The sequence below is a fragment of the Bombus pascuorum genome, chromosome 15, assembly GCF_905332965.1.
Source record: "Bombus pascuorum chromosome 15, iyBomPasc1.1, whole genome shotgun sequence".
Taxonomy (NCBI): domain Eukaryota; kingdom Metazoa; phylum Arthropoda; class Insecta; order Hymenoptera; family Apidae; genus Bombus; species Bombus pascuorum.
The window spans coordinates 1,505,000-1,787,675 of NC_083502.1; the positions used below are offsets into that span (position 1 = coordinate 1,505,000).

General features: G+C 32.6%; 37 protein-coding genes and 3 long non-coding RNA genes across 74 annotated transcripts in view; 22 read left to right on the top strand and 18 right to left on the bottom strand.

The window, feature by feature from the left end:
- Window positions 1–870: 870 nt before the first annotated feature.
- LOC132914542 (ras-related protein Rab-8A-like) lies at window positions 871–7,542 on the top strand. The gene is made up of 4 exons (XM_060973742.1): window positions 871–1,374; window positions 3,316–3,376; window positions 3,646–3,991; window positions 5,305–7,542. The coding sequence occupies exons 1-4, from the start codon at window positions 1,251–1,253 to the stop codon at window positions 5,401–5,403; spliced, it is 630 nt and encodes a 209-aa protein (XP_060829725.1). The 5' UTR covers window positions 871–1,250; the 3' UTR covers window positions 5,404–7,542.
- A 2,989-nt stretch (window positions 7,543–10,531) lies between these two features.
- On the bottom strand, window positions 10,532–12,304 carry LOC132914534 (protein CLP1 homolog). Its single transcript, XM_060973734.1, has 3 exons — window positions 11,978–12,304; window positions 10,802–11,859; window positions 10,532–10,713 (listed from the first exon to the last, which is right to left on the bottom strand). Exons 1-3 carry the CDS (start codon window positions 12,074–12,076, stop codon window positions 10,602–10,604), a joined length of 1,269 nt encoding a protein of 422 aa, XP_060829717.1. The 5' UTR covers window positions 12,077–12,304; the 3' UTR covers window positions 10,532–10,601.
- Window positions 12,305–13,259: 955 nt separating this feature from the next.
- LOC132914549 (uncharacterized) lies at window positions 13,260–13,764 on the top strand. The gene is made up of 2 exons (XR_009659615.1): window positions 13,260–13,386; window positions 13,477–13,764. It is a non-coding gene; the product is annotated as an uncharacterized LOC132914549 (long non-coding RNA).
- Window positions 13,765–17,459: 3,695 nt separating this feature from the next.
- Window positions 17,460–18,815, top strand: LOC132914832 (dolichyl-diphosphooligosaccharide--protein glycosyltransferase subunit DAD1). The gene is made up of 2 exons (XM_060974268.1): window positions 17,460–17,779; window positions 18,624–18,815. Exons 1-2 carry the CDS (start codon window positions 17,575–17,577, stop codon window positions 18,752–18,754), a joined length of 336 nt encoding a protein of 111 aa, XP_060830251.1. The 5' UTR covers window positions 17,460–17,574; the 3' UTR covers window positions 18,755–18,815.
- A 1,772-nt stretch (window positions 18,816–20,587) lies between these two features.
- On the bottom strand, window positions 20,588–39,070 carry LOC132914831 (E3 ubiquitin-protein ligase AMFR-like). 2 transcript variants are annotated; one of them, XM_060974267.1, is made up of 9 exons: window positions 38,896–39,070; window positions 38,649–38,751; window positions 34,439–34,718; window positions 27,845–28,102; window positions 24,089–24,244; window positions 23,602–23,924; window positions 23,127–23,514; window positions 22,505–22,755; window positions 20,588–21,383 (listed from the first exon to the last, which is right to left on the bottom strand). In XM_060974267.1, the coding sequence occupies exons 3-9, from the start codon at window positions 34,688–34,690 to the stop codon at window positions 21,218–21,220; spliced, it is 1,794 nt and encodes a 597-aa protein (XP_060830250.1). In that variant the 5' UTR covers window positions 34,691–34,718; window positions 38,649–38,751; window positions 38,896–39,070; the 3' UTR covers window positions 20,588–21,217. The 2 variants fall into 2 exon arrangements, with proteins under 2 accessions (XP_060830250.1, XP_060830249.1); XM_060974266.1 differs by having other exon boundaries at window positions 38,649–39,070.
- Window positions 39,071–42,602: 3,532 nt separating this feature from the next.
- Window positions 42,603–92,853, top strand: LOC132914530 (hepatocyte nuclear factor 4-gamma). Of its 5 annotated transcripts, XM_060973724.1 has the most exons (9): window positions 42,603–43,088; window positions 44,039–44,222; window positions 44,288–44,431; window positions 82,518–82,719; window positions 84,352–84,446; window positions 85,485–85,621; window positions 86,012–86,282; window positions 89,217–89,369; window positions 90,416–92,853. In XM_060973724.1, the coding sequence occupies exons 3-9, from the start codon at window positions 44,368–44,370 to the stop codon at window positions 90,922–90,924; spliced, it is 1,431 nt and encodes a 476-aa protein (XP_060829707.1). In that variant the 5' UTR covers window positions 42,603–43,088; window positions 44,039–44,222; window positions 44,288–44,367; the 3' UTR covers window positions 90,925–92,853. The 5 variants fall into 5 exon arrangements, with proteins under 5 accessions (XP_060829707.1, XP_060829706.1, XP_060829708.1 ...); XM_060973723.1 differs by having other exon boundaries at window positions 44,039–44,431; XM_060973725.1 differs by having other exon boundaries at window positions 44,039–44,431; window positions 89,235–89,369.
- Window positions 76,968–77,533, top strand: LOC132914547 (uncharacterized). Its single transcript, XR_009659613.1, has 2 exons — window positions 76,968–77,113; window positions 77,233–77,533. It is a non-coding gene; the product is annotated as an uncharacterized LOC132914547 (long non-coding RNA).
- Window positions 92,854–94,362: 1,509 nt separating the features above from the next.
- On the bottom strand, window positions 94,363–96,268 carry LOC132914543 (DNA replication complex GINS protein PSF3). The gene is made up of 4 exons (XM_060973743.1): window positions 95,895–96,268; window positions 95,462–95,606; window positions 95,228–95,357; window positions 94,363–94,928 (listed from the first exon to the last, which is right to left on the bottom strand). Exons 1-4 carry the CDS (start codon window positions 95,998–96,000, stop codon window positions 94,701–94,703), a joined length of 609 nt encoding a protein of 202 aa, XP_060829726.1. The 5' UTR covers window positions 96,001–96,268; the 3' UTR covers window positions 94,363–94,700.
- A 173-nt stretch (window positions 96,269–96,441) lies between these two features.
- Window positions 96,442–99,830, top strand: LOC132914525 (pre-rRNA-processing protein TSR1 homolog). Its single transcript, XM_060973709.1, has 12 exons — window positions 96,442–96,677; window positions 96,760–97,030; window positions 97,103–97,349; window positions 97,421–97,618; window positions 97,690–97,914; window positions 97,983–98,148; window positions 98,214–98,414; window positions 98,494–98,717; window positions 98,783–99,046; window positions 99,121–99,231; window positions 99,309–99,516; window positions 99,590–99,830. The coding sequence occupies exons 1-12, from the start codon at window positions 96,566–96,568 to the stop codon at window positions 99,745–99,747; spliced, it is 2,385 nt and encodes a 794-aa protein (XP_060829692.1). The 5' UTR covers window positions 96,442–96,565; the 3' UTR covers window positions 99,748–99,830.
- A 112-nt stretch (window positions 99,831–99,942) lies between these two features.
- On the top strand, window positions 99,943–101,408 carry LOC132914538 (uncharacterized). The gene is made up of 5 exons (XM_060973739.1): window positions 99,943–100,086; window positions 100,198–100,296; window positions 100,424–100,689; window positions 100,755–100,970; window positions 101,064–101,408. The coding sequence occupies exons 1-5, from the start codon at window positions 100,062–100,064 to the stop codon at window positions 101,325–101,327; spliced, it is 870 nt and encodes a 289-aa protein (XP_060829722.1). The 5' UTR covers window positions 99,943–100,061; the 3' UTR covers window positions 101,328–101,408.
- A 2,252-nt stretch (window positions 101,409–103,660) lies between these two features.
- On the bottom strand, window positions 103,661–105,966 carry LOC132914533 (lipase 3-like). Of its 2 annotated transcripts, XM_060973733.1 has the most exons (8): window positions 105,644–105,961; window positions 105,372–105,570; window positions 104,909–105,023; window positions 104,562–104,808; window positions 104,324–104,479; window positions 104,168–104,252; window positions 103,949–104,091; window positions 103,661–103,870 (listed from the first exon to the last, which is right to left on the bottom strand). In XM_060973733.1, the coding sequence occupies exons 1-8, from the start codon at window positions 105,806–105,808 to the stop codon at window positions 103,700–103,702; spliced, it is 1,281 nt and encodes a 426-aa protein (XP_060829716.1). In that variant the 5' UTR covers window positions 105,809–105,961; the 3' UTR covers window positions 103,661–103,699. The 2 variants fall into 2 exon arrangements, with proteins under 2 accessions (XP_060829716.1, XP_060829715.1); XM_060973732.1 differs by having other exon boundaries at window positions 103,661–104,091; window positions 105,644–105,966.
- A 40-nt stretch (window positions 105,967–106,006) lies between these two features.
- LOC132914529 (pancreatic triacylglycerol lipase-like) lies at window positions 106,007–109,961 on the top strand. The gene is made up of 8 exons (XM_060973722.1): window positions 106,007–107,753; window positions 107,825–107,905; window positions 107,974–108,239; window positions 108,332–108,806; window positions 108,887–109,138; window positions 109,200–109,314; window positions 109,450–109,656; window positions 109,721–109,961. The coding sequence occupies exons 1-8, from the start codon at window positions 107,678–107,680 to the stop codon at window positions 109,803–109,805; spliced, it is 1,557 nt and encodes a 518-aa protein (XP_060829705.1). The 5' UTR covers window positions 106,007–107,677; the 3' UTR covers window positions 109,806–109,961.
- A 64-nt stretch (window positions 109,962–110,025) lies between these two features.
- Window positions 110,026–111,428, top strand: LOC132914537 (protein SCO2 homolog, mitochondrial). The gene is made up of 4 exons (XM_060973738.1): window positions 110,026–110,186; window positions 110,284–110,710; window positions 110,779–110,984; window positions 111,064–111,428. The coding sequence occupies exons 1-4, from the start codon at window positions 110,130–110,132 to the stop codon at window positions 111,244–111,246; spliced, it is 873 nt and encodes a 290-aa protein (XP_060829721.1). The 5' UTR covers window positions 110,026–110,129; the 3' UTR covers window positions 111,247–111,428.
- A 49-nt stretch (window positions 111,429–111,477) lies between these two features.
- LOC132914545 (transcription initiation factor TFIID subunit 10-like) lies at window positions 111,478–112,624 on the top strand. Its single transcript, XM_060973747.1, has 4 exons — window positions 111,478–111,579; window positions 111,818–111,950; window positions 112,034–112,098; window positions 112,184–112,624. Exons 2-4 carry the CDS (start codon window positions 111,834–111,836, stop codon window positions 112,383–112,385), a joined length of 384 nt encoding a protein of 127 aa, XP_060829730.1. The 5' UTR covers window positions 111,478–111,579; window positions 111,818–111,833; the 3' UTR covers window positions 112,386–112,624.
- LOC132914548 (uncharacterized) lies at window positions 111,485–111,821 on the bottom strand. The gene is made up of 2 exons (XR_009659614.1): window positions 111,720–111,821; window positions 111,485–111,651 (listed from the first exon to the last, which is right to left on the bottom strand). It is a non-coding gene; the product is annotated as an uncharacterized LOC132914548 (long non-coding RNA).
- A 237-nt stretch (window positions 112,625–112,861) lies between the features above and the next one.
- On the top strand, window positions 112,862–121,618 carry LOC132914523 (GRB10-interacting GYF protein 2-like). 4 transcript variants are annotated; one of them, XM_060973704.1, is made up of 16 exons: window positions 112,862–113,297; window positions 113,783–113,827; window positions 113,915–114,146; window positions 114,683–114,853; window positions 115,061–115,262; window positions 115,346–115,559; window positions 115,649–116,636; window positions 116,734–117,084; window positions 117,162–117,473; window positions 117,554–117,646; window positions 117,725–118,152; window positions 118,249–118,450; window positions 118,528–118,734; window positions 118,914–119,316; window positions 119,396–119,625; window positions 119,709–121,618. In XM_060973704.1, the coding sequence occupies exons 2-16, from the start codon at window positions 113,796–113,798 to the stop codon at window positions 119,832–119,834; spliced, it is 4,191 nt and encodes a 1,396-aa protein (XP_060829687.1). In that variant the 5' UTR covers window positions 112,862–113,297; window positions 113,783–113,795; the 3' UTR covers window positions 119,835–121,618. The 4 variants fall into 4 exon arrangements, with proteins under 4 accessions (XP_060829687.1, XP_060829686.1, XP_060829689.1 ...); XM_060973703.1 differs by having other exon boundaries at window positions 112,862–113,010; XM_060973706.1 differs by having other exon boundaries at window positions 112,862–113,010; window positions 118,528–118,728.
- Window positions 121,619–121,817: 199 nt separating this feature from the next.
- LOC132914531 (phosphatidylinositol N-acetylglucosaminyltransferase subunit A) lies at window positions 121,818–125,425 on the bottom strand. Of its 4 annotated transcripts, none has more exons than XM_060973730.1 (7): window positions 125,141–125,425; window positions 123,611–123,767; window positions 123,340–123,519; window positions 123,033–123,267; window positions 122,651–122,948; window positions 122,215–122,575; window positions 121,818–122,146 (listed from the first exon to the last, which is right to left on the bottom strand). In XM_060973730.1, exons 2-7 carry the CDS (start codon window positions 123,764–123,766, stop codon window positions 122,078–122,080), a joined length of 1,299 nt encoding a protein of 432 aa, XP_060829713.1. In that variant the 5' UTR covers window position 123,767; window positions 125,141–125,425; the 3' UTR covers window positions 121,818–122,077. The 4 variants fall into 4 exon arrangements, with proteins under 4 accessions (XP_060829713.1, XP_060829712.1, XP_060829711.1 ...); XM_060973729.1 differs by lacking the exon at window positions 125,141–125,425 and adding an exon at window positions 124,115–124,523; XM_060973728.1 differs by lacking the exon at window positions 125,141–125,425 and adding an exon at window positions 123,883–124,100.
- Window positions 125,426–125,603: 178 nt separating this feature from the next.
- LOC132914521 (neuralized-like protein 4) lies at window positions 125,604–135,570 on the top strand. 2 transcript variants are annotated; one of them, XM_060973701.1, is made up of 19 exons: window positions 125,604–126,017; window positions 126,488–126,703; window positions 126,782–127,231; window positions 127,307–127,507; window positions 127,581–127,800; window positions 127,889–127,985; window positions 128,068–128,244; window positions 128,357–128,665; window positions 128,736–128,929; window positions 129,000–129,289; window positions 129,418–129,811; window positions 129,883–130,204; window positions 130,291–130,484; window positions 130,565–130,770; window positions 130,831–132,179; window positions 132,251–132,403; window positions 132,465–134,059; window positions 134,188–134,375; window positions 134,985–135,570. In XM_060973701.1, exons 1-17 carry the CDS (start codon window positions 125,835–125,837, stop codon window positions 132,658–132,660), a joined length of 5,151 nt encoding a protein of 1,716 aa, XP_060829684.1. In that variant the 5' UTR covers window positions 125,604–125,834; the 3' UTR covers window positions 132,661–134,059; window positions 134,188–134,375; window positions 134,985–135,570. The 2 variants fall into 2 exon arrangements, with proteins under 2 accessions (XP_060829684.1, XP_060829685.1); XM_060973702.1 differs by having other exon boundaries at window positions 125,807–126,017; window positions 126,469–126,703.
- Window positions 133,276–135,838, bottom strand: LOC132914536 (guanine nucleotide-binding protein subunit beta-2). The gene is made up of 6 exons (XM_060973737.1): window positions 135,677–135,838; window positions 135,391–135,536; window positions 134,995–135,294; window positions 134,709–134,910; window positions 134,129–134,345; window positions 133,276–134,046 (listed from the first exon to the last, which is right to left on the bottom strand). Exons 1-6 carry the CDS (start codon window positions 135,743–135,745, stop codon window positions 133,940–133,942), a joined length of 1,041 nt encoding a protein of 346 aa, XP_060829720.1. The 5' UTR covers window positions 135,746–135,838; the 3' UTR covers window positions 133,276–133,939.
- Window positions 135,839–137,464: 1,626 nt separating this feature from the next.
- On the top strand, window positions 137,465–148,691 carry LOC132914526 (procollagen-lysine,2-oxoglutarate 5-dioxygenase). Its single transcript, XM_060973710.1, has 9 exons — window positions 137,465–138,099; window positions 140,875–141,109; window positions 141,201–141,541; window positions 141,604–142,057; window positions 142,136–142,363; window positions 145,974–146,295; window positions 146,612–146,716; window positions 146,852–146,998; window positions 148,141–148,691. Exons 1-9 carry the CDS (start codon window positions 138,006–138,008, stop codon window positions 148,423–148,425), a joined length of 2,211 nt encoding a protein of 736 aa, XP_060829693.1. The 5' UTR covers window positions 137,465–138,005; the 3' UTR covers window positions 148,426–148,691.
- On the bottom strand, window positions 142,394–145,079 carry LOC132914544 (immunoglobulin domain-containing protein oig-4-like). 2 transcript variants are annotated; one of them, XM_060973745.1, is made up of 5 exons: window positions 144,498–145,079; window positions 144,288–144,436; window positions 143,030–143,213; window positions 142,808–142,957; window positions 142,394–142,728 (listed from the first exon to the last, which is right to left on the bottom strand). In XM_060973745.1, exons 1-5 carry the CDS (start codon window positions 144,681–144,683, stop codon window positions 142,570–142,572), a joined length of 828 nt encoding a protein of 275 aa, XP_060829728.1. In that variant the 5' UTR covers window positions 144,684–145,079; the 3' UTR covers window positions 142,394–142,569. The 2 variants fall into 2 exon arrangements, with proteins under 2 accessions (XP_060829728.1, XP_060829727.1); XM_060973744.1 differs by lacking the exons at window positions 144,288–144,436; window positions 144,498–145,079 and adding an exon at window positions 143,305–144,038 and having other exon boundaries at window positions 143,030–143,225.
- A 54-nt stretch (window positions 148,692–148,745) lies between the features above and the next one.
- Window positions 148,746–151,827, bottom strand: LOC132914535 (vacuolar protein sorting-associated protein 37A). The gene is made up of 5 exons (XM_060973736.1): window positions 151,374–151,827; window positions 150,807–150,996; window positions 150,625–150,739; window positions 150,019–150,543; window positions 148,746–149,951 (listed from the first exon to the last, which is right to left on the bottom strand). Exons 1-5 carry the CDS (start codon window positions 151,460–151,462, stop codon window positions 149,605–149,607), a joined length of 1,266 nt encoding a protein of 421 aa, XP_060829719.1. The 5' UTR covers window positions 151,463–151,827; the 3' UTR covers window positions 148,746–149,604.
- A 1,645-nt stretch (window positions 151,828–153,472) lies between these two features.
- On the bottom strand, window positions 153,473–155,093 carry LOC132914539 (small ribosomal subunit protein uS5-like). Its single transcript, XM_060973740.1, has 3 exons — window positions 154,956–155,093; window positions 154,080–154,428; window positions 153,473–153,991 (listed from the first exon to the last, which is right to left on the bottom strand). The coding sequence occupies exons 1-3, from the start codon at window positions 154,964–154,966 to the stop codon at window positions 153,497–153,499; spliced, it is 855 nt and encodes a 284-aa protein (XP_060829723.1). The 5' UTR covers window positions 154,967–155,093; the 3' UTR covers window positions 153,473–153,496.
- Window positions 155,094–155,108: 15 nt separating this feature from the next.
- Window positions 155,109–158,475, bottom strand: LOC132914540 (uncharacterized). Of its 2 annotated transcripts, XR_009659612.1 has the most exons (3): window positions 157,693–158,475; window positions 156,590–157,183; window positions 155,109–156,137 (listed from the first exon to the last, which is right to left on the bottom strand). XR_009659612.1 is itself a non-coding variant. In XM_060973741.1 (2 exons), exons 1-2 carry the CDS (start codon window positions 157,859–157,861, stop codon window positions 156,666–156,668), a joined length of 687 nt encoding a protein of 228 aa, XP_060829724.1. In that variant the 5' UTR covers window positions 157,862–158,474; the 3' UTR covers window positions 155,109–156,665. The 2 variants fall into 2 exon arrangements, 1 of the variants encoding a protein (XP_060829724.1); XM_060973741.1 differs by having other exon boundaries at window positions 155,109–157,183; window positions 157,693–158,474.
- Window positions 158,476–172,137: 13,662 nt separating this feature from the next.
- Window positions 172,138–202,522, bottom strand: LOC132914822 (uncharacterized). Of its 2 annotated transcripts, none has more exons than XM_060974248.1 (4): window positions 201,879–202,522; window positions 179,448–179,751; window positions 178,612–179,349; window positions 172,138–177,794 (listed from the first exon to the last, which is right to left on the bottom strand). In XM_060974248.1, the coding sequence occupies exons 2-4, from the start codon at window positions 179,741–179,743 to the stop codon at window positions 177,125–177,127; spliced, it is 1,704 nt and encodes a 567-aa protein (XP_060830231.1). In that variant the 5' UTR covers window positions 179,744–179,751; window positions 201,879–202,522; the 3' UTR covers window positions 172,138–177,124. The 2 variants fall into 2 exon arrangements, with proteins under 2 accessions (XP_060830231.1, XP_060830232.1); XM_060974249.1 differs by lacking the exon at window positions 201,879–202,522 and adding an exon at window positions 201,315–201,857.
- Window positions 202,523–203,492: 970 nt separating this feature from the next.
- Window positions 203,493–206,574, bottom strand: LOC132914823 (aminoacylase-1-like). The gene is made up of 5 exons (XM_060974250.1): window positions 206,412–206,574; window positions 205,325–205,494; window positions 204,505–205,008; window positions 203,970–204,260; window positions 203,493–203,855 (listed from the first exon to the last, which is right to left on the bottom strand). Exons 1-5 carry the CDS (start codon window positions 206,506–206,508, stop codon window positions 203,712–203,714), a joined length of 1,206 nt encoding a protein of 401 aa, XP_060830233.1. The 5' UTR covers window positions 206,509–206,574; the 3' UTR covers window positions 203,493–203,711.
- A 1,280-nt stretch (window positions 206,575–207,854) lies between these two features.
- Window positions 207,855–236,134, bottom strand: LOC132914779 (uncharacterized). Of its 6 annotated transcripts, none has more exons than XM_060974167.1 (13): window positions 236,013–236,134; window positions 235,847–235,929; window positions 218,093–220,667; window positions 217,904–217,991; window positions 217,623–217,773; window positions 217,390–217,534; window positions 217,249–217,296; window positions 216,516–217,164; window positions 214,484–216,436; window positions 212,870–214,399; window positions 212,539–212,782; window positions 212,297–212,434; window positions 207,855–212,234 (listed from the first exon to the last, which is right to left on the bottom strand). In XM_060974167.1, the coding sequence occupies exons 3-13, from the start codon at window positions 220,354–220,356 to the stop codon at window positions 211,777–211,779; spliced, it is 7,668 nt and encodes a 2,555-aa protein (XP_060830150.1). In that variant the 5' UTR covers window positions 220,357–220,667; window positions 235,847–235,929; window positions 236,013–236,134; the 3' UTR covers window positions 207,855–211,776. The 6 variants fall into 6 exon arrangements, with proteins under 6 accessions (XP_060830150.1, XP_060830152.1, XP_060830151.1 ...); XM_060974169.1 differs by having other exon boundaries at window positions 218,093–219,300; window positions 219,385–220,667; window positions 235,847–236,113; XM_060974168.1 differs by having other exon boundaries at window positions 217,623–217,752; window positions 235,847–236,113.
- A 281-nt stretch (window positions 236,135–236,415) lies between these two features.
- Window positions 236,416–237,873, top strand: LOC132914780 (protein MANBAL). 4 transcript variants are annotated; one of them, XM_060974174.1, is made up of 3 exons: window positions 236,416–236,497; window positions 237,332–237,514; window positions 237,585–237,873. In XM_060974174.1, the coding sequence occupies exons 2-3, from the start codon at window positions 237,341–237,343 to the stop codon at window positions 237,681–237,683; spliced, it is 273 nt and encodes a 90-aa protein (XP_060830157.1). In that variant the 5' UTR covers window positions 236,416–236,497; window positions 237,332–237,340; the 3' UTR covers window positions 237,684–237,873. The 4 variants fall into 4 exon arrangements, with proteins under 4 accessions (XP_060830157.1, XP_060830156.1, XP_060830158.1 ...); XM_060974173.1 differs by lacking the exon at window positions 236,416–236,497 and adding an exon at window positions 236,544–236,675; XM_060974175.1 differs by lacking the exon at window positions 236,416–236,497 and adding an exon at window positions 236,552–236,663.
- An 870-nt stretch (window positions 237,874–238,743) lies between these two features.
- Window positions 238,744–242,616, top strand: LOC132914737 (integrator complex subunit 5). Of its 2 annotated transcripts, XM_060974088.1 has the most exons (11): window positions 238,744–239,248; window positions 239,332–239,461; window positions 239,523–239,932; window positions 240,037–240,172; window positions 240,231–240,900; window positions 240,963–241,210; window positions 241,283–241,488; window positions 241,560–241,706; window positions 241,782–241,922; window positions 242,004–242,264; window positions 242,343–242,616. In XM_060974088.1, the coding sequence occupies exons 1-11, from the start codon at window positions 239,027–239,029 to the stop codon at window positions 242,553–242,555; spliced, it is 2,784 nt and encodes a 927-aa protein (XP_060830071.1). In that variant the 5' UTR covers window positions 238,744–239,026; the 3' UTR covers window positions 242,556–242,616. The 2 variants fall into 2 exon arrangements, with proteins under 2 accessions (XP_060830071.1, XP_060830072.1); XM_060974089.1 differs by lacking the exon at window positions 239,332–239,461 and having other exon boundaries at window positions 239,164–239,248.
- A 1,193-nt stretch (window positions 242,617–243,809) lies between these two features.
- On the bottom strand, window positions 243,810–246,407 carry LOC132914738 (protein transport protein Sec61 subunit alpha). Its single transcript, XM_060974090.1, has 8 exons — window positions 246,231–246,407; window positions 245,965–246,032; window positions 245,698–245,763; window positions 245,408–245,618; window positions 245,071–245,328; window positions 244,825–244,991; window positions 244,365–244,754; window positions 243,810–244,283 (listed from the first exon to the last, which is right to left on the bottom strand). The coding sequence occupies exons 1-8, from the start codon at window positions 246,235–246,237 to the stop codon at window positions 244,020–244,022; spliced, it is 1,431 nt and encodes a 476-aa protein (XP_060830073.1). The 5' UTR covers window positions 246,238–246,407; the 3' UTR covers window positions 243,810–244,019.
- Window positions 246,408–247,845: 1,438 nt separating this feature from the next.
- LOC132914740 (regucalcin-like) lies at window positions 247,846–250,053 on the top strand. The gene is made up of 6 exons (XM_060974098.1): window positions 247,846–248,010; window positions 248,663–248,847; window positions 248,939–249,148; window positions 249,226–249,438; window positions 249,521–249,633; window positions 249,728–250,053. The coding sequence occupies exons 1-6, from the start codon at window positions 247,946–247,948 to the stop codon at window positions 249,956–249,958; spliced, it is 1,017 nt and encodes a 338-aa protein (XP_060830081.1). The 5' UTR covers window positions 247,846–247,945; the 3' UTR covers window positions 249,959–250,053.
- Window positions 250,054–250,502: 449 nt separating this feature from the next.
- LOC132914741 (regucalcin-like) lies at window positions 250,503–252,003 on the top strand. The gene is made up of 5 exons (XM_060974099.1): window positions 250,503–250,772; window positions 250,852–251,061; window positions 251,165–251,377; window positions 251,458–251,570; window positions 251,677–252,003. Exons 1-5 carry the CDS (start codon window positions 250,613–250,615, stop codon window positions 251,923–251,925), a joined length of 945 nt encoding a protein of 314 aa, XP_060830082.1. The 5' UTR covers window positions 250,503–250,612; the 3' UTR covers window positions 251,926–252,003.
- LOC132914735 (calcineurin-binding protein cabin-1-like) lies at window positions 250,859–264,923 on the bottom strand. Its single transcript, XM_060974084.1, has 13 exons — window positions 264,742–264,923; window positions 262,797–264,334; window positions 262,567–262,731; window positions 262,315–262,503; window positions 262,097–262,240; window positions 261,843–262,023; window positions 260,390–261,774; window positions 259,938–260,313; window positions 258,435–259,862; window positions 256,149–256,312; window positions 255,768–256,035; window positions 255,537–255,683; window positions 250,859–254,556 (listed from the first exon to the last, which is right to left on the bottom strand). The coding sequence occupies exons 1-13, from the start codon at window positions 264,823–264,825 to the stop codon at window positions 252,874–252,876; spliced, it is 7,752 nt and encodes a 2,583-aa protein (XP_060830067.1). The 5' UTR covers window positions 264,826–264,923; the 3' UTR covers window positions 250,859–252,873.
- LOC132914739 (inosine-uridine preferring nucleoside hydrolase-like) lies at window positions 255,541–258,444 on the top strand. Of its 6 annotated transcripts, none has more exons than XM_060974091.1 (6): window positions 255,541–255,626; window positions 256,461–256,563; window positions 257,045–257,249; window positions 257,307–257,487; window positions 257,579–257,829; window positions 257,959–258,444. In XM_060974091.1, exons 1-6 carry the CDS (start codon window positions 255,581–255,583, stop codon window positions 258,268–258,270), a joined length of 1,098 nt encoding a protein of 365 aa, XP_060830074.1. In that variant the 5' UTR covers window positions 255,541–255,580; the 3' UTR covers window positions 258,271–258,444. The 6 variants fall into 6 exon arrangements, with proteins under 6 accessions (XP_060830074.1, XP_060830075.1, XP_060830076.1 ...); XM_060974092.1 differs by having other exon boundaries at window positions 257,048–257,249; XM_060974093.1 differs by having other exon boundaries at window positions 257,063–257,249.
- Window positions 264,924–265,417: 494 nt separating the features above from the next.
- Window positions 265,418–267,128, top strand: LOC132914743 (uncharacterized). The gene is made up of 4 exons (XM_060974102.1): window positions 265,418–265,554; window positions 266,327–266,461; window positions 266,584–266,672; window positions 266,776–267,128. Exons 1-4 carry the CDS (start codon window positions 265,539–265,541, stop codon window positions 266,887–266,889), a joined length of 354 nt encoding a protein of 117 aa, XP_060830085.1. The 5' UTR covers window positions 265,418–265,538; the 3' UTR covers window positions 266,890–267,128.
- On the bottom strand, window positions 265,566–272,317 carry LOC132914736 (nuclear pore complex protein Nup160 homolog). 2 transcript variants are annotated; one of them, XM_060974085.1, is made up of 10 exons: window positions 272,101–272,317; window positions 271,554–271,867; window positions 271,348–271,477; window positions 270,734–271,260; window positions 269,195–270,651; window positions 268,388–269,070; window positions 267,618–268,318; window positions 267,298–267,528; window positions 267,120–267,223; window positions 265,566–266,954 (listed from the first exon to the last, which is right to left on the bottom strand). In XM_060974085.1, exons 1-9 carry the CDS (start codon window positions 272,183–272,185, stop codon window positions 267,122–267,124), a joined length of 4,230 nt encoding a protein of 1,409 aa, XP_060830068.1. In that variant the 5' UTR covers window positions 272,186–272,317; the 3' UTR covers window positions 265,566–266,954; window positions 267,120–267,121. The 2 variants fall into 2 exon arrangements, with proteins under 2 accessions (XP_060830068.1, XP_060830070.1); XM_060974087.1 differs by lacking the exon at window positions 272,101–272,317 and having other exon boundaries at window positions 271,554–271,675; window positions 271,746–271,823.
- Window positions 272,318–272,334: 17 nt separating this feature from the next.
- On the top strand, window positions 272,335–273,905 carry LOC132914742 (solute carrier family 35 member E3-like). Of its 2 annotated transcripts, XM_060974100.1 has the most exons (5): window positions 272,338–273,106; window positions 273,171–273,323; window positions 273,398–273,480; window positions 273,567–273,705; window positions 273,775–273,905. In XM_060974100.1, the coding sequence occupies exons 1-5, from the start codon at window positions 272,615–272,617 to the stop codon at window positions 273,841–273,843; spliced, it is 936 nt and encodes a 311-aa protein (XP_060830083.1). In that variant the 5' UTR covers window positions 272,338–272,614; the 3' UTR covers window positions 273,844–273,905. The 2 variants fall into 2 exon arrangements, with proteins under 2 accessions (XP_060830084.1, XP_060830083.1); XM_060974101.1 differs by lacking the exon at window positions 273,171–273,323 and having other exon boundaries at window positions 272,335–273,106.
- Window positions 273,906–274,472: 567 nt separating this feature from the next.
- Window positions 274,473–276,479, top strand: LOC132914745 (ruvB-like 1). The gene is made up of 3 exons (XM_060974105.1): window positions 274,473–274,836; window positions 275,030–275,705; window positions 275,786–276,479. Exons 1-3 carry the CDS (start codon window positions 274,696–274,698, stop codon window positions 276,337–276,339), a joined length of 1,371 nt encoding a protein of 456 aa, XP_060830088.1. The 5' UTR covers window positions 274,473–274,695; the 3' UTR covers window positions 276,340–276,479.
- A 220-nt stretch (window positions 276,480–276,699) lies between these two features.
- LOC132914744 (glycine dehydrogenase (decarboxylating), mitochondrial) lies at window positions 276,700–280,997 on the top strand. The gene is made up of 10 exons (XM_060974103.1): window positions 276,700–277,011; window positions 277,082–277,160; window positions 277,647–277,782; window positions 277,854–278,244; window positions 278,313–278,833; window positions 278,912–279,191; window positions 279,266–279,915; window positions 279,981–280,444; window positions 280,531–280,676; window positions 280,746–280,997. Exons 1-10 carry the CDS (start codon window positions 276,808–276,810, stop codon window positions 280,854–280,856), a joined length of 2,982 nt encoding a protein of 993 aa, XP_060830086.1. The 5' UTR covers window positions 276,700–276,807; the 3' UTR covers window positions 280,857–280,997.
- LOC132914746 (HMG box-containing protein 4) overlaps window positions 280,888–282,676 on the bottom strand; it is a 2,976-nt gene continuing 1,187 nt past the window's right edge. For 2 of the 3 annotated variants that reach the window (XM_060974107.1, XM_060974106.1), the window contains exons 2-5: window positions 282,241–282,676; window positions 282,105–282,180; window positions 281,827–282,012; window positions 280,888–281,551 (exon numbers count right to left, since the gene is read on the bottom strand). The exon at window positions 282,241–282,676 is cut by the window's right edge. In XM_060974107.1, coding sequence (XP_060830090.1) covers window positions 281,139–281,551; window positions 281,827–282,012; window positions 282,105–282,180; window positions 282,241–282,676 — 1,111 coding nt within the window. In that variant the 3' untranslated portion in view covers window positions 280,888–281,138. The remainder of the gene's footprint in view (window positions 281,552–281,826; window positions 282,013–282,104; window positions 282,181–282,240) is intronic. The other variant, XM_060974108.1, reaches the window with a different exon arrangement.

The window sequence follows — 282,676 nt, forward strand, 5'->3', positions numbered from 1 at the left end:
CTCTACGTTGTTTCTTTGACAATACTGGAGCTGTTGTAGAAACAACGAATAATTCTGAATTATCACGAGTAGCAAAAGAACCTAACCTCTCATCTAACCGAGAATCCTCCAAGAACTTGTCAACATCTTTCATGTCTATATATTTACGCCATGCTATTTTTTTCTTTTTGGAAATTCTACGTTTTTTAGTACTAGCTGCAGTCATCTTATCGTAATTAATAAAATTATATCACGTACTGTAGCACTTAGTTTCCAAAAGATAATCTGATTTTCAATTTATTATCTGTTGGTTAGGTTTTTATTTATGTTTCGTAATTAGTGAATTTGTATTTGAAACATATTCCTATATCCATGAAAAAGGTACATTAGAAAGATAGTCTATATAACATGACATAAAAACTTCTATGAAAAGAACTATGGCTTCAGAAATGTGTCAAAAATAATTTATCTTATCTCTTAATCTCATTGATTTAAAAAATGCAAATTCATTACAATGTAATGAAAATTCGAAACATAGAGAGCAACAAATATTCAATTCTTTCAAATCCTAACTTTAAAACTTCAGAAGTTTTTCGTTCTTAATAGTGACATTTCCAATTGTATTGCTTTACAGTGTTACGTTACTAGATAAACTTTTAAAACTTTCAAGATTTCCAAGTTTTTCAAGAATTTTAGATTTCAGGGTATCGAATGTTATTCGAATTGATTCGAATTTTGATAGTCTTGAAAAATACCGAATCATTTCGAAACTGAGGTTCGAATGCCCATTATTCTAGTAGTCCTCATATAAACTCGCCACAACGTAACTGGTCGTATGAAAATCCAGCTTGTTCCCGACACACGTGTTGCGTATGCGTATACACACGCGCGCATCACCTGTGGTGCGGTCAGAAGGCTGGCCACAACACCAGAGAAAAAGTTGTACTTACCGATGGCTGTCATCGCTTTTTCTGACAGATGTTTTTGCGTGATCTATCACACGAGCTCCGCCGTTTCCGAACAGATTCCGCCGATAGTCTCACCTTTAGACCTTTTCTGAACTCAATATTATCGCGATAGTAGGGAGACAGATTCTAACCGAGTGTGCTCGCTTTTAAGTTTAAAGGGTGCGTCATTGGAATTCCAAGGATCACGATTACGCGAGAGAAGATCGTGTTAAAAAGGGGGCTGAAAGAATAAAACAGGGGAATATTAAAGAAGTGCGAGAAGAGATCACGTGAAATAAAGAGTGTGACTGAGGAACAAAGGGTATGGCGAAGACGTATGATTATTTGTTCAAGTTGTTGCTGATTGGTGACTCAGGGGTCGGCAAGACGTGCGTCCTCTTCAGGTTCTCCGAGGATGCTTTCAACACGACCTTCATCTCGACCATTGGTAAGTATATCCTTTTTTCTTTTCTTTTTCTCAACAGCATTTTCCTTTCTTACTTTTATTCATCTACTTTTGTTTACAGATTTTCAAGTAGTAGTACATATTTTTTCAATGAATATCAATGAATTACTCATCAAATCTTTATATACAATTGAAAGATTAATTACCGAAAGAACATTTCTCTTAATAATATTTGCTATCTTACAAATGTAAATTTAATTGTATATTTGTTTCTTTTTAAGGATATATTCTTCTAGAAGTTTAATTTAGGTGACCGCTGCTTATGCAATGATTATTTAAATACAGTTATTACATTTGTAGAAAGAATTTTCTTTATTAAATGCAACTGTGTATTTTTATTTTGTGATCTCTATATCCTGAGTTCTTAATTTAGAGATTGCTTCCTTTTGTTTATTGGGATTTATTTATAGAAGGATTTTTATTTGTTTATTTGGTTGTTTACCTTTTGAAGTTTCATACATATATGTATATGTAATATTTATATTTCTATATATATCTACTTAGCTATTTATATGTTTTACGAAATATTTGTGCAACTTCATAAACATTCTTATCTATATGTGTATTTATATACATACACAATAGTTACTGATTTATCTAAGATATTTTTGCTGTGTTTATTTCTTGTTTATTAATGTTTATTTTCAAAACATTCAAAATCTGAATATTAATTGCTTCAACTTTCATTGTTCCTTAAATTATTTATTATAATTGATGTTCTTTAAAGTATACATATTTTTAATATATATATTTATATTTGTGTGATTATTTACTTTATACCACATACCAATGACTTAGGAGAAAAGATTTAAGTAATGAATTAATAGGAATATATTTTGTTACAATAATAACAAAATGTATAGTAAATTTAATATGTTTCTATGTCAATGAAATTTTTAATCCAATTATATATTCAAGTAAATGAAAACAGATATTATTACATGAAATAAGATCTATTGGAAATATCACATTACTTAATGGGTATATATTTTATATTGTATTATGTTTTTTTTACATTTATGTAGATATTATTTGTTATCCAAACACGTGGCTTGAAGAAAAGTAAAAATTTTAAAAATAAGTTATATTTTAATATTATTTAATATTGAGAAGATGAGAAAAATTTGATTATATATTTTTTTATAAATGGTAATTGTTAATCATAAAATTGTAAATAAAATTATATCAAATGCATAAAGTCAGATCAACCAATTATTAAGGCCACCTTATTATGTTTATTTGGACAAAGTATATTTAGCACTTAAAGATTAAAGTAAATATCAATTCTTATTTTCTTCTTAGTATGAAAAAATTAATATTAATAGAATGAATTCATATAAGCAAAGTATGTAATATTAATATTTATTTAATATATCAAATAATGTTTATTTAGAAATATAAGATATTCAATTTTATCTTTTGGAATTTTGTCTATCCCTAATCATTTTAGAGATATAATTCTATACAATTGTGTGAAACACCCTATAGAATAGCTTTGTATAGTCATGCAGAATAATAAATTTATGTTGATTTAAATGCATATTCATGCATGTTTAAACATTCATAGCACAACATAGATTCCTTTATTTGTAAATGTAATGCATAATACTTTGTGATTGTTTTAACTTTGATTTGAATCAATCTATAATTAAATTAAAAAAAGAATGTTTTTAGAGAATATATATATATATAGATATTTCAGAATTATACTACAGAAAAACTATAGTTTTTACATTTATTAAAATATACTTGAAATAAATTTGAAATCCAATCTAATTCTTAAAGGCACAAATTTTTAATATTTATTGTGTGCGGAATATTAAGTGTATTTTTTAACAGTTATGACATTATCTAATTTGTTTATTAATTCAATAAATTCTTTTGGCCATTGATTTGTGTTATTTATTTATTTCATGCTTCCAGGAATTGATTTTAAAATAAGAACCATAGAATTAGATGGCAAGAAAATAAAATTACAAATATGGTAAGTAATAAATAATTAAATCAGATTCCTAAGACTAAAATATTTCATAATATAACTATTAAAATGTAGTAATATAGTATTAAGATATAATTTTAATAAGAATGTAACAAATTTAAGATTGAATTAGTTTGTTCAAAATTGTTATATTTCAAATATTTTTGTCAAATAGACTTTATTTCATCAGAAAACCTTTCGAAAAGAAGTATGCTTTACTCTATATAATTTTCCTAATATTTATTGGAATAAAGTTGTTTTATATGCCTTTAAAGGGATACAGCAGGCCAAGAAAGGTTTCGTACAATAACCACAGCATATTATCGTGGTGCAATGGGTATAATGCTAGTTTATGATGTAACCAATGAGAAAAGTTTTGAGAACATAAAGAACTGGATTAGGAACATAGAAGAAAATGCGTCTGCGGATGTTGAAAAGATGTTATTGGGCAATAAGTGTGAGCTCACAGAGAAACGGCAAGTTTCAAAGGAACGAGGGGAACAACTTGCTGTTGAATATGGAATAAAATTTATGGAAACCTCTGCTAAGTCCAGCATCAATGTCGAAGAGGCATTTTACACCCTTGCACGAGATATCAAGGCTAAAATGGAAAAGAAACTGGTAAATATCTTTTTTCGATATAGTTCTGCTTTCTTCTTTTGTCTTCTTCTGTAGTTGTAGAGCGATGATAGGAAAAAAGATATTGATTAATAATTCTTTACTATTATAAGTATAATTAGCTAATAGTAAAAAATATAAAATTGGAAAAATTGACTGAACTTCCTAAAGGAAACTGTTTAAGTGTGTCACATCTAAATTTGAATCGAATAAAAAGTTTAATATATCAGTATATTTTACTCCTATGTTTAGAGAAATTATAAGAATCTCTATTGTCATAATTATATACTGAAACATGAATTATATACATATATATATGTAATTCTTTCAGTGATAATTCTAGAACTCAATTTTATCATTTTCCAGAGATTAAAACTGACTCTTGTTTAGATATAGTTTAGTGGCTTTCACAGATATATTCTAGCAAATAGATATACACTGATTAACCACCATTTCTTTGTTTCCTGTGTCTGTTTCTCTGTGTTTGGTGCGGGTCTGTCTCGGCAGAAGGTAACTCTTTCTCTCTGTACACATTACATATTTTGCACGACTATTTGTAATTTATCTACATTTAATACTAACACTTAGTACATTGTATCAGAAAGTTAAAAAATAATTCTTTGCCTATTGTCAATATGTTATAAATTATGCTTTCTTCTTAGTTATTTTAAAATATTATTTATTATAAAAGATTTATTCAGATTCTTCTGATTCAGTGTCACTAATAATATATTATACTATATATGTATCCGTATTTCACTCTTGTCTATGGTGGAGTGTGTTCTTTTTATCAAACTACGCTTTTGTTATGTAATAGCATGCATATTAAGAGCTTATGTGGGCATGTTAACATCATAACTGTTTTATAAATTTCATTTCTTATTATTGCTTTTATATTTACCAACTTATATTCTTTTACTCTCATAGAAAGCCATATAAAAATATATGAATGAATATTTTATAGTAACATATGACACACTTTTAATACCTTCCATAATTCTTCATAATCGATATTGACAAGTACAAATTTTATTTTTGGTGTTTCAAATTATTTATTATTAATACTTAGACTGTGGATTTGTATGCATTTGAAGATGCAAGAATACACAGGTCACATAATATACAAAAATATATAAAATATCCAAATCATAGTATTCTATAATATATTTAGCAGTTAAAACAATTTCCTAATAAAGTTTCATCTTAATTTTAAATGATTAAAAATCCACACAAACATCCACAGTCTACTTTTACTTAAATAAACGGTATATTATATGAAATTAGTATCTCTAACAATGGAATTATTTTGAACACAGGAGGCATCAAATCCACCGAAAGGAGGAGGACATCAATTGAAAGCATCCGAGCCACAAAGGAAGCCACCAAGTTGGCTTGCACGATGCACTATACTCTGACCCATCAGCCGGCATATCCTCGACCGTCACCAACTACTCTTTACCTTCGGTCTCCTTCGCTCGCTGTACGTCGCGAGTACTTCTGTGATTTTACTCCTTGACGGCCACCTTCGTTTCCCTCCGTCGCTGCCGGTCTCTCTTTTTTACTGATTACTCATAGGAGCTCTTTTTATCCTGGAGGAGAAACTGCCTTTCCCCTCATCCTTTCCGAAAAGAAATTAAAAGAACAAAAAAAAAAAAAAAAGTAAAAAAAAAAGGAAAAAAAGAAACAAAAAAGGAGAAGAAGAAAAAAAGGCACGTTCAAAAGAGAATTTCCCGAAGGAAACGAATCGCGAATTGTGATAATTTTTGATAATTTTTTAACGACGCTCGAATACCACCTCGTAAGTCACATCGTTTCTACTTGTCATGTTTCATAACGAGATATTAGGAGTGCAATTGATCGAGCAGTCTTTAGAATGCTTACGCCGTGTAAAATTGATATACTGTCGAAGAAGGATAACCTTAACTTCTCGACCAGTCAATGAGCAATCTAGAAAATAAATCAATTTTTAGAATTGCGCGTCGTAAATAACGTGCAATTCCGCTTTTCGTTTATCGTGCGATTCATTTACATACGTTGTAAGCTTTGCTATAAATGAGGATAATAACGACGATAAGCTGGAAGTTGGCCACCCGTAGAAACAATAATAAATCGTTGATTTGTTTTTAACGTGTTAACTTATAGTGGCTCATGAAAGTATTCTAATAATTATCGCAGAACTATTTTATGAATATATCACGTGTAATGTACGAAACTTTTTGAAATTTTATTACCACTATAGTGAGACACGATTATCGTGATCATAATAATAAAATTTGAAATAATAAAATTCGAAAGTGTATATAGAAATTTCAAGATATTTATTGCAAATATACAGTTAATGAAAAATTAGTACACAGCATGAATAGTCATCTTAAACTTAAGTAAGTGATAAAGATGAACTCTCTGAACATAGAGAAATATTAATATAATGCATAATTGACTGTTTAAATACTTTTGTGACTTCTGTAAAATATATGCTTCTACTATCTTATAGATTCTATGTACATTTTCGAATTTATTTCTTTATCAATATAATCATGCTATTTAGGTTTCATTACAGTACTAATAAAATTTCAAGATGTTTCCTATAACACACATAATATACCCATAAAAGGTTTTTGTAAATATCTGAATACTTTCATGAGTTGCTGTATATTTTGAAAATCTCTGTTCTCGTTCAAACGACCGTTCGATATTCAGCAATTTTGCTTGTATTGTATTAAAATTCGGCTATATTAAATCAATACTGATAAACATGAAAAATATAAGATGTTTTTATATTTTTATGTTCAGATGCTATGCATACGAAGTTTCTCCTCCACGTTTTAATTAATCAAGGGGTACGATTTTTTAACACATTTTTTGCATTCGCTTTATTTAAATGAGTGAAAAAGGGAAAGAAAAGGAAGTAAACAAGAAAGATAAAATAAAAGGAAGAAATTTCTCTCCGGCCAATGCATGAGAAATCTCTTCTTTTTTTGAAAAGCATTTCGAAGCTATTTCTTTATAAGACATTGTAAAAGCAAGACAAAAAAGAAGGGAGATGCGAATAGGTGAACAATGGGCGGTCATTTTTTATATATAAATATAAATATTTATATAGATATATATATACATGCATATATATCTATATACACATCGTCAAGTTAGCTTTTTCACCGGATCGAAGAAGAATTCCTCATTTTATTAATTCAATAATTAGCGCAAATTCAGAACTCGAAAAAAAAAAAAAAAAGAAAATAAGACGAGAAGGCTCTTTCAATATTTTTGATTTAAACTCTTTTTATTCTTCCCTTTCTCTCTGTTGTTGAAGAAATAAGAAAAAAGGAAAACGAGAAAAAAATGGATAAAAGAAGTAATACAAAAAAGATGGATCACGGATTTCGTCTTCGTTTGAAACGCTTGTTGTAATAGTTTTCTTTTTCCAAAGAAACAGAGGGTTCTCTTTTTTTTTGTTTCTTGTTTCCTAAGAACGAGGAAAAAGGGATTCCAATCTGTTTCCACTTATATACTTAAAATATACGATTATTATAATACATTTTATATTAATCCTATTCGTCTATTTTTATTGTTATAACCCGCCTTTCCTTTGATATCGAGACGCGATCAATTTTTTAATTGTCAAATGTTATCGATTAGTTGCGAATAATGATAATAATGAGAATAATAATAATGTTACACGATTCCGTTTATATTGTTATTGATATTATTTATATAATTACGACTCAGCGTCGACGGTGACTTTTTTTTAATCTAGTATATATAAACGTAGTGCTATTTAAAGAAACAAGAAACTATGCGTCGCATACGAACAATATTTTTCTCTTTTCGTTTTAAGAAACTTTTCTTTCATGGTCAACCATTGTAATAGAGAGGTCGCTGGAAAGCTTCCAGTTTTAGTTTTTAACAAAATGGAACAAATTGAAAATGGCAACGAACTAACGGCTAATTTTTTCCTTACAATCTCAAACTGCTTCAGTGCAAGAATGGTGTTGTATATACAAAATTATTAGTAATTTTTTAACATGTTTTATAACGATAAGCAATGTAATTTTATTTTGAAATATTTTATCAAGTCGAAATAAACCTATTACTTATCAGATGTATTGAGAAACTGAAATGAAATAAATGTTGGTAATAATCGACTTGATTAACTTCATTCATTAGAATTGTTTTCATTATTGTTATATTTATGTTAAATTTGTGGACAGCTCGTTGAAGATTCTGTCCAATTTTTCTTCAAATGGTACAGGATCTTGCATTTTTGTTTCGAAGTTTGTTAACATTTCTTTCAGCTGAAAAATATAGACTAATAACACAAATACAATACATGATATAGTTAAACATTTTTAGTATTATGTAACTTTTTATGATACTAATAATGCAAAAGAATAATATAATCTATGTACCTTGAAACATAAATTTTCCATTTCTGGATGTAATAATATACTATTATTAGGTAATTTATTGAATTCGTTAACAGAAAGAGCAGTTAGTTTATGTTGTAATTCTCTTATATTTGCTTTGTTTCTTTCATTAATTGCATGAGAACAGAGACCAAAAGTTTGCAACCGTCTGTTCAATTGAATTGCAGCTTTGCTACTTTCTAATAAATATTGCTGCTCTTTTGCAATCTTGGCAATATTTCTAATTTAAATAAACAAAAATTATTTTCAAACTAATATCGTAATTAATAATAAATAAATGATTGATACATATACAGTTTTTATAAATAATATTCATTTCATACAAATAAATATTTACATATTGATGATATATTATTACAATCTTAATGATATTTTTACTATTTAATATAAGTAAAGAACTTTAAAAGTATCTAAAATTACTTGTAAGTTATATAATATTTTAAACAAATAAGATATTGTATCGTAAATAACTCTTACAAAACTTCAAGAAGATAACTTAATCTTTAAGAGGAAGCAGAGATAATTGATAAGAGTAAAGCAAATGTTAAACCCATTTCACACCTTTTCCTATCAAACTTTTATAGAAGATTCCTTTTATAGAAAATAAATATTAAAAAAAAAAAAGTATTTAAAATATAAATAACAATAATTTTCTAAGAATGATTTCTAGAATAATAGTGCAATAAAACTTTTATAGAAATTTACATATCAATATTAGCTGTGATTTTCTGATAATCATTCTTTAGTTTTGTTAATGCTTGCTCTAGTTTCTGTTTTTGTCAAATTTCCCGCCGTAATATATTTTCCAAACTCGTGATTTTTAATTTCACTTTCGCTGTTTCTGTTTGGCAGGATAGAGCTTCTTTTGTTAAAACATCACTCTCTTTAAGCAAGGTTTCATAATTCATTGATAAATTCGAATAATCAATTTTATTATGCATGTTTTCCTCCTCCAATCGAACAATCGCTTCTGATGCCAATTTTAAACGAATTTTTAATTCGTTCGATATTTTTTGTTCATTTTGTAATAGATGATCTTTCGAACAAAGTTCTTCGCGTAGCAATAAACATTCTTTTTCTAAATTATTCAATTCCTTCTGAAAAATGTTATTAAATATTCATTAAAACAAATCTTATTTTTTACATATTGATTTTTGTTCTTTTGATTTAAGAATATGTCAGATATAAATTTTGTATAAAAGAGTATAAAAATGGTGTTTACTGTATTTTGTTGATGTTCATAAATTATTTCGCGAAATTTCTTCTCAAAGTGAGAAATATCTGGTATATTAGATCGGATGCTTTCCATTTCTCTTCGGTTTTAATCATTAAAGAATTAATTTGAATTATGATTTGATTATAAAGTTTGTTCTGTTCTATAAAATAGTAAAAATTGTTACAAAACCACTCGAAGTTTGGAATACTACTATATCATCTTGAATAATCGATTTATCGAACTTACAGGACATAACAAAAACTGAGAAATCGCCAATTGGTGCGTTGGCTGCATGTGTATTCAATGCTTTAGATTAATGATAAAACAGTCCCAAAAAAGTCGCATGACTCTTTATCTTCGAAAAGTTATGTTCTTGGTACAGCAATTTCTTATGTTTTTAATGTTTTTATTGCAATTTCCATTTGTAAAATTGTAAGAATATTCAGGAATAATATAACAAATAAAAATAATAAAAAATTGATCAACGTAAATTGAAAAAATTTAACATTAAAAAAACTTAATATTAATATTAAAGGAATTTATAAAGTAGAATAAAAAAAGCTTATTGATTTTTCGAAAATAAAGGGCTATGCACTCAAATCTTTTTAGGTTTGTTTCACCATCAACCTAAAGTGTCTAATGCACATACAGCCAACTCATTAGAGATTTCACAATTCTTGCTATCTCATTGTTAGTTTTATCTGAATACATATTTTTCGGGTTTCTTACTACTCTAATAGGACTGTGCACTAATGGGACAGAAATTTAGGTCCAATTTAGTTGAACCACCCTGTATAATGAATTTTACAAAATGTTTATTTACCTACATTATACAACTAGGGATTATATTTTATTATAATATCTTATTATAATCATTTAAAAATTAATTCCTACTGTATTAAGAAAGAAACACAGAACGCATTTTTTAATGGAAAGTTTATTAAACTCGTTAAAAATTTCATATAAAAAGTTAATGACTATCCATAAATTGTATATCTGAAAGCAATAAAACTGTATTTGGCAGTGGTCTTGGCTGTGGACTCAGAACTGTAAATGTTTGTCTGTCAACATCAACATTGGTTCTATAAACAAAACAAAAATAAATTATATAGTTATATAGCTCATATAAATTATTTTCATTTAAAGCATTTTACTTATAATAATTCTTACACGCAGACAAATCCAGCCACATTAGTTTGCACTACGTCATCTTCTGGTGAATCAGCAAACGAAACAGATAATAGATGATGAAGAAGATTTGGTCCAGGTGTAACAGCTACTAATTTTGTTAAATTATCTTCTGCCTTCATTCCAAGAGGCATACATGATGCGGGAAGCACTGGAGCTCCAATTTTGTATAATCTAGCCTCACTCCATTTCACTTCAAAACTGTGTGGATAAAGCGGTGTTCTAGAACCATAGAAATATTCCCTGACACCTTGGTCTCTGGCTTCTGTCCTTTGAGTTTGACTTCTTTCCACAACTCCACCACTTTTTGGAAGGAATACAACTTTAACAAAGTCTGGCATATCTCTAACAAGTTCATTGTACAATCTTTCTTGATCCAATACCAGAATTGCATCTACTTCAAAAGCCTGAGCAGCATGTGTCAACAATTTATATCCATCTCCTTTTACCCAACCACAAGTGTTTATTACTATTCCTGAAACTCTGGCTTTTTTATTTGCTTGAAGTCTATCAGAACAGACTTCTGCGAGGCGTGTTACAAGAAGATTATAAAGAGCAACATTAGCTTGTGGGGTTTTATGTCCGAAGTGAAAGACTAATGGTGCCTGCTGACTGAAACCATCAACTACATTCGATGGACGTTCAACTAATAGTGCTCCAACGGTACCTGGTATTGCTATGTGACCTTGACCAACATCCAAGTCTACAAAAATTGGCCTACGACCCATTCTAACTGCATAATTTAATAAAAGTCTACAAAGAGTTGATTTTCCTACATCACAAGGACCAACAACCATTGTTATGGGACCCCTAGTGTCTTCTTTTTCTGCAGCTTCCCTGAGTCTTTCCATTGCAGCATGGCAATTTAAATAAAGACCCATTGGAGTCTCTTTGGCTACATAACTAACGTCAGTTTTTCCAACTAACTCTACTGTACAACCTTGCCAAGTAAATACAGCTACTTTAGCACCAGCAGTAAATTCATATTTTTTGCCTTTCACTAATTCTGTACCAAAAACTTCAGCTAATCCACTCTTTAACTAAAAAGAAGATTGATATAATATTAAGATATATTTACAAAAGATGGAGATGAAATTAAATAGGCGATGGAAATATAATATAATATAATACAAAGTACACAAAAGATATAATACATACCTCTAGCGAAACTTTTTCATTTTTTGTTTCAACTTCAAATCGTAATTCACAATCTGGATCTAATTTAAACTCCTGTGTTTGCGTTTTTTCGTCTGTCATTTTGTGAATATAAATTATATTCAATTACATGCCTTTATATCATTACCCTAACCTCTATATTAACATTTGGCAATATTTTTAACACTTAAATATAGTGCTAAAAATGAATAGTACTAGGAATGGAGAAATATTCTATTTTGGATTCAATATTCTATATTGGAACAAAATTACTAATTTTTAGAAACCCTAACCGCTAACCTATGGTGTTATTGCGACGGTATAAAATTGCTGTGCATCAAACATCAAACTGAAGATGTTTCTGGAAGCGAGAAGTTAACGACCGCGAATATTTAGAAACAGAATCGCTTTCCAACATTCGAGGAGTATGGATGTATGGTCGTTGTATATTAAAATCTCTAAAAATCTATAAATAAAGAGTGTATAAAAACCATGTCATGCACCGAATAACCCTGACGCAATAATATAATACGGTCATTTGTCCATTGATAATTCCGAACTATCGATACTTATAGAAATAAATCGATAATCTTCTGTTGTTCGAGATGAAATTTCCTCCGTGGTCGAACGAATGATACACACACGCGCATTTGTATTTTCTATCTTGGATATAGAAGTATAATAGAGTTAAAAATAAATGAAAAATTAAATTTTTTAGATCGTTAGGATCGCATTCAGTAGCGAGAATGATACTTACAGGAATTCATCAGTCAAAAGAAGAATTTTTAATAGGAAACCTGAATTTTGTCGACTTAACAAGATTTGATAGAATTTAAGATTTCAGTGTCATATCTTTTTAATATTATTTAGATTATTTTTACTTTTGTAAATCGTATCAAAAACTGTAAATAGTTTAGTATAAAATATATTCGCGTAATACAAACATATTGCGCATATTTGTTCAGCTTCACTTTAATTTTCAAATTTTCAAAGATATTTTATATGATTGACTGTTTGGAACTATTATACGCTTTAATACTCTTTTCAAGAAAACAATTTTCATGGAAAGATTTGTTATAAGTATTAATTATACCACATATTAGATATATGATTATTAGAATAAAGAATTTCGCCTTTTTATGCAATATTAACATTGCAAAAGTTCGGGAAATGCGATACTGGAGAAAAACATGTAATAAACTGTACCAAATAGCAAAGAGATTTCCGAGGAGAGAGAAAGAGAAGAAACTCCCACAATGCAATTCGCGTCAATCGCGTCAGATTCGAAGCCAGAACTTATTCCGTCGCCAAATCTCTATCGTGCAATACATGTCGTCTCTGGTGTTCTATTATGAGTTTATTATGAGTATATTATATGTTATTATGAGTATATTCGAAGTGATCCTTATACGGTAACTAGTGATCGAGTATTGCATTATTGTTATGTTAAAATGCAATGGAACAATTTTCTTTCGCTTTAATATATTTATTTTGAAAACTAGTTGCTACATCGCGTGGGACCATCCGTGCGCCGTCCTTCATGCTCTGACCATCAAAGACCTACGCACCGTAATTCAGACCCTCAATAAACCTAAGGAACCACCATAACCTAAGGAGCCACGTTGGTAAGAGACTTCCTCCTCTTATCTTCATTCATTAACGTGGATCATAACCAATGGGCATCGCAGATCGTTACCCTCACTTTCCTGACGAAAAGTGTGAACAACGAATCCGCGTTCTTTGTTCAAAGGGCACAACCATACCGAGCTTTCCTCCGTAATGACATAAGAGTGAATAGTCAGTTAACACCGGTGCGAGTTAAAACAGTACAAGGAACAGAAGGAGTCAAATCATCACATTCGTCACGTCGAAGACAGTTTATCGATAGAAGATTCATCATCACAGTCACCAACGCGAAAGGAGTCTCAGGTCGTACTCATTCGTAGTTCGATATTTCATATACGTAACCTTGTATCACATTGAAGTTGTTGGATCTTTAAAATATATATTATAACCTGTTAATATCAGCCTTATATTCACTCAACCACCCTTATTATCCCAAAAGAAATAAGGGATCGATCGATTCGTGGCATCGATTAGTCAAATCGTAACGAGAATTCACGACTCTCGTTGACGTGCTTCTTCGAGATCGCGTCTCCCCGCGAACGTTCGAAAGTTTACTAGTTTTGTGCTAATTAATTAGTTATACAAATGATTGCTGTGATGTACGAATCTCACACAGTATTGCCGTTGCTCTTAATAATGTGCGTATCATTTACATGATGCTTTATTTAAGCGTTATCTGCTTGCAAATTATATCTTTATAAATATCTGAGGTGGTATTATTTGTTTGTAGTAGCCGCTTGCCGGGATAGTTGTGCTATAGTGCGCTACTGCTCGTGTGTAGAATGAGACAGGTTCCGCTGCGGGTCACCGTTGTCGCTGCTGGGCTACTGCTGCATTTTTCTTCTCATTTTTGATGCCACGGAAGAAAAATTGGTCTCCGGTCGCTAAGATTTGAGAACCCGGGTCCCGAACGTTCGTAACCTAAGACGCTAACCACTGCGCTGCCGTCGTCCAACACTAGTTAGTGTCGAGTGATGGTATTTTGCTGTTGAGTGTCACTACAAATGTAAACACATGAATACAATGGACAAAATTTGAGATGCACGCTCAATACAAGTTCCTCGCATTACTACCATATCAGCCGCTCCCCTGCCAAAAAATCTCAAGGCCACGGACCCCCCAATTAGCGAACACTCGGCTCCAGAATCGGAGTGAAACGGAAACGACTCACCCAGATGACCTAATCCACCAGTTGGAGCCTCCACCACGCAGGAGTCGACTCGACATTAGTTATTAGAATTATACTTTCTTTACCGCAATAGTGGACAATTGGATACGACATGTCCCTTCTCACAGTATTTGAAGCAGGATACCTTCGACGATGCGACTGATCGGTTTTTCTCTGGGTTTCGTATGTCATCCTCCGGCTCCAACTTTATTCTTTTGGGGCACTCCGTCACTTTATGTCCGTAGAGCTTACAGTGGCGGCACCTAGTCCGGGGGTTTGATGGCCTGTGTCGTTTAATTCCAGGGCCCTCCGATAGATTTTCTGACGAAGATGTCGGATTCTCCTCGTAAGAGAAAACTCTCATTTCACTTCGAAGTTGGTCTTCCGTCTTAATGTCGCTCGTGAGTCCTAGTTTAAAGCGTTGATCTTGTGAACTCAGTAGAGAAAGAGTGGTGGCATTAATTATTTTTTCCGTCGGTAAATTTGGTAGTACTAAATTTCTAGGTTCCGCATTCGGTTTCGGCACTAGCGGCTGGACTATCTCGCGCACGAGGATTACAAGCCCTTGCATCGTTATATTCAGTACTGATTCCACTTCTGATGTCGGATTAACGTAGGAGTTCTGGGCGCGTAACGAATCTTGATGAATTGGCCACTATTGTCGTATAATATGATAATATTTATATAAGATAATATAAGATGATATTTATTGAAGTGAATGTATTACAAAGGTTAACAAGTGATATCGGTGAGTGAATAATTAAGATGTTGATGACGATGAGTTTAGATTTGATAAAGAAACACGGTCAACGGGATGACGATTGCGATTTGGTACTCGACGTACTTGTTCACTGGACTAGTTGAACTTACCGGACTGAACTTCAGTCTAAGTGGAACTGCCCTTATATACTCCTCTTCGTACCTCTCTGTATCCATCAGGTCAATCTTTGTTTTTAAGGAGAGCTATTTAATTACTCCATACCTGTGTTAGGTACACGTCCCTTCCGTGACCGTGTCTACGTTCAGCGACCCGTTATGTCACTTCAAGCTCAAGCCCACTGTCATAAATCTCGGGCGAACATAATTGGATTAAATCATGAACAGCTATTTCTCAGTTTTATTATTTAAGTACGGCTATAATAAAAAGTCTAGACTAAAGTATTGGGGACCTTCCCAAACATTCCAAAAGAAAGGCCCCGATGTCCTTTCATCTCCGATATATATATCCGCCTGATCGGAGATATTCAGAGAGGAGGAGTGTTGCACAAAAGAAAATTCGACCACTTCGTGGTTGTTCTATTCTTTGAGTGCTTTTATTTATCTTGTTTACCTCATAGTATACCATACCGAACTTCACGTTCCAAACCCAACTTCTGGCCCTCACAAAAGTAGACGCAGTCGTAATACATTTGGCAAATTTCCCTCAAATCGTGTACAAAGAATATTGAAATGTCTCTCAAGTATCTTTCACACATGTGACATGCTATCTTTGCTAAATAGACAGATTCACTTGTTCCAAATTGTATATAAATTTATGTTAAATTAAATTAATGCTTTTTCATAATTGTTTTAAATTTCCGCTTGTATAGAAATGATTAATTGGCACGATTCTCGTACTCAAAAAACAATGTCTAAATCTATTGTCCCAGAAACAATGGATACTTAATTAAAAGCTTGAAAATTTCCGTAAGTGTACTTTTTACAGGACTTCTGCATCACAATAAAGAATAAGGAAACAATAGCTTGTAGTTGTAACACATGTATGTGAATAGGAAGATAGCTTCGTATCTAAAATATCCGCAATTCATTTATGGAAATGAAATAGAGGTAGTTGCATATCATGTCTTCGTCTTGATGTCTTCCTCTGTGAGGAAATCTCCGCGAGATAATTGTATCCCTGTACGAACCCTCTATATAACACCACACTGGTTTAGACAGGTCCTCTGTTCTAATGTCACTCATACATTTCATCCCTGTTGCACACCAACCCCCTCTCTTTCTAATGCTGTTTGTATCTTTACCTAGCCTATCTTTACCGCATACTATCGCCGCACTCTCTCTCTCTCTCTCTCTCTCTCTCTCTCTCTCTCTCTCTCTTCATCTAATATAGTACATACAGCAGCTTTGTCGTAACTAATACCTTTCTTGTTTATGGACAAGCTATGTGCTACCATCTACTGAAGATGGAAGGAACTGCAACTTGGAGTATGCGAGAATAGATGGTAACACATGGTTTGTCTGTAGGCAAGGGATACAATATTGCGCGATAAGAACAGACGATACGAACGGTGCTAGACTGAGAAAGCGATAGTGTGTGACAAGGACAAATGTATATTTTCCTTTAGACGACGAGGATAGACCTTATGAACGGTTTTAGACAAAAAGGAAACAGTTTAGACTGCAAATTAATATAAATCAAAAAACCTTAGAAACTCAAGAAGATCAAAAGTTTGCGGGAATATTCAATCACTGAATTATACAAGCTCACTGCAAATATCTGCAAAAATATTAAGTTAATAAATTAAAAACCCTTACTAATAAGTATTACTTATTTCAAAAAGTTTGGAAGTTTATCTTTTTAAGAATAGCATAATTAGATGTTTCGAATTTAAATCATCGATTCTTTTGCACACAATATTACTCAAATCGATAGGTCTGTTTATCGAATCGGCCATGTATTTGTATCTATCAGTTATATTGCGTGTAACTTCGGAACGTGCCACGCATGCACGCTATATGATGTGCGCATACTGAAGTCGAAATACAATCTAACCTAAAACCGAACGTCAAAAGATTTTTGACCGACATGACTGCGTTAACAGTTATAGCGAAATTTTGGCAAGAGTACGCGAAAAGTACGCCAAAAAAACTTAAAATAATAGATGCTTATCTACTTTATGTGTTTTTAACGGGTGCCATACAATTCGTATATTGTTGTCTGGTCGGTACGTTCCCTTTCAATAGTTTTCTCAGTGGATTTATTTCCTGCGTTTCCTGCTTCGTTCTTGGAGGTATTATCACTAATCATATTTATATATATTCAAATTTTTAATTTATGTTTATTAAAATTTTAATGTAGGATAAGTTTATGTAGTTGTAATGTTATCAATACTAATGATTATTTCTTTCGTTTTTAGTTTGATTGACTTTTTAATAACAATAATATTAATTCTTTTAATTTTATAAATTATTTCTATAGTTATAAATATTGTGTTATTAAATATTGTAGAAACAATTATATAGTTTCGATATCATAATCCATTCATTATATCATTTGTTAAATTTTAAGTTGTTATCATATAAAGCATATTGTTAAATTACTTTTTCAATTATCTTAATATTAGTAGTTAGCCAAGCAGGTAAGAGTTGAAATTTTATTTAAAATATATTATAAATTAATTTATCATTTTTTTCTTTAATTATATTCTGTGTATGATGAATATTCATTTTTACTGCATAACTGTATATTTTATCTTTTGTTTAATGGAGTACAGTGCGTAACATGTAAATATTTGTTATATTTTATTAGTATTTTGTCCTATAGAACTCAGTGAGTAATAGAAGTTATTTTGTATATTAATAAAGTTTTTAATACGATATTTAAAAAATCATGATCTGCTATATAATTTGTTTTGTTTTATTTATTACATTCCTCTTTATAAGTTTTATAAATTCTGATATTAGAAAGATATGCAATATAAATTATTAGTAAAATAAATATGAAGTTAGTAATAGATATTTTTTTCAATAAAGTGTAGTAAATGTATTAAGTTTAATCTATTAAATCATAGAAGTAATTATGTTAACAATTGTTAATGGATATGTTTTAATTATTTCTTCTTCCATGTATTTCAGTTTGCTTACGGTTACAAGTGAATCCCAAAAATAAAAGTCAATTTCATGGAATAAGTCCAGAGAGAGGATTTGCAGATTTTATTTTTGCACATGTAATTCTACATATTGTTGTTATGAATTTCATTGGTTGAAAATGAAAAATGAGATTTTACTTGTAAAATTTTGTAATAAACTGCTAAAAGCATTATTGTATTTGAATCTATTATTAAAAATACCTTATTTCAAAAATGATAGAGTAACGAAATTAAAATTCATTTATATAAATTGTAGATTTTTGCAATAAATAATAAAACTTTTCTTTGCTTCAAATATAACCTTTTTTACTGGTATACATAAATAAAAGATCTTTACAACTGATAAAATTAATCAAATACAGAATATTCATTTTTAAATAAAATAATAGTATTTCTTATTAAAAAACATACTCTCAATATATTTTTTTGTACTTAATAAAACTAAAATTAATAATAAAAATAACAATGATCATTTGCTATTAGAAATATTAGGTGATTTTATCCTGTATTCGAATAAAAAGGGAATATATGGAAAAAAGAAAGATATTACCTTCGACAATACATTCTAATTATTATCAGTCCTCTAATCCACCGATGAGTATATAATTCACAACCAGTCGATGTCGATTAGATCAAAATCTTTTCTTCTACTCTTAAGAATAACGACTTTCTTACGAATAGAAAAATAGGATTTCAAAGAATATCCTAAAAGCATAAATTATTAAATTGTTAAAAAATATCTTTCTTTAACTGTTTTAGTGCCAGGGGTTTTTAAGAATCGGATTGTGCCATGCAGCGCGATAGCGCTTCGTTCATTTATTTGCGAGAAATACCGATTGACGCGATCGCGCTGCTCTTATTTTTCGTCGAAATATGCCGCTCGGCGCGCTCGCGCTTCATTTCTCAGCAGTCATATCAGAAACGTTATACTAAACACTCTAAAGTTTGCGAAATATTCGTGCTTTGCGTTTTGTTTGCGTGATAACATTGTATAATACAGGATTTGGTTTTCCAATTCAAACGGTAATTTATACATTAGTTTTTTTTAATTAACACGTTCGTCGCTGCATCATCCAGATATGGGTGACGGGTATACTTCCATTACCGGTATAAAACGATCGAATTTAATTTGTGTGCAGTGCAAAAAAAGACTTCATCCATTATGTCTTCATAAACATGTCTGTTTTAAAAATAATGAATGTCCTGATCTTGCAAAACCATGAATAGAATTTTAATGTCTTTATGTGTTTACACTTTCGTGTTTTGATATATATATATTGTTTATTTTTTTTTCATTTATCATCGTAAAAGCATAAAAAGAAATATAAAGAAACTATATAAATATATAATTTATATAAAATATATAAGAAATATAAAGAAACAGGGGCAATGGGTGAACTAAAAAAAAGACTTACTTTTAAACATGACAATGAACATTAGTAATCTAGTTTTATATCTATTATAAATAGAATATTATATTATGTTTTTTATATTTTCAAAAATTTTGGCAACATATTTATACTATGCAGAAGTATATGTAAATAAAAGTAAATTCAATAAAAACAGCTTATTTATGCTGGTGGTTTACAATTATTTGAAAAAGAAAGTAATTAAGAGAGGAAACTCTGATATGACTCGTGGCGAGCTATATTCGAAACCGAGCGCGTTGCGAATTTACGATCGTGAATAAACATCTAGACACAGTTCACTATAGTACGCGAACAGTGCGATCGCGCTGCGTGGCGCTAAAACGGTTAAGAAAAATGAAAAAATATAAGCAACACATTCTTTTAAGATAAAAAATATTAAATTCAATGAAAAGAATTACTTGTTTATAAGATATTAAATTTCCTATATATGTATAAGGACTTTCTTTTTTTTGTATAGCATAGAAGCTTTTGAAAAAAATTTTGATGGGTTAACAAAAAAGAAGAAATACGAAATGAAAGATTAAGATCTCAGGAAAGTTTCATTTCTTAATTATTACTTTAATAAATAAAGAATTAAAAATAATTAAGCGAGTAATACTTTTAAGTTAATTCTTATTATTGCTAAAGAATTAAATGGTTAATACTTTAAGTTAATTGTCCTTACCTCTTCTTAAGAATAAAAAAACATATTCTTAAGGAAACTATCCTTTTCAAGTAAGGAGTCTAGAATTTTCAAGGAAACTATTCCTAAAGATCGGGATTTTAATATGACAAAAATCAAAGAAAGCGAATACAATATTTATGAGTGCAAAGACTATGGAAAAAAGAAAAGAAAAGTGAATAAAAAAAAGAGAACTGGTGCCTAAAAAATTGTTCTCATTGTAGGAGCAATAATAATTAAGATCATTCAAAAATGCTTAGGAACAAACCAAAGAGTAAAGAATATAGTCTACAAAAAAAAAAAAAAAAGAAAATAAGAACTGCATGTAAGCAAACGCAAAAAGGAGGCGAGGAAAAAGTATAAGTGGACGTCGGTGGACGTGTACTCAAGGAAATCAGTCGTTATACTCTTCTTTAAAGAAGATAATCGCTACGAAGCACGAAAAATCAAGAACTTTTTATCAGCATATATCTCTCTGTTTTCCCTGTTTTAAGAGGTAGCATTAGAAACACTTTTGTCATGCTTTCCTCTGCACTTCTTGAGATATTTCTCCTTAGCAGTGAGTCTCAGGAGTTCTTTGCGACGCTGCAGGATTTGTTCTCGTTCGGACGATGATTTGGAAAACCGTCCTCCTAGGCTGGAAGGTTCTTCACCGCTGTAATTATTCATTAGGAATATTTTCAGATTAATCAAATTATATTATAATGGATAACTTGAAAATAAAACACATTTAACAAATTTAAAAATATTATTTGGAACATAAAATTATCTGTTCTGAATATATCTTACATTTTCTTTATGGATTTTCTTTTAACCCTTTGCGCTCGAGAGGCGACTCTCAGTCACCACGGCGTTCTATGGTGCAACTCCAGTGGCGAGTGAGAGGCGACAGTCCCTGTTTATGCTAGATTTTGACATCTCTAGTTAATGAGAGTGCAATATTGGTTCGTACATAGGTTCCTTAGGTCCTCATGTTCTTTGTTAGGAAGTGTAAAGTGACTTTAAAAGGGAGATAAAATATTTAATCTCAAATCCTTCCGAAACTATGGTTCTGACAACGTCTTCGATGTTAATTCAGATTCAACGGCCATGGCAAAAGTATTTGTGGCGGCACTCGACAGCAAATTTCACCGGACGACACCAACTAGTGTCGAACGATGGTTAACGCCTTAGGTTACGAATGTTCGGGACCCGGGTTCAAATCCCGGCGACCGGAGTCGATTTTTCTTCACAATACGAAAATGAGAAGAAAAGCAGCACTACCCAGCAGCGACATCTACAACAACCTAACTCGACCTCCACACGAGCAGAATAGCACTATAATCCACAACTATACCGGCTACCACAAATTACTACACTACTATTACCATAAAACTATTGCACCTCATATTATTATAGCTTAGAAATTCTAAAAAAAATGGTTTTCGGAAATGAAATTAGCTCAAATGAAGTTAATTAAGAATTTTGAACTGTTGAAATGAGACCAATTATATTCAAAGATGCATCTTAGTGAATGCTTTATAAATTATCATACAAAAAAAATAGAGAAATTAATATTATAAAATCATATTTTCAATGATGTAAATATAGATAAATTATTAGAATATAATGTTTTTGTGAGTTAATCTTTTATAAAATCATTTTACGCTACCTATAAGATACGCGTCATATATACGCTAAATCATCTGGAGTTGCTGCCTGACGAAAAAAATCCTCGAACGCAAAAGGTTAAAATATATGTCTGATATAAATGATAAAAATGAAACCTATTATTACCTATCAGCAAGAGGAATATCAAGTCGTGGATCTGAAGGTAGCGGCATCGAAGGGGTATTCAAAGAAACATTAGTTTCTGTGGTACTGGTATGGATTTGAAGGACGGATTCCAATTGCGGTTCTTCGATTATATGATGAGGAGATATCAAGACCCCATCCAGAATATTTGCAACGGTCCATTCGATTGATCTTGTCCCTCTGAGGTCTTGTACGATTAGATTGCGGGGGAATTGTGGAAACAGTTGCTGCACCTGTTTTAATAAATAATACAAAATTAATATTATAATGAATGATACAGAAATCAAATAAACATCTCTTTTTCCATTTGATTAATAAAAGTATGCGAATAAGATGAAAGTAAACTATATTTAAAATTATAATTTGACGTTAAGTAAGTTCAATATGTAGCAGTCCTTGAATAAATGAACACAGAATGAACCCAGTTTGAACCAGTTAACAGTAATAGAATACCATTCAGAGTTTAGTGAGTGAAATTCCAGTATTTTTTCTACTATGTATTTGTAATTAGATTCTAATAAAATAATTACTTCTGAACCATTGAGGTTCTCCCAAAATTATAATGTATTAGTTTTCAATAATTAAAAATGTATGGTTAACGCACCTGTCTAATCATAGTATCCATTTGCGAGTTGTTATATGCAATAGTAGAAATATTCCCACGTAGTCTATTGTGGGAAACTTCAACGGAGAAGCTTGGTAACCAGGACACATATCTTGAGCCATCAAAATGAAAGAAATGATTCTCATTTCGCCTAGCTGGCGCTTGTAGTTCAGTTGATAATCCTTGTGTGTTTACAAGGTGGCTAGGTTGCATGTTTAAAGCAAGCCTACATGTTGGGCAGGAAGTATCCTGTTCTAACCAAGACTGTAAACAAGAATTGTGGAAAAGATGAACACAAGGTAGCTTTCTAGCTGTTTCCATTTTCTCCCAGCAAATGGCGCAGTTGTCTGAGTTCTCTGCTAACTCTTCCTGACTTGCCATTGGATAGCTAGAAATAAAAATATATAAATTTGTATAAAATTTTGTATAAAAATCCATACTCTACTAATTACAATTATAAAAAGTGTATACTTACTTTTGTTCCATATGATTTAATACAGCAAGATAGTTCCTGTGCTTTGTGACTTTGCGTTGTATCTCATAGAAAAGATACCTAAGTTGCATACAGATTACAAGGGATGCCATGCTTAGGAATATGTTACTCCAAAGTAGCATGTGGACATGGTGAAAAAAATCTACAGCTAGCACTATTAGTTCTGCTATTAGATCTGTGTAGTAAGTTAGAGGACCCCTTTTGTCCCAACAACGTTGCGAAGAGGTTCCAGCCCCTCGAGTATCATACAGATGAATTATGTATCGCACCATTACATGAGTTGTTCTGGCACTTAGTAAAATGCACTGTTAACAAGCAAATACATTATTAGAATTACATGGTTATAATAACTTCTATTCTGTTAGTGGAAAAAAATGAAAGTTACTAAAAAGAATTGAAGTATTCGAAGTTGCCACGAGTATTCTGATAAATGAAGAATTATTTACTTTTACACAAGTGTTTACGTTACCTCGGCTGCAGTGAAGGCATAGGTATTAAATGAAACAAAGAAGAACGCTGCAGCTGTGCATAGGAGTAGCATGAAGGAGGATAATGCAAGAATAGTCGCGAGAAGGCCAAGAAGTTTTGCATGACTCCAACCTGGTGTTGTAGGCGAAAACGATAACTAGAAAATAATAATTAAAAGTTCTGTAATGTTTTTCATTATCTATATATGTAAAATAATAAATTTTTTAATAATAATTAATATTAAATTTATAACTTATATTAAAATAGATTATTATTAATATTAATTCTTATTTTTATAATGCTTATCAATTAAATTAGGTCATGGACAGTAATTTGTAAAAATGATTTGTTTAAAAAAAGCGAATATTTTTTTATTATTCATTAGAATGATTAACTTATTTTTATGTAAATATTTGACTAATATGAAATTTTACTGTTTATATAATGACAATATTTATGCAGAATATTATGTAGCTTAACTAGACAATTTGATTAAAGCATTACTATTTTATAGTTAAAGATTATATAGATTCAAATAGAATAATCCATGTAATCCATATATTGGAATACGTCTAACTCTACTGTATTTAGCTTCAGACGTATATTATTTAAATAAAGATATTTAGAGAAATTAATGTGTACATTAAAAAATGTTATGGAACATGTACTTTTTGTTTAATTATGTGATTAAATGCAAACAGAAAAATTATACATTACAATCTAATGTTAATTGTAACAAAATTATTATAAAAAATATCTAATATCTTCAGTCGAATACTAATTTATTGACTTAACTTTAACTTACTGAATTGTACTTATTATTAACTATAATTATTAATTAGTAAAATATATCATTAATAAATCTGAGAAATAGCTTTATTTGCGTATAAAAGTTTAACTAAGTAAATATTGGAGTAACATGCTTTAAAAAATTAAAAAATGGCGCGCACGAGACAGATCAAGGAAAATTGAATGTCGTCTAGCTGCAGAAAGGTATAACCTGGTTACCTCTATTCGATTATACTAACGGGATTCACGCGAATTCATTACATAACGGAGCCGAGATTCTTTGTTTTTATACTAAAGATTCCAACCACTCTGCGCGCCAAGATATCTCTTTTTTTTAGATCTTTCAGTTCTATTGTTGAACAAATTTTCAGAATTCTGGCAAAAATACGAAGAATGATTTTTAAATACAGATAACATACATTATATGCATTTACTGTAGTTTTGTAACATTTACAACCTTGTCATTGTTTTATTGAACATTTTTCTGAAGTAAAAAATATGTAAAATATAAATGGACGACCATATATACAGTGTGGACCAGTTAAATGTGGTCATTTAAATATCTGCGTTATTTGTTGTTGCATGAAAAACTTTTCAGGAAAAAGTTGCACTGTTTCAAGGAGCACGTATAATATTGAAAATAGCTTTTCCTAATGATCCTTTTTTATGGGATTTCAAGATCACTAGTACTTTTTTGTTGATAATCCTATATTTATTTTTAGATATTCTTGTAGAAAGTGAAAAAATAAATTCAACTGCCAATAGAACCATACCATTTCTATCGTTTAGTTCTAAAATATTTCCGTCTAAATGTGTACAAATTTTATATGGTATCTCGAGTTACGCGATACCGTGATTTCTCACATTCGTATGTAGGCATAAATATTAGTTTCAATCGCAAGCGATAGAGTAGTGCATAATCGCTTAGCTTGACGTTTCTTTGGTAAAGCCTTTTCTTGTAAAGATTGATGCCTTTCACCATACATCAGTACAATATCTACTTCTTCCTGTAGTATGCAACGCATTTTGTTAAATTCAACAGTCCCAATAGAACTAAAGACATACCAAGCGATAATCTACTGCCCTATCGCTCGTCATTGGAGATGATATTTCTGTTTACATACGAACGTGAAGATCGGTATACTGCGTAATTTGAGATACCGTGTGCATCGAGATATCACCCAAGATTTTAATACATACAGACGCCAATATCTCAAAACTAAACGATCGAAATGGTATAGTTCTGTAGGTCAGCGAATTTGATTTCTTACGCTCTACGAAAATATCCAAAAATAAATAAAGGAATTAAAAAAAAAAAAAAAAAAAATACCAATGACCTTGCTATCTCGCCAAAAAAGAAAATCACTGAAATAAAACTATTTCCAATATTCCATGTGTTCATTCGAACAGTGCAACTTTCTCCTGGGTAGATTTTTTATACGACAATAAATAATACAGTATTCATGCATAATGTGATCTGTGCTCTAAAAAAATTATGGGAGTTGGTGAGAATTGGAAATACGTAAGCCAAGTTCTTCTTCCAGACTGTAAAATCGAAAAATAAATAGGATATACATATATATATATACACATATATATGCGTATATAGGGTGTCTGGTAAATGGCAGTACAATCGGTCATTGAAATTCACTATGAATTGAGACTTGATCGAGTATATGTGTACCGAAAAGATTTTTATACTTAATATGCTCAGAAACTGAGCCTTAAACGAAAAAATCTTATCCTTTTTTTCAACTTACTTTTTAATGTAGGATCATTCCCTGGCCGGTTGTACTAATATATACCCTGTATAAAAGGACGCCTCAGGGTACCCAGGAAATGAAACGAAATAAAAGACTGGAAAGTTCGTTGGGTAATATAAGGGCCAATGACCTCTGAAGCGACTTCTTCAAGGGATGCTGCCTGTGATGCCAAGGGCACATAGCAACCCACCCTCAGCAGAAAATAGAATACATACATACATACATACGTACGTATATAAACGTATGAAGTATCTTTATTACATGTGCGTTCAAGGTGGAAGAAAGATACTGAGTATTTTATATATATACCTATTCCTTTATATTCCTTTCGATAACTGGCCAGATAAGCGCTACTGTAATTTCAAGATCATTGCTGGCCATTTATTTGACCCGTCGAACGTGTAACTTCTCACGTAGCTAGTTAAACCAAATAAACAAGCGAGATTGATTCATCGCGAAAATACACGCGAAAGGTATAGACAGAAAGACACTACGTAGCATGTGTGCCTACCAGAGAGACAATACGATACAGATCTATTGAGAAATTTCGCAAGATGTCGTTGTGGGGCACGTGCCAACTTTAATAACGCGTGCGTTCCGAATTCACGTTCTTGTTTAAAATATGCTAAGATATCCAGCTGTTTACTACGATATTTACTGTACTATATGGCTTATCAAGGTCTTGACAAAATTTAAGAAGTTGGAATTCGATGGTAATGCCAAGTCTCAGAATTATCTGTTTGATGACATTATACCTTTTTTCCTATTAAATCTACGCTATAAGTTTTTGTTCAAAAGTTTGGAGTACTTCTTAGACGAAGCAAATTTTGTTGTACATTTTCCTGCGAAATAACAATATCATAAGCGTCATCTCTCAACGTAATTGATTACAGTTTCAATGCTATAAGTAATATAAGTAATAGTAATATCATAAATGCAATATTTATATACTTTAATTTCTTTTAAAATCCTAATATGCTCTAAGCTTTAGCTTTGAACTTTAAAAAGAGATATACTGAGAACAAATATTTTATAAATATCTATCTAATGAATCCTAATAACAATATATTTAAGGATTCATTTAGAGGAATTCAAAATACTTGCTGCTTTAAGAAAAATTTAGAGCATCCTGGGAAGTGTTTAATGAAATTTGGATCACGGACACGGTCAACTCAGCAACTGTTAGCAGACAGTATGTCACTTACGTATTCGAATCGATCCTTGCATAGTTGACTGAGGAGAGTTAGGAAGCCAAGCGCGGTGAACCAAGCCCACCACATTAGCACCTCGTCCATATACTGCACATTCAGCACGCCGAATACGAAGATAAATTTGTAGAATACGAAGTTCCAAAACTTGTCCTTTAGGTGTTGCTTTTCGGAGACTCGGAGTTCGGCGAATACGAATTTCTGAATTGTTTTACCCATCAGAAGTAGCATGCAGTACGCCATGTTGATTAAAGTCTATCAAAAATAAGAACAAAAAATATTTTAAATATTTTAATAATATAATTTTATTTAAAATATTTGGTAAGGATTACCAAAATAGAAATAATATATCATCGATATTAAAATTATAATTAAAATATTAGAATATCGTAATTAGCAAACTGCGAATCTTTATGCATTTATGGGAGATTAAAAAATGCAACATTATACAAAACGCATATTGTTACAGTGCGAGGGATCAAATTATATATTTATGTTAAGGAAATATATTTAAGTAAGTATAAATATAAGAATAGATACAAGTATAAGTACAGTGTAAATTAAATTCGGATTGGCACGCTGGCAGCGTTACGTTAGAACAGAGCTTTCGAAGCCATCGGGCTATGGATATTTCTACAATTACGAAAACTGATCTGTCCATATCCAGTTGCATAATTTGTGCAAGGCATGTTACTAAAAAGGCTATGAGGCTGAGAAATCCTTCAAATTGATTTACTATTAAACAATATTTAATTACTTCTAGGAGTAGGATAACTAAACAATAAAGCAGATGTAGAGTCTTCCTAGAAGTGAGAATTCAACACTTTTACTCGACTGCCTCAAAGTGTAATATAATACGATAAACAGTTCGGAAAGAGAAACAGGATAGGGACGTGGATTTGTAGAAAAATGCGTATTTATTCGAGGAAGTCCTCTACTGCGGATTGATAATATCAGAAACGATGTTTTGAGTCAGGAAAGTCACTAGGTGTGGACATTGGAATTTCCAGATTTGGCATTTTCTCGAAATGGAGGAAGTAATGGCGAGTTACAAAGAAGGGGAAACTCCAACTTCTACGTATCGGTCACATCAGGGTAGCGACAGTCCTTGAGGTGATCACGTGAGGCGCTCGAGTGTTCGATTAACAGTTTGTGAAAATAATGATAAACGTGTGATAAAAGTGATTAATGATAAACCGCGTTAACATTAAGAAAAGGCTAATTCAAAAAATTCCATATCGTTTGTTATAAGCACTTGTCGTTTCTTTAAACTATTTCCAAAGACTTGATGGCTTTAGAATTGTATTGTTGCACTGCAACACGCATAATATAAAAAAATATATCAAATATCCAAATTATAGTACTTTTTGTAAAACATGATAGATAAAACAATCTTGGAGAAACCAGTTTTTCAATTATAGTTTCAAAAATAGGAATCTAGGTACTTATAATTTTGACTCGAATCGTGCAAATACTTTTTATAGTCACTGTGTATAGAAAAGACTACAAAGAAAACGCCCCTCTGGCTTCACTAAAGAAATAAAATAGACGAACTCGAAAATGGTATTCCGGTGAGGGTTAGGTTGGTTAGGAGGGTTAGGTTGGTCAAGAGGGTTAGGTTGGTCAGGAGGGTTAGGTTATCCACATGTTATTTAACAATAAAGTTAGAAAACATTTATCGAATATTCAGCTGGACAAATTGTAAAGTACAAATTAAATAAATAAATAAAAAAAGAACTGTGTATATGACAGGAAAATAACCAAGAAGAGTGGATAATTTCTAAAATGCTATGAAACATTTCTGTGTCTTTACCAAGGAAGGCAAATTAGAAAGAAATTCATTTGCAGTTGGGTCACATCTGTAACTTGCAAAGTTATGAAAAAGCACAGGGAAAGATTCTTAAAATTAAAGAAAACGAAGAAAAATTAAGGACGTTAGGGAAAGCCGTATAATGTAACTTGAAGCAAATACGGAATAAATATCTATGGACAATCTACTGCCTTCTACGACTTTTCTATTGGTTAAAAATTTTCTTTCTTTCGTTCTAAGAGGTATCTTAAAAAAATATATCTAACTTAATCTAATCTAGATCTTAAAAAAGTACAATGAAGATAGCATTAAAAATACTTCCACGTAGATCTTTGAAACCAAAGCTGAGCGTCACTTGTATACATATGTACATGAAATCATGCAGGACATTGACCTTGACATCTTTTCAGATCCTACCAATCAATGATGTCGACTCTACCGTAAATATTTACTGGAATTTTTTACACTCGTAAATTTAAACACTCTTTGTTTTCACTTTGTTTATTTATCGGTAGCCTTGATTGTATCAGGAGAATTTTTTCCCTTTGGCAAAGAAGGTAGGAAGTAAGAAGCAACGTCTGGTACAAGTCGTATACCAACAACGTTGCTGTCTGCCAAACCGACTTGAAAGGACAGATAATTTTAGTTCCAACTTAAGCATCGGTTATTTCAATCTTTAAATTTTATTCGAGAATGTGGAACAATTTATTAGCCTGAAACGATTATTTTACAGGGAATTAAGATCGCAGAGTGGTTTCGGATAGATTTGACATTGCAGGGAAATTTATTATATTTCTAATATCGAGAATTAGTTGTATTATTTTGCCGAATAAAGAATTACGTTTTTCTGAAACATTAAAAATCATTTTTGTACATTGAAGTATAAAAAGTCAAGGACCGTAACAGAGTTAGCAGTTTAGTGATTGGTAATACCCTGACAGATTTAAACTTCAAAGAACAAAATTTCATATGTACCGATCTAATAATAAAAATATATCTGATTCGCTATAAAATTTCAACGCTTCGTATTTTTCATTTATTTTTACAATTATATTTGGTACGCATCCGTCCGAGTTAGATTTACATACTAATTGATAAGCCGAAATTGGTTATTCTATGCATGTAAAGGTCACGTATGTCACATGTACTGTACGTTAATATTGATTGCAAATTCAAATGTCCAGTTTGACAATTATTTCTTATGCTAACATTTTTCTATCTGCGAATGCATTTTATTTTGCGTTTCTCATATATTAACATCAAATAAAAAATAAAAGAAAAACGAAAAGAAGAGTCAGCACGATTTTTTAATCCTGACATTGATTATCCTTGTGGATCTCAATATTATTCATGCCCAGTCATTGTGTGGATGCGCTTTTTTCCTAATTATTTGCTTCCTTAAGCCTTTAGGGAATAACATTAACTATACATTTTGCATTGATTTGCAATATTTCCGGGTGAAAAAACTATTGGAATATACATAAGATGATTTATAAATGCGTGGTAAATTGTGATTTATTCCTCTTAAGACGTGACAAATGGTTAAAATAATTAAGTACGTCGATTATAATTTTGCATTCGTCCAAAAATTTGCAAAAGAAGAGCTATTCGTACGTATTATAAAAAGAATTATTTTGTTTTTGAAAGCTTGGAAGAGTAAAAAAATGATATACAGATGCAAACGATCCAGCTTGCTCACTGAGAGTTAACGTAACCCACATTTAAAAAATAAATCGTGTTTTTCTTAAAACACAGGTTTTCTAGTATAATAACGTAAAAACAGGTGGAAATACACGGACTTATTACTTTTTGCACGGTGTTACCATGCGCGTAAGACGTTGGCTGCGACTTCATTTGCGAAAATATGTAAGCACAGTTACATATCTTACGTTAAGTATATGAAGTCATAGATGATAGAATAATTGCGTATGCTCGTAACTTTTACCCACGTCGACGAACAAGGACCGTGTGTTTAATAAAGTATTCGAAAGGTTAATGACAGCTAAAAAATTCCTCGTTTCTTTGTAGGTCGGAACCTTACATCAGAAACAGCAAATTTTTTAACGTTGTAGTAAATGTAATCACACTTTCTATTTTTATTTTTATTTTTCTTATTTTTTTTCTAACGTTGGAAGAAAATAATATTGCAGTATCGGTTATCAGAATTATTGGAAACATTTTAGTCGAACTTTTTATCGGAAAAATTAATTATCTGTCTCGTTAAAAAATAAATGAAAAATTTGTCAAAAGAATATCGTTATACAAAGTACGATAAAGAATTTAAAACTCTTTAAACTTCTTTTATTGTTACTTTTTAGAATTTAAAGTACATCTCCGAACTTTTCTCCGTGCCTTAAGTATCATTAAAAAAACTGTGTCAAGATATATTATTAGAAGTCGATATTGCTTGTTGAGTGTTCAAGGGTTATTGGTTCTGCTTGCAACTTCAGATTGACAAACTCGATTTATGTCGTGTTAGGCGAATTTTTCCGAAGGTATACATTTTGTTAGGCTATCATTGAAAATATGTTAATTATAAATTTATTATAAATCTATATAATAATTCCATAATTATTATCCCGGAATTCGTCTGTTTTACTTTATTTTTCGCTAGATAACCTATATAGTAGCGTATACGCGCCATAGAATACTTTCGTAACCTGATCTGTGTGATAGAGAGCGAGAAAGGATACGTTTCGAGAAACTGAAAACGGGACTAGTTGTATGTTGGGTGAGACAGATCGTTTACTTACTCAGAAACGACGCATTTATCATGGTAGTAACACGAGGAGAAAGGAGAAAGTTTGCTAGTTATGGAATGGTCGATATAAATTGCCCCTAAGAGGACACGTACTCATTGGCCACGTGTTCTGCTATATTTCGTTCAATGCGCGTGATACATATTCGCCGGATGTTATTGGTTTCTAAAATGGACGCACTGCTTGATTACTTTCGTAGAAATAAAATGATTAATAATGGATATATAAAGTAAAGGAACATTTCTCTTTCGTTTCTTCTTCTTTAAGTGTATTAGATTGTTCCCAAAGTTTTTTTTCGTTTTATAAGTAAATAATAGACGCACGACATTTTTTCTTTTATATTATTTTACTGAATTATGTATCATTCATTTTGTAGTAATTGAAGAAAGTATAAACAAAAAATGTTGTGCGTCTATTATTTCCTTATAAAGACGAAAGAAACTTTTGGGATAATTTAACGTTTTTAACGTACTACAGGTTTGTACGTGATACATAACCTTAATATTCTATGTATTAAGTAAAGTAATTCGAATAATATTAATTGAAATAGATAAACTCAACGTGTCTATCTAAATAAAAATGAATATTAATTTTAGAAAAAATTCCAGTATGTTCTCAGTATTTGTAGAAGGAGAAAATCTGAAATATACAGGGTGTCTCAATTTGTTCAGGCAATATAGTTATCGGTACAGTTTAGAAAGGAACGTAGAACCAATTTTTTTTATCGCTTGTGAAACGGAATTTTGAAACGGAATTCTAGTTAGAATTGTAGAAATAATACCGTGACATATCTTGATTATTGCCAGACATAAATATTCCTAATCTATCCATTTTATTTATTTCTTATAGTACCGGTCATTTCGTGTATTTTTTCTTTCTTTATTACATATTTAACATATTTTTGTATGTTACATGTATTTGTGTATTTAACAATATTTCCAATGACATACATTTATATAACATCTTTTTCTTATCTCGACTTATGAACGTTCGTTATAAAATGTACCGACATCGTTTGGCCGGAAGAGGCTGAGTCATTCCGTACATTAAATGAATACAATTAATATATAGGAAAGAAACTATTCTTTTTTGTTTCCTTTTTTTAAATATTCTTCATGCACTATGCAAAAATCATAGAGAAGTATTTGATGTTATCTTAAATCTGTCGTTAATTGCTTAGAACATGTTTAGTAGTAGCATTACTCTTTTTCTGATGTAGCAAAAATGACTTTGAATCACTTGTTGAATTTTTATGTCAATATTTATCTTGATTATTTTCTAAGACGCAATTTAAGCTCTTGTTCGTAATAAGAACATTGATAAAACGTAGCCTGAACTCGAGAATACTTCCGAGTAAGAGCCTTATCTTTCATTTCTCACATTCGTGTTCTAATGATGACAGCGTGAAAGTTTTGTACGTAAATACGTGAATATTACACTGTCCGAACGTATAAAATTATTTTACCTTGTCGTGACTTTGCGAGTTCCGTGTTACCAAATACAGGCAAATAAATACATAGGTGAACACGACTGGATGTTATTTTATAGTAAATAGTTATTTTTTTAACACGTCGAAACGCAAATATCTAAGTACACATCAGTTCATAAGTTAAGATCACAGGAGAACTATACATATATGACAAGTACACACATACTCTTTTTCATCTTTTGTTACTTAATTGTCTTGATAATTACAAAGGGTAGTTCATATCGGATTCCACGCTTAAAAATGCATAAAAATTCACAGTGCGTCGATAAATACACTTCGAATCGGAGTTGGGCAAATTTTTATTCGGATAACGTGAAAATAGGGATAAAATCATGATTTTATTATCTGCGAAAACAAAAAGCCCAAGACCAGTCATTTCGACTGATAGTTCTAATATCAAAACTATGATAATAATGAAGTCCACTTCTCCCAGAAATATCCTACATTTTCATAAGAGTAAATGGAATCTTGGTGTTTGAGGACATCAGACCGAGAACCAAATTCGTGCGAATGAATCGTCGTGTACCACTTACCCAGACGCAGATAGGCTCGTCGATCATGCACTCGGCTAACTCCTTCAAATACGTAGCGGAATCCCTCGAATCGAAGTCGATGTTTCTGGCCGAGTCATTTTCGGTGTCCATGTAAGCGTGGGTGATCTTCCATCCTGGGTCTTTGATGATTTGAACGGCATAGTATACCGAACAGGATAACACGCAGAAGCTTATTGCCATATACAGCCGGATATTTGGCAATGGAAGCCGCTCCAAGAATTCTATCGGCATCTTAGCAGTTCTTGCGATTTACTGCTTCCTACAAACACATTTACGATATATATTGATATATTTGATTTTGTCATAATTAATGGATCGGAAGTTATATCGAAAAAGATTGTTATTACTAAATATTATTATATATATATGTATATTGTTAATGGATATTTCGTACACGCAACGAATTAATTGGGAAAAAAGCTAGATCCAAAATAATTATACACTAAAATAAAATTAAAATGTGGTGTCAATATGTTAATTAGTTAGTTGTTTTTTACGAGTATACTCGTTATCGCTTACTTTTTGCGACACATTTTAGGTATTTCCAAGAGTAAAATTTATCAAATGTACAGCTGGACAAATTGTAAAATATAAATTAAATAAAAAAAGAAAATCATTTCCAAGACGTCGGCAACAGTTAATTGGTTAATGCAAAAAAAAAAAAAAAAAATGCGATCAAATCCAAGAGTGTTAACTGCAATTTAAGGTAATATATACAAACTCGTAATTTACTCTTGCAGGCACCGTATATTAATATGTACATTACGTGTATTACAGCAATTTAACATTTTAATGCGGAGCTCTTGCAAAAAATCATAAAAACATGAAAACTCGTTTTCTTTAATACTAACCTCACCTGGTCAAATGACCTGTTTCAAAATTTCGCTTAAAATTGTATATTCGTTGTTATTTCTTTTGTTCATTTAACTTTATGTAAATTCTTATATTATATGACTAATCAATTCCTCAATTTTTGTTAATATAAGAATTAAATTCTTATATTATATTATATGACATTATATATATATATTTTATATGACATATTATCTTATATTATATTATATTCTTATATTATTAATATAAGAATTAACAAAAATTGAGAAGTTCATTAGTCATATAATATAAGAATTTACATAAAGTTAGACGATTAAAAGAAATAACAATGAGTACAATTTTAAATTAAATTTTGATATCGGTTATTTGACTGGGTTTGATAAGGTTAGTGTTAAAATCGTTATATGTATTGTAGCAGCGAATGATTATTTTAATTTAATACGAAAACTATTGATGCGAGATTATTTAGTTCGAACAATTACATATTCTTCTTTCTGGTTTTGTTTCTGAGTAACGATTGATGATTCATTCTACTGATTTATTGCGCTGCTTATAGATGTACATACTTATTTCAAGTCTCTGTATGACGTGTGACATTTTCCTAAGTTGCATGTTATCCAATGAGGTCACGTAAAAGATAAGAGAAATCGTTCGTTTAAATGATAAATATAAACATAATAATGTTAGTTTTGTTGGTATTTTTTCTTATTCGATGTTAATATATTTCCATATAAATTTGCCTAATACGCGAGCATTAAGTACAGGCGAGAGGATGCGTGACGTGTCTGCAGGAGGCAGCGAGTGCCTTTCTAACCGGGACGCGTAGCAGGAAAAAAGCGCGAAAGCGATCATTGCTCTCTCAATCTGAGGCGGTGCACTGTTTCAACCGCGCTAATTTTAGCCGAACAAACCTCATATTCTACTTTCATAGGAAAAAAGGAGCATTTAATACATTAATATCTAAATTAACGATACTTGACAATCTTTCAAACTCGATTTTCTCGAAAACGAAACGCCATATAAATAAATTTTATTTTATATTTTCCAGCTGTTTTTTCACGTAGAATTATTCTATCGTCGATTATGTCACAGTTACTCTGTACAGTTACGTGGTTGTCGCACATGTTGCTATACACCTCTTCATTATATAATCCATCAGTTGCAGTCGAGGGATGACTCACTTAAAGTGAGGAACAGTTCGTTCCTTTATGATCTTCGAAAGTTGTTATACAAGTGGAAGCTATGTATATTTAAACGGGTTAAGCGATCTCTGAAATGCAGTAATTTTTACCTTTGTTTCCTCTATGAGAATAATACTCCGTATTTTCACTGTTATTACCGTGTTGTTTCATGTTCAAAATTGCTACGTGCCGGTCGATGGGCAGTGGCGATGCGCGAACCTTACAATGTGCGCGCGCCTTTATGAATGGTTAACCTCCAAATTTAGAGACAGTAATATAGAATACTTTGTTATCAACCGAATTTCCAATGATGCAACGCATGAAATACAAACTACATGCACTTAAATACGCATTAAGAAGATTGCATAAAAATTTGAAAAGTTGCATGTGTATCAACTTAATGATGATGATAAATGGAAGGTCATCCGCGGGGCATCTCGCGGATAATTTACAGACTCTCGTTAGAAATCACGAATATTTTTATTAATGAATGACTCTCGACACGTATTATCGTGCTCTCGATGATTAAAAGTTTAACGGGAAGCAAATAAGTGCGACGCGGCGTTTCGTATGTTTTTTAATCGGGTAATGAAGCTGTGTTTTCAAATATATTCTTGCTTCGTGAATATGGCAATTTATCGTTGAATTCCATATTTTATAAATTATAGGATTCGTTCGTCGTTAGAATCAAATACTTCTATATTAAAATTTGAATTATTTTTTAATCGAAGAGTAAAGCCATATTTTATGTTTTTGCCATTATTATATATGTATAGAATATTTACGTTCAATAGTATATTTATTTTTGAATTGTTATTATATATTTACTCATATTATTGAATTATTACAGTTGAATGTTAAAAGTTTCATTATTAAAGTAGTTATATATAATTCCTAACAAAAATAATATTGACTTAAATTTGCTTTCAAATAGAGAGATTATGCTTTAAGTATTTACTGAATATATCTATTAATCATTAATATGTTCTTTTTTGTTTATACACTAGAAGTACATAAATGTATTAATTATTGTTTGCACGAGATAAGATAAGCAGAAAACCTTCTCATGTTAAGAAGTTATATGTGATATGTGTTTAAACTTTGTTCCATAAAAGGTTATTGGATATACTCGTATGTACATATCTTTATATCGCGAACAATATCCTGCTCGATAAATTCGTTGTCTAGAGAACATTAAACGTAAATCTAAAAGAGAAACTAAAGTATCCTTGAAATTTCACAACCATGTTATCAACAGAAAAATTTTCACCCACATGAATTTTGTTAACTATTTTACAATATGTAAAATATTTTGTTAAGCAGAGGTAATGATTTTCTAGTTATCCATATATTAGCTGATTGATTCAGACGAGAAAACATATTTATTTACATAGTCTGTTTACAAACTTAACCTGGATCAACTTTGGATTCGTTGTACCAATATTTATTAAGAATTTAATAATAATTCTATTTCCTTGTTCATTCATACTTACTCATTCATTAATTTAACCGAGTATTAAATTAAACAGAAATTCTTAACCACAATTTTTCAATTTATGAAATTTTGTAATTTTATCATTTTTGTTTATTAATTTATTATTTAATTCTTTTAGTTATTTTAATTTTATATAATTCATATTTATCTTCTTTTTGTTAATTCGTGTGTTTAATACTTTCCAATTTCGTGTATTCTTCCATTCATCATTTTGATCCATGAGAAGCGCTTATTCCCCGCAATTTTAAAGAAACATACATTCAACTAGGTCTTAATAATTCGTATACTTAAATTTATGGAATATTAAGTACTTCGCCATTCAATCTTTGACTCTGCTTTCTTTTCCTCATAATAGTTAGTTCCCTTACATCAGTTATCCATCCCAATGGTTCTATTTTTCCAATTATATGTATTATAAAGTAAGTAATCGGGATAAAATGTCAATAAATGAATATATTATTATATGTAAATTATAAGTTCGAAATTTTACTTTATTCAAACTATGTATAAGCATACTGCATTCGCCATATAAACATAAATCATACCTGGTTTAAGCAACTAATAAGTAACTAAATAATTCATTCTAAAATATTAAATGACAGATTAAATACAATGAACCATACTCGATATCATGTTCCTATAAAAAGACGCTCTATCGATACCGAACAAGTGGACTCACCTGAGATTGATGATTGAACCACGTTGTTCTTAATCCATCACCGAAATGAAAGAGGGTACTTCCGAAAATGAAGACTCGTGTTGACATTTAACGCATATCTGCACTGAATTTGTGAGGAAAATAAAGGTAAGAATACCGCGGAGAAAAGAGAAACCGGAAGGCTACTGAAAGTAAGACTTTCTCGGTTGAAATCATCCACCAGTTAACGGCACACGCGGCTCATCATAGTTTTACATGGTATACGTACGAAAGAAGTCCACGAATTAGTTCGGTTCAAACGTATCTCGTGCTGGCGAACCGCTTGTTTCACTCTCGTTTCTTTAGGAGGAGCTTGAAGATATTATTGCGACACAATACGACACGATGTGTCACGACAACTGCAGTGCTCGAGACCGCTGAGGAGACTTACTGACTGCACAGTCGATAAAGAAGTATCGATTGATATAAGTAACAAAAAGTGGGGGTTAACTAGCTTAGATTCGCTACTTGGCCGACCTTATCGATACTGCGCGCGAAAATGTGAATCCTTTCTTTGAGTTATCACTCCTGATATTTTAGTAGAAACATAGTAATGTATTTTTATAAATTATCAAGTATAATTGATACCTTCCCCCTATAATTACCTACCCCTATAATTGATAATTTGTTATTAAAAAATACAGAGTAAAATTTTGAATGTAGAATTAAACATTGCATTTTCTATATTGTCAAATATGCTTGAATGTGTTTGTTCTAGATCCCCTAATGTGTTTACTGTGTCAACATTTAATTTTTCAGTTATTGAAAAAAACAATGTGTGAGTACAATGACTGCGGATGAAATGTATATTCAATATCGCATTTTGGTTGCATTTCAACTTAATATTATTTTTTGCTTACTAATGATTGTTTTTATTCTTGGAACTAACGCTGTAACATATATTGTACGTAAACAGTAATATTAGAAGTATTGCATGAAATATACTGAGTTTAAGAAAGAAATCATGTTAGACTCCAAAAATTAAAAAATGTAGGGTTAAAAATAATTACTGGGATCGATATTATGAGTTGCGCAATCATTTATTATATCACATTATTTTCATATAATCTGGATGTAATGTAAATTAATAATAATAATACTTAATTAATTTACATTACAATTTAATTAATTATAATAATATTTTTTAAGTAACAAAGCTTTAGTATTTAGAAGCTTTGATTTGGAATTGGTATATAACATTAAATTTAACTAAAATAAATAAAAATTTAATTTAAAATAATACTGAAATTTAGTTTAGCTTAATTGATAAAATTCACTACCCTGTAATTACCAATAATCGATACTACATCTTTGACTGGACAAATACGCCACCTTTTGAGCATTTCAAGAATTCTGTGATCAACAGTTTTGAAGCCGCAAAATTTCAAAATATGTTCAAATGCAAACACAAAATATTAAAATATTAAAGAATATCATAAACAAAATTGTTAGAGATATCCGTTTTCATCTTTTATTTTGCAATAGTTGATAAGTAATATTTGGAAAAATGATGATTAATATATTTCTTGAAAATATTACGTTTTGCTAAAGTAAATAATATTAAAACTAAGTGTCAATACTTTTTGTCCCATATCTTATTTTGGATATTGTATATATATGGATACTATCAGGAGCGAACTGACCATCGAAGAGTTAAGAGATGAATTAAAGATAGAGGATCATGTTCATAATCTCCCGCTAAAAATTTAAGTCCTAGTTCGTCCCTAGTTACTAGTTACTATATGTATTAATATGATTACTAGTCTAAATATGCAACAGGTTATAAACATTTTAGAAATGTTCCAAGCTTACAAAATATTTAATTACTAATCTATTCTACTACAAACATAAATCACATATATACATTCTGCTATATAATTATTAATATAAATGATATATTGTGCACAACATATTACATTATGTATTTATTACAGAATTACAGATCGATATCGCAAACAATACAAACGCGTTACAACTTTTTTAGAAGGTTTTTAATTGCAACCAATTTTTTGTCCGATAATCATTTCACAATGATTAGAGCGAATTATCGTGTTTATTTGAGTGACGTTAGAAAATTTAATCTATGACATAAACTGTTTTTAATGGTTAATACCTTTCTAAGGACATGTGGTATAATCTTGACATTCGTTGTATTAAGAGATCGAGTACTTTGCGAAAATAATTTTAGAACAGAATTTTAAAACACGAAAATTTGATTCATGGCGTAGTTATTAATATCATTTATTACAGAATAAGGCGATTTTAGGTTAACTATTACGGGTCATGATATATTAAAGAATATTGGAATTTTTAAACTAAATTACATTTTTCATAAATTTACTTTATTTAATAACATATGTACATTCTTTAAATATTTTAATACATATATTCTTCCGTTTTATAGGACACGACACATGAAAGAAAATTGTTATTCTGAAACGATCAAGTTTCCAATAATTTTGTCGTGCTCGTTATGAAAATTAGCAAGAACGTAGATATTCATTTATTTATTCAAGGTAGACGACTCGTTATTTTTTGCACGACTTTTTCTATCGGCCGTGTTAGAATCGTCGAAGATAGGGAACTACATAAATAGAAAAGCTACGTAAAGAGACATAATTGAAGTATTTAAGAATTACACGTAAGTGGAGAAATATGAAACTAAGTAAGAAATATTGTATTAAATTCAATTATAATAAATTGAGATATAATAAATTGTAATTTTTTCAAATGTGAATTGTTTTGTATTATTTTTATTATTAATTATAGCGATAAGAATTATCTTCAGAAGTCATATTTTATTTGTTATCAAAAATTCCTAAAAACCGTTGAAGGAATTACCTGTGATAACTGCAAGTTATTAACTGTATAACTTTTGTAACACAGCTACCATTGTTTATTATAAAATAAGATCAATTTATATTCGCATATATGTATTATGTCTTAAATAACCTTATTATTAGCTGAAACTGCAATAATAATAGAACAATAAAATTAAAGAATTTTTCGGATAATTATAGATTTCAATGAAAATATTTTGAACAGTACATTTCTCTGCTATAACAAAAATGCAATGACATAATGGAGTCTTTAATAATAAATAGGATCGAAACGAATCAATTAATAGGACTAAAGGAATACCACTAATTTTCCCCATTAATTTAGCTTTAGTTTCTAAATGGTTTCATTACCCTTATAAAGTCACTATAGTGATATAGCAACTTGTTAAGGGGAAACATGTAAAGTTATTTTTAATTGTTTCGAGACACTATACTTACACATATACACTAAATATACATATAACATATAACATAGGTTAACATACATATAGATAGAATTCATTAATTATAATGAGAAGTCTAATTTAAATGTCTACTTTATCTGTAATGTCTTCTTCAAATGAAAAAAATTCGTTGAAATCTTGATTATTATGAACAAATTAAATTTAACAAATGTTCATGTTAATGATTCTACTACAATGCCGCCATACTAACTAATAAAATTTCAGTATATACATACGATACCCTGAATCATTAACAGAATCATAAAATCTTATATCCTTTTTTAGACAATCTAAATCAGTCAACATCGACACAAGCACGTCATAAACGTGTTTCATCTTGCTTGCAACGAAAATTAATCTGATACGGCCTTAAATGCAACGTTGAATATGTAAACATTATTTCACATGCGATCGTGTAAATTCATCGGTGGATACGAATTCAATATTACGTAGAAGCTGTTCAATTGACATTCGTGCACAGTACACGTGACGCTCGATTGCGCAGCGTTCTAACCATTCTAGCGAGCGTACATATATGCTCTAATGAGATGTCCAAGTGAAACGTGGACAGACGGAACAGGAAACCAAATGACATTGTCCCCACGCGCGCAACTTAAAGGCGCGTCAATCGCCGGCGACGATCGACACAACAGTAGTCCGATTGCTTTCTGGCTGATCGGATTCACCTGCCGTGAATCGATACTGCGCATGCGCATGATTCGCTTCGTTTTGCCCGCGCCGTGAATTGACGTAGCGCCTGCGCATAGTGCCGTTTCATTTCGCGCGCCGTAAGTCGATGTCGCACATGCGCGTCATGTCGTGAGTAGACGGTGCGCCTGCGCGTATCGCCATTATTTCTTGTGTATTCATCGGCCTCGTCGCATACGACAGTAGATTTGTTTCACTATTAACAAGATATGACGGGGACCACACGAACGACGAGTGAGAATGAATTACGCTCTTTTTTCGTCCTTTTCTGGGAAAACGATTGCCTGCTGCCAATGGCACTTCTTATCGATGCAGCTTACTTCGGAATTGATCGCATTGGATCGACGTTTACTTACTGAATTCTCTGATGGATTCACGTGTGTAGCATTTAAAACATGGAGGGGACGCCGCTCTTTTCGTCGGCGTTATAGGTACATATCGAGGTTTGAGAATGAATAGACTATTGACATTGAATTATCCATGAAAAGTACTTGAACAAAAATTTTATTGTGTGTATTATATAAAACATTCTGAGATTTTATTAGCGCTGTAGTGAGACACGACCGTCAGGATCATATTAGTAAAACCTGCAATTTTCAAAGCACATTTGTATTTTATACTCAATCTTTAAATTAGAAATTCCCTTTGGTATCTCAAATATCAACGGATAAATTATGAATAAATTTTCCATCCAAATTGGTTCGTCACAATTATTGAAATAATAAATTTAAATCTATTTCGATTGAAAATTCTGTAAGTAAAGAAAATTTCGAAATAATGATTAAAAAATTTAGATATACACTGGCTCCTAAAAGTATTTGAACCATAGAAAACTTTTATATCCATATTATACGTATTATCCAAAACATTCTGAAGTGTTATTGGTTCTGTAATCGCGTTTATCATAATAAACATGTACAAAAATAACAGTAATTCAATTTATTTGTGCTAAATATTCCGTTCTGTCTACGATGAGAGGAAGGAATATGAAAGAAAATTATTTGATCTAGAATAATTTTCGACGATAGAATAACGAAGAATTCGGATCAAGGAACGTGTATCAGAAGGTTTTTTCGTGCGATTAAATCGATTGCTTTTTACAGCTGGCATTGATTCGTCCAAAACATTGACCCGATCAGTGACCCAAGTCTTTCTTGCTTCTCTTTTTACAGATCATTTTGTCCATAATACAAGACGTTCGACGTTAATTTAGAGAAATATTTATGCATACATACTCTAAGGAATTTCTCCTACGAAATATATTTTGTTTTCTATATTTTTTATGTATGTTAGTCTATGCTTGTTTATAATTAATACAATAAATGAATAATTCCATTGGGCAATTCGTTTCATTCTGACCACCCGTTCGTTTCTGTTCCAGATAACAAATTCCCCCATTCGCGTGTCAACATGGCTGCTGTCTAATCTCCACCAAAAAAAAAAAAAAAAAAAAAAAAAAAAAAAAAAAAAAAAAAAAAAAAAGAAAAAAAGGAAATAAGAAGACCGATTGAGAAGAAAGGCATAAAAATCAAAGCGTCTCTCGACGATAACAAGTCAGGAAAAAAGTAAATATCTTCTATGATAGCAGACATATTTCCGAAATATTCGTTGACCGATTGCCGGTTCGAAGGTAAAATCACGTGAAACGTTCGTTGGCGGGTTAACATTCGCGCATGCGCAGATGTGTAGAGCATCTCCGGCGACCTTGAAATGGAGGAGCAGCCGCAGAATACCGAAGGACCATCGATAAACTCTTCTTCCCCCTCCGCGGACGGTGAGTAACTTTAAGATCTGTTAAAATAATAATATAATATTTTATTAAATACAACATTTAGATGTAACGGAATAACTCGAAGTATTAACGTACACTGCTCTGTTCTCTTATACATCTCAAACAGGAATGAATTTGTTTTATTGCACATTCGTTCATTCAATACATACGCGATGCGCTCGTCTCATAGCGTTTTCCTTTTGTCTTCTTCTTTTTCATTCCTCGCTCGTACAGATGTACACACATCTATTTCTATTTCTTTTTATCGAATAAATGGAATATTTAACCCTGGATAAATAAAGTCTATATAGTATATATAGGTTATGTTTTAAAGGATATAAATATAGACTGTTTCATGTGATAAGTAGACTGCGGATACTTATGCGTATTTTTATGAGCACAATGAAAAGAGTGGAATCTAAACAGAGATATTCTTCACTCACCAAATATTATAGCGAACACTACGCATGTTTCATACATTTTTATTTGTTATAAAAATCCTGTATATTTTTGCATCTTTAAATTTCCCATAAATGTATAAATATCCGTAGTCTAATGATAATTTGGTCCTTAATAGATTAATCGGCATCACTTAGTTTTAGTAGACATCGAATAGGTGAATGATTAAGTGCAATAATAATTACCTTCTTAGAATGAATAAATTATATTATGAATTCAAACTATTTATCAAAACTAATACTTACGTCGAAATTAAATATGCGAGTTGATGTTTTCTGTCAATTCAGCAAAGCATTTTTCATTCCATTAACATTACCAGACATATTAGACAACTCGTGAAGACTCCGTAACAGAGTAACGAGGAAAATAATAATTGAATGCAGTACGTACGAATCAGCATTTTACACAATAAATCTAAATTATTTATGTCGAAATTTTGGTATAACTGGTGTGGTGTAGAATCTGGAAAGTATTAATCGTCTCGTTGAAATAAAATATTACTTTTACCAGAAGCAAGTCACAGAATTGTAATGTACCTTTTATTCCATAATATACATAGTTGTATAGAAATCGTTCCTGCAGTAGCTAGACAATTTACGAATGAATAATCGCCAATACACTAAATACACCGATTATATTTATAAAACGCGCTTATTTATAGATTTGTTGGTATACAAAACCATTTTAGACCCCGAAGATAGTAAAAAATATAATTCCGACGGTATTAATAGCCATTAACGAGTTTCATTAATTATGAAAGTGTTAGCGGTGTGAATCGATACACGGTTATGCAATTAACATAGACATCCCATTGGTGTAAGTGTATTGTCAGACGTGTGTCTCGTAAAAATTCTGTGTGAAACGGAGCGGGACTCGCGAATGATAAAGTTCCATCGCTCTGCTCTCTTCGAACAAGATAACCCGTGGACCCTCGGCTACGCAGCAGCCAAGCTAAATTCGCTCGTATTCGTCTTCACCCTCTTTACCTTAAACAAATCCAAGCTTCGAACACGTCTATCGATACACGGTATCATCGACGACGAATCCTTAGATTGGTGCATGTGAAATTGTTGTCTCTAAATAGTTTGAATTTGGCGGGTTGTTAACAACATACTTTATGATTATTGAAATCGGTGAGGTGTCGCCCATTCTACATAATTGTACCTTCTTAATGACTATCTGAATAATAAATGTATTTGCGTTTGGTAAGACTCTGCCTTTTTACAGTTTGAATTTGAATTTGGTGTATCATTAACCCCTTTAACTTAGATACTGCATTATATAATACTTTGAAATGCTATTAATTAATTAACTTTGCAGATCTCCTCACCTCTTCTTCACGTTTGCATCTCTTCAGATATCTTCTTTCTGGGGACTATTTTACTTACAGAAAGCGTGGAATACACAAAAGATGTAAAAGTGTAAAGTAGATGTAAAAGATGTAAAAGTTCACAAAGTTCACAAAAGTTTAATAATATCTATATAACAGCCATTTTGGGTCATAAAACTGAGGAGGACAGCAGAGTTAAAATTCATTACATAGTAAGGGTAATAATGTGCAAATAATTTTTATAGCCATTATATCTTCACTTGTATCTTCATACTCCGTTTGATATTGTATCATTTTTCTTAGAACACTTTAGATTTTTGTGTTTTATGACAACAAAAAATCAACGATAGTAATATTTACGTAACGATGGAATTTTAGTCATAATAAGTGTCTTGGTTACGTTCATTTTTACATAATTACATACTTATTCATATCTATTATTCAAATCCATCATACTTCTATTCATACATTAATGTATTCACCCCAGTGAAAAGTTTTGTCCGAGTTGAACAAAAGTTTGAAATGATTTGTAACGCTTCTGGCGTTTTCCAATACGTAAAGGTATCGATTATGAAATATGTATAAGCGTAAGTAGGTCTTTGGAGAATATTGAGGAGGACGTTCAGCATCGAAGTTTGGTATAGATGAGTATTAGTATATCCCTAAGAAATAAAGTACAGGATGCAAAAATTGCGTTCCAGATTCTATTTATTAATTGCTAATATGTAAAAAGCAACCAAAATCTGCTCCTGAACTATTGTATCATGGACAAATGTCGAGTACTTTGAGCAATGCAGATACAATGATTCTGAAACTCAAATTTTAAAAGATAGTGTTTGTGACATTGTCACTTTTCTATGCTATCCAGCTCATAAAATTGATTAATATAACTTTTTACATTTTTTTATTACAAATTTTCAAATCTCCCAGCTTTGCCATAACTCATAAAATTGATTAATATAACTTCTTACATTTTTTTTATTAAAAATTTTCAAACTTCCCAGCTTTGCCATAACTTCCACGTTATTCAAGTAAAATTTTCAGAAAACAACGAGGAAAAATAACTAAAAATTCTTATGCCAGTATTATTTTATGAAATAGGAAGGAAAATACATATGAATTGTAAAAGTTGAGAAGGTTATCGTTACGTTTAGCAAAAAATATTTCCTTATTATTTATTGTATTTAGGCAAATACAGATATTGGTAATATGTTAGCCAATAGTGACATAAGTCATGGTTTGCTTCTAATCTCGTCTATGATGCAAAAATCATAGTTTTTTTGACTATCTGTATAACGATACGACGAACATATGCTGTTTTCCTGGCCACACGTAAATATTAATATTTACGTCTTCTCTACACCAATTTGTCATCTTATTCTATCGTTGAACGCCTGCTTTTGTAGACTGCTTTTTAGTTTCTGCTTTTACGAATAAATTTAGAAATCCTTTTCACGTACCTCTACGTGAATAACGTTCAGTATTTCGTTATTTTTCTGCACCTGGTTTTCTACCTAAGAATAAACCTGCATTCAAGGCTGGCAAATGTTCGCATCTTCCAAAAAAGTTTCATAGAAAGGAAATAAAAGTATAATTGCGTGAAAAAAACGTAGGATTACGTTTTATTTTACAGTAGAACGAATTTTTTCAGATTTTCTAAAACCGATGCGAGTAGAATGCACATCGGATTTACCATTACCCTAATCTACATCGGTATTAAAAGACGCTTTATCGATATTTTGCAATTTTTTTTTAATTAAACGCTCTTATCAAAATCTGCTACTCGGTATTATTTGAAATATCTCTGCAAATCGTTATAGTAAACAAATGAAGCTTTGAAGTTTCTCTAGATATTTTAGGATTTTTCTACACTAGAATTGCGTCAGCAAAACAAATTCATGTTGAAGTGACGACATCAATATCAACAAAGGAGTCGTTCGGTATACAAAAGAATTTACACAGTGTACAGGGTATTAAAAAAAGTGGATAGTATTTTCAGTGATTCAGGAAAGTAATTAAACATTTATAAAAACCTTCTACGAATATATCACGTGTGTTGTATAGAACATGGAATTTATGGTTCCTATTCGAATGTGCTAAATCTTTTTGTAATGTAAAGCTTGAATATTTTCGTGTAATGGAAAGCTTTACATATTTTAATATATATAATTGATAATATAGAAAATCTTTCTCGTTTTATGTCTACGTTCCACAATATTTTACAACTATAATACATAAATACTTTTGTCATTCACGTATGTTGTATAGAACATGGAATTTATGGCTCCCATTCGAACGTGCTAAATCTTTTTGTAATGTAAAGCTTTACATATTTTAATATATATAATTGATAATATAGAAAATCTTTCTCGTTTTATATCTACGTTCAACAATATTCTACAACTATAATACATAAATACTTTTGTCATTCACTTTACACGTAACTCTTTTAACATCCCATATTTAACCATAGCTATCTTTCTAAGACAAATTATCATTTACATTTTACATAAGCTCTTTATCTTATTGTCAGCCGATATGTGTCATTAATTTTTCGAATTATCGCTGTTTAGAAATAGAATCAACCTTGATTCATGAAAAAGTTTACTTTTCAGATCGGATTTGATTATAGTCGGTAAATAAGCAATAGACAGCATTTTATTAGTAAACGAGAAAATAGTGGAAAATTGTATAGGGGAAGCGTTGTGATTCATTGGAAAATCTTTGATAGTGATTGTGTATTTACTATTTTGGTGTTTATGAGGATCAGTGATAACTTCATGATTAATTTTAGATAAATTTTTCCACTTAGTATCTTTCTTTTTTAGATTAGTCGCTGGTGAATAGCGTGCTCAATTTCGATAATGATCTGATGAAAGAAGGAAGTTTCCAATACAAATATATCTTTTCTTGTTTTTAATTGCGGTTTAATCTCGCACCTACGAAGTTATTACCACACTATAAGAGGATATATTAAATATTAATATTGTACGGATTTTCCGAATAATTTGGTTTCCTTGATAAATATTGGTAAATCTCGGGTTCCGTTGTATTTCTCTTAAAAGACGGCAAAATACTTGTCATTTAATTTTAGACCCCTTTTCCGTACAATAGATACTAGCTTCACTAATACTATTAATGAAATTTTATTGATCGCTATGATAACAATGATAGAATATTTTTGGTTCCTTGTAAAGAAATTTATTTCGGCACAGTTAAAATTAGATTTTAATTTATGTAAATTATAAGCAAAAAAACTAAATGTGAAGTTAGCACTTGTAGTATCGTTAACTGCAATGAATACATGTTACATCGTGTATCGTGAATTACCAGTTGTTATTTGGCGAGTAGTAGCGATAACTTTCAGAACGAGATCGATTACTGTATAATCCTAATAATCCAGATATGTTTCAGCTGATTTGATCGATAACGTTTATCGTGCTAAGTCGTTGTCTTCAAGAAACTGGAAGAAGAAAAATTACGATAGAGTAGGATAAACGTTATATGAAACTCAATTACATTATTGTCTAACAGATATATTCTTTTAATCTTTCTATTGTATATTTAAAGATAGTCGAGATGAAGATACACGATGGAAATCATGATCTGAATTATTAAAGAAAAGCCAAGGAATTATGCACAAAAGAGGACCTCAACAGCAATTTTATTGCATTTTGCATTTGTTATAGATGGTCCTGAGTATCGTGGTTCGAAAGTTAAAACAAAATAGCAAATGGTACTTATTAGATTACATTTACTTCGATATAAATGGTTAAAAATGAAATTACCATAGTATTGCGACCCCAATAGCGATGAGATGCGGTCAGGTTAGGTTAGATTCCATTCATAAGTAGGGAGGGCTAAACTCTCAGACTCTTCAACAGACCTAACGTAACCTAACCTAACTTTCGAATCACGATCGTCTCACGCCTCAGACAGAGTACATATTACTCAGCACCTTCCCCTCCATAATATATCTCAAGGTTAAGGTCATTGGAGTTGAGGCCCTCTTTTGTTACTTACATTTTTACATACATTTACTTACATTTTTCTCAGATTTGGCTTCGCGCATGCAATGCCTTAAATCAAACGAAGTCTATTGTGAATGAGATATTCTCAGCAGATTGCGGATATTTATTCAAATTCACATTTTTATGAATATAATTAAAAAAGTAAAACGTAGGTACAACATTGCTATACCTATTAATGAATGTGGTACTTTAAGACACTTTGTAATTTAAATGTATTTTCCAACGTAAGCTTTGCTTTATTATTACAAATTTAAAGCATTGCTTTATTTGTAATCTACTTTTCGCTACCTTCATGCACGTAATTTTTCTACGATACCTGTGAGCAGAAACTTCGAGAAAAGTGAACTGTTCCTAGAAAAGAGTCGAAGACGATCAGTTAGTAGCAGCAAGAACTCCAACTCTGTCATTCAACTAGGTCATTTTTTACTTAATTGCATTTGTTTTTATCGTTATACGATTTCTATAGTATCAGAAAAAACATTTTAATTCCAATTTTATGTCAAATCATTTTCTTAAGATATTGAAAATATTTTCTATCTTTTGGAATTACGTACCTACATCGGATGTTACAAAATTAAATTAAAGTCTAAATATAAAATTCATATCATCGCAATATTCTCGTAGATTTATCCCATATTACTACCATTTCCTCCACTTCTTTCATTATACTGATTTAATTATACATATAGACATCTTTCTTCGAGACTTCTAAAAACTTTTGAACTTCTGAGAAAAATGATCTCCACACCGACCTTTGGATAATTATCTTTAATCGACGAGTAAAAAACGATACTTGGATCGAAATTTAACAGAATTTATATTTAACGACTCTCAGGGTAAAAATACCTTTCTTATTTACTATTTTCGTGAAGGTAAAAGATGCAAGCTAATTAGCTGGGAGAGCCATGTTGGAGAACGCGAGCATAATCTATGCGGCGGACATTCTCCAGGGTTATCGCGTGACCTCTTCGTTTATAAACTTTATTGTAAGCAACCTTCAGTTCACCATGCGCTCGAAACGTGTCACGATTTGTTAATTCGAGGTTTTCCTTCTTCTTTTTGAACAATTCCCCTGCGCTTCTTTTGCCTTTCTGTTCGATGATTAAACTGCAAGCTTCATTTAACTATATGACATATACAATATGAACAAAGAAGTTTTCTAAATATTTACTTCTCTATTATTTATTATCTTAAGAGTTATTACAATCTTATTAAATCTTATTAAATTATTATAATCTTAAGGGTGTACAAACAATAATTTTTAAGTCTTGAACACTTTCGTGAACCAGTATATCAATATATAAAAAAAACATTTTTAATAAAACGAAGACGAAATATATTATTAAATAATATTCATTAACATTTACAATTAACATTTATGAATAAGCGTAAACCAGAAGCCATTTCATGGCTCAAAATTCGTGCAATAGTTGGCAAGTTAAACTGCAATTGCTTTGAACAATGTATTTTCTGGGAAATACTCTTTTACCTAAAACCTAAGCTGTGCTTAGTGATTTATATTACATCGTAAAACGACGTTATTAATAGCTCGAATCGTTTGTTTTCTTTATTAAATCTATCGAATTACGATATTTCCAACGTATAGAACAATTCTATAATTTCAGCTGTAGACGTTACCAAATGGGAAAATCCAATTACTAAACCAATTACGATTACTGATAAGCATAACTGATAAGAAAATTTTAAAGTCTGCTAAACAAACAAGCCACTGAAATCCTGTTTGCCTGGGTACCTCATCTCATAATGAAATTGAAGGAACTGGGAGAGCTAATCCGCAAGAGACAAGGAGAGTAACCCAGGTTTATCGGTCTGCTATAAAGAGGCTCTAAAATCATTTAAAGAATTCTTAACGATCGTTAGATTAATTCGTGGGAAGGTTCAAGCACTATATACAATATATATTGTATTAAAAACGATACTTATCAAACAAGTCGTGCATTATTGTTTGATAGGAAATATCAAGTGACCTTATCTAGACTGAGGATTGGTTATGCAAATTTTATTTACTTATTGAAAGAAGATCAGCCAATACTTAGCGAATGCGGTGTAATAAACTCAGTGGAACACGTTATCGCATCTTACCCAAAATACCAATGGGAAAGAAGATTCTATCGAGTGAAGGGAAATCTTAAGAAACGACTCGAATTGTGAAGTCATACACGAATGTTTTTGAAACATATCAGTATGGTCCTATTCATATATTCTAACACGTAATCTTATGTAATTACTATTACGCAAGTAATGTGGTTGTTAATGACTCAAATGGGTGGATATAAGTAAAGAACCTAAGTAAAAGAGGAAAAACAATTGAATATTTACTAATGTTACTATTTCTACAAATAGTTCCACTATTCTTATATTGCGCCGCTTTAAACTCATTTCTTCTTTCTTCAAAGTCGTTTCAAGATCGTAATGTCAAGGATTGTTGAACTTGTTCCGATATCAACTACAATATTACGTTACAAAAAAGCATGCGCTGATATGCAAAAAAATATCGATGACCTTGAAAAACCCTTCAAAAAGACTTTGGGTCAACTTTTCTTATCATCTGATAAAGTTCACGTTTTCTTCTTGTCGTTAATTCTTGTCACCGACGCAATTAATTTTTATATCGTGAAATAATTTTTACGCGCACAAAAATTATCGTATGCGTCTCTCACAGCAAAGTAATTACTTGTGAAATTCGCGCAAACAATTAATTGCAAATATTACGATCGTTAACTGCGTAATCTTCACGACGTGTAACGATATCCATCCTGATTTTATCCGAAAAGAGTTATCAAGATGTCCATTTATTTCGTTCAAAACAGCTTTTCATCTCTGATATTCTTATTCCAATTATATTTTCGATTTAAGTATCTCATTTTGATCGATTTGACATGAATATTTTTGAAGTTGATGATGATACCAATTGACATTTCCTAATACAGATCTTTTACACGAAACATGATAATAAGTACAACCAATCTTCGAATAGCAACCTGTAGAGTATTCCCTTATCTTATTTTTGTTTTTGAAATAATACATGTAAAATCTTGAAATGTTCTTAAAAAGAAAAGAATAACTTAAATATCTAATTTTTCAAAAATACATGATACTTAACAGTGTCAATATTAGATTAATATTTTTATTTATTGCTTTTTGGTCACATCTCCTGGTAAGGTATTAAAGACTACAATGAAATTTTATACATATATAAATATCTAAGTAGTATTTACATGCTTAATTACCGCTACAGTTACCGCTGTTAGTTGGTAAATAATTAGTTACTAGTTAGTTAGCGAATTAATACATTCAAGTCATTACCTCATGTATATCTCTTCTTAATTTATGTTGGAAGGTGTCGTGTTTTCGCTAGAAGTTATTCTATTAGCAATTAATTATTGGAGTATAGCGTTGCCTGTCTTTAGTATATTTAATACTACATCACGTTGGTATAACTTTTAATTTTCTTAATATAAGTATAAAAGATATTTATTCTATTTGTCTTAGAATAATACCTTAGCATTTCTAAAAGCAGTGCACATGTCACGTTTGTCCTCGTGTATAATTTTTTGTTCCATGTTTTTTCAAATAATTTTGTTGCGAAAGTCTATAAAAAAATACTTATGAAAAGTTAAATATGCAAAAATACCCGGAATGACGTCGGGAATACTTGGTATACGTCTATTAAACTTCTATTTTAGTACAATTTTTTTTACTTGCGTTGATGAAAATTTGAATTTTGCATAAATAACATGCGAACTAAGTAATCTATAAAACCAATCGTATGATAATAAGACTGCGATATGCCAGCAATCACGATTAAATCAGCACGATATTTAGATCTCGATTAATTTTTTCACATAAATTCATCCCCTTATCTATTGCATTATAATTACCATGTTATTCTATATATAAATAATACATACTAATGTGTGTACAATAAGATTATGTATTTATAAAATCCGCAAAAAAATCTTCATATAAAATTTCCATAATGTTCGACATTAAATAGAAATGTGGTTGAAATATCTAATCGTTTATGTAACTTTGACACGTTGACCTAATGTTTTATCTTCGAACATTATAAATGTAACAGTAGGGATTATTATGCGGTGTATATTGTAAGCAACAATTTTGTTATCGAGTTTGATTCCGTGACTGTAACAATACTAATATCTCTATGATGATAAGGCACTTTATAGGAGAATTTTGTGCATTTTTTTATCATTTCTCTGTCGATATCTTTTTCTTACTTAGATATCAAATATTAAGGTTGAAACAATTTATAATTACACACGTTGATCTTTTTCAAATTGCAACGCTACTTCGAAATAATAAAATTATAAAGATCGCATTATTAATTATACACGTATATGTACTTATAGTTTGTGGAAGCAATTTTCTCTCGGACATTAGATAATCATACATTATCATAAATTTTTTTTATATAATAAGAATATTATAGAAATTATTAATAAATTATTAACATCAATATATATTCAATATGTATTCGGAGAAATGTCCATCATTTTACTTAATATCTATCTATTATTATGCTTTGTTATGTCGTAATTATTTTAATTACTAACGATAAGATTTATTATTTATACCAGTCTTTTTAATTCAAAATAATCTGTTTATATTATTTCTTATTCAGTAAATATCTTTCCTATAACAATATAATATTTTATCTGAATAATTGTTTATTGCATTTCTGCAGACACAAGTAAATTATCACTTATAATTTGTTCTCATCTTAGTGATTAACTTATCGTCATTTGTGCAAGTAATAGATAACAATCATTAACCGATTGTTTAGATACGATGTTATCTAATTGTCTTATCGAGTACAATCCTTCTGTGAAAATAAGGTTATTCGTTGTTCCAAAAATCAACCTTCTCATAAGAGCCACTATGCATTTATTCAGTAATATACATATTCCTTGGTTGAGCATCCTTTTCATTTTGAATGCATAATTTGTATGTGCAATACTAAATGCAAGTTTCGAACAAAAATTTGTGTATTGTTCATTAAATTAGTAATGTGAAAACACCCACTTGATTGAATAGAATCGTCGAATGGAGGTTAGGATTACGTTTGGAAGTAAATGAGGAAACTGATTAATGTAAAGAAATTATGCACGTTTACAAGATGAGTAGAACAAAGATTTAAGAATAGAAAAGTTTAATCGATTGAATAAATATCTAGTTAATCTTTATTCGCGTGTTAATGCGAATATATATTCGTTTTCATACATCGAATGGTATTAAAATCAGCAAATTCAACAAATATATGGTATCTACTCACCACGTTTATTTCATGTGATCTTCGTGTATTTTTACATATTGCGTACAGTTTTATATTTCTATATTTTATATTTTATATTTCCCATATCGCTATTTAATTGTAAACATCGGAATCTAACGATCGGTATGTTGTCAAACTTGATTTCTGCACTTATACGGGCGCAAATAAGATTAAGACATGTTGGAAGACTCGTGAACAAATGTAAAGAGTAAACAAGCAAGCAGTTGAACAAATCGTATCGTTGAATTAGTTATATGCAATATTCTCGTTGAATCATTGCGACAAATAATAAACGTTTTTCCCTTTCTTCGTGAGTATTCTTTCCGTATTTCACTAGTTAGCGCACGACTATAGCCCTCACCACTATTCGCGCTATCCCCACTCACACATGTCTTTCCCTCACCATTCGCACATTAGCAAACAACGAAAGCAATAGTTTGACAATTTGACATTCAGTCGCTTAGCGACCTCCGTGCGCGATGGTCCAAAAATTTGGTAAATTTATCGTTTTGCATGAAAAACCGTATACATAGTGACAGAAGCATGACAGCCACGTGAAGAGAATTATTGTCTGTGTTGTGTTGTTAATGTGTGCTTTGCGCACATATCGTTTCCACGCTGACTTTACGCAGCCAGTTTGAATTAAAGGGGGCACATACCGAAATGCGGTTCGACGAACAGCTTTTCGATGTCCTTGGTAAGTCAATAACACGAATCGATAATTACCGATAATTGAAGTGACTGCAAATTGGATCATTTACTCTCTTTGTACATGATTGTGAAGGTGAGAGGCGAAGAATATAAATCTCATTTTCCACGTTTTATAAAACAGCATATTGTAGATATATTTTTAACAAATTTTTAGGAAATGTAATAAACGTTGTATCAATCGATTCGTTCTAACATATATCCAAGTTACGAAAATACCAAAATGTTTAGCATTGTGCTTAATTCTTTTTTAATGACAGACATATAGTATTTTAACTGACATGACTTTGTTAGGAATGTTCAACAAGTGTAAAATTCTAGACACGTTGTTTATCGATTTAACGCATATAGATATATGATTCTGCATTAGGAGTGTTTTGATTTTGAGGTTATATCGGAGTAAAAGCATAATGTAGTAGAGTATATTCGGGATAAAAGTATTAATAATAAATTAAAAATTGTTAAATTCTGAATAAGATACAGTTAAAATCTATTCTTTATGGCAATATAATATATAAATATATTGCAGTACATTATAGAATAATTAATATTTAATTTTGCTTCTAGTATCATTTTGGCTATTATAACTGCACATCCGCCATTAGTTTTGCTGTGAGAGACAATTATTTAATTATAATTGTAGAAAATAAAAGAAATTGAAGAGAATGAATTATATTTTAATTATAAAACTAAACTAAGAAAATTACAATCAAAAACATTCAATATAGAAATATTTATGTATGAAAGATTATGTCCATAAAACATAATAATTCATAGAAATTTTCTTTAAATTTAATAATATTAAATAAAAATCGAATATTATTTTTCAAAATTCTATTTTGCATTTGCAACCATTTTTTACGCTCATTGCAATGTCTCATTATTATGACTATGAAAATCAAATAAGTTATTATAAGACACATGAAAAAGATTTGCAAGAATGTGAAAAAATATATGTAAAAAGCTGACAATACAATTACAGTCAATCAAATGTATAGCAATGTAAAGAAATCTATGCAAAAAATATTTAAAATTTAATATTACAATTCATAAAAAAGAAAATTTTAATAGAAATCAAACACTATTTCAAACATTTTAAATAACAAAATATCTGCTATGTATCTTAGCGTTTTTAATATTATTTGAATAAATTGTCGTGTATCTATAATATCCACTTAAATGCACTGAATAGAAAATACCAATTAGTCAGCTTCTAATTGTTCAACGATAATTTACAATTAATTACAATGTTTCAGATGTTTAAATAACGATCTATTAGTGTGATTTAAGACTGCAGTAATTTTTAGCCGGATAAGAAAACCGTATAATTTTTTGTTTAAACGTTGTCTTAATTAATTAGACTCGTGGTAACATCGAAGTTAATTAAAGTTAATTTGCTATTATTATCTGCCAGAGTTTTGTAAGGATCGCGATTAAGCACGTTTTTTGCCACGGCAAATAACATTTTTTCTCTTTGAAAGTGGAAACACGATATTAGCAAGAAACTTCGTTTTATTTTTATAAATAATTGAATAAAACGAACGATTTCTCCTGGAAAAAATTTCTGATAATTTTAATTGTTAATCTCACGCCGTATTTCCGCAACAAGAAAGGAAGAATTTTTTCATTGAAATTTCCTTGATTCTTTGAAAGATGTGGAATAATGTAAACACAAATAATCGTAAAATTATTAAAGTGAAATCGAATATCACGCACGGTATAATTATTTTTTATTTGAATTTAACAGTAATTTCTTTTTAAATAAGTGAAGAAGGATAATATATAATTTCAATCGTTTCTTATTTTTTGATAGAAATATTTAAAAGACAAGAAATATCGATCACATAGAAATTACGTTAATTTGGTAAATTAATTTGGTAAATTTAAGGTGTTTAAAAATTTAAATGGACAGTTTAAACTTTCTACCAATCTAATTAATTTTGTGCAGTGAAATATCACTAAAAATGTCTAATCAGAATTGTAACTCTTCTACAAGAATCAGTAATTTTTAAGTAATGAAAATCCGTTTATTATTTATCTACTTTAAACTGTGCAATGCTATCTGAAGAAAAATATCGAAAAAACAGGATGTAAATCCATTTGAAGGTCACCAAACATTTGCATTTACGAGCCATCCCTGTATTTAAATAAAGAACTAAATAAATTTCCATAATAAAAGCGCTATTATTAACTTCATTCTTAAACAATAGCGACAATGCATGGGCATACAGTATAGAAGCATTGCTATAAATTAAAACATTATTCTGTATTTTCTTTCTAATTAACGAAAAAAAAAGAAGATGAAAAAACGATGAGCCATGGAATCCATAAAAAGTAAATTATTGTAATACCGAATCTTTTTTGCCCAAAGTAAATCCTTCCGTTAAAATACTTACTTTTAAAACAATTTATTTTGCTCTTGATGTTTTAGATTTGATGAAAATGACTAATGATAATTTTCAAATATTACGTAGTATATAGGTAATATTAAATAATAAGTAAATGTACATGTATTTTAACGTTAAGTATTCTAATACATATTATTGTGGACAGAATGATTAAAATAAGATAAATTTCATAGACAAACATTTTCAACAATGTATATTGGATTGGAAAACGCTGATATTTCAGAATTTTTGATATAAAGATAAGATCTATATATGCATGATTTAAAAACGACGGCCACTAAAAAATTGATTTTATGTAGTATATTTTATATGTAACGCAAAATAAATGAGAAGGTTTTATTAATAACCAAAAGTAAACGAAAATTTCGAAATGTTTATAGTGAGACTCTCTCGTTCGAGCATAATTATCATCCTGGCAACGTGATAGTCGGGCCAGCACATAAAATGATTCATTTACAGCTGTCTCATTCCGGCAGAAACTGCTTCGTTCCTTTCTGTTTATCAACTGACTCATTTACCAGCTTTGTTACCTCTTTCTCTCTCTCTCTCTTCCTCCCCTCCGTCTCACCCCTCCCTCCCTCTCGTATTACACTTTCCTTGGATGGAAATATACCTCCGTGGAAAAGCCAATTAATCGAAGAAACCTTTGTTATTAAAAGAGACTGAGCAATCTGGATGGAATGAGTTCTTGAAAATTTGATTACATTCTTGATTACTGATTACTGCACAACACGTGTGCCGATTAATTGAAAGCATACTCGTTGGACATTGAGTCTATTAGCTTATGCGTTGGGTTGTTTCTTATTACACCGAACAATAGTTAAACTTCGTTTTGCGACACCGTTCTCTTTTTCGAACTTGTTTTACATCTTGTCACAATATTCGATAAACAAAGAGGAAACATAGCACTTCTCGAGTCTGCAGGTCCATTGATTCAAAATATATGACCAATATAAGAATCGATTTGACAAATGTACTGGACAAAGGGTACCGGTCCCCTGGCGGCAGGAAAAATATACAGGATAATTCCATTACCAGTGTAATTACTTAAACGAAGTTTAGTCGAATAATACACATTATGCCGCAAAATTAAATTGCTCGTGTTTAAATTGCTCAATTTTAACCGAAAAATTGTCGATGTTTGAACTGTCATAAATTTATAATATACTTGTAATATACTTTGAACTGGCATAACGAAAGTAGAGGCTTCATCCTTTAACACTTCACCGACCGATAGCCAATCGGCTTTTGTCTCCGACGCTTACCGACCAATAATCTATTAATCGACTTTTTGTCGCCGATAATCTTTCTCATTATTTGAGCAGTAATTTGTTATTTAGTACTAAGATACTTTGCTCAGTTGCGTTGCTTCGTAAGCTCCCACAGTTTTATATCAATTTGAAAAACTTATCGTTCGCGATGAACGAAAAGAATGGTATTGGAGAGTCTAAACCGAAACAGAGGCGGCGCCAGGGAGAATCTGCGCCTAAGCTGCCGATCGGACATGCGGTATGTTGTTGAACCACTAGCAGTCAGTAAAGTGTTAAAATGTGTCCGTGCCGAGATGAGATATCGACAATTTCTTGGTCATTTAATGATTCTCTAATTTTGTGACATAGAATATATCAATATTGTGATGTTTGATGGAATGTTAGTTAATTATTTAGTTTTCTTTTAGACTTACTGCCCAAAAATGGCGTCTTTTGAGGCAAGCCTAACGAACATTCGATTCTATGATGGAATTTTAATTGTATATTGTGAATATTTATGGAAATTTAAATTTTTGTGTATTATGTATTAGAAAATAAAAATACTAGAACTTATTCTAGTATTTTCTAGAATAAGTATTTCTAGTATTTCTAGTTTCTAGAATTCGTTTCATTCGTCACTTTAGCAAGTGCTGTACTGTGTTTACTTCTTTATACACATTATGTGTACTTTGTGCACTTTTGCAGTTTGAACTTTCGAAAAAATACATAAAATAAGAAGAGTAAATGATTTATTAAATACTCATTTGTAATTTAATTTCGTATGAGCAAGAGAATTTTAATTTTTCATTGCACAAATATGCGTTTCGTGTTATGCTATGAATCATTACAGCACATGCATACATGTTTATCGACTGTTACTCGATCTCAGATTTCTTTGCTCTTGACGTAAGATCTTTCAAGCAAAAATGCTATTTGTCGATTTTGAATGTCCTTCGTGCAATCAGTGATGCAATATCCTACGATTTTCGACTTATGTAATATTGCAATCGAGATTCATTTTCTTTCACGTATTGTTTGCATATTTTCATTATATAGTATATTATCTACTTTTATTCAGGTTATCCTCATAAAATATAATAACCTATTATTTATTTTATTTTAATGGCAAGTTATCATATAAATATGTAAACCGCATCTGACATAAGAAATGGAATGAAATGAAAAATAGGTATTTCCTATAAGTACACATGTATATGCAAATATTATTCAAAAAAATACATACGTAGGAGATAAAATCGAGACGTTTTAGAAAATCAATTATTCGACTTATATTCTTCCTGGATCTCGTATTGTGGTACAAGACAGTCTTATGAAGGTCACTGAGATTTTTTTTAAACAGAACAGTGCGTTTTTGTATACCTACGAATGTATGTAATTCACATTCCGACGAATTCAGCGACCATAGTTACTCAGGGTCAATCAAGGTCGTAGCTAAAGAGAAAGCATCTTCTTGTATCTTTCCAGTCGCTGATGAGGGACATCGTCTTCCATCTCGCTAATGTTTCGTAATAATTCTTCTTCACTATGTGCCTCTCGTGTTTCAAATGCTCTTTAAATTCCTTATGTCGAACGTACTTGGTGAAATCATTATTAGATATTATTTAAATAATAGGTTGATTGCAAAGTTCTGTTGCTTTTCTTCTTTAGAAAAAAATCAATTGCTTTAACGAAAATTTCTATCAGTCTTCGATATTTGATGTAATAAAAGAAATAGCCATTGTACAATCTTCATAAAAATATAGATATTCAACAATAACTGTACACATAATGATTATAATTATATGATAATAAAAATGTCCAAGAGTAATAAACAATCACTGTTCGAATTGTTTATTCTTTTAGAAAAAAACAAAAAATTTGTTTTTAAACTTTTGTGTAGGATTACACGTGTAACTTTCATAATAGAAATTTAAATCACACAATTCTCGTGACAATAACTTCATGTATCTTCCGTGTTATATGGGATCCTACCATATTCGGAATTAAAAGGATTAACAGTTCTCATAAATGAAATAGAAATCAAACTTCGTTGCTAAATTTATCAATATATTAATTTATCAAAATAACATATTAAAATAACAACTCTAAATAAAAGAGATTAATATTTCTCATAAGAAAAACCAACCCTCGTTGCATTTACGCGCCAAATTCTAACCCCGTTGTCTCCTTCCCCTACTCCTAATCTACCAACAGCCTAGCACCCACCACTCCTAATCTTCGAACGCGAGCGCCCCCCTCATTTCTAACTATCGCCGCGATTCGCGCTATATTCATTCTTGTGGTAGACTCGAGTTATCCCCACTCTCTAGCCACGAGCCGAGCGCAAAACGCGACAGCTGCTTGCCAGGCAGTCGTCTTTCCGACGTTGTCATGAAACAAATGAAAGTTATCATCACGGCGTTTTAGCTACCTGTTTGCTGCGGCTCCATCGTGTTTCAAACCTCCCTCTTAGTTCGTTGCACTGGCTCACTGTACGGAACGGTTTAGGTTAGAGTGTGTTTCCGCTTCGATCGACAAACGATTGTGCGATGGCCGAGAAATTACGTAATTAAAGGCCGCGGTCATACCGTAACGTAATTTGCCAGGGCTACTGTCGTTGTCTCGGTGATAAGAACGATAATGGAGGGCACCTCCGAGGAATTTTTTCCGAGAAAGATCGGAAGAACTCGTACACGATTGATCGAAGATCTACACGTTTGATAGCGAGGCCACGTCTGTCGCTGTTTCGGAAATGGGGCTGGCAGGTAAATGTTTTGTCTTGGTTGATCGCCATGTTTTTAACCGGTTTCGGGACTCTTTAACTTCTGATACTAACCACTGTTATTTTTGATATGTCGTATTTTTATGGACTTTATATTTTCTTCTTAAATGTTTAGGAAGTACAATGAGTGTAGTCAGTATCTTGTCTTTTTATTTTTTTTATGGGATTCTCTGGGTCCTGTAGGTGATAGATGAAGGGTTGATTACATAGGGTGTCCTTAAATTTTGTGCTTCTTTATTTGGAAGGAGATTTTGGTAAATAATAAAGTTTATTAGTTATGTAAATTTGTGAATAGCATAAAGGAAGCTGCGAAGGGTTTGTTATACGAGATGTTAAAAAATTGCATGTTTACTTATTTAAGAGTTACTTAATTAGCTAATTTAGTTTAGAAAAATCTAAACGTTTATTTACAAGGATTATTCCATTACCTGACCTGTTCTGAGAATCTACTATTAATAATAATTAATCTACATTTGTTAAATGATAGTAATAACGTATCCTGGCACATCGCGTCATGTTTGTGGAATTGATTATCGTTATTATATAATTTTGTATGTGACTAAATCAAGCACTTGTTTCGTTAAAAGTAGAAAATTTTCAAGACACCCGATGAGTAGGTCAACCTACGTCGCGTAATTAATCAATGCACGCCCACCCATATTTGGTAATTTAGTTTGCTTGATTCTTTACCAATTTTATTTAGTAGCATGTGTTCAAAAAAATGTCGTAGAACATTTTGGTAGAAAAATATCTCTATAATAAACTGAATTATGACAAAAAGTACTTTTCACTGCAATTCTGCCTTTGTTTTTGTATTGTTGTTTCTATTTATATATATAGACATAATTGTATTCATTTTTATATTAACTCTTATAGTTGTTTTTATACATATGTATATATATATTATTTTTATTTTTATTAGATACTGAAATCGTTTAATTTAATTTATTAAATTAAAAATTTATTAAATTTCTTGAAACCAAATTTAAATTCATTATGTCAGAATAATTAAAATTAAACTTAAGATTTGATTTCAGTTTTATTCATTAATTTAATGAGGTTAGGTTAGAGGTCTTCTTAAAATAGAATTTTCATTAATAAGAATTAGTGGAATAAAACGAAATTATCCAAAAAGATTGAATGAAGCGATGAATAGAAATACGGAAAGCCAGGCGCTGAAAGAAATACCAAATCAATTGTTAAAGAAACTTTGTAAAGAGCTAAAAATTGTGTAATGACAGTAAAAATATAATGATACTTTTCTCTGTGAATTTCGTAAGGACGACAACTTATTTTTAACAGAAAATAAAAGCAGCAGAAGAACAAACTGATGAGCTAATAAAAAGACTATGCAATTTTCGACACACATGATTGGCCAAGTGTAGGGTGAACGTAAAATTTCATTTTTTGTGTGATCTTTTAGTCGTCGCTGAGCATGTGGAATTTTTTGTTTATGTTAATCGGGACGATTTATAATCTTCGAGAAGAAACAGGTATCAATGAGATCTCAGTAATTAATCTTCTGAAATACACGCGAATCTTTTCCCTTTTATTTTCTTAAATAGGACAGTATTATTATTTATACAAACATTTATTAATTAAGATGTCTCTGTATTGTAACATAATATAATTTCTATAAAATTTCTTTTCACCTTATATGATTTCTAAAATTTAATAATAATAACAATAATTCATAAAACAACCCCAAAACGATTTGAGTGCATGTCCCTTCTGACAAAATCCAGATAAAAGCTGTATAGTATCGAGGGGGACATATTTGACTTTGAAACGTCCTGTAAAGATGACATTAAAATTTTTTAATGGAATCTATGTTGTCCTGTAGAATTAAAAATTCATATTTCGATAGCGAATGCTGCGAAAGTTACGAGTTTGTAATGTTTTGAAAAATAAAGGTGATTTCAATATCATCGCAAAGTCAAATAGATAAAAGCACAGTATAACCCCCTAGCTACCGTATGACTTTTCTCTGAAATAATTTTTCGTATCATGACAAATAAAAGAGTAATTAAGAGTGATAGAGTTAAATCGGACACCCTGTATATGTGCAATATATATGCACATAAACGTAAACTACAATACTAACACGCTATAATATAATATCAAAGTATTTAATTGCTCTTGTGATATATTACTTCACTGCTTATCCTAATTCTTCAAGTAGTAGTATTTAAAGTACCCTATTTTCTTATTTTTATATGTCTGTACTGATCTCATACGATACTCGACTTCACGGCTGATTTATAAAGTTTGTAATGGTTGAAATTTACGTGACTGCTAAAAATGATTACAACACGGTAAATTACTCTTAAATTATGTAGAATGTAAAATTTTCTTAGAATATTAAAAATGTTTTGTTTGATTGTAACAAAAGCAAGACTAGGACAATAATCATGAGAATTGCAGTGAGATTAAGAACGGCAAAGGTCTTTCATGGTCTCCACGATCCTGAAAATCATAAAATGAAGTTATGTATATAGAAAATGATTGATTATATATACAGACTGTTTGTTGTAAGAAAAGTGACATAACTTTTCCATGGACCACCACCACTAATCACAACTCGTGAAATCAAAATAAGCGTTTCAGTTATTGGAGGGCTATTTTCATGCGTTTCTCAGTTTGCTTATGTTAATGCCATATTCAGTGGACAAACGGAAGGGGAACTGCGAATTAACAAGTAAAAGAAGCTTTTAGTTGGAAGAACTCGCATTAATTATTAATACTGTTAGTCCGTCAACGTGTCGTATAAACGTGTCTCTGAAAAATACGACGGATTGTTCGTTTCCACTTTATGTACTTCTATTTCTATTCTACGTCCTTGCCTTTTTAATCTATGAGAACATTTACGTTTTTATATGGGATTGTCTTAAAATATATGTTTCGTTTTATTCTATCGAATTTCGAATTATTTCGATTTTTTCTCAGAATACCGATTAGTATTTAACATAAATATATCGATATATTGATATATTCTAAATAATTGATTTTTTAATTTCTTAGTGGTTTAAAGTACCAATGACTTTATTGCGCCTTTTCCTTGTTATATATCAAGGTATTTCTAAAACTTTTTCACATATTGGATTCTTTAAAGCTTCGAGAAAAGAAGCGGGAATTTTTAAAAATATGTATTATTCTTCTATTGTATTATATTTCAGAATATTTTCATTAGTGGATGCTTTGAACGATACTATTATATCTATATATATACCATTTAATCGTTTACATTGTACATGTAACCATCCTATAAAGTGTAATCACACATTTGTAATTCAGATAGGGTTTATGTACAGTGATTTAATGTGTATAAAATGAAAAGAATTCTTCTATAGTGTATAAGCAGTGGATCTGCCTTTTGTTATATTGACGAAATAAAAGGCAGCCACTTCTATCTTCGTATTATCTTCGTGTTAGAATTAAATAGCGAGATTGCTAATATTATTGAAATTCTATTCCCTGCCCAAAAGTAAACCCAGATCCATTTCAAATCAAATTATGTTGTCAAAGGGCACCATAATTTTATTCAGAGTCTAATTTTAATTACTTATTATCTATCAAAATTTTCATGCTGTTTTATAATAGAAAGATCACGAGGAACGAGAGATACAATTAGGAATTTAATATGGTTATCTCTGCGCATGCGCATTTACATTGATTGACATTTACAGATGGCGCCCGAAATCTTTCATTAAATCCAAGAAAAATCGGTGCCAGAAATTTCGTATATTCGTTGGTTAAACACTATGTGTAATCGTTATCCTTGCTTTCACTTTCTACACGGTGCTTCTAATTGATAATTAAGCAATCTAAAGAAATGTCGGAAATTCGTCTTCTCATAAACTCAACTATTATACAGTTTATAAAGAGTAAATTTTATTATATACGTAATGATCATATTGCAATGTTAAATGTTACATGTTTTCAGAACACTATACATATAGTAGATCTTTCTTAAGTTCGAACAGGTAAATTTCCCCGAGCTCAATCGGAAACGGTGTCTAACCACACTAAGATAGATTCCACTGGCTCATTTCCCTTACGTAATATAATAGGACACGCACGCGACGTATCTTTCTCTCTAATCTCGCTATACATATATACATATATACAATTAGTTCCTCTGTTTGAACACAGTGCCTTGTGTCTTTTTTTATCCTCGTCCAAAAAAGGTCCCACTGTCTCTATCCATCGATGCTTTTGTAATTCATATTTACTTTGTGAACGACTCAATTGGTCCCCTAGGTCGTTGATATGAGTATTATCGAAATCGAGCTTTATGTGAGTCGCGAAGAAGCCACGATCAAAACCATAAATTAAAATACATAGAAGAACGACGATTGCGAGCAATATTTTTTTTAATGTTACTTTAATTTTTATTTTCCTTGAAATTTGCAATTATTTACGATACAGCTTTGTGATAAATGAATTTGTGAAAATAACATTTCTTTTTCAAAATATCGAATATTAATAATGCATCTGGATAATATGAAATATTGATAACATTATAAAAAATTATTTGAATACTTATTCTAGAAAATCTTTATTTTCTTGTTGTGTGTGTTATACAATAATTATTTTCTTAATAGTTCTTCGAATATTCCATCAATCTTTCGTAAATCTTCAAATATTTTCTCTGGGAAACACTTAACACACATAAGTTTTCGAGCAAAGAAAAAAATCTGTAATAAATCCACAAAAAGGTCAAAAAGAACACGTGTGAGCAATCTACGGTTGTGAGAAGAGAAAATAAATCGTCATTCGACGGACTAGCCGGTACTCATAATTGTCGTCATTCGAGAAAAAGTAGTTTTACATTTGACGAGGGATAATAACACGTAATCGAGTTATGAAAGAAATTAAACGATACTCGGTGTTTTTCTTGTAATTTAGTGTTAAATGAGTAAAAAAATGTTCTTTTATAACACGTTGGTAATTACATTATTATATCAATGTCAGCGTAAGCTTAAACAAAAAAAAAATATATCGAACAAGTAGACATAAATTATTTAAAAACAAGATGGAAAGGTTCCTAATTTGAAAAAAAATACACGTATAACAGATACAAAGAATTAAGTCAGAATGAATATGAGCTAGCTGATAGTTAATGTATATCATATTATATTGTACCATAATTATAAAATGCAAAAGAGTTTTTAGAGGATTCAGTGACACTTATTAATATTTGGACATCACGTCATCCAAGATAAAGTTTGGCTGTTAAATACTGGAATATCCTGTATAATTTAGAAATAACGTCACAAGGTTATTGAAAAAAGTGACAGAATTCTTGATTTACATTAATTCATACAAGTTATTTCTACTTCTCTACAAATGCAATAGTCGGTTAGATAAATTAAAATTTCTAATTTGAATTACTTAATTCATTTCTATGGAAATCATTGGCATTATTGCTATAAGAAATAGGTAGCTGTGACGAAAAAAATGTAACTTTTTATCGCTACTTATACGTAAAATAACAATGTTAAGGAAAAAGGTGCTTATGTGTAATGTGACTATTTACAATTATAATCCTTCGAGAACGTAAGTGCAATTAGCTACCACTTACATAATGAATAGAACGTGTTGATATTAGCGTATTAGTTCAATCGGAGACACTTCGTCGATGTTTGTGAATACATGAAACTTCATATCCTTGATCCGATTTTGATCTTCACTGGTAACACGTTTTTCTTTTTTCTATTTCATTTTTTTTTTTTTTTCTTTTTTGTACATTTTCATTGTCAGGCTAAGCTAGTGATGCGTAATGTCACCAGTGCCCTCCTGCATAGTAATTTATTAAGCAATTATGCGTATATTACAAGTTATAGCTATTATATATTTATATTTCATGACTTTGTAATTTTGGAATAACGAGGTCTTGTAATTTGTAAAATTTATCAAGCAATAATATTAATTATAGGGTATAGATTGTAAACTCTTCATTTAAAATTTTACAATTTCACTTTAAAAAAAAAAATATATATATATATAATAAGATAAGATAATAATTTGTTATTTATAAATTTTCTCAAATAATAATATCAGTGAATTGATAACTTACTAATTATAGGCTATAAGTTCCTATTTACAATTCTACGTCAACGGATAATTAAATAACTTACATAAATCAGTTGTAGAATATTTTCCAAGCTTTTGTTTATTTGTGTAAGGGGGTTCAGAAATAAAAGTACAGTCGAATATGTTTATACATAACTTTTTAGCACAGTGGAAAGATTAAAAATTAGAGTAAAAATTAAGAAAAATATTTCTCATCTGTTCCAACATCAGAAGAAATTTAAATTTCATTAGAATGTTTATTTTAAATGTATTTAACCTTACAATGTGAATATTCTGATTTCTTTTGCCATTCTCACTATCTTCTTTATTTGTAACTTGAATTTTTATTGGATTTCTACTTATATAGATACTTATAGTACAATATTATTATAATTTTTGTGTCATTAATGAAAATCATAAAAACCAGGTTTTAATAGCAAAAGTGCAGGATTTTATATACAGACCCAGACTTTATACAAATTCTAAGCATAATAAAATAAAAGTTATTATGTCTAGGAGCTTCTTATTCCATTTTTGTTCAGACAGTATAGGAAACAAGGTTTCTCAATACCCAAACTTAAAGTCATATAATAATCAGTATTTTGATCATTTTTAAAATATTTCCTCTAAACAATAATAATATACACACACTTATTTCTAATTTATTATTTGCAGTTGCACGCCAAGTCGTAATTATTAAAATTAAATGATAAATGATTTTAAAAAATTAAGTTATTAAACGTTACGTTGTCTTTGCTTTCTTTCAAACATTATTCAATGAAATTGTGCAAAATGTTTGCTAAAATTCTATACTCTATACAAATCACACGTTAATGTTAAATCATCTGTTTCTTAAGTCATAGTTATCTTTACCTAACTTATAACTTATCTTCTTCATTACAGAATATTTTTTCACGGTATAATCCATTAACATTCGTGGAACGTTCCCTAAGAATAATTTCTATGCATAATTCAAGCAAAAATGTGGAACGGTAAATGGAAATATATAGAAGCACACGGTGGATATTTCGTAGCCCGAAAATGAAAGTAGGGAAACCTCATCTAACTTGGAAATATTAAAGTCGTTCTTCGAATGTCGGAATGGAAAGTTATATAATAAATTAGCCGCTAAATAAAGATCGAAATAACATCTTTTCTTTCCTTTTTCCCGCGTCGGTCGCGATTATACTTTCTAAAACATAAAGTGATGTAATCGTTTCAGTTTTCTTGAGGAAGTTCGCGATTCCCGTCTCATTATGCAATTAACAGTTTTCAATCCTGACACGTGTTTCTCTGCCAGATAAGAAAAAAAGGCACACTCCAGCGATTTGTACGCGTTCATGCGATTCACATGTTGTTAATATGTAACGCGCGAACGATCGTAAATCGCTTCTGGCCTTAGAAGAAAATTGATCGACATTTGATGTCCTTTTTTATAAAATCATAAACGAAAATTATTAGTTGGATAATTTCGTTAAATTAATCATTCTTTTGTAATTGTTAATTTATAGTTTTTATCTATTCATTGGTCATTTATGGCATCATATTACAGCTACGTTTTAATTTACGCGCTCATTTAATTAATCGGCTAATTCTATCCCATCTTCTACATTCCATATCTCATACCTCACGTCCTATATCATACCATGTATATCACAAGCAATTCTTCATTTTCCATACCTAAGAAGGTAAGTGGAAGTTTAAGTTAAAAGCTGCACGTTGGACTCTACGACCTCCATCCCTCTTTCCGCGCTATTCACATACTCCCTATCATATGTCCAAAATCTAATACCTACCATCCTATGGCTCACATTTCATTTTGTAGGATAGCGAGTTTCGTTTATGGTAGGTAACGATTTCTTGTGAGTTCTGAAGGAAATTTGTGGCCAACTGATTTCATTATGTGGGATGGCTTATTTCGTTTAAAGGAAGTTGAGGATTTTGAGAATTATGAGCTAGAGATACTGGGTGTGTGATGTAAAATATGAGAAAGGGAATATGAAGTACGAGATATGGAATTAAGAAATGGAATGTGAGAGATAAGATGGAGAATATGAGTTAGGAACATTCTGTGTGGTATAAGATGTGAGATAGTATAGTATACTATAGTGAGAAAGTACATGGAATGAGGGATGAAAATGTGAGCTGTGGACTGGATATGTGTTAGTGGATAGTGGATATTGGAAGTTAAATAAATATGGAGGCAAAATATGCGACAATGTGAAATAGGATGTGAATAATAAACCTAATAGGAAAAATAGTACATATTGCAGATTAATATAGATCACAAATATTTTTCTAGAGTTCTTGGAATATTCTTAATACAGGAAGTATTACTACTTCTATTTTTATACATAATTAAATGCACAGTACTTTACATCCAAAGACGTAAACAAATAACGAAGTGATTATTTTTAACAAAATAACTTAAATAACTTCATTAAAGGTATATGGTATTTTACATTGATTAACATAAGTTAATATGATATAAGGAATAATATGACGCGTAATGCAAGCAAACGTTAACAAGGGATCATTTAATGGACAATTAATCGCAAATCAATAGAAAAACATGAGAACTGCTTCATCCTTCAAGCGTGGAAAACTTTCCACGTTTCTTGTTCGTGAACCACAGTCGGCGACGTCTTTTATCGCTCTACTCTTAAGATTACTTTTGCTGCCAATAAAAACGCCATTCCTTTTTTCTTTTTCCTCCTCTTCTCCCTCTATTTCTCTGTCATCGATTTTCTATATCACGTCGCTACTGTCGATTTTCATAATTAGATTATTCCTCGAAAAGTTTGAACCGTACTACGAGTTCTCTTCCATTACAATGAATTATAGGTTAGGAACAGATATTTTTCTAACCAATCATAATTCCACATCGATAGTTCTTTTTAACCGAAGTAGAATATAGAATTTCGCTAGTTTCTTTTAGTCTTTCGTTTTTTTACTTTTACAGGTTATAGGTTAATTCCATTCTTTATTACCTTTTCCTAGATATATATCATAAAGATATGTGTACATTATTAATATCAATAGCGTCACGATGTTCTTTAGAATCGTAGTCATTATACTCATTAATAATACATTAAGTATAGTGATAAATATCGAAAAAAGCAAGGAAAAGAATTACATACCAGATATTATAGAAATTTTGATATGTATCAAAGTAAACATTTATCTGTCGACGTCGTCAGGTTTACATTCATAAACGAACATGAATATGCCTGACATCAAAACATTATAAAACTAATTTTTATTTGCATTCCTCGTACTTTTCTTCGACTTCTTATTCGTATTTTCATTGGTTGTTGCATAATTTTCACTTTTTGATCATTACGAATTTGAATTAAAATCTTAACAGCTTATCTTTTCTTCCTTTTGTACTGGAAATAGTGCTTTGTTGCCAAAGTTGAATAGTAAATACACAAGCGTGAATATATCGACTAAGATTTGTAAGAATGATGAACTTGCATATTTTTTTACTCCCTGTATATATCAGTCAGATATGTTATATTGGTATCTCTGTTCCTGTGAGCAAGATAAACTTGCAAAAGAGGAATAAATTTTCAGATAAACTGTTTAGGAGAAAAGAAATTGTTTAGTATTCAGACAACTATGATAAATAATAAATAATTTGCCAACGAGAAATACAGAATTAACTTTTAAATAATAATTACTGTTATTTAAATATAAAATAATTGAATTCACATTTGCTAGATATACAAATCTTATAAAGTTAATATTAAATTTTATATAATTTATAAAATAAGTATAATTATAATTAATTATACTTTATAAATTACTTTATAAAGTTAGTTTATAAATTACTTTAATAAACTATTTTTTATAAACTAAAATAAGTATAATTTATAATTATAAGTATAAATATAAGTATAATTTATAATTTATAAGTTAAGTAATAAATAAGTAATATTACACATCGTTAATTAAGAAAAGGAAAGATATTCATAAAAAATATTTCAATGGGAACTATATAGATTTTCGTTTCTTCTTTTTTTCTTTTTTTGGCGAAGATTTCGATTACAAGGCCACGGATATTTCTGCTGCAATTTTTCCAAGAATCATGGTCGTGGCCCTAAGTAATTATTTGCACGCTAGAAACGTGTTTGTTCTTGGACATCTTGGTAAAGTATGACATTCTTACTGGACATTCAATAATGATTGCCGAATGATTAGATCAGTGGATCAAATCAGTGAATCAAAGGATCGAAAATTTTTGTCTGCACATTATGCACCAGAACAGAGAAAAAATGAATAGAAATTGCACAAATTAATTATAAATAGCACTGATGCCATCTTTTATTGATACGACGTATTCTTGAAAAAATTGTTCTGCGATTGTTTGACGGTAATACTAAATGAAATTCTTGCATGACAAAAGGCACAGATCGAAGCATATATACATTAAGGAGGATTTACATTGAAATTCATGTTTACGGATTCGTGTTTGAGTTTGGTGTTAGACAGTCCATGCCGAAGTATTGCGTTTTATGCAAGTATGTATGTTCAATCATGACGAATCAGCAAAAACTTCACAAACAAACTACATAGGAATATTCTTCTTTAACCTTAAGACTGAATAAATTATCTATTTCACTACTTACAATTTTTTAAATGTTTGAATATTTAAATTATTTAAATATTTTTCAATTTACAAAATATTTTTACAATTGCAACATAATTTCATTTTTTCACTTCTAATGTGCTAAATCGACTGTATCGATAAAATGTTTGTTTTACTGTTTATTCTTCATTTATTATTCCAACTGTTTAAATAAAAAAATCAATGTTAAATATAGACAGTGGTTTAAGAAATCTCCGAGTAAAATTCCCTTGCAATTATCCTTGGAAAAATGATAGATGTATTCCAACTCACAATGTCCAATTAATTATATGATTTCATTTTTACAATCTCTTAAATTCCTGTCTTTCTTCAAATCTAAAGATCTTCAAAATATTTTTTAATATATAACGAAATCTTTCTCTTCGTTGAAACGAGGATGAGATATAGACATAAAAGTTCGAAAATCTCAGCAAAGTTAGATCGTAATAAATCCGATATCTATTGGTTTACTCTTTGTGTTGATTGCGCTCAATCAACTCTTTCTTCGTTCTTTCGCTACTAATTTTAGCAGTTATATAGGCTCACATTTGAGTTACGTAAAATTTGTCTAGTGTCGCACATGTGTAAATATTTCTGAAGTGGATTTACATGATCCTCAGGTTACGAAATAATACGTAGTTAACATGTAGACACGTGTACGCCATTTAAATCTAGATGTAGCGTCTAATTAATTATTCAGTTTCTTGATGATTATTCAGTTACGCGAAAAAATTACATTCTTGAATTATTCAAAATAACAGTAAGGTTAGTGTATTGAGAAGGTCAATAATTCATTATGAATTATTTAATTATCGATTTGATTCTTTTATTATTATTTTATTCTGTTATTCTGGTATTCTGACGAAAATTAGGTTTTTCGAGGTTATGTCATAATATAACGTTAAGAAGGGTGTTTAGGAGCTTTCTTTTTTGCGAAAAGAAAAAATATCTTAAAGAAAATTCACATAAATACGCTACATAGGTTACAATTATGTTACCAAAAATCATGAGTCATTTCTAACAATTTTTACATTAGCCGAAATTATCCTTGACTAAAAAATATTTTCATTTTACTATTCGTCTCTTAATATTCAATCGTAATATTAAATTCTTCGAACAGCGCCTAAAAATAGTATCTAAACGATTCATAAAACAAAAACATTCTTATCCCTTCCTATTTGTCTATGATATTAAATTCTTGCAACATAACCTAAAAAAAGATACCAAAGTTTCCAGCAAAAGTGTCAAAGGTTTCATGAAACAAAAACATTCAGCTTTTGTCACCATGACACTACCCAATCAAGTAGCCAGTGATTTTTACAATCAGCCGGAGAATTGGATGCGAGCCGTCAGGAACGAAAAAGTAGATGAGACACCAGTATCTTGTCCGCGAGATCAAGGTCCGGTCAGCACTCAGTCATTCTAGTTCTTTTTTGTGGTATTGAATGTGGTGTTACAAAATGGCTGGTTTGCTTGCACGGTATCAAGGTGTTACTCAATAATTCCCTACTGGAGGAACAGAGACAAAAAGGGGGATTACTAGTTGACAGGTGTTTTTGCTCTAGCGACACTTTACTTATTCGCTCGCCACTCTCTTTATGCTCACGTGTGCATCATTTGCATGACATGTTGCGGCTCTCCTACAGTGGCGGAAGATCCGTAAAAAGATTGGAAACTAATCTCCGAATTCTCATATAATTCTGCGGTATTTTTCTGTACGAGTGTTTGGGAAATGTAAATTGTGATTGTTATGAAGGGTAATTTCCACGGGAAGTTAGAAAATCGACAATTGCGTAATCGTTTAGTTATTGAGGTATTAGAATAGTATTGGTACGTTGAAGTATTAAAGTATTTAAAGCATTAAGATAATGATCATTAATTTATTTCATTTATATGATATAACAAGTAAAGTAGTACAACATACTATGGTAAAGAAATGTATAGAATATATATTATACACTCTCAAATAATTATCGCGAACTCGAGAATTTCGAAGTTTACTGCAAGGTTAAGTATAAACCGAAATTAATATTAATACATTCCTCATTAATATTCTGAAATATACAGGCAAATATGAGGAACCTACGAGTATACAAAAGAAGAAGAGAAACGATAATTTATTATTGACCATAAAATTACAAGGTTTTACAACATATTCCTAATTTACTAAATATTAGTTTTTAGTTCTCGTAATTACATAATATTGCATACAAAATACGACATCTAAAGAAATTCATTTCTTGTTTGTTTGATTCTTCATTCGCTTCCTACTATGTACATAATTGTAGAGCTTCCATAACCTTGAAACACTTCATATACATTTTAAACATATCACCATTAACCCACGTGTTTCTTCCAATCCTCCTAGAGGAAATCTTGGAACTTACCAATAACTGTGAGCAAAGTGAAAGTTTGCAGTAAGTTTGGAAAGAGCTATTGCCAAATTGTTCAGTCATTCTTACGATCGTTAATTGCAGTCAGAAAACAGCCATTAATTTTAGAACAAATTGGAAACTCTCCAAACTCGTATATTTATACTGGCTTGTGTTAGCTATTATATATCTTATATTATTTCTGCTGAATTATTTATATTGGAAGACCAAATTTTTTATTTAAATTTTTTATATTTATATTTATTTTAAAATCAAAAATTTAATTTGTATGTATTTTTAAATTATATTTATATTTATATAATCTCACTATTTTCTTTGTTAAAGCATTTCACAAGCTTCATTCTTCATTTACCTTTATTTCTAACTTTAGCTTTTCATGCAAATTATTATTATACAAATATAGTTTTACAAATAAAAATTTGGAATATCACATATATGCACATACATATACATCAATCGAATGAAATAGAATGGCCACGGACAAGCATTGTGGAGAAGATTGAGAGAGGAGGTAGAATAAGCTGCTATACATATAGCGAATCGCAATGATTACGTCATGAGGGTCAGTTCTGCAAGTTCTGCTTGTCATCGCGTGTCAGCAAAATAGTCTAGAGTTAGCGGATGTGTATTTATAAGAAAGCAAGAACTTTTTTAAACACTATCACCTTTTGTCATTCTCTTTTCTTGTTCTCTTGAGATTCATTTCGTTTTCCCATTTAATTTATTTTCACTGAAAAATAATCAGACTGGTTTGAGGTTAGGACAATTTCATTGTACCAATTAATCGCTTTACGCGTGTTCCGATCTCGTTATATGTGTTGTTTCCTTTTTTGGTGATACATGTGTGTATATGTTTGTTACTGATCTTGTGATGTTCATATTAATAGTAAGATAATGGAGGAGGTAGAAAGCACTATATTGGATAATCTAAGATGTCTGTTTGTGCTTGATTAGATTAGAAAAGAATATAAATTCAGAGATAATTAAATGAACCAAAGGTTTGGAAATAGATATTTGAAAATTGATATTTCATTTAACAATAATTAATACTATAATAAATACAAATTAAATTAATAACAATAACAATGAATTCCTTTTAAATTAAAAATTATTTCCATCTCTCTTTTGATACTTTGAGTCATCAGATTATAAATTGCATATATGTTGCATACGTTTAGAATGAAATTTGTACTGGCTGGAAGAATATCGAGACGTATAATCAGAGACACAATCGTCGAAAGATACCAGTGAATAGGGTCAGGAACTAGACTTTGGCTCGAGTTAAGGCAGGTCTCGTTCACTTTGGTATGCGATGCGAAATAGAATCGATATATTATATTTCACATAATCACAGCATCGATGTATTATTTATATAGTTATACTCTGTTGTATATTTATGATGAGAACATTTTCTTTGTATACAGGACGTAAACTGATATGAAAGAACAGACCATCTATACCGGGTGTTTTAAAATATTTGGATCAATTGTAGATATTTTATAATGTATAGTTCTAATTAAAATTTCTATCATATAATGGATTATTCAAAATATTTCCTAACTTAAAAACTAACACCGAGAAAATATTTATTACTTATCCATTTAAATTTCAATTGTAACCTTAATTTAATATTTTTATTAAATAATGTTTGCTGAACATGGCTTGCGATTTAAGGAATTTTAAATTTGGATTATTTATGAAGTACATAAATCGTTTCGTGAGCTACTTGATTTTAATAACTATTCTCTCTCTCAGAAATCACGTCACCGTCGAATCGACGTTTTCATCATTTTATACACAGACTTTCTATTTCTTGGTATACTTGACAATAAGCGTGTGATAATAATTTGCATTTATTATGAATTTCAAGTAAGCGCTTTTAATGCAATTTATCAACTTTCTTTCTTCCATTCTATCCTTACTATTGATTCATTGGCACTTCCTAAAAACCGAAAACCGTGAACTTGTATGTATATATGTTGAACATCTTTTAATGAAACGTCAGTAAATAAAGAATGTCAACCATTTAAAACCGTTCCTTTCACATTACCAATTAATATATAGTAAATAGTTTCAATTTGATTATTACTTGTAAAAACAATAATATTCTTTACGCAATGATATTAGTTGTATAAAAATTTGCTTTTTTCATTTTAAATATTTTAAACTTATCGAACAGAAATTTTAGACTTGCATTTCGTTTGAAACGATGAGAATGATTCATTATACTTTCATTTATGCTTGCATCATTCAAGGCGTATATAAATTATTTTTATAATGAAAATAAAAATTTGAATATAAAAGACTAAACATCGATAACCTAAGGAATTATGCACATGCATGTCGATGAATGCTTCCAAAGAATTTTTTTGAGAAACTAATAAAACATAACACATGATAAGTTTGTGCAACACAAAGTTTAAAAATCAGATTTATACCACACATTTCTGACTTATTTATATGTTATAAATGATATATTTGAATGATACGAAATATCATTAATTATAATTATTATTCTTGTTGGATATTAACAAAATTAAAAAATTGTTTAGTATTGAATTGAAAGTTTGAATGAGTGGTATGAATGGCTGATGGTTTCCTTTTCATCATCAAGGTCGAGCATTATTCCGTGGGTTTATTTTCAAAAAAATAATTCGAATTTCGGTGATATTTATCCGCTTCCGTTATTCATATCTCGAGAATTTCTGCATTTAGAATCATCGTTTCATATAAACAAAAGTCCATATGGAAAAATTTCTCCAAATTTGTAATTGCTAAAAATATAACCTATATGTTATCTATGCAACAAAATATGCCCTCATGTGCGTATATAACATCATTTTTATATATGCAATTTTTTACAGAAAAGTACATAAAATATTTCTTAGAAACATTAAAATAAATCTTAACATTTGAATAGCATTATCGAATGATATTAACATTGGCCATAAAACAATTTAAAAAGGAATTTTTATTCGACAGTAAGTGTTAAACAATCTCTTGAGCTTCTGGAATATTTCTTGTTAAACGTATTAAACTATTCATCGTCTAGTGGCATGCGTTAAATAGCATCTGTCCGCTGTTTTATTATTCAAAAGAATCCTTTATCTATCACGGCCAGAAAGCGTGGAAAATCTGCAAGATAAGAACGTGAGATGTCACTGGGTCAGAAAAATGAAGAAAAAAGCTTGTTACGACCGATAATGCAGAACTCGTTTATATCTTATGCGCACGAGACATTGCAGGTATTATAAAAAGAAATATATGCAGAAGAAAAACCAGTGAACGGTCCTTGAAATAATTTATGACATGCGATTAATTAATTTTTATTCCTACATCATTTTCCATCGCAATCAGTATCCATTCTTTTTCCTATCTTGTCCTATTATGAAATACTTTTACGACGGTCTCGTTTCTCATCGTCAAGATATTCTTTCTGTTGACTGAACTCTGTTGACAATATGGTCGATGTTGGATAAATGAAGATAATTCTCGGATTAGAGATATTACAAAGTGTTTACTTTGTAAGATCCCTAAATTCATCTTTAAAATGTCAAAAGTGTGAATTTTCAAAATTATAAATGGTATATATGGCTCATGACTGTAATAAAATATATAGATATAAATATAAATGGTAAGAACGATGATATAAATACAGAAATACGCATAAAACCTATTAGTAAAAATTTTTTATCAACTGCGGTAATAATATAAAATTGAAAAAAATTAAAATTGTATTACAGATATTGATATTACTTACAATGACGAATTAAAAGTATTTGACGCAATTTATTTTATGGTAATTTAATAAGCCTATAATTAAAGTAAATTATTAAAGATCGTAATAATACACGAATTACTAATGCTAAATCAATAAGAATATACTAAACAAAATTGTATAATTAGAAAGAAACATCATAATAGAAATAGTAATTAGATTGAATTATAATGGTAATAGATACTTGAAGATTTAACGTTATCGGTATTTCATAGCGAGCTGAAAGTCTTTTTGCAATAGTTTATCAAGAATATTCAAATATTATCTCAAGGACCTTAAGTACTTTGCATACTTAACCCCGTGATGACCTAACTCGATGTTTTTACCGCGTGAAAATAAAACTGTAATTTCTGTGCAATAGCTTCACGTCTCTCCATCGCAGTAAAATAAAAATTCAATGCGTTATTTCTGAAAATAAAATAACAAACAATTTTATATAATTTTATTTATTTAAAAGTAATGTAAATGATGATTATTTAATTATTGTTGTATAATAATAATAATAATATATATATATATATAATCATATTGATACCTTTTTTGTAGAGTCATGGTTAAATTTGAATACGCAAAAAAATAATCTTTTTAATTTCAGATAATATTTAATAAGTTTCATCTAACTTCCCGCAATTAGCTATATTGCAACTTTTCTTGTTTACTTCGAGATTATTGGCTTAATTACTTTACTTTTCGGGCAAATATTTATTTTGTAAACAAAATTTATTTTGTAAATAATCTTACTTTGTTGTTCACTTTATTTTACTATATGCACATATACATCTCTTACCGAAACTATTCAATGTTAATACAGTAGTCAAATTCTTGACTCCTGTTTCAGCAAGTGCTAACACTTCTGGCTCCTTCTTTCGTGTTATACCTCTTAAGCCGCTTGTTATCCCAACACTGATGCCCCACCTATTTTTACGACGCTATTAATACGATTCCTTAACAACTATCGCGAACAATCTTAAAAATAACACGAAAACAAGATGGATAAATATTTGAATGTCTGGTCCTGTTCCGAGTGATCATTGATACACTCTGACCAGTTGGAACAATAAAGAGAACAGTTTCGGACTTTTTCTTTCTAGTCGTCGCTTTCTTCGTTTATCTTCTTTGGTTTTCTTTATCTTTATCTTCTTTATCTTTGGTTGTCGAAGAACTTGTATTTTTAATTCAATAGTAGAAAATTTAGGAATCAAAGATTTAAAGAATTCAATGTTCAAGCGAACAAGTTCTTTAATATTGTTTTCATGAATTTTCTTGAAAATTTTTAATTGCAAAATTTGATATCTCAACACTTAGAATTATGAAAAGTATAAATATTTCATAGTTACGATAAAAGTAAATAACATAGTTAAGATAAAAAAATTAATTGTTACGAAACTCAGAATTTCCTTATCGTCGCTTGAGTGTTAAAGTTAAAAAGTTGAACATGGAGATATTTCAAATTGCTGGGAATTGTATCTATAAGAAGAAGAAGTTAATGCTGAAAATCATGCAGATCTATTTATAAAGTTGTAATTATTTCCTTGAAAATTTCCCCAGGAAGGCAACAATGTATCTAACTCATGAACACATGTACATTAGTATTCGTGATTGATAAAGAACGCGACTTATCAGTAGGTTTATTGTTAACAGAAGATTCGTAGAGAAAACGTACTAGAACAGAAATCGACGTATCCGACGCTGTTTATCACTAAATATCGGCATTTATATGTATGCATGTCTCGTATCGATAAAGAAATGATCCTCGTTCTCGGAACAAGAGTTTGGTTTTATCCTATCTAGGAAATGTTATCCGTTTGCTAGATTATATTTGTACCTTTGAGGTTATCTTTTTTCATATTACTTGAATCGATATTCAGGAAGATCTTTATTGAATTGAGGTTATTCATTTAAATACAAACAAATAAAAATAATGCGTTCAATTGATGTCAAGTTTGTTGGTCGGCAGGATATTTAAAGTAATGCGACATCAGAATTTGATTCTAGATTATCACTAATTTAATAAAGAAATTTGAGAAAGACCATCGATAAAATATATTTATATATTTGTATTTTAATTTTGGATTTTAAATAGATTCAATTTCACTATATATGTAAAATTATGTCCAATTCGTATTTTCTGGGAAGATATTTCTAGACAAATGAGTAAAGTACATAGCAATCTGTACAGCTACGATAGGAGCTATCTATTCATAAGTCTGCTTGAAAGTGGATCATTTATTGTTCGTAGCTTGCAATTAGCTGTCTGGTTTGAACTAGGTCTACAGTGGAATTGTTTCGCTTGTGATTTTAGGCGAAAGAAAAATTTATTGTAATCTAACGGCATAATTTGAATTTTTTTAACAAATATATCGATTATATTTGTAAAAAATAGATATTTTTAGTCCTTTGGGATTTTAACATAGCTTAAATAGTCGTATTTGGCTAGAAATACTTGAGTAGAAAGTTAAAACACAGTTAGCTATGATAAATGACTTGTCGAAGAGATACGAAGCACTAACACAGCAAATAGAAAATGATAAACAGCTGGAGGATTATTTGGATAGTTAGGGAATGAAGATATCACATATATTTACAATGATCGGTGTGTATATAAACAGGTACATTTACGCATTATAAATAAACGTAGAATTTTATCTAGCGTGGATAACTCTTTCCGTTACTATCACATTAATATAATTTTTCGGAATAAATTTCGAAAGTAAAATGTTTCATTTTCTTCCTAATAGATTCGTTAAATTAATGGAGAACCATATTCACAGCCATCTGTGCTGTGTGCTAGGAAAAAGTTAGTGAGTATCAGAATATGTATAGTATCTTTTCTAAATTTTTGAATACGGTAAAAAGATCACCGATTTTTTGTTAAGTTAAGTTTCATTTATCTACAAATAAAATAATAAATGAAAATTCGTCGTGTTACAGATACCGATCTAAGCATGGGCGCTGGAGCAGCTGGAGGATCGGTTCTCAGCTTGCCAGGATCAGGGGTAGGTGGCGTGCTTTCGCAACACTGCGCGATCTGCGGTGATCGCGCAACTGGTAAACACTATGGCGCTGCTTCTTGCGACGGATGCAAGGGTTTTTTCCGGCGATCAGTCAGAAAGAACCATCTTTACACCTGCAGGTTGGTGAAATTCTTCTCCTTTCCTTCAAAATTAGATCTTGACCCAAGGCCGGTATAAATTTTTGGAGGCCTAGAACTACAATACAACTTCATTTTTTTTAACTTGTCGACAGACAAACAGTATGTTCGTTGAAGTTGATACGTATAGTTAAAATTCATGTAATAGAAGCATACTATATTTCCCCCCACTGTCTATTATTTTTCGTTCACATAATAGGAGCTCACATTTGAATAAGTGAATTCAATTAATCGAGCATTAATTATAATTCCAATAATTTTAGACATAAGATACTTACGTCATAAGACACAACAGAGGACCTCGCTTCATGGAAAAATGAGCGATTTATTTCACTTTTATGAAATATTTGAAATATTGCACTTGTAAAAAATCTCCATAACTTGTCTGTTTAGAAGTCCTATCTATGTTTAGAACTCAAATATCTTCGTTTATTTTTAAAAGCTGTATCTTCCATTTGAGAAATATCTATGACTAATGAAGTTTCGTGGTAATTGATAACATTTTCGAATGGGCTAATAATGAAAATTTGTTAGTCAGTAAATAAAATCAGTATCATTCTTGAAATATCATTTATGTTATATATAAATTGAAGTTTTTATTCTAATTTTTTTAAGCAAATTATTTTTTACTCTTAAATACGTATAATATAAGGAATTAACAAATTAACAAAATATTTTTAGAAATTAAGATGTTAATAACATTTAAAAATGATTTTAACAATTTAATTTTTAAATTTCGGTTAAGGTATAGATTTAATGGGAAATGTATTTTTAATAATTAATTGAAAGTATATTTGGAATTTCAGAACTTAGATGACTTGCACTTGAATTTTCAAAAATCAGGCTAATGAAAAATTAAAAATTGTCTGATAATTTTAATATTAGCAGTTTTTGATAAATGTTCTTACAATATTCTTATGTAATATTCGATGAAAATTGCTCATATTATCAACTAAACATTTTCGCTTATAATCATAAATGTTAATATCAATGATATATTGATGTAATGCTTCACTCTGTTACAAATTGCATATTTTTCAAATCATTGGTTGTAGTAAATATGTTAAGCATCAAATAAGATAAGATAAGTAGCTTTAAAATTATAAAATAGATACAAACCAAAATGTTATATAAGTTTGTTAAAGTTAGTTATAAATTTCGAAATTACTCATACTGTAATATATGATGAATGTGAAGTGAGATTATGTAATAATTGATTATGACATACATATATTCGACATATTAATGAATATTACTTGATTGCTTGATTGGTAAATTATACTATGTAAAATTATCATGAAAAGTTAATCCTCATTTGTAATCTTCAGTGTTTCAAAGTGAAACACGTAGCAAATTGTTTTTCTATTATAATTAATTCTCATTTTTCACATCTGTTAAAGAATACATCAACTTTAACAGTGAATAATTAATTCATGAATTCATTAAATGCTTAATTCTGTATTTCATATAATCCTAGATTAGTGAATTCTTTCTTCAAACTATTTTCTTATTTCTCCATATATTATACGGTATAGTTGCTATAGCATTTATAGATTTTATTATATATAATAAAATCCATAAATTATTGAAAATGTAATACTTTTTTTGTTGCAGATTTAGTAGAAATTGTGTAGTAGATAAGGACAAGAGGAATCAATGTAGGTACTGCAGATTAAGGAAATGTTTCAAGGCTGGCATGAAAAAGGAAGGTATGCGCAAAAATTCTAACATCATTTTAATAAATATTTTCATGTTCAATAAATATTCCGCGTCTCTTTCTATATGATCATTAAAAGTAAGAATGGGCAATTATATTATTAATATAATATAATATAATTGCCCATTCTTACTTTTAATGATTAATATAATTAATATATATAAATATAAATTAATATAAATAAATATAAATTAATATAAAAATAAATATAAAATTAATATAAATAAATATAAATTAATATAAAAATAAATATAAAATTAATATAAATAAATATAAAATATATATATATATAAATTAATATAATAATATATTATTAATATAATATAAATTAATATAAATTATAGCAAGCGATATACTTAATTAGGAAAAAGTTACTATTATTTGTAAGCTATTAGTAAGATTTTATACGACTTTGATATTATTTGTGAAAAATTATAATAGTCATCTAATCGCTTTATAGCCTTTTTAGGAGACTGGAAACTTACCTTGAATCATCAATTAAAAATTCATAGTTTCCACCTCTGTGGAATTATAAACTTGAATATAGAAGCTAATATTACCACTGAAGAAACTATTCAAATTCTTTACTTATCAAGTAATTTTTTTATCGTAATTAATTTAATTTAAATTAAATCGAATTAATTTAATTAATTAATTTAATTATTAAATTAATTTAAATCGAATTATGAGTAGCAAAAGTAACTTGAAGCTATAATCTAGTTTATATATATAATAAATGACGTTGCAAAAGTTCCAAAAAACTTAATAATACTTTTTTCTAATATTTGTAATAATTTCATCTGTCAAAAAATATTTTTTTTTATTTATAATACGACAAAAAAAAGAACGAAGTATACGTGATAAAATAAAAAAAAGAAAAAGAAAATGCAAGAAGCATTAGGCTTCTCAAGCAGTTAACTAATGACTCAAAGAAAATGTACCAGTATACAAAAGGGCTTGTAAGAATGAGTCAATTATGTACATTATAAGTCATCAGTGGAGTGAAATGAATTTGCTTATTTTGTTTCAGCCGTACAAAATGAAAGAGATCGGATAAGTTGTAGAAGGCCAAGCTATGAAGAACAAAGCAACAACGGAAGTGGACTTTCTGTTGTTTCTCTTCTTCAGGCGGAAATGCTTAGTAGACAAGTTGGTGCTGCTCTCGAGGTCAGTTTGTGTGAAATTTAAGCTTTATTTATTCTTTTGCTTCTTGGTTTTAATGAAACAAATTTAATGTGGTAATTTTAACATTAGAATATCGACCTGCTTAATGCAAATATCAAGGTAGATAAGCATCCGGTTACTTTTGTTCTTCAACGATAGATTATGATCTTCGCAGTATTAAAGTTGAAATTATTTAAATTTCGCGCCATTTGAGATGTAGAACGGTTATACATTGAGAGTAATAAATTATTATATTTTAATACCTACAATCTATATATTCTCTTAATGAGAAATAATTTATGTAATTAATAAACCTACAAAATGTATTTCAATATTATTCTATTCAATATACATAAATCGCGTAATGAGTAATTCGAGATTATGTTTAAACAGCTAGGCAGTCCGAACAGCGATATAGACCTGAGCACAAAACAAATAGCCAACATAAACGATGTTTGCGATAGTATGAAACAGCAGCTTCTTATCCTGGTCGAATGGGCCAAGTACATACCGGCTTTCAGCGAATTAACCCTTGATGATCAGGTAGCACTCCTGAGGGCACACGCGGGTGAACATCTTCTCCTAGGCGTTGCCAGGCGCAGTATGCAATTGCAAGATGTTCTTCTTCTTGGGAACAATTGTATCATAACCAAGAATTGTCCTGGTACGTTTCTCTATGATTCCTTCTTGGGTGGTGGTACACGGTTTTTTATGATTAATCCCTCGACGATTAAAATATTAGTAATAATAATATAAAAAGTTTGGTTTTGTCATCTAATAAAATATGTATGATTTTTTTATATTATGTTATACACATATTATACACATTACATTACTATGATTACTACTGTAAGATTGTAGTATAATGTTTCATATAATAAAAAAAAATCATATAATGTAATGAAAAATTTATAACAACAAACTTTGATTTCATATAAGTAATATTAAAGCATAAATAAGGAAAGCTATCATCAAGGGATTAAAAAAGGTTATATGGTCAAGCTTATATAAGTTTTTTTAAATAATCATATTATTTGTAGATTAACCCAAAATTATTAACAACAAAATTGACACTAACACAACTATCATTTAAAAACATTAATTTACTAACTACTGTAGTAGTAATATAGCTTTCAGCAATAGTTAAACAAAGAATGCATATTTAGTGAAAATATATATAAATTGGTTTAAATCAGATTATTTCATTTTTGACACATTGAATGATAAATTTGTTATAAATTTATGCTAAACTTGTTATTATTACTGGATCAAATATTTATTTTGCTCAAACAAGTCTATATAATACATACATATAATTATGAGAATACCCTATCAAAAATATAGTGACATATCTTAATGTTCTCCAAGACAATTATCAACTGTCCTTTCACTGTTACCAATATAACATAGGATCTGTAATACTAAATCTAACTGCATCTCTATATGTAATCTGATATAACTGTTCCTAATTGATAAAATAAATGCTCCTATTCATGCTTGAAGTATTCTCTATGTCATTTGAACAGTATATCATTCAATCACTAATGATTATGGACCTCATTAAACTATTTATAATACTGATTCGTTGAAATAAAATATCCTCGATGTTCACCTTGATTTACAGATTTAAATACCCATGAAAATTCATAAAATTATTATAAAAATTATAAATAAATATATCTCGGTCATCCCTAACACCCTCATGCGTATGTATAATAATTTAAATAATAGTTTGAATAAAAAGTAGTTGTGATAAATGTATAATAATTCACTATAGATCACATAATACGTAATATGAATTAGCACCAAAAAATTAAAAGAAACTTTTATGTATTTTGTTTGTAAAAAATTATCAAGTTTCAAGACAGAAAAGGAGGGAAATTTTTTGCCATGTGACCTTCTTAGCAATTGATTATCGCATCAAAATATATTTTTTCGTGACTACTCACGATAATCAGTTTGGCGGTATGAAACAACTGAAGGTATTATTATCCCGACATAATAAAGATATCGCAATATTCGATCCGTCGATGTCATCGACAGATAAGATTTCATTAGATTGCGAGTCTCGGAAGAGATAAGAATAAATCATATTTGTTTTAAAAAGTTGTCCGCAGACATAATAAGATATGTTTAAAATTATTTTATCAAAATTGAAATATTTTACGAAATTTGTACAATTTCGTTATAACTTTTATGTTAACTTTATTGTCAAAATAAAATGTAAATTGTTAATCTTGTATTTCTATTTCTACTTATAATTATTTGTTTCTTAAAAATTACATTTGTAATTATCTGCAAATTTTTATGAAAAATAGTATAAAAAGATATCTAAGATGTTATGGTTATTGCAAATTTGCGATAACATACTAATCCTGCTACTATATCTTTATCTGAGGTACTTTAAAATTATTTTCAATCAAATTGCCGAGCGAGTATCTTAATTTGTGTATTTGGACTTTTGCAATTCATTCTTTAAAGTATCGAAAACGTCGTTCTTATGATATAATGTTTGCAATTTATTTTATGATATTTAAATATATATGTCAAAAATTTAATTGCTTAATTTTAAATAGTGTTAATTAAGACTTCTATGATAGGTTTACTCAACTGCAATTACCAGCTAAACTAACATTTCTTTAATTTTTTTATTTGCAATCTTTTAGCTTACATGTAACCAAATATAAAATAATTATAAGTAAAAAGTAGAGCTTACTTGTGATTGATAAGTTTCTTAATTGTAATTCGTACTTGTTAAAATAGGTCTGGCATAACTATAGGAAAATATAGGTGAGAAAAATATAAACTATTGCATGATGAATCATCTCCCATACGTCACTAGATGTTAAGAATAAATATTTAATTTATTTTTATGTATTATTCTATTTCTGTTAAAGTTTTGTGGAAAATAATCGTGTACTTAACACTGGGATAATGTGACATTGAAATTGTTATGGTGAACCGAGACAATCGATACGTTAATTAATACAATTTATAGTGAACTATAAGATAGCATAAAAAATTATTTAATGTATAAAAAGTTATGTTTCCTAAAAGTAATTATTCAAACATATCTACAAAAAAAGCTGTTATTACATACAATTATTCAAAGTTTTCTTTTAATTGATCTATATTACATCAATTGTTACAATAGATTATTAGCGATTCAGTTCAAATTGTATATTAAATTTCCAATCTTTCTGTCCCATTAACATAAAACAAAATAATTAAAATAATTAAAATACCTCTCAAACCTCACTATTCCAACAACAAAGAAAAACTTCATTATTCTAATAATAAAAAAAAAAAAAAGATATTTCATAAATTTCATTCTTCAAAATAATTAGTTAAATATTTACAAAGCTATCGATAGTCTCGTTGAATAAATTGCACGAACAATATTTGGGGTAGTAGCTAGTAGAGACTGAGTCCGGTCTTCACGTTGCTAATTGCAGTAGCATGAGTGCAAAGAAAAAATAGGTTTGACGTATTGGTTATTGGGATGTCGTTGCTTTCCTTTAATACTTCACCAACTATAATCCGGGCTCAGTCAAATGGTAATAGGTGTCGATAGGAATGGTTTAACCGTGTTTATCAGTCATATCATTATCCGCAGAGGGCCGTAATCAGGATCTGGACATTAGTAAAGTTGGCATCAGGGTAATGGATGAATTGGTTAAGCCTTTGAACGAAGTACAGATCGACGATACGGAGTTTGCTTGCTTAAAGGCCATCGTCTTTTTCGATCCCAGTAAGTATTTCTTTGATTCAAATAATATAACCGTAGACTGAACTATTGTCCCTAAAATCATTGTTGTCCGGATCATATTCTTTTGAAATAAAATAAAACATGGTTTAATAAAAACAAATGCTTGTTTCATGTAATAAGTAAATGTAGTGATGTCTAAAAGTAACCGATTTAGGTAATAATTCTTTAGGATAACTTTGTTATTTTGAAGTTAGATTATAGTAAAATAAGTTTTTTATTTTTGGTTTAAGAAACTTGAATAACCTTAACTTCCTTTTAGTATATACTTGACATGCTTCTATTGTATTTTTGTTCTAAGAGTTTGAAGTTCTTCTATATAGTATAATATCTTTTTAATATTTTAGAAAGTACAAATTTGTTGATATACAGTTGCATCTAATACATTCGTATCTTATTATTTATATCATCTTCCATTCTCACTCATCCCTCGTTCACTTTCACTCACTTATTCCCTATTGAATCACCATTTGTCACCATTAACTCCTACTATAAATAAGTGAAACCCCTTATTACTTATAGTAACAAACAAAACGTTTATTATGCATATTATAAACAAATCTTTTAATATATTTAAATCAATTTCTTATGAAGTCTTAAGAAATAAAAGCTTCTTTCGATCACGGTTATTCTTGGTTCAAGATAATCTTTGATAATATGCTATTGATTATGTCAAGTTGAAGAACAACGTAGAATTTGCGTGTCATTCGGCGAAGATTTGCCGGCACGCGAGAACGATTGTCTCAATGAGATTTAATTGATGATCGGCGCGGTCACCGTCGCTATGCCGAAATGGATTGCAAGCAATGCACACATGCTCTGCTTTTTAATATGTGTAAATATATGTATAATAAAAGTCAGACGAAAATATAAAATAAAATTTGTTCATCCGGGCTGAGTTACTTTGATATGCAATATGTATATTTATTATATAAAACTTTAGATTAATAATTGGTTGAAAAAATCTGATTTTCACTAATATCATTTTAATCCAAATAATCACAAATAATCCAAAATCTTTCTGTTTACAGATGCAAAAGGCCTAAGTGAACCACAGCGAATCAAGCAACTGCGTTATCAAATTCAGATTAACTTGGAGGATTACATAAGTGACCGACAATATGATAGTCGTGGTCGTTTCGGTGAGATCCTTCTGACTTTACCAGCTCTACAATCCATTTCTTGGCAAATGATCGAACAAATCCAGTTTGTCAGACTGTTTGGAGTCGCACACATTGACAACTTACTGCAGGAGATGCTCTTAGGTGGTGCAACAGCAGAGATCAACGGTGTTGCAACTCCAATACCAATTTCAAACGCTCCTGGTAGTTATGTGAGCAGCAACGAGAGTCCTAGCAGTCCTTTGACACCAACAAATATGGCTCCATTAAGTCCTCAGGATCATATGTTGAGTAGTGGAAGTCCTGTAATGATCCTGAGGGATCTTACACCTATTTCGAATCAAGAAGACGTGACTAGTGTAACGGGATTCAGGATGTTTAAACAAGAACCCAGCCTTGAAACTGAATCAACCTTTTAATGATATTAAAAGACGTTAAAGTTTAAAGATTCTGACGCATTGATTAACAAAATGCATAATTACTGACACATCAACTCTATAAACGTTAAATATCTATAGAGAAACTTAAAATATTATGAAAGGATGCAGAAGGACTTTTGAGATCAAATTTAAATGATTAAACTTTATTGGTAAGAGTTAATGTATTCATTTTCTTGGATTTTTGGAACAAGAGTGCATTCTACGAGAGTTTGTAGTCTGCTTGAACTTCTGAAATTTTTCACATGAAACATATTGCAATATAATGCCAGAAGTTGTTTCTTAAAACAAATTCTTTAACCAAAAAGAAAATGATTGCAGAGTTATCAAAAAACAAGAAAGAATTTAGTTTGTGTGTCATAAAACTTCCTTTGGATGATTAATTTTCAAATGTTTAAATTGGAGACAAATATTGAGGATACATTAAAACAAATTCACAAATTTTAAGATGGATGGAAAAGGAAAGATTCCACATAATCTATAAAACATAAAATTTTTTAAAATGACATTATTCGTTTTATTACTTCTCAACTTTTTGTGATTTGAGTGAATCAAACGAACTCGTTGAAGATATTTGAAGATGATACATAAGATGGAGGACTGCTTTCAAACATTTTTAAAGATCTCGAAACATACGATAAGATTTTCGAAAAGGTATCGGGATTCTTAAGAGATCCCAAAAACAAGAATGGATTTCTAAAAATCGTTATCAACTTTGCGACAAGAAACTCAGATTTTTTAACGATCTCTAGTGATCTTTTTGAACAATTTTTAAATGCTAATGATAAACCTTATTAGATTTACAAATAAACAAACAGAACATTTTTTTATTCACACGCTACGTTTATAAATACATTTGCTATTTTTTAAAATGGTGCAACTTTTTTAAAAAACGTTTTACCAAACTTCTCGCATTCATATTCATCAGTTTTGTTTGTAGTTTAAGAACACTTTTTAGAACTAGATTAAGGAATATCAGAAGTGTTACCAAATTTCTGATTATTGAGTAAAAGTCGCGCTCAATCAATTGCTCAATTACTCATTTTAATCATCGTAATCATAAGGTTCAATCAAAATCAGTCGATATTTAATAATAAAATACTTTTGTTACTTGGAACTAAATATATAATGACATTAATTTACTTCTTATTGCATAATATTTAATAATCGTATTTCATAAATATCATCGGAAGTAAACAAATCTTTGACTTAAGGCAAAAAGGAAGAAAAGAAAGACATGGCGTTTATAGAAAATTGTATAATTTTCTCTGTTAGAGAGGAACAATCTTTCTTTAGATTTATTATTTTATCATGAGCTATGCTTCATCAATGTTCTCTATTTTTAATTTCGTCAGAAGATCTTTGGTTTAATTGGATCTTGTTATGTACGATTACATAAATGCAATCATAAATCTTCCGTGTTATATTCATAGTACGTAAGCGTATAGTTATTTATACAAAGGGTTTATTAATTATATTATTTATAATATATTCCTACCAGAGAATATTTTTGTTACCACAATAAAATATCTTGTTATTCTTGTTATATAGAATATGCATTGTATTATACGTACATGTTAATTATGATGATGATTATTTTTATAAATGCTTTTATAAATTAAACGTACGTTACATTCTTCTAAAAAGAATATCGGACAATATCGACCATCTCTTTCTTACACATCGATATCTATAGGAGTGTGTGCAACAAGATTTTAAATATTGTACATAGTATTTTATAAGGACAAGTTATGTTTGTATACATATTAATTTTTATCTAATGAAGTCATCTTAATGTCATTTACAAAGATCAGGGTACAAACATGTAATTATCATTTCAAAATCTATACTTTCTAGGAAATGTGCCAATATAAAATATATGACTTTCATAATAAATTCATTTTAATTACATTTATAATTTTATTACAATGACAAGGTTTTTTGTTTTTACCAGTCAAATAAAAGATTTTAGACTTAATAAATACTTTCATTTTAATATCATGCTCATTCGTTTAACACATAAAAGATATTTTTAGTCTAGATACTTCTTAATATACATAACAAATTATTTAATATTAAAACCTAAAATCGTTTTTAATCATTCTCTTTATATAAAAAATTTCAATTTTTTATTTTAAAATACCTATTATTTAAACAACAAAAGTAATATGTCATACATTTACAATAATTTGAAATTTTGTCAAGAAATTTATTCAAGATAATTCTTTTGTATTATTTTGAAAAAGTTTATTAGGAAATATTTGTAACTTGTTAGGTTCTAATGTTAAATAACTTTCAAATTGAATTAAAACGTTATCTCTACATGCAGTGCATAAAATGTTTAATAAAGAATTGTAAATATAAAAATATTTATTTGAAATGAATGAAATATTCAAACTATCAATAGGCGCCAGTCTCTTCATTTTTGAAATATAATAACAATTATTTTTAAAAGTTTTATAGAAATTATTTTTGTTCTTGTGTTATTATGTATTAATGCTTTAATTAACTGACAATACAACTGATACTGTTACTCAAAAACAGTAAATTAAAAACATGTAAATTAACTCAAAACTTTATTTTTTTCAATCAACTAAAAATATTAATAAAATATTGGAGTTTATATAAGAAGGCAATATGAATATTTTTGTGAATTTTTTCCACTATTTAAAAATGTTTCGCGTGGTTTTGTGCACAATAAATGACATTCCACATAAAAAATCAAAACTAATTAGCAAGTAGTTAGCACCTCTCTCAACGAAGAGAGGTGCACTCGCCATTGCAATGCAATTTTTTTTTAGCGAAGGAGTACGCGTACTTTTGTTAATGTCCTGTACATTTGGAGTACGATTTGTTTTTCATTTTCACCAGAACTGTTTACCAAATTTATTGTAAAATTACGAGTAAAAAATTTTGTAGAATTTGAAAATTGATGTTATTCGAAATTATTATAAACACAGTAAATATTTAATAAATAAAATACGCATATTTTTATGAAAAAATAAACAGTTTATAGTAATAGTTAATTAGGAAACTAAAATTAATCGTGACAATGTAATTAAATATAAATGAAAACTATACGTTGAAAAAATAAATAATTGTTCTACACATACAGAATGCATATACGCACAAGAAATATAATTTAAAAAATTCTAAACAAGTTGTTAATTCCAAATGTTCATCGCGACTTCTGTTAAGTTTCGTATTTATGACCGTATAAGAAACGATAATGTAATTAATTAATTATAACAATATTTTAAGTTGTAATATTATTGTTAGTATATAACGCAAAATATAATATATAAATATAAAAATAGAGCATTTTATGTACCATGTGTGTACGCCCATACAAAAACTGTACATTAGTGAAAGTGATAATATTATGATTATAAAATGTATAACAAGTGCGTTTTTTCATAATTTCTTTGTATTTATTTTTTTACTCAAGCAAGATTTAACTATTTTCTAATTTCTAAATAAATGAAAGAATATTTATTGCAATATCAAATACATTAATATATTTCCAATAATTAGCTTTCTACAATATGGTAGTAATATGCAAGTTCATTGAAAATGTAATTTAAAAAAGTTGTTATATGATTTATGTTATAAAATGTTTTGCACCTGTTTCTCGATTATTCTAAATAAACTCAGTTTATTCTACAATATTGATATTTCAGATTATTTAAAAACTTGATAAAAACATTATTCTACAAATTATTGACATTCGTATGCTGTATCTTTGTAAAACGAAAAAGCTAATCAAGTTCATATTTGTCCCGTTTCCGTTTTTTCAAATTTGTCGCTATTTCGGAAATAACCATTCCATTTGTACCCATTTTTAACCATTCTGTAAGACGAACTTTGGCTTGTCGACCGATAAGGAAGAGATCTCTTTCAAGTCGAGGAAGTTGAATTGCTAATGTAGGATCAGATGTTAGATTCTGAGACCAGTCCATTACTAATTGGAAACGGGACTTAAATGTCTGAAAATGAAGAATGAAAAGGCCCCATATATTTCGAAAAATATATTAGAAAAGATAAAAATTAATTCTTGGCTGTGACCTACCTATCATGATACTTTAGTTTTATAAAGTTATTGAAATTTGTAACTTCAATTCTGTATACATGGATTAATTAGAATATCTTTCAATTATAAGATTTCCAATGTTTTACATAACACACATGATATATTCATAAAAGTATTTGAATACTTTTGTGAGGCACTATATCTTATTAAAAAATAAAAAAGACATAGTACCTATTTTTACTATAATTCGCTTACCTGTAGTAAACTTTCTGCAATTATTTCAGAATCTTTGCCACTGAATTTTCTTACGTGCATTCCTAATTCATAATAAAATGGATTCCATCTACTTAAAACTATAGCATCAGCATCTGCTTCTAAAATTTCTCTAAAAGCATAAATGATATAAATAAGTATACACAGGAAAGTGTTTGTAAAGATTTGTGCACATAACATTTTGTCGAAAAACAAATAAAAATTTAAAAATCAAACCTGTATCCTTCTTTGTATATATTAGGTATATCGATATTAACTGCTGGATTTTGTAAATTTTTTAATGCATCTGCTAGCCATAATGGAAACTCTACTTTGGATCCAACTTGTAAATCCTCAGATTGACAGGAAGGATCCAAAAAACCTTAAACAATAGTATTCATATCTTTAACAATATTATATACCATTTTTATCAGATATTGTATACGTAGTATGAATATACTGTGATTATAATATAGATTATATACAAATATAATGTAGAAATATAATTAAGACCTTACAAAAGTTATATTATTAGTTTTTATTACTTAATCCAGTTTTATAGAGTATATCTCTATAATATAGAGAGTATCATTTTTTGAAATAGACTAATTGGAATATAGTTTTATAGAATATATCTCAGTAAGTAATAAAATAATAAATGAAAAATTACCTAAACCAGGTAAATCTACTTCAATTTTACAAGATATTCGTTCTTCAGTAGATAAAATGTCAGTTATTGCAAAATAATCCGGGATATAACTTTGACAACATGCCATTTTACAAAACTAACGCATGTTAGCATAAGCAATGAATTATCCAAAGCTCACCTCAATTCAGTGTAACCATTGACTAAGAATAGGGTAGACATGACATTAAATGGAACATGTGTCTCATGTTATGAAATACCAACCTGCCAAAGGATCAGAGTGTTTCTTACGCTCCCTGTGGTTCTCTAGGGCAAACATAGGAATTATCACAGACGACTCGTCAGCGAATATATTGCCACAGAGGACATCTGTTAGTCACATAGTATTGCATTCCTGATTCCAGGCCAAGCCATGTGTTGCCAGCTATCTTCACATGCTCCAAATTGCAATTCCTTCCATCTTCTACAGATGGCATTACAAGCCTTATCGCATAATATTACATCTCTGATATATGAACAAGCCATGTGTTGCCATCTATAGAAGATGGAAGGAACTGCAACTGGGAGCATGTGAGGATAACTGGTATGTGCGGATGTGAAGCAACACACGTCTTATCGTGGGGTTGTACGCATGGCAAACAGTTAGATTTATTATAAAAATATTTCATTTACAAGAATATATATTTTCAAATAAAATGGGAATGACAAAGCAAGAAGTACATCGACCTGGTGCATTTAAGCAAGTTAATAAACCACATAAAACGGGTAGACATCGTAGTAAAGGATCAATAAGTAGCGAGGTTAAAGGTAAAATTCTTTGCAATTTATATTATTATAACTTCTTAATATTTTACTGCTTTCTATATTGTCTAATTTGCAACCAATATAGGAAAAGTTGGAGTAAAAGTTTTATCGAAACGTGCTACTAAAAATCTTGGAAAAAATGACCGAAGGCATCAATCTTCACAAATTAGAAAAAGAAAGAGAGAGGAAGTGTTGCAGCAAAAAAGGAATTTTGGTGGATCCCATTCTGCACCTATTCTTGTATGCATTATTCCATTACAAGAAGATTTAGATACTGATAATATATTATCAATAATAACAAAAGCTGACGAGTCTGCAAATATAACTAATAGCCCATGCGGTACAATACATTTAAGGTATAATGTTACTATGATAAATGATATTAATAAAAATATGAATTATTGATTATCAATCTTTTTTTATGACAGTGTACCTAGGTTCAAGCAACGCTTTTCTATTGTGGTCCCACCAATTGGTAATTTGTTTGCCACATTGGATATAGCAAAAATAGCTACAACTATTCTTTTTATTGTATCCGCTACAAATAAGTCTGATAATAGTCCCAGATATGAAGTACTTGATGACTGGGGAAAAGAAATTATTAAGCCCTGTGTTGCTCAAGGTTTGACGACTCCTCTAATAGCACTTACAAATGTTGAAAGTCTTCACATAAAGGTATTGTGTTTTTCATATTTATTATTATATTTTGTGGAAAAATAATTTCAACTTTACGAACTTCATTACAGAAACGTCAAGATTTTAAAAGCCATGTACAATCCGAACTTTCTAAGTGGCTTCCTGAGGAAAAAGTTTTGCAATTAGATACTCCCACTGATGCTTTTAATGTTTTACGACGTGTTGGTACTCAAAAGCAAAGAACTGTATCATATAGAGACAAAAGAGCTCATTTGTTAGCAGAAGAAATAAAATTTAAATGTAATGAAGTAGGTATTGATGTAATAATTATCTATACTAATTAAAAGATAAGTATATATCCAAATTTGATTTCATTTAGAATTCCACAGAGCTTGGAACTCTTATGATCTCAGGATATCTTAGAAATGTACCATTATCAGTTAATGGTCTAGTACACATACCTGAATTGGGAGACTTTCAAATGTCTCAAATTGATGCACCTGAGGATCCATATCCAATGGAAAAGAAGTTGAGAAAACATTGTAATGCAATGGACGATGAACCATCCACGCGGGTTCTTGAACGCGCAGATCCAGGAAAACAAGTAATTTCATGAAATAAAATAAAACTTCGAATTTTTAAAAGCAATAATCAATTTTCTTGATTTTTTAGGAATCTCTCATAAGTGAAAATATACCTGACCCTATGGATGCTGAACAAACTTGGCCTACAGAAGAAGAATTAGCTGAAGCTAAAGCTCAAAGAAAAAAAATTGTAAAGAGAGTTCCAAAAGGAACTTCTGAATATCAAGCAGCCTGGATTCCTGATGAGGATGGAGGTATTTGTCTTTTAGTCATAAATTAAATTTGGAGATACATATTATTCTTTACTTGTATTTTGTAGAGGAATTGAGTGAGTACTCAAACGATGAATCAGAAGATAAGATGTCTGTTGATGAACCAAGATCTCAAGCAGATAGTGGACCAGATGCAGAAGAAGACGAGGAAGAATACGAGACAATTACTGTATCCGAAGTTCCTGATGAACGATACGATCAGAATATCGATATGGCAGAAGAAAAAGAAGCCATGGAAAACTTAAAGAGTATGTTTGTTGAATATATGTATATTACATTATTGAATATGTATTATTGAAATCTTTAACCACAATTTTTCAAATATAGACGCAAAATTAGACGCACAATTTCCTGACGAAGTAGATACACCTCAAGATATGTTGGCAAAACAGAGGTTTCAAAAGTATCGTGGACTTGAATCATTCAGAACAAGCCCGTGGGATCCAAAAGAAAACCTTCCTACTGATTACGCTAGAATATTTCAATTTGAAAATTTTGATCGAGCGCGAAAACGTATATTTAAAGTATCTCAGGACACAGAGGGTGCTATGGTATGAATATTTGATTAATTAAAAACTAATTATCTATTCATGCTAAATTATACAAATATTTTTAGCCTGGTTGGTATATCACAATTCACGTTGTAAATGTACGACAAGATCTTTTTATCGCATTTTCTTCATTGGAAAATCATCCATTAATTGTATTTGGTTTACTACCGAACGAGCACAAAATGTCTGTCTTAAATGTGGCATTGAAACATATTAATATTACTCCACAACCGGTGAAATCTAAAGAAAAATTGATATTTCAATGTGGATTTAGAAGATTCACTGCGTGCCCAATATTTAGTCAACACACAAACGGAAACAAACATAAAGCATGTATTATATTCTGTGAGATTTTAATATATTCTATTTATATCTTATTACTAAGAATAGAAATATTTTTCAGTATGAGCGGTATTTTCGTCCAGAGAACACTGTCGTAGCAAGCATGTACGCTCCAATTACTTTTCCACCATGTCCAGTATTGTGTTATGTTCAAAAGTTGAATAAATCATTGGTAAGGAGGCAATAATTATACACAAGTTAAAGGTTGATTCCATTCTTATATCATTAAAAGTTACAATATTTTCGTAGCAATTAATTGCAACCGGAAGTGTATTATCTGTGAATCCAGATAGAATAGTTGTAAAACGTGTTGTTCTTAGCGGCCATGCATACAAAGTACATAAACGATCAGCAGTTATAAGATTTATGTTCTTTCATCGAGAAGATATAAACTGGTTTAAACCAGTTGAACTACGAACGAAATATGGTCGTAGAGGACATATAAAAGAACCATTGGGTAGATAGATCATAAATGTTTTTTAATTTAATTGACATATTTTATTAAAAAATGACTTATTATTTTTTCCTAGGTACTCATGGTCATATGAAATGTGTATTTAATGGTCAACTGAAGTCGCAGGACACGATTTTAATGAATTTATACAAAAGAGTATTCCCAAAATGGACATATGAACCTTTATTGTTAACAGAGTTACAACATCAAAATGAAAGCATGAACATAGAATGAAATCTGTTAATTAAAGTATTAAAATGTATATATATATATATATATATATATATATAAAATAAAATTTTGTCATACATTTAAAATGCCTACCTTATACGCGTCTTGTTTTAATATTATGTAAAATGAATTCTAATTTTAATTTGAATGTATGATTTCGATATATCGCGAAATGTATCACGTGACTTATGCTCCTGCCAATTAGTTTCTTTTAAATAGTATCTTGTATACTGTTTGAAAGGTAACATTGTGGTGTGTGATGTAATTAAATAATATTTGATAATAATAGTATTAAGCAAGAATTTTTCAAAGAAAATATGGACTTGGATACTTCTTATATTGGTAATTAGCATTTCATATAAATAAGAGTGTTGACAGACAAATGTAGATGTTTAATACACAAAAATAATGAACCTAAACTCTCTTCTTGAAACAAATATCTATTTAATACAGAACCTTTACTTGATGATTGGCTAGAAGAACTTCAATCAATCATTAAAGCACAAGAAAGTTTTATCAAAGCTAAAGACGAATTTTACATGCCGTTTGTAGGTAATTATTGCATTTGAAACTGTATCCCTTTGTTAATATTAATTTCATTTTTATTTATATCTTTAATTTTATTTTGATAGAATATAATAACAACAAAATTTTCATTCACATTAAATACTGTTTTCAGCCATACCAATTCCAATTATCAATGCAATATTTAAAATAACAGAATATCTCCATTTGGGGCCAGATACTAGATACATTGCTATTCACTTATATGATAAATTTATGTGTAGCTATTTTTGGGAAGTATATAGAAATGCTGATCAAACAGAAAGTTCTTGGTCCCAAGTTTGTAAAAAAGTAGCAAGTCAATCAAAATTATACCTCATGTCTTGTTTGCAATTAGCAAATAAAATGGATTCACATTTCAACAAGTTAAGAATATCGCAAGTACATATACATGATTTTATTCTGAATTTATCAATAGTGGTATCTTAATGTTTTGTATGCTACAGGTACTTGGTATCTTGCGGTGTATAGACAAAAAATCTGAATACACACCCAATGTAATTTTTCTATCAGAATATAAGGTATTTAAGACTGTTGGGTTCAGAATGCCATTTTACACTCCGTTAAATTGTGTAGAAATTCTTTTAGCTGCAACAGGACTCAAGGATACTCCAAATATGCAAGAACTTACTATAAATTTATTGGATCTAGTTTATCTGCAGGTTTGAATTTTATTAATAGATATTTGTAAGACATTAATGATATGTTATAAATGACATTAGCATAGTTAATGAAGCAGATATATATGATTATAGAGGGAGGAAATATATTTTCATTTGCAATGTTTGTTGCAAGAACACATAGCAAAAACTCAACAAGAAAAGAGGAGTCTTATGATGTTAATGTCAAATATATTATTTTTGGGAGCTTCTATTGTTCTTTGTGGGGCATTCTTTTTGTGTATAGATTGTAAATCTGTAAGAGTTATAGCTTCAAAATTATCGCAATTAATAGATATGAAGATTCATGATATTTGGGATATGGCTAACATACTTCTTATAATGGCAATTCAAGAATAATTCTTAAAAAATCTATGTAAAAGTAAACTTTTGTATATTATACATTGCATATTACTGCATATCAATAAATTTGTACAAATTATTAAGAAAATGAGATAAAAATTGTTTTTATTATTGATTCATTTCAGAATTTTATAATTAATTATTAAAACTATAAATTTTTAATGCTAGTTTTAAAATAATTTTATATATGTCCTCTATATGCAATAAAGGAATGTAATTCTTACATATATCGTTAGGTGAAATGTTTAATTACTATATTCTTATGAATAAATACTTCTTCAATAGTAAATAACATATACATCCAACTATATGTCCAACTAACTAAACACTTTCAATATCTCATTCACTATTGATAATATAAAAATATATTAGAGAAAAGAAATTATCTGATTTAGAAGGACAAATATGATAGTAATCATATTTTTTTTTATAAGTTTCAAGGTTATCGATATTTTTTTAAATGGAGCTATATCTTCTTATCATCACGGCGTTACACCTGAAGTTAAGACCAATTGATCTCCTATTATGTTTGATAATAACTGCGAATAATGAAAAAGCTACGATAGCAAGATCAATGAAGGAAAATTTACTTCAACAAGTGTTAAAAATGATGCCAATTATCAATAGGAGAAAAGTTTCCTCAACATCGTGTTGGATCGGCCTTAGTACAGCCATTCGATATAACCTGCGCGTTCGCTTGATCTTAAACCTCTAGGCTTCTTTCTGTGGAGTACGATTAAAGAAACAATTTATCATGATATTAGTATAATACTATAAAATATGAAAGAATGCATTAAATATAACTGCGTGTTGTATATTAATATGTAATATTAGTCGTCACGTTATACGGGCGGCCAAGAATCACGTTAATCGCTCTCGGAAATGTATTGAAGTGGATGCTCATAGTTTTGAACACTTGTAAAGTAAGTTTTCCTTTATCGACCTCCCTAAACATGTATGAATTTTTGGTATTCAAGATCATATGAATGCATAATATTATAAGTTTTTGGATTAATCGTAACTTCAGCGCTGACGCCATGATAATAAAAATATATACGACCACGAATAAATATATACTCTTTAAAACAGAGTAACTTTTTAAAAATTAGAATTTGAATTTTTTGCATAAGTTAGAAGAATTAGTTTATTAGACAATGTGTAAAAAGATATTAAGAAAATTGCAGTTGGTCGGGATCGCGAAGAAAATAATAAGGGTTACTTTTTGCAACTCTATCTGAGCTTGTAATAAAAATTTAAAAAGTACATTTTCTAGATTTATGTTAGTTATATACATGTTGAAAATTTCACCGAAATCGGTTAACATTACTATGAGCTAAAAACGATTATAAGTGATGCGAAGTTATAATTTTCTATGACTTTCGGCTTATAACTTTATTAATTATAGATCCTTTCTAAATTTCCAGCATGTACATAGCTAACATAACTCTTCAAAATGTGTTGTTTAAATTTCCATTAGAGGCACAGATAAAAGAGTTCTGAAAGGTGATTTTTATTATTTTCTTCGCGATTGCGACCAACTGCAATTTTTAAAATAATTTTTCTACGCATCGGTAGACTAATTCTTCTAACTTATAAAAAAAAAAATTCAAGTCGTTTGTTCCAATTTTAAGAATGTTATTCTGTTTTAAAGAGTATGCTAATACTTTTGTTCGTGGCTGTATGTAATCGCGCTTAGAAAAACAGCAATGATCTTGAAATCTCGAAATCTATGACCCTGAGATAAATTTTGTGTTTACCATCATATTTGCCTTCTCAAATCAGATAATGTTTTCCTCTGAAAATTTTGTTTATCAATAATGAATGAGATATTTACGGTACTCGAGTTAAGTTGAACACCCTGTATGTATTGGGTTGGCAACTAAGTGATTGCGGATTTTGTCATTAGGTGGTAATGATATATGTATAAGAAGCCTGTATTATTTCTTAATCATAGTGCATTTGTTACGAATGTTCAATGTTCACATACATTCACAACAGAAAGTATGGAAATGATTGAAAGACTTATGAATTAATATATTTTAATTAATTGATACATATGTACATTCTTGCTGATCTATGATCATTTAATGGATTCCACATGTAAAGAATATAAGATAATACAAAATTAATAATTGCTGCCTTAATAATTCTTATAATCACATAATATGGTTCTTATAAAATTATAAACTTTATAAACTTATAAACTAAATAGATTCATTCGGTACTTTTCTGATTAGAATGTTGATCTGATTTTTGAATATTGACTTAGCTGTTGATCACATTATCGCCAACGTTGGATAGAATTAATTAATTAAAATTAAAACACCGAATTTATGTTCAATCATGTTCTTATTAACATAATTTGCACTTCATAGTCCAATAATATTCATTTTTTTGTGATTTTCCATGAGACTTAAAATTTTATTGTATACCCAAACATCTACATGCTTGCCCCATAAGAAATCAGTATGCCCAAAGGTATCGGATGGAACTAAAAATTTCTGAGCATTGGGTAGTGCTTTGTACAATTGATTCAAGTCCTGTAAAGATATTAACAAGAAAGAGAAACTTGAAAAATTCAGTAGAAGCTGAAGCACCGCGATAAACAGCATACGAACCTGAACATTGATAAACATATCATTGACACCGTAATGTAAATACACTGGTACCTTAACGTTGGCCAAATTATAATCAGGAGGATGTATCGTACCGTATTTTTTCATATTGCCGATAAGGCCGTGATCAAATTTCCGGAACTTGCCTGTGAGAAGAAAAGATATAATTTGTAAAAAACAAAAGGGTGTACATTTTATAAAATTATATTACTAAATATTAACCTGAACTAATCAATTGTCCATAATGTGCGATTTGCCTAACAGATGAACCAGCAGGATCATATTGCACAATAACAGGCAATAGAGTCTATGAATTAAAATCAAGTTAACTATTGTATATATATAGTGATTACATTGAATGTACATGCATATGATTACCGTATTAAGTTCGTTACTGAAGCCAGCACACAAGAATACGATGTTTTTACATATTGGTTGCAAAAGTGCTTCATCATCACACAGAATTGTTCCAAGCTCCTGTATGAGTTTATCCGATGGCTTAAATTCATACATGCCTATCAAATCCGTTATGAACTGTAAAAAGACCAAAGATGAGAAAAATTCAGCATCGTTTGATTTGATATCAAAATTAGTAAATGCAGCTTCTAAAGTGTACATTGATATCTTTGGAATGAGGAGCCAAGAAACGGTATAGAGGACTTTTTGTCCTGGACATGAAGACTGCTGGACCCAAAGTAAAAGAGGCGATTATCTTCTCTTGATATTCTGGCCGTTCGCTAGCCATTACAAAGAACGAGGTACCACCCTGGCTATGTGATATGATAAAGATTTTCTCTTTCTTTGTTTGAGCGAGGATATGGTCGATCATCGCTGGCAGATCGTACACTCCGATTTCATGCCAACTGTACGAAAGTATCAATCGTTGTATTATCAGGAAGTAATGGTACAGCAATCGTATTAATTGCCAAAATGCATCTTAACGAACGATTATTCTAATTATACCTGAACATCCAAAAATCTTGCTCTGAAACAGTCCAATCCAAGTGGTTTCGTGAGTACCTGTTGCCACGCACATTACCCAACCATACATCGTATCCCCAATCTGCTAATATGAAACCTAAAATTTGCAGAAAAATATTAATCGGGTATGATTTAATTCTTCAATTTTGTATTTGTTCTTTTCGTACAATGCGAAGGCGAAACTTCAAGGGAACGTATATTTTTTAAAAATTTGGAACTTGTATGGAGTTTGTATTATATAATCATCAGTAATCTCTTCGTGTCCCTTTAAAGAGAACAGCCGAGTGCAGAGGATCAAAGTTAGCGTAAATTTGTTTTTCCTTGGGAATGAAATACGCGATGTAAGCCCATTCCAAAAATAGAAAGAAAACAAATTTAAAAAAAGAAAGAAAACAAATGCACTTAAAAAAGTTTATTCTGTAGACGAATAGTAAATTGGTAATACCTAAACTCTTTCCAGGACCTGACAAAAGCCACGAAGCCGAGCAATCGAAAACTCCGTGGAGAAGTAATACAGCTATTTTATCGTCAGATGGAGGTATTTGGTCCGATCCTACGATTCTATCCAGTTGCAAAATGTACCGATCCTCTGTGACGACTCGATGAGTTTCGGCTATGTATCCCGCTTTTTCTGCAAGTTCTTTCTGCAGAAATGCTGACTCTTATTTCAACGTAAATACTAGGAATTATATGACGATCTCAGTAAAATTTACTTACAGGGGTTGGAACATTAAACTCAAATGCGGTATCAGTGGTGTGATTCGATTCATGCTGTTGTCCTGTAAATGGCACTCCTAAAATCACCGGCAACGTACAGCATAAAATAGATATCTTGAACATCATGGTGGGTAGTGCGTCTTCAAACAATTCGAATTGTTTCATAGACTTATATAAAGGATCATCCCCAGATGTATTCGTGCAGCAAAGTAGCGCATTAAGTCGTTATCAGTTATCGAGTATCAGATCAAATGTTTTCTACATATATAAATCACTTGGTAATTAAATTATTATGAAAATAAATCTTTTATCGATATTACAAGATATGATTTATATCTAATTTGTGTTTTTATAGATCTTCAGATTTCTCTCTTTTCAAACGGAAAGGGAATAGGTATATGTAGATATTAACTGATGAAAAACAATGATTTTTGATTTTTGATCTACGACTTTGATCAGTTACTTGCACGATTTAAAGATAAACATAAGTAAACATGGAAAATATCAATAGATGTCGCAGGTGTTACAACTTTTGAAGTATGAAAAATCCTGATATGTATCAATTCATGATACACTGTGAAGAATGAGCATACTACTATCTCACTAATCATAAAAATGTACAAACATTTCTAGAAATTTTTCTGTATATGTACACAATCGATCACAAAAAGATTCGGACATTGTACAATTTCAATTTCTAAGCTCTATATTTTCAGTAAATGTACAAGGACCAACAAAAATGTGTTACATTACGTATCACTATACTATACATGTATAGATAAGTAGAAAAATAAGTAGTAGAAAAATCTTTTGAGTTATTATTTATTGTTGTCTAAATATTTTCTCTGGTGAGTGCTCGAATACTTTGTGATCCATTGTACTTGCTACTGATTTAAAGGATGCCTAACTACAAAATAAGGTATTTAGGATTAAAAAATGCAGCCTGATCGCTTTCTCTTTTTTTGCAAAATGATATTTAGGTAAATTCATTACTGAGCAATATTTAGGCATGTATAAGGAGGAATTGCTACAGTTTACTTTTGTAAACGGGAGATGCTTGGCAAATCTTCGCTGATAAGCTTATTTTTTAAAATACAATCGTGAAACTCGTTCGTCCGGTTCAAGAGATCTTCAGTAAAAGACAGTCCGCGACTCTCGACTTTCTGAACATCAGAGCTTCGCTACAAAATCTCAACAGGCTTTTACTATGAAATGATAAACCATATTACGCATATACGTATATAATTATAAAATTAATATAATACAATATAATATAAAATTATATAATCTCCATCGTAATAATAGATTTCTGTAAACGGGGATTATACATTAACAAGTTGACTCTCCATTTATCTGCCTGCAACAATTTTAGTGAAATCGTTCGAGTGAAAGTAGAACGTCTCTATATGCAGAAGAAACCGTTATTTGCACACGAGAAAAGTTGGAAATATTGCGTCATATCGAATGGTGAAAAAGAAGGTCATAATGGTTGCAACTTGAAAGAAAGTATCGTGAGCCGAGCATTTGGTTCAACGCATATTTCTTTCCAAATTTCATTGATACCTATCATTTGACGTATTTAACACATTCTACTGTTCTAAGGTGAACGAAGAATTGTTAAAGTAATTCGCTTTGCTATCAAAACGTACCAACCACAAGTAAAGCGACGATTATGAATAGCAATATGTAGTTTGATCCTCCATTTAATTCTTATTTAATAAATAATAATTCATACAACAACAGGTATAAATTCAGTGAAATAGGAAATAAACTGGTTGTCGCGTGCTCGCTAGCGGAAAATCGATTGCGCAAAAAGATTTTGCTGTAATAGTAAGGTGGAAAAAATTCATCCAAGCATTTGTACTGCGCTTTAGTTTTCCATCGTAGGTAGAATAGAGAAGATTAAATAGAAAATCGCGTTAGTAACTTAAGAGAAGAAGGGGAGTGACAAACAAACATAGGAGGAAGAGGAAAAGGAAAATAGCTAATAGCCTCCATCGGATACGACCAAGATTCGAAGAGAACAAATGAAAGATGCAACTCGCGTTAGTGATACGCTTCATCTTTTCAATGTTTCTTGTTCTTTGGATCGTCGAAGTTAATCGTGCTGGTAAGCAAGCTTTTAATAAAGATAAGAATAGTTGATTGTCACTGAGAAACTAAATTCTCTTCTTTTCCCAGCAAGATTCCTTGGAAGGAGTCGAGCGATGGTGCGGCGAGTAAGAGTTGGTCTTGAACATTTGAAAGGGAAAATTTGCTTTGGTACGTATATCATAAGAAGCGGTATTCGTCCAATTAAGTAAGAAATATAAAAGAAGTGAAAATTGCAGAATCAGTTGGCTGCTTTGCGGATCCACCGCCCCATTTAACGTTGAAAAGGCCGCCGGAGCATCCTAGCATAATTCAAACGAGATTTTTATTGTACACTCGCTCGAGACGAGAATCCCCTAAAAGCCTTCAATATGGTGATGATTTGAAATCCATTCTTCAATCAGAATTTGATTCGGCGAAATCTCTGAAAGTTATAATTCACGGCTATAAAGGAAGCGGTAGCGATACTGGCGCAGTTCTTTTGGTACAGGCTCTTCTGGACTTGGTAATTAACGAGAAGCGACTGTCTATTGTCGATCGATAGAGAATTCGTTTATCAGAACAACTTACGTAGATAAATGGTGTCATATCCATTAGGAAGACACAAACGTCTTAGTGCTTGATTGGACAAGAGGAGCAGCAACGACCTATTCGGCAGCAGTGGCGAACACGGAACTTGTAGGACGGCAGTTAGGTCTAGCCCTTTTAGACGCTGTTAATTTGGGTACTCTTGCTGAAAACATTCACGTGATTGGCTTTAGTCTCGGAGCTCATGTGGCTGGCTGTGCGTCAGAGATCCTCAAGAAGAACAGTATTCTTCTAGGTCGTATAACAGGCCTAGATCCTGCGTCACCCTTTTTCAGAAATCATCTGGTTAGGGAGAAGTCCAGGAAATTAGACGCTACCGATGCTCGGTTAGTAGATGTGATTCATACGGATGGATCCCAGGACTTTGCAGATGGATTTGGTCTTTTAAAGCCACTTGGTCACATCGATTTCTTTCCGAACGGCGGTAGAGAGCAGTCAGGTTGCAAGGATGTGAAGAATTCTGTTGTTGTTAGCCATTTGAAAGGTACGTGATTAGATGTTTGTTGACCGACGCGATCCAAGTTATTTGAAATTCTTCGAATTGTAAAAATAATAATATTTCAGAGGATATGTTAACGAAAGAGATCGCTTGTAGTCATTTAAGAGCTTGGGCATATTTTTTGGAAAGCATACGTACAACGAATGAATCTTGTAAATTTATTGCTTGGCCTTGTCCCCAAGGAACGATCTCGTATACGAATGGAATGTGTTTCCCTATGGAATCTACGCTATGGTCCCAAGAAATGGGCTACCGAGCTAATCACGGTCCTTTAGGAATTTATTATTTGCCCACGAGAGATAAAGAACCATTTTGTGGTAAAATCAACTTTTATGTAAAACATTTACAACTCGTTTTTTATTTGTTTGTTCTTATTAGGCCATCCTTTGAGAGCATCGGTGACAATTTCAGAAACGATGACAAAGACATTAGGAATGTTATTTTTAAAGATTGTGGAACGTGATTCAACAATAAATTTCAAGTTTCGATGCACGTAAGATATACTTTAATAACGCTAATACGTGATCTTGATTCGTAAAAAATTTATCATTACTACTGCGATGCATTTGGAAATTTTATTCCATATATGTATCTATAAATAACTTTGACGAAATATTATGTGTTCAAGGATACCTACTCGAAGAAATAAATCGACGACATTCTACGATATTGGTGCAGCAGAATTTCAATTTTTGTCGAAAAACCGATCAACGATAGAAGCACATATTTGGTACCAAACAGATAAAGATGAAAAAAACGAAGATGCGACTATAATTTCTAACTCGAATATGTTGTTAATAGACGCTCTTACTCTTGAGGATAGAAAAGGCAACAAGTACGTAAATGCTAATTATCTAAAACTAATTAATCTTTAATTAACGTTTTATTTGCATATTTAGATGGAAATATTGTACTCGAAATACTGCCCTAAATTTCGAAGAAAATTTGATAATACTTCGTCAAGATCAGTGCGCCTTTTTATAAGAATAAACTCATTTATGTAGAAAAGACAAGTTGTTTTAATAAAATATTTATTATATGCAAAATACTAAAGAAAATAAAAAAAGGTGCGGATAAAAAAATTCTTGTTAATTCAGCAATTTTCTAATAATAAATTTTATCATCAATTTCTATAATGTATCAGGATTCATTTTTTATATAACCATTAATTAATTAAATCATTTGCGGAAAAAGAAGAAACGAGTATTTGAAATAGACTGTATAAAGTCAGCTGCGATAACATACAATGGAAACATAACCTATTCATGATATTAAACCGATCAAACTAATTGTGTGCAACAAAGAACAATGTCTTGTTTGAAAAATCTTCTTCTTTTAAGATGTTCGAATCAAGCTTTTAGAAGTGTAAGTAATTGTTATTCGAAATAATTGTACTCAAATAGGATTACTTTCATAAAAGAACAAAACAAACACAAAATAATAAAATTAATATTATTTACAGACAATTACATTTCGACATTCACTAAATTTTGGGCAATGTTATCCGCAAGTTAGAACCATAAATATTTTTACATCTTTACATAAATCTAATGAAATACGCTCATTATCAAGTAAAAAAAAATCCATCTTTAGAGACAGTGTTATTACATGGAAAAGTGTAGCAGTTACGAGCATAGGATGTACAGTTCTTTTAATGTATATGTATTATCTTCAAGAATCAAAAGATAAAGAAATAGAACGTGAGAGAAGGCGTGCGCTAGGCAAGGCAGCAATTGGTGGAAAATTTGAATTAGTTGATTCTAAAGGAAAAGTATGGAAGTCAGATGATTTTTTAGGACAGTGGGTTTTAATATACTTCGGTTTTACGCATTGCCCTGACATATGTCCTGATGAACTTGAAAAATTGACAGAAATTGTTGATAAGTTGGGTAGGTTTAAATGACAGTATTTTAAAAAATGTATATCTCTTATCTTTTACATTAAATTACTTTTTTAGAGACCCAGCATAGTACAAAAGTTCAGCCTATATTTATTTCTGTGGATCCTGACAGAGATACGCCAGAAGTTGTAGGCAAATATGTTAAAGAATTTTCTGACAAAATTCTTGGTCTTACTGGAACCAAAGAACAAATTGCTAAAGTATGCAAAGCTTATAGAGTATACTACAGTAATGGGCCCAAGGATCAAGATTCAGACTATATTGTTAGTCATTTATCTTCCTTATAAGTAGCTTAAATTCTATCTTTGAATATAAACTCACTTTATTTCTATTATATTCTAGGTTGATCATACGATAATCATATATCTCGTTGATCCAGATGGTATGTTTGTGGATTATTATGGTCTGACTCATACTGCTGAACAGGTTATACAAAGTATGTTAATAAATAAACTTAAGTATGAGAACTTGAAGAAAGATTCTTGGATTCCATCATTGTCGCTAAAAAACCCACTACCAACATGATTTATTTATATTCCACTATTATATTAATTATGTTAATAGTTAAATCTATGTTTGGTAATAGTTAAAGTATGTTTTAAGCATTTTCTTGCATTAAATATTACTGTTTACTTATTATAATTGTATAAAAATAAAAGAATCATATGAAAAATAAATAAATACTTGCACTATTTATTTGAATTAAATGCGAGTAATCGATCGATATATTCTCTTGATATTTATTCCCTAGGCCCTAGATGTCCTACCAGTTTAGAGAATTCTCAAGTACTCGTTCTTTGTTTATATGTATGTCGATTCCTTTAATATACATTCACGGACAGGACACTGATATTTTAGGTATGTTCTGCCGTTATTTCAAGAATATTTTTTTCCATTAATACTCAGGAAAGTCAAGCAGAAGATTTTTATCTGAAAGAACTTGAAACATTTACTGCAAGAAATTTTGATACCTTTATTTTGGAGGTTACAATTTATACCTTATAAATCATTTCAATTTTGTAGTTCGGAAAATTATTTGTTTATGAATTTTATTCTAAGTCAAATTTTTTCTACGTAATGTTTTGATATCGTATAGGAAAAGATTAATCAAAATGGCAGAAGATTTTGGAAGAGATACACCACCTATGTACACAGCAAATGAAGAAACAAAAACTGCTGGACAACCTCTTTCGGATTTTTTACTACAACTCGAAGATTATACGCCAACGGTAGGCAAATGAAACATTATAGTTGTAGTTTGTTCATTGTTATTAATAGTATAATCGGCAATATCAAATGATTCATTTAACAGGTACCAGATGCCATCAGTGAACATTATTTACATACTGCTGGTTTTAATACGACAGATCCCAGAATGTAAGCAATTTGCAAAAAGCTTGATTAATATATAAATGAAACTTTAATGATTACTGTTTTATAAATATGTGTATAACAATTTTAGAGTGAGATTGGTTTCACTAGCTGCACAAAAATTTATATCTGAAATAGCAAATGATGCACTGCAACATTGTAAAACACGTGGAGCCAATCAGAATACAAAAACAAAAGGAAAAGATCGACGTTATACTCTTACCATGGAAGATCTGACCCCAGCAGTTGGAGAATATGGCATTATAGTTAAAAAACCACATTATTTTGTTTGATTCAGTAGCGTCCTACTTTATCTATTTTTATTCATGAAAAATTTTTATTTATTTAATATTCTTTCACATATATAGAACGAATTTCTAATATACAATATATAATTGTACAATTTTTATAAAAATTGAGTGACATGCTGCAACAAAAGACATAAAACTGTAAAAGTAATGTAGCTTGAGGGTCATATATGATAGTTTTAAAATGATTAGGAAATTTAAATATATTATACTTTACCGAAAAATTAATTTCGATATCTTTTTATTGTATACGTATATTATAACATAAATATTAATATCTGTAACACTTCAGTATTTGATGACATTGAATTTTGGAAATTTAAATCTCAAAAAAAGATCGTTAAAATTTAATTTGTCAAAAATAAACGACAATAAGAGGGAAACATTAACGAATACAAAAAATTACTTTGCTTCTAACGTACCGATCGGGTTGCATATGCATATCAAAAAAATGTCTTCAGCTGATAGTAATGAAAAATAGCATATGTCGCTAGTAACTTTTCAATACATCAGGTATACCAACAACTCCGCATGCGCTTTATTCCAAAAAAACTATCAGCCATATTGGTGTGTTGTATCGCTGCCCTCAGTAATTTCGAAGATCAGTGAGGTATTTTTCGCGTTTATCATACGATATTTTTCATATTCGTTGCTCTACGAATAATCGGAATTGCCAGTATGATATTTAGTCGAAATAGATTGGTCACTTATGGACTCTTATGACAGTCATGAGTGGAAAAAGTTTGGTTAATGTTGCCACCTGGGCTCACGGAAATCGGTCTGTTTAAGAACATGTCGTAAATAAATGCGTACTATTTTCACTGAACTGGGATGTTCATATGATATTTACACCTTCTTCTACATTGTTGTTTCTTCGTTTAAAATAATCATTGTTAGGTATTGGTTGATTTTCAAAAGAATCACAACTTTTATGAATACTTTGCCATCGTCTGCCGTCCTCTCCTACCTTCGTTCACTTTTACTTCATACTTTTTATATATCCTAGTTCTATACCTTTCGTGATAACATTATATTTCATATCCTTGTAATTATTATTGATCATCGTGGTTGCGCGATTTTCTTCGAGCAACAGGTAAAGATTGTCGATACAATTTGGTATAATTATACCAATTAGGTTCATCTTGAATATCTGTGATTATTGCCATAAGACTTGCTTGTTATAGGTAATATTTTCCCACATCATTATGTTTTCTATTGGTGTCATTTTTTAGGACAGAAAAGCTAAATAATCGTTAATCGTACATACTATTTTTACTACTATATTTTTTTAACTAATTTACATGTGAGATTAGAAATGTAATTCCCAACATAATAATAATCTTTCGAAAACTTTATTCTATGATGAAATATTATGTTTTCAGCAAATAGATCATCATGACGGATTCTATGAAATTTGGCCCTGAATGGTTTGTAATGTTTTATGTATACAATACAATTATTAATTCAGTGTATTTCTTTGCTTATACATTTTACTTGTTATGATGAATATATAGGTTGCGCAATTTGTCTGGAGATACTTGCAATAGTAGCGGTGGTGGTGGAGGTACTACAAGTTTAACTACTCCACGTTATCAGTTAGCTGAGCATAGATATGGGCGAGAAGAAATGTTGATCTTGTTTGACCGTAATTGTAAACCTCCTGAACCATTGACAAATTTCTCATCATTATATGTTGAGAAAACTCAACTTCCTTTGGCTCTTATACAAATGACAGAAGATGAAACGGTAATTAACCATGTATACTGTTCTTGCATTCACAAATTTGATATTTATATTGAAATTTGAAGGATATTTATTTATGATAAGTAATTTAGTTATAATAAGTAGATATATCAAGAAAATAACTTTTTTTACATATAATTGTTAATGTATCATATTTTGCAATATTATGATTGCACATGCATTAATTGTTATTTAGAATGCTAATTAATATTGTGTATTTAGTGATTTATATATATTCTTAATACATCCTATATTGAGAACTGCCTCAAGTTAGTTTGAATCTAAAAATATAACACACTGGAGCCCTTGTGCCAGTTCTTCATAGCACTCTCCTACCTGTTGTGTATTTTACATAATCATTACTAGTTTATTATCATTGTATGTCATATCTTCTTTCAATGACGTATCCACTATAAATTAAAACGTTACCTCTCATTTATTAACATATAGTATATACATTTCTTAAATATTAATATTAAATATTAAATTATTTGATAAATAAAAAATATATTCATTTGATTATCATACAATTTTTTTAGCGGATGTGGAACGGAGGAATAACTAATGGCGGTCGAGGAAGAGGTGGAAGTGTAGATCGTGGAGGACGTGGAAGAAGTGGAAGAGGTAGCTTGTATTCTTCTCATTATTCCCGTGGCGTTGGTTTTGATGATTCAGGAGATGGATCACGAATTGACAGTCAACCATTTCAAGTATGTAGTTTGTTTCATTCTATAGAAAAGATAATATGTCGATGCAAGTATTAAATTAAAAAAACAAACTTATTTTTTAAGTATCTTGCATGCAAAATATGTTTATGTCATTAAGTAATATGATATCCAGAAGGTTGAAAATTTTTTATTTTCAGTAAAAGATGAATAATTTTTTTAATTGATCAGTGAATATATTTCGATATCTAGGGAAGAAATCGCCCATTTGATAGGTCGCAAAGTGAACGTGGTTGGTCAGAAAGAAATGGGGCCTCAGATCCAGGTGAATGGAATGGTTCTACCAGTCCTAGAAAAGAATTAAGTCGTGGGGCTAGTGGTAGTTCTCTTATGGAAAGTAATTGGCGGCGTCATCGTGGTGGTACAGAAGACGATGACGGTTGGCGGAAATGGGGTATATAAACGTGTATCTTCAGCTCTGCACATGTATAATTAAGTAAAGAATATTGCTTATGTAATAATCAATTTGTATTTTAGGTAGGAGTAGTTGGCGCGAAAGTGGGAGTATGGATAGAGATAGATTAGAAAGAAATGAAGGAGATGGAGAAGAGGGACGAAGTAGTGGTAGTAGATGGGAACATCGTGGTAGTCATAGAGTTACACACGATTCAAGTCATCATCCACCCCCTCGAACAACGCGCACTTGGGATTCAAATCATCATGATAATAATCATGACAATCTTCCCGAATGGTGACTTTCTAACTGTTTTTATTACTAATATAATCTACTAGGAAACTAAATATATTTTAATCATGTTTAATGATTGAAATTCATTCTAGGGCTACTGAAAATCCTAGCGAAAGTGGAGGAAGTTTCGATGCTTCAGGTGCTTTTCATGGTGGAATGTATTCAGATGATGATGAAGATGGAGTGATTAGTGCAGGTGGTACTCAAGAATCAAGGACTCGGCGTGTTTCCGAAGGAAGCGCTACTAATATTAAAAAACCTAGTAGCAAACCTTCATCTCACAGCTCAACTCAGGGACAAACAGCGGGTCGCAATTCCAATAGCGGAATTAGTTCAGTTAGTAAAGAACGACCAAAGTCCTTACATCCGCTCGATGATAAAAATGAATGCATCGAGAAAGAAAGGAGAAGCAGCTCTCCAACGAAACTGCCCATTACAGTTTTAACGGATAATACTGCTACTAAAAGTTTGACGTCAACATCGTCTGAAACTTCACAGAAAAGAAATACGGTAGCAGCAAGTACGGAGCATACGAAGACTGAAAAAATGCCATCGTCCGATTCAGGAACTAATAAATCTCCCACTAAAGAAAAGAAAAAAGAAGATATTGAAAAGGAAACGAAGTTGGATCCGATTCCTACTACTGCGAAAACACAAGTTCCGGAGCAAACGGAATCTCAAAAGCTCGTACATAGCGCGGAAACGGATAACGTAAGGCACAAGTCGGAAGATGATTTAGACAGAATGAAGGAAGAAGCGGACGCATTAGTTGCAAAATTGATGGCAGATGAAGAAAATCATAGAGAGAAGACTGCTAGTATATCTCCTTCTATTGGTAATCAATCTTCTACAGTTCCATCCACGAATGGACAGGAGAAATGGTTTTACCGGGATCCACAGGGTGAAGTTCAAGGTCCATTCTTAGCCAGTGAAATGACAGAATGGTGTAAAGCTGGTTACTTTACAGCAGGATTAATGGTAAGAAGAACTTGTGATGAACGGTATAGCACTTTAGGAGACTTAATGAAGATGTGTGGCAGAATACCATTTACACCTGGACCTCCCATTCCTCCCTTAAAGGTACAAGATCTTTTTGTAATCTTTTGGAATATAACAAATGTTTTAATGTTAAAGGAAATGCATATAGAAAAAGATTTTTTTCATTTGTTTCTTTTAGTTAACGGATCAGGTAATACCATCTGTTCCTAACACAGTGCCAGCTGGTATGACTGCACTACCAAAATCTGGTATAGAAGATCCAATTCTTCTACTTCAGTATCAACACATGCGATTGATACAAAATCAACAATTACTTTTAAGACAAATGCGGACATCGGCTATAGCAAAACTTTCTCAGTCCGAACATTGGGCAACGTTAAGTCCTATAGAACAAAACCAATTGATTTTTCAATATGTTTTTCATGATTCAGAGATTCCAGAGTTGCCAATCTCTACAAATCCATTCGTACCTCATCTTCCATCACAAGCTTCAAATCCAGTTATGCAACTTTTCACTCAAATGCAACAGGTACCAATTTACCTCATCTAGAATGTATACTTGTAAAAAATCGTGATATTAAATTTCTATAATCTTTTGTTCCTTAGGCTAAAACGCAACCAGAAACTCATTTAACGTCAAATCCACATTCAAGTACAACAACGCATCCACCTACGGTCGATCCTATACAACAACTTATACAGCAGATGGGTGGTATGCAAAATATATCGGGGCTTCAACAATCAAGTATAAATTCAACGTCAGCTGCAACGCAAGAGGACAATCCCATAAAATCTTTGTTACGTCAACTCAGTGTTAATGCGAATGGTCATCCACAAACACCTCATATCGATACCGTTTGGCCACAACCCCCGCCACAAATAAATCCACAATTTAATGCACAGAGTTGGTTAGCGCAAGTATGTATTAGGTTGAATAAATTTGCTTTCAGAAAGATTGTAGGTTTATAAATACAGCCAATACATTACATACTGTTCAGGTTGGACCGATACCAGCAGTACCTCCAGGCCAATTACCTACATCATTATGGGATCTGCATACTAAAGAAATAAAGACTGAACAGCAGATATTGGTAATTACGGTTTCAAAATTTAGATTACTTTATCGCTTAGAATACAATTAAAAACTGAAAGTTATTATTGTGTCATAGGAAGAACAAAATCTTCGATTACAAGAAGATAGGAAAAAAGAAGAACTTCGAAAACAAGAAGAATTACAGCGACAAGCTGACGAGGAAAATGCGAAAAGGAAAAAGGAAGAGCAGGCAAAGCAAGCGGAAGAAGCGAAGCGAAAAGATGAAGAGAGAAAGAAAAAAGAAGAAGAAAAAAAGCGGAAAGAAGAAGAGAAGCGTAAACAAGAGGAAGAGAGAAAGAAAAAAGAAGAGAAAAAGCGTAAAGAGGAAGAGAAAAAACGAGAAGAGAAGCGAAAGCAGGAAGAAGAAAATTTAAGGAAAAAGCAAGAGGAAGAAAAGAAAAAAAAGGAGGAACTTAGAAAGCAGGAAGAAAAACAAAAGAAGGAAGAAGAAAAAAGAAAAAAGTTGGAAGAGGAACAAAAAAAGCAAGAAGAAGAAAGAATGCGGTATATTTTGCAAATAATTATGTATATTTGTGAAATATTAATTATTTGAAAAAAAAGGAGTTAATAAAACCTATTTCTCTACTTTTCCTATCGTAGAAAAGAGGCAGAGGCACGTAAGCAAGCCGAAGCTGAAGAACAAGCTCGGCGAGCAGAACAGAGACGGCGGGAAGCGGATGCACTCCGTAGATTACAAGAACGAAGTAAAGCGCCATGGGCACAGGCGCCTCGTGCACCAGCTCCAGCTACTCCTGCTGCTTCACTTGCTGAGATTCAAAGACTCGAACGAGAAAAGAAAGCGGTATACTTCGAAATTTTTAAGAAAGTATTATCATTCCTGTAGAAACTATATACTGATAGCTATAAATGTTTGTTCAGGAAGAGCAACGATTTCAACAAATGATGCAGCAACAATTAGCACAGCAGAAAGCCATAGAAACAGCTCAAGAAGCATCAGTAATGGACTCCTCTAAAAGATTGCAATTTAAATGGGCAGAGAAGGCTACAACTTCTACAAAATCTGTACCAGTAAAGAGTCTTGCACAGATTCAACAGGAAGAGCAAGAAAGGATCGCCAAGGTAAAGGTACTTATTACTTTTTCCATATCTTACGCTATCGTATATTAATTTTGATATATTTTTTCATTTGTCTTGAGATTTTATTAAATTCATGAACTTTTTTACATTCCTATAAAAGTGAAGAAAAGAAATACAATTGTTAAATGATAATCATATCTTGTTGATTGTTATTGCTGACACTTTAGCAGCAGGAAAGAGAACGGCAAGAAAAGGCAGGACAGAAAGAATCGATGAACGTACTGAAAAACGCTGGAATATGGGGTGCTGCTTCTCAGTGTTTGAATTGGGCCAATTCAAGTAGCTCTAATAATAATCAAGTTTGGTCGAATAATAGTGGTACCAGTGGTTTTTGGGACGATCCTACGCCAATTAAACCTACGGCCGTAAAGCAATCTGTTAAACAGACTACTACAGTAAAAGCTCTTACTGCCAATCAACAACAGCAACAAAGTAATAAAACAAATAAGAGTAAGAATAAACGAGAAGAGGAATTGGTTAAGAAATTATTTGAACAAAACACTGCCAAGACAGATGATTTCACACAATGGTGTAACAAAGCCCTAAGTGGTTTACAGGTGTCTGTAGACAGTAAGTTAGAGACTTTTTCATGTACGTATTTTTGTTCTGTTTATAAATAGTTTAATTAGCAAATTTTACATGTACACAGTCCCCACGTTTGTTGGATTTTTGCGAGACATTGAATCTGCATACGAAGTAAAAGAATATGTTCGAGATTATCTTGGCGATAACAAACAAAGTTCAGAATTTGCAAAGCAATTTTTAGAAAAACGTAGTAAATGGCGATCGGCCCAACGACCTCAAGCACAAGCGGATGACTTGTGCAAACCAGCGCCTGCTGTTAATCCTAATGCACCCACGGAATTTCAGGAAGTAAAGGTATCTTGAGTAGATGTAATAAAAGCTGGTAATGATGGATGATATGTTTTACAAGCGCCTAACTGCTTAATATAATCTTTTAGGGAAAGTCAAAGAAGCCAAAGAAGGGAAAAATGTACAAAGTTGATAATAGAATTCTTGGCTTTAGCGTAACCGCAGCCCCTGATCGAATCAATGTAGGTGATCGCGATTATGGAGAAGGTGTTTGAATTAATTGTGACAACTTTAACTGTATTATGGAAATTGTGCAACGCTTGGCCCAACAAATGGTTTGTTATTTATTTATTGTAGATGCCAAATAAGTTCTAAGGAACCCGTTACGTGTACTTCGTTAAAAGTATATAAGATTTTTCTATGATTATGCGTGTAAGGATCTTATCTCTCGTATCCTTTGCTCGTACATTAATGGGAGCCTTAGATACCATTATAGCGTGGCATTATTTCCTTTTTAAACGGAACTGAAAGACACTCCGAAAGAAAACCCAATTGTACATACTACTCAAAGAAAGATACTTCTTAAAACAAGACAAACTCATCTCTTATTTACATGGTATACATATAAATATAAATAAATGAATGAATATATATATTATATATATGTGTATGTATGTATACATACTATATATATATATTGCATTAACACATTTTGTAATATTTCACTTTCATCGCCGTAAGTAAAGAAATTATGCCGATCGATAACTCGTACACGCGGAAACATCGCAGTTGAAAGCAATATGTGCTCATGAAGGTGTTCAGCAAGCAAAAATAAATTGTTAATATGTGATCGTAATCAAAAGAACTTCGATCAAGCACGATGTTTATGGAGTACATTAATATTATCGAATGCACCAAGTATGATAATATAAATCCTATGGATTTCTTTTTTTATTGTAACATCATGATAACGATACGACTTCGCCTTGGATTACGTTTTGCTTATTACGTTTTAAGAGAATAATCTTGTGTTTGATATACTGAAGAACTTTTTTTTAATCAATTTATGACCGTTTTTAAGAATAAAGAACTAATAATATTTTGACTGAATGATTGAATGCTAGCAACAATTTGAACAATGAATTGTACATTATACGTAGAGCCAATCACTCCTTATTCCGAACTTTTGATTACATAAAGCAACCATGAACGGAAGAACTTATTAAAAAGAAAATTGTATGTTTCAAAGCAGTAATATTGCAAAGAAAAAGAAGCTCTTGTACTTTCTTAACACTTTGAATACAATGGTATATTTCGAAGAAAAAAAATAGTACTTGCATGTTGTACGATTTATAAAGAAAATAAACTATCTTCCATTCTCCTGTTTTGCACCAGAAAAAATATGAAAGTAAGCTCATGTAATGTTAGGAACGTGTACTGTCGATTTTGAAAAATTTACATAGCACATAAGGAAATTTCAGATTGATTACTGCGTGTGCCTACGTGTGGATCTCACTCTCGTCGGCATAGCCTTCTTATTAATGTTGAGGTCAATCTAATGATAAATATTTAACAAGGAATTTTATGTAAGATTTTAATTAATGCAACAATTGAAACCAGTATCTTTTGTAAAGTTTTAATTATAATTATAAGTATACATGTGAACTGTCCCACCTCTAACAAAGAGTTAAAACAGAAAACTTTTAGCATCTGTATAAAAAATATTAATTTCTTCTTTTTCGTTTTTCCTAATTGAACTAATCTTTACATAAAGTGGTACGAATACTCTGTGAGTAAGCGGAAAATGTTGCGACAGATCTGACCGCTCTTAATATTATAATGGTTGTTAATTAAGGCTCATTGGTCTTCTTTCAATATGAGAAGGGTATTTTTAGAAGATCATAGATCCTTACATGAAAGATTTATGTATAAATAGATAAATGTACAGTAATACAAGGATAATTAAATAGAAAAAAGCAGATAATTGAGATATTGTATTAATATTATTATTGTATCTAACGTACAGCGTATAATAAAATAAATATTATTATATTTTCAATTTGTCCCTATTATTTTAGCTAATGTAAAAAAGGGAGTAATTGGTGCAATATATTTTTCATATGTAAATAATCATTGTGTATCTGCGTGTGTATTATTATAGATTATAATGTTATGCAAATTCATCAATCATTCATAAAAAGTAATGTACGTAAAAGTATATAATAATTAAAACAACGTTTGACAGGAAAATAATAAAATAATTTTACATTAGTTTAATTCTTTTTTTAACAACTGTATTTGTACTTTGGACACTGCATTTCTGTTTTTGTACATATATATTTATACAACATGAAAATATGTTATCTCAAAAGAATGATAGGAAGTATTTTTATGAATAGTTGAACTTCTTGCACGAAAAGGTATATTTAAATCGTACTGATAGGAATGTATTTGGTATATAAAACACATACTATCAAAATGCTTATATCACCTTATAGTACATCTTGGAAATAAAATATTAATCCTCTTTTTCGTCTCGAGGCTGTATGACGTTAATTTCAGCATAATCTTTTGCAATATCAATGTACTAGAAATTATTACATTTGTTATTGTTATTATGTTATTATTGTTAATTGTTACAAACTTTTAACTTACCTTTTGCGGTACAAGGATTTCTAAAATTTGTAAAATGATGTAGCACAATGATACAACAAGTAAATAGGCTAATACTCCACTTTGAACATAACTTGCTAATTGTTGACCTAAATTCTTTTTATTTTCTTGTTTTACTAAATTGTAAACTACTTCAGTCCTTTTAGTAATATTAAACCAGTTATAAAATAAACTTATCCTTCTATGCATTTCAAATGGACATATAGTATTTCCTTCTTTATAATCTGTTATAGCAGATTCTAGTCCACTAATAAGAGCAGGTACTGTGGGTTCTACTAAATAAATTAGATCAGGTGGCAGTACTTCAGGTATACCACCGACTTTTGTTGAAACAACTTGTAAACTATAATAAATGGAAACATTATATCAATATAAGCAGTGACAACTGTCTTAGTGTTATTGAAAGATAATATTTTACCCGCATGATGCAGCTTCAACAATTGCCATGCAATATGCTTCTGTCAGACTTGTATTTAGGAATATATGACCCTTATTCAATACATGTCTAATTTGAGAATGCTCCAAGCTTCCAAGCAACGTTACCCTATGTTGTAACAAGTTTCTTTCTCGTACTTCTTCTATGAGCAATCTTTTGGGACCATCTCCAGCGATTAGAAATTGCACATTCTTGTATCGACTACAAAGATCGGGTATAATACGAGCTAATAAATCGACGCCTTTGCGATATACTAGTCTCGATACTATGACTATTGTAACTATAATTAATAATATGTGACGTTAGTAGTATTATGTGTCAATTTTATGGCATAATATAAATATGAAAATAAAAAATAACTTACTAAAATTATCATCTCTTTTACTGATGTCAGGCATAAATAAAGTAGTATCAACTGCATTTGGGATAACAGAAACTTTCTCTTTTAAGACCTTTGCCCTCAACACTGTATTCTCTTTTCCAGTATGTGATACACATATACAATGGTTGCAATCAGCTAACGATATCTCTAAAAATTTATTTGTTAAAATCGCAGAGGCATCCGCAAAACCAAAAAGCGAATGGTCTGTGAAAATGGTCTAAAATCCCAGCATACAATAAGAATGTATTGTATGAACATATATTTTGTCGTTAAGTAACAAATAACTTACTTTCAATCCCATCAAACGGCCAATTAACATCCCTTCATGAGCAAGAGCAGAGAATGCAGAATGGCCATGAACTATTTGGATTTCTTCCCTTAGAAAGATATATCTAATAAGAGGAATAGAACAAATCATTGTTGGAAGAACACATTGATTGTAGAATACTTTTACTGGTATGTAATATACCTTAAAAATAAAATATTTTTAGCATTAATAAACATTCTTTGTATAGACATTATACTTTCAAATTACAAATATTCTTTATACTGTACATTACTTTTAGGCCATTTGTCATATAACGCACTCCAATTCTATCACCATAGGAATGAGTAAGCACTACAACTTTATGTCCAAGCTTCATTAAACATTGAGACAAATTAAAGATATGTTCTTCAACACCACCCATGTTAGGATAAAAAAAATCAGACACCATACTGGAAAATTGAATAGATGTTAATTACCTTCTTTTATAAAATTTATTTTATGCTATTATACACCAGATAATGACGTTTCTTCTAAGATATTTTAAATAGTATAATAATCACAAACCATATCTTATGTTTTATGATGTTCATATTGACGATTAAATTGAAACATGTCTCATGTAATGAAATAATACGTGCTATTCGTTGAATATAATTGAGAACATCTGAAGTATTTGATAACTCTCTGCACATTGATTCACGTGCAAATAGATATTCGTTGACGAGTTTATCATATTAAAAACTTTGTTAAATAACTAAATAAATAAGTAAGTAGTTAAATACTAAGTAAAATTAACTTCTAAATAATCGTTTTTATCTTTCCGCATAAAACATTTCAATTCAACGAGTGTTTTACACACGTAAGAAATCACATAAGGTTATAAAATTCTTTCGAATTTCCTATGGTACATCTGTAAAGATGAATTGATATCTCTTATTATTCTAATTTTAATTGCAAAGGTCAACATATTCATGTTCTTCAAATACTCTTAGCATAAACAAATTCGTTGCAAACTCATTATGAACAAAGCAAATAATGGAGATAAATACATTTCAATTGAATAAAAATGATTCGACTTTTCACTAATATCAATGAGTTTCGAGGTTTTGTATCTCGAAAATCGATATTCAGTCGACGAAAAAATTGAATTTTTTCTTAATCTATTGTATGCCGCAAGGTGTAGAAAATCCAACAAGAAAAAATATTATTTTTCTTTATTATTTTCTTTGAACATGTTAAGTTCACGAAATTTCTAGTATATCTTAAATTTAATTTCTAAAATGATATTATTCCAAGATGTATACTATCATATACCACTGTATATCATAAACTGCGGATTTTTATGCATCTTTATATTTTTATGAATTAAAGAAATAGAAATTTAAACAGGAATTTATTTCATTTACCAAATATTGGAATTAAACTGCGAATTTGTACGCATTTATAGAAAATTAGAAAGTGCAAAATCACACAAAACGCACATAGCATGAAAAAATATGTAAAATATTCATATATAATGCTTTCTATAGTAATGATATTTAGTAGGTGCAACACTTTTCTATCGAAGTTCTGTTTTTTTAATTACATTTTCAAAAATATGAATTTGCATAAAAATCCGTGGTTTAACGATAATATATACTATAAAAATAATATAGTAGTAAAGCTTCTAGAAAAAATTAAGTATTTCATTATGCTACCGTAAAAATTAAATATGGTTTAAATAATTCAATTAATCAAACATTAACCAATACATTTACGGATAAGATTGATTTTTTCTGTAACCCTACTTATTATCTCAAGAAATCTTTATATTAAGACTTACGCATTTTTTAGATATTTTTAGATTATGTTTTAATTATAGCATTTTTGTAATTGCATTTATATTTAATTTTATGTTGCATATATTATGTAGCTATTACTGCTTTTTTTTACTTTTCGTTTTGTCTTCTATTTTTATTCATTTTTTACTTTACATATACATGATACGTAATATGTATATATATATAATTGTATGTATATATTAGATTTATATCTTCAGTTCCTACACTTCTATTCACAAATAAATAAATAATAGTAATATATAATGATTATTTGCATTTATACACAATGTGTGCATATTGCATGCATATTGTATATTATATGCACACATTACACATAATATGCAAATATCCTACAAATCATACAAATTTCTCACGAACACAAAAATTCGTACTCTAATTATAAATTTCTTTTCATTTCTATTAAGTTTTACTACTTTGTTATTGAAACATAGAATAAAAGTTAGATTATCACTATCCAATAATAAACTGGTAAGGAAAAGGCTATTGTAATATATGCATATGACCAAATATGACCGTGCCTATCTTATAGATATAGTTGCAATTGTTACATCGTTCGTGACTGCGCGCAGAGAGAGAGATATACGACAGAAAGTGAGATAGTGCAGATAGGAAAACATTAGTTAAAAGAAGATAGAGAGATAGTGGAAAGAAGAAGGCAATGCATGGTTTGGTTATATGTCGGTGGTCGGTGCACAACAAATGGTCGACATGTTTCATCAACGATGCGGTCATCGTGTAACTTTAACAAACAACAATTGCACGGCCATAAGGGATTTTTCAGAATATAATCATGGATTGGTTCTCAGCGCGGAACCGCTTAAGGATGATGAGCTTTTTGAAGTCCGCATCGATAAAAAGGTACCGAATCGCAAACTTTGAACTTGTCTAGTTTAGTAGTGAATCCTTCGAATCTGTCAAAACGTTGTTTACAATGTTGATAATCTGAAGTTTTCAATTTACCATTCATTTATATTTAGGAGTTACGCGTATTCCATGTTCCTGTTAAAAGCTGTCATAGAATGCATCAGTAACAAATCAAATTGTAAATGCTCGTACTTTGTTTATTGCTTTTGACTCTTATTTTTAACGATTTAATGTAGGTTTCATGTCGGATTATCAAATTTAGGATTAATACTCGTTTATGTACTGTAATATACTCTAAATTATCATGTATTGTAATATAGTTTAAAATTATTATCTTTATAAAAATACAATTGCACATATAGTATATATCAAATGTATTAGTGAAAAAGTTAACATTTTTATGGAAATTATTAGTCATTTTATATTGAGTTATTTTCTTTTTAAGTTCAAGTTCTGTTATGCAGATGACATCATGGAGCGGTAGTATAGAAATAGGAGTAACAGAATGTGATCCAGAAATAATAGAATTAACAGCTTGTGCTACTAATCTTCGTCAAGGAACTTGGATTATGGTTGATTCTGGCATAATGCATGATGGAATAAGAACAGTAGAAATGTATGGAATGTGTCTAAATGAATTACAAGAAGGAAGTACTTTAGGAGTAATGAGGACATCTAATGTAAGTTTTTTTTGTGTATTAATGTTCTAATGCTTGTTTTAATAGTTTTATTCACTTCTTGTTTTCTTTTAATTATAGCATGAATTGATATTTTATATCAATGGTGTCTCTCAAGGGGTAGCTGTATCGAATATTCCAGAACGTATTTTTGCAGTTGTAGACATGTATGGCGATTGTGTGCAGGTGACTATAACTCACCCACAAGTTGTCTCCACTTTATGTAACGAGCCAAAAGATGAAGTTGAAATTAATAATGACTTCGCTCTTGGAGAAGCATCTAATTCCTCAACAACTAATCTAGTCGCTAATTTGAATGTTAATTTAAATGTTAATGTTAATGTTAATTTACCTAAGAATCCAAGTCCTGCAGCTATTAGGGAGGATAGATTAAGATTTCATGAGAGAGTTGGCTCGCTGGTAAAATTGTCTAACAATGCCAGAACTGCAGAAAGGCGAAGACCCTTAGACGAATTTAATAATGGAGTAGTAATGACTCATAGGCCATTAAGGGACAATGAATTATTTGAGGTAAATAAGGAAAATCTAAAGTAAGAAATGATTTATAATGCATGAGACATGAGTGTAAATTATATATTACTGTAGGTACGAATTGATAGGCTTGTGCACAAGTGGTCAGGTAGTATAGAAGTTGGAGTTACAATGCATAGTCCAACAGCATTAGAATTTCCAGCAACAATGACTAATATGCGGTCGGGAACAACGATGATGTCAGGGTGTGGAATTTTGGTAAACGGAAAAGGCACATGTCGTGAATATGGGGAATTTAATTTAGATGAATTAAGGGTAATTAAAATCAAAGTGGAGTGTTACTAAGAATATTTTGTATTATATGTGATTCTAAAAAATACTTATTTAGGAAGGTGATAGAGTAGGCATGATAAGACGAAGCAATGGAAATCTTCATTATCTAATAAATGGATTAGATCAAGGTATTGCCGCTAAAGTACCTGTAGGTGTATGGGGTGTTATAGATTTGTACGGTATGACGGTAAAAGTAACAATCGTCGATCGTGATGAAAGGGAGGAACAAAACTTAGTTACTAGACGAAACACGTTACAGTTGCAAGGTTTAAATGGTAAGAATTTAGTATCAATCATTTTTCTTATATTATTGATTTATGGTACAATACCGCGATAAATTTTTCGGATACTTCTGTTATTTAGAAACCGAAGAAGAACCGCCAGACAGACTTATGTTTCATTCTTGCTGCGGTACACATGTCGAAGTGATTAATAACGGACGCACTGCGCATAGGCCTAAGTAAATAAAAACTTATTTGACAATGTACATGAAATTTTATTAGAATGTGTGTGTAATAAAGCTATATGCCATTGTTTTTTAGCGTAATGGATGATTTTAACAATGGTGTTGTATTGACTTCAAGACCATTGAAACCAAATGAATTATTCGAAGTGAGGTTGGACAAAATTGTAACAAAATGGGCAGGTTCTATCGAAATAGGAGTTACCACTCATTCCCCAACTGAACTAGAGTTTCCTTTCACTATGACAAACGTTAGGTATGTAAATTAATATTTCCAATCAATATTAATATACATATATACATTTTCCTAAATTTATGTTAAGTTTATCGCCTGTATTATTGCTCGAAGGTGGTCATATCCCTTGCAGATCCGGTACATGGATGATGACAGAAAATGGGGTGATGCACAATGGTACTATGATAATAGACCAATACGGTCAGAATCTTGATCGACTACAAGTGGGTGATCGTGTAGGTGTAATGAGAAAGGACAATGCAACATTGCACTTTTATGTAAATGGTGCTGATCAAGGGGCTGCAGCGATGAACGTGCCTGAGAAAGTTTATGGTGTCATAGATCTTTATGGGCAAGCAGCACAGGCAACTATAGTTGACAATACAGACTTCTATAGCCCTACTACAAACAATTCAAGCTTCAGCAATACAACCTTGTATAGGTTTGTAAATTTTGTTCACTTTTGAACATGCGATAGAAGATATTTATTATTAATTATTTTTTCCAAATAGTGACTTGAGGTTTCATCATATACATAGTAAGAATGCAAAGATAATAAATAATGGATTAACTGCATTGAGGCCTAGAGCTTTAGGGGAATTCAATGAAGCCATTGTGATTGCAAATCGTGCGCTGCGTGATGGTGAAATGTTTGAAGTGACAATCGATAAAATGGTCGATAGATGGACAGGAGCAATTGAAGCAGGTATATATTTAAAAGTATAATTTATATTCTTTTGCTTAGTAGGATGTTAGTAAGGAATTATCTTTTTTAGGTGTAACTCTTATAAGACCCGATGAGTTGGAATTTCCATCTACAATGACGGATATCGATCACGATACTTGGATGTTGTCTGGATCTAACGTTATGCGAGATGGTGTTATCTTAAGGAATAATTACGCTTGTGATTTAGACAAACTAATTGAGGGAAATCGCATTGGCATGATGCGATGTTCAGATAGTAGTTTGCATTATTATTTAGATGGAGTAGATCAGGGACCTGCTTGTACAGGTGTACCACCACATGTCTATCCTGTGATTGAATTGTATGGACAATGTGTTCAGGTATATCAAACTTAAAGACTCTTATCTAATTTCAAAGATAAAATAATAAAAAATATGATACGCTATTCGTATTACACATATATTTATTTATTTATTTATTTATTTATTTATTAATATCAATTCATCAGGTTACAATTGTACAACCGGAACGCAGGGATCCAACAACACAACAGTATTTGCCATCAGAAAACAGTACTAGTCAGCAACCTACATCAGTAATTCAACTTCAAGCTCAGACAGAGATAATGCATAAATTTCATGAATCTGTTGGTTTAAACGTTCAATTAAATAACGATAGAACGGTAGCAACTAGGTGTAGAGAATATAATAATGCTATATTATTAAGCGAAACACCGTTAGAAAATAATGAACTTTTTGAAATTGCCATACAAGAAGTAGCTCGTGAATGGAGTGGTTGTTTAAGGATAGGTGTTGTGAAAAATGAAAGTGGAAACTGGTTAACATCTATGAATCTTGTACCTGGCATGGGGTCCATTTCAACAGATGCTTGGTACTTAACAGGTAATATTAGTATAAAATGAATACGATATATATTGTATAATTTACTACAATTTAGAATCTTATACATATAGGTAATGAAGTAAGACACAATGGATATGTTTTATGTATGAATTATTGTCCAAGTTTGGAATGGTTACGTGTTGGTGATAAAATTGGACTGAAACGTACACACGAGGGTAATTTAAAATTTTATATAAATGGAGAGGATATGGGTATAGCGGCATCGAGTATACCGGAAATGGTATACGCTGTGATTGATCTTTTTGGTAGTACAGTAACTATAAATATAACGAGTAGTAAACAACAAAATAATGCAGCATCTCCAAACGCTAGTTTGAGATTGCAAGATTCTTTGGAATTATTGCTAGATCCAATGCCACCAGTTTTGCGAAAGTATGTCTTTAATTATATATTCAGAGTATGCGTGCTCATCTTTTTTTGATACTTGAAAACATACAATATTGTTATTTCATATATAGTGATGCTGGAATGGACACATCTGTAGATGTATCTGAAGGAAAATTAGTAAATGATACAACACTTACACCAACGCAATCTGCTGCTCATTTTATAGGAGAAAACGATTGGAGTTATGAATTCCATGAAAATCATGGCAGAAACATACAACTCGAAAGTAAGACTTCTGCACGAAGAGTTGCGAGTTATAATCAAGGTATTATTTATTCTTATATCTACACACACTTATTAACTTTTCTTACATTAACATTTCTTACATCATATGTTGTTTTTAAGGAGTGGTAATGTCTAGTCGTCCTTTACTAAAAGGAAAGCCATTTTTAGTGAAAATAGAGAAATTGAACAAACGATGGGTTTCTAATATTTATTGTGGAGTAACTTGCATTTCACCTGAAAAGGCTAACTTTCCCTTAACTGCTCTTGGCTTTAAAAAACACTCTTGGATTATTTGTAGCGACTGGATATCACATAATGGTATTAGGGTAAGTATTAAACAAATTGATATAAGACATGAAACATATATTAACAAACTTTATCCTTAGATAAAGACAAAGTATGGAGCTGCTTTGGAAAGTCTTCACTGTAATTCTGTAGTAGGTTTATTTATCGATGACGACAACAGATTACACTTAATTATCAATGGTGTAGATCGAGGCGTAGCTGCAACGGACTTACCACCTTACGTTTATGCCGTATTTGATCTGTACGGTCAATGCGAACAAGTTACCATTGTTGCAAATAATGTAGAGCCGTTCTCATCTACTACCGATAATAGTATAACATCCGTGGAATCTATGAGAACGAAGCTAGAAGATACAGAAAATTCGCGAGAGAAAGCAGACTTAGAGTGTCACGAAAAAGAAAACGTCATCGCAGCTGCTTCTTCGGATTTATCTTCCTCTACCTCACCAAGTGTGCCGAGTCAGTGCAGTTCGAATACTAAAGACGATGATATTGTGGAATATGCAACGTGTAACAACGATAATGTGCATTTAACAAATAATGTTGAGAACAAAGCTATGCCCAGTATCTCAGACGGTAATAATTTGGATTCGAACTCGGATATAAATCACGACACAACACGAAGTATTAAGAACAAGATTTACGATAATTCAAATCAGTTAAATAATAGCGCGATATTGAATAGTCAGTCAGAAAATTTGACTATTAGAAACGAATGTACAAATGTAGAGATAAATAATGCAACTAATATTAATATTAAAAATGGCACCGCAAACAGCACCAATAACATAACTAACTTAAATACTAACGCTAATAATGCGATAAACGAAAGCATAGTATCTAATAGTCAAGGAAATAATATAAGCTCCTTGCATCAAAATAATGCATCTGTTAATATGTTAAGCTCATCTCAGACATTCTCGTCTCAAAATACATTGAGTAACGCAATATCTGATATTTCGAACACTGTTTCTTCTAGTTTCAACGAAGTGCGTTCAAATATATCCTGGAATAATACAGTATCCGTTGATAATTCCGTTGGTGGAAATACGATTTTAGGACAAAATACAGTCTCCATTCATAATGCACCATTGTTGCATCCATCGCTACCGTCCATACTTCTTGGAACAAACAATATACCCATGAAAAAGTGTGAATATTTAAAGGCGTGTATGAGATTAAAGAAATCACTGGTTTTACCGGATGAATTCTTTTCCTTAGAAGATGTACTTTGTTATTGTAACAACTGTTATAAAGTAGAAGGGGATAGTGCAATTTGCAAAAAGGGTGAACCACCGGCAGAGTTTGCTGTACCGATTGGATGGACCAGGTTTCCATTGAAACAAAGTATTAACGCCAATCAAATTCCACAGAGTACAACTGATAAATGGCATGTTGCTTTCTATGGTATACGTCTGGATGCAATTAGGTAAACAAACATATTTAGAATTTAACAAAAAAGACCTTTTTGCATAATTCTAGTTTTATGTGTCGTTTTAGACTAATTCTCGACACAGGAGAACTTATGACAAAAGAGCAATTGGATATGAGTAATTTAACAATGAATATAAAGACCGAAGATCAAAACCCTCAGGTAGTCTTCTCTCCTAGTATAAAGTATGCAGCATCTGAGGAATTTACCAAGAGATATCCGTAAGTATTTTCACATGTAGTAGTGATTAATTATGAATTATCAATTTGTCATATTTCATAGATATATTGATACTCAATCAAATAAAAAGTTAAATGCTTCAACGGCATTTCAACTACTAGTAAGGCCTGGTTCATATACAATTAATTCTGGTGGTAAAGATAGCGATGACCAGCAGTTCGAATCTGTCAAATGGGCTACCAAAGAAGCTGGGGCTACGGTTATTATGGCTCTCTTAATTCACCTTGATGAATTTTAAGTTATATAACACGAAAGTAATAGAAGAGAGTGATCCAGCGTCGCGACGGTTACGAGAGATACACTTTCGTTTAAGGTTGACAATTGTACATAAAGATTATATGCATAACGTAATATAATTACCATAAGATAAGTTTTTAAAATCAATTTTTTATCTTCAATTATTCCGTCGAATCTTTGCCGTGTATATTTACGTTGAATTTTATATTAAGTACTTGTCAGTAAAAACGATAGCGATCATTTCGTAATCATCTGTTAAGGCTTTCGTTACCTTGCTCTTAATTCAGTATGCAGTATTAAAGAAAAATTCATGATAGGTGTAATTTATCGACTATGGAATGAGCAAATTTGTAATAATCAGTTCAGCAAAGTATACAGTAGCTTGTATATCGAATGCATAGTACATATGTATTATGTTAAACGTTTAATGTAGCTACTGGCCTAGGTTCACAGCGATAAGGATTATGTCGAGTAAATTTCAAAGGTTTGTCGCTACATTAAAGCACTTTAACCCTCAAGCTTTACGCCTAACGAATATCAAATCTTTAAATGTTAATAACATACAGGTAAAAATTTCTCTCTCTCTCTCTTCTTTTTTTTTTTTTAAAGCACGACATTTTGCAGCATCGATCAAGAAATATGTTATCTGTATAATGTAGAAATAAAGCGATACCATTGTAAATCATATTACGAGGCTACCATAGAAAATTCAAAAATTAAATTCCCACTAAATTGAAAATATTCGGGAAATATAATAACTATATTTTCAAATACGCTGTTTAGAATTGTAATCTTTCTTTGTGGATATCATGTGCACTATTTATAAATGCATACAAATAATATAAGTGGCAAGAAAACGACAAATGTGTCTATCTTTCACAAGCAGTTCATTCAATCTGTTACCATTATCTTATTCTTTTCTCCTAATATTAATTGCTTACTTACTTTATAATTATTTTCTAATTGGGAAAGAGTAAAATTATTACGAATTTTTTAAGCTTCAATAACTTCCAATATATATTACGGATATTTATACTTAAAATGATATATATATTTTTATGGTACATCACTTAAGTAAGCATTTAATTTAATGCGTATAATATAGAGTAATTCTGTAATCTTTCTGTAAAAGCGTAGACCTACTTTTTCGTGTATCAAAATTTTGATGACAGTCGTAAAATACGAGCGGAGAACATTTCAACAAAAAATAAGCCCTTTCTCTTTTATTTTTGCTCCATTTTTCTTCAATATTATTGGACAGTAATACTATTTTTTAAGTTCTACACCCAAATTCGTACATTTTGGTCCCAGGAGCAACTAGCAACAGCCATACCATTTCCAGAAACGCTGAGCGATGTTACCCGATTTTCGTGACCAGTTAAAACACCTTTGAATGAAAGGTAAAGTCGATTATAATTTACGAAAATTATTATGAATATTTCCTTAGTTCTAATGTCTATAATATTTACCATTATGTTGATTTTTCAATGTATCCCATATGTGAATGGAGTTGTCATCGCTTCCACAGAATATGAATCTTCCACTAAAGGATAAACCGCAACTTGTGAATCCGGGGTTTGAATTGGGAGGCTTAAATGTAGCTAACTGCTGATCTGATCTTAAGTCCCACAGTCTTGCCGTCTTATCTTCTGATGCCGTTACAAAAGCTTGTCCCGAAGGATGATACTAAATGAAAATAATTCTTTTCATTACAAGGTAATCTTACAAGTTACTAAAACTATATAGTTTTAAGGGAACCTTTCAAGTATACTTGTATTTATTAAGTAACTAATAATAATTAGACTGCGGATTTTTATACATTTATGAGAAACAAAAGATTTTTTGATTTTTTTGAAGATACAAAAATACACAAAATACATATAATATGCAAAAATATATAAGATATCCAAAATACAGTACCTTTTATAATATTTAATAGATAAAACAATTTTCTACCTAAATTCCATTTTATAAACTATATTTACAAAAATACAGATCTGCATAAATATCAGCAGTCTCCCAATAATGAAATATACTTTCTATACTAACACAAACTGAGTTTACGTCAGATCCGTGTCCAAAGAAAGTTTGCTTTGCAGTCTGCTCTCTTATATCCCATAGTTTACATGTTCTGTCCACCGACCCGGTAATATACGTATTTACATCTGGAGATAAACTAATACTAACCACGTCTCCAGCATGCGCGCAAAAGTCGGTAGTTTTCTTGTTTGCTTCTAAATCCCATATACAACTAAAAGAATATTGAAATTAATGACAAATAAGTAGTGGCGAAAAATAATCATATTATTTATTAATGCTTTATAGATGCGGATACATTTTCATGTCACCAGATCCAGTGATAATCTTTTTGTCCTCCAAGAATCTACAGGATGAGAGGAAACCTTCGTATCCTAGTAATTCTCGAACGATTTTAGCCGATCCTGTGGCGTCACGATTGTTTACATCGTAGATAGTGCACATATTGTCCATACCACCGCAAGCAACGAAGTTTCCCGAGGGTGCAAAAGCTACCGACATCACCCATGCTGAACGTAATGGAATTACCTGAACTTTATTTCCAGTCCACGAATCCCAAATGATCAATTTTCCGTCTAGTGAACCAGTCACGCAATGCCTGGAAGGAGATATTCATTTTGATAGCTCAAGATTGGACACAATCGTTTTGGTTGATTTCACAGAGCAAATCATAGGATCGATGATCAATACTGACCTACTATCACCGCTATAATGCACCGAATTCACTTTGTTGATATGTCCCTTTAGTAACTTTTTTGTAGATAATTTAACTTTTGGTGCATCCGGTACACTACTACATGCTTCTTCCAAAGTTGTATCTTGTTGTTTCTTTTGATCTTCCTGTTATGTAATAAAGTGTTCAAAGTGTAAGAAATATATTCTTAATTGACATCAAAGTATGAATTCATTACAGCTTTTTCTTTCTAATTGCTATACAATTAATGCGATACAGGTAATATGTATAATTTTTCTAATACAACCTTGCATTTGTTGATTAAATCTTCCAGCTCTTTCTTCAAAGCTACCGTTTCTGCGTCATCCTTCCCCATTGTTTGGTCTAATGTTGCTTTATTTCAAAACTACTGTGGCTCTGAGGACGAAACACCGATGATGATAGGTGTATGGATACTGCGAACAAATTTTTATCAAAATGTTAAAGAAGCCTTCGTCTACATTGCTGTCCCACTAATCGTATTAAATTGACGCTTGATCCTATTTGTTGGGCATTAGTTCGGCTCTCTGACCTAACTTAATTACCTACATACGCGATAACCCTTATTATTTCAAGTACGTAAATCTGTTTTTATAATGTGATTGTTTATTTTTTATACATATATATAGTAACATAAAATTCTTTTCTTTTCTTCCTCAAAACACGAAAAAATGAACGAAAGAAGCTACAGGAAGAGGAAAGAAGGAAAAAGTACGCGGTTACGGTGTCCGAGTCCTTACAAAAAACTTAATCCGTCGCGCTTTCGAATTCCATTTCACCTATAAATGATTCGATTTGTTTAGGTTCATATAGTTCTATTGATTTATTGATCAAAGTCGGATCTATACATCATTTTCAATAATCAATTTTCTCAACATAATATATTTTTTACAATAAATAATTACAAATCTCGAAAATACGTGTAATGTACCGTATTAAAATATTTATTCAATAGTTTTTAAAATTTTTATTTAATAAATACAAAAAAAGATTTACATTTTGTTATATGATTGTATGACGTGCGATGCGTGTAAATCATGATAAACAGAAGAAATATTATACTGATTAGTGTTTTGATATTAAATTATATAGGTGTTGATGCTTTAGTTAAAGAAGATTATTTTGGCAATGAGAATGCAACATGTGTTGAAGAATCGATAAGCACATTCAAGCAGATTGTTGCTAAACACTATAAAGCAAATATAAATTTTTGTGACAGGAGTACAAAGAGTAAGGGTAAGGGTATTGCATTATATTATATGATTGCTAAAGATACTTATAATATAGAAGGTGGTCTGTAATTCATAATACAAATTCTATGGCTCAAAACAATATGAAAATTAAGAATAACGAAATTGCGTTGGAAGATTCGTTTTTAAGAAAATCGTGTTTGAAAATTTATGAAGTATACGTGAATTTGACTAATTCCCAGCTGGACAGGAATGGACATTTGATATAAGGATATTCTACATGTGAAAATAAATTGAAAATAAAGAATAAAATTTTATCGTTTAAGGTTTCGTTTTGGAGAAAATAGAATTTGAATATGTTAGCCAAGAACTAACTCGGTATACAAGCGTACTAGGCATATTTTCAAATTCAAATTTCTTGAAAATAAGATTTCAGAAGGCAACATTTTATTCTACATTTTCTATTTATTTTCACATGTAAAGTAACATCCTATCTGCTCCTCTAGATCATTTATTCCTGTCTAGTTGGAAATTAAACAATGCATGCTCCACAAATTTTCGCTAAGTTTTCTAAAAAATGAAATCTCCAACGCAATTTTGTTATTCTTGATTTTTATATTATTTTGTATCATAGAATCTCCCTTACCCCATTGTACCATGAATTACGAATTACCCTGTATCTATTTGATGTTTCATTACTTCAAACAGTCAACAATGAAATCATTTGTGGTATAATACCAAATAATACGTAGGTATGTATTCAAATATTTAATTCAGGAAGGATTACCAACTTCGTCTGAAATTTTATTACGTTGGCACATGTTAAAGAGTGACATCTTCAAAATATTATCGACAATGCACATGACCATTTATGCAGTCGATAACTTTGTAGTGTATAATCAGAGAATCTCTGGTATAATATATACTTGGTGTTTGGTGTTTCGTAATTTTCAGCTAAACATTATTTAATTTTTAACTAACATGTGCAACCTACAGATAGTACAATAAAATCTTGTTTGTATTCTAAATCTACATAAATCAACATCAGAGTGATACAACGCGTATCGCCATCCGTGTCGTATGAAACGTATTATTCCTTATTCCCAATGTTATTAAATCGATTAACACTTAAGATACAGATTAATGACTTAGAATATTGAAATCATTATTCGTACACTATATAATCAAAAATGTCCACGAGGATCTCATTTCGTTTCTTTAAAATCATAAATGAGAGTCAAGTGCCGAACGTAATCGTCGAAGGTAGTAACTTTTGTTCAAAAAGTGTGGGAGTAGCAACGAACTTGCTTTCCGTCCTTCGAGACTAGTCTTAGTACTCTTAGTCAGACGTCAGAACAGTGCATTTCATATATTCCTCGGCGCGTTTGCGGTTCTTTTTAGTTGAAAATGCGTGAGAAAAATATTGGATGCTGTCTTTTTTGGAGCCTCTTTCTGACCTACCACGTGTTTAGCGAGACTCTACCATCAACAGACAAAGACGGTAATAGTTACATCCTAGCTCTTTTAACTCTTTCGTCAGTGTTTCTGAAAAACTCGTCTAAATTAATCTGCATGAAGAGAAGATAAATTCGATCAATTGTGAATGTGCTTCTTATCATTCTTGGTTGTTAACGTCTATTTTATTGTATGATCATTTATGTAGTTCGGAGGAAAATATAGGCCGGGATATTGTTTCGCTATTTGTTTTTATTTTGTTTAAATTTTACGTATTTTATGAATTATATATCACACCAATTTTGTACATCTACACAAAACAGTTATTGAAAAAAATCATCTAAATTAAACGAAATTAAAAATGGTAACATTCAACAGAGTGAAAATATATGCATATATACTTTTTAATAATATAAATTTTATTAAAATAGTCATACTATAATTTACTATATTTCTTTCTACTAAGACAAATGTGAATTCATAAAAAATTATGTTCATCATTCTGGCGTAATTGCTATACGCAAATGAAATCTTACAATTTTGTTTATTGGTTCTCTTTTCGTGGTTATTTGCCGGGGAAAGTTTTCGTTACGTTGACCCTAAAGACGATAAGATTTTACGACTATTGTGGCGTTTAATCGATCGTTAAAAACTTACATATTTATTTAACTTAAAATTGGTTGGTGGTGCGTAGGAATTATTTTATCTCACTTATCAACAAGTGAGGAAAAAGCATCTTGACTTTTTTCATGCGAGATTATAACATCTTTATCCTTGACATAATTTTACTATGGAAAAGGAAACTATTTCATTGTCCTTAATTTGTCATATTGAAATTAATGTACATGGCGTAAGAATTAAGAAGAAGTAGAAAGAATTATTAAAGATTGCTAAAGAATTACTGAAGATTATAGAATCCAAACATGAGATCAATTTATTAGTAAATTAACTAATCTTATAAATAGTAAAAACAATGATTTATAAAGATAAATCGTTGTACATTGTCACAACACGTTCGTTTATACATTTAATTAATGCACAGTATAGTTACAAGAATAATTGGAACAGTAACAGAGAGATCATATTCGAAGGCAGACACGTGTACCACTATGTATGTATGTATGTATATTCTTGAATCTCAACGGAACGATTTGATATCTCCTTTAAAGGCGTAGCAAAGAATAAACTCTCTCGAAATATTTATTTTATTATGTATAAACAGTCTTGATTAATACTGTATATATATATAGCTGTGTGGCTACAGTGATATACTGTAGTGGCTAAAGAAGGTATTTGTATTTATTATAACATTTACATACTAGTTAATTAGACAAATATATTAAATTTTGCATCATTTAGTATTTTTATATGACTACCAAAATTTGATATTATGAAAATTAAATATAGAACACGATAAAAAAATATTTCATTGAAAAAAGGGTATGCTTAAATATGTTCTATAATTACAAGAAAATAAATGTATTTTACAGTTATTATGATGCATTTAATACACAAAGAAATTGCCTGATTGACAATGCCTTGATGAACAATTAGATAGCGTTCGCGGGATCTGGTTATCTTTCCATTTCCGTTTACATAAGCATATTCTCTGAAGATGCCTCTGTTTCCAATTTTCTGAAACCTTTTATCATTATTATGGCAGCTTTTCCACGAATTTTTTAAATTAATTCTTTAGATTTGTTTATGAGTAGGGCAATAAGATTAGACAATATCTTTACAGAAGTTGAAATTTTTTATAAGAATCTTCTAAATATGTGCCTACATGATGTCTATGTAGTATGATAAAAACATCGCATTTTTTAATTCAACTACTTATTATTCTTATAGAAATAAAATTAATTTTGGTTTTTTAGTTTGCAATTGTGCCAAAATATAAATATATCTTGGATTTCAAAATAACACGACTTTTTAACAATTGAAATTCCGTTCAATATATATTACGTGAATTCAGTTTCGCTGAGAGCTGACGTGACTGTTAACGCGTACAGTAATTCGAATCATGATGTCATGTGGAAAATGTAGCGCTTATGTGAATCGCGTTTGCCTAGCTTTTGCTCGTTCGGTGCATATGTTGATAGTTGCTCAAAATAGATAACCCCTTCCAATATGGGGAGCCACATATGCTTTAAAAAGGAGCAAAGACGAAATAAAATTTTACTCGTTACCAGTATTATTGAACTAGCTATTAAATAAAATATTGCAAAACTGTGTATATGACAATTTAACATTTAAATTTTTCCGTTTTAAGGCTTCATTTTCAAGAAAATAAAGTTTGAACATGTTTAATTCAGAATCGGGTTACAATTAATCCTAGTACACGTGTATGATGAATTTTCAAACTTATTTTTCTCGGAAACGAAGCGTCTTGTAAACAAATTTTATTTTATATTTTCGACTTCACGACTCCACTTTCTATTATCTTCAGAATAACATTCTGTAGATCGCAGTTAGCCATGTTCAATTGTACCTGACAAGTTTTCAAACTCGACTTTCTGAAAAACGAAGCGTCATATGGACAAATTCTCTATATACGATATTCTATATTTTGTACATGTTATTCGACCGCAATGTACATTCATATATGCATAAATCTCTGCGCAGCGTTTTTGTAAAGGGCCATTTGGCCTTCTGTATTCAGGGCTGAAGTGTCGCGTTCGAAATTCAGATGAAACGGCCAAGAGGAAAATATTATTTTTCTTTTACTCACTGAAATGTGACATATATACAAATATATTACATCAAATTTTTTTCCATTTTTCTTAGAGTATGAGAATCTAAATATTGTTTGAATTGTGTACAGATGTATTGGTGTTCACTATTGCTTCGAACGAAACCGATGGCTACAAAAGATTTCTCAGATCAGTCAATGTCTATGGATTTCGCGATAATTTGAGAGTACTTGGTTTGGGAGAACCTTGGTTAGGTGGTGATAATATAAAAACCAGCGCAGGAGGAGGATACAAAGTAAATCTTTTAAAGAAGGCTCTAGAAAATTATGGGAACGATGACCAGAAAATTGTTATATTTACGGACAGGTCTTTTGCATATTTCATTTCCTCCTCTAACTTGTTTCATTTGTAATTTTAATTCTAACGTTTAATTTTAATAACTACCTTTATATTTTAGTTACGACGTGATATACTTAAGCGACTTGACTGATATCATTAATAAGTTTAAGAGCATGGACGCTAGAGTTTTGTTTTCTGCGGAAGGCTCTTGTTGGCCAGATAAATCGCTAGCATCCAAATATCCATCCGCAACTCTGGGGAAACGCTTTCTAAATTCTGGAGGCTTCGTGGGCTATGCTTCGGACGTTTACGCGATTTTAACACATGCCCCGATAAAAAACAAGGATGACGATCAATTATTTTATACGTTGGCGTATCTCGACGAGGAATTAAGGGAACGTCATAAAATTAAACTGGATCATAAGTCTGAGATATTTCAGAATCTATATGGTGCTGTAGGTAAGTGAATAAGTAAAGTAGAATTAAATGAATAAAATGAATAAGATTATCTTTTTTTATAGCTGATGTAGAGTTAAAATTTGAGGGTGGCAAGGCTTCGCTTTTGAATACTGTTTATAGCACAGAACCATTGATTCTTCATGGAAATGGTTACAGCAAGTTATCGCTGAATTCTTTGGGGAATTATTTGGCTCATGCATGGAATCCTGAGGAAGGATGCGTAATGTGCTGGGAAGGAACGATAGAATTGGATAGAACAACACCGGAATCATATCCGATTATATTAATCGCTATATTTATAGAACGGCCGACTCCTTTTTTGAACGAATTTCTATCGGCGATATATCAGCAAGCATATCCAAAATCGAAGCTACATTTGCTTATACATAACAACGTAGAATATCACCAAGGTGTACTTGATAATTTTATGAAGAAGGTTGGAAAGGAATATAATAGTAGTAAGCAAATTTCTGTGAGTGATGCTATGAGTGAAGTTGATGCAAGAAACTTAGCCATGTATGTATCAAAGATATATTTAACCTTATTACTTTCAATGAAATTTCTGTAAATTTTAAGATAAATATCGTTCTTTAGGGATTATTGCTTGTTAAAGGAATGTTCTGGATATTTCTCAATTGATTCCGTTTCCCATCTGGATAACGAACATACTTTGAAACTTCTAATAGAACAACAGCGAGATATCATCGCACCATTACTAGTCAGACCATATAAAATGTGGAGCAATTTCTGGGGAGCTATAATGGACGATGGATTCTATGCTCGAAGTTTTGATTACATAGAGATCGTCAAGAATGAACGCAGGTATGTCTTAAAAATATTTTACAAACTTGCTATTTTAATGCAACGTACTTTATTTATAGTCTAACTATTCATACATGTGCAAACATTATACATTTCGTGAAAATCATTTCATGTTCTTTTTATCACTAGTTATTTTACCAACATCATAAAGGCAATAATTTTCGATTTCATCTATATTCGTACTAAAGTATTGTGAAAAAGGAAACTTAATCGAAAGCGATGGAAAAGTCAGTCTTGAAGGATCTTCGATCGATACTGTACATATTATCGGCTGTACATTCGTAGACTCCAGCATCCATTTGTGTCGCAGGATCTATTTCCAGTTTCGATTTCACTTTATCTGGTCCGACTTGCCATTCGTGTACCTTCACATACAAAATTTTCATCATTATAATCATCGTTTATTAAGACTTAATCATCGCAATTAAGATTGTCTATACCAACATGTAGATAAAGATGTGTATAGATTTCAGCACCATCCTTGAACCATGTGATGTGTGGCCGTGGGTTTCCACGTGCCACGCAAAGGAAAGCGATTTTATGTCCTAAAACGTACTCTAAATCAAAGTGCGATGCCAAGACTATTTTTGCTCCCTAGATAAACATTTTCAGAAAACAATTAACAAATTTGAAGCGACTTCTAACTTGGTTTAGAAATCTACGTACATCATGATTATTATAATATTGATCACTTTCTGGATCACGATACTTTCCAGTGATAGGCAGTCCTATTTGGACTCGCGATCTGGTTTTTCCTCTGCCTCGTCCTCTTCGACCAAGAATTTCCTGGCTATTTAGTAGTAGTACAATTAACAGAAATAACATCACCGTAGAGCGTGGCATGATGATTCGAGCAAAGCAACTGGAAATGGATAGATCAAGTAGATGGTTAAAAGTAGAGAAAACAGAGAAGTCTGTGTTAATATGTCGCAGATACTCACCGAGTACAGACAACGTATGACGATCACACGGAACTCCGATGTAACTAACAGTTACCTACTCATTACTCCCCTAGTCTTCTCTCCTATCTATTACAGATGTATAGACAGATACTGCTGAACTGCGTGTATTATACGCACATGTGCTAGTTATTCATTCGACACCTATTGCAACTCGGTCATCACCAAATTCCAAATGCTTTAACTTGATTGTTCGTTTTACCCAGTACTGATAATCGAAATGGTTCTAATAAAACAAGATTGAATATGACAAGGCTAAACGTTGTTTCAGGAATTTTTTCATTTAATTCGTGAACAAAATGGTAATTCGTTAAACAAATTTGTGATATGCTATCTTATGTTTTATTTTATGGTTTACGCTACAGATGTACCACCCTTGTAAGAGTCAATTGTGATTTAATGAGTAAAAGATAGGGGGAACTTTAAATTTCCAAGTGCGCCTTCATGCTTTGAGATTCTTAACAATCTATGGTATTCGGACGTTAAAAAAAATAACGGAACGTGTCGTACATCTTTCTTTTTATTATATTTTTGTAAATATAATGCTTTTGCTGTTATAAAAGTGTTAAATTCAACATTATTCGATATGTTTCGAAGAAAAGTGAAAGTGAAAGTGTATAGCTTTTAAAAAATTAAACTTGCTATTTAAAATTAGCTTTCTGCTATTACGGTAAGTTGAAGAGATTGACGTCTAAACTTAAGTATTGCAACTACGACAAAAGTACTGATTTTAATAGGAGATCATGACATAATCCGTCCTAAAGCCACGACGATCAACCGCATATTGATTATCCGCTTGACATTCGTAATATCCCGCATCTTTTTGGGTGGCTGGGTCAATTTCCATCTTTGATTTTAATGTATCATTACCAACAGGCCATTCATGTACCTGTAATACGCACGATTTTACAACTTTTCTCAAATTTCTCTTATAGGAATCCCTTTTTCTGAATAATGAGAATACCTGAAAGAATTTGTGATGATACAATTCGATTCCATCTTTCAACCAGGTGATCTCAGGCCTTGGAAATCCAGTGGCCATGCAGAAAAACGTGATCTTCCTACCCAACATGTAATCCAATTCAAAGTGTGAAGCTTTCACTATTCTCGCTCCCTACGAATTTTAAAAGTTAGGCGATCGATGATCTGATATTGATTAATATCTTTAAACTCACATCTTTATTTTCGTAGTAATTAGCACTAGCAGGATTTCTGTGAGGAATCAGAATAGGCATCCGAGACTTGTAAACTCTTCCGCCAGTGCGTCTGCCGCCTCCTCTACCTCCTCCACCTTTTGCCGCGTCTGTGTTTACCAATAAACCAGCAAAAAAGAACAGGCAGAAAAGTTGATATATCTTCATTTGTTCTACGATTATATAGTTCTCAATCTTTTTTCAAAGTGTCAATATTTCTATGCACTTTACATAGAGCTGTTACACTTGGGTGTATCTTAGTTTTCAATTGATTTTGATTATTCTAACTTGGAATTAGAACACTTGAAATGTTTTTGAGTAACTTTTGCAAAACATTAAACGTGTTTATACTTATGTATGTTAAAGATAGTCGCTTGTATACCAATCGAACTTCACCGGAAAGCAATTGTTGGTGATAAAAGTGACACAATCTTCAGGTGCTTACCGGTTACACGGAACCGCTACTTTTGACAAGTGGTCAAGCCGAATCTTTGGGCTTCGGCCTACAGCCTAAAATATGAATGGACTATGCACGATGGGCATGTCGCGTCATTGGTGACAGAGTTATGAATCTCAATTGGATAATTATGCATAACCCATTGCCAGTGTGTTCATCAGCCAATCACGACATCAGACTGATTGCCTTACGAAATATTGTCTCGCGGGACTAACAAACAAGTATGCTGGTCCCTTCTATGGTTTCGCGTCTGCTTCTTCACTGGCCTTGAGGTCCTGAGAACAGCAGACCGATTGGATACCCACGTGCTATTATGTATTAAATCGATCGTTCATATGAATTAAGCTGAATCGAATCATTATTTTTCACCACAATAATTACTGTTTTGTATTTCATATCAGTAGAAAAACTTAATATTCAATATAATATCATACAGGCTAGCCCATAAGTTACTTTCCCATTTAAAAGCTGTATAAGATTTTTCTTGGTATTATACTTTTAAATTTTTGTTGCAGATTTTTAAAGTGTGTAATTTGAGTGTAAATAAATCGAGTAAAAACAATTGAATTTTTTTTCTAATTAATACTACATTTTTCTAATACTGAGGCCTATTTTCACGACAATCGGTATGTTAATAAACAGAGCACCAGGATTTGAAATACTGAAAACCCGAGAGTTGTTCATTAACGTAAATTGCACTCTGTAAAGATTACAGTTTAGTGAGACGTTATGTCAGAAGAATGTCATATCAAAGAGTAACCCTTTTTCTTTTTCTTTTTCTTTTTCTTTTTTTTTTTTTTTTTTCTTTTTTTTTTTTTTTTTTTTTGAGGATTTTTACTTGTTGCAAATTTGTGAATTGGGAACAAAAATTTAAAAATATTTATGTAATACAATAAAAAAGAGAGTCATACAACTTTTAAATGCGGAAGTGACTTAGGGGCCACCATATAGACATATATATATACACATACATAAATATATAGTATATAATATTATTACAGAGGTCTATGGAACGTGCCGTTTATCAGCAACTGCTACTTAATTAATGCAACTCTATTAAGTAACAAAGAGACTCGTCCATCCTATTCGGAAGGCGATTTAGACACGGAGATGGCTTTCGCTTATGCTAACAGAGAACGAAACATCTTCATGTATGTCAGTAATAGAGTTGACTTTGGACATCTCGTTGATCCAGATAATTATGACGTTACGGTAACACATCCGGATTTCTATCAAATTCTCAACAACAAATTAGATTGGGAAAAAACATACATACATGAAAATTATTCGGAAAACTTTAATCCGAATAACACTCCGGCGCAGGTAAAAACACGTTTATACATTTCTAGTGGTCGGATAAAAGAGATGCAGATACGTCAGATAATACGTCAAAGTTATTAACTTTGCCGAGAGGCACTTGTAATATTTAAAGTGCAATGTAAGATCAGATGTTAGATTGTAGATATACTATTGATATATATACTGCGTATATATATGTAGTATAATGTACTTACCCAATTGACCGATATTGTCTCATACTCTTTTTCCCGCTCATTATATATATTTTATCGAAATGTTTAATATTTATCAAATATATGAATTCTCGGTATTATTCAGATCAATTAAATTTTCATTCTAGGTTTGCCCAGATGTTTATAGATTCCCTATAGTAAACGAGAGGTTTACGAAAGAGTTGATAGATATCATGGAAACGTTCGGAAAGTGGTCGGATGGATCGAATCATGTATGACTATTTATCTTTAAATAGTTACAGTAACAGTTACAGTAATAACGCGATAGTTACATTTTTCAGATAAAACAGTCACAGGATAAACATTTGCCTTATCACTAAACAATAATAATATAATTTTTCCAACAGGATCCGAGATTAACGGGTGGTTATGAAAATGTACCAACCCGTGATATACATATGAATCAAGTAAAATATGAGCCACAGTGGCTATACTTTTTAAAGGAGTATGTTAGACCTCTTCAGGAACTCGTGTTCGCCGGATATTATCACGATGTAAGATATTTGTCTTTTAACTATAAAATGTGTCAATCATTTTTAGGACCCACGTATCGAAGGTGGATACGAAGCCGTACCGACACGAGATATTCACATGAAACAAATCGGCCTCCACGAATCTTGGTTAAATTTTCTTTATGAATATGTCAGTCCTTTGCAAGAACATGTTTTTATAGGATATAACACGAATGTAAGAGTTACCAAAAACAGGATACATATATGGGAATAAGTAGTCTGTTGGTTGCACAATATTTCTCACCCTGATCTACATATAAATTAATGCACCATTGCACAAATTTTAAATTGCAAGACATTATTTGGCAAAATGGTTATATCATAGGGAATAGCGATAGGCTTCGTATTCGGATTCGTTGTACTTTTTTACTAGGTTGCAGTTATATTGTTATACATGTATAAAGGATGTTCAATTTAACTGGAAACGGTCGAATATCTCATAAGGAATTAAAGTTATTAAAAAATATTCCTGCAATGTTGTGTGGTACATAAGAGGACTTCTTGACTTGCAAAAGACACTTCTTAAGCTGAGCTGTTAAAAACTAAAGATATGAATCTAAGAAGCATGAAGGGAGATAAAAAACTCGATCTTTGTCTAGTTCATAGCGCAATCATTTGATGGCGTTAAACTATGAAGTTGTGTAAAATTCAGTTACTGATTTCCGCTGGTTTATTTTTAGGTTTATTTTTAATCTATGTCATTCTACTACATGAAATGACATTATGTGACATGTTGTTTGTATTCATCTCAACAAACGCTATCATATTATGAGCGGAAAATACAGGATTTCATTTAAGAAGGTTAATTTGATATTAATATCTCTTCCACTATTAGGCTTAGAAAGAAATTGTTTATATCATTTATAATGTCTCCCTATACTAAACAATTTTTGTAAGAATACTTTTTTGATAAAATCAATTCCTCTTGAGAAATTTTACCGTCACCAGTTAAATGAAACAGCTTGTTGTAGGTGAAGTATGCATATCGTATTATAGTGAAACATTTCAAATAAAATGAGAGTATCAGAGATTGAATAAAAAATACTCTGCATTGTTTTGAATATTAATGGAAAATTAGTACGAATAAAATACTAATTGAATATGTTCGTAATTGAAATTTACAGCCACCTCGTGCACTCATGAATTTCGTCGTAAGATATCGTCCAGATGAACAACCATCATTGAAGCCACATCATGATAGTTCAACTTATACTATCAACATCGCTCTAAATAGCGCGGGGGTGGATTATGAAGGTGGAGGTTGTCGATTTATCCGTTATAACTGCTCTGTTACGGACACGAAACCAGGTTGGATGTTGATGCATCCTGGAAGATTGACTCATTATCACGAAGGACTTCGAGTTACCAGTGGTACAAGATACATTATGATTTCATTTGTCGATCCTTAATCGATGTATCGAATTCTATACATATATTACATGTTGACTGATAAGGAACAAAATAACTGTATAAAGAATGTTCAACTATGTTCCCATATATGTAAATATATGAGACAGTAATATTAGTGGGAAACTTAAAACTGCCGATACGAACAAAGTATGTATTTCAAGAAAATAAGGTTCTTGTATCAATGTTATTTTTATAATATAGGAAGAGTATTTGAGACATTTAGTGAATATTAAGTATTTGTATGGAAATAAAATGTTAACCCGCATTTGTATTTATCATTTTAATGATATCATGAAATGGTTATTAGTAAATCAGAATTAATTTTTTACATCCCTTTTGTTTTATTGTTATTATTAAAAACTCGTTTTTTTAAGTTATTTACAACTTACGATTTCTACACAATTATCTTTACATTTTAATTTCAACACGAAAACTTTTCTTTTCTTTGTTATCTTAAACTGTGTTTCTAGATAATAGTGTCATGAATATTTTAATAAAGTTACACACGCCACACTGTTTAAAAAAAAAAAGCATTTTCTCATTTCAGACTTTTCGTATCTATACAATTATCAGTATATTACAATATTAGGAACATTCGTAGGATAAGTAATTAGATTAACATTACTGAATAGCAAACTTTGAAAAATCGATTTAATCATATTCCCGCACATTTATTTACACAGTAAAAGAAAGTTCCTTTTTTTGGTATCAGAGGTATTGATGCAATTGTAATATGTCACAGCGTAATAACAGAATAATTAAATTCATTTAAGACACTTTTTGTATGGAAAAATAAGTACGTTTTAAATTAATTGAAGTGTTTGATAGCTTTTATCAGTTGAAACCAACGCCTTTGGTTTTCGTACATATACTCGATAATTTCTTTTCGAAAGTAATTTCATTCAATTCACTCGTGTGTTGCAGTTTCGATTATTTTTCGTACGGAATACCACATAATCTAATTAATTTCAACGCAGCCCACGTATAACAAGCAATGACATAACTCTGTAACGTAACCTATTAATACGTTATAAAAATGTTCTCTGCCAGCGAGTATTTTTACCGCATATATATTTGATAAACACGAATACTATTCAAATTCACAGTATCATTTAATTGAACTAGGCATTATGTACAGTTTGTTCGATTCATAGAAAAAGATAAGATTATACATAATTTTAATAACCCGCTCGTTTCAATTCGTTCAGCTGGTGTGCTAATTTTTCCTCTTTAGTTCTTCTTGCTTGGCCCAGCTTCCTACACTCGATATAAGTGCTGAGGAAACGTTCGACATCAATTTTCCTATTAAGGAAGTCCTCGGCGATTCGTTCACTTTCTTCGTGACTCTCATCTGCAGCTTTCCTTAAACACTCTTTTATGTGATCCGGAGTAAATGCTTCGGACAACTTGTTGTATCGTTGTATAAGCTGATCATATCTAGCCTTTAGTGCAGTGACAGTCTGTACTTTATTCGCTACATCAGACTGCAGTTCTCTAAGCTCGGGTTCTTTGGCTACATTAGCCTCTAAGGAATAGATAGAAAAAGATTGATATCCAAAAGAAAAAAATGGCTTTGTCGCAAATAATCTTACCGGCAGTTTTTTGGACCCAATCTATTGCATCGTCGATAGCCGTGTTAATGTCTTTTAAGTCGGAATGTTTATCCAGGAATTCATCTAATCTATCATCATCCTCGCTTAACCATCTCAATTCCTCGTTACTTAAGTTATTCAATTCTGGAAACGCTATGCTCTGCCGCAGCTTAATTTGCGCTTGATTCGGCAACGATTGCTGATGGTAATTCGCGTTTACGTAATGCGAATTCAAATATGTTCCATGTTGATTTGAATTGTACCTAGTTGCATCTGTATTGTGAAGCGAACCGCTTTGCGAAGTCGCAACATATGCTGAATGCTGTGATGAAGAACCGAATTTTGTATGGCTCTCCGTCACGTACACCGTACCCGAATTTGTATGATTGTAATTATAGATACAAGTATTTGCATTGGCAGATGAATACTGCGGATATTGAGTGTTATAATAAGAATTGTATGATGCCAGTGTAATTTCTGGATACTGTTGCAGGGAATAAGACGGAGAATTTCTTCCTTGTGAATCTGTGATTTGTATAATAAAAGAATAGTAACAAAAATTTTGATTTTTTGCTCTCATCACATGTAATATAAAGATGTATGTACCTCTGTGGGACTTGACAGATCCAGGAGATATTTCTTCTAACAACTGTGGAGGATTTTTACTAAATTCTCTAATGATAGCTTGAACAACACGACCAAGATCACTGTGCACTGTAAACTGATATGTAAAACCAAATGATCTTTACGATTCTAGTCAAATATGCTAGAAATATAAGAGATCTTACATTAAGTAGTCCTGGTGCACTGGTGATTTCGTTGTGTTCGTTACACCAAGGGTGTTTTATGGGTGGAGAAACCCTGAGTACTGGTTTTTCCAACGGAAACTCCGGTGACAAAGAGACCATAATAGCCATTCTCCTTTCCCCGGCATTGAATTGTACCTGATATTCCACATCTTCTCTTAACTCTACTACACTGTAACAAATTATGTATAACAGTTAAGCTACCATGACAAACAGTTACACGATATAAAAAATAATTCGATGGAGACAACACAGGAACATATATGAAATATTTATTTTTTTTAAATTAAATAAGAAATTGGACAATCGAGCTCGAGAAACTAGGCGTGTATCTCTTTGTATGACGGACGCGTAATGAGCGAATTAAGATTTAACCAAATATTTAATGGCAGACGTAATAAGCTTTTTATTTTATTCGTCGTATATGAACCATAAAATGTAAATTTTACGTGTATAAAAAATAATGTTACATGGAATTGTTAGATGATATAAACAGATTAATGCGAATAAGGTTAAACAAGAGAGGTTACAATCGAAAAATCTTCTTACTTGTCGTTAAAAATTTTCAAGGTGTCGATTTGCCGTTTTCTCTTAACTGCGACATTCTCATTTTCGCCACGGAATATTCGCGATATCATTTAAAAGGGTTAAATCTAGATAAAACATTCGTTTTATCCTTCGACTTCCCTGTCAAATTAACCATCCAACAGCAGAACAGCTGTTTCGGTCCTGGTCAAACTTCACGGGAGAAATCGAGATCTATCTAGCGTTAGCAATGTTCTTTTTACACTACACTTTCATTTAAAAAACGTCAGTTATACATATCTATTGTGTTTTGAAGTCGATTACTTTTACACACGCCGATTCAAGCGATCGATATCATTGACAGTCGTTCGAATAACGTCACGGTGACCATCTATTTTATTACCTAGGCTAAAGTTAATCGCTTTTGTTACAGTCCTAATGTAGAATTTTTTGCGTGTTTCGTTAATCAGACAGCAGAAAGAGATATACAATATATAGTTGGGTATCTTTTTACATGATAGATGCATAGTATCCATAAAAAAATCGTACCAAAAAAAGTTGCGTAAGGATTGATCTGTAATAAAGTATAAAATTTGTGTTAAAGTAACATAAACTACACAAAAATCTATTTAAAATATAGAATTGCATTCACTAAAACTATTTTATTTAATAAACACATTCATACAGTTACTTCCATTAATATCCAAACAACCTTTAAAACTGAATAACTTCTTTGAAATTGGATCAACTATTTAAGTTTTTTTTGAAAAGTTAAAATAGTTAGTTTACTAAATTATGTATAAAGAAAATTTTGGGAAAATTACAATTGGTCGGAATTGCGAAGAAGATAGTAAAGATCGCTTCTTACAACTTTTTTTTATTAAGCCTGTAATGAAAATTTAGACAATACGTTTCGTCAATTGTATTGTACATGCTGAAAATCTCATAAAAATCGGTCAAAACTAGTGAAGATCGCAGTTTTTTACAGCTTTCAGCCTATGACCTATATAGCTATAATTTAAAGGTTCTTAAATTCTTCGATGCCAGTCAATTGTTTCAGTATTAATCGATCTCGATGAAATTTTCAGAATGTAAATAACTGATATAAATCAACAAATCATATTGTTTACATTTTCATTACAGGTTCAGATAAAAAAGTCATAAGAAGCGACTTGTACCATTTTCTTCGCAATTCTTTTAATTCTTTTTAACACGTCATCCATATATATAATAAACTGGTAATATATAGTATATAGTAAAACTAAATATATAGTAAATATCCTAATTTCTCCAAAAAAATTCAAGATATTTAGCCCAATTTTAAAAAAGTTATTTAGCATTAAATGCTATACAAATATTAACATAAGCGATTTTGTTTAAGAAAAAAAGATTTTGAAATATTCCTACAGGATATGCATAATTTTCGTAACATTATCTACGATCTGTAATTATTAGTGTGCACTTTTGCAACCGTCTAAAAATAAGTAAAATGTGTGAAAACCCGAGTAAATGTGAATAAAACGTTCTAAAAGAATCGTGTAATTGTAAATAAAATGTATTAAGAAAACCGTGTAACTGTCAATAGTAAAAAAGAAGAGCCACCAATATTTAAGAATCTAAGCGAAAAAAAAGAACAGTAGACATACTATTATTTGTTACATTACAGGATTATAGGATTTGCGATCATACTTATCATAATGCTTATGGACAGTTTAAGACTTCTAGAGATATGTTGTAGATATTATTTACAAAAATAAAAATCGAGTGAATTGTAGTATTTTATAACTAATTTAACACCTATGACTGGGAATGTTTATACAAATTCATGTTTTTATGAAAATGACTAAAAAAACGAAAGTTATATAGAAAACTCCAAGGAACTTGCCAATGATCTCATATTCCTTGATAGGCAAGGAACACCTACAAAATATTGTGTTTTTTATTTATTTTTATGTATTTTATTTATTTGTATGTATACATTTTATGTATTTTTATATATGTATTTTTCAGGTGCTAACTTTTGTATCTATAACTTCCATAAATGCATAAACATCCACAGTTTATTTACGAATTATGAGATGTAATAATAATAGGGAAGGAAAGGCAAAATGATTACAATTAAATACTTTGCATGGAGGTTTATTTCTTTAGGCAACTTCAGCAGGTCTCTGTCCGCCTACAACTCTATGATTCTTCGACAAGTAGTCCGCGAATTCTTGATAAGGAGCTTTTCTTAGCGCCTGATCATGCCAGAGATCCGGTGTTAAGTATGCGTAGGTTTTGGCAATAGCTGCGTAAGTAGCTTTCGCGAAATTGCCAAGAGTACAGGTGGATCCTCTAGCTGAGGTATAGCAATCCTCGATACCAGCCATTTGTAACAATTTCTTGGGCACAGGCGCTGATACAATACCTGTGCCTCTTGGTGCTGGAATTAAGCGCACCTGAACTGACCCACATTTACCAGTAACTTTACAGGGTACAGTGTGAGGATCACCGATTTTATTTCCCCAATAACCACGACGTACTGGCACAACTGACAGCTTGGCAAGAATGATAGCTCCACGGATGGCAGTGGCCACTTCCTTGGAACATTTTACTCCTAGGCCAATGTGGCCCTTGTAGTCCCCAATTGCTACGAAAGCCTATAAAATGAGAATTACTAATGAGATCTTCAGTGCATTAATAACCACACTACATCATCATTTAAAAATTATGCTTGTATAAAATTACCTTGAAACGAGTACGCTGACCAGCTCTGGTTTGTTTTTGTACTGGCATAATTTTCAGTACTTCATCTTTTAATTCGACTCCAAGGAACTTGTCAATGATCTCATATTCCTTAATAGGCAAGGAAAAGAGGTAAATATGTTCCAAAGACTCAATCCTTCCATCTCTAACAAGGCGTCCCAGTTTTGTCACTGGAATCCATTCCTTGCTATCCTCTTTACCACGTCCACGACCACGACCTCGGCCTCTGCCCCCGCGACCTCGACCTCTTGGACCTCCACGATCACCGCCTCCACGAGAACCAAACCCTCCACGAAAACCTCCACGCGTGGCTGGAGCTGTGTCCGCCATTCTGTTTGAAATTAACAAAGAAAAATGGAATTTATAGACTATTAAATCGAAAACTGAATAATTAAACAATATATATATAAAAACGATTTTTTCCAATTTTTACTATTTGATTAGTCTGTTTTTAAGAGATAAAGAAAAATTTTAAAAATTTGATATTTTTTCGGTTTAATCCACTTAGTGTCTAAAATTTACCAAAAAGGTTAGGTTAGATTTAAGTTGCATTTTTAAACGATAGAAATATTTTTATTTATCAGTCACTAAATTGAATAATTATCTGATATGTAATTAATTTAACCTTCCTGGAATAGGGCTAGTTATTTATTATAAGTCACTGCCACGCTAACCTCGAAACACATGTTTCTGATGACTAATAGACATACTTAAAATTTTTAGTACAAAATTTAATTTTTAAGACATTTATTAGTTATAGAATTTCTTATATTTCTAAAAGTATAACACAAATGCGTTTTAGGGAAAATTAATATTGATTAATAATGAAGTTGAGAAAGATATTTCTAGTGCACTTACGATTTTTCCATCTTCTTCTTAGTATGTAAAGCTACGGAAGGAAGACCATTATTTCTCGAAATCACCAACTCGAATATATATCGATTATATCGATATATCTCGATTCATGTCACATCCGGTATTTAAATATACATTTAAATAAAACACGAACTATTAATATTTTCATGTAACTCGATTTTTAATTAACTTCCTTTTATCCATTTTTAATTTCTTAAAACATTATTTTTTTATTGTTCGAAATAGTATATAATCAGCGACGACCATACATGTATACAATTGCATGAGGTGTGTACATTGATGCAAAGAAATTATTTGAATATTTATTGTATGTATTTGAAATTTAGATTAATGTATAGAAAAAGAAATTTCTTTTGTTTGAAACTATAACAGAATACGGAAGAGATTTCATTTGGAATAACAACGTTTTGGCGAATGTGTATTTAAAGACACATGAAGGATTTACCTATTTTCATATTTTATTTAAATTTCAAGTACATAATCTTAATATCATTTATTTTATTTTAATATCTCATGTATAATTTTTTTATTTTTTAAAACAATCACATGACATCTTGTTACAGAAATTGATGAATCATATTTTTCAAGAAAATCGAGTTTGGAAATTTTTTTATTTTACGTGTTCGACTTATTTTTGCATGTCTAATAACCTCTTGATTATTTACTCGTACCTAGTTGGTACTTAGCCAAGTTTAACTATGTTTGGCAAATTTTCAAACTCAATTTTCTTTTTCATATAAAAAATTTTTATTCTATATTTTCAAGTTACCTTCTCACATAGGTTTATCTAGTTGTACCAACCGACTGGTCTCACGCTGTATATACATATATACATAGTTAACTTATGGTTAACAGGATTTAAAGAATAATTTGGTATAAAGCGGTAATTAGAAAAGCTAATTTTATTAATAATTACTTCGATATTTTGTAAAATAAAGCTGGGGAAACACAAGCGTTATAACGGACGTCAATTTTGACGGACGTTAGAACTGCACTCACACGAGCGTTGGTTTGGTTCTCCGTATTTTTTCTCATCAATACGCTGAGAAAGATATTCATGTGACCAAAATTAACGCTGTAGAATTCTCGATTTTCGTTTACGCTCGTTTATGTTAAAAATTCAAAAGAAAATATAAGTCAAGACAAGAAGGTACTGGCTGCATTCTATAAACAATTCAAGATTACTGAAAAGTACATTTCACACGCTCTATAATAAACTTGTAAATGATGGTGAGAAATTTTTTAATTATTTTCGCATGTCGCGGTCATCGTTCGACAAATTACTTAAGAAGAAAAAGCAAAGCATAATGCGTGAGGATACGAAAATGAGATGTGCAATACCGCCTTAGGAAAGGCTAGTTGTGATTAGAATGATATGGTGACTAGAAGACCAAACTAGGTGAATAGAAAAAATGTTGTCTATATTAATATACATAAGCTAATTAAAATAATGTAATAGGGAATTAAATTTAAGATAAATAAAAAGATAATAATTTATAGAATATGAAATAATAACAATAATGTACATTAATATAGCATTAATAATAATAACATAATATTTATAATAAATAATGTTATGATGATATATTTTTGAAGGAATTTTCTGTTATATCTACCATGAAAATTTGTGGTCGAAAGGGAAATTTTCTTAATAAAGTATCATAAAAATATCTAATCGGACAATTTGATGTGCTACGTATTATATTTTGATAGTGTGCGTTGAACAGATGAATTTCTAATATTCTGAATTAATTGCATGACTTGCATTCTGTATTGCATTTTTTGTTCTAAATTAAAGGACTTAATTAGTGGTAATGTTGATTTATAAAATGCCATGTCGTCATCGTCGTCGTTTGTATTTTTCTTATACTCCGAAAAATACATCTCTTCTTCTGCATTAATTCTTTTTGTTTTTTCTCGTGGAGGGTATCTGAACTCGTTATTCGTTTCTTCATTATTAAAGATTGATTCAAATCCATTACTAATGTTGGTTCCTGAATCTGTACTTATTGGCTCATTCTTTTCTACCTCAGTGCTACTACTGGTATCTTTTGGCTCCCGACATTTTTTCAAAAATCCTAATTGTTCTTCATAAACATATCGTATTTTTTTTTTTGCAGCAGAGCCTGACTTATTATTTCCGTTTCTTTTTCTTAAAGTACGAATATAATTATCGCGTACGCTTCTCCATTTAGAAGTTACCTCCTGCACTATAAAAAAGATTAACAATAATTCAACCAATTAAGTGCCAATAAATTAATATTTCACATTTCTTTGTACATTGTGTTTAGGTATTTGAACAGTAAAAACAGCATCCTCGATTTGCATTACCGATATCGAATAGGTTGATCTACCTCGTGTAATATTATACGTACAACCTACACTGCACAAAAATGTCGGAAGTATCGCATGCAGAATGCATGCCAATACCGAATGATAGAAAAGTGGAAAGAAAGTGCGGTAATTATTGACAATAAAAGCGAACTCATCGGTTACATTGATCTTGAAATATATTCTCAAGGACAAGGATAAGGGAGATACGTTTTTAGGGGCGGATTTAGCTTGACGCCAATGACATTATAAACATAGCATATTGCAAACGATGTTGGCCAAGTACCATGGCAAGATGGAAAAATATAATTGCATTGTGTTTATGGTGTACTCATAAAATAAATAATGAAAATATATTAAATATACTACTCTTTATTTTTTTACTTACCAATAATCTTCTTATCATTTTCCATCTTTTGCATAAAATTAGGGGTTACAATACTCGCCACACGCAACCACGCTTCGTTTCTTTTTAATTTGTCTTTGTATTCAAGATTGGAAATATCCCATAAAACGGGATGTTTCTCAACTTCGGATATCAGTACCTCGATGTCCATAATTTATTATAACGGTTAATATACGTTAACTCGCCGTTCGTGTGACTAGTCTCATAGAAACATAAAGAATGCGGCAACGTCCGTGTCAATTGCTCGACGCACGTTGCGTCTGTATCATAGCGATTGCTGACTGCGTCGCAACGTTGCCAACGTTGTATTACGTACGTAGGAATTGACGGACGCAATTCGTGTGGTGCGACGTCTGGTTGTGTACTATGTGACGGTAATACATACATATGTACCTATCTTTGCACAGGTTTGGAAACTCCCGTGGTGGGGACGAGGCTCTTAATATCGAGAAATGTGTTTCACAAACCGACCGCTAATCATAGCGCTGGGATCGATTTGTTAACTTTTACATTCAACGCCATCCTTACCATTGAAGATAAAGAATATAAACTAAATTACTTTTCATAACTTTTCACAATTTATTTAAAGCAACATCCAGTATTTCATGTGATAGAGAAAATGTTCAAATAAATGTGGATTTACATAGTAACGTAAAATTCAGTTCCAGACACGGTTGTCTCGCACGTTGCAGTGTAAGATCGCGCTGCATGACAAAGCCTAAGAAATCGATTGCTGCGCCTGACTTGAGAAACATTTCCTGGTCGCTAAGAGCTTTACCTTCACTCCAAAAGTTTCCAGACTTCAGATCTGTTATACTGTATACACGTCATTTCGTATTATATTCCAAGCACTATTAGCAACCCATGCATCGTACGTTGACAGTGGCGCACATTCCTAGATGTATGTGTGTTCTAATATGGATACGACAATATATGTATATCGCCGTCCGTTAAGGAGCGCCTACTATGTAGCCGTTCGGACTGTCGCTCGCACGCATTTCTCACACAGTCATACGCATTCTTTTCTGTCATCATCAAGCAGAGGCTATGCGAGCGTTGAAGCTGCATTGCGTGGCTGCGTATAGAAATGCACATATACATTTGCATTGTATGCATAACGCTCGTGTAGCCCCGGCCTAAGTCCAAGTCTAGTCATTTAGATTGACGAGTGAAATGCGTACGACGTTTCATTATGACTTCTTGCTTGTTATATTGTGATTGAGGAGATAAAAATTAATGAATCACCGTTGCGTGAACGCAAACAGAAACCGAATAAAGGATAAACAAACAGCGGGGAAAGCGCGCACGTCATTGGCGATGCCGATAAATAGTCGTTTCCTGAAAAAGCTCTTTTTTAGAGTCTCTAGCGCGGTTACTTACGGACAATTATTGTATTTCTACAACGGTCGTCGGTTCATATCCCAGTGTCTCTAGTGTCTAAATTGACGGACGTGGTTCGCGTAACTGATCTTATACAAAATAATATAATGGCTGCGACGATATAACATTGCAACGTCCGTCGTAACGCCCGTCATTTCTACGCTCGTGTAATACCAGCCTAAATTAAACAAATAAATTCTAAAAAAGATGTAATCTTCTCTTTTTGTTTCCGGCAGATTTCCTCCTTCTGTTTCACATCTACTTCCATGACTTCTCTATTTTTATCTTATTATGAAAGGACATTGGGACCTTTCTTTTGGAATGTTTGATATACTTTAAGTCTACCCAATACTTTAGTCCAGGTCTATTATTATAGCTGTATTTAAATAACAGAACTGACAAATAGTTATTTATGATTTAATCTGAGTATGGGTATTTGAGATTTATGACAGTAGGCTTGGGCTCGAAGTGACATGACGAGTCGCTGAAGGTAGCCACGGTCACGGAAGGAACGTGTACCTAACAGAGGTTTGGAGTAATCAAATAGCTCTCCTTAAAAACAAAGATTAACCCGAAGGGTACAGAGAGGAGTATATAAGGGCAGTTGCACTTGGACTGGGTTTCAGTCAGATAAGTTTTACTCGTACTGTGGACAAATACGTTGAGTCACACCCGAATCGTGGTTCACTAAGTTGAGTTCGATTTAGATTGTGCAAGAAATCGCATTCTTCATTTCCACGTTAACCGTGGATTCGTTATTGAGCCTAAGATCATTGCCATTCACATCCCGAGTATCTAATTACCACGGTTACTTGTCAAATTCTGTCACAATCATAATCGTACACAACAACAACAATGTCTAATCCACAGAAAGATTCGTTACACGTCCCTAACTCTAATGATAACCCGACATCAGAAGTGGGATCAGTGCCGAATATAACAGTGCAAGAGTTTACGACTATCGTGCGCGAGTTGATTCAGTCGCTAGTACAACAATCGAGTGCGGAATCTAAAAATCTTTCGCTACCGCGTTTTAATCCTCACACCGCGGGCTTCGACCCTGCTGCATGGTGCGCAACTGTCAATCAGATTACGGAAGAAAATCCTTTACAAGGCAGCGCCCGAAAGGAAACTATAATTTCAATAACAAGCGTTGAGTCGACCTCTACGTAATGGAAGTGTCACCTGGTAAATCATCTGTGAGTTATCGGTGAGTCGTTTCCATTTTACTTCGATTTTGGAGCCGAATCCGTAGCCTTGAGATTTTCTGGCAAAGGAACGACCGATATAATAGTAATGCGAGGATCTTGTATCAAACGTACATCTTAAATTTTGTCCATTGTATTGATGAGTTTACGTTGGAGATAATTTTTCATGTCCTTTAAAATACAATATCATGATTGGTCGCGAAAATTTAAATCAAGATTTTGACGTAAGATTACACAAAATAGCCTCGCTGTGTGTAAAACAAAAATAATTAATGTCTGTAATAAAACCGCTGCAAACGAGAGCGATATTAATGAAGTTGACACTGATGTAATTGGTAATAATAGAAGTCGATTAATTTCTGTTCTTGAAAATCCAGAGATCCATTCATTACGAGTTTCCCAGGTACTCGCGTAAATGCAGGCCAGTTAGAAATACGTCACTGTACAAAGAAGTCCTCATAGACTTAGCGAGGAGGGTGCGAAGAATGGTACGTGAGAGAATTAATTAAAGCAAAAATCATAAGGTCTAGTAATTCATCATTCGCGAGCCCTGTGTTACTCGTGAAGAAGAAAGACGGTTCAGGTAGATTATGTGTAGATTTCCGAGGGCTAAATAAAAATAGAGTCGCGGATCGGTATCCTCTACCCCTTATTGCGGACCAAATCGCGAGATTGCAAAAAGCGAGATACTTTATTAGCCTGGACATGGCCAATAAGTTTCGTCAAATCCCTATTCATCCTAATTCTACGGAATATACAGCATTTGTTACTTCCGAGGGACAATATGAATATACAACGATGCTGTTTGGCTTGAAAAACACAGCGTCCGTTTTTCAGAGGGCCATTCTCTAGGCCTTGGACGACCTCTCTAGATGCTCCTTTCTAAAGACATCGGTACTTTATATTGAATACTTAATCCATAACGGAGAAGTTTAGGTTAGGTTCGCTCTAACCCCGGTAAAATACGAACCTTGGGATTTTGACCTGCGCCGATGAACGTCACACAACTTCGACAGTTCATAGGTCTAGCTTTTCATTTCCGAAAATTCGTCCCTAAATTTCCACAACTAATGGAACCTCTGTATACACTTACTTCCGATAATCAAGAACATAACTTGGACAGATAAACACGAAAAGATAAGACGAAAGGTAATTTCCGTCCTAACTGATGCGCCGGTATTAATATTTTTTTTATTTTATTTTGGTTTTTACAATTTGTCCAGAGGGACATTTGGTAAAGTATTATATTTTAGTGATTAGGAAAGAAAAAAAATAAAAATAAAAATATAGCATGTGGGTGGCTACCTCCAGCGGAGTGCCATCTTCGTGTTTGTTAGGTTATATCTTTTGTAATAATATTTGACCCTAATTATCCTACTGATAATTACATACTGATTATCCTAATCACATACTGATGATAGTTCGGATAGATATGGGGCTATTTTAATGCATAAGGTTGAGGGTAAAAACAAAATAGTAGAATATTATAATAAAATAACTAGTCCCGCAGAATTCAGGTACCATTCCTATGAACCAGAGACGTTGGCAGTTGTAAACGCCGTTAGACATTTTCGCCACTATTTACATGGACGAGAATTCCTTGTCATAAATGATTGTAATTCTTTGAAAACATCTAGTAATAAAGTGAATTTAAATGACAGCGTTTACAGGTGGTGGTCTTACTTACAAATTTTTAATTTTCATATTATGCATGGAGAAGGCAAACGAATGATTTCTTTTCGTGGAATCCCATAGATATTGATCATAGTATAATTAACAAAGTTAAAGAAAGAGAAATTAATCTGGCCGAAATCTCAGGAGATTGGCTATTAGAGGAACAACGTGGCGATCTTCAAATTTCGAAAATCGTTACTAAATTGCAAAATGATGAGCTCGCGGAAGATATCGCAAATATATACGAATTACGATCTGGTACCCTTTACCGCAAAATACAAAAAAGAGGCAAAACTCTCTGCCTGCCTATTGTCCAAGAGGTTTCAGGTAGTCCGCTATTAATCATGTGACTAAATGGAGTCCGCTGGAATTACTAATCGGTAAAACAGCAAGACCCTACGGTTTATCGCTACCCGAAAATATTGAAGAAAGAGAAGTAGATATCTTCGATGTCAGTAAGCAGGCTATACAGAACATAGAGATTAGCGCGAAGTGTGATAAAGATAGATTCAATAAGACGAAAGCTAAAGTAGTTAGATTTAATCTTGGTGATTTTGTATTACGCAAAAGCGAGGAAAGAAATCAAACTAAATCACATCCAAAATTTAAGGGTCCATTTGTAATGGCAGAGATTTTAGAAAGAGATAGGTATATTTTAAAAACATTAGGCGGTAAATGATCATATAAATACATTCATGATAGATCAAGAAAAAAAAATGCCAGATAGTTGTATTCCTGCTGAATTGGAAGTCCTGTAGTGATGACAAGAACAGTAACCATGACGATATGAGTGTTTGGCGGAGCGAGTTCACATGTGTTTGGGGCGACAATGTAACGAAGCTCAGTGAGATCGTGCGATGAGTTTGTCACGGGTTAAGTTCTGCTTGCTATGTGTTGTGTCGCGTGAGATGGTCTGTGCGAGGTCCCTCACGGTCTGGTCAAGAGCTACACATTGTTACACTCATTCACAATAAACTTAAGGAAACAACATAAACCGAATCTTATTAGCTTCATCTTCGGTTTATGGATGGTCCTTAAAACAGTCCTTATGTTTATTGCACGCTTTTACAAATTACGGAGAAAGCGAATGTCTGTCTAGCGAAATGGCGGGTTTTTCCCGCGAACACGGACATCCATGAACCACATCTGCAGCAGACTTTCTCCTCATAATTTTACTTATCAACGTTGGTTATAAACAATGGGCATCGCGGATCGTTACCCTCTCTTTCCTACCGAAAAGTGTGAACAACCAATCCGCGTTCTTAGTTTAAAATGGCACACCCACACCGAGCTTTCCTCCTTAATAGTATGAGACGAGTCTACTACTGTTCTTTTAATTTTCGTGTAGTCCAGACAACGGTCTTATCCTTAGAGCAGTTATCTACTGAAGTCAGTTAACTACTGATCCAATAACAGGATATCGTCATCACTACACTTACGCGACAAGTTCACGTGTGTTCGAAGCGACAATGTAACAAAGCTCAGTGAGACCGTGGGACGAAGCTTTGTACAGGTACGGAGAGAAATATATAACAGCAGTTCCACTTGGACTGGGATTCAGTCGGATAAGTTTTACTTGTACCGTGGACAAATACGTTGAGTCACACCCGAATCGTGGATCACTAAGTTTTTTTTTTTTTTTTTTTTTTTTTTTTATTTTATTTTGGTTATTTTACAATTTGTCCTTGCGGACATTTGGTAAAGTGTTATATCTTGTTGGTGAAGAAAAAAAAATATAAATAAAAAATAATATAGCATGTGGGCGGCTACCCCCAGCGGGGTGCCAGCTTCGTTTTTTTTTTCTAAGTTATATCTTTTATGAGGTCTATGGGGTGTTTCCTTTTTAGTCTTCTTGCGATGTTTGTTGTGTTGCACGTTTCAGCTGCCAGATGGTTCGGGTGTGTTTCTATTCTTGTTCTGTATCTTGTTGCGAATCTGGTAATCTCCTCCTTGACCGTTGGTATTCCGAGGTCTTTCCTTATGTCCTCGTTTCTAACGTACCACGGGGCGTTTACCATTGTTCTAAGGATTTTGGCTTGGATTGTTTCTATTTTGTTTATATGGCTCATTGCTGCTATTCCCCATAGTGGAATTCCGTATGTCCAGATTGGCTTTATGATTATTTTGTATATTTTCAGTTTGTTTTCTGTGCTTAGTTTGGATTTTCGGCTTGTTAGCATTTGTCTCCTTGCTATCTGTATCTTGTCTATTATTGATTTGATGTGCTGTTTCCATGTGAAGTGTGTATCCATGTGAAGTCCAAGGTATTTAACTTGCCTTGTTTGTGTTATTTGCGTGCCGTTCAGGAAGATGTTTGGTGTTACCTGTTTTCTCAATGTGAATGTAATGTGGTTGCATTTGTTAGGGTTAGCTTTGATTTGTTTGTCCTGTAGCCACTTTTCTATTTTTGTGATGTGCTCTTGTAGTATTGTGGCTGCTGTTACAGGGTTAGTGTGCCTGACTAGCACGGCTGTGTCGTCCGCGAATGTCAGTATTTTGCTATTGGTAGTTGTTGGAATGTTGGCCGTGTATAATGTGTATAGTATGGGTCCTAGGACGCTTCCTTGTGGAACACCTGCTTTGATGTCTTTTGCTTCGGAGTGTGCGTCCTTGATTTTTACTGTGAAGGTTCTGTTGCTTATGTATGATTTTATTATTTGGTATATTTTTTCCGGGAATTGTTTCTTGATTGTTTGTATTAGGCTTTCGTGGTTTATTTTGTCGAAAGCTTTCTCTATGTCCATGAATAGGGCTGTACAATATTGTTTGTTTTCTATTGTGTGTATTATTTCGTTGACAAGCCTGTGCATTTGTTCTATGGTGGAGTGTTTATTTCTGAATCCAAATTGATGGTCTGGTATTAGTTTTTCCTTCTCTATTATTGGTTTTAGTCGGGCGTATATTACTTTTTCTAGTATTTTGGAGAGCACGGGGAGTAGTGATATTGGTCTGTAGGATGTTGCTTCATGTGGGTCTTTGCCTGGTTTGGGTAACATTATGATTTGTGCCTGTTTCCATAATGCAGGATAATATTGTATTCTTAGTATTGCATTGAATATTATTGTAATTAACCGTATCGCTTTTGGAGGGAGGTTTTTCAATATTTTGCCATTGATTAGATCGATTCCTGGTGCTTTGTTGTTTTTTGTTTTTCTATTATGTTTCTTATTTCTTGTGCTGTTGTTTTGGGTATGGTGTATTGCTTGTCGATTGCAGTGCTAGTGGCTATCGCGTCGTCGTCCGTATGGCTATTGTGGTTGCTGTTATTGATGTTGTGTGGTGTAAATGTGTTGCATAGGTGGATGGAAAATTCTTCGGCTTGCTCTTCGTTGCTTCTTGCCCATGTGTTGTCTGCTTTTCTGATTGCTGGGGCTGGTTTTATCGCTTTCTTTATTTTTTTTGTGGCTTTCCATAGTGAGTAGTTGTAGTTCTCGTGTGCAGATAGTGACTCTATGAACTTTGTGAATTCGTTGTTGTTGTGCTCTTTTATTTCGTTTTTTATTTCCTTTGCGAGTTTGTTTAGGTGTTTTTTGTTTTCTTTTGTTCTATGTTTTTGCCATTTTGCTTTCGCTTTTCTTTTATCTCTAATTTTTTCGAGGATGTCTGATGGGATTTGTTTTGTTGGTCTAGTGGTAGTTGCTGGTTTTGTGGTTGCCCGTGCTGCCTCTTGTATAGTTTTTGTAAGTGTTGTTACAGCTTGTTCGATGTGTTGGGGCGTTTTCAGTGGGATGTTGCAGTTGATTTTGCTTTCAATTATTTCTTTGAAGGTTTGCCAATTAGTGGATTTGTTGCATAGCGTCTCTGAGTTGTTGTAGAGTATTGGCTTGTTTCTGTATGTTATTATTATGGGTGTATGGTCGGAGCTAAGCTCGAGGCTGGATGCTATATTTATTTTATTTCCGTTTAATCCCTTTGTGACTGCAAAGTCGAGTAGGTCAGGGATTTTGCTCAGGTCTGTCGGCCAGTATGTCGGTCTTCCTGTGGATAATATATTGAGATTGTTTTTCCTGATGTGTTTTTCCAGGGTTCTGCCTCGAGGTGTAGTGATTCTTGATCCCCATGTTGTGTGCTTTGAGTTGTAGTCTCCTGCTGCGATAAACTTGTCGCCTAGTTGTTGGAAGTATTCTTCCCACATTTGTGTTGTAATTTTGTGTCGCGGTGGTGCATATACTGCTGACAGCTGTAGACGGTTGCTGCTAGTTTGTACGGTAACGGTGGTTGCTCGTATGTGTTCTTTACTAACTTGGCTGTGTAGGTGGTGTTTAATGTCGTTTCTTATTATCACTGCGGTTCCTCCGTGTGCTTTTCCTGAGGGGTGCTTGGTATCGTATATGGTATAGTGCGGTATTTTTGTGTAGCTTTTTGTTGTGAAATGCGTCTCCGATACGAGTAGTATGTCTATGTTGTTGTGGTTAGGAATGCTTTGGTTTCAATGGCCCTTTGTTGTAGACCGTTAGAGTTCCAGGCAGCTATTTTTAGTATGTCCGTTTTTACTTTTTGCTTAGCATGGTTGTTATCAGTTGTATCATAGCTGTGATTTGTAATGATTGCTGCTTGAATGCTTCGTTTAGTTCGCTTATCGTTCTTGTTAACATGTCGGTGCTTTTGATGGATTGTTTTAATAGTTTTTTTATTTCTGTAGCGTCGTTGGTGTTGTTGTTGTGGTTTTGGTTGGCTACGGGTGTTACTTCCTTGGTTGCTTGCGCGTAGCTTCGACTGCCAGTGGTGTTGATATTGTTGTGGTTGTTGTTCATTACGTACTGTACTTTAATTGGTGTCTCAGCTTCTGCCCTGTCTTGTTGTGTGTGGTGGTAGTTATATGTCCTGCTTCTAAGCGGCGGAAACAAATTTACGTTGGAGTATTTTTCTGGCTGGGCAGCCTTTGTAGCTGGCTGGGTGGTTTCCGTTGCAGTTGTAGCACTTTACCTCGTTTATTTTTCCCGTATATGGGCAGTAAGTTGTCAGGTGCTTTCCTGCGCATTTGACGCACACCGGGTTTCTGTTGCAGTAATTTTTTGTGTGCCCATATTGTTGGCACCGCATGCACTGAGGTATGTCTTTTTTTTGTCTGGGTGGTTCAACTGTGATTATTGTGTTTAAGATTTGTTTAATGTCATAGATTTCCTTGTTGTTTTTGTTCGGTTCTAGTTCTATTAGGAACAGCGGTAGTGGTTGTTTGGTATCAAATCTCGTTATGTTGTTTATTGCTCTTACCTGGTGTCCGATTTTGGCTAGTTCGTCGCATATGTTGCTTGTGTTTGTTCTTAGGTGTAGCCCTCTGATAACTGCTTTATAGCTTTTGTCAGTTTTGAGCTGGTAGGTGTGGTACCCGGCGTTTTTTTCTTTTAGCACTTTTACCACTTTTCTGTAGGTTTCTGGGGCGTTGGTTTGCACTTTTACCTGGTCCAGTTTTAATTGTTTTATTGAGTAGTTTTCTTTGCCTGCCGTATTGTTTAGCAGTTCGAGGAGAGGGTCTATTACTTGCGCATCGATGTATATTGGCGGTGGTTTGGGGTTGTGTGTTATTGGTTTTTCAGTTGTTTCAGTTGTTTCTGGTTCCTTCTCTTGTGGTAGTATGCTGAAGGGGTTTTGTAGTGGGATTTCTTGGAGCCACTGCTTACTTTCTGTTTCTGCAGCCCTCCTAGTATTTGCGTTTGTTGTAATTTTTCTTCTTTTGCTGGGAGTTACGACCTTCCAGCTTTCGTCTTGTTGTGTTAGATCGTTGTTGGTGGTGTTTCTCTCGTCACTCATCTGAGTCATATCCATTTCGGTTTCTGTGCATTCATGGATTTCCATGGTTTTGTATATGGCGTATGTTTCACCGTTGTTTGATATCCTGAGCGGTGGCACTCGTTGCATTGCTTTGTTTTCCCCGCTTTTCGCACTTTCGGGGGCACTTTTTTCCACGTCCGATTTCGACGGAGAGACCTCTCCGGGCACCAGGCACGTCTGCACTCTTCGGCAGTCGAAAGGGAACTCGGATCACTAAGTTGAGTTCGATTTAGATTGTGGAAGAAATCGTTGACCGTGGATTCGTTATTGAGTCTAAGATCATTGCCATTCACATCCTGAGTATCTAATTACCACGGTTACTTGTCAAATTCTGTCACAATCATAATTGTACTAGTAAATATCTTCGCTCTTGCATAGTAATGTCTAATTCAAGGAAAGATTCGTTACATGCCTCTAACTCCAATGACAACCCGACATATATATATCATATTTTCCACGTTTCAGTTCTAGTTTGATGCCTCCCGATTTCCATCTGTTCCCCTCACTTTATTTATTTCCACACTGTATGCAAGAGGTCACGTGCAATGGGGCTGTGACTCTGGCATCATGCACAACATAAATTTATAGCATGCTTTAAGGAGTTCTTTCGTACCGCGATCTCAGGAAAGATCTTTTTCGATTACGAAGCCAGTCTTTGCCTACCCTCACGAATGAAGTAATACTATTCCACTCTCAAGTAATTAGATATTTGACAGATTATTAACATATTTGATATGTGATCATGATTGATTATTAACATATTTGACACGGTCATTAACATATTTTGACTAACACATCTTTACCTTTCGTTAACAGATTTCGAGTTTCCTTTATCATTTCACCAGTTTTCAACCTACTTCATATTTTACTTGTATAACACAGTTATTTAGGACGGCTGTGGCAAATTTTATAAAATGATGCACTTGTTATTTACAGGAAAATAAATAAGCAAAGCGAAATACGCATCTGTCATTGTTGCACACCACCGCCCTCTCTGTCTAGAATCGTTCAGATAGACTATCCTTGTCGCACAATCTTGTGTTCTTTGCGTACGGATAAATCATGTAATGCCATCTATCTTCACATGCTCCAAATCATTGTTCCTTCCGCCTTCGATAGATGTCAGAACATGGTTTGTCCATAGACGAAAAACACAAGGTTGTGCGACAACCACAGACGATATTACCATCTATCTTCACATGCTACAGTCGCTATTCCTTCCGTTTTCAATAGATGTCAGCATATGCTTTGTCCGTGGGACAAGGAATACATTAGTGTGAGATAATGTGCTACGAGAGCATAGATTTATCCATGTGTTAGACAAAGGGTGCCATACTGTGTAACAAGGACAGATATATATCTTTTGTTAGATAAAGACAGCGATAGTGTGCAGCAAGGATATACAATATGAGCGATACTAGACGAGAAGGTTTTGCAATTCTTGAAGTTATTATTGTATTATATCAATATGTTTCGCAGCATTTAAGATTTGTAACAAGTGTATCAGTTGTACATATCTTTTATTGAACATAAATTTTGAATACAAATTCTCATTAATATTTAAATTTCTTTTTACCATTAAACAAGTAAAAAATATAATACAAATTATTGATTTAGTCTTCGCAAATTTGTGTTACGGAGATGATCACTGCTTGCAACTCTTGGACGATGCAGCAGTGACTGTAACCGCAGGACGTTGAAAGCCATTCGTCCGTTACAAATTTAGGCTTCGAGGATTTTTGCATAGACGATCCAGCATACAACATAAATTTTAGACGACCCCTTGCTGTGCTGCGCGCCTATTACTAGGCAACCATCTACGTAGCCTTCATTTTTCTTCCATCCCACTCATGCAAATGTCTATATATACACATACATAGTTTTAAGATGGATTGTAAACGGATTTGTAGACGTAATTTACAAGAATTTCATTATAAAAGTTATTTTTAAATAGAATTGAATAAAGTACTAATCTATATGAATGTCATAAGATGCGCAGAGTTATTTAATTAAGATATATCAATTTCGTATTAGAATTATATAATTTATATAATTTCTGCACTGTATATTACTGAAGGGTTTCAATAACCGTTTAAACAGCTGATTAACTTTAATTAATCATTTCACGATCTGTTCAGCTATCCTAGAATGACCAATTCCAATCCTTTAACGAAAAGTGGAGTGGCAGACTTTTTAAACAAAGTTTTAAAACTCGAAACACGAAAAATAGCCCTGTTCGCCATTATATTGGGTTTCCTGGAAATGATGTCATTTTGCAAGAATTCTCCGGAATCAAAATTTCAACAAAATTTTTGATCTGTTTTGTGATTTTGTATCAGAAGAATATAACAGTATAGGAAGTGGCACGAACACGACGATTCTTGGAATTTGTCATCGTTTCTGAATTTTTTAAAGCTATATCGTAGTCTTTTTAACTATCTTTTTTAACCATATGCCAATTTCATACTTTTTACTTTCTGGGAAATTGGATAATGGAAAGGATAAGTGACATGGAACTAATATCTTTATGACGAAATTAAAAGATGAAACTTCTTAATCTATAAGACAGATTTTGAAATAATGTAGGAATTAATTTAAAGCTGTAACTCTCAGAATCCTCCTTTATAATACTTCCGGTTTTCAAAGTAATTAATTAATTACATGTAATAATTAATACAATATGGCCTGTTCTAGCCTCTTTAACGCCATCTATCGAAATTCTTTGGTACTAAATAATTCAAAAAATTATGTGGTAATGGTAAACCTTACTACATGATAAAATTCTAAATGTGTGAAAATTGATCACAGAAAGAGAAAAATTCGTTAATTTTCAATGGGGATTCGATTTATTAGGAATTACCAAGAGCACATAACCACAGTTGATAACTCCTCTATCTCTATCATACTCCCACCATTGTCTTTCTTTACCTGTGACATCATGCGAAGAGATATCGACGACCTCTTTGGGTATCCTATATTCCTATTAACAAATCACGATTTTTAACCCGAAATCATGCTTTTAATAGATAGCGCTGATTTCAGGATGGTTTTCATTGATTGTGACATCATAGCGTTAAATTTCGCTGCCGATTTTCGATAGCTAGCATTAGAACAGGTCTGAATATATCATAATGGATAAAAACAAAAGACATGTGTACATATTGTAAAAGGTGATATTTCAGGTTTCTTTAGAAAAAAGTTTGGTTAGGATATATTAATTTTTTAGTTATATACGCTCTTAAGTGGAAGGAAACAAAATGCATTATAGGCATTTGATGCTTCTCCTTTACCGGAAAGGCAAGAATGCCACACAAGCAGCAAACAAGATATGCACTGTTTATGATGACGATACTAAGCTGTAAGAAGTCTGCGGAAATTGTTTGCCAGGTTTAAAGCTGATGATTTCAATCCTGAGGTTTAAGAACATTCGGATAGGCCCTCTATTACTGATTAAGATCAGATGAAAAGACTGATCCAGAATAACCCACCTATATGACACCTGAATTAGCGGAAATGTTAAAAATATCAAAATCCACCACCCACGAGCATTTTGCGAAGCTTGGCTATATAAACCGTTTTGATGTATAGGTTTCTCGTGATTTAACGGAAAAAAATCTGAAGGATCGCATTTTCATTCGCGACTCGTTGGATAAACGCAACGAGGAGACACCATTTTTGAAACAAGTGATATTTGAAGATAGTGACGGGAGATGGCAAATGGATTATTTATAATAATGTTGAACAGAAAAGATCTTAAGGAAAGCGGATTGAATCACCTTTAGCCATCGCAAAAGTCGATCTTTATCTGAAGGAAGTCGTGCTTTGTGTTTGATGGGACTGGAAAGGAATCCAGTATTATGAACTTTTACCAAACAACCAGATGATATATTCGAAGAAGTATTGCTCGCAATTAAACAAATTAAACACAGCAAATTGCACAAAAACGTCCAGAACTAACAAATCCGAAGGGCGTCGTGTTTCGTGAAGACAATGCGCGGCCTCGTGTCTCTCTGACTACTCGACAAAAGCTGTTGGCCATGGTTGGGATATACTACCCCACCCGCGGTATTCACCAGACATTGCACCTATAGATTTTCACCTATTTGGATCAGTACAAAATTCCCTTAACCATAAAAACTTTAACTCTTTGTACATAAAGAATCATATTCGATAAATGTATATCGAAATTTAAGTGCGTTGCGTTTGAACTTTCCTCAGAACTACGACCATCTAATTTATTTATTTCATATCCATGATGTTAATTTTATTAATGATCCCATCGCCCCTTTATTAAACTTTATCCGATAATGACAATCTTATTTTATTGTAGAGCAGAATATGCAATCATTTTGGAATTACGCATATAAAAAATACTGTTAAAAAAACTATAAAATACATTTCTCAACGTTTTATTATTGAAACTTCTCATTGCACATATACATTATTGTTACAAATTACTTTGCTGCATCTACACGGATGTTACATACACTAATAATATCGTATAGAAATATTACAAACAGGTACAAAAGCTACACTACTTCTTTATTGTACGTTTTCTTACTTTTTTTATTTTTTTTTAATTATGAATTATAAATATAATCATTCACTAGACTTTAACATTTTATCGATGGAATAATGTTGAAATTGAATGATCTTGTCATATGTTTTACTTTAATGATTTGTTATATAAAAAAATAAGAAGAAATCTTCCAAATCTTTTCCTACTCTTTTTTACAAAAAATAAAGGGTTAATAGTTTCTTCGAATGGAATGCAGGTTCTGCACAAGTAATTTTTCAGCTAATTAATCGGATTGGTATACATATTCATCACAATAAGCGCTATTTGTATTTATGTACAACATATTCATCTCGTTACTTAATTTAAAAAATTGGTTTATTATTTCCCAGCTGCTTAAAGTGACTTTCTTTTATTTATCTCCTTTATCTAATGAATATGTTATTATAAAAGTAAAGTACTTGATTAACTTGATGAATTTGTTACTCAACTGGTGAATTACAATACTTTCACGTTATATATAAAAAAACTTGATACTTCAATCATACCTCTAGTTTATCATATATAAATATCATCAATGGTGCGGAGAGATCTATGAAACAATGGTAAAGATTTTGCAATGCTCTAACCACTAGTTGGCAGTGTAATTTTTCATTTCGCATTAGCCATTGATTACAGAGGGTGGAGGGGCAGTAGAGTAAAAATTTCGACAAAAATTATCTTTCACAATCAAAAACGGGTAGAAGTATGATTTGCACGCTGCAAGTACTAAGGAGCATGATCAAAAAGTACGTCTAGACTCCTTCTGGCATTTGAAATTCTACTAAGGCATCACTCTATAAGTCCAAAGGTGTCATAAAAGTACAATCATTTATGATAAATATAATGAGAAATTATGAAAAATGTAGATGACGGTGATGATACATTAAACGCGAATTGGAAGTTTCTGACTTTAAATGATTATAGTTTCGAAATGAATGCATGAAATGCAAGAATTCAAACGTTATTTTATAAAGGAAAGTCGATACTTATACGGTATGTAAAAGAAAAATATTGCTCAAATTGTTAATTAATAACAATAAAACGCGACGAATTAAGATAAAATGATGCAAATATTCCATGATAAATATTTCTAATTACATATACTATAACTTACTTCTAAAACAAGATGGAATGTATTAAATGCATTTCGAGGCATCATCAAATGACTGTATTTTTATATATTAGGACTTATAAAATGATACATTAGTAGAATTTTAGGTACCTGAAACTGTACAAGGGCACCGTTTGCTCATCTTTCTCCGTAATGTATAACGGCGTATTTTTGTCAGTGCTAAAGAGACTTTACGCTTACACTGACAATTGACTAAAGAATAAATGAAAACTTACAACCTAATTTGAAATGTCCTTATTTAAAAAGTTTGGAATTTCGATTGATACGAACAACAGAAATCCTGCATGTTTAATTCGAAAAGAAGTTGAACGTTCTCGTTATATAAAAAGATTCAAACGTAATATAGTGACCCGCAAAAGTATTCGTGTACTTATCATAGAAAACTGTCATATACATATTGTACGTGCTATATGAAATATTTAAATATTTCATTAACACTATAATGAGACACAATTGCCAAGATTATATATGGCAATTTGAATCCAATTTAAAAATATACATATACAAGTTACAACATATTTACTGCAAACTTATATTTAGTAGAAAATTGGTACAGTATGAATAGTCGCTCTAAGCATATAATCAGTGTTTAAAATAGTTCTATTGAATACTAAGAATTCGTTAATCTTTTGGATGATTGCCTGTTTAAATATCTTTTTGATCAAGATATGTATAAACTTGCACTGAATGTCTTGTAACTTCTATATATTTTTTCAGAATAGTTACAAATTTGATCAATATGATAATGATAGTCAAATATCATGACAGTACTAGCAAGATTTAAAAGTACTTCCCATAATAGACGTAATATTTTCATAAAAGATATCGACAACTGTACGAATACTTCCATGAGCCACTGTATATCAGCTTATAGCTTACTATCAATGAGAATACTTTTTCGATAATACTAAGTTTTTCAGATGCGGATTCAGTAATTCGAAGGCGGCTACACTATTCGTACAAAGTTTTTTAATTACAAAGAGCCTAAAAAAGTGACTTATGCACACTTGTATTTATTATTCGATTCTCGCAGCACCTACCGCTGAAAATGCATTAAAAAAATACATCCATTATTATTATGGCATTCTTCAAGGTGTACACGAGCCAAAAATAATATCTAATGTAAGATTTTATTTTTAAAGAGTGACATTTACCCGTTTGTCGAGATCAGACAGTGCGTTAAGTTAATAGATGCTAAAGTTGATCGATCAATTAAAATGACGAAATACATAATTCTACACGTTTTTTTTTTACTTGAAGTATCAAGTCCATGAAGAAAGAAAATAATTTCCATTAAATATTCTAATATTAATCTCTACGCTCATTTTTTATTAAAAAACTTCGACATAATGGTTATCCCCTTTTTACGTAAAATGTTTGTCTTTCTAAATCACGTAGTACGGTCGAAATTTATTGATCGTACATTAGAAATGAAAGTATTTACAACGACTGTACAAAAATATGTGTGTTCAACAAAATCTTCACAAACAGTCAACAGAAAAAATAATGCGTACAAGTTAAATATAAACTTAGATAAACTCTAAATATGATTGGTCCCATATCTCGAATCTTTTTTCGTTTTCTTTTTTCTTCTTTTTTATTTTATAGAAAAAAAGTAGCCTTTGTACACCTTAAAGCAATATCCTACAACGTCTTTGCAAGACAAAGCTACTGTAATTGTGTAAAACTAGTTTGTAAAAAGACGATGCTCGCCGTTATTTACAAGTTTCGATTGAATCTACTTCGAACATTCCAATATAAGACTTATAAATCAGATTTTCCAACTTTACTACTTGCTTTTGCGTTGCTTTTTTTACAAATGCGTAAGAATATAAAAACAAATTTCTGCATTGCGAAACACACCTGAGATAAACATAAAAAAGAATGAAAATATACTTCGAATTGGTTTACTAATTTCGTTCAGCTACGTTCAAATTTGATTGGGAACAAGATAATTTGCTGATTACATTTTGCAGGTTGTCCTTAAGTGTGAAAAAACATCGTTTTAGATATACGTTGTATTTCACTCTTTTTACTTTCTCCGATGTGTTTTCATAGCGAGTTTCAGATTTTTGCGCACAATACTTAAAACAATATTGAGACGTTTCGCATCTTAAATTGTACAATGAAAGAAAAAATGAGCAGATTTAAGTAGATCCGTTTTTCTTTTACTCTCGAAACGAATGACTAAAAAATATACATATAGTCATTGCTTAAAAGAAATAATTACATGCTCGACGTGAAAGTTACCTAGTTCCACTGGCCTAAAATTGAATATCAAGGAACGTTTCAATGCTATACTTAAATAAGAAAAATATTAAAGAAGCAATGAACGAAATGAAAGAAGAAAAAACACGAGATTTTATCGGGAACTTAAGATACTGAATCAGGTATATGATTCCCAAGTGTTTCTACATATTCTACAAACTTTTACAAATTCAGATCCTCCTATAGCTGTCTCACCTTTGTACTCTACCTGGTTATGCGAATCTAAGTAACTTCATATTTGTCAGGTATAGAATCGCGTAAAAATTTACAATAATTACTTAGTCCAGCAATGTATAAAAAAGTATAATACATCAGTCTGGCCACTCATTGACCAAATACTTATCGATCTATATTGTTAGCTAACGCTTTATGAATATTTTTTCTTCTTACTTCCTCTTTATCTTTGTCTCTGTTTGTTTCGCAACAGTCATGACTACGCGAATTGATCATATATAAAAAAATTGCCTTCTAAAGAAAGCTAAATGTATATTTGTCGTATCTATTTTACACGTTAATTGAAAAAAGAAAAAAATTTAGATAATGTGGACCAACATTTACGGTTGTGATGAATCTAACATTCGTCAAATAGCCGACGACCGCCAACAGAAAATATTTGATACAAAAATATTCCTTCTGTTCAGATGATTCGTCCAAGTCAAAGAACAAAACGTTATCAAATTAGATGGAATTACATAAAATAAATCAAGTATATAGATGAATATACGATTACATGGGAATTGTATGAGAAATCAGCACAATATCATTAATTTTTCATCTAAAATTGTACAAATGTAATAAAAAGATAGAAATAAAATGAATTTAACTCGTATATATTTACCGGTCATATATATTTTCTACGAATTTCTGCGAGTCAAAGGACTCGCGTATCACCAAACTAGAGAATTATCTGGAAACGAAGAATTCTTGCGTGAAAAATTTCAATTGCAATTATTGCATAATTATATAGCAGTCGAGTATTTGTAGAAAAATAGAAAAAGTATGACTTATATAATCAATTCTTTAGATCATAGAGCTTCCAGATAATTCTCTTAGTAGTCATTATTATAATACAAAAGTCCTTTGCATAATCCTAATATTCTGTTGGAATCTATTTTCATTTACTTACAAATTTATAGTAAATGAAAATTTGTTGTGTAGCATAGAATAGCAGGATTATTGATCGCATTAAGAAAATGAATGTAAAGAAAAAAGAGAATAAATTACGTTGTTTGGAAGTGGAATGTTTCTTGCGTATCAAATATTTTCCTAAAGCGTTGTACTTGTCGATTTACCTACTTATATGTATATGTATATACATACATTAATATATACTATATATGTGTGTATATATACATGTATATATAGATAGATAGATGGATACACATAAAATTAGTAATTTATAATTCGACGATGAACTTAAACTTAATCAATTTTAAGAAATGAACTGCTTCCCGTTCCGGCTCGTAAAAAAAGAGGTGTTTTTCTTCGCGAAGTAGTTACAGGTTGATACACGTAATTCCCTTGTATCGCACCGGTTAATGTCTTTTGCCTTTTCGTACCGGAACTAAGCTCATACTCGAACGGTTCTTGCTTTGAAATATTTAAATGCATATGTAAAGCGTCCTTATTGTCCTCGATGTCAATTTCGTCATAAAGATGCTCCTGAATATCTACATCACAATCTTGGCTGCTCTCATCGTAACTATCTGTTACCGAGTTTGCAGCTATATGACCGTGAATAGATTCCTCGTACGTCGTGTTTTCTTCGACTGCTTCGTCACCTGAACTTTCCGTTTCTTCAGATACGTCACCGCTGCCTGCGTATTTCATTTCACCCCTTTCGAGTAGTTCCAAATGGTCTGGATATATCATTGCTTTTTTGATAGCTAAAGGATCTTTTCTAGACCATTTCTGTACTTCCTCATCCATTTTTGCTACTTTGGCCGGATTGATAGCCCACAAGCAACCTTTTCTCTGGTTTCCATTTCCGGCAGGTTTTTCAATTTTTTCGAAACATTTGTTCAACGATAAATTGTGCCTAACTGAGTTCTTCCAGCCGTTGGGCGCAGTTTTGAAGTACGGAAAATGCTCGCTGAAATAAAAAATGGACAATTATCGTCTGATAATTATGGTTGTGTAATTTTCTAAGAAATACATTTCTCAACAATTAAAACATTAAATTATATAAAATTTATATTTCGCTGGTACTGTTAGAAACTGAATAAATATCAGAATAAAAATTGTTAATGTCAAAGAATTATTATGGCAACAGTGTAACAATGGATTGCAGCGAGGGGGAATGGAAGCTCGTTAAACAAAGAATAAGCCCCACATTTTCTATGGGGACTGTACCCAGGCATGCACCTGGAACACGAAGGGCCCCATACAAAATGGCAGCTTCCCCCTTGTGTAACCTGGGAATAAAGAGAAAGGAGGACAATACTTTTTCCCCTCGTGGGCCAAGTAGCGGAGGGTTTCGACCAGCCCTTATCCTTCCGGCCAAATGGTCGAAAATAAGCGGCTGGCGACACATCGTTTGTCAAATAGGAATCTACCCTATTGTACGTTATGTATCAAAAAAAACGTTAATCTCAGTTGAATTCTATCGGACCAATCTCTCTTTTTAGAAAAGCATCTCCCTCTCAATTTTACTAGGTTTATCGTTTAAAATTTGCATTTCAAACATCATTTCCTCTGATTTATGAGTACTTCAAAATATATTCAAAAAGTATTCAAAATATATTCAAAATATATTCAAAAAGTATTCAAAATATATTCAAAATATATTCAAAAAGTATTCAAAATATATTCAAAAAGTATTCAAAATATATGCTATCGCTTCTATAGGAAGACTATTGGATTTCAGAATATGTATCGTCGTAGTCATAATCGCTGCAATTTTGACTTACCACATAAAATTGTAGATCTCTGAAACTGGCAAAGAACCCGTCTGGCTATTTTTTAACGCCATCGCTATCAGGCACGAATAAGAGTAAGCTGGTTTAGGGTAGGGTTTGTCGTCGTAGTCTGATAGATCGAATTCCTTTTCTCTTTTCACCGTCGAGACAGAGGTAGCTCCTGAATTGTTGATGTGCACGTTATTGTTATAGATCTGCTTACGCACGTGCTGATGTGTCTGGTTGGGACTCTGTAACACCTTGAAGTTCTGAATCCTGATACCTGCCATGCCGTTCATTTTTGGTGTGGATTGTGCCTTTGGGTATTGTGGAGAGGTCGTTCTAGCGACGGATATCGCGATCGTTTTCGACTTGGACGGTGTCACCGACTTTGAGATCTCCTGCTCATCCTCGGAATCCTCTTCCGTTTCCGTGATATCATTCTCGTATTGCTCTTCCGTCTCGGTGTCGTTCTCAATCTCATTTTCCTGCTCGTTCTCGTTGTCGTTCTCGTTCTCATTCTCATTTTCATTCTCATTTTCGTTCTCGTTTTCTGTATAACTGCTGCCCTCGTTCTCCGTCTCCTCCTCTACATCGATCTTCTCTCTTGTATCCTTTTTCGACGAAAACGAAAAGTGTCTTCGGCCGTTGTTTGGGGTGGGACTTCGAATTGCTATGTGAGGCATTACCGAGTTGGGATTCACCATAATGGAGGCCGCATCGCCTCCGCTGAGATCAAGATTAAAATTACTGAAATCAAGGGATTGAGTCAGTCTCTAGAAACATTTATTGCCTCCGTTAGAAGAAAGTCATGTTATATTTTGACTGGTATGGTACAAATAAGACACCTGTTCGAACTGTTGCTGTTGCCATTGAGCAAACTGGTGGAACCAAACCATCCACTGAGGTCGTTCTGGCATCCAATGGGATCGTCGTCCATTTCTAAGCCGGACATGTCGGTAAAATTGAAGCCTAGCTCTGTATGCCCACCGATAACACCTTCGATCTCGCATTTGATGTCAACATCGAGCATCTCTTGCAAGGATAGACTGTCCGTGCCGAGATAGTAATCCATCGTGAGCCAAGGGTCCCTCGTCGGTCCCTGAACCAGCCCAGTACCGTGTCTACTCTCCGTATCCAACATTCACCTGACTGAAATACAAAAAAAAAAGAAAATTGTTTTTAAATTTCTATGTAATACCATAATATTCGTCTTAGTATAATGATTTTCTTTTTATAACGCGGTGATCAATGGAACGTTACTAATCGTTATAGGGAATGATCATTTGAAATTGCATACTCCTTCTATTTATTTGAAAAGAGGAAGTAAAATAGGAGCCAGCCGCTGCCTGGTCACAGAAACTATATCGGTTTCTCGTTTATTCTCACATAGATGCCTGTCCCAGCTGCATCGCGTTTAATATTCTGTTCGCTCCAACTGCAGTTTAAAACTCGAGTGGATAATACGCAGTAGCATGACGAAGCTAAGAAACTTGCGAAATATTATGCTACGGCATTAACGATCGACGTCATCGTTCCACTTTGAAAAATATTTTTACGAGCCTGACCGAGGGTGCCTGCGTCGAGACGTAAGCTGAAAGCCGTCTATCTTTGCTTCGGTAAACGAAAATAAAGAAAAGGAAAGAAAAGACAGCGTGATACCGGCGTTAATATATTTATCTTTAAAAATAGCGAGACGGTAAATTTGGTTGATTTTATCGAGTCTAAGGATCATCTTCGCGATCTTTTGTAGCAAGGCCAATAGATTCTCGACCGTGTCCGTACCCGCGTGACCTCGCGTACGCGCGCCTGTGTGCCGTGGTGTACACAGTGTGTACAAGCGCGCAACGAGGGTCTTGAACCCACAACCGGCTTGTGGGTGTGACTGACTCATAGTACTATAGTCGATTTACTATAGAACGCGTGGACTCGTAGTATATGTCCCCCGTGCTCTCGCTCTCCTCTCCTAGCCCCACTCCTGCTCATTTAACTATTCCACTCGGCCCTTCTCTGTCAGCTTCGTTCCGCACCGCCGAGCTTTCTCTCTTTCTCTCTCCCTCTCTCCACGTTCTCCCCACGTCTCACACGTTTGTTCATTCTTTCTGTTCCATTCTCTGTCTTCGTCAAATTGACTCGTCCCGTCTTCGTCTGGTTCACGACTCGAAGCAACTCGGCTCGTTCTACTCTTTAATTCTTCTTCTTCGTTCACAACTCTCTTTTTCTCCCATCTTCATCCAACACCACGTGTTTTTATTTGTTAACTCTTTTTCCTGCGCGTTTCTTAGCACGTTTGATATCCTGTATCGGTTTTCTCAGCCTTCTCCAGGCTTCTTTCTCTCTCTCTGAAGTCCACGAATATTCTTTATCGTCCATCTTTCGTATTTCCCATCGATCTCACGAATTGTTTCGCTGAAATTTGACCCTGACGCTTCTGCAAAGCAGCACGGTGCAAAGGCGAGAAACTTGTAGCCCTTCAGCTACTTGAAATTTCGACAATTAAATCGCGCGTCTTTGTGCGTTTATAGAAAATTGAAAAATGTAAAGATACGCAGAAATCTCGTGAAGTGGAAAAATATATAAAACATCCGAAGTATAGTACCCTTCACGACATTTGGTAGATACGATAATCTTCTGCTTGAGTTGGATTTTTTTTAATTATATTCGTAGAGACATGAATATGCATAAATGTCCGCGGTATAACGGTAAGACGTCTTTCTGTAAGTCCTACAGCATCGTAAAAGTACGATCACTTATGGCGAATGAGGTGGTGGGAAAGTTGTGAAAAATTTAATGAAATCGACGGAGCTGCGAAATGCGAATTGAAACTTTCTGATTTCAATTGATCGTAATTTCGAAATGTATGCATGAAGTGCAAAAGAATTAAATGCTATATTGTAGAGGAAAGTTGATACTTATATAGTACGTGAAAAGATGCTTCTCAAATTGCTAATTAATATACGATAAAACACGTGAAATTAAGATAACGTGTTACGGTGCAAGTATCCCACGAAATATGTTTCTAACTACACTATAACTTACTTCTAAAACAAGATGGAATGTATTTCATGTATTTCAGGACATCGTCAACTTTACATCTACGGTGTTTACAATTTTACGATTGTACTTTTATATCTTAGGATTTATAAAACGATGACAAGTAAATTACAAAGTTTTATGCTTCTACAGAAAATTTGAAAGTGCACAGTTGCAGAGAATGCGTATAATATGAAGAAAGAAACAAAATACCCTACAATAACCAATATAGTTCTCTATATGTATAGAAGCTGGTAGGTAAAACAACTTTTCACCGAGCTTCTTCTATCGTACCTCCTTAATTATACCCTGGAAAATATGAATTTACATAAAAAGTAGAATCGTGAATGCTCGAAGCAGCAGAGGTTTGTCACTTTTTGACGTTTACGTTTTGTCATCAATGGCAGTTTTTCTTCTTCTTGTTTCATACGTTTCTCTTTCGAATTCGATGTGCCTCCGCTGCGAAGAAGTCTCTGCCCTTATCTTTTTCTGTCCGACGTGTTCTTCTCCTGGATCCGTGCTGGTTTGACGAGCTCGCGATACTAAGCTCTGGTTTACCGAACAGACTACTTAACTTCAGTTCAAGTATATCCATAACTTACTATTAAGGCAACCGAATCATCAGCTGGCTACGAGACAAAAATTCCCGGACGAATCTAACGATGGATGCGAAGTTTGTTATTACGATATTGTTATCATACTGTGTACATTAGCGCGTGTACGTAAGTATTTGGACATTTTCGAGTTATTATGTATTTTACTGCGTACAAAATGTACTTCAAATAAAGCTGAGATTTTGACATCTCTGATATTATCTCGGACAGACATAGTGATAAAATTAAAATATTACAAAATTAATCGGTGTAATCTGTCGAGATCTTAGAATGAGTGAGATATCGGAAAGAGAATGCTCGTAGATAACACTAAAGTGGCAAAGTTGAAAAATTTCTACATGTTCTACGTACCAATGAGAATACTACAGTGAATTTGAGTGCAAATTCCCTTTCTAAACAGTTATTAATAATGTTAGAAGATGACGTCATAGCGTCGCCTCAATAAGGGAAAAATATAAGTGCTAATAAACATTAGTCAATCGTTTCTTGACCTTTGTCTACGCCATCTATCAAAATGAATGAAACATCGAGTTTCCTTTACAACTAAGAGCTGGTACGTACAAAGTTCTCTACAAATACACTTTTCTTTTTCACGAATTTACGCTGCATTAATGCCCGAGAAATATTTGTTTCTTGGCATTTGTAGAGTTTTGTACCAGCATTCTTCATCGAGTTTTCAACTACATTCTAAGAGTTTCTATAGATTTGAACAAGTTTGGCTATTTGTCAGAGACAGATATGTAAATCGATCAACACGCACGTACATTGCTTGCTTCGGTTTCAATTTGGCAAAAAATCTGATCGCATTTATGGACAAGTAAATAATTAGCAATAGAGAAACGTTGCTCGTGTCGTAAAATGCTTAGCACAACGCGATACTTACGACATAATTCATAGACTCAGATTGAATGCTAATCGAATTAAGCTATGGAATCTGAATCTACGATATAGAAATCTTCTTGGTGTGTTTGATCTGGTACAAAATGCTGGTCTAAAAATATCCATACGAAGCGAAAGAAATAGACGACTGAATCGTCGGTGGCGAAGGAGAGAAAAGAGAGACAAACGGAGAACTGACCCTGCTCGACGTAATTTCCATCGTAGTGTGGCCTTTACGCGCGCACGAGACATTCAAGTCTCTACGTGACTGAACGATATTCTTAGACGTGGAAGTGTAATGGAACTTTGTTCGATGCACTTACGCTTCGAGGCTCGCCAGTTATGTTCCATCGGCTTCCAACACACCCACGCCTCCCTCCTCTCCACCTATGAATAACGTTAGCGCGCACTTGAAATAAGTCCAGGAAAATGAAAATAATTTCGCGAGGAAAACTACGAGTAGGAAGTTACTTTCTCAGAAGTGAGGAAGTTAACGTGCATGAGAAATTCATTTAAATGCTGCGTTCCGACTAGGAACGAGCTGTGCACGTTTACATCGAGAATTCCAGCAGATCTGCGGTTAAGCGCAATACCGTATGCGTTACTTGCATGATTATCCACGATGAATATACGACAAACTGTTTGGCCGTTTACGAAGAAAATTGTCGCGATTTAGATACATAACAGATATACATAAGACATATATGTGGTTGATCGATGAGAAAATGGGAAATGTGGAAAAAAGACGAACGACGTCAGAGATGGGTCATCGACCTGTCGAGATCAACAAGCGCCAGCATTTATAAGGCGATAAGTTAATCTCACTGTGTGAGAATTCTTTTAGTTAAAATTCGCACCGCGTAGGTTCGAGCTGTTAAATTCCTTTCGCGTTAAAGTGTTCCCGAAACCTCGAGCAAACGGATAAACAAAATTAGTTCTCCCGAAAATTCAATTGCACGTTAATTTCCCTTAATTGAAATGACTAACTTGTAGAGAGGAATACAAAAATGTTAGTAAAGCTCGAATCATCGAATTTACATGAGAGAGAAATTTCTCTTTTGCTCTTTGCTTTAATAAGAAGCGGCAGAGATAAATTAATCTCTTGAATGAAAATTTCTAAAAGAAAAAAAATGGGAGAGGAGAAACGTGGGGGGCAGAAGGAAAAAAAAAAAGAAAGAAGAGCAGACACGCTTGACGCAATCAGACGCGATGGGCGCCACGTTGAGTGCTCAAACATTTTAGGCAATGTCAAACATGAAGGCTAACCAGATTAAAACGGCCGAGGATTTAAAATTGTTATTTATTTCTTTCTCCTCGTTTCCAAATTCTTATCGTTAAATTACGAGGACGTTTATTGCAGCGTCGAGTAAACAATTTTTGATTGAAAGCGAAACGTGAATCGGGTCGGGTCAATGTCTTTGGCGAAAACTTGACCGAGAGATACGTACAACGAAGAAACAAAATTCGAAAAAGAACGACCGCTTGTCTATAATAATTTCATCGACTATTAAATGGTTCCAGTCAGTCGTTCTCATAAAAAAACAAGTTACGAGGAGAAAATTAGACGATCAAATACACTCGCTCATAGCGTCAGTACCCCATCGATAAACCGAAGAGAAAAACGGGAACGTACGAAGAAATTTACAGTTACTTTCCAACACCCAATGCGTGGAATTTGCGAATGGAAATTTCCATGGAAAGCAGCCAAATATTGAATTACCATCTTTTCTTGCGAATATCATTTTTGCAAAATTAATCGCGACAAATAAAATGTTTTTATTTTATCCAGTACAGGGTATTACATTTTTGCATGATGAACAGTTTTCCATATTGAACAAGCAGCATAAAAAGAAAATAGAAAAATCGTATCTAATATGGAATAGGTAGCTAAAAATGGAACACCGACATCGGGTACAATATTTTCATAGTAAACAAGCAGAAAATAGTTTTATTTCTCTTATCGATTAAAGTATTTTGGTTATAAAATAACATTTTTTTTTAAATTACATAAGAAGAAAGCTATTTGCAATAATCACGTATCCAAGTGTCAAACTCTGCATCAGCACATTGGTCATGTGTCCAGAGTCTGCACATTATGCGCTTGATGCATATTTCTCCAGCAGAGTATTGCGCAAAATGTTCTTGGCAAAATAAACGATGCCAAAGTGAGTGAGTGAGTGGGATAGTCTATAGCCATTTGACATTCATCTGTAACATTTTAAAAAACGACACTGTTGCATACTATTAGGCGTACTATTTCATATTTTATTCTATATTTCGCCACTTCCCTCTGACTGAGGAATTTTCAGAGTGACGCGTTAATTCAAACCGAATCTGTGGCACGACGTGAGCGCGTAATTTTATGCCTGTTCATTTATGGAAAAATGTATCTCGTTCCTGCAACAGGATTATCTTTCTGCCTCGTTGCCTCTTTAAGCTCAAATTCCGAGAAGAGCCCTTCCTCCGGCGATAGACGATCCTAAGTCCCTGAAGCTATTCGACCAGAAATCCTTCGCAGGTCATAAAGGGCCTCTCTCTTTGCAGCTAGCTCTATTTCATCCTAGTCGAACGATCCAATGCCAGATTTTTCTTCGAGTAGTTAACTTACATCACGGGCCGCTTTAGCAGACCTCTTTCTATCTTTCAGAAGATCGTTCTCTCGCCTTAAACCTCGTTTCCACCGAAGCAACATCGACCAACAAGAAGTTTCCAACGAAACTTAAAGAAAAACAAATCAAACTTATAGAAACATTTTGTCCACGCTGAAACGACACATTTCCGAGGAGCATTTGAGTTTTATTTCGGTTTCAAGGCGACGTATCCTCGCTCTCTACTAGCTCTTAATCGTCCTATCTCCACCAGTTTGTAAACTGAGGAAACTTGAGTTTCAGGTTTACGACGTTTAATATTATTTTCTGCAGTTAGGGCCTGTTGCTTACTAAGTAGAATTTTCATCGTATTCACGCGAATCTGTATTTCTTGTGCCAACGAGAGACGTACGTGTGGATTCGACGATCAAGTTCTTTCGAAAAATCCAGTTAGAACAGTCGAGAACTAGACAAACGCATGGAAAACACTATACGGACTTTTCCAGGAAACATGACACAGCGACAAAAATTTCCTCCACGTAGCTTCGGTAGAAACGAGGCTTTACGCTGCTGAACGTTGTGTATAATACCTTTCGTAAATACGTGGACGTAACGTACGAGAAACTTTCTAAAAATGATTATTATCCAATCTTCCGCCAAGATAATGAACATTATTACGGACCGTCCACTTGGTAATGAAACAGATGCTTCCGAGTATCTATTCTCCAGCAATGAGAACAACACAGCTTTCTGGAAAACTAGCCATTTTCTTACCGTTAAGTTAATTAATCTACAAGCTACTAAGGGTAAGCTCTATGAGACCAGGAGCGTTTAAAAAAACAGAGACCTATTTCACCATGTACATCGAGCAACCTCCACTAATTGCGGCACTAGGGTGCATATATTTGCACGTTTAGAAGATAATGATCCCAGCAGGGCGTAAATGTGCAGCGTTGGTGGTTAAAGGGTTAAAAGAGCGGCAGCAACGGTGAAACGGCGTTACATCGCTATAAAACTCAACTCGAGCACGATAACTCCTCCGCGTTACAACAATCGACGAGATTTCCCTTTCACCGGGCTTCCGTAACTGTGTGCGCGTGTACGTGTATGTGTGCGTGCACACGGGCGCAGCTGTGTTGCATGGAACACCTGACGAAACGTCTGTGGCAAGACGATGCAGCAATTGATAAACATGAGCGAGTGGGAGCAGCAGGAAGACCTACACCGAATAAAGGGGGAAGGTTTGGTATTTCTTCCTTCTTCTGGAAAACCTCGCCAATTATAAAACTCGTCAATCCAGTTGTACGTTTATCGAGTGGAAGATGTGTACGAGAAAATATGATGATAAAAAGCTACGTTCTAACGTCCATGAATAAGTTATCGAGTAAGCTGGAAAGACGAGGGTGGTGGTATTGTTCGAATTCGACTAGCCGTCCAACGAGTTTAGCCAACTTCTTTCCACACTGAAACCAGTATGTACCGAAGTAAAAAGAAGCCGGGGATCGGTTGTCTAATCACACAGGTGGAAGTCGGAGGAGAGAGGGATCGTTTCGAAAAAGAACCCCTTGAAAACAGTTTCCTCACGAAGTGATACTAGAGAAACTGGTTGAACAAATATTGGTCCCGAGACGCGGTCAAACAGCCTAAACGCGCCTTCCATGGGGCAGGAACACGTGTTCCCTGTCGTGGAAAGCGGCCACAGCTGCACACAGCCCAATCATATATAAGAAAGAGAAATATTCCGCTGAACGTATACAGTCGACAAAATGTAACGAATAAAATGCACTAAAATTATCGCCGATCTAAGCAAAGAGGGGGGAAACTAGGAGGAAAAGCGAAATCGATCGCGATTTTTTAACATTCCATTTCGTATATTTGTCTCGACGACAAACTTATCAGAGTAGAAAATTATTTTGATAAATATCGAGAGGAGGCGAAGTCGGCCAATCGACGGTGTAGGTTGCGTGCACGTAAAACGGCGGGATTCTTTGTGATCGCTTCTCGAGAACCGGTTTGAATCACGCAGAAGAGGGCTTATGAAGTGAGTCGAATGTGAATCGTGTTCGTCTAATAAATGGACTTTTGTCGACCAGCTCGATAACGACGATCTAAGAGCTTTCCGTCTGCTGTGACACGTCGCTCTGACACGTATTATGCAACTATTCTAATGTTTTTGTACATCTAAATATTTTTTTTCAACGTCAAAATTACAATAAATCGCAATAAGAAATTATACACGGTACGCGAATAGTGGATGTGTTAGCAGACGTCAGATAATTTCTTCTAAAAAAAAAAAAAAAATAAGAAGATAGAGGATAAAACGTATTCATATGACACTCTGTTTCCGAGAAAATTAATTTTGAAAAATTGTCAGGTATTCTTGGTAACTTGACTAATTACCGAGTCAACCCATAACGGTACGAATAAACAACGAAATAAAAGAAAAACGTGGGACAGAATTTACTTTTTTATAGCTTCATTTTTAAGAGGAGCTCGAACATGTTTAGCTAATAATGACAAACTTTCAAACTCGATGTCTTTGGAAACGAACCGTCATACGAACAAAACTTATTCCATATTTTCTTCTTATTTTTTCATAAGGAATCACTTTGTGTTCGCTTACACACATTCGATCGCAAACTGTGTAGCAAAAAAAATATAATATCTTTCGAGATAGCAAGCGAGATAGGTACGGTTAATTTCATGCCGGCGCGGCATCAAGACAGCGGCGATGCTTTAATTATTTAATTTAATTTACGATGCATATAATTTTGCGATTCGTGTATATGGGCAATTTACGGTGCACGAATAATTTTACGATTCGATGAAACGGCCTCTGATCAATCGTATCCTTTCCTATCGTTACGCGTTAATTTACTTTTATTCGTCTTACTGATGCAAGTAGTATACAGGGTGTCCCGCAATTTAATATATGAGTATGTCACGTGGCAAGAAGTCCATAAAAGCTTTATTAAAACGTTAGTATAACAAGAATATTAAATGCGACAGATACGTATGTCGATACTTTTTCTCTTTGTTAGATTAAATACAAGATGCATAACGTTAAATGACATACGTAACGATGAATTTCAGTAGCATACGGATACAAACTTTGCATTGACAACCTTGCAGACGATATTTCAATATGCTCACATAAATATATATAGCTTCACGTTTCACGTTACCGTTTTAATGAAACATTTTAATGAAACATTTATGAACTCTTCGCTACTTAGTCTTGCTTTAGTTTTATATCTACGTATAGAACGCACTGGCAATGTTTGTACACTGTATACATTTCTATTCACAGATATCCTTTTTCTCTGCTACAACCAGCTTGCTCTAGAGACAAATATCGTACGAACGTTGGCTATAAATTTGCAATGCCGAATACAGTTCGACGTGTTTTTATCCTTGCTCGGTATTACTTCTCGACGGCAGCCAGCTGCCGGGAGCAGTCAATTTCATTACGTGTCGTCGAACTCTGCAGCTGGATTTTCTTGCAGGCACTCGCGCCCCTCTCGTCGAGCTTTCTCCCCCTGTCGTTAGCGAAAATTCGACCTTCAACGCGCCTCTTCCAGCCGTCCTAGTCTCCTTAACTTCGTCTTCAGCCGTGATCAAGATATGGATGACGATGACTATAAAAGGAACAGCGGAAACTGTGCAAGGTGTAATAATACACCTGAAACGATAGCGAAGAAACAGTACGAGATATTATCGAACAAGATCCGAACTACGTTTCTAAATGTTTATTAATAATTTATCGAATGTTTTAAAAAAAATTATTAGCGACTGGATTTAAGTTTGGTGTCCGTCCTCTTCAACATAATTCCTTGATTTTGCATTGGTACAGCGATCGGGTCAGTTCTGCTATGTCCCAAATGATTTTTAGAAATCATTTTCTCCATCCACGTCTGTTCTTCAGGGAGGAGCGCTTGCAAGGCAATTTTATTGATATAATCAAAACACAGAGCTTCAATTTCATTTTTGGAAATATGGAAAGAGGTCGTAAGAGCCTAATATAAAGATTTAGCTCCTTACGACTTCTTTCTATTTTCCCAAAAATGAAATTGAAGCTCCAGGCACATTGGGAAAGGAACACAAATTGGACCGCTCGATGCGGTTGGGAGAAACGATCTCCAAAAATTATTTGGAGCATAGCAAAGAGCCGATCTGATCGCTATATTAACAGTATCGTACCAGTCGAAGTGACTGGTTTTACAATTTTATAAATATGCCAATCCTCGTTTAGGGACCACAGTTCCAGATGCATTAACAATACGAAAAATGTACGACGTAACGTGGAATTTCTTTTGTAAGAAAATAACGTCACTAAATATAAAAATATCCTATTATTACGTATTCCTTCGTGTCATCTTGACTGGTTTTGCCAGAAGTAGCTTCGTCTTAACAGTAGGTAGTTTTAACGTTTATACAGGACCTATGGGATCCAACTATGGGGAACAGCGAATAATTCCAACATAGAAATTCTTCAACGATTCCAATGAAAAACTCTAAGATCCTTAATAGATGCAGCTTGGTATGTTACCAACGAACAATACATCGCGACCTCAAGATACCTACAGTTAAAGAAGAAATATTCAAATTGAGTAATAGATACGACTATTGAGATATGTATAATTTTATGCGCTAGACTAAGTTAGCTGCGTAGTAGTGATACTCGTATGTGAATATTAGTGTGTGGAAGTATGTGTGTCTCGAAAACAAAGGAATATAAACTGTTCAGTTAACAGCCTGGTATGGAAGAAAGTGCCGAGACGCATGCAAGTGTGTATCGATGAATATCTTTGAAATCGTTTATCAAATAAATATAGAACTATTCTAATATAAACTGCAAATGTAAATTTAGTGTTCCTATACCATTATTTCGGCCATTAAGATGCAAAATTCCCAACAATAACGTAAGAATTAACAACCAAAAGGCACTACTTACTCGATTACGTGACACGACTGACCAGATCCGCAGGCTAAAAAAACATTACCCTCTAGATTTGAACATTAGATTCGGCTACAATCAATACGATAATCATTTATTATTCACGTTATGAGAATTGATTGTAAACTACTTCCAAGTAAAAAAAGAATATAGGGCGAGTTCGTTTCGAATAGAACGTCAGCCACATTTTGATCGATTCGTCGACAAAACTATTATCTTTTATTTAGAACACCTCCTATATCGAAGAGATACAATTTATCGACGAAATTCATTGAATTCTACTATAGATTAGATGAAATTTTGGAACGCGTGCGTTCCTCCAATTGTTTCCGAGAATTTGTCAAGGTGAAGGGATCCAAAAAGGGGCTCTTTGCATCGATGATGAGAACTTCGAGGTGGACCAATAATTCGCAAACAGTGGGAAGCCGCCACTTTTCCCAACCAAAGAAATACTTTTGTCAAAAGGGAATGGAAAGAGCACGGAATCGCTTTTGTGGTATTTGCAGGGTACAAGTGTAAAGCTGGCCGTCCCTTTGTTCTCGAAACTACCATTACAGCCAAGAAAAGAGTCGATGCGTGTCGGACGGCGGAAGTATTTCCTGGCAGGTAGCTACGAATTTTTAGCGCCGACTCGATTACTCGGGCTTTCTCATGCTTCGATACCCTAACTATTCTTCTCCTTTGCCCTTTATATTAACTTTTCCCTTCGCTCCACCTACTTGCACGATACTACTTTCCGATCGATGCCACTTGCCATGGCCATTCGAATCTCAGCTTCGAAAAGACTCTCTGTTTCTCAAGATCGTGGAAATTGAGTAGGATTCGAATAGCCTAAAATTCTTGGAAGTCTTGAGAGTTTCGACGGATACCGAATGTTCCATTGGTATTCGATATCTCGCAAGCTTCTTGATTATTTTTCTTCAAACAACGCTATTAACGTAAAGCGTTGAAGGAAGTCCGGAAGCTTGGAATTATCGTAAATACATTTATTTACGTGCTTCATCTTTACAGCTTGCAGTATACGTTACGAACGTATCGCTTTCGATAAAATCTTCTTACTAAATATGTGAGCGTATTATCTTTCAATTATTAATTTATTATCTATGACTATAAGATAAATTTTAAGAATTATATGTTTTATTATTATTCATAAACTTACAGCATATGGCTGCATAGTGATCCGTTTAACTATGACACAGTCAAGTGCATGCGTACTCGGAGGAAATTCAAAGTCGATTTTCTCGAAAACAAAGCCTCGAGTGAACAAGATGTATTCTATATTTTCCACTTATTTTACACAACTCCACGGTTGTACCATGGATACTGGGACACCCTGTATAAAATGCTACATCAACTTCACATAGAATTTCGTTGTTCGATACGTAAAATGCATACTCGAGCGATAAAGAAACTTTTCCACGAATTTTCTCCCACTATCGGGGAACCTCCTCCTTTTTCTTTCGTTTCAAACCTATTTAGACTTTCGAGACTGTGTAAAATATTGGTGATATGTATATATCGATCGTCTACAAGCCGTTTAAGTTTTGTAGGTCATCGATGTCGTAACGAATGATCCCGTAAATGGATTTCCGATATCTTGAACTTGCCAGAGTTTCTTTAACATCTTCTGTCCACGATACTCTTCGGATCGAAGCATTCAAAGCGCTTGTAAAATATCGATTAAACGCCAACCCCTCAAAACTTAGCAAAATAACAAAGAGCCTCGAGACTTTCACGAGCTTTTCGGGTATCGAATTCTACTCGAAGAAATTCGAATTTTTCGCCATGTAAAGTAAAGCGATGGGATTCGAAGCGCTTGTAAAATATCGATTAAACGCCAATCCCTCAAAACTTAGCAAAATAACAAAGAGCCTCGAGACTTTCACGAGCTTTTCGGGTATCGAATCCTACTCGAAGAAATTCGAATTTTTCGCCATGTAAAGTAAAACGATGCGATTCGAAGCGCTTGACGTCCCATCGCTAAGTGCCGCAGTGAACTTGGTAGCCGCCTCGAAAATCGAAAATTATTCCAAGAAGAAATACCGATTCGCTACCGTGATACGCCGACAATTTTTTCTCCGTGCTTCTAATGAAGAACAGAGCAAAGGGGGGAAAAAGAAGTCGACTCCGACGACGTTCCACGAGAACAACTCAACCTTTCAACGTACACAGGGAATGTGTAAAGCACGTATACGTCGAACGTCGGTTTCACGGTCGTGAAAACACAAGACATCTCACGGCAGATCTTTTCCCATGGCCGCGGTGCTTACCGGCTACTTCCTCAACGGGCCATACTTCCGCCGATAATGTTCGCGATCCGAGGATTACTCGGGGGTATCGAACGATGTTACGTTTTTTCTTCTTCTTTCTCCGCCGTTGTATGCAAATAGGTCACGCAATTTCTCTCCCCTTTCCATGCATCTGTGTAACGATGACCCTGATGGAACTATTATGCGAATAAATCGCGTCCTACCAATTTAAAAAGAATATAAACGTAATTCACAGAGAAACGCTTCGGAGACGGCTATTATTATCCGGAGCTTTTGTAAGCGTTTGTGGAGCAACATTTGCATGCGAGATTTTATTGCGGCATCGAAACAATGTGAAATAGCTAACGGGTTAATAGTATTCTTCGGTCAATAAGCAAATATCGGCCTTAGACTGGCGAAAGGATGCACCAACGAATCGCATTGTTTCGATCAAACGATTTCGACCGACTTTGCGATATCTTTCCATCGATCTACCCGCAAGTCTTTCAACGAGAAAGTTCCTCTGTTCCCAATAATAATTCCTTTGAATATTTAATAAATAGAGAAAGAAAAAAGGCAGATATCCAGGAAACAGTCTTGCACAAATCTCTTCCTAATATAGAAATTACCGAAATACGTCGGTCGTCACGACGACAAAACGCTTGAGAAAGCGGTGATCTTTTCTACCAGCTCTCCTCTCCTCTCCCTCTCTTTTTCTCTCTCTACTCGTTACATAACCGATAAAAAGTTTAAACAAGGCCACGTGAACGAGAACACTGGCCAATGTGCGAACAGGTATCACGCGCTGCTTCGATAATGCGGTCCTTTTTGTTTTTTCTCGTCAGATCCGAAGTACAGAGAGCGTCTGAAAGTTAACGGCTATCAAGTGATTCCTTATGACAAAATAAGAAAAAAGTATAGAATAGAATTTGTTCGCATGACGCTTGGTTTTTGAGAAATTTAAATTTGGAAATTTGTCGAGTATACTTGAACATGGGTAATTTCGGACTGAATGGAAGAAACTAATCGATAGGACGTTGTTCCACGTGCGAAAATAAGTAAATAATGTAGGATAAAATTTGTTCGTAAAACGCTCTGTTTCTGAGAAAAATAAATTTGAAAATTTATTTCTTAACTAAATTCTTAACTAAAAATCACGTTCAGACTCTAGGGAAAAATTTGATTACACATTTTTTAATCGTTCTCACGCGTAGGATAACAACATGCTTTCGATTTAAGTTCAAGTATAATTGACAGAGACTCTTATGGTCAAATTGTATTAATAGCAACATTGTAGATATTTTATTAATAGCCCAATTAACTTATCTTGATACTAATCTTATCAGGTCCGATCAAACGACCAGCTTCAAAATTTAATTTACATTTGTACGCTCGTCGTTATTTATTTTGTTCGCCTAATTTTATGTAAATTCTTATATTACCTGATTAATCCATTTCTCAATTTTTATTAATATAAAAATCTACTCTTACCAGGTCCGGTCAAACGACCAGCTTCAAAATTTAATTTAAATTTGTACGCTCGTCGTTATTTCTTTTGCTCGCCTAATTTCATGTAAGTTCCTATGTTATCTGATTACTCGATTTCTCAATTTTTGTTAATTTAAAAATTTACTCTTACCAGATCCGGTCAAACGACCAGCTTCAAAATTTAATTTAAATTTGTACGCTCATCGTTATTTCTTTTGTTCGCCTAATCTTATGTAAGTTCCTATGTTATCTGATTACTCGATTTCTCAATTTTTATTAATATAAAAATCTACTCTTACCAGGTCCGGTCAAACGACCAGCTTCAAAATTTAATTTAAATTTGTACGCTCGTCGTTATTTATTTTGTTCGCCTAATCTTATGTAAGTTCCTATGTTACCTTGTTACTCGATTTCTCAATTTTTGTTAATATAAGAATTTACATAAAGTTAGACGAACAAAAGAAATAACGACGAGCGTACAATTTTAAATGAAATTTTGAAACCGGTTATTTGATCAGGTCTGATAATGATAGTCTTAAATGTTAATTTCTACTACGAAGAGACCCATCTTTTTGTCCTAACTACACTTTCATGCGTCATTTACTTTCTGCCTTGTTTACTTTACTTTCTTACCATTAAGCTAACTGTTCTTCCAATTGTAACTAACGATATATATCGTAGGGTGTACAGTCTGTATAAATTAACTAATTAACACGTTGAATGCCATATGGGGGTCACCGGTGACTGACGCACCAAGATTAATAGAAATACATCATTTGAACAAATGTCAATAGTCATAAATTTTTATTGTTAACAATTAAGGGAGTTAATAGTAAAATAAGAAATGGTAAGTCTCGTAACGATTCTTTAGGATTATTGCGGGCCAGAATAAGTATGACCGAGTGATGGATTATGGTTTATGAAAGGTCTCGGGACGCAACCACATAGAAAAGGGCATAACGTATCTCTTGCAAGTAATATTTCAACATTATATGTATCGCATAATAAAACATTCATCGTGGCGCCACGGCCAAACCTTGTAAAACTGACGTGGCATTCAACGTGTTAATAAATAAATAAAATTTTCAGACTCGATTTTCTCGGAAACACAGCGTCATAAAAAAAATATTATTCCGTGTTCTTTTGTTATTTTTCTATGGGGAATTACCTCCTGCCAACTTGTACACAACTATTGAATGCACATTGTACGCTTTGTTGTCTCGATTTCTGGTACGCCACAGCAAAAGGATCGGTTAGAACGGCTCAACGAGCTGCTGACAAAAACATCCTAAACCCAGGTATCAGAATTTTTGGCCTTGGAAATTATCCTTGGAATTTTTCTATTTCCTCTAGCGATGGGATCCCCTTCGTGACTGTATATGGAAAAACGTGAGGAGAATATTTTCTGTGGAAAAGGGCAACGTCAGATGACGTTGGAAGAAGTAACAATTTTTTCGTCAACCGAGGGACCAACAATTTTACCCAAACTCGAGTTCATCGAAATAATTCGTATGCGGGTCTCAATTACGAATCATTGGAGAAGCTTCAACGAGAAGTAACTGATACGAGTGCCAGCAGCTCGTTTCGCTATACAAAATTATTGTTACTGGCCCACGAAAGTATTTGAAATGTGAACATTTACAATAGAAAATTCATCTACATTGTATACATTACATAAAACATTTTAAACATTTTATTAGACTATAACAAGTAGACTGCGGGTGTTTATGGAATCTTTAATTTTTATGAAAATAAATACAGAAAGAGAATATACATAAAAAATATTATAAAGAGTACCGCATTTCTTTTTAATTTTAATTTATACATTATATGAATTCTGTAGATTTTTCAATCTTAAAAACGACTGTCACGACTGTATTGGTTAAAATTTGAAATTTAATCGCAGATATTTATTGCAAATATATATTTAGTGAAAAGCCGGTATACAGTGTGAATAACCATCTTAAACATGTAATAAGTATTAAATATATCTCCAGCCAATATTCAGGTAAAAAATTCGCTGTTTAAATACTTTTGTACTTGCAGTAAATATCCTACAGATTCCATATACATTTTCACTTTTGTTTTAAACTTTACAATCACGATGGTCAACATATTCATGAAAAGCGTATAATCCTAAAATACTTTATTTGTTTACTTTCCTCCAATATTTTCTGAAGCCTGTTTATATGCAAAGATCGTCGCTTCGCCGAAGACAAAGAGAAACGGCGCAAACAAATGATCAAGCGTCTCGTACGAAAACATTTAAAAGACGCACGAACGAACTACAAACGACACGAGGCGGTGAAGAACGTCGACGTTACCGGTGACATAATTTTCACGGTATGAAAATAAATCACGAAGGACAGGCATCCGCGTGAAAACAAGCTCCCTATCGAGTGGAACAACGTGAAAGTCTTCTAGCCGTAAGAGGCGTACACGATTGCTGATTGTGCCGATCTAACCACGTGTTTCCTGATACGATTTTCGCGCTATAAGGTTGAAACGATAGAGAGCACAGCTAGCTTCTTTTTCCTCTTGGCTCCAGAGATTACCCAACGAGGTCAATCAGACTGGTAAAAAAAGAGTAACGCGTGGAACTTCATAGCGAGACGAGAAGATGAACCGCTTCCGCCTGAGCAACATAATCTTCGCTTTCCTTATCTATTCGGAAGAAATACTTCACCTTCCGAGCAGTGAGTCACTTGATGCTCTTCAACGCGATACTTCTTTATAAACGAGATACTCGAATTATTCCTATTTTGTTACTTTTCTTCCCTACGTTAATAATACTTTATAATATAGTAACTATACAATTTATCTTCCATAACAAAGAGCGGTAATGTAAACGATGAGTCATCGAGCAATTACAAAGATTTACCTCCTCCATAGTGCAGTGTCCCACTCCTTAGAAACAACGTAACTAATCCTTTTCCTCTGTTTGTCGAAACTCGACGTGTCTAACGACGAAGAAAGAAAAATGAAAGACAGAAGAAAAAGGAGACACCCTGTTTGTTTTTCTCCAGTGTACACTACCGTGCATAATTAACTAGACGCTCGGTCTAGTCCAACCAAAACATTGGTATTTTCATGATATTTTTAACATTATGATAGAATTATTTCTCTACTGGCAATTCTTTACTTCTTGGAATGCCATATGTTCTGGCTAAATTGCAATTGAACCAAGGAATATACCTGCATCGATCGAGTTACATTTATATCTCTAATAAATAATTGACGCTTCATAAATTTTGTAGAAACTTTTAAAACGTACTTGAAAATACATATCTCAACACAAGACACGCTTAAAGTCATTTAACTTGGCTATTTCCGTAGAAATAATTTTCATCTACCTTCGATGATTGCTTTCTTATTTATACTAATTAACATCAACTCTATTATCTGTAACAATATCCACTATCTGTACATGATTACCTGAAATAATATCAGAAGCGAGAATTAGATTAATATATTTTATATAATTCCAATAGTCTGGAAATGTGTAAATACTTATGCACGGTAGTGTATCCTGCTGGGATGCTAAATAACGTGCGGATTAGTAGAGTGCATCCGACGAATTTGCTTGATATTAAAAGGGATGGTGGGGCGTATCCGCGAACGCATAGGGAAAGAGAGAAAGAGAGAGCCGGCAGTCTGCATCTTGCGATGGACCAACCGTACAGATACATATATACGTATAGCCGTGTGCTCTCCTCTCCTACCCGCGCTTTTCGCCGAGTATCGATCTGATATCCCTGCCGCCGCGCCGCGCCGACCGACCAGTGTTTGCAAAAGAGCTATGAGCGTGTCTGCACTGCCTGACGCCGTATGCGCGTGCACGCTCACCAACGCACGACAAAGCTGTCGTTAGTGGTGGTACGCCTCGGTTCTTGCCTGCCGCAAGACAGTTTGAAAATGCACCGAGCCACTACAGCCTTCCTTCTTGATTCCTGATACACAGCTTTTTATCCCTGTCAACCATTCGATCGATCTTGATTACTCCTCAAATATTTTCTACAAACCAAATATTTCATGAATATGATTTAACGCTTCGATTATTCCGCGCGGTAATTCTCTAACGGAACAGTGTACACTCTTATCCTATAGCAAGAAATTTATCGCTATCTTTATGCGCGTGTATCAGTTGGAAATAGACTGGGAAATAACTTGCGAGAGTTGGAATTGATGGGATCAGAAACACCTCGTATCGCTTCGAGTCTGTGTACGTAGCAAACAATTTCAAATCAGATTTCATTCCAAGTTTGAGTCTTCACAAGGTTTGAAACGAAAGAATGGCTTATTGATTATGCATGTTATTTATTGATTAATGAAAATTCTATTTAAAATTAATGTAGTATTCTATATAATATATATAATTAGTAGTAAAAGTTAAATAAGTTGGTAATTAAATAATAAAAATAATGTTTTTATACAAAAGATTCTATACATTCTATACAAGAACTCTGATACATTCGTAATGTGTACTGCAAGATACAAAAATGAGAAAGGTAAACACGTGTATTTATGATACTGTCTGAATAAAAGGAATTGGAAAAAGATACTCTCAAAACTTTCAGGAATTTTAAATAAATAAATGTATATATTATATTTGTATAGATATATTATTAAATTTCGAATAGAAATTCGAAGTGATTCGAATATTGACAGTCTTGAAAAATATCGAATCGTTTCGAAATTGAGACTCAAATGCCATCACTAACTGGAAAATTAAGTTCGTAGTAGGTACTCGATACGATATTGCACATCGACGATGAAAAGAGAGGGAGAAAGACACACAGATCGAACGCGGGAACCTCACGTACACGTGGACGTGTGCCAATGGCAAATTGGCGCGAAAAAATCTCTCTCGGTTAATCGTTACGGGCTCCATTACATTCGTAATCTTTGTATATCCTCGACGACTTAGAAACAGTTTTGATACATGGAAGATAAAATGGTAAAAATGCGTCAGTTATTATTTGACCTTCGATAATAACCTTAAGCATGAAATAAATTCGACCGAACTGCTCCTTCTATTTGAATCATTTTGCTTTCACCAAGAGAACCGATTCAAGTTTCTTGAAAAATTTCGCGTGTTGCTACGAATGGCACGCAATCTGCATTCGGCAAAGCGAATTTCTCTGAACATAGGCAAGCTACAAGTTGTTGCGTGTTGTAATACGGGAGCGCAAAATCGATCCTTGATCTCGATTAGATTTAACCGTAACAGACCAGATAGAGCCACCATGAAAATGAAAATACGTGCGAACGAATAAACACTTTTCAACTTGATGGTATTTTCTACTGTTTACTAAAACGTGTAAAGGAAAATTCATCGCGTTATCGTTACTTCGAAAAATTACGTTACGGGAGAGTTTTGTTTGATAACCGTAGGAGAACCGAGGCTATAAGCATCGCACGAAACCGTAATTTACCAACTTTTTTTACGGTTATCTTTTCACATCTTTTAAAACAACTTTCTAACGCGTCCGAGAGGCACTCTCTCAGTTTCGTTTCTAAACAATGGTGCGAATCAAATGTTCGTCTCCAACGATCCTTTGGTAAATAGAAAAAAATAGAGGCAAAAAATCATTGAAACGTGTAATTACAATGTTTTTAATAACCGAGGAAAATGGATTCCGATTGTGACTTGTCTAATTTAGAAAATAAAATAATAAATTAAAATAAGTGAATCGATATTAAACGTAATTGTACTTTTGATTCGTAAAACGATTACGTTTATTCGAAGCATATTGATAACGAAAGGAAAGAGGAAAAGAAAGGAAAGGGCATGAAAACGGGCAGCACACGGTCATGGCATCGATTCAATTGTTAAGAAGCAACTTTTCTTTAGCGCAACGCAAAAGAAAAAATACTAAATGAAAAAAATGTATTGACGCGAGCCAGGGAACTCTTCTCAGTGACAAATAATAATAATAACTCGTGAACACGAAACATGGCGAAGTAAATTTCGGTCGAGCCTGTAGGATATTTCCTGCGGTGGGCATATGGCGAGGGGTAGAGTTCCGAGAAGGTTCCCACGGTCAATAGCTTTCGTGGCGGTGAGGCTTGAAAGTGCTCGAGGGGCCCTCCCTACTACTCGTTATTCGCAATATTTTCAAAAAATCTCCTTTTCCGAGACCGCGATTCCACAAAAACCAATAAATCTTTTACGAATAATATATCGTTAAGAACATTTACTAACAGTACAATTAGTTCATTATACATTCTTAATAACATCGTGTAAATCATTTTTGCTTTAAAATCAATAGATTATTTCCCATAGATCCTTCTAATCCCAATTGAAAACGAGGGCTTTTAATTGCTACTCCTGTTATTGATTACTTGCCGCCAAGTCGAGGGAAACTTTCGGCTAGCTTCGTTAATTATTTTAAGCTGCAACCAACGTTAATAAAAAAATAACTCCGTTATAATAAGCTTTTTAACCACGAATCGATAAGTCTCGATAAACACTGTGTAAATCGCTTAATTTGTTAATCTTTCGCCATCTTTGATGGTAATTCTTTTTTGATGACACATACGTAAAACGACATTGTGCAACATGCAAACGTCGATTAAAGCAGTAAGCGGTATAAGATTTTAATTTGATGTGCAATTAGAAATCCATAATTTATGTGGACACGAATATCATAAATTACTTACAAATTAATTCTTTTCGTTAAAAATGATTTATCAAAAAGAAGAAAATACTAGTACGAAAATAATTTTTGTGCACAATAATTATTCCCTCTCCTGTCGCTAGCGAACACGACCCCGAATCAAAATGACGATTCGTCGTACGAGTGCAAACGTGACATTGCACAGAGTGCATTGAGTGGCAAAACAATGGCTTTCATCACCGGAAATATATGTTATATCAGTGAGGTTTCCCGGTAAATACACTCACTCTCTTCCCGCCGAAAGTTACGTCGAGGTCCATTCTGCTTACGATGAATCACTCATTCAGTTCGATTTGACACACGAGCCAGCCAACCGATTGTTTATTTTTTACGAAGCGTTGTACGCTTGATAAATAATTGCTATGGTGATGTGCTCACGGCCGCCTACGCTATCGAATCGACGGAGCGCGGCAAATGTATGAATCTCGTGGCCGATCGTGAATTTATCGTGTCCAAGCGGTCTAAAAATACCGGCAACGCGCAGGGGCAAAAAAAGAAGAAAAATATCATCGAACCGCTCAATTACTGACAGATTAATCCCCTGCTATTAACAGTCGTGTGCAAACACGAACGTAAACATAGATGTATCGTAATACTCAATAAACTCTGTGCATGAAGAAAGGTAGAAAAAAAAAAAAAAATTAGAGTTGAAAGCATCATGACTGCCCCCTTGTACCTTGACACTCGAAAGCTAGGATGGCTCGGCGGGCCGGCTAAGACGAAATATTTTTTCGTAATTTTTCGTTGAGGCTTGCGTGAACGGCACGTAAATAAAGCGTAACTAGACCTACCGTGTGTTTGACAATCCTTAAAGCACGTCGTCCTCGCGGGCAAGCACCACTTTCACACATATATTTACAAGAGAATTATGCGATTTTTGGCAGCGACCATGTATAAACGGACACCGACACAAGACCCCCTTTACGGAACTGAAGTAACGTTGACGGGAGGCTCGTGAACAAAGACCACGCACGATTTCAAATCTCGTCCTGACGATTGGCCGGCCGCAGTCACGTGGCTTTACCGCCCTCTCCTTATTGGCTGTTCACTACGGGTTGCGAGGACATTTTAAACGATGTACTTATGCACATGGCTGACAAAGGGATACGCACCAGGGAATTTTCTTTTCTATTTTTTTACAGAATTATTATCTCTATTAAATGTAATGATTTTTTACTAATAATTATTCGTTAAATCGGCAATCAATCAATAGACACTGCAGTATTCACGTTAAGAATGGCAACAATTGTACGACTTCTCCCTTACCTTCCCCACTTCAAAATGGCCGAATCCAAACAATGCACAGAAAATCATTCACTCTCGTTATATTTCGATATGTTTTAATTTCATTTGCGACTTAAAAAAATCTTAATATTTTTTATCATTCCCTAAATGTAAAATATTTTACAATCTATGCTGGAAACGCGAAAATCATTCGTGATAGTAAATCGAAAACATTGGACGAGTCCATCGTTCTAATTGGGAGGGGAGCGCGGCAGTCCCGTCAAGAATGAACCACAGCAATAATGGCGGGAATATACACACACGCATACATATTTATCGACTTTATGTGGAAAAACATAAGTCAACGCTATCCTGTGAAACAGATTTGTACTCACTGTATCAAATTAAATATAACATTAACGTGTATCAATATGATTAATTTGTTGCAGAATTTTGGGCAAAATATTAATTCTTTAGCCCATTGAGATCAATAGCTTTGCTTTACCTATTTTTTTTAAATAAATACATATATTTGAGAGTCAATGTGATATAAAGCGCAGAAGAAAAAGAAGAAATATATTTGTTGTATTGTGCATAAAAATATATAATTACCATAGACAGTTTTTGTCATGGTTTATATAAAATATATTTAATTATTTAAACATTTATATATATATGTGCATTATGTATATATAATATATGTTTATAAACCTTTTTTCAGCAATTCTACGCTTTGCAGATAATAAGGAACATTAAATGGTCTCAAATGCTCCTACGTACAATTATAAAATCAAAAATAAAACATTCATTGTTTTTTAGTATGATACTTGATTTTTTACAACATAACTTGTACTTAAAAAAAGAAAATAATATCGCTTGTTCTCGTACACTGAATAACATACTCTGATTTCAGTTAGTTCACTAGAGAAATTGATAAATGCATTTCCCAATACCTGGTTTAGAATGATTTGACTGTTGTGTTTTGTTCCTCTCGATGAGACCTTCTTTTCGTTACTCTTCAACGACGCACTTCGTTTCTAAACCATTTGTTTGTTTTTCTACATTCTCTCAGTCTTGTTCCAAGTTATTCCTTAATCATTGAGACTAACTGCGTGTTAATACATTTACTTCCACTAGACAATTATGGCTTTCTATAAATCTTTCAATTAATAACAACTTGATAATAATAAAAACATATTTTTGTAACAATTATAAATATTTGAAACATATATAACTTTCTAAATCTTTATGAATTATTGCACTATTTTTCGTTCATTCAGGAACGTTAGTAAACTTCTGCATTTCTTCTTAACTCCTATTATTAATCTTAATTTTTGACTTTGGTATTTGAAATAAAGGTACACAATTTTAAAAAGCGTGTGATGTTAGAGATCATCTAGTTAGATATTTGCTACTGCTGGTATTATTTTCATGTATATATCAATGCCCTTTAAGAATATATCTTTGTTCAGATATTCATTGTGATCGTGAAGAAGTATTTTCGTTTTATTCATGGGTGAAAAACCAATGGAAGGTATTCCAACCTGAGATAAAAAGCATACTTTTAAAAATTTGTTCGTCGTTTTACATCATTAAAAGTTGACAGAATATGGTTTACCGTTTTATACCAATAAAAAGTTAATAGAAGGGATATTTACCTGTCTTATATAGCGACTGTCTGTTCCGCCTGGAAAGATTCCTATTTGCAACTTTATTTTAAGATCGTCACAAGCTTTTTTAAAAGCGATCCAATAGGGATTAGAATCGTCTAACTTTGTGTTCTCGATCTTGGGATCTTTTTGTTCGAACGAATACGTAACATCGGCACCAGCTTCCTCACACCATTTTTTGATCATAGCTTCGAACTCGATGTGATCGACAGAAGGCTCAATTCGAATATCAAAAATTGCCGTTAACGAAGTAGGTACTACGTTTGTTTGTACGCCACCCTGAAACAAATTATATTTTTCCATTATTAGTACAACACGGAATATTCTATTTTGTTGTTTTTAAACATCAAAATTTAAAAAACTGACTCACTGTGTAATATTTTCCTAAATGCGCAGACATGTAATATTTAAAACACAAATTAATTATGCTTGTTCAAAATATAAGATAAAAGCATGAATAAATAAAATTATAATGTGAATGATAAAATATAAGCTAAGCAATAAATCCCCAAAAACTATATACCTTCAGTTGCGTTAAGTTTATAGTTGTAACATCGCCAAGCTGTACTTTTGGATCTTTCAACTTTTCTTTCTCTTGAGCTCTGTAGTCCATAAAATGATCAATTATAACTCTTATTTTTTCACCAGCTGTATTATCATGTAAAATGGATCCATGACCGGGAGTACCCTTACATTCTACTTCGACATGCCAAATTGCTCTTTCACCATAAAACATATAAAAATATTCTTCGGGCGAAGCTACACCTTCATCCAGAGAGAAACCAATATTTAACTCTTTGAAGTCCTTGGTACGTACAAAATCTTTCATGCCAAGTTCTCCTCCTATTTCTTCATCAGGTACAAAGGAGATATGGATTGTTCTCTTAAAATGTTGATTAGTAAGTTTTAAACGGCGAATTGCTTCCAAATATTGGATTCCAACACATTTCATGTCCTGGCTACCACGAGCATAAATGTTTCCTTTTTCATCCATATGAGCACTAAAAGGTGGATAGGTCCATTTATCCTGAAAAGTTTTATTTGTTAATTATATTTATTCATTTAGGTTTTCTCTTTAATATTAATTTCTCAGGTCTTAGTATTAGGTATTAGTTCACTGTACCAGCATATGTTTCCTCATATGTTTCTCATACCATATCAATACGTTTTTCATACCATAAGACAGACCGAAGACCACTTTGTGGTAATAAAAGGTTTGGTAATGAAAATACTTGTTTACTTATAAAATACCAAACAAAAGTCAATCGCTTTGCAGACCATACGAATGGAATAACAGAATTCTGAGACATTAACAATTAACACATTTATGTTATCATACGTACTTCAAATACAGGTACAACATCCATGTGACTATTTAATAGAATAGCTGGTTTTGCTGGTTCTGTCCCTATCCATGTTATGACAACAATTGGTTTATTCGCCTGGACATGATATACTTTAATAGGTAAATCGAGAGATTCTGCTTGTTTCCGAAGGAATGCAACACAATCATCTGCGAAATGAAAGATTTGAATTAGTATCAATTAATTAATATCATATATCTATATTTAACACAAAGATATCAAATCATCCTATTATTTATAACTGGAGCAAGAATTTCTGAAATTCTTTTACATATCGGTTATCTTATTTTGTTTATAATAAACAAAATTATCTTATCTTTCGTTATGATCGACATTTCTTACGAAGAGATTTAGGAAGACACAAACAGTTAATTACTCTTGACGTAACTACTTTGATAAATTATAAAATCCAATATTTACAGCGCAATCATCATTCCGACGACTCGTTATCGTCGGTAAACTGAATTAGATTGAACAGACATAAAAAATAAACAATGCAATACCAGAATTAAAAAGAATTTCTAATTACATGTAATTTAGGTCAGTCACGAATCGTACTTGCGTAATGATCATATCCAAGCCAAATTCATCCACGCTAAATTTCAAATTTTTGTCGGAAAGTAAAACAGAAGTTCGGAGATGATTTTACAAAAGATCTAGAAGCACACCGTCAGTTGGATAAAAAGATACAGAGATAGAAATAACATTCCACACAGGGTGGGGCATACAATGGCTGGATAGCGTCTCCGACGCTTCGAAGTTGGGTTGGTTGGGCTAACTGGCAGGTCCGTTCTGTCCCCATGTGAAAACGTGCGAGCATCGTGAATTAACGTGAAGGATTTAACATGCAAACCTAGAAATTCTGTAGTATACCAAAAATGCGTAACTTGTTTAACAAGGAAATGACGGAGTCCGTATTCCGGTACACAATATGCGTGCATAATTTTTACATGATCGTACGTGCTTAAAGGTACACGCGTGATGATTGAAAGAGTATTCGCGTTGTTTATCGTGGCAAATAAATTAGGAAAATACAATTAGAGATCGAATATGTAATATTGCTCACCGTAATTGATGTTCGGTTGGACAGAAGGTATCCGCAAATATTCGCGAAAATTCTCTACAGCTGTTGCGTTCAGCTGAGCTTTCGAGGACGAAGACATTGTACCGTCTGCTGATCGTCGCGTCGGATGCCGCTTAGTCGACTGTCATACCTAGCACTCATAGCAGACGCCTGCCGCTTGTCTCGGCCAATTGCCGTTGATTATCACTAGTGACGTAACAAAACTCGATCAATCGAAACGTGTGGACAGGAATGGCGGGTTCGCAAGCGTCTCTTTGAAAAACTAGATAAGATTAGAAAACGAAAATACTTTGTTTGATCAATGAATACGTCCTTTCTGTGCGGAAAGTTTTTGCGATAAACCATCCGATAACAGTTGATGTACAATATCGTATATAAGAAATTTGGACACTTGGTACAATTGAATCAGGACATCGATATTTTCACTATATTTGAAATATTACGATAGAAGAATGTTTCTCCACTATTAATTCTTTACTAAGTGGCGTAAATGGGATCAAATGTTCTACTAAATTAAAATTGAATCAAGGAATATACTTGTATCAATCACATTTCATATTTATCTCTAATAAATAGCTGACACTTTTTAAAATCTATAAAATTTTAGAATGTGGTTGGAAACACATTTGCATTCCAATTATTTTAACATGTCAACATTGAATAGATACACTTAAAGTCAATTATCAATCTACTAAATCGTATATAGTTAGCTGAAATAAAATCAGAAACGAAAATTAGGTTACAGAGCTTTATTTGATGTTTCTTATATGTTTGTAATAATCTGGAAGTGTCCAAATACTTATATAATGTACATGTACAGTAGCTCACCAAAGTATTTGAATACTTCTAGAAACTTTTTACCTATATATTTTACAAAACATTTTGAAATTTCATTATTATTATAACGGGAGACGTTATTATCGTAATTATATTGGTTAAATTTGAAACGGATCGAACTATTTATTGGAAGCATACAATTCGCTATATTAATAAGCTAGAATATGTAATGAGACGATCTTTAACACTATTTGTATATTTAAGACTGCTATTCACACTGTATAATAATATTTCATTAACTTTATGTTTGCAATAGATGTCTTGTAACTTCTAAGTACATTTTCGGATTGGTTTTAAATTTTATTGTTATAAATACGATAGTCATGTCTCATGATAATGCTAATGAAATTTCCAAAAGTTCCGTGTAATGAACATAATATACTCATCAAAATTTTCTATAATAATTCTAGTTCTATATATTCTAGTATTTTTGTGAGCCACTGTACGTATACGACGGTTGATTTCATTATCAGATAACGGATCAAATAAATAAAGATGATGACCGAAAAACAAACTTTGAATACACGTGGATATGAGAGAGGATGCGAGAGATCAAGGTTATTACACATGGAAAGAGATCGTCAAGACTTGTTAATTCGTAAAATGTATTCCGATTTATTAAATTTCATGTATGCCTAAATATGAGCTCTTTACACGTTACGCCATAATATTATATTCATATAGAGATTGATATCGGAGAGCTTGTTACATCCAATAATCGATAGTACGAATTAAATTATTATACAATGTAGAATATACTGCAACGTGGCTAATAACTAGGCACATACATGTAACAATGAATTGCAAATAAAAAAATTATGTGTTCAGGTATAATTATAGAGACGAACTTTCTCTTTTATATATATATGTATATGTATATATATATATGTGTGTGTATATATATATGTACATATAATAATAATATAATAATAATAATAATAATAATAATCACTACTGATCTGGTTTATTTACAACATTGAAACTATTGTACTAACGAGTTTTTTACTAAGTTTTTTGTCTTCTCATCTCTATAACACGATTTACTTATATCTTTATACGTAGCAACAGAACGCCTTTGTCACTTTATCAGAATGTCCATTATACAGATAGGTTAGAGCAATCAGAGAGAGAATTATACAACGAATAAAATACATTACAAAGCTGAACGTATGTGTAATCGCAAAAAGCTATTTCATTACCTTTCTTCTGTTTTTTGTTACTTTTCCTTTCAATTGCCATTCTCTGTTTTACATGGATTTTTTCACTCGTCTCTTAATAGATGTTTCCTTTTTTCTTTCGAAAAATCTCGAAGGAGACGTTCATACTTAAATTTATCTTACAAAAGTATGTACAAGTTTCACAGTACTGCCAACCAGGTGATGAACATAAAGCTATACACACCCTTATCTCACATTCGCACCTGGTTAACGCAAGTAACTTACACTAGTATACATGTTTATTACAAAATATCGGCTAAAGTATAAAGGAATACCAAATGCCAAAAATATCGCTCGTTTAGCTCTCCCCATAACCTTTTTTCTCGAATTGCAAGTATTTTTCCATGTCGTTATTTTGTTTATGCTCCTTCTCTTTTGTTTTCTTTTTTTTTAAAATAAAATCTGCGGTCAAATAAACACAAGTTAAACAGTAAGTAGTTGAAGAACTCGATACACTGTAGTTTTATATTTTTTCTATTACTAGCGAAATCCATAGAATGCAGCAGGATTTCAGTAAAATTCATTCTTCTGTATTCCGTTTTTTTTAAATATCTTATTCCCTAGTTACAGATCTCTCTAAACTTTAATGTCGTGTTTAAAAATTTGTGTTTTAAGCATGTTACAACAGTAAAACGTGGCTTTGTCGTTCGCTAAAACCTCGCATTTTTTGTAACTACATAAATTTACCAATTTGACTATTCGTTTGAAACTGAATGAATACATAAAATGGTGATGAACAAATCGATCTATTGGCTCGTGAAAACTCTTCGAGGAACTATATGTATATGTATTAAATATATTTTTCATTTATCCGAAACGTTGTTATCGAAATCTTAAATTGTACATAATTTCTCACTTCTTCGTTATTAGAAAATACTTTATTTTTCTTTGTCCGTGCGAATAAGTAAAATTTAGTACCTCGAAAAGTTTTCTAGGTCAGTTCTTTAGACATCAAGTATATCGATCAAAATGCTTTTCTTTCTCTAGTACTGTGTTTAATGTTTGATTCGATAATTGCTTCCTATATCCTATGATATTTATAATTGTTGTTGCACATGGGAAAAGATCAGCGGAAAGTAAGAAATATTTATGGCCTTCAGATTCAGCAAAGTTTAAACTCTTTTCAGCTAGAAATTTTCCCTTCGACCGAGAAAAGTAATTCGTTGTGTGTATTTCTTTTGGATAGAATGTTAACCATGAGTCTAAAATCTGCGAAATATACAAAAGCCGGACAGTTATAACTCATATTACAACGAGGAACTCCCAATAAGAAATCGTAATTAATTAACGTATTTAATATATATATATGTACACACGACAAATACGCGAAAATTCCGATATGAAATCTTTGTACAACACGCTAATCTTAAATTACACCGCTGTGTACACTGGGAGAATTGTCCTTAATCAAATGTACCATTTACATTCGTCAAATAAAAATACGACAAAATTAATGATCACCGGACTAAAAAGAAAGAAGAAAAAATAACGAAAATAGATTTACAACACAAATAAATAAAGTTTTAGAAAAAGAAAAAATTAGATTAGATCTTTTTTAATACGCGTATAGAACAACTAGAACAATTTACAAATTTCAGGAACGAAAAAGATGCACTCTACCTATGTATTCGTTAATTCGTTTTCTCACTTTTTCTTTTACAAAAAATAGCTTACGATTCTCCTGTCGTACTAATTTCTTTTTTCTTACTGCAGCTTATATTCTCTTCCTCTCTCTCTCTCTCTCTCTTTCTCTCCCACTCTTTCTCTCTTTTATACATTCTTTCTCTAAATCGCCTCTTAAAGAGCTTTGTACTTCAGAATGAATGTTCAGTTTCAACACTTCCACGGATCGTCAAATAAAAGATATTTGTCGCGGAGACGCCTCTCAGTATCAACTAAAACATGTTGTACTGTCGATTGTGTTATGGAAAATCAACGAAGAGAAATTAGAAGATTTGAGCGCAAAAGAACAATTCTTAAAAGAAAAGATGTGTCAGACTCTTAGCAGGAGATACAGAGTGACGAAATCGATACGTGGGAACATTCAGTCTAGGGCCTGTACAATTTTACCCCAAACAGGCCTGTTTCCTTCCCATAGAATCGACATTATTGTCACAATGGAATCAAAAAGCGAAAATTCCAATTGTCCGATAATAAACCTGGCACTGTACAATGATATCACCACTTGAATTTATTATTTACTTTTCCTAAAATTCCGATCATACCGATACTCTTTTCTTTTTTGTTCTTTCTATTAAAAAAAAAAAAAAGAAAAAAAAAGAAAAAAAATAGAAGAAAAAGAAAAAGAAAGAAAAAAGAAAGGAAACAATAAAACATGATAATAAAAAAAAATTGCAACTCACAGCATAGTGTTTAAATTTTTTCTGTATCTCTCCCTCGATCTTTAACTTAAATGTACATTTCGATACCATTATATTATGCATATATGCAAATGATATTTACAGAAAAATCGTATAATATTGGTATGCACATTTTGTGTATCTGTTTTTGTGTATGTGTGTATACATATATAATATATATAACTGTCAGATGTGGGTTCCGAATATCACGATTATCGTTCGGATTAATTTCAGCTTTGTTACAATTTCGCCACAATTGGACTAGTGATATATATAAACGTTTTTTAGGGCACCATTTCTCCGATATAAAAAGTGTACGCGGCGTACGATACACTTTTGGCCATAATGCTTAGATGCCAGTAGTTTCCTTAAACACGGTCGTATAATGCGTGAGAGCACTACGTTTTATTTTCTTTCATTCCTTTCGGTTTCTTTTTTTTTCTGTTTAAAATACTTAATTATCACTTTAGGCCACGCAAATTCCATCGAGTGCGTCTCCGAAACCATCAGTAATATTAATATTCCTTGTTTCTCCTTTCGCAGTCAACGATGTACGCGCATAAACGTTTTTAATACAAGAGAGAACAGTGTAGCACCTGGTATCACGAATCTCTTCTGATTTACTGTCAGCTGCGTGCGCGAATCATCATATTATCATATAATCTAAATACCCTTTTGCTAGAACACGAATGACGTTAAATAGAAGAGATCGTGAATTTATATTCTGTTCCACTCAAGATATCTTGTTTCACCCCCTTCCCTTCTCTCAGGCCAGGGAGGATAACTTAACACTTTAATCTAATGGAATTAAGCGACCAGCTGCGAGTTTCGCTTTTGTTCGAAACCAATCGACAAATTAACTCGCGATCCGACGAAGTCTAATAAAAATTTTTCCAGCTAAAAACTTTTCGACAGCGCTACCTTTTATGTGGGTTAAGACCTTGGTGCCGGGTGATTATAAAACTGTTTCTGCGATTGGCCAGATGCAGGATACATTTGATTTCCAGGTGGCGGTGTAACAGGCGTGTACTTGGAGATCGATACTGCTGTGGTAGACGGTGGAATAAACTGGGGAGGATACGGATTTGAGCCTGGTGGTGCTTGAGACGCTTGGGGTACTAAGAATTGTTGTGGTTGTTTATTTGCAGATGTCTGAGGTGTAGCGTTCGAATAAACTTGTTGCGCAGAATTCTGTGGAACTGTGAAGTTTGAGTACTGAACGGGACAAGGTTTAGCTTGGAACTGAGAATAATGGATGGATGCAGATCCTGGAGGAGGTATATAGGGTTGAGGAGGCAATTGAGGTACCGGGTAACCTGGTGGGGTATTTGATACAGTAGGATGAGGTGGAGATGTTTTACGCGCTTTCAATATTGCCTCTGCCGTTAAACCTGTAACGATTTACAGTCATGTAAAAAGTAATGAAATGGCAAAAGAGAATAGTAATATTTACCATGTTTGCGAGCTCTTTCCTCTTCGTCGTCGCTGAGGAACAATCCAAATTCTCGTTTCAATCTTTCTGTAAGATTTTCTCTTTGACGTTCGACTAAAGTTGGCGCGGCAGACCAACCAATTGTCCCTTCCTCACCACCTATAAGAGTATAAAATGTTTTAACAAAGTAGTTTATAATTTTTGATGCTTAAACCTATTGTTATTATCTCAACCTTAAACCTCTTAGTATCCTCTATATTAACCTTTCTTTTCCTCGCCTTCTGTGTTCGTGAAAAGCGGTAATGTGGTTAGGGTCGGTACATCAAGAGATAATGAGATTTTGGAACCTTCCTCATCGGAACTCAGCGACGAAGTTCCACTGCTCGCACTATCTGATCTACCTCTAGCTCCCCCCTTATCTGTTGTAGAAGCATCGCTTGACGGTTCAGGTTCTGGAGGCGTGCCAGACGATTGCTGTTTGCGTTTACGGTATTCTGATATGGACAACTAGAACAGCAAATTACTTTTGAATAAACAAGAAACACATGGTAGAATAACTTCGAAGTAGAAATTTTATTCTATAGTTATTCTAACCTTTCGTTTAACAGGAGGGATTGTTTCGGGTTTAAATGCAGGAGCTGGCATACTATTTGGAACGACAGTTCTCGGATCCTTTAATCGTTTGATTTCCTTAGGCGGAGCTTCCTCCTCTTTTATTGGAGTTTCTTCATTGTGAACATTTTGAGGGATTGGTTTTGTCGTACACTCTTGTATCTCTATAATCTGCTCAGAAGTTTCACACTTTGGCTCGATGTATGGTACATTATTTTCTTCGATCACTTCTTCTTTAGCGCTCTCGTTTGTTAGATCATCCAACTTAGCTTCCAGCAATTCCCTTAACGCCGTCGAGAGCATAGACTTTTGTTCACCATTTTTGGATTCATCTTCCGTCTCCATATCAATGGTAGACTCGATAATAGCGGCTTCAAAATTCAATTGGCTTTTTGGAGCACTCGTTGCTTCTGTCTTTTTACGAATTCGCTCACTTAATGGTGGAATGGAATGAAAACTCTTTGGTGGTTCTGTGATAGATTCTGTGTCCATGTTGGAAGACACAGACTCAAAAATGGATTCTTCGGATGAAGTAACGAACGCGGACGGCTGTTCAAGTTTCTGAGATTCCTGGCTCTGTTCGATTTCTTTAATGCTATTCTCAATGATACATTCTGATTCAGATTTGCTTCCGAATTCTTTGAATAACTTTTCCTCGTGGTTTAAATTGAACGATTTGAACGATGACGACTCGTATTTCACGTCATCTATTTCTTTATCCTCAGATTCGGAATCTTCTTTGGAACTCTCCATCAGACCCTCGATACCATCCATGCTTTTATCCTTTTCCGAACTAGTGTCTACTTTTTCCTTATAATCATTTCCATCGTCGCCAGTAATTTTCTTCATTTGAGCTTCAACGTCAAATTCGTCGATCGACATGTTGTCGTCAGATTTGATTTCGCACTTCATATCTTCGGATCTTTTATAATCATCACACTTATCATCTTCAACTTTAACCATCTCATTTATACTACCTCCGAATTCCAGTTTCATCTCAGCCACGCGTTCCTTCAGAATTGCATCCGATTCCATAACAGCGATTGGAGAGCTGAAATCTTCCATTTCTGTGTCTCCTTCGTTTTGATCGACTATCTCGACGGTACCCTTCTCCATATCCAAATTCTCTTCTTTCTTTATAATATATTCCTTTTTGCTCCTATTTTTCTGATGGCTAACCAGTTCGTTTTTAACAGATCGCAATTCATTCTTGATGAAAGATTTTGACTCCAAGTGCATGTAAGTGTCACAATCCATTTCATCTTTCTCTTCTTTCTTCACCCCGATGTTCTCTTCTTTCATTATCGAAATGTCTATCACTAAATGTTTCTCGGATTTTACATTTTTAAGATGAAAATCCTGTGAAATATCTATCGAAAGCTTTTGCCGTACGATATCGTTTGAATTTACGTGTTCATGTGAGGCAATCTCTTGCTTTACAGATTCTGTTGTCGTGTGACCTTCTTCATTCTGATCAACCAACGAGGATTGCAGGTGCTCGATGAAATCGTCCTGAAAAAAATGGTTTGATTAAAAATTCAACTTCCTATTAATTTACAAAAAAACATTTCAACATACAATCAAACAGCAACTCACTTCAACAGGACACAAAGATCTATTGTTCGAAGTGGACTCAGGGACTAACATAGTAGGTGTAGTGGGTGGAGTATAATTGTCTGACGATAAACTTTCTCTAGCTATTCTTCTTTTCTTCGGTGGAGCTACCATTTCACTAGCCGGCGGACTCTCTGGTCGACTATTTGGTGAATCACATTCTTCAGAGATAGCTTGACGTAACCACCTTTTCTTGGCAGATCCCGTAGAAACAGGGCAAACTGTATGTCCACTGATTGCCTGTTGCTTGCGTTGTGGTGGTGAATCGCATATTCCAGATACCGAATTAGCCGCCTGCACAAGAGTAGCTAAACTTTTAGCTGCGTAACTCTGCGTTAAGAATTCTGCGGATGAGTCCGTTGGTAAAGAAAAATCCGAAGATCTGCAAAGAGGATTTATCGAATTCGTCGCAGAAGCCGGTGGCAATGCTGGTAACGGTGATATTTGAGATATATTGCTTTGCGGTGGATCGGGTGACTCTTTTAACCATTCATTCATTAGAACTTTCTTGGTTTTCGGAAATTTGAAGCCAGGAGCTAGAGGACCAACCGCTGCTGCGACTAACAAGCAAGCCGAAGATAAAGGAGTGGATGGAGTTGAACTTTGGGAGCTGCTGCTTGCACCACTATCACAAGTTGGACTTTTAACTGGTGTTGGTTGTTGCAAAGGAGGCGAACTCGGTCCAGGTGCGTTAGAATTTGCTAAAGCCAATAGTAAACCAGCAGCCGTTGGAATTCCTTGATGTGCAGCTGTAGCTACGCTCTCGTTCGTACTTTTGGCAGGAGTATGCAGATGATAAGGAGCATCTCGACTTTGCGAATGATTTTGGCTCAACAAAGGTGGCGATTGCATCGAATTGCTTTCTTCTCCGGACGATTCGTCCGAGTCCGCGGAATTCAATCTGGTTCTTCGACTGCTACTTTGCGATTGAGAAGTACTAGTAGTCCTTGCTCTACCCTTTCTTCTCTTCCGCCTTAAAGGTCTATCGGAATTTTGTTGTTTTTGCTTTGTTTGTATCGTGACGCTATGACTATCTTCGTTATCGCTATGCGTACCACCAGACTCCTTCCGCTGTGCATTTCGTGCTTGAACTTCTTGTTTCCTTTGTTCCGCTTTCTCGAGCCTCTCGAAAGCTTTCATAATAGCTTCCATCTTCCTCTCTTCTCTGGTCATCTTCTTCTTGTCTTTCTTAGTCTCTGGCACTATTGGTTGACTTAAGTTCGGAGAAGTTTGCGGCTGTTGCACTAACGTCAGCGGTTCCTCTTTAGGTATTTGGCGCACCGTATTTGCAACAGTGGTTGTAACTGTCCTTCTTGGTGGCGCGGATACCGATGATGACACTGTCGTCGGCGGTGGTGCAGGTTGCGTGATGACAGTATTATTGGATATCACGGTCGAGGAATCGCTGTCCTCGCAAATTGTGTTTCGTCTACCCCTTCGTCTCCGTTCTCGGCCATCTGCATTCTCAGCCAATGCTCCGTTGCTTCCTCTTCTGTTCAACTGATTTAGAGACACTATTTGACATTCCCTTGGGTTATTACACGCACAGACAATGGGCATCATGGGGCTATTTGGATTAGGCGATAGCAAGAGATCATGTTGCTCGTGTCTGATCGTAATTTCGGCATTTTTCTCAATCGCGCTTGTAGTCACAATATACAAATGTAACGTTCCTTTTTCTATACAATGTTTCACTTCCGCGTTAGGTTTACAACTACGTCGCACAAATCTAGCATCGTTTCCATACGTTCTTGTGTCTACACAGACTTCTGTTCCGTCTCGTGGTAATCGATAAAAGAATACAAAGGGTCCGGGCCTCTGGGTATGATGCCTTCCTTGAGGATAGGACGGTCGATGTTGCGTACTTAACATATACTTTCCTCGTAATTCAACGACGGGTGTGTTTGGTGGGAGATACATCGTTGCTACCAGAAACTATATAAGAGAAAAAAATTTTTTTCAAAATACCTATTTTCATTAAAAAATAACTGTTGTCGTTTGAAAAAATACTTACCCTAACGTTGTTACTATGTACGTTGAGCCTACACTTTCCGGTGGCAATGACATTCATGTTACTCTGTCTCAAATCGCTGTGTGTGCCATTTACTTTGATAGATGATATCCTGGCTCGCAATTCTGGACTATAGTGATTTGTCACTGCTTCCTCGTAACGTTCGATCCACTGCCTTAGTGGCGCGACGTTGGAGCTCCACGTATCTTGAGTTTCCTCCTCTTTATCTTCCAAACTCATTCTCCGTTTAGCTTTGCGTTTACCTGGGCCTCGCTTTGTAGCTTCTTTTTTACGAACAGCACTGGATTGTCTCGGATGAGAATCTCTCCTCTGCCTTTTCGCGACGTTATTATTATTATTATTGTTATTGTTGTTCAGTCGTCTTACTTGCGGTGGTTCGGATTTTCGTCGAGGAATTTGCTGTTGCAAAGTTCGTTTTTTGGGGATCGTACTGACTCCAACGTCAGTATCTGCCGAACTGGTGGACGATGCATCGGATGATGTATCTGAATTTAACAATTCCTCGCGTTTACGCATTTGCAATGCACGAGCTCTTTGCCTATCTACTCGTCGTGGTCGACAAATTTCACAGAGGTATTCGTCAGGAATGTTAGAACGATCTATACCCATGCAATCAACGTGTTGCCAAACTCTGAAATGAAAAATTTACACTTGTTATGGCAGCGCACTGAGCTGAATTCTATCAAATATCTTAGACATAACAATTTAAACTTACAAACAACGATCACAGCAGATCATGTATCCGTCATCATGTTCAAAATCGCTAGAAATGGACAAATTTTTAAATATGAATATATAATATAATATACAATATATAAATATAAATTAATATATTTTTTTTAATATAAATAATTACCATATACATCTAGTAACACTGTCTTCATCATCCCCTTCACCCTCGGGAGCAGTTTCGGTTTCTTCGCCTTCCAGTTCTGCGTCCCTGCCTATTTCGCTACTGATAGCACTGGCTGCATCGTCGTCCATATTAGCGCCACTAACGACTATGATGAATAGCACAATGTCGCATGAAAAATACACGGCTTTCATTGTTATTGCGAGTCTAATCGAGTAGCTAGTAGGACTTCGTACCTTTTCCATAAATGTAAGGATGCTGAGAAGTCGTAGACGAACTTCCGGCACCGTTGATAGGCTGTTTTGCGTGAGATGGGGGTGACGGAGGTGACGGTGTTCGTGGTGGTGGTGCCCCATAATTGTGATCCTGTAGGACGTACTGAAGACACTATAATCAAGAATTACGTGTTCTAGGAACAACTATACAGACTACAAAATGCAACAGTGTACACTGCAAAAATGGCACTGAAGATTCGTTATTAAACTTCGCGTTATGTTTACTACGATATATGTGTTACCTCGTAAGGCGGAGGTATTCTTATAATTGGAGTTATAGGACGTTGTTGACGTTCGTCTTCTTTAGATTCGCGCAGCTCGGGTTCAATTCTAAAAAAATAATAAATTTAATTATTCAATTGATATAGAATGTGCGCACGGGGTAAAATAAAAGATCAACGAATATATAAGTGACAGAAATAGACACTAACTTGTTCTCAACATCTTTGCGAGGTTCCATGCTAGTTACTGGTAGTAACGTCTTCACTTGTCCAGATTGTTGTCTAACTTGCTGGGAAAACTGTGACGTTGTAATAAGTTGTTTTTGTTGCATAGCTTGCTGTTGTATTTTAATCGGTTGATTTTTATGCATCAACATATTCGCGGCAACAGTCTGTTGAGGAAGCAAGGTTTTGATGCTTGTCTTTTGTGCGATCGCAGTTGCCGGACCTTGACCTTTCACCGCAGTTACGTTTGTATTTAGAGAGGTCTTAATACCGGATACTTTTTGCGTGTGATTCCTCTGAGCTGGTTTTTGAGGAGGTATCGTTTTGATGCATCCAGGCTGCTTTTGAGCATTCTGCGGCCCTATAACGTTCTGTTGTTGCTGAATTATTTTTACTGGCTGCGCGTTCGCATTTCTATGCAACGACTGTTGCACGACGTTCTGCGAGTTCGAAGTTTTTACGGTATTCGCAATTTTCTGAGGTACACTACTTTTTAAATTGCTCTGCTGTAAATTTTGCGCTTGATTCTTCGCCACACCTACTCTCATTACCATTTGTTGTTGTTGTATCTTAGAGTTAACTACCTGAGTTCGTTGATTATTGGGGATGGTCGCGGCGATCGTCGCAACCTTTTGGTGAACATTCGTAATACTGTGACTTTTCTGTGTTTGTGGATTCGTATTCGCTTGTTGTTGCTGCTGAGGCTGTTGTTTCTGCGCCACTTGTTGCTGCGATTGTTGTTGTGCTTGTGAAGTCTGCTGTAGCAACTGTTGTTGCAATTGGGACGAGTTCTGGATATGTACTTGCTGCGATTGTTGTGGCTGTGAGATTACTGGTTGTTTGTTTACGGTTAATAAGTTGGCGTTTTGGAGCGTTTTACTGATATTTGGAACGCTGTTACTCTTGCAAGCGCTCGCGAAAGATTGTACTCTGCTGGAATTAACCGTGGTCGCAGTCTGAGACTTTTGCAAAGCCGTCGCAGTTTGTGATCTCTGATGCTGCGTCGGCGGCTGAACTTGTTGCACGTGTTTCTGAACCTGCGGTAACTGTTGCTGACATTGCACTTGCCCCATTACTTGTACCTTCTGCATACCAGCTACGGAGTTGCCACATTTTTGGACGTTATTCACCGCCGCAGCGTTCGATTGCTGCCTAGGCACAGTCACGGTCTTCTGCGACTGAACCTGTAATTTCTGTAATCCCTGCTGTTGATTACCCGGTATCTGTTGCAGTTGTGCTTTATGATTCGGATGACTACTTAACATCTGCGACGATACCTTTTGGTTATTGTAGACTTGCGCTACTTTCTGCGTGTTCGCGGCGTTTGCTTGCGCTTTTTGAAGCGTCGAATTCCCTTGTTGTTGGACTCTCTGTACGTTGGTATTGTTCGTGACTTGATTAACAGCAAACTGGGTGGTTTGAGCGGTACCAGTCGACGACATTTGGCTCTTCTGTGCGGTCTGTATCCTAGGTACGGAGTTCCTCTGCACGGTTACCCCTTGACTGACATTCGTCACAGCCTTCACTTTCTGCAAGTTAACCGTCTGACCCTGTCCGACGAGATTTTGCGTTTTCACGTGTATCCTTTGAATGTTGGGCAACGAAGTCGCGGTAGTGATGGCTCTAACCGCGTTGTTGCTTACGACAAGCTGCGAAGGGACCGGTTGAACTTTTAAAGACATGCTAGCCTGCAAACTAGATATCGTGGTCGTCTGTTGCTGCTGTTGCTTGCCCTCACAGGTGACGACCACCTGATTTCTAGTTTGCTGTTTGCTCTGCGTGGATACTGTAGCATGCTGCAAAGGATACACATGTGCTACTCCGCTACCTGGAGATGATAAAGATTGAGCGTTTACCGGAACATGGGTTACGTTGGAGGATACGTTCAGCGTTAAAGGCGCGGGCTGTGTTTGATGGCTAGACGACGGTAATTTCTGAGAGATGACGCGAGTCGACAGCACCTGGGTGGTATTCGTTTGAGGTCCAGTGATTCTCTGCACCTCCCTAACGGCTTTTGCTACTGGATAGGTAACGCTAACTGATTTCACGGTGGAAAAGGAAATAACATGACCAGCTGGAATTTCTGCGGCACTCTCCAAACATTGAAGGATCTGTGGTTTGCCGCCGGCATCGTCGGTTCCCGTCGTGTTCGATGTTTCCTGATTCACCGACGAGGACGGCTGACCGCTGCTGCAGTTCTTCTTCTCGAGGGATGTTTCTACGGTGCCCAACTTTAAGACGAAGCTCATGGTGGTTTCAGCGCTCTGTGGAAAGCTGTCAATGCGTTTTGACGCGGCGGTGGCACCATCATTCTCGTGAGCATCGGTATGCTCGGTTGGGGACGGCGGGGGAGGTGGGCCAGGCCCTGGGGACAATTGCTCCCCACCTCCACCTGTTCCACCCCCCGATAACTTGATCACCGACGGAGTCGACGTCTTGGAGGCCTTTCAATCACGCCAACTGGAAACTCGAGAGAGTTAGGATGGGATGGCTATCCTCGCCCTGCTTGACGGGATACCACGCTCTTCGATTCCGCTATTTGAGGATTCTGAACCATAGGCTGCAACATATAATCGGTGATTCTTTTGTTAGCCTTGAGATAGTAAGTTTTCAACGACATTCGGTTAAGCGAAACGTATGGTGTAAGGGCTCGTCTTCGCTGAAGCACCATCGAGCAATCTCTCGTCGCTGTTTCAAGTTTCTTGAAAAAGTCGCCGCATGTTGCTTCAGTGCAGACGAGTTCTGAGAAAAGATTTCTTGAAAAATTCGACGATAACTTTAGGAGAGCGATACATGTCCTTGGCTACGTACCCTAATCCAAACATCTCTCAAAAAGTATTAATTATTCAGCGTTCATGACGTAGCCATGGAATATTTAAAGATGTTGATCCAGAAAAACGTTCCCTTCCAATCGTTCGATAAAACTAATGCTTATCTAATAGATATCGTTTTCAACGAATTCAAGATCGAACCGGTTCACGATTGTTTCGATATCGTGAAAGCTGAGATACTTAGCAACGGTGAAAAGGAAATGGGGAGAAAGGAACCAAGTGGTATTTAATGTCTTAAGTATTTAATTACGATGGCAATATCGACAAGAGAAAGGGAAAAATGATCGAAATGTTAATTTCTGGTCGCGTTTAACAATGATATCCCTCGCTGTGGAACCGGTTCGCAATTCCACGATAAAATCAATTTAGATTAGACCGCGAATCGATGGAAAGCGTTTAATACGTTTAATTATCATGTCTTCTATTGTTTAATATTAGAATCGTTTATCGACTATCGTTGACAAAATTTACATACAGTAACTACAAAAGTATCTGTACATAACGTTACTTTCTAACGAAGTGTTCCTTTTTTTCCTTTTATCAGATTCTACATTTCACTTTCATAGTATCAAACTTTGGTAGTCGTATGAAAGTATGTACCGTTAAATAATACTAATCGTAAGCTTAATATATTTGAAACTAATTAATATGTCGATGACTTACTGCATAAATATCGTATGTCAACTTTTAGCGTTTTCTAGAAAATCAGTCTTAAACGATAAATAAATATTTGTTGCATTGTATTTATTGTTATCAACGTCATTGTAAAATTGGTTGCAAATCGTGCATTGATGCTCCTTAGGAATATAACATGATCACAATAGATCATGCTCGTTGGAAATATCTCTATATAGGTACACTATATGCAGTAAACAAAGTTATTATTTTCGACAGATTTATGAAATGGATATAATAGTTTTTATAGAGAATAACGAAAATATGAGAAACTATTACATAGAAACTGAAATTTCACAAGAAGCAATTAATTTATGTAATATAATGATAATGAGATAATATTAATATTCGAGTAATTTACCAATATATTGTAGTATCATGTGTGTAATTTATCGTAGTACAATATCCATGATACCGTAACGTATTATTCTATGTGAATCTTTAAAGTAAACTGATAATTTTAAGCTTTTAAGACCGTTCGTACTCTATTCGCACAAACTATTATCACTTTCTAGCGTTATAACTAGATTGTGGATTTTTATACAAATTCATATTTTTGAGAATATAATGAAAAATGTAAATTTGCCTGCCAAATGTTATAGAAGGCGCTATACTTTGCATATTTCATACATTTCTTCATACTACGTGCATTCTGTTCGATGTTGCACTTTTAAATTTTCTATAAATGCATAAAGTCCGCAGTCTAGTTGTAATAATATAGAACACTTGAAGGTGTTAAAAGTCGTTCTCCGACTGTCCTGGACAAAAATTCATATATTTAAAAAGATTCAAAGACGAACAGGATGATGAAAAGGCATGGGGGTATACCGATATCCTATTGCGACCTGTTAGGGAATTCGCCGTTGCTAAAATATCGTTGCATATAACAGCTGCGAAGGAAACGACGCAATACGCAATCGTACGAACGACGATGAATCACTTGGTGTTGCACTTTTCTCTCCCAACGAAAACCGAGTTTCCTGGCCGTAAGAAATCGTATATCCTAAGCAAACAGAATAAAAAGCGCAACAAACCGAGATTGTTGCGTGCGATTTCGGAAGTGGCAAGAAGATTCCTTTTGAAGAAACGTTACGAGCAGTGCGATAGGCATTTGCCAGCTCGTGTCAAGTCCGCGCGTGCAGCTGAACTTGCGCCAAAGGTACCTGCGTGTTCTACCACCTTGTGTGTACGACGCGCACACCTAATAAATTAGTATTGTCAATATCTTCCACCGAACTCGAATTGCGTAAACAGCCGATCGGATATAAAAGATACGAGACATTGGCCGGCTGCGACGCGGTAGTGGGAGCTATCGCCAAGCTGAAATCGTTTCGTGCAACTATCGATAAAAGAGAAAATATAACGTATTCAAATATTATGGAAATACTTTCAAATATGCAAGGGAAAGTGAAGGAGAAGCGAGCTAAAAGCGAGAGAGCATGTACGTATTTTTCTTTTACTTCCGTTTTTCTGCTTCGCCATTTTAGATAAATTTCAACTGTAGTTTAAAGTTTAGAGAGTAGAGCGGTAACCGCGTTGCTTTTGCGCGATACAGATTTTTGCAATTGTAATGAATTTTAACTTGGATCGATTAATGAATTAATTAAAATTGCTTAATAAATAAATACTAGGATGGCTTATAAGTTCGTGCGTTTTTTAAATACATTACTTCGTACTATCTTTCGTAACGAATAAAGTCTTCTGAATTATTTTAGCAGAACTTCGAAGCGAATTTCTTTAAAAATAAAATATAGTATTTCCTTCGCTGCTTTTGCTACTTTGAAGTTTTGCTCCAAGTAGAGACGCAGAAGTACACGAACTTCCGACTTTTCCATGGTCCTTTCTAAACGAACAATGGGATAAAATAGAATTAATTAATCAAAATGAAATATAATCATTTGAAGGGCTACTAAATGATACTACAAAATAGCACAAGGGAATATATTAAAAAAACGCACGAACTTACGGATCGCCTTAGTAATCCAATACGACTTATAATTGTAAGGAAGAGAGGTTGTATATCCGCTCTTTACTCGTATGTAAATATCGCAAATCAGCCGAAGCAATAATGATAATCTGCGAGCGCAGATCAAGACCGTTTTGCATAACGATGTTATCGTTTGTCCACTTTTCATATATATTTTTTACGCTTCTAAGTAATCATAAGTAAGTAAGTAATCGTAAGTAATCATAATTTTTAATCCTCCAACTTTGAACAGCATGTTCTATAGTTGTCTCTTTTTCTCCTCTTTTTTTTTGTTTAATTTACAAACCAAATATTGCTAATTACTTGATGAGGTAACGCGAGTATGCAGGTATCGCGAAATGAAAAATTCCACGGCGAACGAAACTAGAATCAGGATCACGTGACGAATGCGTAAATAGGAGGCAGTTTGTTCGATGCGTATGCTACCTTTTCTATCGCACTCATTGTCAGTGGCACGTGCTGCTACTACTGAAAACCATTAACGGCAGTATAGTCGTTTCCCAGGCTTTTGTCCTCGCATTCTCAAAAGAGGTAGTTTGGACGGTAATTGGACGAGGCTTTTTAGAAACAAGTTGATATGAAAGAGAAGACTTGCAACTAATTAGCATCGCACGAAGGAAACGCAGTATCCAATTTTATTGGATAACAAAGAACAAATAACAGTTTCGTCCAAAAACGTATAATTTGTAATTCACCGATGGAAAGTGAGATCGTGTGGTTTCCTATAATTAACGCGATCTTCTATTTACAATTTACAGTGGCTCAGGAAAATATTCCAACACTTAGCGTGGTATTTTTGTTTATATATATGCATATTATGCGTATTAAATACACCCAAGTTTCAGAAGTTTCGTTGACACTGTAACGATGCACGAATATTATGATTATGATGGCAAAGTTTTAAGCCGGTCTGAAAATGTATAAACATACACTTACTAGGTAAGCTTCAGAGCTGGTTTTCACGGATTTTAACAATAGTTCTATGTATGAAATAAACGCATCTATAATTTTGAACAAATTATGAGAGTCATGATAATCTATAAATTATGAGAAAAATGCATTTAAAGTTTGAAAAAAATCGCATATTCCCAGATATTGGATATGATCATTTATTAATAACTGTGGCGTAGCGGTAAGCGTAAAGGGGTTCGAATTGTTTATCCCGGGTTTGCATTCAGTTGGGAGAACTTTACTTCAGAACAATTACCTTTAGTGTTACAGTTATAGAAGCCTGGATTATTTCATGTCTTCTCTGTTATAGATATTATTTTGTATCTATTATTAATAAAACAATTTATTAAAAAACTGGAATATACATAATAGTTTATCCCACTTTGTATACTTCAAATTATTTGTATATTTATTTTCAGATTATAGTGTTTCAATTTATATAAGTATTTTAATTGCTTTATTTATAGTATTTACTTTAACATGTAAATCATTCTTACTATTATCATTCTGATCAAATAACTATATTAATAAAGTAAATTACACGTTATGTAATTGCATTGAAGTAAATCCATTTTTCTCATATTTGGTTGGCCATCCGAGGCTAAAATTACAAATATGTACGTTTATTTCACGTGTAGACCCATCATCAGGTCTAAAATTTGCTTTGTTAGTGAAAAATTAGTATACAGTATGAATAATAACCTTAAATATACAACTAATGGTAAAGATGATCTCATTACGTATTAATCTTTATAAAGTGTATGCTTCCAATAAATATCTTGTAACCTCTATATGTACATTTCGAGATTCGTTTCAAATTTTACCAATATAATAACGACAGCTGTGTCTCGTTACACTGCTAACGAAACCTCAAAATGTTTTGTATAATATATATAATAAGGAGTTCCTAAGAATGCACGAATACTTCCGTGAGTCACTGTATGTACACATAAACAGCAGCATGTATTTCCAGTAAATTCTGCCACGCTCCTGCTCAGATGTCTCGATCTACGCGGTGCATGGGATCGAGTTTAACCCTCGATTCGTCGATTCGTTGGGTGTTGTCATGGTCGATTTGACGATAGCCATCGTACATTATACAGCTATATAGCTGTCACGTGACTGGTTACAGTGTAACGACGTTATCGGCACTGTCAAAACGCCAATAGCAAGGATTCAGCTTTCATCGCGCAACCACGCAGGCGTCTGTTAACCGAGGTTATGCACTCTGCAATTCTTCGTTGTGTGCTACGTTCGATTTAATTTTAACCGAATCTTGTGAATTTCCGAAAAGATTTCGATAGTTTTCATCGTCCGTTTTACCAGGCAACTCTCTTGCCAGTCGTCGCTCTTTCTAAAAAATGCATTTTTCTAAGTAGTCGCTTAGAACGCGCCGAGAACCGCTGGAACGCAGTATTATTTCAGATGCTACGAAATCAGGGAAATTGCCAGAACCAACTGCAGCATTGTAACAGAAACAAAACTATATTCGCGTAGCTAAATATAAACCTTGCTTCAGCGGTTGCGTTCCATTGCGAGCTGGCTAATAAACGTACCGCGATGCACTTTCGTAAAATGCAATTTACATTTCACCGAGAATAACATCGTCTTATAAAATATTTAAACATCCTACGGAATAGTACCTCAACGTAGAGCGTTTTCTAGGCGACTGGTTTCTCCTCCGTGTGTAACTATGATTTCCTAGAAATATCATATCGATAAACGTCTTTTCCATGTTAACGTCTTTAGTATTTAATCCGTACGTCACACAGCCAACACTGGAAATGGATAATGCTTCGAACTTGGTTAATCTGAATTCGGATGTGGATAGAATAACACATCACTGACTGCGAACGTTTGCGCGTTTTTGAGAAATTTCAAAAATCCACAAAATACATATAATATGCAAAAATATAACAAGTATTCAAAACGGAGCACTTATTATAATATTTAGTAAACCAAGCGAATTTTTATTTACCTTCTATTTTCCTAATTACGTTCACAAAAATTATATAAACATCCATAGCCACACACTATAGTACAATATACCGAATAAACGTATCCAAAATTCCTAATTCGTTGTACCTCCTTCGTTCCTTAGATATCAGACTTTAAAACTTTTGCTAGGTTTTGTGAACACTCGAAGGATTAAACAAGGCATCTTTAGCATTATCGACAATTTTGGTGGTTATGTTTGATACCAATTTATCTAGTTTACCTAAACTATCTGATTGTTTCTCTCCTTGTGCATTTGCTCTTTTTGATTAGTGATTGATTTCATTATTTCTACGTAAGTTTGTCTGATGTGTGTATCTGAACAGGCAACGGTTGTTTGTTCATAAACTCCCTCCCCCCAAATGTATTTAACTATATTAAACAATTAGGAATATTAAAAAAAGAAAAGAAAGAAGAAAGCATGTTTTGTTTGGTTTGATTGTTGCGGAGTTATCCAAGACTTGATAATATTGCAAAGGCAATGTATCTTTTCCAGAGGGTAAAGGATTAGTTGGGTGGTAGCAGCAGCGAGGCAACTATCTTCGATGTAACAACGGCGGGTGTTCTGGCTGCTATTTTGCCGCGATGTTTCCACCAGTCGCGAAGTTAACGAGGTTCCGCGCGCGAGCGTGCAGCGCTGCACGGGCTGGTTTGTCACGTTGGCAGCAATGGGATTTGTGGCGACCTACTTGGCGTACCTCGACCCTTGCATTGATTCGATACGAACCAAAATTATTCCTGAACGATTATCGCTCGATGTTGACCTCTCCTTCCACGTCCTACTATCTCGCTTCTTTTCCATCCCTGATCACATCTATTCACAGATATTTGCCATTCTAGTTTACCTGCTCCTGTTAAGCTATTATATCAATTTCTCCAACTAGCTCGGCCAGATAAAACGTCGTTCGCTGTTTTATGTAGTTTCCCCGCTGCAAATTATCGAAGAATCGCGTATCGGCGGGAGCAGAAAGGAAGCTCGTTGGATACAATATTACGCTGTTTACAATATTATCAATCGAGCATTGTTACTCGACATGGGTCGACAGCGTCTCCAACAAGTTGTTTGACGCTTCCGCTGACCCCTTCTCAACCACAGGGCAATTCAACGTTGCAGGAAAACGGCGTTGCTCTCACCAGTAACCAGTGCGCAGTTGGAACGCGCATTCTACTGCCATGTAACTAGCCCGATTGTAAGCAATCGTGCGGATGAAACTGGCAATGATATCCCGATTCCTCTCTCTTTTTAAATCTTGATTCGATAATTAGGTACAGGTATCAACCGTACAACACGGTACTCCTACAACACGGTTCGAGGATTGAGTAATTCTTCCAAACAGGCGCGTAATCAGAATTTTTAAGTGCAAGCATCGTCATTCGATATCTTTCATTGAAGTCAGCGTATGTGTATTGTCTCAGATTTGCGTAATTTTGGGATATTGAAACTTTTAATCCATTCTTAGTTTGTAGAGTACTACAAACCTTTGCACCATAGGGAAGCAGCAGCTCGAAGCTTCTCTGATAAAAAAATCGATAAAATTTTGTACAACTAACAAAAATAAAAATCATATATAGATTAACGAACGTCGTTTAATAGAATTTAGCAATGATGAAAAAAAATATTATGTAACATAAATTTATAAAACTTTTGATTAATTATTGATTGTTTTAATAAACATTAATACACTTTTGTTAATCTTTGGAACATAACCTTATTTTTGTATCAGTTCTCTGTTTCGTATAACACGGCATATTTTCGGAACTTAACTACGTACTATCGTGTTATACGAGGGATACTGGTAATCAAAGTAACTCGATCTCCCGTAAAAACGTATACAAAGAATCCTATCCATATTGATTCTTTTTATAGCATGATTCCCATATGCTTATGCCCATCGAAAATGACGTTGATTTTCTCCCCTTAAAAGCAGCATTAATTCCATCCACTTTCTCGTCGTTCGTTCGAAATACGCGTAGAATCGAAGAAAAGCAGCGAGACCATAACGCGACCTCCCACCAACGACGATACTAACCATACCTACGACTAGTTCTACGCCGTTAAATAAACGTTCGACTTCTCTCTCCCTCTTTCTTCCTCTGTCTCTCTCTTTCTCCCCCGTCCAAGCCCGTTTTTCTGCGAGTCCATCTTTCGCTCTGCTCTCCGTTCCTCCCTGGTAAGGGAGAGCACGAGCGTATAACATACAGTAAGCCGTATACAAAGGCCTGATTGCCGGACACTCGGTGAAATATGCCAGTTCCCCGCCAATAACCGGTATCGCGCTGTCCTCTCTTCACATTTGCGCTGTCTTCGCTACGTTCACGGCAGATCGGCGTGCAGTGGAAGGAGGACAACGCGGCGCACACAACATCACATGGAGAAAGAGAAGGAGAAAGAGAATCAGAAAGACAGAGTTGAAAAAGGCGAACGAGAAATTGCTGGTGGAAGTAAACCGAGATACGAAACAATACTATGCCCGAGACAGATGCCACTACGCGAAGCTTTTCTTTCGCGATAGTATGTTTCCACGATTAACTTTCTAAAATATCCGTTTCTTTCTCGGAACTCTCCTGCTTTTTTTCTATTACGTAGACAGTACATTGGATCGTTACGTGGATAATTCCACAAAATTAAGAGACGCAAGAGCCAGAGGATGGTCAGGGAACGAGGAGGGATTTAAACGGTACTCATGAAGAAGATGGTTGTTGCGCAAAGAACAAGCACTCCATTCCGCGAGAGTTTCGTGCTACTCCGCTCGATCATGCATGTAAATGAATGGGAGCGTCACGAGGCCTGCGAATGTGCTCGTGCGCGCCGCGCCGCAGTTTTGCAATCCCTTTTCGTACTTTCGCGGCGGTCGATATGCAACACACCACCACGAGAATCGCAGTCGTTCGGCAAACTCCTAAAAGATGGCTTGGCGTTTCCACGAAACTGCTGCTCTTTATCCTCTTCAAATTTTACTACGAACCCTCTTCTACGGTGGCTCGCAAAAGTATTCGTACACTTTCCATAGAAAATTTTTATGTGCATATTGTGCGTGTTATATGAAACATTTTGATATTTCATTAGCACTATAATGAGACACGATTGCCAAGATTATATTGGCAAAATTTGAATCCAATCTGAAAATATACATACAAGTTACAACATATTTATTGCAAATTTATATTCAGTAAAAAATTAATATATAGTATGAATAATCACTTGAAGCATATAAAAAGTGTTAAAGATGGTCCCAGTGAATGCTGAGACTTATTAATAAACTACCGATTTTTATGCATTTATAGGATTTCGAAAGTGGAAAATTGTACAGAATGCACATGATATCAAAAAACGTATAAAGTATCAAAAGTATAGTGCTTTCTATAATATTTAACAAGTGAAATAATTTTCTAGCAAGGTTCTACATTTTTAATTATATTGCCAAAAATATGGATTTGCATAAAAAGCCGCAGTCTACTTACCAATATCGTGGACGATTGTCTATTTTAAATACTTTTCTGATATGTATCTTATTTATTTATATCTATTAAATACATATCTTGTAACTTCTGCATACATCTTCAGAATCATATAAAATTTTACCAATATAACCACAACAGTCGAGTGTCATTACAGTACTAATGAACTTTCAAAATGTTTCGTATAAAACACGTAATATGCGCATAAAAAAGTCTCGCCCAGCGTACGAATACTTTTGCGAGCCAATGTCGTTGATAAATCTCTTTTCTTCCTTTTTGTTCCTTAATCAACTAAAATATAATCTTGAATCATTTCAACTTTCTAACACTTCTCGATCGGTGGTTAACAAGAGAGAAGAGCGCGAGTACAGAATTGGCTAGAAGAGATTGCCGCGGACAATTTCGTTCTATTTGCCGACAGCTGCAATAGCGAACAACTCTGCGGATTAATCACTTAGGAATGCGACCGCACTATGGTTAAAGAAAGACCCATCCACGCTAAACCGATTGGAAATCATCCCATTGCCCCATAATCAGCCTCTATTGGCCGAGGTTCAAATCCGGCAATTCAATTGGAATTCCTATCAAAAGTAAGAAATATCGATGGATAAAAATATCTTGAAAAAGCATTCGTTAGTCGCGAAAGATCGGACGCGTAACGCGGCTCTGTGCATTACGTGGGAGTGTTGGGAGATAGAGGGGACGAGAGACGAAGATTCAGCATTGTGCACCTCCGCTATTAAAACCAAGGTTACCAAGAAGCGTGCATCTTTCTTTCTCTCTTTCTCGCCGTCGAGTCTGCGAGTCTCCAAACCGGACTAAATCTTATTATTATGTATACATTTCGTTGCACCGTCGATCTGGACGCTTAGGAATTCTCTCTCCTTATCTCTCTCTCCGAAAGATGTCCTCGTCTATTTCTACGATTGCATAATCTTTTCCTAGCGCGAAAGAATCATTTCCGCGCGGAAACTATTGGCGTTCGCTACTCGATAAAACAGATTTGTTTAATCGCGCTTCAGATAAAATTAAATACACGCGCGGAACGACCTTATCACGTTGGAATTTTATGCAATCGTAATCATATGCGATAAACTTCTATCCCGAACGTAGAAAACATAAAGCTAAGAGAAATGCATCGATTCAACTGTGATGTGGAAAAATCGAGAATGGTTTACTTTCGTGGGATATATTTTATGGCTGACCCAGCACGCCTGTATTCCTCTGTCAACAGCAAAAAGTTTTGCCACGGTACACGCTCCTCCGTTTATCGTGTGAATACGTCGTAACCCATAGTAACCGCGAGCACCATTAATACACTGTGATGTCATCCCGAAGAAATGCATCGGTTCTTTGCGGCGTAAATCTTGCGAAATCGTTGCTGCTCTCGGTATTGCGTTTGATTTTCCAGCGGAATTAACCAGATGCGTGCAACTACTATAGCTATATATAGCCCCAGTATTGATGGTACAAATGAGACGGGGATTATTCTAGATGAAAAAACAGGCCGAAAATATACGCTAAATATTTTCATTCGAGGCTTCGTTTTCGAAAAAATCGAATTTGCCGATTTCTTTAGCACGCGTGAATTTGGCTAATTACTAAACGAGTGCGAGTAATCAATAATCAGGTGTTACTCTACATGCGAAAATAAATGAAAAATGTAGAATAGAATTTGTCTGTTTAGGGGCTTAATGGCTAGTTCTCAAAAAAATTGAATTCGAACGTGCATAGTTGAGAATAGGCCTGATCAATTTTCAAATTTCATTTTTTCAGGAACGAAGCGTCCTATGTAGGAATTTTGTTCTATATACCTAACCTCTTGTCGGTTATTCACCCCTATACATTCCGGAATTAACCAAATTCAAGTATTCTTGACAAATTTTCAATTTTAATATTTTCGAACATAAATGAAAAAAATTTATTCCGTATTTTCGACTTGTTTTTCATGTAGAATCACTCCCATTTCGAATATACCATCAATATTAGGACTTCCTTGCCGAAACATTAATTTTTTTTAATGAATCCAAAAATAAATTCCTATCATTAAACGAGATATTATTGTAAATCAATTAGTACAGGATATTAGTAGTTTGATCTCGCTCTCGAGCAACTTCCAGCAAACCGCTGTAACTTTATATATACCTAGCTTTTCGCTCGATACGAAAACGATCAACTTCGAAGTAAATCGATCGCGATATCTTTTAAATGGCCGGTTTATATTCTAAAAAGAGCAATAAAACTCGGTGAACAAGACGTACTTTAACTCTTCGAGTGTTTGTTTATAACTTGATCTTTATATTTTATTTATATTTTAATTTCCTACTAGTTACTTTGTTATTAATCTTGAAATCTTTTTACAATTTTTAGTAACTCATTCTTATTTGATAAAATAAAGAATATTTTAATATGTATTATAGTAACATCTTGCTTTTTTTAATAATTTGGTTCCCAATTACACGTTTAATATAATAAATAAATCATTGTTTTTATAAGCTTTTCTTAATTTGGTTTGGTAATAAAATTTTTGTACAAAGCCATTTTATTAAGAGTAGAATGCAACTAAGTAAAGATGTATTTTTTAAATATTTATTTAGTAACTACCGTTACTAATGTAATGTAATGTAATGCAAGTAAGTAATGTACAGACTAAGCACTCCAAAGGTTAAGAAATCTCCCAACTTTTTGATCTAAAAACACAAGCAGAGTTTATCCGGACCATATGTTTGGATTCGTTCGATCGACAGATATCTTGCCGGTAATCGATATAACCTGTCCTAACTATTGCTAAGTGATGACACGAATTCGTCCATACGATGCGCCACCAACCACTACTTTGCGAATAAGTTATGATATAGTAGTGTGCATACGCACTGACATCATCCTATTGGATCTTTCTCGATGACGTCAGTAGGGTTGACCAATGGTAATGGTCACGAAGGAGAGCTAGTACACTAGCAGCGAACTTGACAAATCCGTTACCATTGTTTTAATAAAAAAAATGAACAAATGTTACCCGATATGACCCAGATTTCTGGAAGTAACCTGCTTTGATATTGGCAGGTTACAAAAAACCAAAGTTCATTAAGCTTTAAAATAATCAAACTCTTAAATGTTATACATAGAAAAAAGATATAAGAATAAGGAAGAATTATCTATTAATAATAATCATAACAAAAATTTAATTGAATAGGGAAATACAATTGAAGTTTCTAGTTCCTTCTAGTTTGGATGGAAGAAACGATAGATCTTTCGAATGACTTTCTTCTGATTCTCTTGTGAATAAAGTATATAATATATTGTATATGTCGCGCGTGCCCGTCACTGCGCGCGAACTTCCCTTGGTTGCGGTCGATACGATTTCACCTCGTAGCCAGCAAATGCTACCACCAGAGGCGTACCCCACCAAACTAAATTTCGAGCTCGAGCATTTTAAACCTCTATCTTCTTTCTGTTCGCATTCGATCGATCTAACTTCAACTTGTTTCAACGATTCGATCGTGTTTTCAAACACTTGAATTCATAAAAAAATTTTCTTTTTGCAAAGCTATATAAGACCTAACATATACTTAACTTATAGAATAACATTTTTGTTCCGTAAGCAGTCTTTCAATGATGGTAGATATATCTGTTACATGTTTAACCAATTGCAGATTAGAATAAAGTGCAACATTCTATGTATCAATCAATTCATTGAAAATTGACAATAAATTTCAAGGTCATTAAAATCAGGTACAATTCGCAGAGTTCTGTAATTAATTGAAAATTGTATCCTATAAAAGATAAAAATGGAGGAAATGATTACGATCGGCCAACTGAGGAAATTCGTAGCGACGATTCTGGTTACTGACAGTTACCCATGAGCACCATATCTGCAATCGTGCCGTATTCTACTACGAGAATTCCAAATTTGACTTTATAACTTCGAGCGACTTCCTTCCCGCACACATAATTTGATCTGACAAACAGAAACCATTCAGCTCGCCTCGAGAGATTTATATATGCGTAAAGATCAACTTTTCCACAATAATATCTTATCAATTTCGGTTGAAATTCGGCTGCTATAACTTGATATTCAATGAGATGCATTGAATATTTCTCGATCATTCGATTAAAATGAATGTGGCAAAAATATTGATAAATTTAAAATTCTCGAGACGCAAAGTAAGACATACGAATAAGAATTTGACACGACAGGAAAAAAAATGCGGAGAATTTTGCGAAAGAGCAAAGTAGCGAAAGAAAATAGGAGATAAGAGTGGGAATTGGAAGGGATCGCGAAAGGATCAAGAAAAAAGAAAATGACAGTGGTCGATGAAAGTAAATGAAGGAACAAGAGAGGAAGGAAAGATATACGTATGTACATACATATACATCTGTACATTATATATATGTGCAACGGACGAGAAGGGAAAGAAAAGAGAGACAGAGAAACGAAGGAAGGGAGGGGGGAACAATATGGCCGTCTGAGAGAGAAACCAGCGCCGCCTGGCTGATTTTTCCATTCCCGCCGTGAAATAGTTTTCAATACACAAACTTTCTTCCCTTGGTTATAACCATTAAATAACATTCATGAATTATTTAGTATTATATGTTTGTAAATTTGATAAAAACTTGATAAAATTGTCGTATAACCTTATGATATTATATACCAATATACTAGTATATATTGGAATGTACCAAATGTATTCGAAATAAATATTTCTGAAATCTTGAAAACAGTATTTTATAGTAACATAAGATGATCATTTAATTATGAAAAAGTTTGTAACAGTATATGCAACATTATTAATTAAAATACTGTCCGAATGGAACATATTTGTTATTACAACCACACCATACAACCTTAGAGTATCTGCAAGCAAATTAATTTTAGATTTGATGTCCATTCATTTGAAATAAGTAAATGTGCTAAGCAAAATCATTTTGAAGAATTTTGTCACTCACTTATTTACTTATTCCTCCTACTTTTACAAATAACATATAATAATTATATTATACATATATAAGTAGAATTATAAACTTGTCAATCAATTATGAAAACCTCTAACATGAAATAGTAAGAATACAATCTCGTCTTCTTACATATTTATATAGCAATTTCGTTAGCTATTTCTTAATATCAACAAGTATAGTAATTCGCAAATACACGATTAATTTTACTAATCCGAATTAAACCAAAAATATATCATATTAGCCTAACAAAAAGAAGTAGAAAAAGATTGGATAATTACAAAGTAGTCATTCGTGTAAAATTCTCGAGTAAAGACGTAAAAGAAAGGATGAGGAACGCAGGATAAATGTTTAAACATTACACGAAAGTTAATAATCACGTAAGTTAGACAACTTAAGTAGTATGTGTACGATGTGGTTGACCTGTACTCGTTCACCATTTTACTAATCATTGTTGCCACCATTCGGAAACAAAAATTGCAATCAACAAATACTTTTTAAACCTCTCTCTTGTTGCAAAAAGACAATGAAAAAATTGCAATCGAAATCAATTTAAAACGCTGAAATCGAAATTTCGCAATGTAGACATTTTTTTTCTTTTTTTATTAAGTCAAGTACAGCAGTAAGCGGTAAAACAAGACAGATGTCAATAAAAATTGTGAAAAACTTCTCGGTGATAAAATTACTTTGTATTTTCGAAAGCGATTTGTAAAAAGGCACAAAATGCAAAATAATTTGAACGTCACAAACGATTCATAATATGAACAGAATGGAGCATTACACCTGTCTTTCATATGACAGTTCGATTGAATTTTGAACATTTGTCACGATAATTGCAACTTTCTATTCATTTGGAGTAATAGAAATTCATAAAAATGTATTGCTTACCTTAATATGACAGGAATACAGAAGCTCACTTTAAACTTGGATGTAAACACAAGCATTTTTTAATGGAAGTCACACCAGGGCAGCTTAAATAATAAACGAAAAAACACTCTTTACATCGCGGGAAACGTTATTTCACTATTCGAGATTTTATTACGTTATTAAATACCACAATAAATACGAGAATTCACGATCTCTTCGGAAAACATCCATCGAAAACTAAAGATGGCAGCCATTCTTCTGTACAAAACAAAGGTTCACATCCACGGACTCGCAAGCAATGAAGCCTCGAAACCAGATAACTTCCGGCGCTACCATCAGCCCGCCATTTTCAATCATTCGAAAATGTATTAGATTGTTTTCGATAAATGTACAATAAGATTTGATTCAACACTTCGATTACGTTACTTCATCACCGCAAGAGTATCGTCTTGACTTTCATTTATGAAGACGAAGAATATACTTATTTTTCGTCGCGTTAGATTTCAGATGTTAATATCCAATGTTACTGGTAGCTGGCGCCTAAATCGAATCGTCAGTTTAGAATGACATCTGGTTTGAAATATATGAATAAACTTTCTGCTGCCAACTTCAAGTAAAATAAGTAAGCATATACTTATTTTATGTTCGTCTCTTTTCCTTCGTCAAAAAAAAGTAAATAAAAATTACAAAATTTACTACGTGTCGTTTATAATAAAACATCGTTGTGTTAATAGATGAATTAACGTTTGATTATTTCGCTCAACTGTTTTTAAATGTCAGTTATACCTCAATATCTTGATGAAAGTCAATTGACATTTAAATAATTATTGACATAAACGTCAGTGAGAAAGTTGGTAGTATTTGTCAAGCTTGCATGCTATGAAAATTTTACGTTCGCTATATTGCTTAGATTATTGATTTCTAAGTATTTGCTATATTTTAGAAAAATAGTACTTAACCATATTTCACAATTAAAAATATTTTTAATTTAGTAATAGTGTAAATAGTATAGATACAGTGTCCCACGAAAGTTTTCTAATACTTACTGCAGGAAATTTTTATGACTATATGCACATTATATGAAAATTTCACAATTTCGTTAATACTGTAATGAGACACAATTACATATCGTGATCATAATAGTAAAATTTGATACCATTTCGAAAATATATACAGGAGTTAATGACGTTTATTGCAAACATATAGTAGTAGTAAAAAATTAAAAGATCTGTTTCAAATTTTATCAGTATAATCACGATAGTTGTGTCTTGTTACAGTGCTAATGAAATTTCAAAATACTTTGTAAAATATACATACATAAAAAGTTTGTAAGTGTTCAAATACTTTTATGAGCCACTGTAAATTGAAAGTAGACTAGGTTTATGGAATATCGGTTGTACTAATTTAATAGTATTAATCTTTTATGTGTTCCTAAAAAAAATTGTTGAAGAATAAAAATTAATTTCTTAGATTAAAGGAATTAAAATAATCATCCCTTTTTTTTAGTATCTGGAAATGGCAGACACTGATCCACAATTAAAAGAACTTTTATTCCCAGCAGAAGAGACTTTATTTGAACAATTTTTAAGGTTTGGATTATATATTAGTGCATTATACCAAATTATATGTCTATTGGCAATACTAGTGGTTTTTCAAAGGGGCCCTTCCGATGGTATAGCTGCTTTAAAGGTATTGCATATATGTCTTATGATTAATTTAATTGACTTACAGATATTCTCAAGTTATGAATTAATAACAGGATGATCCAAGCGACGTAGAGTGTTCAGAAAATAGTCCTCAAGTAACCCCAAGGAGACCTCATAGACCACGAAAACAAGAAAAAAAAAAAAGACGCTGAATTGCTTCTTTACCTGTACAAAAAATACATTATTGAATCATTTTTATATTTCTTAGGAAAACTACATTTATATATTATTATTTGTACAATTCTAATGAAGTATTGTATGCTAAATATATCGATTACATTTTAACTATTTAAGAAATATTTAAAAATATGAATGAAATAAAATTGTTTTTACAAAAACATACTTTAATTGTCAATCATTTCATATTTGTATAAATTATTATATATTATTATATCATATATGATATTAATATAAATTTGTATTTATACTTTTAAGAAATTTTGATATTGTAAAAACAACGTATTTAAATAATATTCTTGCGTGAATACATTTATTTATTATCGTAAAACTATTGTTAGTGAAAAAAGTACAGATGAAAAATAAATCCCAAAAAGATGTAATTTGAATACCTGCAGGAGACGCTAATAGCTTATAAAATAATTTATAATTATACAGGGTGATTCATGTAACAAACCATAATTTCTTTTTTGCCGAAATTAGAACAAAATCTTAAAGGAAAAAAATGAACTACATATACACGAATGTTTTTTCACAAATGCAGTAATAGATGTGCATTTTACTACACATTGCGGTATTTTTTTAAAATAGAAACATTCATTTTTTATTATATACAACATAGATCGAATCGCTTACTTAACTCGCTCACTCTACTTAAAAAGTATTAGGATAACATGATCGAAAATTGATTAGTATAAAAAATATTTTATCTTTAATTTTGTAGAATTTATCATATCAAAACCAAAAAAGATATAACGTAGTAAAGCTTGTATTTATGCTTTTTTGTCTTTCATATTATAAATTCTATAAAAATAACTTTATATTTAATAACATACTTACATTTCACTTTTTTTCATATTAATACACATATCACATGCTATAATTGACTATAACTGATTCTCAGTGTTTTAAATATTTTACTGAATAAATGCTCTCTTTATCAAAATTTAAAATTTCGATTAAAAAATCGATCTTTCTATATACCAATGTTGATCAAAACGAAGTGCGCAACCTACAGGCAACAAGTAACAACTCTATTTAAAGGGAGTGACGAAGAAGTAATACGTTGTATCTTATGCTTTAGCGTTATAGGTTATTCTATTTTCGCATTTATTTAGATTTATACTTTTTAACTTTAGGAATGTAAATAATAGTAACAATAAAAGTATAAAAATGGTTTTCATAAACATAGTAATTGACAAGCTTTACTGGAATTAATTGGTTCTAACATTATGCTTTAACCCTAAAAATATGAAAAAGTAAATATGATCATATTTCCCAAATTATATCTTCCGCTTCATTAAGAGAGTAATACAAGATGTTGCATTCAACGGGAGTATTGTCACCACAAGACATTTTGGTAGAAGTTAGAAAATTTATTTCCGGAGCTGTTCGGCCGACTCATAGTACGAGCACGCTTGATGTAACGCGAACAGCTTTGACTTTACTTCGAAATGTACCTGCCGCAAGAGATGCAGTACTTGAATATTTCTGCAATGTATTTTTCATTGCAGTTACCAAATATGTTCGTCAGCTCGAAGTAAGTTTAGTAATTGTGCAACGATTGCACAAAATGCATGATACAGTTAAAGATTTCTATTAAATTATATCTCATTTTTCTAGACAAATCAAAACTTAGCAATATGCGAGGAATCTATAATAGCAGAAATCCACAATGTTTTAAGTAGCTTTATTAATGGCAATCCAGAAGCATGGGCACCAATTATCTCAGCATGGTCACTAGAATTATTAGGTATGCAATCATTAAATTGTTTGAAGTCAGATTGTTAGAAATAATGTTAATTTTATTACAGGTAAACTTTCTTCAGAATATGCAAAACGTGGAAACTTACCTGCAAATGCTGGAATTAATGATTTCCTTCAACAATGGATGTCTTGTTGTGCTACCCGTACTTTAATTGATATCACTGCTCAATGTCTTCAATGTCTTATGCATTCAGATACAGGATCTTGTATTAAAGCACTATTAGATACTAGTGTATTACATAGTCCTCATTTTGATTGGGTAGTAGCTCATGTTGGAAGTTGTTTCCCAAATACAGTTATTACCAGAGTATTATCGTGTGGTTTAAAAGATTTTTGTGCAATGGACCATGAACATAATGTTAAAGATCCAAAATTGAATTCAGTAGTTGGAATTCTGGGTCATTTGGCTGGTAGTCACTTTCAAGATATTACAACAGCATTGTTAGACTTATTCAAGGTAAAAACTGTTCTACATACTATAATGTTAACTAATGCTTCTTCTCAAAATATATTTAATAATAATATTAGTAATAATAATAACAATAACAATAATACCTTCAGTGGAGTCTGCAAGAAGATGTAAATATCGATGAGGATACAAAGAATCAAAAATTGGCTACTGTTCCATTTCTTTTAAATCTGGCTTCTCTTTCGCAAACTCTTTTAAAAGCAATAACTAGTGATGTATTACAAACATGTAAGTAGATGTATCTAACGTTATAGAGATAAAGTATAATTTATCTGTTTTATTGTAGTAAGGCCAGATATAATCCCGCAGTTAGCTTTATTTGCTTCAGACTGGTGCAAATACTTTGATAACCAACCTGAAGCCCTGATAGATCTAACTGTTCATCTGATATTAGGATGTGAACAAGGAGCGTCTCAGCTAATAAATATTTTACTAGATGCAAGTTTAAATACAAGTAATGTTGGGTATCATAGTGTTAACGCTGCTCAAAGTGTAAAAAGCGTATGTTCTGAGATACTAGAGTTGGTATTGCAAGAGATAGATCTACTTTTGAGGACGCATGGACCACAATCTGCAAATATTGCCTTACTAAATTCAGTGAAACAAGAATTTCCAGTAATATTACCATTACTTTTGAATCAAAATCCACTGCGAGTTCAAACAGCTATCAGGCTGCTATGTTTTCTTGGAAGTCAAAATCCTAATATGTTAATATCTGCAGCATCATATATGTTAATCAAAGCTGTAACTACTTTCCATCTTGCCGCTCTGATTCGGCTTGTTTCTAATAACATTGTATTATTTTCCTCTAATAATTCTGAAACAGAAAATGTATTAGCCAACTACAGTTACTTTACACAAGTAGTTGAACAAGCACTTAGAGAAATAAACTACAAAAATGTTATAGAAAAACAAGAAACAAGACAACTCTTTCAAAATCTTACAATATTGCTAAAGTAAGTACATTAAGATAGTTGTGTTATACTTTTTATACATTTGTATAACTTTGCTTTAATAGGTGGGAGAAGTATAACAAGGCAGTAGTACTCCGTTCAAAAATGATAACTCAAGCTATAAAATCCAATCTGCACCAAATCTCCACTCTGTTAACAAAAACAACTGACTTTGATTTGGCTAATGATATTGCTAAAATGTTAGATTTATTTAGTATGCCTGAAAAAGATAATTTTTCTCCAAATGTAGAACTCACTTTGAAATTAACGAGAGCTGTGATACAGTATTTCTTTTTATGCATAACAGAAGATGGTAAGTATTCAGTTAGTTTCTTTTTTTATCAAAAACTTATAAATAAGATTTCAATAAAGTTCTAAATTTTAGATATCACACGAAAACAACAGGGTGTGAAGATCGTTTGTCATTTATTAAAAGATTTAACTTCTTATTCACCATGTGCTCGAGTTTTAGCTCTAAGAGAAATTCTGGGACATAGTATCAATAATAATCCTGCAAAATATTTTGGTGCAAAAGAAAAATTTGAACCAGAGTTTGAGGAAACGTTACTTTTGCATCAAAACCACAAACAGGTAATGGTTTTATAAAATATTTAAAAATTAATAACTGCTATTGAGAATTATATGAATCTTATTCTACTTAGGTTACGAGTACGATGTTAGCTCAGAAACATTCTTCAGTGTTTCATGCTGGAGTAATTGGACATGGTCCTCGGAAACCGCCACCAGAAAATAATATCGATAAAGAAATTATTGCTCTCAATAAAATATTGCTGATTGATGTAATAAAGGTAAAATTTTCAAAAATATAATACAATTATTGGATAAAATTATTAAATAATTTATTCAATGCCTAAACTCAATAGGCATGTTGTAGTAATCGTGAATCGGACCGATATCCTGTGAACCTAGATGCTTTGACAATGGTCAGTTTATTGTTAGTTGAGCTAGTTTCACCTGATGTTATGTATAATGGATTACCATGGCCTGATGAAGAATTTACAAAGGTATCATATTGATAATTTTGAAGTATTATGATTGTAATCCTAACAGATGGCTTTAATATAATGTTTCAATTGTTATATTAGGTTACTATAGAAAGAGATTTGCAAATCCATCGAACATTCAAGGATGTTCCATTATTATGGACATTATTAGAACTGACAGCTTGGTACAGACCAGCCTTAGCTTACTGCTCAGTTCTATTGAGAGGTATTGCTGCCACAGTTATGGCTAACTGGAATATAGAAGAAGGTATTTTACTCGTGAGTGTTATGGCACTTGGTCAGTTATTACCACCTCCATTAGCAAGTATAAGGGATGTTCTGCCAGTTTTAGAACCGCATCAGGTAGGTTTTTATGATTAAATAATAACCTCATACACATACATAATATTTGAAATTAAAATAAAACATATCTTATTGTAGATAAATACTATAATGAAAGAATGTGTATGGGCTTACATGCGTGAAAATGTTCCATCACCTGCTCTTTTTACGCGTAGCGAGGGAGCTAACATAGCTTGGCGAGACACGGACACTTCTACTCCAAATTCACGGTTTACAGAAACACTTCGTTTAGTTTTGTTATCCAATATTCATACATTGGGTCCACTTTATGCTGCTCTTTTCTTACAATAAAAATAAATAGTTAAATTTTCTACCATATGTACATATTTTTGTGAATAAAATGATATAAATTATTATAAGATATTTAGAATAAGTATTAACACATCCTTTAAATTTACATTTTTGTAAAAAATATTTCTAGATTATTTTATTAAATTACATTTGTAGAACAACTTCTCAATTAGTATTGCATTAATATAGTTTATATTTATTTAAAATGATATTGTGGATTAATGTTTAAACATTGGGTTCGCCATTCACTATCCTCGAAGTGTATAACAATAAATATTTTTAATCATGTTTTCACAACAACTCTATGTATAAAATAAAAGGTACCATTTGTATTATATAAAATAGGAATTTTTTAAGTTTACTAATATCTGAATACAACTAAATAATATACAGTATAATACGATATACAAATACAATGCAGATAACTTATAAATAATTTTCTCCAATTTCATCTAATTATGTCGAATGAATATTACTTTCATTCACTTAAATGTAGTTCGCTACTTTCAAATACTAGTAAAAAGAGAAATTAATACAGGTCAGACTAAAAAGGAAAACAAAACAAATAATAAATTTTAATTTTTATAAAAGCATATTCACCTAAATACATACAAGAAAGAAATGGTTACTTTGCTTTGTATCATTATTAATATAGGAATGATGATATCTATGATGAGTGAACACTGTACGAATTAATTGGTTGTACGAATACCCTAGGTGGGTGTCTCGTCCTGACGAAATGATTATACATTATGCAATGATTCGATTCACATAAACGTCACGATCTTAATCGCGCGCTTTGAGAGAGTCTTTTACATAACCCCGTTTTATTCGGAGCATAAAACACTAGTAAAAAATGCTGAAAATATTTAATCACTTTCTTCCTATGTACACTGCTCGTTGTCTGGAAGATATAACATCTTGTGTGTAAATCCAGAACATTCAAACTACACCGAATGCCTGTATTTACATTCGAGCATTTTACATTTTACACGTTGGAGTACAAACTTCTACGCTTTGTCAACGTGTTACATTATTCAAAATTCCATTTGATATAGATTGACACAGTGTAGAATCATTATTTATGTTTCACATATAAAAGGAGGTATTATTTTTCATGATGTACAAATAAACAATATTAATTGCAAAATCTATAGATGGTAGTCGCGAAACTGATACGTGCTTGCGAGCAACTTATACTTAAATATTTTTGAGTATGCTACAATCATATGTAAAAAATAAAAGGAAAAACTATTACGTAATATATACGTGTATTTATATATGTGATCTTCTCAACGGCAAACAAAGAATAAAAATGTGTGATTTGATTCATATTGAAGACCTTCCATTACTCTATCAAGTAATTAACAGTATTTGATATCAAATGGACTTACTTTACAATAAATTATTATTCAGTTCTTCAGAATTAAAAAAGTTCACTTTTAAAGTCTATGTAAATTGAGTTTAGAAAAGTAGTGTACTCATGCCACCCATTTCACTTTGTTCTTTAACGAAGATCTCGAAGTACTGGTATATGATTGTGACGGCGAGTAAAATACCAGTACCTGAACCGATTGCACCAAGGAAATCAGCCAGTACAGACAGAGCACCGATACACAATCCACCAAATGCCGCCGCGGTCGGAATATATCTATTCAATTCATGAATCATAGAATTGTCTCTATGGCCTCTCATTACCATCTGTTGTTCTTTTAATTGTTTTGCGACCTGTAAAATAATTTTAGGTTCGACTAAAATACAATATCTATTAAAAACATAAAGAATGAAAATAATATAATAAATTCTTACGGCTTTTGCTGAGCTGCCAGAAACCTCGATCCACGTTTTTGAAAAGAAAGCACAAGAACCAAGCATAAAGAGAATATAAAGAATAGCATGAATGGGATCCTGAAGTATATGTCCCACAGATTCTGGTGGTGACAAATAATAACATAATCCTCCAACGGGGTAAGATCGCGCTGGACCACCACCGCCAATGTCGGACCATACTCCCAACAAATTCACGATAATATTTCCTTGAAATTTGACTGCCAACATTTGTGAAATAACATATAAATTTGACACCAATGCAGATTGGAGAATGATAGGAATATTGCTTGTATAAAACAATTTAATAGGGTAGCTGCTGTATTGTCCTCTGTATCTGGCAGATTTAATTGGCAAATCAACACGGAATCCCTAGGAATAAATACATAATTAGAATTTTAATTGATATTTTTTCAAATTAAAAATAATTTTAATCCATTACCTGGAAGTAAATTACAATAGCAAATACTAAGATTGTAGCAAGTAAGTTCATAAGATTAGGAAGGTTTTGTCTGTAGAACGCCTCGCGGAGAGCTCGAACTTTGTCTTGTCTTGTAGCAAGTAAATGAAACAATGCGATTACTGCGCCCTCGAATTCTGTGCCACGTCCTAATGACAATGAAATAAAGACGTTGTCATAGTTACAATATTCAGGAATATCAATAGAAAAATGAAAATAAGATCATACCAGTATTAACAGTAGCTGGAGAAAATGCTTTCCATACAATTGTTTCACAAATATTTGTAGCAATAAAAAGAGAGATTCCACTTCCTAATCCATATCCTTTTTGGAGCAATTCATCCAATAACAATACAATCAATCCAGCAACGAATAATTGAATAATAATTAATAAACAAACACCAGCTCCAATTTCTGTTGGATCACCATACATTCCAGTCATTACATATACAATAGCTTGACCAACCGTGATAACCATTCCAAATACTGTAAAAAGTAAAAATTAGATTGCATGTTACAACTCAAAGGCATACAATATTTTGAAGGTGCATTGTGCTTTTCTTACATTTTTGAGCACCATTGAAGAGAGCTCTATCTTTTGGAGTATCACCAACTTCAATTATTTTCGTACCACTCAACAGTTGCATAATCAGACCAGATGTAACAATGGGAGAGATTCCCAATTCCATAAGAGTTCCTCTATTTGATGCAAGTATAACTCGAATCCAATAGAAGGGATCTGCACTGTCCGAAGACATAATTCCAAATAAAGGAATCTGGGAAGACAGGAAATATTTTGTTAAATACAAAAATTTCATTGAATAGACACAATGCTTATTACAAAGTAACTCTTACCTGACAACATACTAAGAAAATAAACAAGGTAATCGCAGTCCATAATACCTTCTCTCGAAATTGAATCTGTAAAAATGTTTGATCTCTTAAATTACTGTTTAAAGCATAAAGAAACTAAAAACATTTAAAAGAAAACATTTAAATGAAGCTGAATTTGATTAATACATCAATAAAGAAACCTTTTCAAAATATCATAAATAAAATTAATTTTAAGCGACTGAAATACACTATATAATGTGGTACAAAAATAAATTGACATAGACTTACTTTACGTTCCGGCTTCTCTATTTCCGGGAGTATACTGCAAAACGGCTTTATCACCTCTAGAAATTTGACTGAAAAACATACGGTGGAAAGTTAATTCTCACGTTAACAAAATACCGAACTAGAAACTGAAATATTAAAAGTTCAACGAAGCGAACAATATGTTGTACGAGAAACGAAATTAAGAGGTTACGGTTATCGTTAATCACAGCGACTGTAATCCTGAATAAAAGATTTTCTGAATTTCTGACTGGAAACAGTGTACTTACATCCCATTTTCAATCCGAGATTTAACTATTCTAAAGGATCACGATGCTACGACACTTTCCACTTACTCTATAATCAACAATGCCGCTAAGGCACTAGATTAAAGTAAGAATCCGAGCAAACTCGGCTGCGTATGCTCGATTGGCAAAGCGTAGCGAGTCGTGGCTCCCTTCGTCGACACGTATCAATATGCTATTGTCACGTGACCTGATGATGTTGGCCGGCACGAGTTAGGAATTCTTGGAAATGATGTTAGATGGCGCTACAATTATGTTAAATGTACACGTGCGCATTGTCAAATGTTTTTTTTTAAATTCCTTTAATTTAACATGTTCATTGTATACTTCTTGGATGCAAATTGATAAATAATTTTTCAATAAACATATGACATCAATACAAGTATAGAAGGTAAATTAAAAATCATGAAACTTTGACAAATATTTTTTACAAAAATTATTTTTAACATAGTGCATTTTCTTATCTAAAAGTTATATAACTTTGTCTTATTGTATATTTTTAAACTTTCGTTGGAGATTTTTAAAGCTTGCCTTCAAGATATTCATAACAGAGCAACGAGAAAGAATCTTCAAAAAAATAAGATCCGATTACTCTTTGTAACAGAACGTTACGTCAAACTGTAATCTTTACAGAATTGAATTCTCGTTGATGAGCAACTCTTGAATTTTGATGTCATAAAGCCTGGTATTCTGTTTATTAAAGTATCTATTAAAATGAAAATAGGCTACGTCTCCTATCAGAAGAGCATTAGAAAGATGGAGTATTAATTCTGAAAATAAAATTCAATTATTTTACTTGTAGAATGTACTAAAACTTAAATATTTCAAATTTTAAGTTAATTTAGAAAAATTATTAGAAAAGATAAATAATCAGGAAGTCTATAAATATAATTTTGAAAAAGTCTAGTTATTTGTCAAAATATCGTTATCGTTTAAATTTTAGCTTGTAATCACAAGATAATTTATATTGACTTACATAAATTTTCCATTAGGAGACAATGCGTAAGAACCGCCAGTTATATAAATATTTATCGTAAAAACGAAGACAATTTGTATGCGTAATTTGTAAATTATAATATATTTTCAATTCAAAATCGACAATAAAATTTTTAAAACGATTTCTTACAAATTACAGAATGCGCATTTTAGTATAAAAAGTCGTTCTTGCTGTAGAACTATTTTTATATCTTTAGATAAATAATCTTTGATTTATACTTGTATACTTGTATGAACAAATTTATGTTTCTAAAGAAGGAATATATTTATTCAAAAAATTATAATTTAAATTTTTATTTCTGCTTTGACCGAGGATCATGTATATATTTCTAAGTGAACATTACCTAATTTCTTTGAAGCGACATTATTGTAGAAAACTACTTATAATTGCCATTTACGAGGAAAATAAATAATAATAATAGTAATAATAAATAATCAGCCAAATTTGTCTTTATATAAATATAGGTTATCCTAGCATTAGACATAACAGCAATATTGATTTCATTAGCAATTTATGCTGTTGTCTACTAATATATACGTTCTAAATAATTTGCTATCAGCGAGGAGTGAATGGGGAAATACTATATAAGGAGCAAGCAAGGTAACTGTCGGAATTATTTCCATATTTTTCCTTTTAAAGTGTTTTACGAAAATTATCAGTTTTAGTCTATCTTTTTGAACATATTAGTATTGTCTCATATACAATGCAAAGTACTGTTGGTACAGTGTTACTTCTTGGACTGTATCTTGTCTTCTTCGTTCATGACGGGTAAGTGAAAGATTCTCCTAAAACTCATAGAATGTCAATCCTTTGCGCACAAAGATTATAAATATAAACAAATGATTTTTTTATTGATCTTTAATCGATTATTTGTTTTTAAGCATCAGAGAAAATATGAACTCTATTATCTATCTATACTAATATTATAAAGAGAGAAAGTTTGTACGTATTCAACCGATTTGGATAATTCATTCACAGTTGGAAAGTACATTTCCTTCAAATGGATACAGATCACATTTCGTTACGCTTACTCCTTCGGGCTTAGAGAACCGAACAATGAGTATAAATGAGACCCAAGTCTGATTAATGTAACTTTGTTTCCATTGTACGGTTGTGTCTCGCTTGAACGCAGTCATTTCCTACAAATATTTCTCAAATAATATTTTGATATCTAATACGAATAAATGACAAGGATTTTAGAATCGCGAAGTTAAACTCATATTAGTTCTTAGTTATGCGTAGACGATATCTAGGTGATAACTAGTATGTATATATATAAAATACGAAAATTATAAAAGCCGCGTGAATAGAAATATTCTCTTATATTATGAACTGTATTATAATGTGAAAACTTCCGATAGTTCGTGAGAATTATTGTTCCGTATTATTTGAAATAATTGCCTTTTTTTGTTATTCGCAGAGAAACTTATGGGAAACGAAAAGATAACAATGGATTAGTTATTGAACCAATAGTTGGCAGGTTTCAACATAGTGAAGGTCCTTTATGGAATTATTATTCACAAAAACTTTCTTTTGTTGATATTGAAGCACAAAAAATATGTAGATTTGACCCTGTAACAAAAGATCTTTCCTGCGTATTTATAGGTAAATCATTAATATTGTATATCTAGAGTCTGTAAAAAAGAAAACAATTTCATTTTCATAAATTAATATTGATTTCTGAATTAATGATTAGAAAATGGACCAGTTGGATTTGCTATTCCTATTAGAGGAGAACCTAATAAGTTTGTAGCTGGTAGTGGTACAGATTTCATCCTAGTTACATTGGATAGTCATGAGAATACTACAGAATCACTTCCTGAAGTACTTGCTGTTGTTGATACAGATCGCAATGGTACTAGGTGGAATGATGGAAAGGCAGATTCTTCAGGAAGATTCTGGGGTGGTTAGTTGAAAATTATCAGTCTAATAGATAAAAATAATAACTTAAGCATACTACATGTTTCATTTACATTTCTATAGGTACAATAGGACCAGAAGTAAATGAAGTTGTTGTTCCTAATCAAGCATCTTTCTATCGTATTAAGTCTGATCTTAAACCAAAAAAGGAATTATCTCCTGTTACTAATAGTAATGGACTAGCTTGGAATCTCCAGGATGATACATTGTATTATATTGATACTCCTACGCTTCAAGTAGCTGCATTTGATTTTGAGCCCATCAGTGGAACTATATGTATGAAACTTTTGAAAAACATTAAATATAAAGTACAAAACTCATGTTGAATTAAATTTGTAATAAATATAATTCATTTCAGCTAATAAAAGGATCGTATTTGATCTTAAAAAGAATAATGTTTCTGGAATACCTGATGGTATGACTATAGACATCAATGGAAATCTTTGGGTAGCTTTGTATGGTGGAGGTGCTGTAAGTATTGTTGTAAGAGTTTTATATATAATTAATAATATGTTTATGAAATAAATGTAATATAAAACAATAATAAAAATGTATTATATAATAGGTGGTCAATGTTAATCCTCATACTGGCAAAATAATACGTTTTGTGGAACTTCCTGTTCCAAAAGTAACTAGTTGCACATTTGGAGGACCTTTGTTAGATACTTTATTTGTAACAACATCTAGCCGTGGTTTAAGCAAAGAGGAACTTAAAAAACAACCGCATGCTGGTTATGTTTTTGCTGTAAAAGGCTTAGGAGTACATGGCCTTCCTACAAACTCATTCAAAGCATAATAATTTTTAATAATGAATATTCTTATGAACTTTATAATCATTCTGCACAAACAATATTAAGAAAGAAAAAAAACAATAAAGATAATTAAGTAAAACTTCTGCATTTTTTTATTTTTAAAATTTTAGGAACAGTAATAAAATGATTAACCTAGCATTAAAAACGCATCATCACTATTAACAATTCCGTAAATTAGTTACATTATATTATGTGAGTGTAATATAATTACATTATGTTGCACAATCAATTTTTATATCATTAACTGCCATTTTATTTTTTTATCAAACATCACTTAATAGTATTATTATTTTTTATTTTGTTCACTTTATAATAAAATGATAACCTTAACATGTCTGTGTCATAATGGATCATTGTACGTATATATTATTAAATGATATTAGTAAACCTCTGTTATCTACTATCTACTGGCTACGATTATAAAAGTACTAGATACTGTTATCAATGTTTATAAGTCATGGTATATAATGAAGAAATAACTCGATCTGGCAAATTCTGAAATCTAGAGTTTGCTGAAAGATTAAGTACTTTTACTTTCTGTATTTTGTACTTTTTGTGTTCTAAAAGCATTTGTTATTGTATAAATTATACGTGTGTATAATAACTAGTAACTAACAATTAACTATTAAATCAGGCAAATGTCAGAAGTAACTGTCGAACCATTCGCTGGACCATACAGTCTCGGCGAAGGTCCTCATTGGGATTGTGCTTCTCAAAAATTATATTTCGTTGATATAGTTGCCCAGAAAGTATTCAGATTTGACCCTGTAACAGGTACTACTACATCTGTTTTCGTAGGTAAGTAATTAAGAATTTTGTATTATGTAATTTGGTATTTATAATCTGTTTTATAAATATATTTTTATCATTACATTAGAAAATGGACCAGTTGGATTTGTTATTCCTGTTGAAGGTAGCACCAACAAATTTGTTGTTGGATCTGGTATAGATGTAATGCTACTTTCTTGGAATAGTGAAAAAGATCTTGCAAAATGTACACCTCAAACACTGACTACTGCAGATGGTAAGAGAGCAGAGATCAGATGGAATGATGGAAAAGCAGATTCTTCTGGAAGATTATGGGCTGGTTGGTTAAAAATATAAATTATTTTATATGAAAGTATATTACTCACATAGTATAAATTCTTACATATAGTATAAATTCTTACGTAATTTCTTTTTCTTCGTAGGAACAATGGGTCTTGAAAAGGATGGAGATATTCCATTTGATGCAGGATCTTTTTATTCTATGGGTGATGATCTTTTATTGAAAAAACAAATATCTCCGGTATCCATAAGTAATGGATTAGCCTGGAATCCTGATAATGATATATTTTATTATATTGATTCATTTACGTATCAGATTGTGGCATATGATTACAATTGTCAAACAGGAACCATATGTAAGAAATTTACAATGTATTTGGTATACATTCTGTGTTATGTTAATCAAAATTTACAATTTTAAATCTCTATTTTATAGCAAATAAGAAGATTGTTTTTGATTTAAAAAAAAATAATATTCCTGGATTCCCAGATGGTATGACTATAGATACGGATGGGAACCTTTGGGTTGCTGTATTTAACGGCGGTTGTGTGAGTATTACTACATTCCTATGGTGATTCGTAATTATTATAAAATGCATTGTAGAGGAAATAATTGACATTTATTTTCTGAGAAGAAAATATGTTTAATGTTTAGGTTCTCAATATTAATCCGAGAACGGGCAAATTGTTGCGTTTTGTTAAGATTAAAGGTGCCAGCAAAGTAACAAGTGTTGCTTTTGGTGGTCCTAATCTGGATATCTTGTATGTAACAACAGCGAACGTGCAACTAAACGAAAATCAGTTAAAAGAGCAACCACATGCTGGTTACTTATTTGCCATCAAAGGTTTGGGTGTTCGTGGTTTTCCTGCAAATTCGGTTAAACTACCAAATAAATTAACATAGATGTACATATAAATATTTTAAAAATATTGTATAAATATATAAAACATTTTTTTAATATTAAATTACTAGCATAATGAATTTGTAGATTATATATATATTATATATATATATAAAAGTTACATTTTTCATAGTTTTTGCAAAGAAACAAACTATAAGCTAGAAAAGGATTATTTTGAGTTTCTTATTTGAAATAAACAATACTATATATATGTACATATATACTCTTTTTAATAAAAAAGATATCTATAAATTATTCATTAAAAATGTACAAGTGTTTTGCTAATGTTTAATTACACTTGCCTATCCTTTTTTTTTACGTACAAAGAAAATTGTATTGATTACTGAATTTATAGAGTAGAAAAATAATATATCATTTTATTAATATGCAAGAACGTTTCCTTGGAATTATAGTGAAATTATATTCGTTATTGTGTTGCTATTTCGATCTTTACAAGAACTTTGTGAAAAGTAGTGATTTTCAAGCATTGTCATCCTGAGGCTTGTCATCCTAACTAGTGAAAAATTAAACTTTCACTACATTTTTCTTGAGATACAAATAGTCTCTTAGATATATGTATAATTTATGGAAAAATTCCATCTCAATTATTTTCATACTTTAGAATACGTCTATTATTATCTATTTTCACATGTGATAATTAAACCGTTCATAGAGAATGATTCCATTAGGCACAGAAGTGAGAAGGCTAGCGAACGAAGGCTATTTCAGTCGTTCTTGATGGAAATAAAACTGTACACTGCAAAAACGTTAGAAAATATTATTTGCATGACTATGTACCTTATCATTTATATACCACGACCATTGTAAATTGCGGATGACAAATTGCATTCAGCATGAACAATACATCAATGAACGAAACTCAAGAATGGGATGAAAAAAAAATTATTAAGAAAAGGATGAAATACTAAAAATGTTTTCATAGCGACGATTTAATCGTCTAATGTTATAATTTCGACACTATCATTAGTAGATTTCTCTCCTTTCTTGTTAGAAGCACTACTCGACTTTCCTCTTGGTAAGTCATATATATTCTTGCAGTCTGATGGCCTCAAAGATTCTGACACTTTTTGCTGAATTACACTAACTCCCGAAGACAAATTTTTCGCGTATTCCATAGCCGTCTTCATTTGCTGAGGTTTTTGTTGAGGTATAATTTCTAAATGCGAATGCTGTTTCAATTGTGAAAGCATCGAGAAAGCTTCTACGGAATTTCCTTGAGAATACGAACTCGGCAAAGAACTAGAAATATCCATTGATGCTGGTTTCGTTTTCGTAGAGGACTTTTTGTATTGTGAATATTTTGTACTTGGACCTTTCAAACTAGCTTGAGGATTTACCGGACTTACAGAAATTCCACTCAATTCTGGTGGTATGTAAGGGGATTGCGTCATTGTCGAGTTCCCAGGCATCGCACTTAATATATTCGATAAGTTACTCGGTAACGCAGACATTGTTTTAGCTGGTTTTGTTTTTCTAACTACATTTTGTACATTCATCTGCGAATACGATCTTTGAGAATTTTTCTTTGACAACAATTTATGTTGTAATGAAGTTCCTGAGTGCGAAGTTGGTACATTCATAGACAGTGTTTGTTTCATTCCAATCGACGGACTTAGCGCTGTGTGTACGACTTGAGGAATCACAGATGGATTTGTTGTGGCACTACTTTTCAGAGGAGAATGCGATAAGGAAGGATTGTGCGCTGGTTGAGGCTCTGTCAATGACTTTGACACTCGAATTTGAGGAGCGCTTATTTGTTTTGGCGGGCTAGTCTTAACGTGTGTTTGTATAACGGATGGCTTCAACAGAGACACTTGCGTAGTTGGTGGTTGTAAGATAGGCTTCGATGGTTGTGATATTTGTAGAGACTTTGGAAGTTGAACTGGTAGAGAGTCATTTTGTGGACTCTGTTTCGATGGTTTACTTTTAGGTGGTACTGTATTTACTGGGGTTATTGATATACTAGGTCTATCTTTAGTTATTGACACAGTGGTGGTAGTTTTTGTCGTGGCTGCTTGTTCATACATAGGCGTGGAACGCACTGTTGTTGCCGTAGAATTACTTAGACTTAGTAACTGTTGCACAGTCAAATTGTTTAAGTTACTCAAATTGCTCATGGTAGGAGCAACATTCATACTAGAACTGGAGGTACTCATTGTTGGCACACTGCTAATATTAGGTGCAGTGGCAATAGTATTACTTAATCCACTGGTTAAATTTGACAAAGAAGTAAGATTATTCTGATACTGTCTCAGAATATCCTGATAATTGCCTATTTGATTCAAGTAATTCATTGCTGATAAAGGATCCATCATACTATTGCCTAAGCCGCTTGTTAATAAAGCGGATAACATATTTGGATCAACTAATGGATGCATAAAATAGGGATTCATCAAGGAACGATTTCCTGATGCCCCCATATAATTAGCGAAAGTAGGTTTCGCGTTGAATTGATTCATTGCATTACTACTTTGCTGCATGGCTTGTAGATATTTATTTACATTGGGTGGACGTCCTCTTGGTCGACCAGTGGATGTTAGATTTCGGTATGGTTTTCGATTTTGAGAAGATTGTGGCGACGTCGAAGTCACTTGCGGTTGAGAGGCAACTACCTATACATATCGAAAATAAAAATTGCATTAATATTGACATATTTGTACTGTGCGTTACTGGAAGGAATACTAGCTGGGCGATACAGGGGCGAAAGATTATCGTTCACCGTTACGTATTCTAATATTGTTGTAGTGAGATATATGATATCTGGATACATGATACTTAAAACACGTCCGTCGCTCAGCGTGATTAGGCTAAGTTTCCTGCGGGGCCCAAATCCGACCACCGGTATGCAGAACGTAAATAGAGCGACAGGCAGGAATTCATCGTTTATCGCCTTCGATTCATTATTTATTCCCTTTGATTCATTATAAAGAAAAGATTATTTATTTCTAAAATGGAGAAAGCGATAAGCTATCCAGCTAGAGTATTCCGAGGGATCTCATGGCAGATATCTGAGATCTTTCATTTAATCGAGAAGCATACTTGTGAGACGTACATCAGTGATTTTTTCCTCCTCAAAATGTTCAGTAAACAGCGTGAAAATATATTTGAACGTGAGGAGAGTAGTGATGACAGAGTCTAACTATTTTTCGAAGTGCCCAAAATCACCCCAAATGTGTTTGGAATGTTATAACGAATACCATACGATATAGGATAATGTAATATATTATCCAGAATATAAATTAATAAAAGGTATGGTATGTGTTTTTAATATTTTTATGTTGTATATCCTATATATAATATCGTATATTTAATTAACTCGAATAAAAGGTATGGTATGTGTTTTTAATATTTTTATGTTGTATATCCTATATATAATATCGTATATTTAATTAACTCGAACAAGAAGAGCGTCACCATCATTTGGTGACGGGGCCCCCACGGAAGTATACCCGTCGCATAGATATGTGCGACATGGCGACGAACGTGTTAATGCGTCATTACGCGTACTTATCACGTTTATGATTATATCGTATTTTTTTCAATAACACTTTATGATTGATAACATGAAATGATATAGAAGCATGAAATTTACAGGAGTTGGAGATGTCGCTTGAGGCTGTGTTTGATTCTCCGTAGATGGTTTATCAAGGCTGGAGAAAAATTTGTTTAAAACCGTCCGATTGTAATTATAATCATTACAATACTTTGTAGCAGTTTCTAAAACATTTCCTTCCAAATTCTAATAAAACAGATACAAGATATCAAATAAAATAATTATATATTAACGATTATAATATATGTTCTATTTAAAATCTTCACTTACTTTATTGCCGATATACGTTTTATATGTATCTACCAGTAAAGAAGCAAGTGTTTGTATAGTTTGCTCCTTAGTTTGGAAACTTTTTAAAGCTCTCTGATAAACCCAATATGTGTCAAGAAGTACTTGAGTTCTAGCATCTGCATTTGTGTTGGATGCAAGATCAGAGGTACTTGTTCCCATTAATTGCATCTTAGTTCTAAGAGATTGTAAACAAAGAGTCAATGCTTGACGAGATAACTGCTCTCTTTCCGAATCACGTAAATATTTTCTAGAAAAATGAACCAATTTTATGAATTGGAACGTTAAACAATTTCGCTGGAAAAAGTGTTGTTGATAAGTATGTGTATAGAAGGTAAAGTATATTTTTTATCTAAAATGTACTTGTCTGATTCTGGAATTTTTCCAAGTTGCACGCTCAATTGCATTAACATTCGACCATCGTTTGTCTCTTTCAATACTTGCATTAATAACGTTACGGAACGGGACATATGAAATGCGAAACTTCCTGGTCTATCAACTTCCCTATTTGGTATGTGCCAAACGCCCTGAAAAATTTATGTGACAATTATACCATTACCATAAAAATACATGAGCAAATATATCTGATAAAATAACACAGTTGATGGAAGGAAATGTTAAATAAATATATGCTTCGTTACTTTCTTGCTTACAATCCTTACTGTTCTCATTTAGGTAATATCTCTTTTTGCTTGAAAAAAATAAAGATGAAGAACTGTATGTTCTGTTGCAACCTGTTTGCTATAATCTCATTTTGTTTGTTGCTGTACAGTGTCAGGTAAAAACTTAATAATTTATTTAAAAATTGATATAACGAAGTCACAACTTTGATCGGGTGCTAAAATTTACGTTCCGAGATCGAAAAAATTAATTTACGACATTCGGAGGAACATGAGGAGTTCGAGTCTCATTCAACATTGATAGATAAAATTATCTCTTCCTGTTCTTTTCCGAAAATATAATCTTTAATAACTGCGTTATATCAAGTCTTAAGTTAATTAGCGTCTTATAATCTTATATAAGATTAATTTTTTTATTAATATGAACGAAAGTTAAATGTAATGAAAGTTGAATGAAATATGAATGTATTAATTCGCAAATGACTTTTGCAATCTAGAATGTAATACAATGTAGACATGTATGGCTCTATGTATGGCTAAATTACTGATGTTACTACTTAACGCTTCAATTTACGATTTTGTTATATTGGCCTTGTCAATTATGTAGGTTACAAAAAATTTTAACGCAATTTATTGCAGTAGTAAAACTTTTTTAAGGTCTGTCAATGTTTCGAAAAAGATTATAATAGACACAGATGCTGGGGCAGATGATGCAGTAGCTATATTTTTGACTCTTAAGTCCAAAGAGAATGTTTTAGCAATTACTTGTTCTTATGGAAATACATATATGGAAAATGTAGTTATTAATGTACTTAAGATTTTAACTGTCGCCAACAGAAGTGATGTAAGTATATCATAAATTTTACATAAACTAAACATTCTATATTGCAATATCTTCCAGATACCTGTGTATAAAGGAGCACATAAAGCATTAATAAATGGATATAATGAATATAATGAAAATAATTACTTTGGCTCTGATGGTCTAGGAGACTTTAACTTTATGGAAGAGATCACTGCTAAAGTTGATGAGAGTAAACATGCAGCTATAGCTCTCATAGACTTAGTAAAACAATATCCACGTGAATAATTAATTATTATCAAATTATTTAGCGCAATAAATTCAAGTTAATTTAAGACTTTATATTTAATTATTTTTATTATGATTTATAGATCAAATAACTTTATTAAGTATTGGTCCATCAACAAATGTTGCTACAGCAATTGCATTAGAACCTCTATTTTTAACGTATTTAAAAGATCACATCGTATTAGGTTCTAGTGTTAGCGGAGTTGGTAATATTTCACCTAATATTGAATTCAATTTCTATCAAGATCCAGAAGGTAATTATATGATACTGAATAAGAACACTACAAGTGTTTTATTTCCATGGGAGACAGCAATCAACAGTTACATATCCATGGTAATTATTTTAAAATAATATAATATAATTAATATAATATAATATAATATATTAATATAATATATTAATATAATTAATATTAATTTATATTTTTAAAAATGATATAAAATATCAGTGATTTTTGAGCAGGATTGGCGTATAAATGTATTGGGAAAGATAAATTCTTCTATTGTGAATTTCTTAAACAAAGCGGAGCGGAAAAGTTTAACAAAGTCCAATTCATGGGTTATTTCAGATGGAATGGCTGCTGCAATTATGTTACAGCCACAACTTGTAACAAGATCTATAGTAAGAAATGTGAGTCCTGTAATCGATGGACTCGCAAGGGGCTCGATACTTGTAGATTATACTAATTTAACTGACAGGCCAAAAAATGCAAAAATTATACAAGCGATTGATACAGATGGTTTCCAACAACTGTTATTGGACAAATTTTCTTAAACGCGCATATTTCGCATGTAAATACTTAAAGAAGAATAAATATTATATTGAAGATATACTATATTATACTATACGATATTATACTATTATAATACTATACTATGCTATAAATATTAAAAATATTATAATATTATACTAAAAGAAGTATAATAAAAAATACTTACATTGAAAAAATTAGTGCTTTTTCTATCAGCAAATAGTCCTTGAAATCTTTCCTCTCGATAAAATTGACAATTATAACTGTCCAACAAAAGATTCCTGCATTTTATTATGTCCTTAGCAGTCTTATTATTGAAGAAGAAATGCGATAGTCTGTAAAACGATTTGTAATGCTCCGAAAATCTTAAGACACATTGTTCTAAACCAGCTAAGCAATATGTTATTAGAGTTGCAACTTCTTCTTCAGTCATATTTTCTTCTTTTTGTACAAAAACCGAGTCCTCTTTCTTTTTCTCACTTTCACTTTCACCAGAGTCGCTTTCGGTGTCACTTGAACTATCGCTATCAGAACTATCATCACTACTGCTTGATTCATCGCTGCTACTAGAGCTAGAATTATTCGTTTCAGTCGTTGTCGTAGTTGTTTGCGTAGTTGTTGTACTTTCTTGCGAACCTCTCCTACTTAAAGTTAGCTCTTCCTTCGTAGTACTTGCAAGTTTCTTTTTATCGGGAGGTTTATCTTTCATTTCCTTATTACCTAATTGCAAATCTTCGTTTTGTAACCATTTCCCTTCAAACTTTCTCGTGTCTTCATCTTCAGGCGAAGATTGTCGTGTTTCCTGACTAATCTCCATTGCTTGTTTCATAAGAGCGTCCATTAAGTCTTGAACATTTTCCGACTTTCCTTCACTTTCGAATACAGTGCCAATTTTTAAAGATGTTAATGAACCTTTCTTATTGTCTTCTGATTTTACGTTCACCTTTGTCTTTTCAATAGTTCTCTTCACTTTCTTTCTTTGTGATTTTGATTCATTACTTTCATCGCTCGATAATACCATAATCTCATCGTTCTTTTCTTTTTGTGAAACCATATCACAAACTTTTGTGATTACATCATCTATTAAAGCTACAACGTCTTGCATTAATTGCAAATGAGATACGTTACCTAATTTTATCCTCTTTGCATTATCTTGTGATAATTCTGCGAGAGATCTCTTACGTGTTTCTGTCTTCCCATGTTCAATACGTTGACTCGTTCCAAATCCTTTATTTGTTCTGTCTATGATTTCAATCTCCTCAATGCTATTTGAACGTCGACCGATCGTAACAATATTTCTGTCTCCTTCAGCTGTAAATTCCACTTCTCCTCCGGCATTTTTATTATTTGTAAAAAGATTTTCCTCTTTAATCTTCTCGTTTAGTTTTGAAGTATACTTCATGAAGGGCCCTTTGGCACATTTCTCAAGATGAAATTGAAGCAATTGTCCTAAAGTTTTCTTTAGAGGTTTCCCCTCATGCTGTTCAAGATATTTTAATATGCTCGCATGAATTCGATAATGTACTTCTAATGCTTCAACCGAAAAATGCTGTGGACATTTATGACTTATTCTACGTGGGTATTGTGCATTATTGTGATATAATAATTCACTAGCCTGCAATTAAATATAAACAAATTAGAATATATATCACCTATGTCCAATATAAATGGTATACAGATTTACAAATACCTTCGCGTAATGTTCCAAATATATAGGAGGATCTTGATTTTTCTTTTCGGCTATCTTTCCGAGCATATATTGATACAGCCATCTTTCATCATGCGGTATTGTTCCATCTTTAGTACCAATAAATAAACGAGCACATGCCTGAAAACACTGATAAGCGATTTCCAACATTTCTTCTTTTCTAGTTTCTAAGATTTCAAATCGTTCCATACTTAACGTGTCTGTTTCTTGTTTTAGTAATCGTGAACAAAATGAATGAACAACATATGCGAATGTCCCATATTCAGTCCAAATAATATGATTACAGGAATCCAATTCGACAGCATGTCGATAACTGGATTGGGTTAATTTCGCTTTTGCTAAAAGTGAGTCTTCGTTTCTAAAATAAAATAAACAGTCATTATTATTAATTTGTGTTATATCATATTAATAAAAAAGTTTGAAGCACTACTTACATTGGTTTATATTTATTTAACCAGGTTTCTATTACGGTGCCGGATGACATCGCTAGTCCAGTCCAAGAACTCAATCTTGTTGGATGAAAACATAAATCCAATAAATAATACCGAATAGCTGTGTTCCATTTACAATTCTTGAAACAAAAATCTGCTAGGAGATAATAAATAGTGGACATGGAATGCGGCAGAAGCTTCTTAACGGTTGGCATTGTGTCTCGTTCACCCATTATATAAGCCATCATTTCATCAATCACTTGATTCGGATCACTTTCTTGAGGAATTAACTTTATTATACGTTTAAACAGATCTTCCGTGTCTGCATTAATTGTTAAAGTCCTGGGTGAATGAAATTCTGGTATTTGCTTGGGTTTATAAAAATTAAACAATAACTGTGCTCCCTCCCAAGTCACTTTCATTTGAGGTACTCCATGGTCTTCTATATGTTTTGGTCGGACTTTGTTCACTTTATTATAATGACCATATAGACAATAAAATATTTGTTCTAAATATTTTGAAACTTTACTTTTTATACTGGAAAATTGAGGGGTTTCCAATTTTGGGATAACTAAATTTAAAGTGAAAAATAAGAGTTTTGCTTCGTTATAGCAACACCATGAGTGTCTTCCCATAAAGTCATGGGCAATAAATAAAATCATGATAGATGCTGGAACACCTTCATCCTCATCATCTGATTCAGAATAATTAGAACTATGCTTGTTTTTGTATGACGATTCAGCCTTTGCTCTCTCTTTGTCTTCTTTATATTGCAAAACATAATGCAATAAGATCCACGGTAAAACAGTTTCAAGTGGCATCTCTACAGTATTTTCCGATACATCTAATTGATTGCAAACAATGTGAACCAAATTTTGTACTAATCTCGAAAGACGTGCTTCCGGTAAATATTTTACAACAAAAGTGCTTACTTCAATTGTACAAGCTTCTAATTTTTCAAGCGCCATTAAGACGGACCTCGTCCATTTCTTTTGTTCTATATCATCGGAAGCATTTAAATAATTTTGCCATGCTTCGTTGAGGCAAGCTTCTGCCCATACATAACATTCTTCGTATTGTTGTAGCTGCCATAAGCTATCTAGTAACATGGATAACTGTTGTACTCTATCAACGACATTATCATTTGCGGATAAAAATTTATTTCCCTGTTTTGCGAACTTGAATGTATCCTGTAATATGTAGGCTAGCTCAGCGTATTTTTTTTCGTCATACAGATTTTGTATTTCTCCTAATTTCTGTCCTCTCTGAATAGACTTAAGTTTCTTCTCCACTATTTTAATACTGATATTAGAATGATATTTACAATTAGGCAATTTTAAATAAACCATTTTGTTTTGTTTTGCCAATTCTTGCATATGACTTAGCAACTAAAAAGATAATATCTGATTAGATAAATTAGGAAAAATCTCTTTGTGCTGGAATTGAAGTTACTTACCAATTCTAAAGTCTCAATAACAATGTCTGTGTCTCCTTGGCACAAAAAGATATTAGCTTTGAGCCACAAAACCCTTAGAAATATCAGAATATTTTCTTCATTTAAAATATCTCTCCTAACGCTTGTAAAAATTATATGCCCCAATTCCTCAGATGGCATTCCTGTACCCAGTTTATCTAATCTAAAATAGACAATGGAATTCTTTAATTATTTTAATTGGAGAAGTCTAATAAAACAAACAGAATAGAACATACGTTGAAAACGGTACTATGTCTGGTTTATTGCTTAACCATTTATCTGTATGCAGTTCACCAAATAATAAAGTCATTTCAGTATCTAGTTTCAAAATATCATCATCTATATCTTCTTCAAATGGTGATGGATGTGGAATGTGCTCCCTGTAGAAAAGAAGAAATGCATTTTATTATCTGAGACATGTTTACACAAAAGAGCTCACATTTATTTATTATACCTCATAAATGTATATGCTTGCAAATATATCTCTAATATTCCTTTAGACCATTCTTGGTTCCATTTGGTGCTTAAAAATTCCGTATATTTTGCTATAATTATCATTAAATTACTCTTACTACTATGTTCATTAATGAACATATTTACTTCGGTTATCTCAGATTCTGTACCGAAATAATTTTGTTGTTGACTATAGAAGAAAGAAAATTAATTATTACAAAAACTTAGTTGCTCATCCTGAAATAAGACCTACCTTGTTTCAGGACTTGGAGATTTTGAACTGTCAGAACTTTTAACTGTCTCTATAGTATTACTATTATTTTCTTGATTAGCAAACAATTGATATAAATCCATTGTATCCATAGAATCATCCATATTTTTAGAATGATCATCTTTGGTTAATTTTACTGTATCTGGCCTAAAATATTAACAGTTTATATAACACTGATTATAAATTACATAAATATAGATATAAATACATACAATAATGTACTAGGAAATATTCTTCTAAGAGTTTCTTCTAATTGAACATCATCTCTTTCAGCTTCTCTTCTATTCGAACTTCTTACTCTTGCAGAACGTCTCATACTGTTGCAACTCCAAGCCCATTGTTGCAGAAAACACAGAGCACTTCTTCTCCTTTTTTTCACCTTTTGTACTTCTTCCTTTCCTTCAATCTTTTCATTCAATTTTTCTTCTGCCTTACATTGTACCTTGTCTTCTTTCTTTGAGTCTTTTTCATCATTAGATTTGTTACTATCCTTATCACTAATATTATCATTTTGTGCTTCATTGCCAGCATCATCCATTATTTTCTCCAATTGTAATTTATCTCCATTTTCATCTACTTCAAAGTTATTTTGCTCATCTAAATCATTTTTTGCTTGACTTTGTTCTTCAAATTGTACACCATCAGTATCTGAAATTCTCAAAAGGTCTTCATCATCTATTATTTGTACATCGCTGGAACATGACTTTTTATCATCTTCTATTTCAATATCCATCATAGATTCGGCACCACCACATTGATTGTCATCAAATATTTCACATGGAGAATTTGCATCATCTATTTCCATCTTCATTGATTTTTCAACCTCATTTTCATTCTCTGTTATGGTATTTTGCAATACTTCCTGATCAGTATTAACATCATTATTTCCCTGAGTATCTCCCTCAGTATGAGTTTTGGCTGTTTCTTCAGAATTATGAACAGTTAAATTAATTCTACTAACAAAACTCAAATTATTTTCTGTAATATATCTATGCATATCCAATAAACATTCTCCTAAGTCTAACCAAGTATAGTTTTTTATGGGTTTTCTTAGTGTTAGATCTGGCAATGGTTTAGGACAGAATTCTACTCTGCATGTTTCTGCCCATCTTCTAGCAATATCCTGCGCTTCTGCTATTAACTTATCTCCTATTTGATGATCATATTGAGTATATAATGGTGGATCTAATTGCCAGTCACTATTGTACAATTTATAGCATTCTTCGAGGCATGGAATGTCTTTAAATATTTTATCACGAAAAGCTAAACCTTTTACATAATTGGGATCACGTTCTAATGCCATAGAAATGTACAAAAGACAATTCATATAGTCAGGAACTGCATATAAGGCAGTTATCATGTTATCTAAACATGGCCAATGGTTTGCATTGCACTTTAAACCTTGCTTAAATGATGAACATGCCAATTCTAAATTTGAGATTTTCATAGCTAAGATACCTAGTCTATACCATAATGTTACATCTGTATCGTCTAAATTAGCTGCTTCCCAATAATTTTCTACAGCTTCATCATAGTTTCCCAACATAGCCTGTATAGCCCCGATATTCTTGAAACAAGAATATTTTAACGACAACATTGGCCTAGATCTACCATCGGGTATTTCAGGTTTTTCAACCTCATCCAGCAATTCAGTTTCTAAAAGATCTTTAAAAATATTCAGTGCATCTTCTTGTTTATTCTCTTTTAATAATACTAAAGCTTTATTATATTCGGTAAGAGCTATTTGTTCCTGAAACAGATATAAACAAATCAAATTTTTTAGATTTTAATGAAACATATGTTATTAATAATGTATAATAAATCTTATTTCCTCTGAAGAATAAAAATTCAAAGGAAGAAGATTCAAGAGTTTACATGAATCATACATGACTATTTAACTAAATAATGTGTTTTTCAATTATAAAATGATCTATAAAACAAAACACCCTTAAATAAAATATAATTAATTATAGTAAATTAAGACAGATTATTGTAGATATTTAATTTTCTAAATAGATATGTAATCTGAATGTTCTCTGTGTATAATTTTATATAAAATTTGAATACCGGTAGAAATTAACCATGTTTTAATAACTGACAAGTTTATAGGTTAAGTTCTTAAGGAAATAAAAAGTTAATAACAGTGTTGATACGTACTTGTGCTTCTTTCGTGATACTCGGTAAATCCTCCTCTTCACTTTCTTCGCTGGATTCTTCATTCAACGCCGATATCTTTATCATTTTTAGAATTTTTTTTACAAATTCGATCTTACATATAAAATATCAACAAATCAAGCAGTTCTATTCAATGCCGTCATGTTACTTAAGGTATACAACGTGCTAGTTCGTATGTATACATCTCATATAGGCTGTTCAAAAAACAAGCATGTATTTCTTATAGCTTGAAGGTTTTTTATTTATTTTTTAATTTCTTTATAGAAATTAATTTAAATTAATAATTTCTTTATGGAAATGTAATTCAGACGCGTGTGTATTCTTCACGCGCATATTGCGTCGTTTACTTAAAATTATTCTTTATACACCCTGTATATGCATTATCTGTAAACCCCGAGATAATTTAATGCACAAGTTTTGCACATATTGTAATGTTAATTCTCATTTTATATTAGTAGTAATATAAATAAATAATATTATAGTTGTTTTATTTGATTTATTTAACATTTTGCAATCGTATAAGCTTTTATAAAACTTCTACTATGTAAGTTTGTCAACATAACATAGCTTTAATCATCTTCTGTTTTTCTTAATTATCTTTATCATTAGAATTACGATTTAATTATTCATTCGTTTATCCCAATTGTGAAACGTAAATAAAATACATTCAATTTTCATGCGCGAAGTAGAAAATTGTGTTTGAAGGAATCAAATTCTGCAGTTTTTACAAATCAAAAGATACACTCAGGTCATTGAACTATTGTACTTAATATGCAACAATGTTTATGATTTGGGGTAAGTATTGCTAACACACATTAACATTTTATTGTATGTACTCATTTATAAGCTAATAAATTTTGTTATTAAAAACTTAAACACCGCATGTTTTACATAAAACATCAATAAAATAATAGTACTTAAAATCTAACTTATACGCGAATACATACACTGCTAACACATATGAAAGTAGATGTACCTATCTATAAACTAGTGTTTTTCTCGTGTTTAGTAACAAAGTTTGACGAAAAATTTAATGTAAAAAAATAATCTACATAAAAACACCAGTTTATACAAATGTAGTTATACTATTTCCAACATGTTGAGTACATCTTTATTATAAATTATATAAAAGTATTTTATTTTATGGTGAACAGCTACTATAAATTTGTATTTACCTCTTAGTAGCTTAGTAAGACCACAGACTATTACAACAAATTAAATAAAAATATTAGTGTAATAGGCATTGTTGGAATAATAAACGAGGTAAAATACAGCTAATTATGATTACAAATATAAAAATCAGTTTTATAGAAACAGCTTGAGGAATATGGTAGTAATTCTTTGTCCCCAAATATGTATATCCTAACTAATTCTACAATATACAATAATTATTATTGTTGGCACTCGTATACTGTAGTACAAATAATAGCTTTTTATTGACGCGAAATGTTGATATTGGATTACAGTTATATAGAACCGAACCTGCTTTCTTAATTGCATTTACATTAACGTTTTGAGCACGCGAAAATAGAGATAAAACTTGTTATAATAACTATGTACATTGTAGGAGACTGGTTCACAAGTGGAGTACAATCTGTAGATACGCAAAATCTCCTTGATTCTGTAATTATAACAAATAAGAGTATCATAAGGAGAATTCGCATACCTCCTTACGAAGTATACAAAACTCATTGGCGCAATGGTGAGATATCTCCATATAGGATAAAGATTAATAAGTTCCGATATTGTATCTTTACACAGTTTTAAGAAGTTAATTTCTCTTTCATAACTTTGTTACCACAAGCTGTTCATGATTTTCTTTAGATCCCGAAATACGGAGACATTATTGGGCAGCATCTTTTCTTCTACCTGTCGGAACAATTTTCGTTCTTGCTTTGATAGTTATTTTGATGGTAATATTTTGTTCATAGTTTCTCATATATTCATAACAAAATAATCAATTGTTATAAATTATATTCATAAATGTAGGTTATTTTAAATTTACAATTATTTCAGGTTTTGTTCAAAAGATGTCCACAAATGGTTGCCGTGATTGTCGCAGCGATTCTTGGCGTTATTATTGTATTTACGACGGTGATATCAATTAGTCATGCACCGATTTATGCTTGACAATCTCTAATACTATTGTTCCAAATATGTGACATAAAATTTTATCTTTTATAGTATAGATTTTCCTAAAACATTATAGATAAAGACTGGTGTAAAGATAGTTGTATCATCAGCGGAGACAATTACACACACGTCCGCACATATTAAATATTTTTATAATATGTATATTTTTTTATAATAGAAAAACAAAGTATTACTTTATTAACCACTAATATAAGTATTCTACTTACTACTAGCAATTCTTGTTACTTAATTTTATTTCAATCATATCCTTTGACACCCTTATCACTTTCTGTTCATAGCTTTGCAATGCTCCTTGTAATCTTTGATAGCTCTAAAATTAATATTAATATTTTTATTAATGTTTTTATGAAAAAAATACATGTATACAATAGGAAAATTACGTACCTCGGAAAAGGTAGGATTCTCTTTGACTTCTTTTAATTCATATAATAGCACTTCTAAAATGTTAAGTGGCAACCAAACTGGTGTAGTTACGGATGTTAAGTGCGTTTTAAGACCAAAATTTTCTTTGCCATCACCCATAACAGCATTAATGTATTCAACTCCTAACTCGCTAGCTTCTAATATTCTACCAGCATTTAACATAAGACGAAGAAGTTCGGCAGCATTTCGTTTCTATAGTAAATACCAAGTGATCTTTTATTATAGAATATAATATAACAATATATTATACAATATGATATAATGATTAAAAAATTATTTACCTTGTATGACATCAATAACCATTGAGGTATAAACGCTCCTTCTTGAAGTAATTTCCGAGTGACTGCTTTATGCAACTCACTGTATCTATCTTTTTCATGTTTCAATGTTAAATATTCTAACAATCTCCAAGCGGTGTTTGTAATATTTGTATTCGATAAACCAATGTCAAATATATCGTTTTGAATAAGCCAGTCCCATGCGTTTGGATCTTCTCCTCGACTTAAACGTATACACTGTGAAGCGAGACTTTCAAGCACAGAACTTTTATTAACTTTAAATTCATCGCATAAATGCAACGCTGTCGTGTACAATCCAATAGTTGGTAGTATAATAATAAGCTCCGAGGGTCCAGCATGTGAAACAATATGCAACTCCGAATTTATTTTCGATACTTTCAATCTTGCATCCACAATGTAGTATTCCCTCTTTATATCATTTAATTCAAGAACTTCGACTTGTTTTTTTATTTTATAATGCAAAATATCTTCGCTACTCATGCTTCTTCTTGTCTGTACTTCATAATCCATTTCCTCCAAATAGTTTTGATCAATTACGGGCCTAACGATCCATCTATACTTTTCAGAGACAAGATGTAATGCATTAATACAAGCTAACAAGCACTGAGCTTGCCTTGATACGATCGCAACAGATTGTGATTCTTGACTTAATCGCATAGCTTGCTCATACATCACTGACGCAGCTGTAAAACAAATCAATTACTGTATAAAAAAAGGTTTAATACTGATTTCATAATAAGTTAAAGTAATACCTTTTCGCATGTTCCCTTTATCTATGTGAAAGCTATATAAAAAGTTGTAGTAATTATTTTCTATGAGGTCCACACTCCTGGCCCTACCTTCTACTATTCTCTCTAAATCTTCATACATATCGACATACGGAAATGAAATTAAATCTATTAACTTTTTACGTTCAAAGAGAGTCACTACTAATTGTCTCAAACAATCTACTCTACGTGCAACATCCGGATTCGAATTTAAGCAATTGTAAGCTTTTATATGGTGACCCAAGTTCAAATGTTGCATGAATACTATTGAGTGAAGTGTTGGCAAATTAGGATCATCTTTATCAGCCATTAATATAGCTGTTTCAGCGAGCTCTATGATACAATCGGAAGCATTATGTTCCTCAAATAATTTGATAACTTTCAAATAATACTGAATTAACGAATTATTTTCGGATAGTACGCTAGATTCGAGTAAGGCATCGGCTAAAAATTCATCTGTCAAAATTCCTCTAGAAGCTCGAAGGAAATGATCGCAAGCTTTATGCGCTTCTCCCATTTCAAGCAACGCGACTGCTAATATAAATTTCCTCGATGCACTGTTCCACTCGCACCATGTATTCAGAAGCCTCACATACTCTTGAACCAGCAAAAACTGACAACTAGACAATAGCCATTCAGGGAAGATAAAATTTCCCGATCTCGGCCATCTGATATATATCTTTTATTAAGGAAATATATAAAAATTTTAAGACAAAAAAGAAACGTATACCACGTATATAACTAATATATACGCACGTGCATAAATAAATCGATAGTTCTATGAAAGGATACACGAGCTGTGCGATAAAAGTAATATGCGTTAACATCCCATAATGCCATGGAATTAAACTAGTCGCATCTAAATTTGTATGAGCCATCAAATTATGAGCATGTTTTGCACCACTGCTTTCTATAAATAATTCTAATAATGATGAAGATCGATGTTGCTTGAATCCTATATTTGCTCTCGAATCAACAAGTTTCAATAATGCTAGACGCTGAACACTAGAATCTAATAGAGATTGTACAGGCATTGGTAATGCTGTGGATTCGCATATCCACGTCACAACATAATAAGCTTGCATTAACACAACTGTCTTAGGTGCTAATGATGATTTTATGGAATGTAATGATCGTGAATCAAATAATTCAGGTCGTAGTAGTATTATTTGTTGCAGAAATAATAAATTTCTGCAGATCGCGAATCTCAATTGTGTTATTTGTGTTACACTTTTCGATATTGCGGAGATGCCTAAGTGACTACTAAAAAAGTGATTTATATTGAGTAACAGTATCGAGGCATCATGATCATTATTAAGATGTACTTTGTTTGGTTGTCCAAGATCATATGTTAATGTTTCTAACAACATTGCCATAGCGCTGGATATATCTCTAACGTTTGATAATTTGTGACAGCTAAGATGATGCGTGATAAAATTACTAATCGGTTCTTCCGACTCCAACATCAATTTTGACAATAAATCATCAATAATAATGTCTGGACTTCTTAAATGATACAGCTCTCTCTTTACCGCTGTTTTAGTTTCTTCGGATAATTGTTCTTCTAACAGTACTAATGCTGACATTAAAGTGATAAGATCCTGACATATATCTTCGTCTTGTGACAAAACCGGCGTTGTTTTGAATCGGGATGTATATGATCTTTCATTACAAAACATTAAATATTCTAAAGCTTCCATTGGTCTCAAAAGCGAGAAGCACGATTTTTTAAGTAAAACTACTCCGTAAACGCTAGGCAGTAGTAACAATCCCACTGGCCTTGTACTATTGGCATGATACTGTATAACCCAAGAATAAAATTTTGACCAACAACGATTGGCAATTTCTAAATAATCTTCATCCATAAGTTCGTAATCCATAATTTCAGCTTGTATCTCAGCTTCTACCGCAATACATACGCGTTCTTTCAATTCCGCAGCAGAAAGAATGTTATCTTCCAAAAAATTAGATCTTTTGTATATGTTCAATGCTTTTGTTATATCTGCTAAAGAGAACTGACCAGGGTGAAAAATGTAATTAATATATGCTTGTCTTGGATCAGTATCAGCATCACTAAGAATGTAGTCTCTGTCTGGCGTTTGTTCTAGAATCGCAGCTTCCCATTCAGAGTTAACGCGTCCACCACTCAATGATAATTGAGCATGTGTTACTTCAACTGTATCCATATCAGTGGTTCTCCAAACAGCCCATAATCGAGTAGTGGTAAAGAAAAAGTCAACTAAATGTTGCTGTAAAGATTAATACATATAAAAGTTGTTTTAGATGGCAACTAATTTATAGTCAATATGAATAAATGTAAATAGTACATACATCTTGTGCGAACTTGGTACATAATCTAACAAATTTAAACATCCCATTATCTTGAATTGGCTTTAAAATACTAAATTCACATCTAGTACTAAATTTTAAAAAAGTTCCCAAATATAATTCATTATTAGGGCCCAATGCTTTTCTTAATATATGGCCCTGTGCACCTTGCGAAGCAATACGATTATCTATCGCCGTATCAGTCACGGCCACGCATTGAGCTTTGTTACAAGACCACATACGGATATTACCTTCACGACACAATGCAAACAAATACGTATCACTTTCACAACTATGTATTGTTAACGACATAGCCACGTGGGCTTCAGAATTGCGTCCTCTAAAAGCAGTTGCAATACCACTAAGAAATCTTGGCACTATTGAATCTTGTTTTAATTCACTGCTGTGCACAAGGCCAGTTTTTGTATCTAGCCTCAGGAGAAGTATAGTTCCAGAATTATAAGCAAGAGCAAACAGTGCTTCTTGTGGTGGAATAAGCCATGATGCAGCTGCATGAGGAACTGGAGAATCTATAAAAGAAAAAAAGAAAAAATTAAATGCTGTGGATACTATATTTAAAAAATGTTATTTTTTAAATTCTGTCACGAATTACTAACTTGTAGTCCCTGCATTTGTGATAACATGAAACATATGTGGATCTTCCTTAGTTCTTTTCACATTCTGTGTAGACATTTCACTAAATATTGATTGTGTACCTAAATCTTTATATGTACTTAATGAGTGTTCCTATGAAATGACAATTCATTAATGCAATATTTAGAATCATACAATATTCAATTACTGCCTTCTGGAAACTACTTACATTTTTGTGAATTCTTTCAGGATGAGGAAATGATAACTTATGAACACTAGAAACGGTTGCTATTAATATAATGACTGAATTAATTGTTTCATGTATAGAAATGCCATCCAAAATGGGTGTATCTGTAAACTTATATCTTACTCTACAGTTGGCTAAATTAATATCTAAACTGTGTTCAACCAACTCAAGTACATCGTGACAAATACGCCAATAAATAAATCGATTTCGTGTAAAATATTTTGAGCCATCATTGTATGAATAGCCTCCTGCTCTCTCTGGAACTTTTATGTCCTGTAAGGTACTTTGGCTTCCGCCTATAAAATAATATAATTACAGAGACAGATACTGTACAACTATTTTCTATTTGAAAAATAAGGTTAGGAATTCAATTTATAAGGTTTAAAGCGTAACATTCTCATAATTAATACATGTTTTCATAAATGGAAAATAAGTATCTTTGATATACAATAAAGAAATTGATTTTAAATTAATTTTGAAAGAATAATTTCGTGTGTTCCGTGAAAATAAAAAGGTTATGGTTACATACCCGTGTTCAACGTGATTTCGTTCCATTTCTCTGGTACAGTTTGATCAGGCACAACTTCTCGATATCCCAAAGGAAATTCTTCCATTTTTTACTTTGTTTATGAATAAGTATTATGTCAATTTAACTTTTAAATCATATTGCACTATTGCTCAAAATTTTAGCGGGCAGCAATCATCGGTGCACCGAGTATCACGCTTCTTTACGCTTCGCGCTTCTCAGTTTGGCGCCCTCGACTTTACCTTCTGTTGCTAATTTGCATAATTCAGTGTTTTTCCCGGTACATATTGAAATTTTAAACGATGATGTATTTTACGAAAAATTCGATCAAAATGATGCTTATAAAAAATAAATATAAATGAAAAAAAAGTTTACGATACGAATAAGGATGTAATGGATTTGATTAGACCTGTTATCAAAATTAAGATACATAAAGCATTATTGTCGCATAAAACATAACCAATAACAACCAGCTTACCGATTATATATTAATAATATAAAACAGTGAAAAAAAGACATGAATAAAAAAATTATCACGGCATTCTATTTGATACTGAATATATTCTTTTCCATTGTAATTGTATTACTGAATAAATGGCTCTACATTCATACTGGTTTTCCAAACATTACGTTATCTATGATACACTTTGTTATTACTTTTATCGGATTAACAATTTGTGAAAAATTTGATGTATTTTGTATAAAAGATATTGCGATTAAAGAAATGTTTTTAATTGCAATGACATTTTGTGGATTTGTTATGTTGACAAATTTAAGTTTAGCTCACAATACTGTTGGAACTTATCAATTAGCTAAAATGTTAACTACACCTTGCGTGATAATAATGCAAATAATATTTTATAATAAAAAATTTAGTATACTTGTTAAATTGACATTAATTCCTATTATATTAGGAGTAGTAATTAATTTTTGCTATGATATACAATTTAATATTATCGGAACAGTATATGCAACCATGGGAGTATTTGTAACATCCTTATACCAAGTGGTATGGCTTTTATTTTTTATACAGTACTTATTAAATTTTACTTAAAATATCTTAATGTTTCTAGATGGTAAACATAAAGCAAAGAGAGTTTCAAATGGATCCAATGCAACTGTTATATTATCAAGCACCTCTATCTGCTGTTATGTTATTCTTTATTGTGCCATTTTTAGAGCCTGTAGAACGAACATTTACAAGAAGTTGGTCACTTGTAGATATAGTTATGTCAAAGAATATTGTTCATTGGATTTGCAAAAGAATAGAATTGGATAATTGAGTGTCCCTTTTTTATAGGTCATGGTTGTACTATCAGCTATAATAGCATTTTTTGTTAACTTAACTTCCTATTGGATAATTGGAAAAACATCTCCATTAACGTATCCTTTCACACTACTTTATGAAAGAAGAAATCTAACATGTTATTATTCTTTATTTTTCTTATTATTCCTTATTTATTAATTAGCTACAACATGGTAGGACATTCCAAATTTTGCCTATTACTTTTAGGTGGCTCGTTAATTTTCCATGAAACACTGGCCATAAATCAAGTAATTGGTATAACTTTAACCTTGGTTGGCATTATTTTGTATGCCCATGTTAAGGTGAATACAATAAATTTATAAGCATAGAACATTACAAATAGTAGTTTACAAATGAAATTTCTATTTCAGATGAAGGATACTCAGGTTGTAGTACCAGATTGTGAGGACAAAGAAAGAAAACTATTGTATAAAATATGATTTTGTATAACTATTCATATACGATTTAATAGAGATTAAATTGCCTGATTACATAGTTTTCATTTTCCTTGTTATTTCAATTTTTTTAATAAATAGAATATATCTATTGAGATAAAAATTAAAAAAAAAAAAAGAAGAGATAACATAATCCAAAAGGAGAGGTCAACGTCACACCTAAAGCCTGTGTGTAAGTGTGAAGGAACACAACTCAACGATGTCAAATCAATGAGAAAACTTTTAAATTATATGAACTTGCTCGAATATTGTGCCAGGTGTATCGGACCCGACAGTTCATGTCTTATAACATCTTTATATACAAACTAACTACCTATACGAGTACTTTAGAGAAAATGATGCGTTTATAAGACATCTATTGTTGAGGAAGAGAATTAATCGTGATCTTCATATAAGTTGACCCAGAGCATAGATAATTAGGGAGATCGCCAATATAATATCAGAGAGGAACTTTCTCTCTGGTATTCTACTAACCATATATATTTATAATATTATTTATAATATATATTTATAATAATATTTATTACATACTTCATACAATATATTTCATAATTTTTTCACTCATTCATGCAATTTTTAATTGATTCAGTATTATATTGTTACTATTAATTAATTAAATGCGGATTAATTAATGAGATTTAGGGTTCTAGAGAAAAGATTTAATTTTCGCAGTACCATGAATTTTAATATCTCCAATTAGTAACATTCCCTACGTACCAATTCCTGAATCTTTGTTTCCATGACGATTTAATGTAGTGGGGATAGACGTTATATCAACCAAACAAGTATTTATGCAACGTGCTTTCTGGTATTAAAATCTTTGTATTTACAAAGAAAATGAAGATCGAAGAGGTAAAAAGTACCGCAAAGACTCAAAGAATATCAGCTCATACACACATAAAAGGATTGGGTCTTGACGAGAATGGAGTTGCAATACAAGCTGCAGCAGGTCTTGTCGGTCAAGAGGAGGCTCGTGAGGTTAGAATTATTCGCATATCAATAAATAAAAAAAATAATAAAAATCGTTTTGAAAACGATTGTTTTTTTTTAAAATATGTAGATGTTAATAATTAATTTTTAAAATCAAATATTTTTGTGTGAGAACTTCGTTTTGTAACAATGTTAAAAAGGTGCTTATAAAAATGATTTTTCCTTATTATGTGTGTTTTAGGCAGCTGGGGTAGTAGTTGACATGATAAAATCAAAGAAAATGGCTGGTAGAGCAGTGCTATTAGCTGGTCCTCCTGGCACTGGAAAAACTGCAATTGCATTAGCTATCGCTCAAGAGTTGGGTAACAAAGTACCATTCTGTCCCATGGTAGGCTCGGAAGTCTATAGTTCTGAAATAAAAAAGACAGAAGTTTTGATGGAAAATTTTAGAAGAGCCATTGGTCTCAGAATCAAAGAGACTAAGGAAGTATATGAAGGGGAGGTTACAGAACTGACTCCATCTGAAACAGAAAATCCTATGGGTGGATATGGGAAAACGGTATCGCATGTAGTAATTGGGCTAAAAACAGCTAAAGGTACGAAGCAGTTGAAATTAGATCCCTCTATATACGAGTCCTTGCAAAAGGAAAAGGTCGAAACAGGGGATGTAATTTACATTGAGGCAAATAATGGTGCTGTAAAGAGACAGGGCAGAAGCGATAATTTTGCTACTGAATTTGATTTGGAAGCAGAAGAGTATGTTCCTTTACCTAAAGGTGACGTACACAAAAAGAAGGAAGTCATTCAGGATGTAACGTTGCATGATCTGGATGTTGCTAATGCCAAACCACAAGGAGGTCAAGATATTATGTCTATGATGGGTCAATTAATGAAACCTAAAAAGACAGAAATCACAGGTAACATAATTTGGAATTGTTAAAAAATATTTGTGTATTTTTATTTGAAATTAAACGTAAATTAACATTGTATATTACAGATAAATTGCGCAAAGAAATAAACAAAGTTGTAAATAAATACATTGACCAAGGAATTGCAGAATTAGTACCTGGAGTTTTATTCATAGACGAAGTACACATGTTGGATATAGAAACATTTACATATCTTCATCGTGCACTAGAAAGCGCAATTGCGCCAATAGTTATCTTTGCAACAAATCGAGGTCGCTGCATAATCAGAGGAACTGAAGATATCGTATCACCGCATGGAATACCTCTTGATCTCTTAGATAGATTGTTAATCATACGAACGCTTCCATATTCCAGAAAGGAAATAGAACAAATTGTTAAATTAAGAGCCACTACGGAAGGGTTGCAAATCGAAGATGAAGCTCTGTCAACTCTCGGTGAATTAGGTACAAAAACAACGCTTAGGTACGTAGTGCAACTTTTAACTCCTGCTGCATTAACAGCCAAAGTAAACGAAAGGACAATAATTAAAAAAGAAGACATCGAAGAAGTAGGATCATTGTTCTTAGATGCAAAATCCTCTGCAAAGATTCTTACACAAAATAAAGATAAATTTATGAAATAAATGTGGTTGATTGATTGTTATTTAATGAATTGTTTCCTGTAACTTAACAAATTCATAAAATATTTAGTTGTAACATACATGCTTTTATAATTGACTCAATTAATTTACCATAAATAAAGTTTAATTTATGTGAAATATAAGTATTAATTGTTTTAATTAAACCTTATTTGCTTGGATAAAGTGTAAAGTAAACATACATGTAACATAATACATGGGCAAAGGTAGTTTTCCAATAGTGTTTAAGATGCTTCATAACTTAGGGTCACAAAAGATAAAGCTGTAATCAGAAGTTATGACATCACCGGATGATGTCTTAGGGTATAAAGGTCCTGTTTCCTTTAGTATACTCTTTAGTTGTCTGGAATCTGTCAAGCAGTTATAGTGTTTAATTCTACCATTAGAAAAATAGTTTAATAATATATAATAATAATAGTTAATTATTATCAAATTTTTATTTTGTAATTTACAATGTCATATCTTTTTGAGCTAGCAAAGTGTACAAGATTGTTGAATAAACGTAATGCATATCGATACGCACGTGGATTAACGTTGAATAACTTACAAAAAGAAAATGTTAGTGAACTTTTTGTTCAAAAAGATGAATTTCAAATTAGACATATCGGTCCTCGACAGTATGAACAATTGGAAATGTTGAAAATTATTGGGTTTAAGGTAGTATTTTAACTTAGTAACAGAAACATTATTTTAAGATACTCATTAAGTTATTTAATTAATTTAATAGAGTTTAGAAGAATTAACAAACGCTGCTGTCCCAGCAAAAATTCTTTACAAGGAAGAATTAAAGATTGAACAGTCAGTCAGTAAGTAAAATATCTAACTTATTTGAAATAATATACTACAGCAGTTGCAAAAGAAACTATTACGATACGTAGAAACGTGTGAAGTCACGCGACTGCAGATATGAAACACGTGTAAACTGATAACCCCATGATAGTGAAATGAACACAGTGGATGAGTAACAAACATTCTTGAAATATATTCATTCATAATTTATGAAAATTTTGCACATTAAATATTTTAATAAGTCGATGAATTAAAAATATGTTAAAAAATGAGACAGTTTTTTCTGTTGAAACATGCATTAGCTTCATTATGTTCCTTAAATAATATGACCTCCTATTGTGAAATAAACGTATCTTGGGTCGAAGATCAATCTCGTGCGGTCAGATTAGCATTCACGTGATTTTTGAAAGCTGAAAACTAATTGTAATACTTTCGTCTAAAATGTCAAATATATCCTAATATTCTGATAGAGCAGATTACATAAAATGATAATTACATTTTAGCTGAATACGAATTGTTAAAGATGATTACACAGATTTCGGAAAAGAACGACGTATGGCGTTCGTATATTGGCATGGGATATAATAATTGTTGCGTTCCTCACACCATTAAGAGGAACATATTCGAAAATCCAGGGTGGTATGTTTCTTAGAGTGCAATTTATCGTTGATTTTAACGCGACTACAGTAACTGAAAAAGTTCTATTATAGGACAACACAATATACTCCATACCAACCAGAAATTTCACAAGGTAGACTCGAAGGTTTATTGAATTACCAAACGATGATATGCGATTTAACCGGGATGGAAGTAGCGAACGCATCTCTTCTGGATGAAGGTACTGCGGCAGCCGAGGCTTTAGGTCTTGCTCACAGGAGCAATAAGAGAAAGAAACTGTTCGTTTCTGACAAAGTTCATCCTCAAACAATCAGTGTGATTGCAACGCGTGCTACTTCTTTGGGTCTCGATCTTGAAATCGGAGATGTTTTTCGAGTTGATACCAGCTCAAAGGATGTTGCTGGTATTCTATTTCAATATCCTGACACAACTGGATCTATCTACGCATTCGAAGATGTCGTGAAGAAGGCACACGTAGACGGTGTATGCATTTCGAGATCTGAAATCCTTGAACAAATAAATTCAATTACATTTGATGCATTTCATTGTAGACGATCGTTTGTGCTGCTGCTGATTTGTTGGCGCTGGCCATACTCAAGCCTCCAGGTGAATTTGGAGTTGATATATGCGTCGGTACCAGCCAACGTTTCGGAGTTCCACTTGGATATGGAGGACCTCATGCTGGATTCTTCGCTTGTCGTCAAAGATTAGTTCGTTTGATGCCAGGAAGGATGATTGGGGTTACGAAAGACTCGAACGGTCAGGATGCGTATCGCCTAGCCCTTCAAACACGCGAACAGCATATCAGAAGAGATAAAGCTACTAGCAACATTTGTACTGCACAAGCACTACTGGCAAACATGTCTGCGATGTATGCTGTGTACCATGGACCTGAAGGAATAAGAAATATTGCAAACAGGGTACACTTCTTCAGCCTGATCCTAGCAAAAGGTTTAGAAAAAGCAGGGAATAAGGTGGTCAATGAGTACTTTTTTGACACTATAAAATTATTACCTGCAGTGCCGTCAAAAATTATAAAAGAAAATGCGATTGCGTTTAAAATAAATTTTAGGTAATTTAACAGAAAATATAAATATATTTTATTCGTAAACGAATAAAATACAAGTATCATGAGAGTAATGTATTTCAGGTATTACGAGGACGGAGTTGGAATATCTCTGGATGAAACTACTACGGAACAAGATATAAATGATATCTTTAAAATATTCTGTGCAGATACAACCATTGAAGAAATGTGTAGAGAAGACATTTGCTTAGAAAGAAACCTCAATAAATCCCATTTCGCTCGTTCTACACCGTATTTGCAACATCCTGTGTTCAATAGCCATCAATCTGAAACAAGGATAGTTCGTTACATGAAGTTCTTAGAGAATAAGGATGTATCTCTCGTACATAGTATGATACCACTGGTAATTGAATGGGCCATATGAAAATACATTCTACACTATCGTTAACACACTTATATTTTTGACTATTTGAACAGGGATCCTGTACGATGAAATTGAATTCCACGACGGAGATGATGCCCTGTAGCCTACGTGGATTCACTGATATCCATCCCTTTGTACCTATTGAACAAACCAAAGGATATCAACAGCTATTTGCTGAACTGGAACAGGATTTGTGCGCTATAACTGGTTACGATAACATAAGTTTTCAACCAAATAGTGGAGCACAGGGGGAATACGCTGGTCTAAGAGCTATACAGCGTTATCATGAGTCAAATGAAAACAAGAATCGACAAGTCTGTTTGATTCCCATTTCTGCTCACGGCACTAATCCTGCTTCTGCTCAAATGGCCGGTATGCAAGTGAAGCCTATCCTCATACAGAAAGACGGCTCTGTGGATATCGTACATCTTACAGAAATGATCGATAAGTACCGAGAGACGTTGTCTTGTCTGATGATAACATATCCGTCGACGAACGGCGTGTTTGAGGAGACCGTCGCTGATATTTGTGATATGGTTCATGAAGCTGGAGGTCAAGTGTATCTAGACGGTGCTAATATGAATGCTCAAGTTGGTTTATGTCGTCCTGGTGATTATGGCAGTGACGTTTCCCATCTAAATTTACACAAAACATTCTGTATACCTCACGGCGGTGGAGGACCTGGAAGTGGTCCTATTGGAGTGTAAGTAACGTTATTTTGATATTTTAATGTAAATATGCAGTACTAATGATGATTTTTATGTATAGAAAACGGCATCTTGCTCCATTTCTTCCATCTCATCCTGTAATTAATTGTTCGGGTAATGGTCATAACAATATAAAACAAACTGGTGCTGTATCAGCTGCTCCTTTCGGATCATCAGCTATTCTACCAATTTCATGGGCTTACATTAAAATGATGGGTCCAAACGGGTTAAGAAAAGCTACCCAAGTTGCTATTCTAAACGCAAATTACATGAGTAAAAGACTGGAAAAGTATTACAAGACACTGTATAAGGGAAAGACAGGATTGGTAGCGCATGAATTCATTTTGGATATAAGGGATTTCAAGAAAACGGCAAATATCGAGGCTGTAGATATTGCTAAAAGATTAATGGATTATGGTTTTCATGCTCCAACAATGAGCTGGCCTGTAGCGGGTACATTAATGATCGAGCCAACCGAATCCGAGGACAAAAAAGAATTGGACAAATTTTGCGATGCTTTGATTCGTAAGAATACTAAATATATTCACTAAAAATGTTTGTTTTCCTTTTAAGAAAGACATCAATAGATATTCAAAAGTTTTGTTTTGTAGATATACGACAAGAAATTGATAATATAGAAAGTGGTAAATTAGACATTGTTAAGAATCCATTGAAAATGGCACCACACACTCTAGAACAAGTAATATCAAGTAAATGGGATAGACCATATTCACGAGAATTGGCAGCATTTCCAGCTGTAAGTGACTATACTTGACATTCATTAGGGAATGTATAATAAATAAACTATATTCATATTTATTTACAGCCATTTGTAAAAGGAAGCAACAAGATTTGGCCGAGTGTTGGAAGGATAGATGACATATATGGAGACAAAAATCTATTCTGTACGTGTCCCCCTGTCTTACCACATGAATAAGTGATTGTAGTTATTTTTCGTGTACAGTTAGTTATAGAATTATTCAAATGTTTATTGTAAGTTTTTGTACAAACATATTATTTATATAAAACTTCTTACTTTTATAAGCAGAGAAAATATAACAAAGATTTCACTTTAAAATTCTCTCCTTTTGTAGCAAACAAAACTATATCATTTCTTCGTTATTCTTAATTTATTCAACAATTATGTACGTCTATTCAATTTATCGATATATTTACATTGTATATTGTTAGGTTATCTTTTTCATTATTTTTACATATATTACAAGCCAGGCATAAGATACGCAATGTTGTCGAGCATTTGTGAAAGTGTTTCGTGTTTAGCTCCATTAGTTTCTGGTACCTGTTGTGTTAGGCAAATCAAAGGACCCAGTGCGCAAAGTAGAGAATCCAGCAAGACCGACAGACTGCCCGATACCGCTATTTGCCCATCGTGTTCCTTTAACCGTTCACCGATGATCGTTAAGCTCTCACCGAGAAGCTTAAGATGAGCAGCTACATCGATAGGTTGAGTACCAACGACTTTGTACATTCCTGTTCCTATCATTGGTTCGTTAACTAAATCTTTCCCAGTTCGATTCGACGGCGGCGATACCGGAACATTTCCTACAACCGAGGGTAGACCTAGTTGAATAGTTTTTTTGGAGGTAGCAGGCTTCTGCTCTTTCCCATTACCTGTAATACAAAGAAAGACAGAATATAAAATGTTACAAATGTTATCGTATTGTTCGATTTGCCTATCTCTAAACGAGATGCATGCACAAAACAAATGATAATAAGACATCTACCATATAATTCTTAGAGGCATAAAACATAAACGATATATTATTTGAAAGACTTTTGACTAATACGCGTGCACGAGAAGCAAATCAAGATGAATAAACTACCATATAACTTTTAGAGATATATACTCGTAAAAATGATGTATACATGAGAACCAACAAACCCACCAATTTTATTAATGAATTTTTTTCGCGAAGCAGGCGGCGGCATTTTCCAAACAGGCTCATCTTTACTTGCAGGTAAAGAATGAGGTTTTGCTGCCAAGCGTTTTGCGCGTCTGCGCCAGTTATATTTTTCCAGATTTGGTACTGTAGCCCACAGTTCTCCTAACCGTTTAGAAATTGCTGCAAAATCTACAAAAAGCAACGTTTCACGAATAATATTAGCATCGGTTTTCTAAACTGACCGTACATAGTATGGAGAAACAAGAGTGAAGCTTATATACCCATATAAGGACATTGCTCTAGTAACTCTTGCCTAATTTCTTTAGCCCACAACATGTACGCGGTAAATCTTGTTTTCTGAAAACATCATCGAATTGTGAAATAATCATCCCCTTAGTAACTGTCATGTGTACATACCCCTTTGTCTTTACGTTGTGCCTTCATTCTACCTATTATTTTGCCATCTTTAATAATTAGCTTTTTCTTACATTTCTCAAGCATGTACAAACTATTTGCTTGTGAAGGTGTTTCTTGGCCAGGTGGTTCAAGCTTTCTAAACCCTGCTTCTCTATCGTCTATCATAAGAGGATCTACGTCATCGTCACTTCCAGAATCCATACTATATCTTTCATCCTCGTTCAACCCAGAGGGATCATCAGACTCTGACCCTGAAGACTGTCCTTCGTTATCTGACAATGTCTCTTGTTTAACTCTTTGCTGTCCAGAGTTGGAATTTGAATTCTTCCTTTGTCTTCCACTACTTGCATGTTGGATCGACTGATTTGGTGACATACGTTGGGAATCATATCTGTCCAATAATTGTTGATTTTGTAATTGCTGTGCTTTTTGACGT

Coding starts and splice junctions, on each gene's coding strand:
- LOC132914542 (XM_060973742.1), top strand. CDS start 1,251: ATGGCGAAGACGTATGATTATTTGTTCAAGTTGTTGCTGATTGGTGAC. Junction 1,375..3,315: donor GACCTTCATCTCGACCATTG/GTAAGTATATCC, acceptor TCATGCTTCCAG/GAATTGATTTTAAAATAAGA. Junction 3,377..3,645: donor AAAATAAAATTACAAATATG/GTAAGTAATAAA, acceptor ATGCCTTTAAAG/GGATACAGCAGGCCAAGAAA.
- LOC132914534 (XM_060973734.1), bottom strand. CDS start 12,076: ATGACAGACGAAAAAACGCAAACACAGGAGTTTAAATTAGATCCAGAT. Junction 11,860..11,977: donor ATGAAAAAGTTTCGCTAGAG/GTATGTATTATA, acceptor TCTTCTTTTTAG/TTAAAGAGTGGATTAGCTGA. Junction 10,714..10,801: donor GTGGCTGGATTTGTCTGCGT/GTAAGAATTATT, acceptor TTTTGTTTATAG/AACCAATGTTGATGTTGACA.
- LOC132914832 (XM_060974268.1), top strand. CDS start 17,575: ATGACTGCGTTAACAGTTATAGCGAAATTTTGGCAAGAGTACGCGAAA. Junction 17,780..18,623: donor TTCCTGCTTCGTTCTTGGAG/GTATTATCACTA, acceptor CATGTATTTCAG/TTTGCTTACGGTTACAAGTG.
- LOC132914831 (XM_060974267.1), bottom strand. CDS start 34,690: ATGCCGATAGAATTCTTGGAGCGGCTTCCATTGCCAAATATCCGGCTG. Junction 22,756..23,126: donor TGGATACTATGATTAGACAG/GTGCGTTAACCA, acceptor TTATTAAAACAG/GTGCAGCAACTGTTTCCACA. Junction 21,384..22,504: donor GATATTCCTCTTGCTGATAG/GTAATAATAGGT, acceptor GAATAATTACAG/CGGTGAAGAACCTTCCAGCC.
- LOC132914530 (XM_060973723.1), top strand. CDS start 44,368: ATGGAGGAGCAGCCGCAGAATACCGAAGGACCATCGATAAACTCTTCT. Junction 82,720..84,351: donor AACCATCTTTACACCTGCAG/GTTGGTGAAATT, acceptor TTTTTGTTGCAG/ATTTAGTAGAAATTGTGTAG. Junction 89,370..90,415: donor CATCGTCTTTTTCGATCCCA/GTAAGTATTTCT, acceptor TTCTGTTTACAG/ATGCAAAAGGCCTAAGTGAA.
- LOC132914543 (XM_060973743.1), bottom strand. CDS start 96,000: ATGGCATGTTGTCAAAGTTATATCCCGGATTATTTTGCAATAACTGAC. Junction 95,607..95,894: donor AGTAGATTTACCTGGTTTAG/GTAATTTTTCAT, acceptor CTATTGTTTAAG/GTTTTTTGGATCCTTCCTGT. Junction 95,358..95,461: donor ATATACAAAGAAGGATACAG/GTTTGATTTTTA, acceptor TTATGCTTTTAG/AGAAATTTTAGAAGCAGATG.
- LOC132914525 (XM_060973709.1), top strand. CDS start 96,566: ATGGGAATGACAAAGCAAGAAGTACATCGACCTGGTGCATTTAAGCAA. Junction 97,619..97,689: donor TAAAATTTAAATGTAATGAA/GTAGGTATTGAT, acceptor GATTTCATTTAG/AATTCCACAGAGCTTGGAAC. Junction 98,415..98,493: donor AGCCATGGAAAACTTAAAGA/GTATGTTTGTTG, acceptor TTTCAAATATAG/ACGCAAAATTAGACGCACAA.
- LOC132914538 (XM_060973739.1), top strand. CDS start 100,062: ATGGACTTGGATACTTCTTATATTG. Junction 100,087..100,197: donor CTTGGATACTTCTTATATTG/GTAATTAGCATT, acceptor TATTTAATACAG/AACCTTTACTTGATGATTGG. Junction 100,690..100,754: donor ACAAGTTAAGAATATCGCAA/GTACATATACAT, acceptor TGTATGCTACAG/GTACTTGGTATCTTGCGGTG.
- LOC132914533 (XM_060973732.1), bottom strand. CDS start 105,808: ATGAAACAATTCGAATTGTTTGAAGACGCACTACCCACCATGATGTTC. Junction 104,809..104,908: donor CAAGATTTTTGGATGTTCAG/GTATAATTAGAA, acceptor ACTTTCGTACAG/TTGGCATGAAATCGGAGTGT. Junction 104,092..104,167: donor TGGACAATTGATTAGTTCAG/GTTAATATTTAG, acceptor TTCTTCTCACAG/GCAAGTTCCGGAAATTTGAT.
- LOC132914529 (XM_060973722.1), top strand. CDS start 107,678: ATGCAACTCGCGTTAGTGATACGCTTCATCTTTTCAATGTTTCTTGTT. Junction 107,906..107,973: donor GAAAGGGAAAATTTGCTTTG/GTACGTATATCA, acceptor TGAAAATTGCAG/AATCAGTTGGCTGCTTTGCG. Junction 109,139..109,199: donor AGATAAAGAACCATTTTGTG/GTAAAATCAACT, acceptor TGTTCTTATTAG/GCCATCCTTTGAGAGCATCG.
- LOC132914537 (XM_060973738.1), top strand. CDS start 110,130: ATGTCTTGTTTGAAAAATCTTCTTCTTTTAAGATGTTCGAATCAAGCT. Junction 110,187..110,283: donor CGAATCAAGCTTTTAGAAGT/GTAAGTAATTGT, acceptor TATTATTTACAG/ACAATTACATTTCGACATTC. Junction 110,985..111,063: donor ATCAAGATTCAGACTATATT/GTTAGTCATTTA, acceptor ATTATATTCTAG/GTTGATCATACGATAATCAT.
- LOC132914545 (XM_060973747.1), top strand. CDS start 111,834: ATGGCAGAAGATTTTGGAAGAGATACACCACCTATGTACACAGCAAAT. Junction 111,951..112,033: donor TCGAAGATTATACGCCAACG/GTAGGCAAATGA, acceptor TTCATTTAACAG/GTACCAGATGCCATCAGTGA. Junction 112,099..112,183: donor AATACGACAGATCCCAGAAT/GTAAGCAATTTG, acceptor TAACAATTTTAG/AGTGAGATTGGTTTCACTAG.
- LOC132914523 (XM_060973704.1), top strand. CDS start 113,796: ATGACGGATTCTATGAAATTTGGCCCTGAATG. Junction 114,147..114,682: donor AAATGACAGAAGATGAAACG/GTAATTAACCAT, acceptor CAATTTTTTTAG/CGGATGTGGAACGGAGGAAT. Junction 115,560..115,648: donor CATGACAATCTTCCCGAATG/GTGACTTTCTAA, acceptor AATTCATTCTAG/GGCTACTGAAAATCCTAGCG.
- LOC132914531 (XM_060973728.1), bottom strand. CDS start 124,010: ATGTGCAGAGAGTTATCAAATACTTCAGATGTTCTCAATTATATTCAA. Junction 123,520..123,610: donor ATATGACAAATGGCCTAAAA/GTAATGTACAGT, acceptor TTTATTTTTAAG/GTATATTACATACCAGTAAA. Junction 122,576..122,650: donor GTTGAAGCTGCATCATGCGG/GTAAAATATTAT, acceptor CATTTATTATAG/TTTACAAGTTGTTTCAACAA.
- LOC132914521 (XM_060973701.1), top strand. CDS start 125,835: ATGTCGGTGGTCGGTGCACAACAAATGGTCGACATGTTTCATCAACGA. Junction 126,704..126,781: donor GAGTAATGAGGACATCTAAT/GTAAGTTTTTTT, acceptor TTTTAATTATAG/CATGAATTGATATTTTATAT. Junction 128,666..128,735: donor AGCAATACAACCTTGTATAG/GTTTGTAAATTT, acceptor TTTTCCAAATAG/TGACTTGAGGTTTCATCATA.
- LOC132914536 (XM_060973737.1), bottom strand. CDS start 135,745: ATGGGGAAGGATGACGCAGAAACGGTAGCTTTGAAGAAAGAGCTGGAA. Junction 135,537..135,676: donor ATTTAATCAACAAATGCAAG/GTTGTATTAGAA, acceptor ATTACATAACAG/GAAGATCAAAAGAAACAACA. Junction 134,047..134,128: donor ATTGAAAAATCAACATAATG/GTAAATATTATA, acceptor TTTCATTCAAAG/GTGTTTTAACTGGTCACGAA.
- LOC132914526 (XM_060973710.1), top strand. CDS start 138,006: ATGCGTGAGAAAAATATTGGATGCTGTCTTTTTTGGAGCCTCTTTCTG. Junction 141,110..141,200: donor ATTGTTATATTTACGGACAG/GTCTTTTGCATA, acceptor TTTATATTTTAG/TTACGACGTGATATACTTAA. Junction 141,542..141,603: donor GAATCTATATGGTGCTGTAG/GTAAGTGAATAA, acceptor CTTTTTTTATAG/CTGATGTAGAGTTAAAATTT.
- LOC132914544 (XM_060973745.1), bottom strand. CDS start 144,683: ATGAAGATATATCAACTTTTCTGCCTGTTCTTTTTTGCTGGTTTATTG. Junction 144,437..144,497: donor ATTACTACGAAAATAAAGAT/GTGAGTTTAAAG, acceptor TAAAATTCGTAG/GGAGCGAGAATAGTGAAAGC. Junction 142,729..142,807: donor ATACACATCTTTATCTACAT/GTTGGTATAGAC, acceptor TTGTATGTGAAG/GTACACGAATGGCAAGTCGG.
- LOC132914535 (XM_060973736.1), bottom strand. CDS start 151,462: ATGATATCGCGAATATTCCGTGGCGAAAATGAGAATGTCGCAGTTAAG. Junction 150,740..150,806: donor GTGCACCAGGACTACTTAAT/GTAAGATCTCTT, acceptor TTTACATATCAG/TTTACAGTGCACAGTGATCT. Junction 149,952..150,018: donor TTGGGTCCAAAAAACTGCCG/GTAAGATTATTT, acceptor TCTATTCCTTAG/AGGCTAATGTAGCCAAAGAA.
- LOC132914539 (XM_060973740.1), bottom strand. Junction 153,992..154,079: donor GTCAGCGTACTCGTTTCAAG/GTAATTTTATAC, acceptor CTCATTTTATAG/GCTTTCGTAGCAATTGGGGA.
- LOC132914540 (XM_060973741.1), bottom strand. CDS start 157,861: ATGGACATCGAGGTACTGATATCCGAAGTTGAGAAACATCCCGTTTTA. Junction 157,184..157,692: donor AAATGATAAGAAGATTATTG/GTAAGTAAAAAA, acceptor TCTTTTTTATAG/TGCAGGAGGTAACTTCTAAA.
- LOC132914822 (XM_060974248.1), bottom strand. CDS start 179,743: ATGTTGGATACGGAGAGTAGACACGGTACTGGGCTGGTTCAGGGACCG. Junction 179,350..179,447: donor AACAGCAACAGTTCGAACAG/GTGTCTTATTTG, acceptor CCTTGATTTCAG/TAATTTTAATCTTGATCTCA. Junction 177,795..178,611: donor GAGATCTACAATTTTATGTG/GTAAGTCAAAAT, acceptor TTTTTATTTCAG/CGAGCATTTTCCGTACTTCA.
- LOC132914823 (XM_060974250.1), bottom strand. CDS start 206,508: ATGTCTTCGTCCTCGAAAGCTCAGCTGAACGCAACAGCTGTAGAGAAT. Junction 205,009..205,324: donor ATGTTGTACCTGTATTTGAA/GTACGTATGATA, acceptor AAAACTTTTCAG/GATAAATGGACCTATCCACC. Junction 204,261..204,504: donor TAAACTTAACGCAACTGAAG/GTATATAGTTTT, acceptor AATTTGTTTCAG/GGTGGCGTACAAACAAACGT.
- LOC132914779 (XM_060974167.1), bottom strand. CDS start 220,356: ATGAGCTTCGTCTTAAAGTTGGGCACCGTAGAAACATCCCTCGAGAAG. Junction 216,437..216,515: donor TACATAGTAACAACGTTAGG/GTAAGTATTTTT, acceptor TCTCTTATATAG/TTTCTGGTAGCAACGATGTA. Junction 212,435..212,538: donor AGAAGGCGAGGAAAAGAAAG/GTTAATATAGAG, acceptor ATACTCTTATAG/GTGGTGAGGAAGGGACAATT.
- LOC132914780 (XM_060974174.1), top strand. CDS start 237,341: ATGGCAGACACTGATCCACAATTAAAAGAACTTTTATTCCCAGCAGAA. Junction 237,515..237,584: donor ATGGTATAGCTGCTTTAAAG/GTATTGCATATA, acceptor AATTAATAACAG/GATGATCCAAGCGACGTAGA.
- LOC132914737 (XM_060974088.1), top strand. CDS start 239,027: ATGTTGCATTCAACGGGAGTATTGTCACCACAAGACATTTTGGTAGAA. Junction 239,249..239,331: donor AATATGTTCGTCAGCTCGAA/GTAAGTTTAGTA, acceptor TCATTTTTCTAG/ACAAATCAAAACTTAGCAAT. Junction 241,707..241,781: donor TGCTGATTGATGTAATAAAG/GTAAAATTTTCA, acceptor TAAACTCAATAG/GCATGTTGTAGTAATCGTGA.
- LOC132914738 (XM_060974090.1), bottom strand. Junction 245,764..245,964: donor TAGAGAAGCCGGAACGTAAA/GTAAGTCTATGT, acceptor ACATTTTTACAG/ATTCAATTTCGAGAGAAGGT. Junction 244,992..245,070: donor TCCAGCTACTGTTAATACTG/GTATGATCTTAT, acceptor CATTGTCATTAG/GACGTGGCACAGAATTCGAG.
- LOC132914740 (XM_060974098.1), top strand. CDS start 247,946: ATGCAAAGTACTGTTGGTACAGTGTTACTTCTTGGACTGTATCTTGTC. Junction 249,149..249,225: donor TTCAGGAAGATTCTGGGGTG/GTTAGTTGAAAA, acceptor ACATTTCTATAG/GTACAATAGGACCAGAAGTA. Junction 249,439..249,520: donor GCCCATCAGTGGAACTATAT/GTATGAAACTTT, acceptor AATTCATTTCAG/CTAATAAAAGGATCGTATTT.
- LOC132914741 (XM_060974099.1), top strand. CDS start 250,613: ATGTCAGAAGTAACTGTCGAACCATTCGCTGGACCATACAGTCTCGGC. Junction 251,062..251,164: donor TTCTGGAAGATTATGGGCTG/GTTGGTTAAAAA, acceptor TTTTCTTCGTAG/GAACAATGGGTCTTGAAAAG. Junction 251,378..251,457: donor TTGTCAAACAGGAACCATAT/GTAAGAAATTTA, acceptor TCTATTTTATAG/CAAATAAGAAGATTGTTTTT.
- LOC132914739 (XM_060974091.1), top strand. CDS start 255,581: ATGGTTTATCAAGGCTGGAGAAAAATTTGTTTAAAACCGTCCGATT. Junction 256,564..257,044: donor TTGTTGCTGTACAGTGTCAG/GTAAAAACTTAA, acceptor AATTTATTGCAG/TAGTAAAACTTTTTTAAGGT. Junction 257,488..257,578: donor CTTAGTAAAACAATATCCAC/GTGAATAATTAA, acceptor TATGATTTATAG/ATCAAATAACTTTATTAAGT.
- LOC132914735 (XM_060974084.1), bottom strand. CDS start 264,825: ATGATAAAGATATCGGCGTTGAATGAAGAATCCAGCGAAGAAAGTGAA. Junction 264,335..264,741: donor GTATCACGAAAGAAGCACAA/GTACGTATCAAC, acceptor TATCTGTTTCAG/GAACAAATAGCTCTTACCGA. Junction 262,504..262,566: donor TCTCCAAGTCCTGAAACAAG/GTAGGTCTTATT, acceptor TTTCTTCTATAG/TCAACAACAAAATTATTTCG.
- LOC132914743 (XM_060974102.1), top strand. Junction 266,462..266,583: donor CAAAACTCATTGGCGCAATG/GTGAGATATCTC, acceptor GATTTTCTTTAG/ATCCCGAAATACGGAGACAT. Junction 266,673..266,775: donor CTTTGATAGTTATTTTGATG/GTAATATTTTGT, acceptor CAATTATTTCAG/GTTTTGTTCAAAAGATGTCC.
- LOC132914736 (XM_060974085.1), bottom strand. CDS start 272,185: ATGGAAGAATTTCCTTTGGGATATCGAGAAGTTGTGCCTGATCAAACT. Junction 271,868..272,100: donor CGAAATCACGTTGAACACGG/GTATGTAACCAT, acceptor ATTATTTTATAG/GCGGAAGCCAAAGTACCTTA. Junction 271,261..271,347: donor CACAAATGCAGGGACTACAA/GTTAGTAATTCG, acceptor TTTCTTTTATAG/ATTCTCCAGTTCCTCATGCA.
- LOC132914742 (XM_060974100.1), top strand. CDS start 272,615: ATGAATAAAAAAATTATCACGGCATTCTATTTGATACTGAATATATTC. Junction 273,107..273,170: donor TAACATCCTTATACCAAGTG/GTATGGCTTTTA, acceptor TAATGTTTCTAG/ATGGTAAACATAAAGCAAAG. Junction 273,324..273,397: donor GTTGGTCACTTGTAGATATA/GTTATGTCAAAG, acceptor CCTTTTTTATAG/GTCATGGTTGTACTATCAGC.
- LOC132914745 (XM_060974105.1), top strand. CDS start 274,696: ATGAAGATCGAAGAGGTAAAAAGTACCGCAAAGACTCAAAGAATATCA. Junction 274,837..275,029: donor GTCAAGAGGAGGCTCGTGAG/GTTAGAATTATT, acceptor TGTGTGTTTTAG/GCAGCTGGGGTAGTAGTTGA. Junction 275,706..275,785: donor TAAAAAGACAGAAATCACAG/GTAACATAATTT, acceptor TGTATATTACAG/ATAAATTGCGCAAAGAAATA.
- LOC132914744 (XM_060974103.1), top strand. CDS start 276,808: ATGTCATATCTTTTTGAGCTAGCAAAGTGTACAAGATTGTTGAATAAA. Junction 279,192..279,265: donor TACATAGTATGATACCACTG/GTAATTGAATGG, acceptor CTATTTGAACAG/GGATCCTGTACGATGAAATT. Junction 280,445..280,530: donor ATTTTGCGATGCTTTGATTC/GTAAGAATACTA, acceptor TTTGTTTTGTAG/ATATACGACAAGAAATTGAT.